The following is a 252,500-nucleotide window of genomic DNA, read 5'->3' on the forward strand; positions in this document are numbered from 1 at the left end:
GGAGAGAAAAGGGGAAGGGCGGGGACAGAGGTGTGGAAAAGGGAAAGAAAAGTTGAGTGGTGTCTTAGCGCCCTCTGCTGGTCAATATATGGAACTAGGCCGGCGGCCTCCAGGCTCTTTTGGGGCCTGCCCATCGCACAAATCCATGATGGAAGAAATTGCTCCTCCTCCTGCAGTCCCCTCAGGGGTCCTCCAAATCCTCACCACTTGCAACCTACAGTCTTTCCACAGGCCCTCTCTCAGCGCGCAGCCCACCCTCACCTCCTGAGTCATGGAAGAAACACTGAGGCCACAGACTGAACCCTCAACTTCCTGCCCTGGCCTACAGAAATCTGTCTCACCCAGCTGTGCCTCCAGCCCTCCTGAGGGCTGGGGAGCCCCTCCCCTCCCACCTCACAAAAACCCACACTCTGTCCCCCTCGCTCCTGTATTTTGTTACCTGCCTCTGATTATCAGCCTCTGCCGGGCTTCTCACCACCCCATACAGGAGGCCAGGGGGTCATTCAGGCATCACACAGCCTCCTTCTCACTCTGGACGCCCCCCATACCTGCCAGGCTCCCCACCGTCCCCACAGCCAGGCTCCCGGACCCCAGCCACCCCTCATGCTGGCGGAGTGAGACTCGGAGACCCGGGAGCCGAGACCACAGCACCTGCGTAGACGCCGGCCACCCTGCTGGCTGGCCGGGCCCAGTGGCGGGGCCGCTACACGGATCCCAGGGCCCAGGAGTCTGTGGAGAAGCTGGAGCAGGTGCTGAAGCTCGTGGTGTTCGGGGAGGAAGTGAGAAGTCGAGACGCAGGTTCAGACAGTAGCCACCCTTTTCTTCCCTCTCAGAGGCAGCCTGCTGCCTGGGGTCAGATTAGAACCTGGTTAGGAAAACAGGCCAGCCCGGCTGGTGTGGCTCAGTGGTTGAACTTCAACCTATGAACCAGGAGGTCACGTTTCAATTCCCTGTCAGGGCACATGCCCGGGTTGCAGGCTCAATCTCCACTGGGGGCCTTGCAGGAGGCAGCCAATCAATGATTCTCCCTCATCATTGATGTTTCTATCTCTCTCTCCCCTTGTCTCTTCCTCTCTGAAATCAAATATATATATATATATATATATATATATATATATATATATATGTTTTATTTATTTATTTATTTTTTAAGAAAGCCCTAGCTGGTTTGGCTCAGTGTATTGAGCATTGGCCTGGGGACTGAAGGGTCCCGGGTTCAATTCCAGTCAAGGGTACATGCCTTTATCATTGATGTTACTATGTTGGTTTTGTTAACAGGGCTTATAATAATCTGGCCACTCCCTCTCCCTTCTTCTCTCCCTCTCCCTTCTTCTCTGGAATCAATAAAAAATATATTTAAAAAAAAAAAAGAAAGAAAATAGGCCAAACCTAGGGAGGTGCCTTGTGTTAGTCAGGATCCTCCAGAGAAATAACCAATAAGAGACTGCGGCGCTGTGGTTTATAATGAGAAATATATAGTGGGTCCGTTTCTGGCACAGACCGCCTGAAACCCTTGGAGTTTCCCCAGAGATGAGAGTGATAAAGGTGTCATTCTGCTGATGAGGCGACTTTTGGAAGCACCTAAGGATGAGCGCTGGTTGCTAGGAGAGCCAACCATATGATTAGCATATGGGTTTCGTGTTTTTCAGCTGGAGCCAGGCTGTGTGCCTCCCAAAATAAGGGCCTGGTGAGCAGAATATCTGTTTGAATTCGGACTTGTATCCCTGGTCCTGGGGTGTGTAGGGAAGTCATTCATTGTGCATTTCATTTCTTTGGTAATAGTGAGCTATTCTTATTTTCTGTCTTCTTGTATCAGTTTTAGTAAGTTACATTTGTTTCTAGGCATATACCCATTTCATTAAAATTTTAAATTTTATTGGCATAAAACATCCCATCTTTTTAACCACTGAGCCACACCAGCAGGCATCTCTTATTATTTCTAATGAGTTCTGTTTTAGTTTCTAGTCATAGACATTCTGTTTTTGTTTTTTTACTTTTTTTACTTTTTTTTTTTTTTTTTTTTTACTTTAAATTTTTTTTTCCCTTTTACTATTGGATGGAAAGGTTACTTTTTTCTCTTTGTAGTTTTTTTTTTTTTTTTTTTTTTTTTTTTTTTAAATCAATCTTTATTGTTCATATTATTACAAAGGTTCCTCATTTCTTCCCCCCTCCACCAGGTTCCCACCCCACCCTCTGCCCCCTCCCCATCCCCCATTGTCCTCATCCATAGGTGCACAGTTTATGTTCAGTCTCTTCCTCCCTCCCTTTCCCCGATAGTAAATCCCTTTTCAGATAGTAAATCTGTTACTTAGCATTTTCTCATATCAATAATACCTCCACATGCCCAATGATACACTTCACACAAAAGACATTTTCAAATAGGTCAACCAGCCTCATCCAGGCCCCACCCAAGGCACTCACAGATCAACACCCCACGCTATACTAACTCAACACATCCAGATCTAAGCCTTCATTACTTGATTCAGCAGACCCTCAAGTTCCCGCAAAAGTTTCCAGCCATGTCTGAGAGGCAGCCGTGGGCAGGTACAGGCGAGGAGCGAGCTGTTTCGGGCCTGGCTGCTCCGGGCCTGGCCTCTGTTGCTCTGGTTCGTTCCAAAACCAGCTGCTCCGGGTCTGGTCACTGCCGCTCCCGACCTAGTTGCTCTGGACTTGGCTGTTGCTGCTACAGGCCTGGCCGCACCCGACCCGGCTGCTCTGGGACCGGTTGCTCCGGTCCCGACCGCTCCGGGCCTGGCCGCTCCCAGCCTGTCAGCCGCTGCTCCGGGCCTGGCTGCTCCCAGCCTGGCAGCCGCTGCTCCGGGCCTGGCCGCACCAGACCCGGCTGCTCCGGGCCTGGCCGCTCCCAGCCTGGCAGCCGCTGCTCCGGGCCTGGCCGCACCAGACCCGGCTGCTCCGGGCCTGGCCGCTCCCAGCCTGGCAGCCGCTGCTCTGGGCCTGGCCGCTCCCAGCCTGGCAGCCGCTGCTCCGGGCCTGGCCGCACCCGACCCGGCTGCTCCGAGCCTGGCCGCTCCCAGCCTGGATGCTCCGTGCTTGGCTACTGCTGTTCTGGGCCTGGCTGCTCCCAACCCGGCTGCTCTGGGCCGGGCTTCTCCGGGCCCAGCCACTCCGTGTCTGGGTGTTCCTGGACTGGCCACCCTGGGCTTGGCCGCCTCTGCCTCAGGCCTGGCTGCCACTGCCCCAGGTCTGGCTGCTCCAGTGCTGGCCGTTGATGCTCTTGTTCTGGCTGCTGCTGCTCTGGGGCCTGGCCACTGCTGCTCCGGGCCCAGTTGCCACTGCCTTGTGCCTGGCCACTCAAGGCCTGGTCGCCGCTGTTCCAACATTCTGTCCCTTTTTTCTCTTTTTTTTTTTTCTTTTTTTAAAAAAAAAAAACAAAACGCATTTATGTTGCAATGTTGGCTGGTGCGTTGAGTTCTGACTTAGTCTTTGATTTTTCAAGATCTTCTTTGTATTCTTTCTTAAGTAATTTTACTATCATTTGCTCTCACTTGATTTCTTCACAATGAGCACTTCTTTGGTTTCTTCCTCCTTGTCCTGGGAGCTCAGCAGGTTGGCCTGTGGCACCCCTTTGTTCTCCGCGGGCTCCCGTGCTGCTCCAGCCTGTTGCCGGGGTCGGCGCCGCCCAGGAAGCAGCCCCCGTCCTTGGCTCCATTGCCAGCGCTCAGCAGTCGAAGGCTCAGGGGCACCCCCCCCACTGGGGGCCCCATCGCCCGGCTCCTTGCTGGCGCCCGGCTGGCCGGTGTCCGGCAGGGGCTCCTGCTCCTCGTGGCGTTCCTCCAGTCTGGAGCTTTCTTTCTCCCTCCCACTAGGGGAGTCCAGGATCAGAGTCAACAGACTGTCCTCTGCGCACAGTGTGCGCGACTCCGGGGGCTCAGCCTTTCGCCCTGCTCCCAGGACTCCACCTCACAGCTCCGTCTCCCCCTGCCCGAGCCTGGGTCCCCAGGGACTGGCCCAGACCTGGAGTTCGGGGCGGTCTAGACTGAGGCTCAGAGCTGCCGCCGGAGGCTTTGTTTCTTCCGGCTAGGGTAATCCAGCATCAGAGTCAACATTCAGTCCTCTGCGCGCCATGTGCGCGCGACTCCGGGGGCCCCGCATTTCGCCGTCCCCCGGTATTGTCTCCCCCTGCCGGAGCCTGGGTCCCCAGGGTCTGGCACATAACTTGGGGCTCAGCGCTGCCGGTTCGGGGGTTCAGCCCAGGCTGGGGGTTCTATTTCCTTCCTGCTAGGGAACGCCAGGCAGCACCCAGCCCTCTCCTCCTCTCCGGCTGCGACGTCTCCGCGCGCGCGTGCGTGCGAGCGCGCAGCATGTCTCCGTACCTTAGGCTTTTTTTCAGCTCCTCTGATTTTCCTTCTGGTTTTCTCCCTCCTTCCTATTGTAGAGTTTTCAGTCAGTCGACTACCTGTAGCTCTGGGCAATGTCCACTCTACATTTTAGTTGTATTCCCTTGAAATTGTTGTGAGCTGCTGCGGCTAGGTGTATACCCGAGCAGCCATCTTGGATCCTCCTCTTTGTAGTTTTTTTGCTTAGAATTTTTTAGGGTTTTTTTTAGGCTTTGGTGTTTATATTTAGAAGTTGAAGGTTGAGGTCTATATATAGTTTTGATTTGAGGGATACCTACAAAAATTTTCTTGTTTTCATTCATTTACACTATCTGTCATGCCCAATGAAAACTGTATTGTATTATAAATGCCAACAGTAATTATGTACCAGACACTAGGAGAGGCACAGGGGACACAAAGGCCAGAAAAACAAATCGGATCTCTCACCTTATAGTTTAGTGGAAAAGATAGACACTGGCCAAAACCGGTTTGGCTCAGTGGATAGAGCATCAGCCTGTGGACTGAAAGGTCCCAGGTTCAATTCCGGTCAAGGGCATGTACCTTGGTTGCAGGCACATCCCCGGTAGCAGGTGTGCGGGAGGCAGCTGATTGATGTTTCTCTCTCATCGATGTTTCTAACTCTCTAACCCTCTCTCTTCCTCTCTGTAAAAAATCAATAAAAATATATTTTAAAAAGAAAAAGAAAAGAAAAGATACACACTGAGCGGCCAGATTATTATGAGCTCTGAATGCATCATAATCGGGCCACTCAGTGTATTTGTGTCTCAAACGGGTACCAAAAGTATTCTAGACTTTTGCTGAAGATCAACCACCTATTTGCCCTGAGCTTTCTATCAGCCGGTGCAAAGGGGAAAACTGATCAGGCGCATGATTTATAGCATCTTTGATATCAAATAAATGAGGTACTCGAGAGAAGTACACTGAGTGGCCAGATTATTATGCGTTCAGAGATCACAATGTGGTCACACAGATAAATGTGGTCACACAGATAAATGTATAATTGTAACTCCTTCAGGGTCGGCAAAGGCAAGTTACATCATGCTGAGTGCACATAACATCAGAGAAAGAGGGCTGTTCGGGGGAGACGGGGATTGGAAAGGCGAGTGGCTGCGTTAGGAGAAGCAGCAGGCATCCCCAGCTGGGAAAATCGCATGTGCAAAGGCCCTGGGGTGAGAGGGGCACAGCCTACCCCAGGTTCTGAAGAGAAACAATAGAGTTGGAGTCAGAGAACGAGGAACAGCTGATGAGAGATGCGTCAGGGGAAGAGTGCTAGGGCTCAGATTTTGCAAATCCCTCGTGGTAGGGTAGCCAGATTTAGCAAATAAAAATATACACCATCCATCCCCTTTTCAGAATGGTCCTTCTAGAAACGTTCTTTCGGAAAAACACTAATTATATCCCACTCATGCACACCACCAACTGCCCCCCTTCCATGAAATGTCCATCATGCGTAACATTCTCCCTTTGGCACGTAATGGGCATCCTTTCTACCCGTTACATCAGCGATTTCCCACCGGTGTGCACAATAATTTCTAAAATGTGCAATACCTGACTCTTTAGTCCAGGGTACTGACTTCTTTTCCCTTAGATTATCAAATTTAAAGAGTGACAACAGTCAACACAAGGGCCATCGGGTGTGAATAAATAAAAACGATTCCTTTCTGTGTATGTGTCAGGTCACGCGCCACAGAATTTTAGTAATTCATTTAGGTATGCCTTGAGATGAAAAAGGTTGAACATCGCTGCATGCGATAATTCGATTTGTTGCGGTCTATTTACCACCTGGTTCTATTCTAGGGGTTGAGTGTGAGAGGGGATATCTCCCTCTTGTCTCCACAGCTCGGCAGCCAGGCAGCGTAAATATGACAACAACCCAGGCCGCACGTCCACAGCTCCCAGGGAAATGCTTGGGGCCGCAGGGGCCTCTGCAGCCCAGCCCTTCGCTGCTCTAAGCGCTGACGGGGAGCCGGCCCGTAGAACTCTCGGATCCTCTCCGACCTTGGGCCGTCGCTGAAAACTCCCAGTTCCCACTTGACAGCCAGCGTCCCTCCAAAAAGCGTTGTCATCTCCGTAACAGTTCACCAAACTGAGGCGCACACTCACAGAGGAGCCTGCAGTGCGGCTCCAGCTCCCCCAGCCGCTAGGTCTTCCTTTGTCCTCAAGGATCGAGTCCACATCCCATTCACGGCACAGGCTGGCCGTGCAAATGTGCTTCATTCAACAAACACGCGTTAACCTCTTTGCAAGATACACAAATACAGAGATGTAAAGTGATTCATTCTGTCAAGCAGCACGCTTTACCGAGTGCCTCCTCGCTGCTAGGAAATGGGAAGCAGAGGTGACTGTGTCAGACAGGGACCCCTGCCCTCAAGAACTTGGGGGACACTGCGGGAGCCTAGGCCGGTGCAAAACAGCACCGTCATTCAGCCCCCGGAACTCTCTGATGCAGCTTCTCCTGAATGCATGAGCTTTCTTACAGGTGAATGCGTGCACGTCAAACTTTACATGCCAAACTTTTTTTTTTAAATATATATTTTATTGATTTTTTACAGAGAGGAAGAGAGAGGGATAGAGAATTAGAAGCATCGATGAGAGAGAATCATGGATCAGCTGCCTCTTGCACCACCCCTACTGGGGATGTGCCCGCAACCCAGGTACATGCCCTTGCCCGGGATCAAACCCGGGACCTTTCAGTCCGCAAGCCGACGCTCTATCCACTGAGCCAAACCGGTCTCGGCATGCCAAACCTTTTAAAAAATATATATGTTATTATTGATTTCAGAGAGGAAGGGAGAGAGAGAAACGTCAATGATGAGAGGGAATCATTGATCGGCTGCTTTCTGCACGGCCCCTACTGGGGATCAAGCCCTGACCGGGAATTGAACTGTGACCTCCGGGTTCATAGGTCACTGCTCAGCCAGGGAGCCACACCGGCCGGGCTGCACACAAAACTTTTTTGACCTTGTGACGTACATAATGATAGTCATACTGTGAAAAAGCTTATAAATGATTTGCATTGAGGTTTTTCTTAACATATAAAGAAATGATACATGTTTTCTCTTCTCAGCGTGTGCCCAGCTCCATGAAGGCTGCCTCAGAGAGGATATGTGTGCAGGGGTCACAGCTCCGTCCACAGCAGTGCCTGGCGCTCACAAGCCGACCCCGGTGCCTGCTGACACATGTGCTTGAGGTAAGTTAGACGCCGATGGTCCCCTTCCCCCACTGCATTTCCCATCTCTGATAGTATCTGGTTTCTGACACGGTGAATGCTTTGAAAATGAAAACATGGCAGGAAGTTCAAATAGTGCTAAGAACGTCTTGCTTTCGACGAACACGATCGCGTTGGGCTAAGGTGTAATTGGATAATTCTAAACGTTGCAAGTATTTTTTCCAATCTCTGCTTGAAAATGGATTACATTCATTGCCACACCAGAAGAACTTCAACCTGTTTTCTTATATAAGAAGACATAATGAGGCCCTGGCCAGATAGCTCTGTTGGTTAGAGCATTGTTCTGATGTGCCAAGGTTGGAGGTTTGATCCCCGGTCATACCGGATCATAAGGAATCAACCAATGAATGCATAAAGAAGTGGAACAACAAAAATTAGTGATATTTTCCCCCCTCTTTCTCAAGTCAATAAATAAAGAAAAAGTTTTTAAAGAACCTGTATTGCACCTGGCCAGTGTGGCTCAGTGGATGAGCATCAACCCATATAGCAAGAGGTCACTAGTTCGATTCCCGGTCAGGGCACATGCCCGGGTTGGGGGCTCAATTCCCAGTGGGGGTTGTGCAGGAGGCAGTCGATCGATCAATGATTCTCATCACTGATGTTTCTATCTCCCTCTCCCTCTCCCTTCCTCTCTCTCTAAAAATCAATAAGAACATATACTGAGATAGAAGCTATACCAGTTCTATAGTTAATATTCTGAATAAACATCAATTATTTATAACAGTGAGGTATTCAGAATGCTCTCTAGGGATTAGGAGAATGTTCAGAGAGAAGACTTTTCTAGAGTCCCAGCCCCTGGCACGCACACAGGCAACTAGCTGGTGAGAGCTTGGGCTGCCTGGAGGTTCCAGAACATGTGGCTGTTTTGAGCCTGGCACCAATCACCGATACCCAATTCTCGGCTTGTGAGGGGGCGTGGCAGGTGGGAAGGAATCTTGCTCTCATCGTTTATTATTATTATTTTTAAATATATTTTATTGATTTTTTACAGAGAGGAGAGGAGAGAGATAGAGAGTTAGAAACATCGATGAGAGGGAAACATTGACCAGCTGCCTCCTGCACACCGCCTACTGGGGATGTGCCCGCAACCAAAGCTACATGCCCCTGACCGGAATTGAACCCGGGACCTTTCAGTCCGCAGGCCGACGCTCTATCCACTGAGCCAAACCGGTTTGGGCTCACAGTTCATTATTTTATTAAGGCCTGAGGATTCCATACGCCGTGAGCATCACCTGGCTCCATGGCCGGATTTCCTCCTCAGATTCCTCCCTGCTCATTGCTTTAGAAACAAACATGCTTCCCCAGGGGTGAGGCGGAAAATGAAATTGACCAAGTGACGATGAACGCGGGCGCCGGGAGGATAAATACCCATCCCGCTCCATCAGCAGCGGGCCCGGGTCCAAAAAAACACTCAGCCCCACAAATGGCTCACTTATCCTCCCCGTAGCGCGTTTGCTCCAAAGGGCTCGGAAAACCATTGCTGCTAATCAAGACTGCAGGCCTGCCGCTGGCTGGGGGCCAGCCCCGGCCCGGCAGGAGTCTGAATTCATTATCTTCCTCCGAGTCCGACATTTCCGCGGTGGGTTTTTTGTTTGATTTCAAAGTGAGATGGTTAAGTCATTATTTGTTAAATTACAGCTTTTAATTAGCAGATCTATCGAAATGAAAAGGCTGGAAGAGGCTCACGTGCCTCTACGTTTTTTTGTTTGGGATTTATAATCATCGCCATTTGGGAAAGATTAGCTGTAGGCGTTAACGTCTTTCTTTTAAGAAAATCCCCAAATTGCCGAAACCGGTTTGGCTCAGTGGATAGAGTGTCGGCCTGCGGACTGAAGGGTCCCGGGTTCGACTCCGGTCAAGGGCATGTACCTTGGTTGTGGGCACATCCCCAGTAGGGGGTGTGCAGGAGGCAGCTGATTGATGTTTCTCTCTCATCGATGTTTCTAACTATCTATTCCTCTCCCTTCCTCTCTGTAAAAAAATCAATAAAATATATTTTTTTAAAAATCCTCAAATTATACACTACTGGGGCAGGGAGATGCCAGTCAGCTAGACATAGGCCTTACAAGTGAGGCTAGCTGAATTACTGACCCACGCCCAGGGCCCTTGGATTTGCAGAAAAAAGAGGGTTACCCATGGAGTTGTGTTTACCACTCCCCCGTTCCTGATCGCCCCGGAAGGTAGGGAAGATGGGGGCCCCGGGTCAGCCTTGGTAGATTTTCTCTCCCTGAGAATTAGCTTTCTGCCTCTGGGAGGGACATTGTTCATTCAGACTTGGGGCCTGAGCTGCCGCTTCCCACCTGACTTCTCCGATGTTTGCTCGGTTCGTGGCGGGACGGCCTTGTGTCCAGCAGGGGGCGCGCCGCCGCCGGGCGAGGACCTCTCGCCTGCATCCCTCCGGGAAACCACATCCCCACCCTCTGCGCCATCCGCATGCTTTTCTTCCCTCTCCTGTGGCTGCTTTTCCTTCTCCGGGGACATCAAGGATGCAGATGACCATCCCTGCGCCTTGGGCCTCGGACTGTGAGCAGCTGTCAAGGCGGCCGCCCCGGTTCTCTCCATCGTTTCACACCCGAGGAGAGCGTCGCTGCTCCCTGCACAGGGTGGGGGCAGCGAGACCCGCCCCCACATCTAGGCCGTTTCCCCCAAGACTCCGTGGTTCGGCCTCTGCCGGTCCCACCCACAGAGGGTGGGAGCTTGTCCAGAGCGCAGGTGAACAGGGGCTGCCCTCTGATCCGTCACCCGCACCCCGCACAGGCCTGATCTGCTATTGGAGTTTTGTTCGTTTTGATTTTGCTTTACAGTGTATATATATAATATGTTTATTTTTATTGTCTAAAGCCGTGGTGGGCAAACTGCGGCTCCCGAGCCACATGCGGCTCTTTGGCCCCTTCAGGGTGGCTCTTCCACAAAATACCACGGCCTGGGTGAGTCTGTTTTGAAGAAGTGGCGTTGGAAGAAGTTTAAGTTTAAAAAATGTGGCTCTCAAAAGAAAGTTCAATCGCTGTACTGTTGATATTTGGCTCTGTGGACGAATGAGTTTGCCCACCACTGTTTTTAAAAAATATATATATTTTATTGATTTTTTACAGAGAGGAAGGGAGAGGAATAGAAAGTCAGAAACATAGATGAGAGAGAAACATCCATCCGCCGCCTCTTGCACACCCCCTACTGGCGATGTGCCCACAACCAAGCCACATACCCTTGACAGGAATCAAGCCCGGGACCCTTGAGTCCACAGGCCGACGCTCTATCCACTGAGCCAAATCGGTATCGGCTGCCGACCACTGGTTTTTACGTATGTCTTCTTTTTCCCCAATTGACCCCTCCCCTCCCAGCCATTCCACCACCCCAGTGTCTGTGTCTATTGCTTATAATAATATGCATGCATACCAGTCCTTTGATTGCTCTCTAACCACTCCCCCACCTCCACATTGTCTCTGGATCTATTCTTGTTCATAAAGTTATGTTGATCATTATATTCCACATGATTGAGATCATGTGATATTTATCTTTCTCCGACTGAAGTTCCTTCTTTTTTGTAGCGGCATAGTATTCCATTGTGTAGATGTACCATGGTTTTTTTTAATCCGCTCATCTGTTGATGGGCACTTAGGCTGTTTCTAAATCTTAGCTATGGTAAATTGTGCTGCTATGAACATAGGAGTCCATATTTCCTTTCTAGTTGGTGTTTCTAGTTTCTTGGGATATATTCCTAGCAGTGGGATCACTGGGTCAAATGGGAGTTTCATTTTTAACTTCTTGAGGAAACTCCATACTGTTCTCCACAGTGGCTGCACCAGTCTGCATTCCCACCAGCAGTGCACAAGGGTTCCTTTTTCTCCGCATCCTCGCCAGGACTTGTCATTTGTTGATTTGTTGATGATAGCCATTCTGGCAGGTGTGAGGTGGTACCTCATTGTTGTTTGATTTGCATCTCTCCGATAATTAGTGACTTTGAGCATGTTTTCATATGTCTCTTGGCCTTCTGTATATCCTCTTTCGAAAAGTGTCTATTTAGATCCTTTGCCCATTTTTTGATTGGATCATTTATCTTCCTTTTATTAAGTTGTATGAGCTACAGTGTATATATTTTTAAAAAGATGTTCTTGTTGATATTTAGAGAGAGAGGAAAGGAGAGGAATAAAGAGATAGAAACATCATGCCGAAGCCGGTTTGGCTCAGTGGTAGAGCATCAGTCTGCGGACTGAAGGGTCCCAGGTTCGATTCCGGTCAAGGGCATGCACATTGGTTTCGGGCACATCCTCGGTAGGGGGTGTGCAAGAGGCAGCTGGTCGATGTTTCTCTCTCATCGACGTTTCTAGCTCTCTATCTCTCTCCCTTCCTCTCTGTGAAAAATCAATAAAATATATTTTTTTAAAAAAAGAGATAGAAACATCAGTGATGATAGAGAATCATCGACCAACTGCCTCCTGCACACCCCCTTCTGGGATTGAGGCCACAACCCCAGGCATGTGCCCTGATCTGGAATCAAACCAGTGACCTCTTGATACATGGGTTGACGCTCAACCCCTGAATGTAGATTTGATGTTCTGCCTCCCCGTCTTTTTTTATTTTATTTTATTTATTATTTATTTATTTTTATGTAATTGATTATGGTATTCCCACCTTGCTTTCATCTTTATTCTTAATGATCACGTTCACTCCAATTATAGGAGCCACGAAAGAGATGAAACCCTCCCTCGTTGGCGGAGCACCGCACACAGAAGCCCAGATATAGGAACTGTTTTCTGAGGAGCAAAATGTCACATTTCATAGGAGATTAGCTTTGGGGGTGGCAGGGAGGGCTATCGCTGTGCCTGAAGCTACTAGGCACATTTCGAGAGCTCCGATAGCCGAGGAAGGCAGAATGAATGTGTGGGAAGGGGTTCGGTGGACGTATTTTGGTCTCTGAAGAAGGCTAGAGTATGACATGAGTAAAAGAAAAGAGATTTTTAAAGCTCTTGGACTCTTGCAACAACAAAATACAAAAATTTAACCTTTATAATTTCGGGGTATTAAAAATTTATTAGAATTAATTTTTTTTTAAATCACACACTTACTCCAGCCCCAGCTGTGTGCACTGGAGTGAATCACATACTATTTGTCATTTCACTCGCAATGCTTCCCTCAGCAGCCCCCCAGCCAGCCAGCCAGCCAGAGTCCTGATGGCTTCAATTAAAACCATTGCGTTACATGGTTTCACAGGGGAATGCTACCAAACCCTCAACAGAAGATAACCCCAGGGCTGTTTAAACCGTTACATGATGCAGAAAAGGAAGGAAAATTTCCCAAATCTTTTAACAATAGGAGCTCAAGACTGATACCAAATCAGTAAAGACTTCAAATAAATATAAAAATATAGAGGGTTGCATTAATTCAGGGGTCTTCAAACTACGGCCCGCGGGCCACATGCAGCCCCCAGGGGAGTCTGATCCTGCCCGCCAGGTTTTTTGGGCAGTGAGCGCAGCCAAGGTGTTACAGTAGGAATTAGTAGTTCATATAGTCCGGCCCTCCAGCTCTCTGAGGGACCGTGATCTGGCCCCCACTTTAAAAAGTTTGAGGACCCCTGCATTAATTCATATTAATGCAAAAAAATCCAAATACAATATTAGTAAATAGAATATAGCATGACCACAGGGGGTTTATTCCAGGAATTCAAGGATTGTTCAACATATAGAACTCTACCACCCAAATCCATAACTTCCTCTTCTGGTAGTAGTAGACTAGGTCATTTAGAACAATCTTCTCCATAAAGAATAATCAAAAAGCTGGACAAAACATAACAAAAATATTTTTTAAGCCATTCCAGTGTAGCTCAGTGCCTGAGCATCAACCTATGAACCAGGAGGTCATGGATGGGTTCCAGGTCAGGTCCCTTGCCCGGGTTGTAGGCTCGATCCCCCATTTGGGGCATGCAGGAGGCAGCCAATCAATGACTCTCTCTGATCACTGATGTTTCTCTCTCTCTCTTCTTCTCCCTTTTTCTCTGAAATCAATAAAAATATTTTTAAATAGTTTTTAGAGCATTGAAGAGTTAACAAAATAGGGATCAATTGCTGGGTGAGACCTGGGAGAGGTTGGGGGTGAGCAGAGCTCTGGTTGTCACTGTTCCCAGAAACCTTTGCTGAGAGCCTGCGATGTGCTTTGTGCAGTCCCACAGAGACTGGGGACTAAAGATGTCACACACTAAGGCAGGGACTTTGACAAACCACTCCCTCCCATAGTCTTCAAATAAAACCTAAAACCAGTGGGGGAATAGATTGATTTCTCAATATATAGTATTGGAACAGCTGAGTACCCACTGGCAAACAGAGTTGAATCCATAGGTCACACTGCATAGGAGGAGAAATTCCAATGGGATCGAAGCTCAAAAAGAAACAAAACAATGGAAGTAATAGAAGAAAATGAGAAGATTCTCATATAACTCCGAAGGGAATAAGACCTTCCCCACTCTGTAACAAAATCCAAAAACCACTAAAAAGAAATTGATAAAGTTGGCTACATAAAAAAATTTTTGCAAGGCAAGTAACATAAAGTCAAAAGACAAATGACAAACGTGGAAAAATATTTTCAACTCCTATCACAGGCAAAGGGTTAATTTCCTTTATGTTTTTAAAGAGCTCCTATAAATAGATGAGAAAGAGATTAATAGCCCAAGAGAAAAATGGGCAGAAGATACAGCAGATGGTCCACAGGAAAGAAAAATGGTTCTTATTATGACAAGTTACTCCAACACACTCATATGATAAATGCAAATTAAAGCCACACTGCGATGCCATTTTTTACCCGTTATCCTAGTAAAACTCCAAAAAATTTGATAGCACGCTCTGTGGTCTAGAAAGTAGACATTCTCATACATTGCTGATAGGAAGGTAAATTAACACCCTGTATGAAGGACAATCTGTCAGTTTTTTCAAAATTACACATGTAGCTGAAACCGGTTTGGCTCAGTGGTAGAGCGTCGGTCTGCGGACTGAAAGGTCCCAGGTTTGATTCCGGTCAAGGGCATGTACCTTGGTTGCGGGCACATCCCCGATAGGGGGTGTGCAGGAGGCAGCTGGTTGATGTTTCTCTCTCATCGATGTTTCTAACTCTCTATTCTTCTCCCTTCCTCTCTGTAAAAAAAACAATAAAATATATTTTTAAAAATTACACATGTATCTACCCTCTAATCCAGTAATCCTATTTCCAGGGTTCTTTTCCTACAGATATCCTTACACGTGTGCAAAATGACATTCATACAAGGTTATCCACTGGGATTATGTAATGGCCTATGATTGGAAACAGCTAAATGTTCAACAGCAAAGGATTGGCCAGACAAATTATGGCCCCTCCCTATGTTGGAATACAAGGCAGCCGTAAAAGGAGAGTAAGAAGATTCCGTATGCCTTTTATGGAAAGTTCAGCGAGATACAATCTAACGAAAAAAGGCAAGGTGCAGAACAGTGTGGTGCCATTTGGGTAAACCGAAGGAGAGGGGAAATTACATAGATCCATAGTCGCTTGTATATACTTGAAACTTTTCTAGAAGGATAAATCATATACTGAAAATGAGTCACCAGTTGGGGGCCCTGGGGACTGAGTGAGTGGGGAAAAGGGTGAGAGGGAGACTTCTACCACCTGCTCTTTGTGTGTGTGTATGTGTGTGTGTGTGTGTGTGTGTGTGTGTGTGTGTGAACAATGTGGATATCTTTTTTTTTTTATTTTTAAATTTCTTTATTGGTTATGGTATCACATAATTGTCCCCATCCCGAATAAAATATATTTTTAAAAATTAAACAGCTGAAACCGGTTTGGCTCAGTGGATAGAGCGTCGGTCTGCGGACTGAGGGGGGTCCCAGGTTCGATTCCGGCCAGGGTCTTGTGCCCTGATTGGGGGCACGTCCCCAGTAGGAGGTGTGCAGGAGGCGGCTGATCCATGTTTCTCTCTCATCGATGTTTCTGGCTCTCTATCCCTCTCTCAGCCGGGCGCCTCGTCGCGGCCTCCGCCATCGGGCTCTGCGGGCGGAGCGGGACGGGGGAGGGGGGGGGGGCGGCGGGTACACTCCCGCCCTGAAGCGGGTCCCTCGCGGGGTCGCGGAGCCTCAGGCCTCCGTCTGTGCGGCGGGGTCCGCGCCTTCTCGGTGCAATGTGGATATCTTATTTACACCCTTCAGTGCATAGCCACTATTGAAGCAGCAGATACATTCTATTTCCCAGCAACTGGAGATTTCCCTGAACCAGACTCCCTCTGGCCCAAGGGGCTGGAGCTCCCAGGCCCCTACTTAGATTTTACCCCTAACTTTGACTTAGTGTTGTTTTTTTTGTGGGAAAATAGAAATAATATAAAACCTTTTAATCATCTTTTTTTTTTTAATCCTCACTCGAGGATATTTTTCCATTGGTTTTTAGAGAGAGGGGAAGAGAGCAGGGAAGACTGAGAGAAATAACGATTTGAGAGCAATACATTGATTGGTTGCCTCCTGCACGGGCCCCCACTGGGGCTGGGAAATCTGCAACCCAGGTACCTACACCCTTCCCCTTTGGTCCTCGGGCTGACCACTGAGCAAACCACTTTGCTCTAACCACTGAGCAAACAGGCCAGGGCAAGAATTTCTTCCTTCTGGCCGAATAACATTCCATGGTGCGGCCATCCCCGTGTTATTTCTGTGTTTATCTGCGTGGGGACAGTTGGCCGTGGTGAGTCACGCTGCTGTGAACATCTGTGTCCAGGGATCTCGTTGAGCTCCTGCCTTGGAGTGGCCTTGCCCTAACTTGGGCTTTTAGCCAACGGAGCTGACCAGAGCAGCACTCCTCAGAGAGGAAGGACTGGATGCTAAGAACCTTGGCTGAGAGGAAAATCGGGAAGAAAGTAAAAACACAAGCCACTCAAGTGGAAACATTAAACAGCATAAGACAGCTAACCACCTTCTACACATAAACGTAATCACAAGCAAAACGGTGAAATAGAAACACGGGACCACTAAACGGCCACAGTCTTTTTTAACAATATATATATTTTATTGATGTTTTACAGAGAGGAAAGGAGATGGATAGAGAGTTAGAAACATCGATGAAAGAGAATCATCGATCAGCTGCCTTTTGCACACCCCCTACTGGGGATGTGCCCGCAACCAAAGTACATGCCCTTGACCGGAATCGAACCCTGGACCTTTCAGTCCGCAGGCTGACGCTCCATCCACTGAGCCAAACCAGTTTCGGTGAGGGACTATTTTCTTTCTTTTTTTTTTTTTTTTAAAAAAAATATATTTTATTGATTTTTTTACAGAGAAGAAGGGAGAGAGATAGAGAGCTAGAAACATCGATGAGAGAGAAACATCGACCAGCTGCCTCTTGCACACCCCCTACTGGGGATGTGCCCGCAACCAAGGTACATGCACTTGACCGGAATTGAACCCGGGACCTTTCAGTCCGCAGACCGATGCTCTACCACTGAGCCAAACGGGTTTCGGCAAGGGACTATTTTCAAGGCTGCTTCCTCCAGGTAAAGCATCTCAAGCCTTTCCACGTGGGTGACCTGGACACGCCCACTTTCAGATGCACTCCTGGCCCCCAAGAAGTGCCCCTGAGGAGCACAGCTGCCCACCTGCACCCTGGGTGCCACTCACACATGACTGTGTGCCAGGCCGATGGTAGAATGAGGCTCACTCTTACCTCCGAGAAGATCAGGGAGGGCTAGTGGGCTCAGAAGCAACCTTCTCTGTCCAGAGGAGAAAAAGAATAGGATGGAACAGAAACTCTCAAGAAACCGTCTCCTGAGGACACCACCCTGACTTCTCGCGGGCGAATGAACCTTCCCTGGTTCTGAGCCCCACCCCCAGCTCCAGTGATGGATCCTGATTGGCTTAAGACAGAGTGTCCTGCACAGCCAGCGTGGCTCAGTGGTTGAGCCCTGACCTATGAACCAGAAGGTCATGGTTCAATTCCCGGTCAGGGCGCATGCCCTGGTTGTGGTTTCGATCCTCAGTGTGGGGTGTGCAGGAGGCAGCCGATCGATGATTCTCTCTCATCACTGATCTTTCCATTTCTCTCTCCCTTTCCTTTCCTCTCTGAAATCAGTAAAAATAAAAAATAAGAGTGTCCCAACTCCTGGGTGCAGTCATTGATTTAACCCAAGCCAATAAGATGCAAAAAAAACCAACTTTATTGGGGTTCTAACAAAGAAAAGCGCCCTGCTTTGGGGGAAATATGGAAGCATGTAGCCTCAGGAGTCTCTGGCAACAGTTTTGCCACCGTGAGGAAGCGCATGCCTGAGATTAGAACCGTGGCTGAGGATGGGAAGAAACAGACAGAGAGAAGCTGGGTCCTGGGCACCTGTGTGAGCCTCTAGCAAGCCCCACCTGATGTTAGCCCTATCTCTGAACTGTCCGGCTACATGAGCCAATGAATGACCTTGATCTTTCAAGCCAATTTGAATTGGAGTTTTTTTTCGTTGTTTTTTTTTGTTGTTGTTGTTAAATATATTTTATTAATTTTTTACAGAGAGGAAGGAAGAGAGAGAACTAGAAACGTCGATGAGAGAGAAACATCGACCAGCTGCCTCTTGCACACCCCCTACCGGGGATACGCCCACAACCAAAGTACATGCCCCTGACCCGAATCGAACCCGGGACCTTTCAGTCTGCAGGCCGACGCTCTACCACTGAGCCAAACCGGTCCCGGCTGAGTTGAAGTTTGTTACTTGGAATATAAAGTTGTCCAGCTAATGCAAACCTCCGTAATAGCCATCGCTGCACTAAATATAGATCTTCCAGTGATAAAAACGAGTTCACAGTTTCGGTGACGCAGTAGTAGAAGTTCAGCAGGAGATAAGGAGAAGTTCAGCAGAATGACAAGCATGCGAGGAGGAATTCAGGATCCGCCCCGAGGGAGGAAGAGGCTGTATCCCAGATTAGGGCCAATCCCTGGGTTAAAACATGAAAACATCCAAACCTGTAAGGAATTTTTGTGAGTTTATTTGAGCCAAACCATCAACAACTGCTGGGAAGCAGAACCTCAACGGATTGAGAGAATGCTCCGGCCAGAGAAAGGCGGGTTACATCTGTATTTGTACATTGCAATCAAAGGAAGGGATGGACTAGTAGGTGGGTTACATGAAATCCATTGGTGACAGACTAGAGAGGCGGGAGAAAGCAAAGCGGGGGAACCCCTGGGATTGGATAAAAAGTAAAATGATAGACACATACTTAGGTGGGTGCAGGAACAATTAACTTGATACCAGTGAAGGAATTTGTAGTATCTGTCCTGGAATCCAGGCACATTAGGTGTACCTAAAGAAGTCCAGAAAAAGGGAAGTTACAAGTTACCCAAACATTTCAAGGGTATGTTATCATCGATGCAAAAAGACTGACAGGCTCAGGTAAGGTAAAGGTTGACCTTGACAGTGAAGATACCGGCCTAGGATGTGACTGCCCACCATCACTGTGTTTAGTTAAAGTTTAATTTCAGACCATCCTTTGTGGGGACTGTAGGTCTCTGAGTTTGTCAGGCCGCCCTGCAGGCCTCCCCTGAGCCTGTCCGGTCAGCATGTGGCCCCTTTTGTCCACACCTGGATGAACTGGAGAAAGAGGACAAGTTTGTCCCGGTCTGATATCCCCCATGATTCCCATTTCCTCTCCAGAAAGTGAGGGGGATGGATTCGGTGAGGCCTAAGGCCCATCTAGCGTCAGCATTCTACACACCCTGTTTTCTGTAGAAAGAACACACGCTTTTGTGAGGGGGGAAAATAGAATATCGGGGACTAGCTACAGTCATGGGAAATATTAATCATGCTCTGTTGACCACGATCGCCTGGTGCTGGTTAAACAAAAAAAAAAAAAAAAATTCTAATCTGGCTGGGAGTTGTACACCCCCCAGACCAGGGAGTCAACCTTGGACTTGGGAGTCAACCTTGGAATGCGGTCCATTCTCATTCAAAAACTGCCTGTTATCCTGGAAAGATTAGCAACCTTGTTGCCCAAACCTTGGAGTCCCACCCCAGCCTGTATTGCTTACTTCCCCATGCCTGTAATCCCTCCTTTCCCACGCAATCTGTGTCCTACCCTGTGTAAGCAGCTGGTTTGTGGGGGCTGCAGAGCAGCTGTTTGTGGATGGCCTGCTGCTCTCCTACACTACCGGCAGTATTGGAATAAACGCTCATAGGATTCAACCCTCTCTCTGCGGAATTGGCTCAAGCAGGATCAGGCAGCCCAGACCCCTTGGTTGTGTGGTTACACTTTGAACTTCATTCACCTGAGTTCAGGTTCTGCCAGCATCAGCTGAGCAACCTCAATCAAGTTACTTAATCTCTTGACCCTCAGTTTCTTAGGCTATAAATGGGGAGATGGATCACACCTTCCATACTGTGGTTTTTCTATACAAGGACTAAATGAAACACCATGTACCAAGGTGCTAGTGCCGTGCCTGTCATGTGGAGTATACCCTCTACATGTCAGCTCTCCATACCCCATCCCACCGCCCTCCTCTGTAAATGTAGAACAAGGAGAACAAGGGATTGGCAACCGCCAGCCAGCAGGCCAAGTCTGGCTCCTGCTGTTAAAATACAGCTTTGCCGAAACCGGTTTGGCTCAGTGGATAGAATGTCAGCATGCAGACTGGAGAGTCCCGGGTTCGATTCCGGTCAAGGGTACATACTCTGGTTGCGGACACATCCCCAGTGGGGTGTGTGTGTGTGTGTGTGTGTGTGTGCAGAAGGCAGCTGATCGATGTTTCTCTCTCATCGATGTTTCTAGCTCTCTAGCTCTCTCCCTTCCTCTCTGTAAAAAATAAATAAATAAATAAATAAATCAATAAAATATATTTAAAAAAAACAAAATAAAGCCTCACTGGGACACATTTCTGTAGTATCTGTATCTGCTCTCTAGCTACCAGAGGAGGGTTGAGAGGAGGGCATTGAGACCACAGGGCCCACAAAGCCTAAAATATTGATTATCTGACCCTTATGGAATAAGTCGGTTGCCTCCTGATGTAGGACGTAGGCGTGAACTAGTTTAAGAGATGTCAGTCACTAGCCAGCAGGCAGGGGAAATGCTGGGACGGTCTAAAGCAGGGGTCTTCAAACTACGGCCCGCAGGCCACATGCAGCCCCCAGGGGAGTCTGATCCTGCCCGCCAGGTTTTTTGGGCAGTGTGCGCAGCCAAGGTGTTACAGTAGGAATTAGTAGTTCATATAGTCCGGCCCTCCAGCTCTCTGAGGGACCGTGATCTGGCCCCCACTTTAAAAAGTTTGAGGACCCCTGGTCTAAAGGACCCCCTGAGGTTTTCATGCCGACTCTGGGGTCATGTGAGTCTTCATTCTGAGCGTGGCAGCCAGTCTCTGAGAAGAAGGCCCTACAACAGGAAAAACTCCCAGAGAAGGAGCTGAAGTTTGTCCAGGACTCAAACCTTTCCCAGCCTCTCTCCTTCTCTCTCTCTCTCTCTCTCTCTCTCTCTCTCTCTCTCTCTCTGCCTCTCTGCTTCAAGGAAACTACTAGAGTTTTTTTTTTTTTTTTTAATAAATCTTTATTGTTCATATTATTACAAATGTTCCTTCCCCCCCCCCCTCCATTGCTCTCCTCCACCAGGTTCCCACCCCACCCTCTGCCCTTTTCCCACCCCCCATTGTCCTCATCCATAGGTGCACAGTTTATGTTCAGTCTCTTCCCACATTCCCCTCTCCCCTTTTCCCCAAGAAACCGTCAGTTCACTCCCCTTCCATACCTTTGATTCTATTATATTCAACAGTTAATATTGTTCATCAGTTTGTTTGTTTTTAATTTCGTTGGTTTTTAGATTCACTTGTTGTTAGTTACGTATTTGTTGTTCATAATTTTTATCTTTATTTACTTTCTCTTCCGAAAGAACCCCCTTCAGCAATTCATATAATTCTGGTTTGGTGGTGATGAACTCCTTTAGCTTTTTTTTTATTAGTGAAGCTCTTTATCTGGCCTTTGATTCTGAGTGATAGCTTTGGCTGTAGGTTCTTACTATTCATCACCTTGAATATTTCTTGCCATTCCCGTCTGGCCTGCATGGTTTCTGTTGAGAAATCAGCTGACAATCGTATAGGTGCTCCTATATAGGTAACTACCTGCTTTGCTCTTGCTGCTTTTAATATTCTCTCTTTGTCTTTTGCTCTTGGAATTTTAATTATGATTTGTCTTGGTGTGGTCCTCTTTGGATTCCTTTTGTTTGGAGTTCTGTGCGCTTCCTGGACTTGTAAGTCTAATTCTTTCACCAGGTGGGGGAAGTTTTCTGTCACTATTTCTTTCAGTATTTTTTCGATATCTTGCTCTCTCTCATCTTCTGGGATCCCCATAATTCTGATGTTGGTTCGCTTGAAGTTGTCCCAGAGGTTTCTTACATCATCTTCAATTTTCTGGATTCTCTTGCCTTCTTGCTTCTGCGGAGGAGTGTTTTCTGGCTCTTTATGTTCCAAATCTTTGACTTGATTCTTGCGATCTTCCATTCTGTTTTTAGGACTCTTAGGCTTTTACAGCTCCTCTGCTCTTCCTTCTGGTTTTCTCCTTGCTTCTCGTTGTAGAATTTCCAGTCAGTTGACTTTCCTGTAGTTCTGGGTAATGTCCATTTTATATTTTAGTTGTATTTTATTGAAATTGTTGTGTGCGGCTAGGTGTTTACCTGTGCAGCCATATTTGATTCTCCACCTAGAGTTTTTTTGTTTTGTTTTTTATGTACAAAAATAAAGTACTTAATATTACAATGTTTTGTTCTGGTTCAAAGAAGAAACCACTTTCCTTTGGGGGAACATTTTCATTGGGCTTGGTGTTACCAGAACCCCCATGGTAACCTACGTTTCTTTCTTTTTTTTTTTTTTTAATATATTTTATTGATTTTTTATAGAGAGGAAGGGAGAGAGATAGAGAGCTAGAAACGTCGATGAGAGAGAAACATCGACCAGCTGCCTCTTGCACACCCCCTACTGGGGATGTGCCCGCAACCAACATACATGCCCCTGACCGGAATCGAACCTGGGACCCTTCAGTCCGCAGACCGACGCTCTACCACTGAGCCAAACCGGCTTCGGCGTAACCTACGTTTCTATGAGAATTGAAGCTTTTGGGGTTTTTTTGTGTGGCCCACATACACTTAAACCTTGTTCCTTTGGCCCATGTTTGCCTTTGAGTTTGACATGCTTTGTCTGAATTCATGGGACAGCAGTCAGGGGTCAACCTACCTCACCTTTGGTCGACCTGTTCCACCTAGGGCTCAGGACCTGAAACTTCACTTAGGTCAAGATGCTATCTATAGTGTGCCAGAGGTCCTGATCACCTGACCGTTAGTTAGGGCTAGGCTGTTATCTCCTGCTGCCTCCGGGGTTGCTAATTATCTGGAGGAAAAGCTAGGTCTCTGAGGGAGATGTATGAGAGAGTGGGAGGAGGTGGTGTCTAGAGCGAGGAGTTAACACTAAATTGAGTCAAAGCCATAAGGACCCTCAGTTCCCATTGCTCCCTTCCTCTTGATCAATTTCCTTCTTGAGGGAGAAAGGGCGACCACCTCTCTAGCTGCTTCCTGCTGAGAAGGGGTGCAGTTTTGGGGTCCGAGGAATAAAACTGCTTTAAAAAAAAAAAAAAATATATATATATATATATATATATATATATATATATATATATATATATATAAAATTGATTTTACACAGAGAGGAATTGAGAGAGATAGAGAGTTAGAAACGTCGATGAGAGAGAAACATTGACCAGCTGCCTCTTGCACCTCCCCCACTGGGGATGTGCCTGCAACCAAGGTACATGCCCTTGACCGGAATCGAACTCGGGACCTTTCAGTCTGCAGGCCGACGTTCTATCCACTGAGCCAAACCGGTTTCGGCAAAACTGCCTTACATGTAATTGGAAACATTCTTGGGTTCCAGTCTGAGGGTCTGAGGTTTGAATGATCATCAGGTTGCTGGTTTTAAAGGCAGCAACACCCATTAGTATTCCAATCCCAACCCCAAAGAAGCAAAAGCATTATGGGCATTCCCCAGCGGCTGGGCAGAGGAGTGAGCCCGTGGGTGAAGGCATCCCCACAGGAAACTTGTCAGCCTGCCCACGGCTGTAGTCCTGTGGGTTAGCAGATTAGAAATATCGCCTTGTAAGCCAGAGTAAATGTACAACTTTCTTGTTGGGCCCCACCATTCAGGTTCAAGTTGGTCATCAGGGTGTTGTTTTTCTAGGATTTTAAAAGTAGCCAAAATCTGGGGTTGAGATGGCATAGCAAGGCCTTTCCATATGTCTCTTGGCCATCTATCTGTATGTCCTCTTCAGAGAAGTGTCCCTTCAGGTCCTCTGCACATTTTCAAATTGGATTGTTTGTTTTCCTGGTGCTGAAAAACCCCCTTCCTTATCAGATGTACCACTGGTGACGAAGTTCTCCCATTCAGTGAGTTGTCTTTTTTGTGCAAACACTTTGTTGTGCAAATGATGATTTTCTTTGTTGTGCAAACACTTTTTAGTTTGATGTAGTCTCATTTGTTTATTTTTTCTTTTGTTTCCCTTGCTCAAGGAGACATATGAGGAAAAAAAAAATACTGCTATGAGAAGTAGAAATACCTGAGATTTTACAGTTTATGTTTTCCTCTAGGATTTTTAAGATTTCAAGTCTAACATTTGTCTTTTACCTATTTTGAGTTTATTTTTGTATATGGCATAAGAAGGTGGTCTATGAGTAGCTTCATAGACCAATTTTTTGCATATAGCTCTCCAATTTTCCCAACACAATTTATGAATAGATTATCTTTACCCCATGGTATGTTTTAGCCTTCATTGTCAAATATTCATTGACCATAAAAACGTGGGTTTATTTCTGGGCTCTCTATTCTGTTCCATTGATCTATGTATCTGTTTTTATGCCAGTACCATGCTATTTTGATTACTATGGCCTCATAGTATAGTTTGCTATCAGGGAATGTGATTCCTTCAACTTTGTTCTTCTTTCTCAAGATAGTTGGGCCATTCAGGGTCTTTTGTGGTTTCATATGAATTTTTGAAGTATTTGCTCTAGTTCTGTGAAATATGCCTTTGGTATCTTGATAGAAATTGCGTTGAATCTTTAGATTGCTTTATATATAACACACATTTTAATAATGTTATTTCTTCCTATCCATGAACACGGTACATGCTTCCACTTATTTGTATCTTCTTCGGTTTCTTTTTTAGTGTCTGATAATTTTTGAGTACAGGTCTCTTACATCCTGGGTGAAATCTAATCCTAGGTATTTTATTTTTGATGCAGTTGTAAATGGGATTGCTTTCTTGGTTTTCCTTTCTGATAGTTCATTATTGGTATATAAAAATGCAACTGATTTCTGGATATTTATTTTGTATCTTTCAATTTCACTGAATTTCTTTATCAGTTGTATCCTTGTCTTTAGTGTACAAATGACTTTTAATATATATATATATATATGTATTTTTTTAATTGATTTTAGAGAGGAAAAGAGAGGGAGAGAGATAGAAACATCAGTGATGAGAGAGAATCATCGATCGGCTGCCTCCCGCATGCCCCCCACTGAGGACCAAGAACGCAATCCAGGCATGTGCCCCTGACCAGAAATCGAACCCGGAACCCTTCAGTCCACAGGCCAATGCTCTATCCACTGAGTCAAACCAGCCAGGGCCAAATGACTTTCTTAAGTCCGGGAGGCCTAGGGCTGGGCCCTCAATAACTTTTTCTTTAGAGTCTGGAAGGCCTTTTGTCCTTCCCAGTCCATATCAAAGGCTCTTGACCTGTTTTTTTCAGTGTTTCATGCAATGTCTTTCTGAAACCACCCCCACCAGTCCTGAGCTGGGAACTCAGACGGGAGAACGGGAATGGCTGTAAACGGGGAACTCTGCATGAAGATGGAAGGGCTACAAACTTTGTCTTTAAACTGGGACGGGACGTCAAGTCATTCACGCCAACTTCCCCTTTTTTAAAAAAAAATATATATTTTATTGATTTTTTTACAGAGAGGAAAGAAGAGGGACAGAGAGTCAGAAACATCCATGAGAGAGAAACATCAATCAGCTGCCTCTTGCACACCCCCCACTGGGGATGTGCCCGAAACCAAGGCACATGCCCTTGACCGGAATCGAACCCAGGACCCTCCAGTCCGAAGGCCGACGCTCTCTCCACTGAGCCAAATCAGTTTTGGCCGACTTCCCCATTTTATGGATGAGGAAACCTAGGGCTAGAGTGGCGATGTGGTTTCCCCACGATCCCCCGCTGGCTCACAGCAGCTTTGCAAATCAAGGCCCAGGTCCTGCTCTCCACACGAAGTGGTGCAAGCACATGTGGTGGCTGTGCAGCTGCTCTAGCACCATGTGAGGGCAGGCATTGGCCTGGTTTCCTCAGAGCAGGGTCTTTCTTATCAAAGATATGTTGACGTGGGGCAATGACTGGCATCTCTCATTCCCTTGGTGACAGTGCCAAAGCCCACAGGGCATCTATTCCCAGAGTGTGGTGCTCTGTCCACTGACGTGATTTCAGATGATACCCATGCTTTGATTTTAAGAGTAATATATGTATGCTAATGTGTACTAGGGAAGTTGTGAAAAGCCATGGCCAGCGTGGCTTTCAGGTTCAAAGGCTTGGATAGAGCGCTGGCCTGTGGACTGAAAGTCCCAGGTTCGATTCCAGTCAAGGGCATGTACATTGGTTGCAGGTGGGGGTGTGCAAGAGGCAGCTGATCGATGATTCTCTCTCATCGATGTTTCTAACTCTCTCTCTCTCTCTCTCTCTTCCTCTCTGTAAAAAAATAAATAATATATATATATATATATATATATATATATATATATATGGCTTGGAAAAAGAGCTGACGGGAAAATTGACACACAAGACACAAAATATTAATTTGGAATTATGGGGGAAGCCAGGGAAAACTGAACTGTAGTAGTTAAGTTCCCCTGAGTCTCTGTTCTCAGCTGCTTTTATTTACTAGAATACACAATTGACTTTTAGGAATGCAAACAAACATATCAATGGTAATGTTTAGTAAACAATAAGATTATCAGGTTAGCCCTGACTGGTTTGGTTCAGTGGATAGAGTGTAGGCCTGTGGACTGAAGGGTCCCAGGTTCAGTTCCCATCAAGGGCATGTACCTTGGTTGCAGGCACATCCACGGTGGGAGATGTGCAGGAGGCAGCTGATGGATGTTTCTAACTCTATCCCTCTTCCTTCCTCTCTGTAAAAAAATCAATAATATATATATATTTTTTAAAAAGATTATCAGGTTAGGGGGGAGTTTGCTTTAGGCCATTGAGTCAGCAGTAGGTAATAAAATGCAAACATTCACCTGTGAATATCGAAAGATATTCTGCCCCTGCCCAGGCCAGCCTTCTGGGGAGGGAGGGGCCTTTTTCCATACCCACACCTTCAGGTCGGCCTTCTCATGGACTTCTCCCATGGATGTTAACTACTGTTGATCTTGGTTCCAGCAGAATGTATATAACTAAACATCAAATCTATTAATATTTTAATTAATTTTTTATCCTTACTGGAGGATATTGATTTTATTGATTTTAGAGAGACAGAATCATAGATGTGAGAAAGAAACATCAATCAGTTGCCTCCTGTATGCGTCCTGACTGGGGATTGAACTTGAAATCTAGGTACGTGCCCTAATCCGGAATCAAACCCACCACCTTTTAGCGTATGGGACAATGCTCCAACCAACTGAGCCACCGGCCAGGGCTCTATTAATGTTTATTAGGCTCGTATATGACTGCTTAAGAGGGCTCAGTAACTAAAAATACATTCAGTAAAAAATAGCATTGGTGATTTGTTAATTAGGAAAAAACATACTATGAGAAGGGAGGAAATCTTGCCATTTGCCATAGACCTTGGGGTATTGTGCTAAGTGAAATAAGTTAGACAAGTAAAGTAAATACTGTATGATTTCATTTATATGTGAAATCTAAAAAAGCTAAACATAGAGAAACAGAGCAGAATGGTGGATAGTTGCCATAACTGGGGAAATAGAGAAATCACGGTCAAAAGGTACAAATTTCTAGTTAATTCTGGGGATTGAATGACAGCAAGTGACTATAGCTAGCAATACTGTCTTATAAACTTGGAAGTTGCTAAGAGAGTAGATCTTAAATGTTCTCATTATAAAAAATGTTATTATGCAAAGTGATAGCTGTGTTAACAAACCCCATTGTGGTAATCATTGCACAAATATATACATGTATTAAATCATCCTGTTGTATGATTTAAACTTATACAACGTTATATGTCAATTATACCTCGATAAATCTTAAGGGATAAAAAGAATGAAGTTGGACCCCTCTCTCACACCATGTACAAAAATTAACTCAAAATGGATCGAATACCTAAATACAAGATCAATTACCAAATTTATCAAATTTCATATTTAAAACAGATGAATTTATTGTATTATACCTCAAGAAAGCCAAAATGTTAACAAAATACTGACGTTAGCCCCATTCCTGAGGGGCTGAATAAATTGGTATTGGAGGAAGTTCTACTGAATAATTTTAATAACTCCCAGGTATTCTCATTTCTAGTGGGGAGAACTTGCGTTCAAGGAAGTAAGCCTGGTGGAAAAGGTACCGCGAGGGAGGGGCCTTTTTCCGTGTCCACGCCTTCAGCATTCAAAATCGCCGGTCCCACCCAGGCCCAGGCCTTTCCCAGTACCCTCCCCCTGCTGCCCGCACTGTTTCCCTTCTCCTCCCTGGTCCAGACTCCCAGCCCTTCCACACTGACCTCAGATAACCCCGAGGAAAGCCAGGGGGAAGGCAGCTCACACTGACGTGTGCATGGCTGATAGTCAAATTTTATATTTTCATAGAGGCCGCTTGTGTGCCCAAAGGAATTTTTTTAAAAAGTAGGCCCTGGCCGGGTGGCTCATTTGGTTAGAGTGTTATAGGCCAAGGTGGCGGGCTCGATCCCCGATCAGGACACCTACAAGCATCAACCAAAGAACGCATAAATAAATGGAACAACAAAACAATGTCTCTCTCTCTCCCTCTTTCCCTCTCTCTAAAATCAATTTAAAAAAGAAAAAGCAGCCGAAACCGGTTTGGCTCAGTGGATAGAGCGTCGGCCTGTGGATTGAAAGGTCCCAGGTTCAATTCTGGTCAAGGGCATGTACCTTGGTTGCAAGCACATTCCCAGTAGGGGGTGTGCAGGAGGCACTGATCGATGTTTCTATTTCATTGATGTTTCTAACTCCCTATCCCTCTCCCTTCCTCTCTGTAAAAAAAAGAATAAAATATATGAAAACAAAACAAAAAGAAAAAGCAGAGGTCCTGGCAGCATGACCTCAGAGGCGTCTTTCCACTCTTCCTTTGGCTAAAGTGAGTCCTGCTTTAAGATGATATGAAGTTAAGGACTAATCATTCACTCATTCATCAGTCATTCATTCATTCACTCAACAGACACATACGAGACACTGGTTATTTGGCACTGTGCTAGGGGCTGTGGCAATGGAGGAATAAGACATGCCAGCTGGCTAGGAGCAGATTGCCTCAAAAGCCTTGGGACTGCTTACCGTGTGGTATGGCCAGTGCTGGAGCCACGGCCAATACATCCCTCTGGAGAGAAGCATGCCCAGCTGGAGCTGGGGAAGAGAAGGCGTCAGAGAGACAGCCACAGGCAAGCTGGGCTTCCGCAGGCAACGAAGGACCTCACCGGGTAAAGCAGGAAGCAGCGTGCAAAGGAAGGAGAGAGACCGAGGAGGAAGGGGGGAATGGTGAAGCAGCCTGTGAGTCTGTCTCACAGAGGGCGTGGAGGGCTGGAGGTGTCTTGGTGAGGGAGCCCAAGGGGGAAAGCAAGAACTGACACGAAGACCGGGTGTGTGTATTTTATTTTATTTTTTAAATTTTTTTATTGATTATGGTATCACATAATTGTCCTCATCCCCCGTCCCCATCCCAAACCCCTCCCCAAGTATTCCCCCACCCGCCCCATAACCACTGGTCAGGCTTATATGCATGCATACAAGTCCTTTGGTTGATCTCTCCCTCTTTCCCCCACCCTCCCCTACCTTCCCTCTTGAGGTTTGACAGTCCGATCCATTCTTCTTTAGTTGGGAGGTTATCCCAGGACCCAGGAGTGAGGGAGACAGAGAAGAAGGGAAGCCAATGGAGAGCTCATTCTGGATCGGTTACCACTATGAACACTGGGGCTCCTTCCCGGTGGAGCCCACGGAGCAAACAGGCAGAGTGCGTCTCAGAAATGCACCCAGCCCGGCTGGTGTGGCTCGTTGGTTGAGCGTCAAATTGTGAACCAAGAGGTCACAGTCGATTTTCTCTCACCGTGGATGTTTCTCTCTCTCTCTCCCTCTCCCTTGCTCTCTGAAATCAATGTAAAAAGAAATGCACCAGAGGCACCTGAGGCACTCATTACCCAGTTCCTGGCTCCGCTGGCCGTGAAATGCCCCTGGGAGTGACTTCCCCTGAGAGGCTTCCATCCGGGACACCATGCAGAGCTTTGTGATTTTGAGAAAAAGCCCATGGCGATGAAGCTGAGAGCCGTGGGTGGGTGCTTGCAGTGGGACCCTCACAGCCTGTGGGAACTGTCCACTGTGACTGCAGGAGAAATCCGAGATGGGCCACAGGGAAGTGGCCTGGGACACAAAAGGCACCTGCTCAGAGGGTGGCTCAGCTTCGGGGGCTGGCTGGGTTCAGCAAGCAGAAGAAATTCAGGAAATGGGCTTGGAAAAGTGAGCTGGGGTCAGAGCATTCATTGTGAAAAGTCTCTTATGCCGGGTGGCAATGTTTACACGTTCACTGCCAGGTCCTGGCACCTCGTAGGCGCTCCACATGTAGTTATTGGGGGGGAAATGGGTGCTAATGACAGACGCTCCTGGGCCAAGTCCTTGCAAAGCTACTGGACTTTAGAATCCAGCAGATTGGCTGTGACCTTTAACCTCCTCCATCTTCCATTTCTCGCTCTCTCTCTCTCCCTGAAGTGGCAACAATGATACGTCCCTGACAGGGTTGTTGTGAGGAATTAGAGGAGATCAAAGATATACGGCAACCAGAAGCGTGGATTCAATAAACGTCAGCCACTCTACCCCTGCCCCCACGATGACCCAACGCCAAGTCATAAAGCTGAACCGTCCACCAGCTCGAGACAATGAAGCTGGCTCCTGGGATCTGTTACGGAAGATGGATGCTGCATGCCAGCTGTATTGGTCCTCCTGGAAAAAATTAGTGGTATCGGTAACAACTTCCTGGTACCAAAAGGGAATCAGGCTGCCGCTTTAATTAAAGGACAGAGTTGAAACTACCCTCCCAGAGAACCCACAAATTCAGAAATGGATGCTTATAGTAACACAGCTTCCCGCCCGCCCCCTGCCCCCTTGTGCATTTAAGTATACGTACTGAAACAGCTTCCGATCAATGTGCTGTGACAGGCCATCCATCCCCGCGGTGCTACCTTCCTCGTTCTGAAATCTTAACAGAGGCCAAGATGCTGTGGACTCCACTTGATAAAATACTCTGGGCTGGCTGCTGTAGGCCCTGGGAGCTCCTCAGTCCTTCCCAGCGGTCAGAGGAGATGTGTGGTGGCCTCTAGGGAGGTAGGGACAGCCCGGCTAGTGTTGCTCAGTGGTCGAGCGTTGACCCAATGAACCAGGAGATCACAGTTTGATTCTTTTTTTTTTTTTTTTTTAATATATTTTATTGATTTTTTTACAGAGAGGAAGAGAGAGGGATAGAGAGTTAGAAACGTCGATGAGAGAGAGAGACATAGATCAACTGCCTCCTGCATGCCTTCCACTGGGGATGTGCCAGCAACCAAGGTGGATGACCTAAACCAGAATCGAACCCAGGACCTTTCAGTCCGCAGGCCAACACTCTATCCACTGAGCCAAACTGGTTTCGGCCACAGTTCGATTCTTGACCAGGGCACAAGCCCAAGTTTCAGGCTCAATCCCCAGTTGGGGGAGGGGTATGTGTGGGAGTCAGCCGATAAATGATTCTCTCATCAATGATGTTTATCTCTCACTCTCCCTTCCTCTCTCTGAAATCAATAATATAAAATAAAATAAAAAATCCTTTAAGAAATGAATCTCATGGGAGAGAACACTTGAGGGATTAGATAAAGAATTGAGAAATCACACAAACTGGGGAATTCTCGGTTAACATAATTTAAAACATGTCCATTTCCCCATAGCAGTCAGGTAGAAAGATAAACACTGTGATGAGTCATGCCAGTGGCACACCATTTTTTTTAAGGAAGAAGGGATGTTGGGAAAATGAGTAAACACATGCTTTGTTAAGGAAGGAAATTCCAGAGTTGAGAAGTGACTGTGGGAGGTACATCTGCTCACAGTCTGGAGTGATTCACACCTGGAGAAGCCAAGAAGGAAACCAAAGATGGCTATTCCTTCATCTGTTCATTTGCTCATTGCTTCATTCATCTCCATTCAACAACGATCAGCTACCTCTATCACACTCTGCAATAAACAACAGGAATACAAAAGTGGGAAAGACACAATCCCTTCCTTTGAAGGGTTCTGAAAGAAGGGGAAACAAAAGATCCTCTATAATAAAAGGCTAATATGCAAATTGACTGAACGGCAGAATGACCAGTTGCTATGACACACATTGACCATTGGGGGCAGACACTCAATGCAGGAGCTGCCCCTGGTGGTCAGTGAGCTCTCACAGGGGGAGCACAGCTCAGCCAGAAGCTGGGCTCACGACTGGCGAGCACAGCTCCTACCTCCGAAGCAGCACTAAGTATGTCTAACTGATGGCTTAGGCCTGCTCCTTGTGGGTCCCCCTGAGGGCTCCCAGACTGCGAGAGGGTGCAAATCGGGCTGAGGGACCACCCCCCACCCAGTGCACGAATTTCGTGCACTGGGCCTCTAGTGTCACTAATCCTATGTAATAAAGCTACAATATGCAAATTGATTGTAACTCTGCAACAAAGATGGCAGCGCCCACAGCCAATAAGAAGGAAATATGCAAATCGACGTGACAAGGAGAGAGGCAGAAGGTGGCTCTGGCCTGAGAGAAGGCAGTGCGGCAGCCAGGGGAAGGAAGGCCTATTCTTGCACGAATCTTTGTGCGCCGGGCCTCTAGTAATGATAATAAAGTGGAACATGTCCAAGATGGGGTGGTGACACAAAGAAGAGGGGAGAGGCCAGAAATGGCTTCCTTTCGCTGGGGATCCTTTGGAGGTGGGGATCAGAGGAGGGTGGGCGTCCTCGGGCAGCAGGAGCTGTGCCCATGTGCAGGGACAGAAGTTCCAAGGAAGAGGAAAAGGCACCCACAAAGAGGGAGACTCCTTTGGGCACAGCCAGGAGTTGGTCCGGCTATAGCACAGGAGGGAGGCAGAGAAGTGGGTAGAGGCCATGCATGGGAGGAGGCCCTCCTGGGTCAAGAGGAGGAGTCTGGGCTCCGTCCTGGAGCTGATGAGGGGCAGTGCACTGGAGGGCTCTGAGCAGGAGCATGGCGCTACCTCATTTGTGGGTATCATCCCAGGGCCAAGCCTCAGGGGCGGGTTGAAAGGGATTGGGAAGCAAGCAGGAGGAGGGCGGGCTGCTCAGATGGTTCAGGTGAGAGGCCATGGCAGGGGGCTGGGAGTTTAGCTGGTCCCTAGGACTTTGAGGACAGGAAAAATTCCCAGCTGCCGAGTTACTGAGTCTCTTAGACTATCAGTTTACTCATCCTTAAAGCACAAGACCATTTATCGGGCCTCTCTCTGCAGACAGGGGGAGAGACCCTGGAAAGGGTGGTGCAGCCAGGTGTGGAGGGGAGGGTGAAGCCGGGGTCCCTAGCCACCCCGCGCTGAGTGCCAGTCCAGGTGCATGTCCCAGCTTCCCCTTTTCCTCCCCCCCCCCCCCAAGGGGAATTGTTGAGGCCACAGAGAGAAGAGGAGGGTCCTCTTAGACACCCAGGGGTCTAAGGCCCGTGCGGTCAGGGTTTGGTGCAGTCACAGGGGCCACTGAGCCTGTCACCCTGGCCTATCTCTTCCCCAAAAGCTCTGGAGGAAACGCTTTCAGTGACTTTAAACACACACACAACAACAACAAAATCAACAACAAAAACAACAAAATCAACAACAAAGCAGAGTTTTATCCTCTATTTGGATTAGATAGCGCTGTGATTTTAACCAAGTCAAAGGCGCTCAGTAAATCCAGGCCTAGGACAACTCCGAGGCCAGGAGACCCCTCCCTTGGACACCTGCCGCGCCACATCGCCTCCCCCTTCCCCTTCCCCTTCCTTCCGGGGTCTGGGCAGCCAGGACCCTAGGCCGACTAGGCGGCGGACAGCCAGGGGGGAGGGGGGGGAGGCGAAGGGCAGGCTGGCGGCCCAGGCGCCCCCACTCGCTCCCTCCGGGGGTCTCCCGCCTCCCCGCGCCGCGCGGCCCCGCTCGGGTGCAGGGAGCCCGCGCGCCGGCAGCGGCACCGCGCAGCCCGCCGGGCCGGAGAGGCGCAGAGCGGAGGCGGGGGGCGCGGGCGCCTCGGGGTGTCGGGCGCCGGAGGCACACCCACCGCGGCCCGCCCCCCGCCTCCGGGCGCCTGCAGGCCGGGCCCCCGCCCCGCGGCCCCGCCCCGCCCCGCCCGGCTCCCCCGGCGCCGAGCCCGCAGGGCGCCCGCCCCGGGCCGGGGCTGCAGACCGCGGCTCCGCGCGCAGGTCCCGCCGGGCGGGCCCAGGGCCCCCGGACGCCCGCCTCCGCCGCGGGTGGCTGCTTACGTCAGGCGGCGAAAACCAGAAGAAGGGGGAAAAAAAAGCAGCCGGCCCAGGGCGGAAGGGGAAAAACTTTATTTTTTCTCTGATTCTCGCCGGGGCTGAAGCGCAGGGGAGGCGGCGGCGCCAGCGCGGGCTTCGGGAGAGCCGGGCGCGACCCCGCCGCGCGGAGGAGGAGCGGGCGCGGAGCCGCGGGGGCGCCGGCATGTGGGACCCCCGGGACTTCGAGCGCCGCTGGCGGGCCGAGTTCCCCGGGCAGGCGGCGCCCGCCCTGCGGCTGGACTCGGTGCGGGACGTGGAGCGGGAGCTGGAGCAGTGCCAGCTCCGCCTGAAGCGGCTGCAACAGGTGTCGGCGGAGGAGAAGTTCAAGGTGTCCTTCCTGCAGTCCGTGCTGGCCGGGGAGGCGCGGGGCCCGGAGGGCGCGGACGGCGGCGGGGCAGCTCCGGCCGAGGAGCCGGCGGTGGCCGGGCCGGAGCGCGCGCCTCCTGGGTGGGAGGAGGAGGAGGAGAAGGAGAAGGAGAAGGAAGGCGCCGCGGGCGGCGGCGGTGGCGGCGAACCCCCGGGCCCCGCGCGCCCCGCTCCGGAGGCGGCTGCCCAGGCCGAGCCTCCGTGCGTGTGCCTGGACCTCCCCGCATGGCCCGTGGCGGGGCCCGGGGCCACCGTGTGCAGCCTGACCGCAGCCATCCACCAGCAGCTGCTGCAGCCTCGCCTCCTCTTCACGCCGCGGGAGGACCGCGCGCCCCCGGGCCCCGATGGCGATGGCACAGCTCCCAGGTCCCCCAGCGAGGAGCCGGCCTCGGGGGCCCGGGAGGCGGGGCGGGGCTTCGAGGAGGGCGAGCCGGACGCCTCGGGCGCCGAGGATGGGGGCGACGGCAGTGACCACGACTTCGAGATGGTGGATCTGAACGAGAAATTCGTCCTGGGCCACTTGCTGATGGCCCCCTGTCGGTTCGGCACCCGCGGCGAGGCCGAGAAGGCGGCGCGGGCCAGCAGCCCCCACCGCTGGATGCACCTGATCCCCGGCGGCCGGCGGCTGCAGCACCGCAGCCGCGACCTGGAGCAGCTGGAGGCGGAGGCCAAGGACGGGCGGGGCTCGCCGGTGCCCGCGGAGGAGGCCCCCCGGCGCGGGGCCCGCGACCACCACCACTCCCGGTGGCGGCGCAAGGGCTTGCTGTGGGTGCCCGAGCGCGACTCGCCTGGCCACAGCTCGCCGGAGAGGGGCAGTGACTGTAGCCACAACAGCTCGGACCACGAAGACGGCTCCTCTGCAGGTAGGCGCACCCCTCTCTGGATCCCCGACTTCACGCACCCCCTGGGGGCTGCTGGTCACCCCATCCCAGGCACACCTGGTGGGTCCTGTTGAACCTCAGGTTAAGCCTGGGAAGAAGGGAGATAAGATTGACCTGTTTACCTTGAAGCCACTTGTGGAACTTAAAGAAAAAAAAAGCAGACACCTAGGACAGAGTGGTTTGGGCTTTGGGCGAGTTCGTAAAAATAAACATTATGACAGGGGTGGTGGAATGCGTGCCTGGCCAGACCATGGAGGAATCTCTCACTTAGGCCTCGGCCTTTCCGCTCTGTCTGTCCCAACATCATCCCCTCTCACCCGCCACAGGCCACAGGCCGGCCGGGCCTCTTTGAGCCGCACTGATGGCACCCTCCCTCAGATTCCTGGAAGTGGAGGTCTAAACCTCCCACTCAGTTTTCTGAACGGATCTCTCTCTCATCTCCTCCAGCCTGTATCTGAGTTCCCGTCAGATTGAGACAGGGTATCGCTTGGTGGAAGGTACACAGTCCTCACTGCCCCCTGCCTTTACCGCCTGGCCCGCTTCCTAGAAGGCTGCATGCACTTGGTCTGTCAGCTTCTTCCTAGGAGCTCGGAGTCTGAGGGAGAAGGGAAGGGCTTAGAATTACAGAGGCTTCAAGCTGGCCCAGTGCCCAGAGATCATGTCTAGGGCAGCGTCTTCACATGATGCAGGAGGAAACTGGAGCTCAGAGAGATGAAGAGCCTGGTTGGAGTCAGCTGATGCCTCCACTCGGGCCTCCTATCATTTGTGTCTGTGTAGCTCAAGCTGAGACCAAGAACTTCAGATGCCTTCCTGCTAAGTGAACGGAGAGAGAGAGGGGAAAAAAAATCACTGATGCTGGGATTGTTCCAAAATTTCCATTATTAGATTTTATCTGGGTAAGCTTGCATTTGAATGAAAAACTGTCTACTTTGCTAAAAGCACATTTGGAAGGTCCATCAAGTCATCCGTTGTGATCAATTATACTTATTCATTAGCAGAGATTGGCTGCTCTTCCCATAGATCATGCTTTTGCCGCCATGCTAGTACCTTTTTCCCCCTATATGCCTCTTTAACTTAAAGGAAGAATCTGCAGATTGCACTCCGGTGCCAAGTTTCAAATGCCCTCAGTGGAGGCTGCCCACACGGCCCAGCGCTGATTCGGAGCTGGCTCCCATCCCATCTCCCCTCAGACCCGCGTCCATCATGCTGCCGGGTGTGCCCCGTGCACTGGGTTTTCTCCAGGGAGTGATTTATTTCTTCCAGCTGTCTCCTCTCTTCTTAAGGGCACTCTGGCCCAGAGAGCACCTTGATGCAGGTTAGAAATGCGTGGTCCCCTGGCCTGCCGCTGCAAAAGGTGCTCCCTTTGGGTGGATCAATGATTTAAAAAAAAAAAATCCTCCTTCCTGTGGACTGAAGACTGCAGCCAGGACACGTGTCTGGCCGGCCAGGCTTTGGCCAGCGGTGCCTGGGCTGTGTTTCGGACATCTCTGCGTGTGAGGGCGCTGCTCTTGTCTACAAAGCCTCCCCCGTGAGGAAGTGAATGGGGGTGGGCATGCTCATGCATACATGTATGCACACACATCCCACACTTCTCTACATGAGTGCACACGTGTGCACACAGTCACGTAAATGTTGCATATTGGCATGCCATCTAGGAGGAAGAGACCTCAGGCGTACAGAGAGGCACTAGCGCGGAGGGGTGAATGGCAGGGGTTTTCACACTGCGGGTGACAGCCTCTGAAACCCTGTGGTTTGGAGTGAAAGCATTGCCAGGCTGCCCTGGCCTCCCGTCGCCGTCCCTGCTTCGTTTTTTTCCTCCGTTGGGCTCGCCCCGTTACCACCACCTGGGATGCAGCGATTTTGTATGTGGATCTTATTCGTCTTTCTCTCCAGTAAAATGCAAGCTCTAAGATAAGGTGACCAGACGTCCCGCTTTTGGTGGGACAGTCCGATTGTTAACAATTTGTCCCGCGTCTCGCGGCGTTTTTAAAAAAAATAGTCCCGATTTTCCCGCGGCGTTTAAAAAAAAAAGTCCCGATTTAAAAAAAAAAAAAAAAAAAAAAAAAAAATCGGGACATTTTTAAAGCGCCGCGGGACAAATTGTTGAAAATCGGGACTGTCCCGCCAAAAGCGGGACGCCTGGTCACCTTACTCTAAGAGGGCAAGGATGCTTGTCTCTTTCTCTCACTGGCATTGCCCCAAAGCCTAAACCAGTATCTAACAGATGTTAGATGTTCCGTACCTATTTGTTGAATATACCCCCCCCAAAATGCATACACCCTTTAAGAGCTAGTAGCTCCGTTTTGAAAATGAAATGTATTTTAGTAAGCACTGCCTTCATAGTTATTCACAGTGTGTGTATACATTTTTCCGGGACCCCCTCTATATTTTAAATGAGATGGAATAGAAGAGAAAGCTTCAGAGTGTATTGCACATGGTAATTTTAGTGAGTATCATTCTGTTTAAAAGCTTTGTTTCGCCCAGCTTCTGTGGCTCAGTGGTTGAGGGTTGACCTATGAGACAGGAGATCATGGTTCAATTCCCGGTTGCAGGCTCCATCCTTGGTAGGGGACATGCAGGAGACAGCCAACCAATGATTCTCTTTCATCATCGACGTTTCTGTCTGTCTGTCTCTCTCTCCCTCTCCCTTCCTCTCTGAAATTAATAAAAATATATATTTAAAACAAAACAAATATTTTTTAAAAATTTTCAATTATGTATAAATATGTGCATAGATACTGGTTCCTGATGTAGAATTATTTCTTGGTGTGGGTTGGACAGAAAGCTTTGAAAATGCTAATAAAGGCTGAAACCGGTTTGGCTCAGTGGATAGAGTGTCGGCCTGTGGACTGGAGGGTCTGGGTTCGATTCCGGTCAAGCGCATGTGCCTTGGTTGCGGGGGGGGGGGGTGGGGGGGGGGCGGGGGTGTGTGTGCAGTAGGTGGCTGATCGGTGATTCTCTCTCATCGATGTTTCTAACTCTCTCTTCCTCTCTGAAAAAAAAAATCAATAAAAATATATTAAAAAATAAAAAATTATATATATATGGAAATGCTAATAAAGACCATGGGCTCTGAAGCTAAATTGCTGGTATAGCCGTGGGAGAAGTTATTTGAATTTTCTGTGTCTCAGTTTCCTCTATAAACCGGGTGAGGCCAACAAACACTGCGTAGGTCATACCGTGCTCTGAGGCACAGACGGAATATTATTTCTAAGGGCTTTGAACAGACGCTGGCACACAGCAGATTTACCTGGCGTTCACTAGCCATGACCACTGAGGTTTTCCTTGAGTCAGTGCTCCCACTTCCAGATCATCCTGAATCACAGATGGTGTGGCTTTCTGGGATGCCATGTGTTTTTCCTAGCATGGCTCTGGCTCTTTCTAGCACCTTCCAGGCTGTAGGGCAGGGCCCAGGGCAGAGTGGTCATCTTAGCTCTGGATTGGCCCTCAGGTTGTTTCTCCCTCTCCACCAGCCATCACACCCATTTTCTGTGCTCAGAGATCCTTAACTGAAGGTCAGGTTCACTGGCAATTCAGACTCCGCCTTCCTCTCAGCCTCTTAAGGAGAGAGATTACTTGAGACATCTTAAAGACCCAGCGGCAACAAAAGAAAGAAAGATGTCCTAGTGACAGAGGAGCTCCCCACCCTGGAAAAGGGCTGCTTTTTAGATTAGTTAGAATTTTTTTTCTTCTTCTTTTCAATGTATAGAGAGATAGAAACATCAGTGAGAAGAGAGAATCATTGATAGGCTGCCTCCTACACACCCCACACTGGGGAATGAGCTGGAAACCTGGGCCTGTGCCCTGACCGGGAATAGAATCATGACCTCCTGGTTCATAGGTCAACACTCAACCATTGAGCCGCACGGATCCAGCAGAATGCCCTTTTATTTTAGTACTCGAGGCCTGGTGCATGAAATTCGTGCATGGGGGTGGGGTGGGGGGTGTCCCTCAGCCCAGCCTACACCCTCTCCAATCTGGGACCCCTGGAGGGATGTCTAACTGCCCTGTGGGATCAGACCAAAACGGGCAGTTGGACATCCCTCTCACAATCCAGGACTGTTGGCTGCCAACTGCTCGCCTGCCTGCCTTCCTGATTGCCCCTAACTGCTTCTGCCTGCCAGCCTGATCACCCCCTAACCACTCCTATGCCAGCCTGATTAATGTCTAACTGCTCCCCTGCCAGCCTGTTTGCCCCCAACTTCCCTCCTCTGCTGGCTTGGTCACCCCTAACTGCCCTCCCCTACTGGCCATCTTGTGGTGGCCATCTTGTGTCCATATGGGGGCAGCCATCTTTGACCACATGGGGGCAGCTATTGTGTGTTGGAGCGATGGTCAATCTGCACATTATTCTTTTATTAGATAGGATAGAGGCCTGGTGCATGGGTTGGTTTGCCCTGAAGGGTGCCCTGGATCAGGGTGGGGGTTCCCTTGGGACGCAGGGCAGCCTGAGCGAGGGGCCTGTGGTGGTTTGCAGGCTGGCTACACCCCCTCTTGGCCCAAGCGGAGGCCCTGGTATCTGGAATTTATTTATCTTCTACAATTGAAACTTTGTAGCCTGGAGTGGAGCCAAGCCTCCTGCTCCCTCTGTGGCCAGCAGCCATTTCTGTTTGGATTTGTTTACCTTCTATAATTGAAACTTTGTAGCCTTGAGTGGAGGCTTAGGCCAGACAGAAAGCTTGGCTTTCTCTGTTGCCTAGGAAACCCAAGTCTCCCTCTTGCTATCTGTGGCTGTAGCCATCTTGGTTGGGTTTATTTGCATACTCACTCTGATCTGCTGGTGGGCGTGGCTAATGGGCAGTGGCTGGTGGGTGCAGTGGAGTGATGGTTACTTTGTATATTACTCTTTTATTAGGTAGGATCTTTCTTTTAGCACCTTGCAGCCTTGCTTGGTATCAAGGAAGACGAGGCCATGTTGCCTTGAATGAGGGTGGTGGTGGGAGTGGGGTGGGGCACGGGGGCTGCACAGCTAGAATCAGCTGTGTTGGGTCAGGTGTGCGGTGAAGTCATACCTGTGTCTGTGTCCTGGTTCTGCCCCTCACCCAGTGTGAGACCGTGGGCAAGCCACTGATCTTTTCAACCCCAAACTTAGTAAGGGCTGCCGAAGCCAGTTTGGCTCAGTGGTAGAGCGTCGGCCTGCGGACTGAAAGGTCCCGGGTTCGATTCCGGTCAAGGGCATGTACCTTGGTTGCGGGCACATCCCCGGTGGGGGGTGTGCAAGAGGCAGCTGGTCAATGTTTCTCTCTCATCGACGTTTCTAGCTCTCTATCCCTCTCCCTTCATCTCTGTAAAAAATCAATAAAATATATATAAAAAAAACAAAAAACCCAAAACTTAGTAAGGGCTTACTTGGTGCCAGCTCCAGCGCTGAGTATTTTATCTGTATTAACCCACTGCTGCCACTCGGCAGCTTTATGAGAGGGCACTATGATTATTCTCTTTTTACGAATGGGAATCTTGAGGCCCAGAGAGCCTCAGTCACCCTGCCCGAGGTCACCCAGCTTAGAGGTGGCACTTTGGGTTTGAACCAGGCAGTCTGACTCCTGAGCCTGTGCGTTCAAATAATAGCACCTCTCTCCCAGGAGAGTTAAGATTAAGGACAATAAAATAATTAAAGAGTTTAAGCAAAGCATCTGGCACACAGTGCCCATTAAGTGCATGCGTGTGTGGTGTACCCATGTGCGCGCATTATTATTATTTTCTTTAACACTAAAGTCCCCAGAAGACTAGTCCACCTGCTGCTGAGGTCAACCATTAGGGCCGCTGCCCATCCGGGGGCTCCCGGGTGGATTTGGCCTGGCAGGTGAGCAGACCACCTGCTGGACTTTAGACCGCCCCTCCTCAGCTGGGCGCTCTGGGCAGCCACACTGATGCCCACATGAGGAGGCCCTGGTGTGTTGTTTTTGTTTGTTTGTTTGTTTGTTTGTTTTAAAATATATATTTTTATTGATTTTAAAGATGAAGGGAGAGGGATAGAGAGATAGAAACATCAGTGATGAGAGAGAATCATTGATTGGCTGCCTCCGGCACACCCCCTACTGAGGATCGAGCCCACAACCCAGGCATGTGCCTTGGCCGGAATTGAACCCGGGACCCTTCAATCCCCAGGCTGTCGCTCTTTCCACTGAGCCAAACTGGCGAGGGTAGGTCCTGGTGTTTTACCTTTCGTGCTAACATGCTTCTGGGCCACCTCGGCCATAGAGACATGTCCCTCTTGGGGTTGATGCATTCCTTCTGCGGCCTGTGGCCTCCCCTGTGCCACGTGCACTCTTTGGGGACCAAGCCCAAAGGTGCTTTCAGAGCCAGGCATCCTTTTGACTAGTAGTAACTACTCATCTGATATTCTGGTTTTAGTTCAGATGGCAAAGTAAATACCATTAATATTTCAAAGTGGTGGCACTTTTTCCTTGCATCAAACTTCACTCAGTAGAGGAGGGGCAGTCTCTATTTTCGCTGACCCTTGATATTCACTCATTCATTCATTCATTCATTCATCCATCCATCCACCCACCCAACGAGGATTTATTGAGGTTTTTACTTCATGCCTCTGTGTTAAGTGCTGAGACTACAAACAATTGCTGACCTGCCGTTAATGTCCTCCCTGGCTCTTTGGCTTCCTGAGGTATAAATCATAGGTTTTTAAAATAAAGAAATAACTCCCCAGCAGGTAATTTGTCAAATCCTGAAAACACCACTGTTATTTAGAAGTTCAGCAACATTCAAAAACCCAGAACAGGAAGAGATCTTAGACTTGGTCTAATCCTGCCTCTTTCTGGACAGATGAGGACCTTAGAGCACTGAAAATAACCCCGAAGTCACATACTCATGGTCCTTAAGGTTAGGTCAACACTAACCACGGAACCACGCCAGCCAGGCACATTGGCACTGTTAGCCCTCAGCTAGTAATGCTGTCCTGGCCAGCTGTAGAATCCTAGATTTCTCAACGTGGGAAGCCCTGCTATCAGATTCTGCCAGTCTGCCAATGAAGACTTTTTATTTTTGATCTTCATGGGAAATGCATTTCCTGCTAGGTACTCATGCTTCCTAGTTCATTTGTAACCTGGTGGGTTTTTTTTCCCCCCTTCCTGTTAGTGACTAATGAGATTTTCGCCCCAGAAAACAAAAATTCCCTTTGTGTTCAGTGGATGTGTTTGAATAACTTAACAATATTGAATTTTCCGCCTTAGCTGTGATAGAGTAATTTCCCCCCCATTCCCTGTTGTGGAGAAGACATTAAAGAACTCTTTGAGGCGTATGCTGGTGGCGGGCTGTGATTCACTTATAACCGGAGTTGACATTGCGTCACTGTTTGCTTAATTCCTCAGTGTGGGCCTCTCTCCTCCCCTCGCCCCCACCTCCTTACCGATCTGCATCTCGTGAACGCTGTAGCCGGTCAGAGGATGTGGGTGGGCTTAGCAAGTCCTTCCTCCTCCACAACCAAGCCTGAGAATGTCTCTTCTTATCAAGAGACTGTTCATAAAGCAATGGACTCTGTCTCCGACGCTGGATCTTTATGTGTTAACGTCAGTATCTTCATGCAATTTCCTGGCTTTGGAATAATGGCACAGACACTCTCTGCATCTGAAAACTGGGCTTGCTGTTCTGCAGGCTGATGCTCCAACCACTGAGTCAAACTGGCCAGGGCAAGGCCCGGCTTTTTTAATGGAACCTTGTATTGGTTAAGATAAGGGTTTGCTGTATAATACAACACACACAAAAAAGTGGCTTAAGCTGAAACCAGTTTACCTCAGTGGATAGAGCTTTGGCCTGCGGACTGAAAGGTCCCGCCTTCGATTCCTGTCAAGGGCATGTACCTTGGTTGTAGGCACATCCCCAGTAGGGTGTGTGCAAGAGGCAGCTGATCAGTGTTTCTCTCTCATCGATGTTTCTAACTCTCTATCCCTCTCTCTTCCTCTCTGTAAAAAATCAATAAAATATGTATATATTTTTAAAAGTGGCTTAGCAGGACAGAGTTCATTTATCCCTCATCTAAAGCATCCCAGAAGTGAGCAGTGCAGGAGGGGTATGGTGACCACACCGCCATCAGGAATTCAGGCTTCTTTGGCCTTTTGCTTTCTGTCTCAAGTTTTCCTCGCTGCCCAGAATAGCTGCTGGGAATCCAGTCCTCGCATTCCTGTGTCAGATAAGAACTAGAAGAAAGAGAGAGAGTGGCGGCTATCGGTCTGTCTTTCAGGCAGTTTCCTGGAAGTCTCTCTTAACAATTTCTGTTTAGATTTCAATAGCCACCTCTAGCTACAAGGGAGCCTGGGAAATGTAGTGTTTTATCTGGGCACATGGCCACCTCATAGAAAATAGGGACTCTGTTACAAGGGAAAATGGAAGAATTGATATGGAGTAGGCAACTAGCCTCTGGCACTAGCCTTTTCCAGCTACTCCAGCCCATCGTGTGGTTCTTGGAGTGAGCCTCACGCTTGCACAGTTGTTTCATTATTGTGCCATCTATCAGTTCATTGACCCAGTGAACAAATAGCGACTGAACCGCTGCTCTGTGCAAGGCACGGCGCCCACTCTCTATGCTCGGGGAAGAGCTGCTCTCCGACGGAGAGGGTCGCTGGCCTCCTCGAGGGCGAGGGGCATGGCTTGTGCTTCTTTTTAAAAAATATATATTTTATTAATTTCAGAGAGGAAGGGAGAGGGAAAGAGAGAAACATCAATTATGGGAGAGGATCATTGATTGGCTGCCTCCCGTATGTCCTACTGGGGGGCGGGGATTGAGCCCGCAACCAGGGCATGTGCCCTTGGCCAGAATCGAACCCGGACCCTTTAGACCTCAAGCTGACGCCCTATCCACTGACCCAAACCATCTAGGGCATCTCTTTCTCCCTCACAACAATATCTTTTCCCAGAGCTGGGCACAGGGTAGGCGCTTCGTAAGTCCTGGTTGATTCTGGAGTGGTCACTGTGAGAAGCTCATTGAAAACAGGAATTCCCTGACTTGGTACTGTGCTAGACGGTTCCGGTTGTGTGAGGTTTGTTCTGGTTGATTCTGCTTTTGAGGAAGCACAGCAGGGAGACTGGGGCAGGGGACGTCTCTCAGCATTGGGGCTGTCCTGTAGCCACATAGACTTGTCCAGGGGTTGCGGGGGAAGAAGGGGCTGTTTTGGAAACTGGACGCTGTTTATATACCAAGCTGGGATTGTACGCAGAGGTCCCTGAGCCCACCTGCCTTTCTTTCCCCCGCCGCCCCCGTAGCTGTGTCCACACCACGTGACTCCCTCTTGTTATTGCTGCCCGCAGGGCCGCAGCGAGGTCTGCAGTCCTGGTGCAGCCAGCGTCCCCGGGGTCCGCTCTCTGTTGGCCTGTCCGATCCTGGCTTTAGTGCGCCGAACACAGGGCTGTCCGATGGGAGGGAGGCCGCCCAGACCTTGTGCCACATCGGGAAGCTGCTAAGCAAGTGATTGTTTTAAAGTTCTTACTGGCACTTAGGAGGACAGGAACTCGGATATATTTAGCTCCTACTACCTGCAAGGTGCTCTGTTCAGTGTGTCACCCACACGATCACGTTTACTATTCAGAACGGCCTCCTGTTCTAACTGTAAGGCACTAACTACCATTCTTACTCTGCAAAAGGAGGAAGCTAAGGCTCTGACTAGCTAACGAACAAGCCCAAGTTTGCTTAGAGCTAAGTAGCTGGGTTATCCCCCCCCCCCCCCCTTCTGTTGAAACAATTAATGAGTTAATTTTCTTGAGGGATAATTGACATTTCATGAAGTTCACCCTTTCTAAGGGTGTGGCCATGGTTTTTAGTATATTCACAAGGTTGTAGGACCATCACCCCTTTCTATATTTTATTGATTTTTTTACAGAGGGAAAGGGAGAGGGATAGAGAGCTAGAAACGTCGATGAGAGAGAAACATCGACCAGTTGCCTCTTGCACATCCCCTACCGGGGATGTGCCCGCAACCAAGGTACATGCCCCTGACTGGAATCGAACCTGGGACCTTTCAGTCCGCAGACCGACGCTCTATTCCAAAGCATTTTCATCGGGACAGTGGCAGGGGGGGAGGTGGAGGGCGGGAAAGGGGGCGCGTCGGCAGGCGGGGAGGGGGTGCTGTTCTTGAATCTAGGCTTTTCCCTCTGTGCCATTTCCTTTTCTCATTTGCCACCTGCAGTGATTTAAAAGAAGGAGACCGGATCTGGGAAGCATCAGGCTTGTTTGGGTGAGCTTTGTACGTAAAAGGACCACCCAGTTGGTCGGCAGTGTCGGATGCCCACTGGAAGGGCTGCCCCCGTTTTACCCTGTTTGTGTTTTCTGGACTCGGGGCCTGGGGCAGAACATCCCAAACCTGAGGTCCCAGGAGCACCCCTCATCCCTGCCGGGGGTGATGGTTGGCGTGGTGAGAGGGGCCCTTGTACGGACCTGGGTCTTTTTGTCCTTGTAGCCCCAGAAGGTCATGGTGCCTGGGATATAGAGAGTGCTCAATGCATGCTCACCAACACTCAGACATTCATTTCATCGCCTCAGATCTAAGCCACTGCAAAAACCCCTTGTTCTGCCTCTCACTTTCTCCTCTAGCCCCCAGTTATCTTCCTGATCAAAGACTACGTGATTGCTCTAACCCCTAAGTCTCCATAGCTTACGCTGCAGTAATCATACTGGCTGTCTGTCTCTTTAAAAAGCCTTCCTCCTAAAACCCAGCTAGCAACTGCTATTTCCATGCTATTGGCCTGCACCGGATCACATGGCCACTAGCTGGCCTGAGGGCTGGGGAATCAGAAACTGTGGCTCTCCAGCCTCTGGTGTCTAGGTTGGTAAGGGCGAAGGGCATTATAAGCGGCTTGGCTTTCGGAAAACCAGTCCCACAATCCTTCTCTGAACTTTGAACATTCATTCATGTCAGCAATTAGGAAACGGTGTGACATGGTTTGCTTCTTTGTGACCCATACTGGATTCTAAGCCCTTACCGTGTGTGTGTGTGTGTGTGTGTGTGTGTGTGTGTGTGTACCACTTCTTTCAACTCAAGCATCCCTGCCCCCAGCACAGGGCTGGCATATTGTATTTACCGAACAAATAAAAGAATTATTGTACGTTTTCAAGTAAGAATTTTATGGGATTAGAATACCTGACCCGACTGTTGGGGTTTCTGAGCATTTAAAGCCTCCCCCTCCCCTTCTCTTTCTCTTTGCCTTTCTCTTCATCTCTTCCTCCCCTTTCTCCTCTGTTTTTGGGTCAGCAGGGCCCATTGGTAAGACACATTCTAGAGCTGGGGTGGGTCTTTCTTCCCACGCCTCAAGCACATGTTGATGTGTGCCCTGGCAGTTTGCTACCACGTCTGCCAGCCAACCAGCTGAGAATTTGTCCCTCTTCCTGGTGGGCGTGTGTTGCTTCCTGAGGTGGGCAATGTGGAAAAAGGCTGACACGTCTCTCCTGACCAATGAGGACCTCCCTGGCGCATGGAGACCTGTGCTAGTTATTAGGACGATGAACTAAATATTTTGGTCCCCCCATTGCCTTCTGGGAGCATGGTGGGTGTAGGGTGACATTACTGGTTCCCTTGAAACCGGGTAGGACTGTCTGCCTAGTTCTAGTCAATGAGTTTGAATGGAAGTGATGCGTGCCCCTTCTGGACCAGAGCATTTAATGCCAATCTGAGACCCTCCAGAGCTCTCTTTCCCCTTTGCTATTGCAATGCACAGTGTTCCCGGTGGTGACTGCTCTACCGGTCTGGGTCCCAGGGAGAGGGAAGAACAGAGCAGAGCAGGCTCCTAGTCAGCCCGCAATGGACATGTACTGCTAGAGTGAGAAATAAACCACTGTTCCGTTAGGCCACTGCAGTGTTCAGTGCTGTTTGTTACTGCAGCATTACCTAGTTTATCCTGACTGACACGAAAGCCTGATTTATATTCCTACAGAAGAATGGCTCTTCTCAGCCTAAGAAATCAATGTGTTTTCCTCAAAACTTCTAAGTACCCTTCTCACTCAGGCCAAGTGGTAACCATAGCTGTTTGTATGTGTCTACGAAAGGGTGGATCTCAAAAATGTAAAAAGCAATGTTAGGAATGGCTAAATTGTTTCACCAGTGCTTCATTTTGCGATTTGCTGGAAGGATTTATGACTCAATAACAGATCATACTCATGGCCAAGATTTTTTTTTTTTTTTTTTTTTTTAACAGAGGCTACAGAGAAAAAGTAGTGAGAAATAAACATGTCAACAGACTCTGGAGAGGTCCAGCATAACTTCTGGTGACCTTTCTTAACTGAGGCCATGTCGGAGTTTGCTATTTTAGAGAGGCCATTTTAGGCCTCTCTAAAATAGCAAACTACCAAGACATATGTGGCGTATCTTCCCTCAAAGAAGTATGCTTGAGTCTCAAAGTTTGAGACTCTTAAGAGGACTGGTGCCAAAACCGGTTTGGCTCAGTGGATAGAGCGTTGGTCTGCGGACTGAAAGGTCCCAGGTTCAATTCCAGTCAAGGGCACGAACATTGGTTGTGGGCATATCCCTGGTAGGGGGTGTGCAGGAGGCAGCTGGTCGATGTTTCTCTCTCATCGATGTTTCTAGCTTTCTATCCCTTTCCCTTCCTCTCTGTAAAAAATCAATAAAATATATTAAAATTTAAAAAAAAAGAGGGCTGGTGACATAGGCATAGCCTGCTAAATAACCAGCCATGGCAACCAGAAATAAGACACCGCCCGCTGCCCCCAATGAAACCAGATGTACATTACCCATCCGGATGTTTGGGCAAAGGAACTTGATGAGCCATTACAGCATGGTCCATAGTTCCTGGTGCCACATTATGAAATCACTAACATGGGGAAAGGATCCCAGAATTGAAAACCATGGAGGCCACCCTGGCTGGTGTGGTCTCGTTGGTTGAAGAGTCATCCCATACATCAAAGGGTCTCGGGTTCAATCCCCCGCGGAGGCATGTACGGAAGACAGTTGATCAATGTTTCTCTCTCACATCGATGCCGCTTTCTCTCTCTCCCTTCCTGTCTCTCTCAAATCAATTTTATTTATTTATTTTAAATATATTTTATTGATTTTTTACAGAGAGGAAGGGAGAGAGATAGAGCTAGAAACGTCGATGAGAGAGAAACATTGACCAGCTGCCTCTTGCACACCCCCTAACGGAGATGTGCCTGCAACCAAGGTACATGCCCTTGACCGGAATCGAACCCGGGACCTTTCAGTCCGCAGACCGACGCTCTAACACTGAGCCAAACCGGCTTCGGCTCAAATCAATTTTAAAAGGATAACCATGGAAACTTATTTTGCCCATGATGTAGTACCCTGTTTCCCCGAAAATAAGACAGTGTCTTATATTAATTTTTTCTCCCAAAGTTGCGCTAGGTCTTATTTTCAGGGGATGTCTTACCTTTCCATGTGCTAGGTCTTATTTTTGGAGGATGTCTTATTTTCAGGGAAACACTTTATTTGTGAAGGGCTAAGTGTCTGATTGCCTGGATCTCTGAGAAATGTGATTCCTGTGGGGGATTTTGCACATTTGAAACGAATGTGACTCTCATAAAAGTTCCAGGAATGGCCCTAACCAGTTTGGTTCAGTGGATAGGGTGGTGGTCTGCAGACTCAAGGGTCCCAGGTTTGGTTCCTGTCAAGGGCATGTACCTTGATTTCAGGCACATCCCCAGTAGGAGGTGTGCAGGAGGCAGCTGATCGATGTTTCTCTCTCATCGATGTTCCTGAGTTTCTATCCCTCTCCCTTCCTCTCTGTAAAAACCAATAATATATATATTTTTAAAAGAGTTCCAGAAATGCAATATTATTTTCCAAATTCTTTATTAATTAGATGTTGGGTCCTATCCTCTAACCTACTTACACCATTATTTATTTGAAATCAATAAAAAACACACAACAACAACCAGACTTAAAACAAAAGTTTGAAACTATCCATTTGCCAGACTAAAATGAGATGGTTTTGTAATGCTGAGTGTTTAGTAGAAGTATAGATTTTAGTCAGTACAGCCCCATGAGATTAAGTAGTATTATTCCCATTCTATAGTAATAAGTCTGGAAACACTGAGTCACTTGCCCAAGTCACACAGCTAATAAAGGACAGAACTAAAATGGAACCCAGTTATTTTTGGGGCCAAAGTTACTCCATTCCATCTTATCACTAACTCTTACACTCTCCAGACTGCAACTCCTCCTCTCTAAGAGAAGCTACATGGGCTGGATGGGTTTCCAGGCCTAATTTTATGAACACCAGTTAAGTTAGATGACTTGGGACCCTGTACCAAGTAATGGTTAAGAGCTTGGCTTTTCATCAGAGGAACCTGGGTTTGGATCCAGGTTCCCTTGTTACTCTGTGCCCTTAACCTTTCTACTAACTCAGTGGTCGGCAAACTCATTCGTCAACAGAGCCAAATATCAACAGTACAACGGCTGGCATTTCTTTTGAGAGTCGAAAACCGACTTCTGCGCATGGGCCACGAAGTTTCCATCGCACCGTACGTGTGCGCCCGCACGTGGTATTTTGTGGAAGAGCCGCACCCAAGGGGCCAAAGAGCTGCATGTGGCTCTCGAGCCGCAGTTTGCCAACCGCTGTACTAACCCATTGTCTTTTCTGAACAATGGAGATGGTGTTTAAGGATTACATGGATCCTGACCCATGTGGCTCCGTTGGTTGGGTGTCATCAGGTGTACCAGGAGGTTGCAGGTTCAATTTGGGGGGCCTGTGGGGGACAGCTGATAGATATTACCCTCTGCATTGAAGTTTCTCCCTCTCCCTCCCCCTTCCCCTTCCCCTCCTTTTTTCCTTCTCCCTCTTCCTCTCCCTCTCCCTTCCTGTTTCTCTCTCTCTCTAAAGTCAAGGAAAATATATATATTTTTTAAATTAAATGAGCCTGCCTGTGTTGCTCAGTGGTTGAGCGTCAACCTATGAGCCAGGAGGTTGTGGTTCCATTCGGGTCAGGGCTCATGCCCTGGTTGAGGTCTCAGTCCCCAGTAGGGGTTGCGCAGAAGGCAGCCAATCCATGATTCTCTCTCATCATTGATGCTTCTGTCTCTCCCTCTTCCTTCCTCTCTGAAGCCAATAAAAACATACATTTTTAAAGATTAAATGGAATAACCTTTTGGAACATGTGTAGCACAGGGCCTGGCATACAGTACGCTCTGTGTGGATGCAGTCACTGGTACAATGGCCAAGCGCATGCTGCCCAGGACCGCGTTGCCTGGGTTTGAATCCCGCCTCTGCCACTTAACTGCTACGTGGCCCTGAGCTAACTTACACTTTTTTGCGCCTCCGTTTCCATGTCTGCAGACGGAGGGTGATAATGTGATAACAATACCTCATTAAGTTGATATGAAGATACAATTACCCCGTGTCCAAAGCACTTAGCAGCTAACACACAGTGCACAGTGTGTGCATCGGTTAACTTTATTATCATCACAGTCATTAACGGGCTTGGCCACGTCTGTCGCCGAGAAGGACTGTAACGGAGAAAAACGGTATCTTACACATCTTGTTGCCTGGCCATATATCCTGAATTGAAATCTGAGGCTCCAGGAAATCCCGCAGTTTGAATAATCCAAGAGCCGGAGCGATGGAGCATCCAATTACGAACACCTCACAGCTGCAGCTGGGAGGAAGGTGAGGCCCCAGCACTGCCTCACTGAGGTTGGGGTCCTTTGTGGAGAAAGCCTTGCTTTGTATGCAGCTGCCTCCCCTGGTGCTGCGGCATAATTATGCCTTTTTGTTTTATTTTAAAGCATCTGGAGGAATTCAGAGCCCTCTCCCGCTGAGAGCTGCAAAGCCAGAGCGTGTCGTATCTCTCTAATGAGCCTGGCGGACTCTCCGATGGCCCCGCCGAGGCGCCCTTTGAGCTCAGGACACCGTGCTGGACCTCACTGTGGGCTCCCTGAGCACCCCCAAAACCCCCACGCCCATCTTCTTTGTCTCAGAAGGGCACGGAGCTGCTTCCTGAATACCAGGCTTGTTGGTAACCTTTGTGGGCTGGCAGCGCGGAGACAGAAATTAATTATTCATATCAGCGGGCCTGAAGGAGCTGTTGTTTGCAGAGCTGACTGTCCTTCTGGCATCCAGACCCAGAATCCCCCAGGGCCCTTGGACAAGCAGGAGACGGTGTGGTTCTTAGAGACAGCTGCTCTGAGAGCGAGGGGAGCAAGCAGCCGCCCCCGGGCTGCAGGCAGTCTGCTGATGTGCTCAGTGGAGGGTTAAAACAAAATGAAAACGATTTACAATGGGGGAGATTTTGCATAAAATCTGATGTCTGGCTTTTCTTGAAAGATGGGAAAATATGCAATACTCGTCCAAATCACCAGGCTGGATAGCTGACCCCTTCCGACCGGACATGATTCCCTAATTGCTTCAGCCTTCCCTCTGGCCCAGTGGTCGGCAAACTCATTAGTCAACAGAGCCAAATATCAACAGTACAATGATTGAAATTTCTTCTGAGAGCCAAATTTTTAAAATTTCTTCTAACGCCACTTTTTCAAAATAGACTCGCCTAGGCCGTGGTATTTTGTGGAAGAGCCACGCTCAAGGGGCCAAAGAGCCCCATGTGGCTCGCGAGCCGCAGTTTGCCGACCATGCCTCTGGCCCCTTTATCTGCTCACATTGTGAGAGGGGTGTGTAGTGAACCGAGCAAGACTCTGGAGCTGAGCTGCTGGCCTTGCAGCTGCCTCTGCCACTTACTAGCAGTGTGCCCTTAGGCAAATGACTTAACCCCCGTGGGCCCCAGTTTCTTCATGTGTAAAATGGGGGTGATACATGGTTTACAGCACAGGTTGGTGAGAACTGTTGAGTTAGTTAAGTGCTTAGGATCGTGCCTGTCACTCACTAAGTGCTGCTTCATTGTTAATAGCTACCTGTCTAGTGTTTTAGGCATTTGGGATCACGATCCCTGCGTTAGAGTTTTGCCTCAAAGAAAAAAAAAATTACTTCCTAGTGTGCCTCTTATTAAGGTGACCAGACATCCCGCTTTTGGCGAGACAGTCCAGATTTTTAACTATTTGTCCCGAGTCCCAAGGCGTTTTAAAAAAAAAAGTCCAAAAGATTTAAAAGAATCTTTCCAAAAATCGGGACACGGGACAAATTGTTAAAAATCGGGACTGTCCCGCCAAAAGCGGGACATCTGGTCACCTTACTCTTTTTTTTTTTTAAATTTTTTAATTTTTTAATTGATTTTTCACAGAGAGGAAGAGAGAGGGATAGAGAGTTAGAAACATCGATGAGAGAGAATCACGGATCAGCTGCCTCTTGCACAGCCCCTACTGGGGATGTGCCCGCAACCCAGGTACATGCCCTTGCCTGGAATCAAATCCGGGACCTTTCAGTCCGCAGGCCAATGCTCTATCCACTGAGCCAAACCGGTTTCGGCTGGTCACCTTACTCTTAACTCACTAATAAATGTTTCCTCCCTCCTCCAATATCAGCCCCTTGGAATGTAAGTTAGAATAGCCCTACCTGCTGTAACTAACCAGCTGCAGTGCACCCGTGCTTAAAAGGCTAACTTTCTTTGGGTTCACAGAGCGATGAAGCCAGCGTTCCTGACGGGCAGGTTAGCTTCCCTGGGTCACTCAGACCCTGGGCTCCTGCCCTCTGTGGACCTGCCCTCCTCTAGGCAGTTCTCAGCTTCCAGAGAGCGCTAGGGGAGCCAGGGGCTGAGACTCACCTGCTTCTTAACTCTCAGCTCAGGTGATTCCCATGTCTTCCTTTCACATTCCATCGGCAAAGGCAAGGCACGTGCCCCCTCTAAGATGCAGGGGTCCTGGCAAATGGAGCCCCCGACTCTGCGTCTGCTCCCCAGCAAGAGTCCTCCTCGGGGGAGGGGGGCTCGGGCAGGGTCCTTGGAGGAACCCCAGCCTGGTTTGCCATCACAGTCATCGAATGAACCCCAAATCCCCCTCCTCCTGGACCCATTTTCTTGCTGCCTCTTCTCGTCTCTGAACTGTTTCCAAGGGTGACTGCCTTGGTTTTGTTTCTTGTTTGGTTTATTGGAGAGGTCAGGAGAGAAACGGCAATCTCATTTTCAATTTTATGCTTCAAATTTGTATATACCCTAAAAGCACTGATTTAGGGGCATCAACATTAGATTTGGTCAATATATTTCATCTGAATTACCTATGCGGATAGAAATACAACATAACACTCGTGTTATATATACATTGAAATAGCTGTGAAATTTGAGGTAACAGGACCATTTACAATCAGAATTCTTAGATTTAGATCTCAAACCCCTGTTCTTGTTTTTTCTCCTTTAAATTGGGTTAGCTGTAGACATCTAGCGTTTAGCCTTGTTAAGGTAGATAATTTAAACTTATAAGACAGTTATTCCGGGGATATATGAGTGTGTGTGTGTGTGTGTGTGTGTGTGTGTGTGTGTGTGTAATATACTGGTACCACAAATTCTAAAAAGCAATTAAAGCAAAAATAATGTTTTAGGTCGGAGGGAACCTCCAACAGCTAATCTTCCCGAGTGGGAGGGTGGCAGCATCTCCCATCTCTTCAAAACAGAGTGTGCCCTACCCTGCCCGCCCTGCTAAACAGTTTGCTTCTTTGGAACCACAGAGCCCGCCATCTTTGGAGAAGTGTGCTCCCTGGGGTTATGACAGTGTGTGTTGGCTGAGGTTTGCACTCAATCTCTGAAAAGCTAGCACACGGACTTGTTGTGAGTTAGGAAAATGACCTTCAACCTCTGGGCCTTCGTTCAGGCTAAAGAATAGCTGCTTTCCCTGGCCGGGGCGCTCGGCCTGTTAGAGCGTCGTCCCCGTGGCCACGGCTGTGCGTTTGCTCTCCTGCCGGGGCACACACAGGAAGCATAAATAAGTGAAACAACAAATCGATGTTCCTCTCTCTCTCCCCTTCCTCTCTCCTCTTCCTCTCTCTCTCTCCCTCCCCTTTCACTTCCTCTCTTTCACTTTAAAAATCAATAAATAAAAAAATTAAAAATGCATTTGCTTCGTCACCTAACGTAGGGTTACCTTCCTGCTCTGGATGCCTCTTAGTTTGCCATTCCGGTCCCACACTGACAGCTTTCTCTGTCCCCCAAATCACAGCCTTTAGGCAGCTCGCTGCAGGCCCAGGGTGGAAGGAAAACCCACACTCCTCAGCGTCCTGTCTGACCGCTTCCCAGCTTGACCCAACTCCCGCCCCAAACACATTACGACATCAGGAGGCTCCAGGAACGGAGAAGTGGAACCAGTCTCCTTTGGTTTGGGGGTTCAGCTTGTGTAGCGCCAGGTCTCAAAGACAGGCCTGTTTTAGAGCAAACTCGGTGGACCCTGTCCCGGCAGGTGGTTTGACGCCTGCTGATTCTTTGTGGCTCCATTCAGGGATTTGCTGGGGAATTTCACACGCCCTTAGCTGTTTAGCAAGAAGGTGAAAAATCTCTTGAGTCCAGACCATCATCCCAGATATGGCTCTTCCCCCAGCACTTGTCTTTGTATCTCAGTGGGGCACCTGCTTCATTCTGCCTCTTAGGATGCTCATCTCAATGCACCCCCACCCCACGAGGCTCCTTGAGGGCAGGAAATGGGTTTGGTGGTTAACGGGTGCAGGCTCTGGAGCCCAGGCTCTGGAGCCCGTTTCCAAGCTGTAAGGGTTTTAAAAAGTTACCGCATTCCTCTTCTTGGTTTTCTCGCCTGTAAAATGGGTGCGTGAATAGCACCCACCCCCTGGGGTGCTGTGAAGGTTAGACAAGGGCACCCATGGCAGCAGGCAGCACAGTGCTTGACAGAGACCGAGGACTCAGTCAATAGGACCATCCCCCCTCTGCTTTCCTAGCATCCGCCACAGGGTGTGTCCCACCTGCTGGACAAGCATGTGCCCATGAACCTGAAAGGACAACCGAGGAAATGGCTCAGCGATTATCCTTCTACTTTTGGAATAACCAAGATGAAGGATTGACAGTGACAGGCAGAATTCTCTGCGGGCACACTGTAAAAAGACAGATTCCCGGTACCTAGCCCCACTCAAGTGGCATCCCAGCGCATCTGGGCAACACCTGGAATCTCTCTCTATATATATATATTTTAAAGATGTATACATTTATTAAAACTATACTTTTAACCAGTCAAGGGGATTCTTAGCACCTCAGAGTTAGAATTGATGTGAGGTGGTGGTGGTGGTGGTGGTGTGTGTGTGTGTGTGTGTTTAATGTGCGCTTTTAAAGTTTGTTTTATTGAAAAGACATTTTATTACAGTTTCCACCAAATATGGAAAATGGGGTGAGGTTATATGTATTATACCCCTCACCCCCCCCCCCAAAAAAAAAAATGCTGTTGTGGTAAAACACACAAAACGTACAATGTATATGAACTGTTTTGAGTATGCAGTCCAGTGGTTGGTGTTTGGTATAGTTACATGGTTGTGCAACCTTCACCACAATCCATCTCCAGAACCCTGCTCGTCTTGCGAAACTGAACTGATACCCATAAAGCCACTCCCCACCCCCCTCCCCACTGCCTCACACAACTGCCACTCTGCTGTCTGTCTCTGAGTCTGAGTGCTCTGAATATGCCATCCACATGGAACCCTGCAGTGTCTGTCTTTCTGTGACTGGCTCGTTTCGCTTAGCATCATCTCCTCGAGGCTCCTCCATGCTGTAGCATATATCAGCATTTCCTTCCTTTGGAAGGCTAGATGACAGGCCATTTTGTTTTTGCATTTATCTGTCCGTGGACACATGTGGCTTCCACGGGTTAGTTGTGAATAAAGCTGTGCACAGTATCTTTTTGAGACCCTGGTTTCAGTTCTCTTGTGTATATGTCCAGAAGTAGAATTGCTGCGTCATGTCTGGCAAGACCCTTTCTTTGTTTTGTTAATCCTCACCTGAGGATATTTTTTCCCATTGCTCTTCAGAGTGGAATGGAGGGAGGGAGTGGGGAGAGAGAGAGAGAGAAAACATCAATCAACTGGTTGCCTCCCACACTTGAGGGCAGAGATCAAACCTGAAATCCAGTTTGGTGCATGGGGGCGATGCTCTAACCACTGAACACACTGGTGAGGGCGAGGCGGGGCCTTTTCTGCACATACAGCCCCTAAGGTTGACATTAAAAGGAAGCCAGAAAAAGAAAAAAACACACCAAACAGACAAATAAGCAAAAAAACCCCCCACAGTTTAGGTATTTCTAAGGGAAATGTGGAGGGAAGGCCTTTTGGGTTTGTGTGTGAGTAGATAAGGAGGCGCCGGGCGGTCGATAAAGTAACCCATCTGTGATGGGAGCCAGGAAGCAGTCAGAGGGAGGAAGCAGCCCAGGAGGACCTTTGGCCTGAGAGCACACCCAGCACAGAAGGCTGAGCGGATGCGGGGCCCGTGGCACAGAGCAGTCCCGAGACCTGCTGTTCTGAAACGCTCGGCCAGTTGTGGCTTCAGGCATGTGGGTGGCCCCCTGCGGATCGTGGTGTTTGCAGGTGTCAGGTTCCGGGTTTGAGTGCTCACCGCCCTCATGCATGCTCCCCGCTGAGCTCCGGGGCAGGAGGGCGCTGGGGTGGGATCACAGCTCTCCACCCAGCTGGCCCGTGACAGCCGCCAGGTCCCAGCCCAGGCAGGCGGAGCCTCCTCTCCTCACGCCTGCCTCTGCTTCCCGTCTCTCCGCGCTGCCTCCCCTGGCTGAGAGGTCGGTGCCGTGAAGTACGTGCCTGTTCCCTTTGGAAGCGGAGGTCCGTGGGTTGGAGTTAAGATGACAGCTTCGCTGCGATTTGTAAATCCGCTGAGTTTGTAAACAGGCAGACTCGCTGGGCGGTGATAAACGGGACCTTTTTCCGGCGTTTTAAAAAGTCACCGTGGAGAGCATGAAGCACTTGCAACCTCCGGTCCAATCGATGAGAAGGTCAGCAGAGCACCGCGGCAGTAATGCTCCGTGTGGAGGGGCGTGTCCGAAGCATCCAGCGTTACAGGGCTGAAAGAGAAGGGCTGGGACAATAAAACAGCGCCCACTTCGAGACAGGCTCAGGAGAGGAAAACATGGTATGTCTGATTTTATGGCCGTGAGACATCAATTCTGGGGCGACCATAAACTTCTATCGAGGAGGAGGAGAAGGGGATGCTGGCAACATTAAAGCTACCTTTATTGGCACCTGAATTGTGCCAAGCAGTGCACCTGTGTGTGGAGGGGGGAAGTGACCTCAATGTACGTATGACCCCGATCCCTGGCAAGGGAAAGTATCTTTTTACATATTCGTTGTCTATTCCTGTTTCCTCTTCTTTGTCATAGTTCCTACCCACATTTTAAATTTAACGTGAATACATTTAACACTTCACCATTGAATACTATGTTAATTTACTTAAGCTAAGAAAATTTGTTGCTCTTTTTATTTCCAGTTCCCAGGAACGTTTTTTTAATTTTCTTTAAGCAGAAATAGTGTTAAGTTTTAACAAATGCTTCTCTCAAATATGGTAAGATGGTTATGTTTTTTCCTTCCGTAGTCTGTTAATGTAGTAAATTACACAACCAGATTTTCTCAGATTGAACTAGAGGATTCTATTGCTGGAATAAACCCTCTTTGGTCTGACATATAAGGTTGCAGGTTGCTCACTTCACTAAACAACCCATCCACCTGGCAGCAGATTGGGCAGTGCACATTGACAACCAGGCCTACAGCTTTTTAAAGAAAGACTGCTAGATCCATATGCCAAACAATGAAGGGCATTTGCATTTATGGCATAGACAATATGGGCCTATAGTTTTCTTATCCAGTTTCAGTGTCAGCATTGTGGTAGTGTCATGAAATTGGGTAGTTTCCCATCTGCTTCTGTGCCCTGAAACATAGGCATGTTAGGTACCACGGGCATTTTCTGTTGGTAAAGGTCTGGATGCTCGTCTTTATAGCCAGCTGGGTCTTGTGTCTCGCCTCGCTCTTTGTCTGTTTGCCCATTTAGTTAAAGGTTAATGATTTGCTCCGGTTTTATGTTAATACTATAGGCCCAGTGCATGAAAATTCATGCATTGGGGGGGGGGGGTCATCAGGGGTGGGAGGCGATCTGGCAATCATGGGAAGGCGATGCCCCATCACACCTCTGCTGCTGCCACTGCTGGCAGCGCAAGCCTCGGCCGGCCCTGCTTACCTGAGCCCGGGTGGCCCTGGGTGGCTGGGGGCCTGAGAGGACTGGGAGCTGCCATCTTGTGGCTGTGGATTCCGCCATCTTTGAGGGTGGGGTGGTCAATTAACATATTCCCTCCTTATTGGCTGTGGGTGCCACCATCTTTGTGATGGTGTGAGGGTCAATTAGCATATTTCCTATTTATTAGATAGGCTATGATTTGTATCATGTCTAGAGATTTGGGTGAAGAAGGAGTGGCCATGTGAAAAGTTTATCATAATAGTGTGAAACCAAACAAACACCCTGCGTGCATACACTCAGTCTTCCACCTTGAACCAGAAGCCCCAAAGGAAAATTAAGTTAGAATTAAGATCTCAGTTAAAAATTAACATCCTAGTATATACCATGAAGAAGCCCTTGTGTTATGTATAAGTGTGTGTTCAATATAAAAGACATAAAAACAGTACTAAAGTGTTTGGAATAAAGCATCCCAGTCCTTGTCGTCTCTCGCTGCCGCTTTCAATCCTCTCTCCAGAAGGGACCTGCCAGCAGCAGTGTGTTGTAGATTTTACATCCTTCCAGTCCTTTTGTGGCATACGTACAAGCATTTGTATGTAATTTGTTTATTGTTCCATTTATTCTCACAACCACCCTAAGAGGTCAGTATTATTAACCCCATTTTACAGATGAGAAAACTGAGACCTCAGAAGGCTGGGCCAAGGGGCCTGCAGCTAACTGGCTTGAACCCCCGTTTCCCATTTTGAAAAGAGTCGGTGCTGCTTCTTCAGACTGAGACCCTCCTCTTGGAAAAAATAGTGAATGAGTCTTGCTCAGTGGTGTATTTCTCACAAACCCCAAGTGGTCTGTGGGCGGGGATGGGTTGTCCCAAGGGACACTGAGGTCTCTCAGCTCAGCGACACTCTCCTCTAGCAGCTGTGCTCTGGGTGGGAGACCTCAGTGGCCACGCCCTTGGCCTGATCATTTGAATTCCAAGCGACCTTCCTCTGGATTTCAGAGCGTCCCTCTTGTTAGGGCGTTTTGAATGGGTGAAAAGGCATCCTTGAAGTGTGCCTCCAGGAGAGGTTTTCCGGTGCTAGGGACCCCAGCACTTCCCCGACGTGCCCCTGGGGAAATCAACCAGGGAGACCCGGACCGTGGCTCCAGCCAGGCTGAGTCTGGGGAGAAGCCAAGCCAAAGTGGGCGGGCCACAGGTCTCGGCAAGTGGACCTGTTTCCCTGTCCGTTCCCCCTCGGCTCTAGGGAACCAGACTCTTTGATCTATTGATCTATTGATCCAGAAGCAGGAGTTGGAGCTGGTTTCACCTTCCCCGTGGGCCAGCGCCTCCCAGCACATCCACCGCTTCCTAAGGGCGTGCCAGGACACACACACACACACACACACACACACACACACACGCCACACTCCCTGGCTGGTCCCTTTCCATCGCCTCAGAGAGCCTGAGCTTCCCTGCACCCCCAGCCCCTGCACCGCCAGCCCCTGCACCCCCAGCCCCTGCACCCCTAGCCCCTGCACCCCCACCCTCCCACGGTGCGAGGGTGTGGACCAGCCCCCAGAGGGCTGCGGCCTCTGCCTTCCCACACGCACGAGTCCGGGGAAACCGTCCCAGCACTGAATGCATTTGCATCTCAGTATCGGCTGAGCCTCCGAAACCAAGCCCCGGGCTGCGGGTTTGAGGTCGGATTAAGGAAGCCTGCAGGCTGCAGGCGAGGCTGCCCTGGCTGCCCAGGAGGTTCGTATTTGGAGCCAAGGCCCCGCCCCCCGGGACCCGCTGGGCCCCAAAGCAGTGTCTTGGGGGGGGGGGGCGCTCCCCAGGAACCGCTGCTGGTGCGGATGACGGGAACAGCAGCCTGGCTGCCGGGAAGGAAGGCAGAACCCACCCTCTGCACAGGTAGCTGTCCCTTCCTTGTTGCAATGAAGGGTTGTTTGTCTTCAACCCAACGGTGTCAGCGCCGCATGGCCGAACCCCAAACCCAGGCAGCTTTCACCAAAGGCCTGCGGGTTAGGGAGACGTGATTGTGAATCATCTTTCCTTCCCCAACAGGATTGTCACATTTCATGCAACATTTACCAAGCGCTACTATGTCAACACGTGGAAAGGGCGGCATACATTTGGGTGGACACGCCATTGGGGGAGGGGCCTTCAGATAGGGGTGGGCATTTGGGCCTCCCTTTCGGCAGGGAAAATGCCCTTCAGTGCGACCACATCGTGTGTGTGTGTGTGTGTGTGTGTGTGTGTGTGAGAGTGTGTGTGAATGTGTGAATGTGTGAGGGTGTGTGTGAATGTGTGAGGGTGTGTGTGAGTGAGTGTGTGTGAGTGTGAGAGTGTGTGTGTGTGAGAGCGTGAGAATGTGAGAGTGTGTGTGTGAATGTGTGAATGTGTGAGGGTGTGTGTGAATGTGTGAGTGTATGTGTGAGTGAGTGTGTGTGAGTGTGAGAGTGTGTGTGTGTGAGAGTGTGAGAATGTGAGAGTGTGTGTGTGAATGTGTGAATGTGTGAGGGTGTGTGTGAATGTGTGAATGTGTGAGGGTGTGTGTGAATGTGTGAGTGTATGTGTGAGTGAGTGTGTGAGTGTGAGTGTGTGTGTGCATGTGTGTGTATGAGTGTAAGTGTGAGAGTGAGTGAGTATATGTGTGTGAGTGTGAGAGTGTGTGAGTATGTGTGTGTGTGTGTTTCCTGGCATATTTGTGCTTCGGGACTGTTTTCAGAAGAGTCTATGAAAAGGCAGCCGGGGTACAGTTAACTTTGCAATCTAGAATGAGCGATCCCACTGGAGTCCAAGGTGAGTGATAGAAATAAACGGCAGATTTCTTCTTCACGGGAACTGTGGGGCTGTGGCTGAATCTGTTGTTATAAAAAGCCCTTCTGGGTTGAAACATGTCTACATTATAACACTCAGACATGCTCTGAATTTAGTGCGTGTGTGTGTGTGTGTGTGTGTGCACTAATTTCTGGTTTTAAGAACATTTTTCTTGGTCCAGCATTTTGATCTCATGTTTACTGTGGATAAGCCGAGGTTTCCAGTTTTTCCATAACAGCCCCCAGGACCTTCTTTCCTTTGGACACAGCCAGACCCTTCGGTTTCCCTTTTGCTCCGGGCACGTGCTCCACGTGGTGCCCTGAGACAGTTCTGTTGGTTAAGACAGTTTATCCTGACTCAAGCTTTTCAGCTTCCCTTGTCCTCAAAGTGATGGTGGCCCTGCTTTTAAGGCGGGGCGGTTGCTTTTCCAGGCAGGCCTTCTTTTTCATGTCATGGCTGCTATTGGATGGCCACGCATGGAGTGGACACACTTCTAAGGAATAGGGTCCTTTTGACTTAAAACAAACAAAAAAAAACCCACGCTAATAAGTTGATAACTGCAGTGACAATGAGACGCCTACAGAACAGAGTGTGGTTAGCCTTTGTCAACCTCCGCTCAGCTCAGCCTCTCCTCACAGGTGTGCAGCAATATTTTGGGGGTAGGGTGGCTGTTTCACTTTTTGCCTTGCTTTTGGCCCTCAGCAGAGAGAGTTTGGTGTGTGTGTGTGTGTGTGTGTGTGTGTGTAGCTCAGCCAACACAATGATAATTGCTAATGTTTCTTTTAAAAAATATATATATATTATTGATTTTTCACAGAGAGGAAGGGAGAGGGATAGAGAGCTAGAAACATCGATGAGAGAGAAACATCGACCAGCAGCTTCCTGCACACCCCCCACCGGGGATGTGCCTGCAACCAATGTACATGCCCTTGACCGGAATCGAACCTGGGACCCTTCAGTCCGCAGACTGACACTCTATCCACTGAGCCAAACCGGTTTCAACTGCTAATGTTTCTTAAGTGCACATGATGAAGGCACCGAGCTAGGTATCTTGTTACCTCGCTTGATCCTCTCAGTCACCTCCAGGCAGTCACCGTCAGGACCCCCATTGTACAGAGAAGGAAACCGAGGCTCCGAGAGGTTAAATGACTTAAGGACGCCAGGCCTTGCACCCAGGTCTGTTGTGTCTCCAGCACCTACACCCTCACCCACACCAGTCTGGAGCAGCAGCAGCTTAGAAACTGACCCGGTGAAGCTACCACTGACGTGAGCAGCGCTGGGTAATGCTGCTGCCTGCAGGGGACCTGAGCTCCTGCCGCTGTGCCCAGGGCGGTTAGCAGGGAGTCCTGTTCCCCTCCCAGCTCTGGGCGCCTCGGAGGGGAGGGTGGGCAAACCCAAGCCGGAAGCATCAGAAGAACTGCCGCTGTGTTGGCAGTTCTGCCTTTGGTAAAAGCAAATATCAGCCTCGGCGTCGTCGGCCAGGAAACAGGAACCCTTGACAAGATTGGCGTAGCTGATACCTGGCCCGAGTGAGCGGTGGCCCTCTCCTCAGGCTATCGATTCTGCTCTGTCTGCAGCCATTGCCAGCAGAGAGGCTGTCTGCCTGGGAGTGTGCCTTCAGCCCCGTGGACTGAGCGTGCAGGTGCATTCACCTGGACATCGCCGAATGCCATCTCTATGGGGCCAGGGTGCTTGCTGCCTTAGATAAGGTGACCAGACGTCCCACTTTTGGCGGGACAGTCCTGATTTTTAACAATTTGTCCCGCATCCTGCGGCGTTGTTAAAAATTGGGACGTCTGGTCACCTTAGCCTTAGAGGGAGTGCCATTGATTTTATCTTCGCCATGTGTGGGCTTCTAAAATCAGAAATGTGCCGTAGCCGGTTTGGCTCAGTGGATAGAGTGTTGGCCCTGAGGACTGAAGGATCTCGGGTTCGATTCCCACCAAGGGCACGTTCCTCGGTTGCAGGCTTGATCCCCAGCCCCAGGTTGGGGGGGAGAGGGAGGAGGGCATGTGGGAGGCAACCAATCGATGTGTCTCTCCTGCATGGATGACATTCTCCCCCTCCCTCCCTTCCACTCTCTCTAACCCTCAATGGGGACATGCCCTCGGGTGTGGATTCACAAGAAAAATTACAAAATTTAAATTAGAACATTAGCCGAAACCAGTTTGGCTCAATGGATAGAGCATCGGCTTGGGGACTGAAAGGTTCCGGGTTGGATTCCGGTCAAGGACATGTACCTTGGTTGCGGGCATATCCCCAGTAGGGGGTGTGCAAGAGGCAGCTGACCGATGACTCTTTCTCATTGATGTTTCTAACTCTCTCTCTCTCTCCCTTCCTCTCTGTACAAAATCAATAAAATATATTTTAAAAAATTTAAAAATAAATTAGAACATTAAATCAGAAATGCTTGCGAAGCCAGTGGCCACGCGGGAGGGTTTGTCAGGAGTAGAAGGCCGTTTGCCCCCACCCCCTCCCCCAGAGCGTCCCAGTCGGGGTGCCTAGAGCGGACGGAAGCGGTGAGGGAATGAATACTGGGGCGGTGGGCTACCCCTGACCTCTGACCTCTGACCTCTGACAGCTCTGTCCCCTGACCCCAGGGCACTGGGCCAACAGTGGCATTCCCTGCCTGTGACGGCAGGGACGTCTGGAAAGGACGTCCCCCTCCTGCCTCCCTGAGCCGGGAATGGTCCGCCCGGCCTTCCCCTCGCCTCGGCCCTGTCAGGGCTTGGTTGGTGCAGCGCACTCAGACCTAACTCTCTCGTTACAGTTCTCCCTGGACCAGCTCCCCTCCTCCCCGTTGCCATGGCAAAAGGGCTGATGTCACGGACACAGCCCACCCGCCGCAAGGTGGGTAGCCCTGACCGAGACTTCCTTCTCACCTCGGAGCTGCCGCCCGCCCGACAGAGGAAGGAAGAGGCTGAGGCCCTGTCGGGGGCGTTCGGCTTCCTTCTGAGGACAGTGCCGGTGGGACTCACTCCGGTGTGTGCAGTGCCGGTGGGACCGCCTCCGGTGTGAGAGGACCGCTCTGCTGTCCTGCTCCTCCCTCCCCCAGGAGCCCCTCACATCTCACCTGCATTGTGAGGGGCTAGCATTCCCCTCCGGGGACTTGTCTTTGTGACCCTGAGTGGGGAAAGGTCATAGCTCATGTCGTCAGCATTTGCCTTGCTGGAGGCACAGGATGGGGGGGAGAGGGAAGCTGGAGGCACAGGATGGGGGGGAGAGGGAAGCTGGAGGCACAGGATGGGGGGGAGAGGGGAGCTGGAGGCACAGGATGGGGGGGAGAGGGGAGCTGGAGGCACAGGATGGGGGGGAGAGGGAAGCTGGAGGCACAGGATGGGGGGGAGAGGGAAGCTGGAGGCACAGGATGGGGGGGAGAGGGAAGCTGGAGGTCACGGGAGTGGGGGTGTGTGTGAAGCTGGCCAGGCCAAGAACCCGGAGCTGAGAAACTCCCACACCATGGAGAGCGCTTTGAGGATTGCTATGTAAAGACCCCTGTTGTTTGCATGCCAGAAAGGGCTGGGAAGTGCTCATCACGGGGGCCTCATTTTACTGTTTTACGGTCTGGGATTTGTTTTTATTGTGGCGTTATTGCTTTCACAACAGAGAAAAAAAACCCACCCTGAATCAAGGTATAGTTTTCAAAAAACACCTCCACAGCCGATACACTTCACCTTCTATGCCGCCTTCTTCTTCTTCTTCTTCTTCTTCTTCTTCTTCTTCTTCTTCTTCAAATATATTTTATTGATTTTTTACAGAGAGGAAGGGAGAGGGATAGAGAGCTAGAAACATCGATGATGAGAGAAACATCGACCAGCTGCCTCCTGCACAGGGTGTGCCCGCAACCAATTGCACATGCCCCCGACCGGAATCGAACCTGGGACCCTTGAGCCCGCAGACCGACGCTCTATCCACTGAGCCAAACCGGTTTCGGCTATGCTGCCTTCTGATGACAGTAGAAATGCAGACACATGAGCAAATGGCAGGGTGCCCACTGCAGGGTGGCTTCTAGCCAGCAGCTTGGGTGTGCTCAGCAGGTACGGTTCATCCGTTTCCCCGTCCTTCCCTGCACACAGAGCTGGAGAGGACGTTTGCTTCTCAGAATAAGGTCCTGCGGTCATGGCCACACCTGACCGAAGCTTCCACACCTTCACCGGCTCCCTCCGAAGGACCAGGGCCTGAGAGGGGAGAGAGCCTGTCTGGGGACCCGGCACCGGCCTGTGCCGGCAGGAGCAGGCAGGGGCTGGCAGGGCCCGGCAGGGGCCGGCAGGGGCCGGCAGGCCAGGTGGGAGCCAGCTACGGTGGGTGGGTGTCTTGGACCATGTTCCCCTCGGCAAGACAGAACCTCTTCCTTTCGGTCCTGGAAACCACGGCAGCAATCAGCACAAGCGCTGCCTGGTAGATGTGCCCACAAGCACGAACGGTGGGGTTAGTGGTCTTTGTAGGAAGTGCGGGCTCCTGGAGGTCTGCAAGCAGGAGGCGGGCTGCTTGCGTGTGCAGCTCCTAGTGTGGCCTCCAGGAGAGCAGCGGGGAGGGGCGGAGGGCAGGAGCTCCAGGGCCAGGCGCCTGTGTGGCTGCTTCCTCCTCTGTGGCTAGTTGTGCTGGTGGCAGCTAGGGTCCCTTTTACCAAAGCCACACAAGAAATACCGGCTCAGCTTCCCCAAGGCCCCCAAAGAGCTAACCCCCAGGGCGCAGGTTTGGTGGGGCAGCGGCTAAGGCTCCTGTCTCTGTGGCTGCTAGCATGGCTCTCCAGCAGCCGGCGGGCGCATCTGCCCCAGGAGCCCGAGATCTGAGCGGCGGGTGGAGTGGGCTGCAGCCAGGCCTGGCTGGTCCTACCGGGAGGAGGAGGCACTGTGTCCTTCCTGGCCTGTGTGGCCTGGTCGCTACTGCCTTCTGCTTCGGGCTGCCTGGCATAGAGCCCACGTGCCAGGGCCCCCTGCACAAGGGACTGTCCTCTGGGGAGACTGACAACCAAGTCCTGATCTCATTTGTGCCCGCGCTGGTCTCCCTGGGGCAGTGGTCGGCAAACTCATTCGTCCACAGAGCCAACTGTCAACAGGACAACGATTGGAATTTCTTTGGAGAGCCAGATTTTTTTTTTTAAACGGAAACTTCTTCTAACGCCACTTCTTCAAAATAGACTCGCCCAGGCCGGGGTATTTTGTGGAAGAGCCACACTCAAGGGGCCAAAGAGCCGCATGTGGCTCTTGAGCCGCAGTTTGCCGACCACGGCCCTGGGTGGTCCCAGGATCCGTGTGTTGGCTGCAGGGAGGGGAGAGACACCTCCCAAGGCTCTGGGGTCCAGGCAAGGGGACTCTTTCTGCGCGCACACACACACACACACACACACACACCCCGTGCTGCTGACCTGTCGCTGTTCTCATGTGACCAGTGTGTGGCTTCCTGGAGGAGAGACATTGCATCATCGGACAGAAGCAGGAACCTGGGAAAACAACCCCGTGCAGCCTGTGGGGGCTGGGCTGTGCGCTGTCTAGAAGGTTCGGGCCCTGAGGGGAGGGCTGGGGTGAGGAACCAGGTTTCCTGTGAGGCATGGCTAAGACCTCAGGGGGCCCCTAGGGCTGGAGACTTGGGAGGGACCAGGGGGCAAAGGGACCATATCTTCCTGTCTGCGACTTGTGGGACTGGAAACCGGGCGTGGGGGTCCCCCTGGGGCGGGGGGGCGGGTAGCAGGGCAGGGGGAGAAGTTTGAAATCCCTCAGCACGAAGCTGAGGCTGCTGCCGCTCCAAGCCCCAGCCATTCCTGTTCCCCCAGAGCCGTGGTCAACAAACCGCGGCTCGAGAGCCACCTGCGGCTCTTTGGCCCCTGGAGTGTGGCTCTTCCACAAAATACCACGGCCTGGGCGAGCCTATGTTGAAGAAGTGGCGTAAGAAGAAGTTTAAGTTTAAAAACAGATTTGGCGCTCAGAAGAAATGTCAATCGTTGTCCTGTTGACGTTTGGCTCTGTGGACGGATGAGTCTGCCGACCACTGGCCCCAGAGCATGCGATCGGGCCCCGCGTTCTGGTGGCTCCAGAACATGAATGATTCCCTTTAAAGAGGCTCCTTACAGTCCAGCTGGGTATACAGCTCAGCGGTTGAGTGTCCACCCAGGAACCAAGAGGTCACTGGTTCGATTCCGGGCCAGGGCATATGCCCAGGTTGCGGGCTCCATCCCCAGTGGGGGGTGTTCAGCAGGCAGCCAATCAGTGATTCGCTATCATCCTTGATGTTTCTATCTCTCCCTCTCCCTTCCTTTCTGAAATCAATTAAAAATATATTTAACTAAATTTTTAAATTTTTTAAAAATAAATTTAATAAATTTAAAAAGCTACAGAACTCACCGGAGCCTGCGCCAGGCAGGGCGGAGTGCCTCTGTGGGAGGGCTGCTGAGACCAGATGGCCCCTGAGCCCTGGCCCGGGTGGCCCTGCAGGGGAACTGGGACGCCTCAGACACGGCGCCCTTCCTTAGGAAAGCGAATCCCCGGCCTCACCAGGTGGTGTTATCTTCTTCCAATGGCCTCTAGCTCTGTTCAGAGCACAGAGAAATTTCTAGAACGTTCTGAGTGTGCTGGTCCTCTTCTTCTTCTTAAAAAAAAGAAAAAATTATATATATATATATATATATATATATATATATATATATATATGTATGTATTTTTTAAAAATATCTTTTTATTGATTTTTTTACAGAGAGGTAGAGAGAGGGGTAGAGAGTTAGAAACATCGATGAGAGAGAATCATGGATCAGCTGCCTCTTGCACACCCCCCACTGGGGATGTGCCCGCAACCAAGGTACATGCCCTTGACCAGAATCGAACCCGGGACCTTTCAGTCCGCAGGCCAACGCTCTATCCACTGAGCCAAACCGGTTTCAGCTGGTCCTCTTCTTTAGGGCCAGAGCAGTGGAGACGTGAACATTTGGATGAAGCCAAGGTAGAGCTGATACCCCAACTGTTTTCTTCCTGCATCCCCCCGAGAGGTCAGCTAAGGAATAATTTTCCTTAACGACTTGGCTGCGCCTGGGCCGGGCAGGGCGGCTTTTGTGAGAGACACGCCCAGGGGCTGGGTGGCTCTGGCAGCATTGGCAGCCGCCAGGGACCTTCCAGGGACGGGCCCTGGGCCTACAGAGGCCTGGAAAGACTCCAGGGCTTGTCGGACTCCAGTTGAGGAGGAGGGTCGAGACGCATCCTGTGCCCCCTTTGCCCGACTCGTGCCCTGGAGGTGGCGTTGAGAGCTCTGCCGATAAACGCCAGTGCTACCCGGTGTGCTCGGGGACTCGGCCCCCTCGCCAGCCAAGAACCTGGTGATGCCAAAGGCCAGGCTGCTCTCTGCAGTGTCAGGAGCGGTGCGTGGGTAGGTGTCTGAGCTCAGGCTGCTGCAGCAAAATACCTCAGACAGGGTGGCTTCGGCAACAGACGTCTGTTTCTCAGGGTTCTGCAGGCTGAGAGGCCCCGGGCCGAGGTGCCGCACGGTCGGGAGCTTGATGGGGTGCCCTTCCTGGCTGGCCGTGGCCCCCTTCTTGCTGTGTCCTCCCACGGCAGAGGGAGAGCTCCGGTCCCTCCCTCTTCCTACAAGGGCACCAATCCCATCCTGGGTCCCCACCCTCCTGACCTCGTCCAAGCTTAATCGCCTCCCGAAGCCCTTACTCCACCCGCCATCACGTCGAAGGTTAGGGCTCCCCCTGCGCGTTTTGGGGAGACATAAACATTCGGTTCGTAACGGTGGTTGGGGAACTTGGTCGTCTCTGGGACCCAGGCAGATCTGAGTGTGAACGTGGACTCTGTCGCTCACTAGAGATGTGACCTGGAGCCTCTTCTGTAAAGTGGGAATGGGGGACGTGTCTTCCACACAGAGCGGCCCTGTGTTAAAGATCAGAGTGACGTCAAAGCGGAGAGGAGGTTGCTGGTTCTGGGGTGAGGGCCGGGGGGGGGGGGGGGGGGGAGGGGGGCGCGAGGGGCGGGGACATGTTGGTCAAAGGCCACAAACTTCCAGGTGTAAGGTGATTGAGTTCTGGGAATCTGATGTGCAGCGCGGTGAGTCTAGGTAACAGTATTCTATCATGGTGCTTTTTTCGATCTTTTTCACCTCACAGCTCACATAAGCTAATTACTGAAATTCTGTGGTACACCAAAAAATATATTTTTTGCAGATCTGACACAAAAAATAGAAAGGTATAATTTTGATTCATTCACACCAGATGTTGTTGTGTTGGCTGTTGTCATTAAAAAAAAAAAATTTATTATTATTATTTAACAATCTCAGGGAAAAGAGGTCAGTGCCCCTGACTAAATAGTTAGGTATTACAGGCTGTAAAAATTCTTGCAGCACACCCGTTGAAATTGTGTACTTGAAATTTTATACTGTGTACTTGAAATTTCCTCAGTTCGTAGCTCTCCCATGTTCTCATCACACTCACAAAAAAGTAACTCTGTGAGTCATGGACGCATTGGCTGTGTTAACTAATCTTACCACAGTCATTTCACAAAACCTACTTGTGTCAGATCCTCCTGTCGGATACCCTAGGGCAGCGGTCGGCAAACTCACCGGTCCACAAAGCCAAATATCAACAGGACAACGACTGAAATTTCTTCGGAGAGCCACATTTTTTTCAACTTAAACCTCTTCTAACGCCACTTCTTCAAAATAGACTCGCCCAGGCCATGACGTTTTGTGGAAGAGCCACACTCAAGGGGCCAAAGAGCCGCAGGTGGCTCTCGGGCCGCAGTTTGCCGACCACGGCCCTGAGCTTACACAATGCCATTGGTCAGTTGTATCTCGGTAAAGCTGGAAAGACAAGGCTGAGCCGAAGCCGGTTTGGCTCAGTGGTAGAGTGTCAGTCTGCGGACTGAAAGGTCCCGGGTTCGATTCCGGTCAAGGGCATGTATCCATACATTGGTTTCGGGCACATCCCCGGTAGGGGGTGTGCAAGAGGCAACTGGTCGATGTTTCTCTCTCATCGATGTTTCTAGCTCTCTCTCTCCCTTCCTCCCTGAAAAAAAATCAATAAAATATATTTTAAAAAAGAAAGAAAGACAAGGCTGAGAGGAAAGGGAAGGCGTGAACACGGTGCCGGGAACAGAAGGCTGGGAGCCGGAGGGAGGGCTGTCAGCACTGGCTGCCTTGGCCCTGCAAGCTGCCAGGAGGGGAAGTGGGTCCTCGCCTTTGTGGGTGTTGCACGGGGTTCGGGTTGCGGGGGAGGCAGGTGTCCCTGCCTTATAAGACTTCTTTATAAGGACAGGCCTAAGAAAAGATGCAGAATCTGCTGAGCCCCTGCCTTCGTGCTGAGGCCGCGAGTTCTGTTAGCCACAGTCTGCTGTCTCCCCCAGGCCCCCAAGGACCTCTCCTCCAGCCATTCAGTCTGGTTCCCCTCTTCACCCCCATTTTGCCTCTGCGTACTTGCTTATGCTTCTGCCCTACACCCCAGTGCCCTGCCTCCCCACCCTACCGTTTTTTTTGCAAATTAAATGTTAGGTGTCCTTCCAGGTCACAGTTCAAAGGGCACTTCCTCCAAGAAGCATCTGGCTACCTATCCAGTTTGGAAGTGATGAGCAGCCCCTTCCTCCGTAGCTCATGCTGTGGGCCAGGCCACTTTCTGGACCCACACCGGGCACTGCTTTGCTTCTTTCTTTCTTTCTTTTTCTTTCTTTCTTTTTCTTTTTTTATATTTTATTGATTTTTTACAGAGAGGAAGGGAGAGGGATAGAGAGCTAGAAACATCGACCAGCTGCCTCCTGTACACCCCCTACTGGGGATGTGCCTGCAACCAAGGTAAATGCTCTTGACCGGAATCGAACCTGGGACCTTTCAGTCCACAGACCGATGCTCTATCCACTGAACCAAACCGGTTTCGGCTTGCTTCAGTCTTGATGACTTCTGGGCATGTCTGGTTTTGTTTTTGTATTGTTGCTGACAGAAAAACCAACACTTTCCAGAAACACCACCCCCCCCCCCCCCCCCCCGCATAACTGCTCAGCTTCTGAATCCTGTTTTTTGCAGACATATCAACCTATTCCTCTTCAGTTCGCACCATCGTTCCACCCGTGATTAGTAGATCGATCTTAACTTCCAGTTTCAATATTAGGCTTTTACTTAGGATGCTGTTCAAGATGGTTTTTAAAATATGTATGTTTTTATTGATTTCAGAAAGAAAGGGAGAGGGAGAGAGGTAGAAACATCCACGATGAGAGAGAATCACTGATTGGCTGCCTCCTGCACGCCCCTATTCTGCGCCCCCCTCTCCCGTTCCCCCCCCCCCCTTGCTGGGGATCAAGCCCTCCTGGCGTGTGTCCCAGACAATGGGAATCGAAACCATGACTTCCTGGTTTATAGGTTGAGACTCAACCAGTAAGCCCTGCCCACTGGGCTCAAGATGGCTTTTAATTCAGAGAGAGTGGCTTCGTCTAAAAGAGATGGGTCCCAGGTTCGATTCCGGTCAAGGGCATGTATCTTGGTTGCGGGCACATCCCCAGTAGGGGGTGTGCAGGAGGCAGCTGATCAATGTTTCTCTCTCATCGATATTTCTAGCTCTCTATCCCTCTCTCTTCCTCTCTGTAAAAAATCTATAAAATATATTTTAATTAAAAAAAGTTGAGGGAATGACCGATGAGTGAAGGAGTGACTTTGCTAGCCTGGAAGCCCAGTGCCCTTCCTGAATACTGGGCACCTGGCGTGTGGGAAAGAGGAACGCGTCTTCCCTCCCTTGTCAGCCATTTCCTGGTTATCGGTCTTCCTCTCGGGAATCGCAGACGGGATGACCTGCGTGCCTCCGTCTCAGAGTGAGCCAGCCAAGGCCCAGAGAGGGAAAGGAGGCGCCGCCAGGTCACACAGCAAGTTGGAGGCAGAGCTAGACCCTGGATGGAGGGTGTGCTCCGCTGAGTTCTCTTCCTTCTGTAGAGCTAACCCTCTGGGTTACTGGCCCCGGTGGCCTAGGGTGGTTTTCTGTGCCATCACGGGCCCAAGGCCCAACAAATCCAGTCTTACTTGTCTCCTGTCTCAGGGATGGGGAAATGGAAGGAGCTTTCTCCCTTGTGGCAGGCGCCCGACAGACCGGCTGAGTCTGGTGCGGTGCCTGCCCAGTCGTCACCGAGGCTCAGTGCAAGCAGCGACCACAGAGGTCTGCCCACGCCCTGTCCGTCTCTGTCTGTCTGTCTGGCAGGCAGGCAGTCTGCAGACCCTCTCACGCTAGGTCCTTGGGGTGACGGAGCCCCCAGAAGTAGTGTTCATCGTATTTCTCGTATTCATCATACTTCTCCCATCAGTACGCTGAAAGCACGATTTCCCATCGCTGGTGGGAGGGGCATCAGAGTATCCCTGGGTGTCCATGAGTGACAGCGTCAGCCTGCAGCCCGCTGAGATGGGGAGGTCAGCGTGGCTGCGCCTATGACAGCCTCCTTCTCGGCGTCTCAGCATCTGCTCCCCCCAGGCAACAGGAGGCACGGGGCAGGCACCCACCCAGAAACTGCTTTTTTCTTTTTTTTTTTTCTAGGGGAGAGCCACAGTGTGCCCCCCTCCTCCAAACACAGGCGTAATTGGGACAGGCCTCGGAGAGAAGGGCTCTGAGAGTTGAGACCAGAGTTCCCTCCGCGGGCTGAGCCGTTTCTGGGTTTCTGTTCCGCTTCCAGGGCGGCTCTGATTGGGCGAGAAGGAGTGCAGCCTCGGGCGCTGGCGCTGGGCGCGGGAGCCCTGTGCATTAGGGAAGCTTTTAGCGGGGATTCTGTGCGGGCAGAGCGAGGATTAATTGGAGCGGCAGTTCTCCTGCCCCAGATCTGGTTCTGTGAGCCTGTGGCTGTTTTCTGAGCCCTTCCAGAGGGTGGTCATTCTGGACGCGGTACCCTAACCAGCCCAGGCCGTTCTCTCCCGGTCGGCAGCTGGGCAGGCTAAAGCATCTGTCCTCCCTCCTTCCAGGCTCTTTGTAACCATAACTATGTTTGGTGATCGAGTCGTTCATTTTCTCATTTGGTGTTTGAATCACTGGTTCAAGGTTCCGGGGTCACCGCGGGGAACGAGAGACGTGGTTCCTGACCCCGTGGAGCTCTCCGTCTAGCGGGAGAGGAGGCGTGGAGTGGCTGACAAGAGACCTGGGTCATCTGAGTGCAGGCCTCCCCGTCGGGCGGTTTGGGAAAGCCTCCACGCAGAAGTGACATTCAAGTTAAGATCAGAAGGAAGAGCAGGAGATATCCAGGCAGAGTGTGTGTGGGGTGGAGCATTTTAGCCAGAGATATCAACCTGTGCAAAAGTTCTGGAAAAAGCAAGACGGCAAGGAGCAGGCCGGGCCGGCCTGGCTCAGTGGTTGAATGTCGATCCGTGAACCAGGAGGTCACAGCTCGGTTCCCAGTCGGGGCACACGTCTGGGCTGGGCTCCATCCCTAGTGTGAGGCGCGCAGGAGGCAGCCAGTCGATGAGGCAGCCAGTCGATGATTCTCTCTCATCACTGATGCTTCTCTCTCTCTCTCCCTCTCTCTTCCTCTCTGAAATCAGTAACAATGTACAATATTTTTACAATTAATTTTTACAAGAAGAGAGCGAGGAGGGGATGTGCCGAAGGAAGCTGGGAGGAGGTGCGGGGGCCAGGCCCCGGGGCCCAGTGTGCCACCCAGAGGCTGCGGGTGCTTGTTCCAACAGCAGCGGGAAGCCACCGACGGATCTTTGGAGGGAGCGACCGGCCAGATGTGTTTTGGAAAGTGCTGTCTGGTTCCTGGATCCTTCTGGCCGTGCTGTCTGGATCCTTCTGGCTGGGGAGCCGGGGCTGCTCCAGGCCACAGACCCGGCTCCTACGCGGCCACCGTGCAGCCAGAGCATCATTCTCCCCCACGCTCCCTGCATGAGGACACACGTCACGTGTGCTGGTTTCTCACGTCAGCCCCGGCACCAGACATGACAGGGCGCCATGGCCTTGCGGAAGGGGAAATGAGGCGTCGCCGCCCAGTTTCAGAAAGCGCCGTATGTAAAAGATGCTCGCGGTGGGCCGGCCGGGGACAGGGCGCCGGCGAAGTGAGGTCACTCACTAGGAAGGACCCGTGGGGAACGGGGTGGCTGGTCTTCTGTGATTGCTTCTCAGAGACGGCCCTCCGCTCCCACGCCATCCGAGTCTGCCTGCCTTTCCCTTCCCCGTGTCCTGATGACCCAGCGCAGGCCGGGTGCAGGTATGTGCTGCCGAGCTGCTGGGGCGGGGCTGCCCGGGCCGCTGGCATCCTATCTGAAGGCGGCCTGGCCAGACCACTCCCTTTAGGACCCTAAAGGTAAAGCCTAGGGAGGACACAAAAGGCAGATGGGCGAGGAAAAGAAGGACAGGGGAGCCGAAACTGGTTTGGCTCAGTGGATAGAGCGTCGGCCTGCGGACTGAAGGGTCCCGGGTTTGATTCCGGTCAAGGGCATGGACCTTGGTTGCGGGCACGTCCCCAGTGGGGGGTGTGCAGGAGGCAGCTGATTGGTGTTTCTCTCTCATCGATGTTTCTAACTCTCTATCCCTCTCCCTTCTTCTCTGTAAAAGAAAAATCAATAAAAAAATATATTTAAAAAGAAGAACAGGGGTTATGAATGTGCCATATCACCATCCTCCGTCCCCCATAACCTGTGTTGTTAACACTGCTGCCACCTGGGGACAGGCGTTCTTTGGGACAGTTCTGCATATTGCAGGATGGTTTAACAACTCTGGCTTCAAAACGCTCCTACCCATTTTTCTAATTCTTCCCAGTGGGGCAATCCCCACTACCCTTCCCCTAATTGAGAAGCGCTGTTCCAGTGTTTACGGGGACAGGGTACGTACGGTTAGCGGTGCTTCAGATCCTGCAGCTGGCAAGCAGGGAGACTGGGGGAAATCCCCCCATTTGAGAATATCTTAGGGAAGGTTTTGTCCGGTGGGGTGGTTTTTTCTTTTCTGGGCCCTCCTGGAGGCTCCTGCTGTCTCCTCACCCCACATGGAGTCCCTCCTGACTTCCGGAGCCTTGTTGCCCACAAGGAAGCCCACAGCCCTGTGTAGAACCGGTGGGCGAAGCACTAAAAGATTTTAGTGCAGACTTTTTCCAGGCCTCTTAGCTGGGCTGCTCCTGGGGGCCGAGGTGCTGCCCTTCTGGGCCACCAGGTGGCGCGCGGGAGCCCCCCTCCGTCTGCCGCAGGAGCGCCGGTGGCGGGAGGGACTGCAGAGGGAACTTGCCTTAAAGAGGCCTGGTCCTTAAAGAGACAGGGCCGCACACCCAGGAACTTGGACACGGCGATCCCAAAGCAAGGCTGTATTAACAGCGAGCACCGCTGGCTGGCGAGGCTGCGATGCTCCTTTCTCCTAGCCTGCGTGAATGCTGAGCTGCCACCTTCGGAGCCAGTCTCCTTGACAAGCCCGCCCTCAGCCCGGTGGCCACTCCTGGCCTTGATGGGGACCGGGCCAGCCCGGTGAGTGGCGTCAGAGCTCCTGGCAGCGCAGCGCAGAGCAGGGGTGGGACGCGTCTGCAGAACTCTGGCCGAAAGAGCGAGGAACACGCCAGCTTCGAGGGAATGCTGGCCCCCGGAGGGCAGAGGGCCAGTCCGTGAGCCCTGACCCCTGCTCTGGATAGGCCCCTGCTCTGCTCGGAGCTGACCAGCCAGAGCCATTGAACTTTGTCTCTGGGCTTTTGGGACGTAAGAGAATCCTCCCGCCTCTTCTACTGGCCTCTTTCCAGAAGCGGACGGGGATGCTGTGGTGAGTAACGGAGGAAGGGGCTGCAGACCCTGTGGTTTGAGCCCTCTGATCTCTACTCTCTAGGAAACCGCCCCTGCTGACCCCTGGGGTGGTGGTGCCACCCAAGCCGGGTTGGGTCAGGGCCACGCTAGCCGGGGCTTGGCACCAGGCCCTCCTGGAACTGCAGCGTGCTCCGGTCACCTGAGGCAGCCACTCTGTCCGGAGTGCTGGCCTCAGCGTGGGCCCGGGTCCTGGGAGCTGGGCGTCCACACACACACACACCCGCCATGGGTGCTGGCCTCAGCGTGGGCCCGGGTTCCCGGTGCCTCCTCCGGGCCAAGGAGGGCAGCCAGGGGGTGACTGCAGCTCTCAGGTTTGCCTCTGGCCAGAGCAGCCGAGCTTCCCCATGACTCCAGCTGGCGGACACACGACTCGGATAGAGACATGAGTCAGTGGGGAGGGCTGTGCGTTCGTTGGTGCTGCCTGCAGACCTCACTGCTAGTGAGGAGGCTGGGAGGAGGCAGGCGGGCAGAGGGCCAAGGACAGAACCCTTAGACCAAGCTTCTCCCTCCGAGGTGGCTCCGTGGGAGCCTGGGGAATCCTCTTCTCGCGAAGCCCCACGGGGGAGAGTGGGTTCTAGAACAGTCCATCTTGGCAGGCTGAGGTAAAGGAAATGAAGCCAGGAGCAGGAACAGGCCACCCCAGGGGCTGCTGGGAAGCAAAGTGGATGGTCCTGTGGGGCTGGTGGGAAGCCTGGAAGTCGTCGATCCCAGCCTCCTGGCTGCCCACCCACAGATGTGAAAACGGGCGCTGGCCCAGGGCATGGAAGCCCAGGGTGTGGATGGACTGCAGGTAGCTCGTGCCCAGGGTCCCCTGCCCTGTGCAGTGGATGTGGCTTCTTTTTCCTTTTTTAAAATATATCTTATTGATTTTTTACAGAGAGGAAGAGACAGGGATAGAGAGTCAGAAACATCGATGAGCTGCCTCCTGCACACCCCCTACTGGGGATGTGCCCGCAACCAAGGTACATGCCCTTGGCCGGAATAGAACCCGGGACCCTTCAGTCCGCAGGCGGACGCTCTAGCCTCGGAGCCAAACCGGTTCCGGCTGGATGTGGTTTCTTTGGGAGCCAGCTCTCTTTTTGCTTCGTCATTGGTGGCCCCGGGGGGTTCTGCCTGGCACTTCTCCCGTGGCCCCGATTTCTTTCTCCCCGAGTCCGACTCCATTCTCTTTGTTCATGGTTCACTCCCCGCAGCCCAGCACAGTGTCCACGTGGGGACTCTGGACTCAGAATCCGGGTTCACTCCCAAGGTCACCCACCGCCGGCTGGCCCGTGGCTCGTCTCTCCGCTCCTGTGGAACCCAGAGGCTAGTGGTGCAGGTCTCGTGGGCTTATTATGAGGATTAAGTGAGCTAATTTATGGGAAGCGCGCAGAGCAGTATGGCACTTAAAAAGCACTCAATAAATAAACGGTAGCCGTTGTTCATTTTACTTATTCAACATTTATAATTGAATGCCGATCGGTTGTGCTCCTGACAGAAGGCTGACCGGGGGGCCCCGTGTGGTTACGGCGGCTTCGGAGGGCTATCTGAGCCTCCTTTGCCCTCGGGGCCGAGTGTGGTGTAGACACACACACACACACACACACACACACCGTGCAAAGGGGTGTAGTGCCAGCCTTTAAAGAGCCGATATCTGCCAGGGAGGGGGAAACACTCGGTTCTTGGGCTGTCACGCCTGTTCTTTGTTTCTTAATTTGAATGCAAAGGGCTCCACCCGCCCGGGCCACCAGGAACACCCAGCCCCTGCCCGCGGGTGCTCCCTGCTGGCCCCAGAGCAGAGAGAAGCGAACGGGTCGGCTTTTCACCCAGCAGTGACCTCCGGGGATCCAGGGAGCAGGGACCCCAGGCCTTCCTGTTTGCTCAGTGCGCTGGGTTGCTAACGGTGAGGAGGGAGGAAACGCGGAAGTGCCCGGTTTGGATGCTGCGCACAGCCACCCGTCTCCATCCCGGGCAAGGGGCCGTGGAAGCAGGAGCGGGCTGCTGGAGAGGCAGCGAGTGGCCCGGCCCGGACATCCTGCGCGAGGCCTTCTTCCCACGCAGGCCCTCCGCAGCCGCACGCCTGGCCAGACCACCTGCCCTTCCTCCCATCTTCCTTAGAGCGGGGGGGCAGGCCGGAGCAGGGCGGTCACCCCGGGAGGGGGGGAGTTCAGGATGCCCCCCCCCCCAGTGCATGACGAGAGGGGGCGCTGGGGAAGGTGGGGAGAGCTCACTCAGAGGACCGGACGGCGGGTGGCAGGTGCGGGCGTGGAGGACACCTGTGCTGGGTGCTGATTCAGGGCCCCGGGGTGCAGGGACAGGTCTGCGCTTCGCTGAATCAGGGCCTCCCATCCACGGGAACACACGCCCCAGCTGCTCTGACAGATCGGGGCTGCTGGCCCTGCACTTCCCGTGGGCAACACGCCAGCGAAAAGGACTCTGAACTCCTCCTGCCCGGAGATGTGGATTATTGGGCCTCCCCCCGTCTCCTCCTTACCCTCAGGGCCCGGTTTCCGGAAGCTTCCGCTCCAGCCTGAGGTCACCCTGGTGCCCAGAGGCCCCCACGCGTGTCTCCATAGCCACGGTTAGAGCCAAGCCGTGTCGTGTGAACATCTGTGGAAAGCCGTCGGCACCGGCGTCCAGGCATGACGAATGCCCTTTCCGGGACACGCTGTGTCACACGTGTGCAGGGGATGGAAGGGGGCTGGATGGGCTTCCCAAGGTGGTCTCTAACCCGGGGGCCAGCAGAGATGTCCAGGGGCCTTTGCCACTCAGCTTTCGCCGTCCGCTGACAGGGGAGGCAGCATGGACGGCACGTAAGAGCATGAGCAGCCAGCGCCGGGGTCTGAGGCCCAGCCCTCCGCTTCCTGCCTGGGTGGGGTACTTAGCTGCTCAGTGCCTCAGTTTTCTCATCTTGGAAACTGGAGGGAGCTGAGATACTGGGGTTCACTGTGATATGATCCTGTCAACAAAACACTAAGAGCCAAGCGAAGTGCACGGGAGGCCCCTATGTTAATTATTAGAGGTATTCCTCCTCCTTGCCTCTACGATTCCACTCTCTCTCTCTCTGTCTCTCTCTCTCTCCCCCCTGACTTGTGTTCTGGAGTGGGAGGTCCAAGACAGAGTTGGGCAGAGTGAGGGAAAAAGCAAACTATGGTATCGTTAAGGAGAGCAAACTAACATTCTGGCTTCAGAAATGCTGAAAATAGCTCGTTCAAGCCTTTTGTAGATAAAAATGTAAAATGTATGCAAATGTATGTGACTCACGCAGAAACATACATCCATGGCCTGCGCACAGGCAGTGCCCGGATGTGGCCATAGGAAAATCCTTGCAGCATGTGGAGAGTGCAGAGGGCAGGCTGCCCTGGGGGTGGGGGTGGGGATGGAGGTGGATAGGGTGGAGGTGGAGAAGGGGGTAGTGCGGCTGCTTCCATCTTTCTTCTGGGTTCTGTGCCTTCAGAGTTCCATGTGAGAAGAAGAGAGGTCCTGGGCCCCTCCCTGCTTCTCCCCGATCACCCTCCTCCCTCTGGTTCCTCTTAGGGCCTGTTCGCTCCCTCTCCCACCCTGGCTCTATTTCTGGAGCATCTCATTGGCGATGTATGTATGTCTTCTCTCCCCCCACTTCCCCCCCACACACACTTTCTTCCACGCTCCAGGTGCCTGCTCGGTCCATCCAGTCTTGTGTGCAACGCAGGAATGGTGGAGGGTGTCAGCTGAGCAGGGAGGGGCCGAGAGAGCCAGAGCCACGGCCTGAGCCGGGAGGGGGGAGGAGGGGGAGAGCCACGTGGGTGCAGGGAGGGGCCAGTGCCACCTGTGGAGGCTTTCCCCAGCCCAGAGCATCCCCCACTGCGTCTCCCAGGGCCTGCAGGTCTGCTGTGAGCCTGCAGCCACCGTCTTCCCTGGGGCAGCTCTGGAGGGCGCTACCCAAGCAGGGGCTGGTGCAGGCTTCCTTTCAGCATCCTGGCGAGGGTCTGCTTCACCCCTTAAGGAGAAGTAGGGCCCTGGCCGGTGTGGCTCAGTGGATAGAGAGCCAGCCCTCGGACTGACAAGGGCACGTACTTTGGTTGCAGGCTTGATCCCTGGCCATGGTCGGGGCCACATGCAGGAGGCAACCAATCCCTGTGTCTCTCTCACGTAGATGTTTCTCTCTGCTTCTCCCCCTCCCTTCCACTCTCTCTAAAAATCAACGGGAAAATGTCCTCTGGCAAGACGTAACAGCCGAAACCGGTTTGGCTCAGTAGATAGAGCGGCGGCCTGCGGACTGAAAGGTCCCGGGGTTCGATTCCGGTCAAGGGCATGTACCTTGGTTGCGGGCACATCCCCATTGGGGGGTGTGCAGGAGGCAGCTGATCGATGTTTCTCTCTCATCGATGTTTCTAACTCTCTATCCCTCTCTCTTCCTCTCTGTAAAAAATCAATAAAATATATTAAAAATAAATAAATAAAATCAATAATAATAATAATAATAATAATAAAAAGCAGCAGTAACAGTTGTTTGGAACAGTGAGGACCCCCAGGCGGGTGGATGCTGACAACACTGCCCCCCACTGAGGCCAGGGAGCCTCATGGTGTCGGCCTGTCTGTAGAGCTGGGTCCCAGCTTTGCTTGGGGCTGGGGGTGGGGGTGCAGAAGGCCGCCTCCATCATCAGAACCCTCACCATCTGAGGTGAAAACAGCATAACCCGCCCGGCGCAGGGTGCCCCTGCCTCCCTCCCGAGGGTCCAGGAGCTTCGGCCGGCCGCTCTGGACCACCGAGGCTGCCCCTGCCCCTCCAGCCCCTCCTCCTGAGTCCTTTGGCCCAAGGAGGCCTGCAGAACACAAGTTGCCTTGACTTGGGTCGCACAGAACCAGCACACAGGGGACAGGCACAAAGCCCCCAACTCCCCCCACCCCCACTTCTTACTGGTCATTGCTTTCCTGGGGTTTTAGGAGGGATGTCGTTTCTGAAGGTTCTGTTGTCAGAGGCACCTTGATCCCAGACTCCCCTAGATGTGCATGTACCAGAAATCCCCAGAGGGGGGTCCTGCAGGGGACCCAGCGGAGACCCCGGCCTCTCCTGTACCCGGGTGCGTCCTCCACAGCCGCTCACTTCCTCCGGCGGCGCCCCCTGGCGGGCAGGGCCGGAACCGTTTGGGTCCAGGATGCTCCATGGACGAGGCGCCGGGAAGGTTTGGGAGCCCGGAGTCCCAGGGCGGCCAGAGCGGCCCGCAGGCCGGCCGGACCGGAACCGGGTCGGCGCCGCCGCCCAGGCCTGGCTCCGGGAGGGGCCTGGCCGCCGCCCCGGCCCCGGACTCGGCGCTTAGAGATCCGGGCGGCAGGTGATGTCACCCCCGCGGGCGCGCAGGTCTCCCCGCGACATCGCGCCTGCGGGCGGCTCCATCGGCTGCGCCCGGGCCTGCGCCGCCGCCCGGAGACCCCGCGGGGCCGCTCCTTCCCGCCGGGCGTCGGTGCGGAGGGGGGGCCGCTCCCCGCACCCCGCGGCCCGGAGGCGGGGGCGCCGCGGCGGGGGCGGGGCGGGGGCGCGGGAGCCGCGCGCCGATTGGCCGGCCGCGGCCTCGGCCCCCGCCCCGGGCGCCGCGCAAGTTGCCAGTTGGCGCGCGGGCTGCGGGGCCGCGGCTCCGGGATCCGCAGCGGCCGCCGCGGCCGGAGGGCTCCGGGGGGCGCTCTCCGCCTCGCCCGCCGCCCCCGCCTCCCGGAGGCAGCGCCGCCCGCTCCTCCTGCTCCTCCCGGCTCCGGCTACCTGTTTCCCCGCGCCCCTGCGGCCCGCGCCCCCCTGCGCCCCGCGCCCCGCAACTTCGGCCTCCGGGGCGCCCGCCGCCCGCCTTTGTGTGCGATGCGGGTCGGGTTTCCGATCTGAGCCAGCCGCCGCCGCCGCCGCCGCCGCCGCCTCGGGCATGGAGCCGCTGAGCCACCCGGGCCCGCCGCGCCTCTCCTGGATCGACACCCTCTACGGCAGTACGTGCGGGCGGGGGCGGGGGGTGGCCCCGGCGGCCCCGGGTCCGAGGTGCGGGCTTGCGTGGGGAGCCGGGCGGGGGTGAGGGGGTGGGGGCGGCGGGCACGGCCGGCCAGTGCCCGTGGGGCCGGGAGGCGGGGAGCGGCGTGGGACCCCGCAATCGGCCGCAGAGGGGGTCCCCGGAGCGGACTGGGGGCGGGTGGGAGGCGGGCGGCGGGCGGGAGGCGGCGCGGCCCGGAGCGCTGTGTCCCCCGCTCCCACCTGTTGTGTAACCGACCACTCCCCAGCCCTCGGGAAGCCGGGAGCGCTTTGTGGGGGGCTGCCTCCGCTCCCCGACTTCCGTGCCGCAGCAGAAAGGCCATTTTGGCCAAGTCCTTGGGGCCAGAGCTGGCCCCCCCGGGGACATCCTGAGCCGGGGTATGTGTCGGGGTGGGGGTGAGGTGGGGTGGGCGGGAAGGGAGAATGTGTGTGCAGATATGTGTGTGTGTGGGGGGGGTATGCGGAGAAGGAGCTGTGAACCCCGGCTCCGCAGTCTTCCCTGCCAGCCTCATCACCCCCCACCTCTACCCCGCACCCTCCCCCAAAAGAAAAAGCAAACCTCCATTTCCGCCCCCACCCCCTTACTCCCAAATCCGCCGCGATCTTGTGACTGCTCCCTCCCGCGCCGCCGCCGGGAACGTGCACCTGATCGCGGGCACCTCTGGGGGCCGAGCGCCGCCCCGCCGCCCCTCCGCCTGGCTGAGGGGCTGCAGCCCCGCACACCGTCCTCCCCTGCTGGGGACCCTCCCCAGCGCCCAGGGTGTGGGGAGGGCCCTGCCGCCCCCTGGGAGGTGGGCTGCGCTCCCCCCACCACGTCAGGGGGACCCCCTCCCTCTCTCTTCCACTCTCCTAGCCCAGAGGCCTGAGGCAGGAGGCGGGAGGCAGGGGCTGGGGGACGAGGGGGCAGGTTCCGGCTCTGGACACTGGATGCCATGGTCATGGACATCTTTAAGAGGCAGCTTGGCTCGAATTCCGGGTATCAGTCATATGGGGGGTGGGGGTGGGGGGAGCAGACAAGGATAATGCCTTGAGCCCCAAGGTCTTGCCCTGGAGGCTTCCAGCCTCTGACCTCTCCTCAGCCTCCTCCTCCCCACCCCCTCCATCCTTCCCCTTCCCCAGCCCCCCACTCCCCACCCCCCCCACCCCCCACCCAGGAGCTCTCCTGGTGAGGGTTCATTCTGCTTTGGTTTTTTCAACATCAAAGGGGCCAAGGCCCCCCCCCTCCACCCCCCCCCCCCAGTCCTGCCAAGCCCAGCCGCTCCATCTGCGCCTTCCCCTGCGCGGCCAGCACCTTTGGGTGAAGGTCAGGCCCGTGGCTGTGTGGCATGCGTGCGCACGTGTGCCGCGTGAATGGGGCGCACATCTGCTCGGAGCTCTGCTGCAGATCAGCTCCTGACCCGCAGAGGATTAGTGACCTCCTCCCGCTGCGCTCCGCCAATGACAGTCACAACAATGCCCCGCATTCACAGGCCGCTTACATTTCTGTCCAGCCCTCGGGCTTCCCAGTTCCCCAAAGCAGAGAATCCATGGAAGCCTGGCTGGGGCTTTCTCTCCAGGGCCCATCCTTTCCAAGCTTCCCTATCGCCCCCTCCCCGCCCCACCCCCACCCCAGCGGAGAAGCAAAATGGCCTGCGGCTGCCTTGAAAATTTCTGACCTGAGGAAGGCGGGCCCAGGAAAGGGAATTGGAGGGAGGGCCTCTTTGGGGGGATGAGGGGGTGGGGCGTGTGCAGCATGCCTGTGCACCAGCTCTGACTCTGGCAGGCTGGCATCGGAGCCGGCTGTTTTGCTGCTGCTCCTGCCCTGGCCCCTGGGCTCCCGGAGCCGCCAGCTGGAGGGCAGGGAGGGGGCACTGCCTTGGCAGAGTGTGAGGAGTTCCTCCTCAGAGCCGCGTATTTGAGCGCTGTAGAACCAGGCTTCCTGGGGAGGTGCTGAGCATGTTTGGGCTGTTAGCCACGAAGTTTCCTCCTGACAAGAGCCTTCGTTAAAACAGATGCCCGGGCTGGCCTTCGCCTGGCAGAGGGGCCTGTGGCTCCCGGAGGAAGTTCCTCAGCCTCTCGGCGAGCTGTTTGCTTACCAGGCTCCCAGACCTGGCGTGGCAGGTCTCCACAAGAGCCGAGTTCACCAGGAATGGTGAAGGGGCTGTGCCGAGGGCACAGGGTGGCCAGTGCCCCTTCTTAGAGATGTGAGTTGCCGGTGAGAAATCTTTCTCCTGAGCACATACATGATAATATCAGCCAACACTGACAACAGCATCTCCTGAGGACCTTCGATATGCCAGCCTCTCTGCTAGGCACTTTCCATCCCTTCTCTGCAAACCTCACAACTCGGGCAAGATGGGTAGGTAGTCCATCTGCTATTTAAAAAAAAATAAATAAAATAAATAATAATAAGAAAATATAAAGGTGAAGGAGAAAGGGATAGAAGCATCAATGATGAGAGACTCATTGATCAGCTGCCGCCTGCGCGCCCCACACAGGCATCTCACCCCCATTTTACAGAGAGAGAAGCTCAGCAAGCTCAAATCATTACCTACGGTCACATAACTGATAAATGACAAAGCTGGAATTCAGATCATACGCTAGGAAGACTGGAATTTCACCTGATATGTCTGAGCTTATTCAAGGCCGTGAAATGTCCTGGGATGGGGGACATCTGTCTCTTGGGTCCTCTGTCACAGAGTTCTTCCTGAAATGGCCCAGCAGGGCCCGTGGCCTCGATAACTCTGGCCCCAGCCTGTCCCTGTGTCTCCTGCAGGAACTGGGCTGGTGGAGGCTCTGAGCCCACGGAGGCCAGGGATTCTGCATTCTAAGGTGCCCGACGGCCAACCAGCCCCTTCCCTTCACAGACGTCTTGCCTTTGGAGTTGTCAGCTCATTTTGGCCTCAGCTTCTGTGCCAGGGGGCAGGTGCCCCCTCCCATTGCAGGTGGACAGTCAGTGGATAAGGGGTGGGCGGCAGACCCCTCTCCCCTGAGGGAAGTCTTGAAGGGCTGCGGTGAGGGCGGTTTGTCTGACTCGGGGAGCTGGTTGGCGCTCAGCTGCCAGAGCGATCCAGGACTGATTGCAGCAGGGTCTGTGCCCCTGATAAGACGGAGTGGCGGACGAGGGCTCCAGTCATCCCACTTCCCGTCTCTCTGCCACTCTTTTTCCTACGTTAATGTAATAATGTCAGCTGAATGCCTTGCCTAGATTCTTTGCCTGAATCTGGTGTGATTCTCTCTGTAGGGCTGTGATCTTCATTTTATCTTATTTCTTTTTCTCATCGCTTTAAAAAAGTATTTATTTATTTATTTCAGCGAAGAAGAGGGAGATAGAAACATCAATGATGAGAGAGAATCATTCATCAGCTGCCTCCTGGATGCCCCCTACTGGGGATCGAGCCTGCAACCTGGGCGTGTGCCCTTGACTGGAATTGAACCTGGGACCCTTCAGTCCACTGGCTGATGCTCTATCCACCGAGCCAAGCCAGTTAGGGCATCACCTTTTCTTTAAAAAAAAAAAATAAATAAATGTTTTTATTGATTCCAGAGAGGAAGGGGGGTGGGAGAGATAGAAACATCAATGATGAGAGAGAATCATTGGTCTGGCCCCCTCTTGCACACCCTCCCCCTATCACCCCTGCACCCCCCTCTCCCTCTTAACCCAGAATGGAGTCTGCAACCTGGGCGTGTGCCCAGACCCAGGATCGAACTGGGACCTCCTGGTTCCTAGGTTTGACTCTCAACCACTGAGCTAGACAGATCAGGCTCTCATCACCTTTTCCACTAAACGCAACACTTCCTCTTGGCTTTCTTCTGTGTCATGGGATTAGGTTGGATTCCATTAAATTCTGTGGAGTTACCTCAACATGAGGGGTGGGGGGGCTGGACCTCTGAAACTTCCTCAGTCCCCCGAGTGGAGACCACCCTCCGTAAGGACCTGGATTGAGATGTATGTGCCCCAGTGGGCCAATCCTTTGGCGCCTCTTCCAACGGAAAGCCGTTAGCCATATGCTCAGGGTTTATTTAAAGAGCCGAGGGCCCCTTTCGTCTTTTCCTCTGCCATTTCAGCCTCTTTTTTTGTCCCGAGCCTTTCAGCTCTGGCCTTAAACATTCCCACTCTGTTGAGCCAAACAAAGCCTGCAGCTCCTTGGACCTCACAGAAGGCAGAGCACGGCCATCTGTTGTTGTGGGAGCCCACCTTTTGGAGCCCACTTCTCCCATCCCAAGCAGCATTCCCCAGGGGCGGTCCAGTCTGCCGCGATATTTGCACACACCTTGTAGACCCCGCGCCCTGTCCCTGGGCCAGGAATGCACTTGGGGACCACAACTCGTCTCCAGATGATCGTGAGCCTGCCTCGGTTTCCCATCTTATTCCTGTGTCAGCGCCGGCCTGGCAGACGGTGTGGGTTTGATTAGACACCCCCCCTGCGGTGCGAGTAAACACCTGCAGGTGGATGGACGTCTTTATCCTCGGAGCCGCGCCAGTCGGAACAGCCGGCCGGCCCTGTCAGGGCTGCGGGAGTCTGGGAGGTCGGGCTGGGGCAGAGGAATGAGGTCATCTGCTCAGAGACACGCCATGTGCTATCGTGGTGGTTGCTGATGTTGTTCTTTGGAAAGAGGCCGAGATGACAGAAACATTCTTGGTGGAAGCAGCTGGGAGATGCTGGTAGGTGAGTAGGAGGTGGGGGGACCGTGAGAAAAACCCATTCTGCTCACTCCGGTGGGTTAGGGTGGACGGCGTGGGCTGCTCCCTGAGGTCTGGCCTGCTTGCTGGACGGCTCTGGTGCCCACTCCTTGTGCCTACTTCTGCACAGGGAGCTGTGATAGCTCTCAGGGGATTTTGGGGGGCGAGGGAGTGGGGGAAGGGGACTGGTAGCTACAGAGAGATGGATCAGGTTCTCAGATGGTGCCTACCCCAGTGCCTCCTACACAATGTGCCCCCAGTCATAGTATGGGGGAAGGAGACTTCTTTAACTTCTCACTCCCCTAGAAATCCCGTTAGCTGGCCCATTCACAGGTTTCCAGCCGCGTGGATGCGGTAATTGTAGTAGCTCAGAGTAGAGTCGGAGACCCCCAGGGAGTCGCACGCGTTGCTATGCCTGTGACTGTGTGGTCGGAAGGCGGCACTGCCAGTGTTGGAGCTGTAGCCGTTTGGCTCTCTTTCTTTGGGGCAAACCAGGAACTAGGCGGCTTTAGAGCAACTCGATGTCACCTCCACACCATTTGCCTCTGGCCCCTGGTGTGGTAGGTAAACTGAGGCAATCCACGGGGCTTGGAGTACCCACCCCATACTCCCTGTAGCATCTCGGCACTTCCCTGTCCGCAGTGCGGGGTGGGAGAGACTGACGTGGACCTGTGGCTTTGGTCTCCCCCAGCTGGCGTTTCAGCGGGCCAGATCGTTGGAGCCACGGGTGCCCCGTGTTCTGTGTGTCCCTGACGCTTGGAGAGCGCCATCCGGACCCTGTGAATGGGACAGAAAGAAAGAAATCAGGGCAATAGGCAGACTGCGGGGTGCATCCCTGTATGGGGGCTGGGGATGGATGCCCATTCCTGCCCCTACCCCTTGGCAAAGAGCCCTGTGAATGGGGCCACGTGATGCCATGGCCAACGGCAGCTGGGACAGCCAGCGTCTCCGACCCCAGATTCTGACCCTCGTTAGGCCTCCCTCAGGTTGCTGCCCCCGTGCTTTACTCCTGGTTTCTCTCCCTGCCCTTTCTTTCCCTTCACACACCAGAATGGAAATGAACATGGGCTGATTGGCCATATAAGAACTGACAGGGTGCCGAAACCGGCTTGGCTCAGTGAATAGAGCATTGGCCTGTGGACTGAAAGTTCCCAAGTTCAATTCCAGGCAAGGGCATGTACCTTGGTTGCGGGCACATCCCCAGTAAGGGCTGTGCAGGAGACAGCTGATCGATGTTTCTCTCTCATCGATGTTTCTGACTCTCTGTCCCTCTCTCTTCCCCTCTATAAAAAAAAAATCAATAAAATATTTTTAAAAATTAAAAGAAAAGAACTGACAGGGTCAGTGTGGTCTTCAGGGGATAGGGCCCTTCAGATGACATGGGCCCTGTGGTGACGTAATTGGTCAGGTGCCATTCCCCTCTCTCTGCCCTCGTCTCTGACGCATTCATGCCCCTTAGACCACACGTAGACGTAGCAGATGCTGTCCGGCCTCTGGCCTAAGGTGAGCAAGGTCTGCCGAAGGGGGTGAAAGGCTGGGGGGCCTGTGCCGATGGAGCTCAGAGGCTTTGTCCCTCTGGGAGGCATAGCCGTTGGCTTCCCGGGGTGTCTGTGGAGCCGGTGCTGCCTCGGAAAGCCCCAGGTGACTGGGGATCTGTGGGTTTCCTCAGGGCAGGTGGGAAAGGATGTGGCCATAATTACCTTCCTGGGATTGAAGGGCTGATCCTATTAGCGCGTTGGGCTAACCCCTTCCTCCTGGGCATTGCCTCCTGGCCAGCAACAAGGGTTTAATGGATCAAGATTACCGAGAGCCCAAAGCTGTTGTGTAATTAAGCCCAGTTATTTCCCCCGCTGGGGCACGCTACTCCCTGGCTACTCCCCTCGGCAGCAATAGATCTCCCCACTTGTGGTCGCCCTGTGCAGCAGCATGCTACCCTTGGCCTCAGCAGCCTGCGGGCCATCTTTAGGAATGCGTTTCTTCCTTGAAGGTGCGGTTTTAGAGCAAAACAAACAAACAAATCACCCACATTCTTTCTGACCGTGTCCTATGGGATGGTGCCCCCTGGAGTTGTACAATGGGGGTGTCTTTGGGGAATGTGTCTTTGGGTTCTGCAAAAGGACATAAAGACCTCATTCTTGGGTCTTACAACTCTGGGCCACTGAGAAGAAAGCTTATTAGCCCTGGCCTCATGGCTCGGTTGGAGCATCGTCCTGTACCCCAAAACATTGTGGCTCAATCCCTGGTCAGGGCACATACCTAGGGTGTGGGTTCAATCCGCCCCCCACCCCCACCCCCCGTCAATGATTCTCTCTCCTGTTGATGTTCTCTTTCTCTTTCTTTAAATTAATCAATGGAAACCTATCCTCAGGTGAGGATTTAAAAAAAAGAAATTAGTCCTGCTCGGTCCATAGAAATTAGATCTTTCCCTTTGATCTAGGAAGGATGGAAGGAAACATAACGTCTGGTTAGCCCTACTGGGTACCTGATCCTGTGCGAGGTACTCTTCTCACATTGTCTGAGCCCAACAAGGTGCCTGTGATTGTCCCCCCAGTGTTACAGATGAGGAAACTGAGGCTCTGAGAGGTTCCGTTGTCGTGGAAGGTCTCCCAGTTTGAGCTGGATAAGATCTCAGGTATACAGCCGAAACCGGTTTGGCTCAGTGGGTAGAGCGTCGGTCTGCGGACTGAAAGGTCCCGGGTTCGATTCCTGTCAAGGGCATGTACCTTGGTTGCGGGCACATCCCCAGTAGGGGGTGTGCAAGAGGCAGCTAATCGATGATTCTCTCTCATCGATGTTTCTAACTCTATCTCTCTCCTCTCTGTAAAAAATCGATAAAATATATTAAAAAAAAAAAAAAGATCTCAGGTATACTATATATGCAGGGTGGGGCAGAAGTAGGTTTACAGTTGTTTGTATGGAAAATAATACAATAATTAATGAATCATAGTACAAGAATAAACCGTGTCTTGTGTACTCTCAGCTATAAACCTACTTTAGCCCCGCCGTGTGTGTGTGTGTGTGTGTGTGTGTGTGTGTGTGATTCATTTTCCGACAGTGTCCTAGGCCCTCCCCGTGTGTTATCACCGGTCTGTAACAGCACACATTTCCTGAGGCAGGAAAGATTACCTCTATTTTACAGGGAGGACCCGGGGGCTCAGGGGAGTTGGTAAGGAACCCAGGGCCCTAGGGCTAGAGGACAAGGCAGGAATTGAACCCAGTTTGGCCCGACTCTATGCTGCTCTGTCTCCCACAGAGGTGCCAGCGAAGGCCCCTGGCAGCTGGTGTTGCTCAGGGGGTGGTGGGTCTGCTTGTGTCTCGGGCTGGAATGACAGCTGTGGAGACTGTTTTGGCTTTCCCCGCATGGCCTTTGAGTGGCTCTCACCAGCCGGGCTGCCCCTTCCTAAGGGATGACCCCAAGGAGATCTCCCATGGACACTTGGGGTCCATATCCCAGTGTTACCTCATCCCTGGGATTACTCTCGAGAGGCACCAAATGTTTAAAAAAAAAAAAAAGAGAAAACAGACTTAGGGACGGGGTAGAGCTTGTGCCCAGCTTCCAGAACAGAGCAGGGCCAGGAGCGAGGTGGTGGGCACTGGAGGAAGAGAGGGCTTGCCAGGGCCCCTGTGTGCTGGCCCGGCTCTCGGGCCTTTTCAGATTCACCTCCACAGTTTCCAGAGGAAAATAAAAGGAGCCCTGGGCCTTAAATCAGGCCACTGCACACCAAGGGCCTCTGCTGAGGCCGGGCCAGCTGGACTGCAGACCAGCTTCTGCATCTGAACTCACCCTTGGGCAGCATGCTAATGATGGGGTGGCTCGGAGCAGACCCTCAGCCCCACTCCCCACACCTGCCAACTCCTCCTTTTCCAAGCCCAGGGAGTGCCCCCTGCTGAGCTCAGTCCTCTGGGGGCAGCCAGGGGGGATGGGGCGATGGGGGCTGCGGGCACCTCGGCGGACCCCTGTTTGGCTGGAGCCAGAAAGGCCGGAACAAGACTGGAAGGCCTGTTTCACAAAGCGCCTGTGTGTGGGGAGGGTTTTGGATATGATAGGAGGAAAGCCTGCCCTGAGCTGACACCGAGCAGGAAGGTAAAAGTGGGGTAGAGGGAGGGGGTACCGCACAACCCCATTCTCTTCCTCTCCCTTTGCTGCTCACAATGTCACCGGCAGCTTGCTTTCTTCTCTGGGCCTGTGGGCACTGTTAGGAGCCCCTGCCTGGTGGTTATAGAGACCCACACTCACTCATCTGTTAGTAGGGGGGCAAATGTGGTGTTTTAGCTGCCCCCAGTGTCTTAGCTTCTCCCAACCCCTTCCTCCTGCCGCTCCGCCTTGCTCCTGCCCTCCCTGTGCTTCCAGGGTGCAGCTCAGCCGGGACAAGGTTCATCCTCCAGGTGCCGCCTTGGGGTGCCCTCTGTCCCCTCCCCCACCCAGAGCTTTCTGCCACTCTTCCTGCCTCCCCCCAGCCTCCTTCCCTCTCCCCACCACTGCTTTTCCGTGGCCCAGGGAAGCTGATGAACTAGGCTCCCCAAACCTACGACAGCGGAGAGGCCCAGGACAGCGGGCCCTGGCGACGGGCCTCCAGTCCCTCCAGAAAGGACACGTCACGCTGGTGCCTCGCGGTTCTCTCGGTGCAGCCGCCCAGGCCCTCCCTCACCTGAGCCGAGCTGGGAGGTGCGGGTTAAGCACGTGTGGCAGTAGCTCCTGTCGTCAGTTCTGTGTCCGGAGAGAAGAGCCGGAGAGCCGTGGGGGACCTCAGGCACGTAGCATTAAGGAACATTTGCTCATGGCGGCCTGGCAGAAGGAGTCAGCTCCTCACCATTGGGATTAAGTTAGCAGAGGTGGAGGCACCTGCCAATGGAGAGGGACCGGATGAGTGAATTGCTTGCTTTTTAGACTGCAATCCTATCTAATAAGGAGGGAATATGCTAATTGACCCTCACACCATCACGAAGCTGGCAGTGCCTGCAGCCAATAAGGAGGGAATATGCTCATTGACTGCCACACTCAAATATGGTGGCGCCGACAGCACCCAGTCTCCTCAGCCCCGTCGGGGTGGCAGGTGCACAACAAGGCCAGACCAGGCCCAGAGTCCCCTAGTTTCCTCAGCCCCCCAGCCACCCAGGGTCGGCCCAAGGTGCAGGGAAGCCTCAGATATTGGCTGCCCAGCTGCCCAGGGGCACCCGAGGCTCAGGTAATCAGGGCCGGCCAAGGCTTGCGCTGCCAGCAGTGGCAGCAGCAGAGGTGTGATGGGGTGTCACCTCCTGCCCCTGAAGGCTCCTGGACTGTGAGAGGGGGCAGGCCGGGCTGAGGGACCCCCCCTCTAGTGCATGAATTTTATCCCTCAGTATCCACTCGGCATAGGTTACAGGACCTCCTGGGATGCCAAAATCTGAGGATGCTCAAGTGTACACGATATATATACACAATAGTGTCATATTTGCACATAACCTAGGCATATCCCCCTGTATGCTTTAAATCCTGTCTATATTACTTATAATACCTAATACAATGTAAATGCTATGTAAATAGTTCAGGAAATAACAAAAAGAACAAAATATCTGTACGTGTTGAGTATAGATGCACTTGTGGAAGGCCTAACTACATAGTATATGTCAGCAACAACGTAACGTGTTTTTGTTGTTAATCCTCACCCAAGGATATTTTTCCATTGATTTTTTTAGAGGGAATGGAAGGGAGGGGGAGAGAAATAAAGAGAGAGAAAAAGATTTGAGAGTGACACATCAATCGGTTGCCTCCCTCTTGCACCTTGACCAGGACTGGGGATTGAGCCTGCAACTGAGTTACGTGCCCTTGATCAGAATCGAACCTGGGATGCTTCAGTCGGCCGGCTGACAGTGCTCTATCCACTGAGCCACACTGGCTTAGGGCAACACCGTAACATTTAAAAAAAAATATTTTTGATCCATGGTTGGTTGAGTCTGTGGATGTGGAACCCAGGGACAGAGAGGGTGGACTGTACGCACATTTTACATTGGAAGCCAGCTCACGGGCAAACTGAAACAAAAGTTTCATTGGACGGTATTTACCCCTCTCCATCCCATTTGCAAAGCACTTACATTTTCATGCCGTTCTGTTCTATTCTACTCCATTAAAAACAAACCCAAAAAGCGCTGGTTGTGGCTGCTGCAGCTGCAGCGGTTCCATGACTTGCAATATGGAAATCAGTAGACGAGATGGTCTCAGAGGGCCCTGAGGAACTGTAAGGAATGATAATTCCCCAAGCTGCACTTCTTTATATCCCACTGTTGTGATTTTCCCACACACTTCTGTTGTTATGGACTTAATGGCCTTTTTTTTTTTTTTTCCTTCAGTGCGATTCATTATTTAAAATATAGCTTAGTTAGAAAGGAAACTAATGGAAATCTATCCCACTTGCAGGAAATCAAAAGTTACCTTACAAATAACTGCGCTGAAAATGAGAAGATGTTATTAATTCTGGTTCTGCACTGCTGTTTGGAAGGACCTGGGTCTGAGCCTCGGGTGTCTTTGTTTAAAGAAAGTGAACAGGGTAGAGGGCTGTTAAGGACAGTGCTCTTTCTTCTTCAGTGACAGAAAAATAATGGAAAGGAATCAAGAAGGGAATAATTTCCTCAGCATGTGATTGAATGTGCTTCCATGTAGCTTGGCAAGCCAGCGGGTGCTGATCACCGGGCTCTTCTGCTTCGGGGTCCCTGTCTACCCAGAGTCACGGCCCCACGTTCCCCGCGGTGGGAGAGGGAGAGGAGAGGGTGGTTATCTCTGGGACCAAATACACTGAGCGGCCAGATTATTAGGATCTTTGAACCTATAATAATTTGGCCACTCAGTATATATCCTATATAATAAAAGGCTAATATGCAAATTATCCCCTCGACCAGGAGTTCGACCAACAGGCAGGCCGGCCAACTGCCCATGTCCCCTCCCCCTGGCCAGGCTAACTCGACCCCACCCATGCACAAATTCATGCACTGGGCCTCTAAAATTATATATATATATATATATATATATATATATATATATATATATATATATATACTGAGTGGCCAGATTATTATGCATTCAGAGATCATCATAATCTGGCCGCTCAGTGTATATGAGAGCAGCATCTCAAACGCCACTGTGCGTCTGAATCGCCTGCAGATCTTGTTAAGATGCAGACTCTCATTCAGCAGGCCTGGGATGAGGCCCGAGGTCCTGCATTCTAACAAGCTCCCGGCGGACGGCAGTGCTGCTGGCGGCGGTCTGGGGACCCCGGGGTCCTTTATCCCCACGCCTAGGGGACTCTCTGCAGGTCCCAAACCAAGCCAGTCCCTTCTGGAACACTGGGTTCGGACCAGATAAAGGCAACCCGCGGCACATCTCCCTTCTGAGCCCACCTCCCCATAAAAAAGAACAAATAACGAAGCGAAATTGATTGGACACCTGATGGGTACAGACTGGTGTTCTCACATTCATGATCTCATTTAGTCCCCGCGGTAAACCCGTGAAAGGATGCTGCCCTCATTTTAAGGATGAGAGAAAAGGGAGCAGCTGTTGTGATCATCCTCTGCGGGGGGGGGAGACCTGCCGTGCAGGGGACGCACCACATCTCAGCCCACCCCCTTCCTGAGTGCAGAAGCTCAGGATCTGGCCTTGACGAGTATCTCTGTCTAGACAGAACCCATGGCCTCCCCACCCCCCGCAGGGCCAGCCTCCGTGGTGATGGGGCAGAAAGCCCGGGCTGCGTGTTTCCTAGGGCATCACTGAGAGGGTTACTGAGAGACCAGCTGGTGCGCCCCCCGGCCGGGTGGAAACACCATGTTCCCGTCACTCGGGTCGGCCCATGTTTTGGCAGCTCCTGACCAAACGGTCCCCCCTTGGACCTGGATGGGGCCCACCTATAGATGGGTCAGCGGGGACTGCGTGCCCCTCTTGGAGTGTAAAAACCCTTAGAGACAAAAAGCAGGAGCTGGTGCTGTCTCCAGCTTCCTGGAAAGGAAGGAGGGGACACGAATTTAGTGTCAAAAGAGCTGTTTCTGGACGGAGAGACCCTGTGGTGGCTGGTCAGCGGCTGCCACAGCCACGCCCTCGCAGTGACCCCTGAGCATCCTCCAGCCCCTCCCTGACCCGAGGCCTGGTCTCCCGTCCAGCTGGCTACACTATACCCACTTCCGTTCACCTCTCCTTTGTCCAGAAACCTCCAGTGGGGCATTTTCTTTCCCATCACATTCTCTCAAAACCAACCCCCACCCCCATGTGCATGCGGACACACACACGCACACGCACGCACACACACGCACAAACAGGTCAGCGAGGCCCCTCACCATCCTACCACTAAGCTCTGTGCTCTGGTGAGCCCACCCCCAGCTTCAAGCCTTGGCTCAGCTACCGCCACCTCCAGGAAGCCCCCCATGCCTGGTTCTAGATAGCACCACGTTAGTGAGCTCCCCACTCAGAACCCTGAACCCTGCTGACCCCGAGCAGGTCATTAAGCCCTTTCCTCCCAGTTGTTGGCTAATGTTTACCTACACAGTGTCTTGTGCCAGTTGTTCTAACCTGCCAAACGCTAACCTCCTTGGAGGCCTGAGGAGGAAGAACAAAGCTGCCTTCATAGGGTGCCAGCCCCTGTCCTCAGCGCTTCACAAAGAATGTCCCACTTAGTCTTCAGCCTCCCAGGGAGGTCCCAGCTCTTTCTGTCCAGCGTGAGGGATTAGGGGACTCAAACACAGAGCGCTGAGACGGCCTTCCGGAGGGCACAGCCTGCGGAGGGCTCCACACCCAGCTCGGTGTGGACGCCGGCCTGAGCCCCCAGCAGAGGAGCCCAAGCTCCAGGTCCTTCCGATGGGAACCCGGGGTGAGGCCTGGGCATCTGTGTTTGTGAACGGCTCCTCTGGGTGCCCGGTCCCTTTCGGGGACTGACTCTGCCACATGTGCCTCTCCCTTTCCTGCAACACTCAGCCGGGCCCGAGCGTGTGGCCACTTGGAGACGCGTTGTGATTGGCTGAGGGGTGTGAACAAAGGCCATGTTCAGGGAGTCTGAGGTCCGGTGTTCTAGCACAAGGGCCACCTGAGAGGAGAGGGGACGGTGTGAGGAGGAGGCAGAGCTGGGCATGAATAAGGTGGGAGGGCAATTAGAAAGGACATTGGCAAGGGCAAAACAGGAACCCTCTCTCTGCCCCAGACGTAACCCAGGGCCTCGCCTAGACCAGGGCATCTTGTAAAAATGCAGATTCTGGCCCAGCAGGTTGGGGCGGGGCCTCCAACTTGCCATCTGACGAGTCCCCAGGTAAAGCCCGGGCTGGGCTGGAAGGACCCAGACCCCTGCCAGCCCCCCCGGAGGACCTGAGGCAGCCCGGGGTGGGAACCTCTGGCCCTGCCAAGGCCTGAGGGGCGAGTTAATTAAATGTTTGGCCAAAGATAGCAGGCTGGTTTTCAAGGCGATCATTTTGGATGGCCCTCGGATGATGTCATACATATCCAACTGGTCCTCGGCCAAAAAGAGGTTCCCCGGCCCTGCTCTAGGACCAAGTCTAACGCTCTGACAGAGCAGGGCAGCCGATTCAGACACCAGCCCCTGCCCGCCTCCAGCCTCAGCTCCGGTCCTCCCGACCTGCAGCCACCCCGTGTTCCTCACAGCTCGCGGGCACAGCGGGCACAGCGTGCGGCCAGAGCCGTGCCCTCTGAGCTCCCGGCCGGTCCAGAGGGCACCCCTCGGCCTTCCTTGGCCGGGGGAAGGTGAGCCTGGGTGTCACCTCCTTGAGGAGTCCAGGCTGGGGAGTGGGCTCTGGGCCTGGGCGCCTGGTCCCGTCGGGGGACCCTCGGGAGGTTTCTGGGATCAGGTGACTCGCTTGTCCTGCTTTGAACATCCTGGTTGCCTGCCACCTCGGAGTAAAAATAGAGCTGAGAATGACTGAAGTGAAACTTGCCCTCGGCATGCCAGGGAGCAGAGGTGAGGGCCTGTGGAGGGAAGGTGTGGGGGCGCTCTGGGGAGCCAGGGGCCCGAGGCCATCTGCTTGGGCTCCTGAGAGGTGGCCTTGTGACCCGGGCTGGGCTGCCCGGGCCCTGTGGTCATGCCCTGGCCTCTGAGGCCAGCCTGGCCCCTGGTCAGCACCGTTCGAGCTGCTTTCTCTTTAGAGTGTTCTCCCCCGGCTGTGCACTTCCGGAGGTGTTTCCTTTGGCGCTTCCTGAGTTTTCTCCTGGGCTTTCCGCCTCCAGGTCCCGCCCCGGCTCCCGGAAGGGCGGTGGGTGCCACCCTGGCTGACCACAGCCCTGGGGCGGTCCTGGTCCCTGGCCGCCTGCCCGCCCTCTCCTGCTGCAGCCGCCCTGGTGCCTGGTTTGGAGGAGCCATAGCTCCCCTCCCGGGGCCGAGGGGCGTGCTCCCACCTCAGGTAACTGAGGGCTCAGTTTGTCTCTCTAGGGAGCTTAGCCTTCCGGTAATTACTTGCTGGGACAGTTACCGGGGGGGGGGGGGGGGGGGGGGGGGGGGCAGTACAGGGTGTGGCAAACGGGGGTTTACCGTTCGTTGTTCACATGCAAAAATAATGAAATAAGAAACAATAGCATAAGAATAAATCCTGTTTCCCATAAGCCTACTTTTGTCATGCCCTGTATACTTCCCTACCCATACAATAGAGTCAACCTTTTCAACCCCACCGGTAGGGTTGCCAAACTTTTTAGCCAATGAAAATATAGGATGCCCAGTTAAATTTGATTTTTAGATAACCAACACTTTCTTTTTCTGTCTTTTTTCTTTTGGTGTGTGTGTGTGTGTGTGTGTGTGTGTACATCCCATGCAGATTTTGGGACATACTTGTATCATACACTTGTTACCCACCCGAAGTTCCAATTTTACTGGGTCTCTTGCACATTCTCTGTCCCTATCACCAGATTAAATGGTATGTAGCCCTTAGCAAGGGGCCTACCTACGAGATTGTTTTTAGAGGATTGACACCCTTGAAAATGATGACATGATTAATAGAATGAAAAGCCAGTACTAGTAGCTGTCACCTACCCAGCACTTGCCATGTGCCCTACATCGTGCTAAGCACTTGCTGTGCATTCATTCTCTGATTCTTGACAACAGTGCTATGAAGAAGACACTGACCTCACACTTACCGGTGGGAACAGAGACGAATTAGGTAGTAACTTGCTCAAGTACACAGTCAGTGGGTGAGGCTGTGGTATATCAACCAGTGGTATATCAACACAGCCAGTGGGCGAGGGTGGTATATCAACCCACGCCCTCCGGCCCCTGTGTTCTTGCTCTTAAATAGGACACCATGCTGCATCTTGCCTACCAACAGCCACAGTTAAAGACGGAAAGTTTTTTTTTTAAGATCAAGGACATGGAAACCAGCAGGGATGGTTTCACAAAGTAGGTGATAACACACAGCATCCAGCTCAGAGGGAGGTGTGACCTCCTGGGCTCCCCCATCCCCAATTTCCTTGAATTGAATGGGTTCAGCCAGGCATGAGGAGCTCAAACCAGGGGTTTTATCTTCCTGCCTACCACCCCCCCCCCCCCCAATGTGTGGAGACCCTGGTCGTGTGCCAGCCTGTCACCAGGTGCAGGAAACCCAGTGCATCCCCCAGTCTTCGTTCAGAGATTATACAGTGGGTATCCCTCACAGACCGGGGTCCAGGCTGTGTGAGGTTCAAGCCTGCAAATCCCAATGCTAGGCCCCCTGCAGGTGTATTAATTCACACCCAATTGTGCCACCACGAGACGTCTTCCTTCTCCTTAGGAATCTTCATGATCCTCCAGGATAGAATTTCCTTTCCCTTTATAAAATGGACGCATGTAGTTATTAAAGACTGGACACATGCCTAAAAGTGGGTGAGAGAAAATCCGTGTGCCATTGCCCACCCTCTGAGCAGAGCCTTCCTTCGTCTCTGCTCTTCTCTGTTGCCCAGGGTCTGGCCCCGTGGCCCAGAGGTGCAGCTGGAGGCCAGGGCATGGCCTTGAACAGCCCCAAGGCCCAGCACCCACTCCACATGCTTGTCCCAAGGGGGATGAGTGGGGAAGAGGGTCTAGCAACCAACAGGTGGCATCTTCCCTTCTCTAGCGGGCTCTTTCAGACAGGGCCAGAGTAGGGCATCTATAGTTCCCCGCCTTCAAGGCCAGCACATGGCCCCCAACCGTATCCTCTCCATCCCGTCCCAGGAGCTCAGCCTGGAAGTTCCCGTTGTTTCAAGGGCCGCCCCGGCCCTGTCCCACCTTGTGACCAGAGATCAGTTCCCAGAATGCTCATATGGGCAGCACTAGTGACTCCGCCTGGCCTGGAGCCCGGATGGAGTCCTCCCCACCACTTGTCTCTCCCCCAGGCCCACTTGTCAGTGGTGTGGTCTTTCCCCATTTTCCAAAGGTCAATTCTAGTTCATTCAAAGAGAAAGCTGAGCCCTCAGTGTTTGAGCATCAACCTATGAACCAGGAGGTCACAGTTCCATTCCCATTCAGGGCACATGCCCAGAAGGGGGCGTGCAGGAGGCAGATGATCAATGATTCTCATCATTGATGTTTCTACCTCTCTTCCTTCCTCTCTCTGAAATCAATAAAGACATATTTTTTAAAAATATATTTTATTGATTTTTTTACAGAGAGGAAGGGAGAGAGATAGAGAGCTAGAAATGTCGATGAGAGAGAAACATTGACCAGCTGCCTCTTGCACACCCCTCACCGGGGATGTGCCCGCAACCAAGGTACATGCCCTTGACTGGAATCGAACCTGGGATCTTTCAGTGCGCAGACCGATGCTCTACCACTGAGCCAAACCGGTCTCGGCAATAAAGACATATTTAAAACAAACAACAAAAAACAGCAACAAAGAGAAACCTCTCTGCCTGATGTTTCTACTGCCAGCTTTTCCCAGTTTTCTGCCATTTCCCTTTTCTCCTCGTCCCCTCCCCACAAACCCCCACCGGGCTCCTCAGCCAGTACTTGTTGGCAGGTTCACAGAGGCCCTGGCTCATCCATCGGGGACCAGAGTCCCACCCTGGTTACTTTCTACAGAATCCTTAGGAAACAGGTGGCACACTCCGGCGGGGAGTTTGGGGAGAACTTACAAGGGGACTAGGACCAAAATGTGGGCAGGTGAGGGGCGGGTCTGGTTCCCTCAAGGAGACACAGAGGCGGTGTGAGAAGCTTCCTGGCAGGAGCTGCGGCCTTCTGGAAGCACACAGCCTGGGTGGCTCATAGGGAGGAGTCAGGGGTGAGGGGGATATCCCAGTCTCACACCCCTCCCTCCCTCTAAGCTCCGCTGGGGCAAAAAGCAAGGTGGAGAAGCAGGGAGAAGAAGGGACTGGAGGGGCACATTCCCAGGAACCAGCCCTTGTCCAGGTAAAATCATTCTCACTGACTGTCCCGTCGGCAAAGTGAGGGTTAGGAATGCTGTAGGTCCTGGGGTTGTTGTAAAAACTTGCTAATAGAATGACTGGCGACAGTGTGTGTTCAGCATACGGCTGGTTTCTCGTTAATCCCCACCTGAGGATATTTTTGCATTGATTTTTAGAGAGTGGAAGGGGGAGAGAGAAACATTGATGTGAGTGAGAGAGACACATCGATTGGTTGCCTCCCGCACGCATCCCAACCAGGGCCCTTGTCTGGAATAGAACTTGGGATCCTTCAGACCTCAGGCCGACGCTCTATCCAGGGAGCCAAACCGCTTAGGGCCATTATACCGTTTTATACCATCGTAAGGGGTCATTGTGACAGGGAAGCACGCACTGGGTGCCCTTCACAGAGTGAGTCGTACACATTCTTACCTCTGCTGGGAGTCTCTGATCTCCAAAGGATGTGTGGGGAAGAGGGGAAGAAATTGCAAAAGCCGGGCTTTGATTCCCAGAGCCCTGGCTTAGTAGCTGAGTGGCACCGGGGCAGTCACGTAATGAGCCTCTCGGCAGCAGAGACGCCCTCCCTGGGCTGGCCTGGGGCTCTGAGGAGAATGGGTGCTCTTACGACTATCCGCCAGCCCCGGGGTGGGAGGGCTGTGAGAGGCCCAGCAGGCGTCCTTGGCTCAGTGATGGAGGCTTCACTCTGGGTGAGTGTGGCTTTCTGAGAGGCCCGGGATGGGTGCTGAAGAGGAGGCAGGGTATGTACCTAAGAAGGGGCGGTGCACAATTGCACATGGAAGGCAGTGAGGCCTGGCTGCAAGCTGCCCCCTTCTCTTGCCCAAGGCACTTGCGAGAAGCGCCCCCTTGAGGCCAAAAGGGTAAAGAACAGCAGCTCGATCAAGTGACAGTCTCCACGGGATGGGTCTCACCTCGGGAGACTTCCATATCACTGGAGATTGCTGAGTGAATGAATGAACTGGTGAATGAATGAGTGAATGAGTGAGTGAGTGTTAGTCTGCATTAAAGGTTTTCCTTAGGGAGACCTGGATGTGGATATTAATTCTTATGAGGTTGTGACATCGTGGAGCCTCGGTCTCCTCATCCGTAAATTCGGGACACAACTTACATGGACCCAGCAGTTGCAGGGCTGGCATTTGAATGAACCCCGTTATATGATGCGTGGAGGGTGCTGGGTCCACAGAGGTGCCCACGAAGTGCCACTTTCTGCCCTTCAGCAATACACGTGACCCGAGGCGCTGCGGACACAGGCCCCCGGGGCTCCGTTCCTGACCTGTGTGTGTTCCCGCTGGGGCCTCCCTCCCTGTCTCCAGGCCAGGCCTGCTGTGGGCCCCTCTCCTCTCAGCCCCGAGGGACTTCTTCTCTCGGGAGAGCACCCCTCCCGCAGGGCAGCATCCCTCATCCCTCCACTGAGCCCAGCCTCACGGACACAGGCCCAGGGGAAAGGAGATGTCTCCTGGTAACAGTAACAGCCATGGCTGACTCTCACTGAGTGCTTGCTGTGTACAGGCCCTCGTCCATTCCTTCTCCTGGGCTCACCGGAGGCACAGGAAGTGGAGGTTCCCTCCTGGTCCCCAGGACCGCGAGCTCCAGGTTCCCAGTACTGAATCCACCCTTTTCTGGGCTACAGCTAGGACGGTGGCCTTCACTGAGCGGGGACTGGGAGACCTGGCTCTTGTTCTAGCTCAGCTGCTCCCTGGTGTGTGACCTTGGCCAGTCTTGGGTGCCCTCAACTACAAAATGTAATGGTTGGACAACACCCTCCATGGTTTTTATTTCTTCTTCTTTTTAAAAATATATTTTATTGACCCTTTACAGAGAGGAAGAGAGAGGGATAGAGAGTCAGAAACATCGATGAGAGAGAGCAAATCATCGACCAGCTGCCTCTTGCACACCCCCTACTGGGGATGTGCCCACAACCAAGGTACATGCCCTTGACCAGAATTGAACCTGGGACCTCTCGGTCCTCAGGCCGACGCTCTATCCACCGAGCCAAACCAGCCCCGGCGACATGGTTTTTATTTCTATTTTGCATGTGACTACATGATACATGCGAAAGAGTGCATACAACGTCTGGGTTTTGTTTAATCAAGTCTTACAAAACAGACATCCATTTGCCCTCCAGTAAGCTTAAGGAGCCCACCGCCAGGCCCGAGACGCTGCCTCGCTGTATTAGTTTGCTAATGCAGAGCCGCCATGCACCGGGGGCTTACACCGCGAGGATGTGTGTCTCGCAGTTTCTGCGGACCAGAGTCAGGTCCAGGTGTCGGCTGGCTCGGTCCCTTCTGCAGCCCTGCGGGAGGATCTGTGCCGGGCCCCGTCCCCAGCTTCTGGCAGTCGGCTGGCCATCCTTGGCGTGGCTCGGGTTATGGGTACATCGCCTCGATCTCTGCCTTCGTCCTCACATGGGATCTCCCCCACCCTGTGTCTCTGTGTCCAAAGCCCCCCTTTGTATAAATAAGTCAGTCCTTGGGGTTAGGCCAATGGTCGGCAAACTGCGGCTCGAGAGCCACATGCGGCTCTTTGGACCCTTGAGTTTTTAGCAAAGGCCAGCTTAGAAGTACCTTAATGAAGTTAATAACAATGTACCTACCTATATAGTCTAAGTTTAAATAATCTGGCTCTCAAAAGAAATTTCAATCGTTGTACTGTTGATACTTAGCTCTGTTGACGAATGAGGTTGCCAACTATTGGGTTAGGGCTCACCCTCACGACCTCATTTTAACGTGATTATCTCTGTGAAGACCATATAACCCACATCAGTCACATTCTGAGATGCTGGGAGATGAGTCTTCTAACATATACTTTGGCGGGGGGTGGGGGAGGAGAGAGGGGGGAGACACACAAGTCAACCCATCATCCTCATCCTCACGGCCCCACCCTCTTGCAGACAGATGTAACCCACGTCCAGAATTTTGTATTATCTCCTCATTTTCTTTAGAGCCTTCCTACCGAGGTATGTATTCCTAACCAATAAAACTGTGTGGTTTTGCCCGTGATCTATGTGAATAGAATCATAAGTCTCTTTCTGTGACTTGTCTTTTTCTGCTTAAAATTATGTCTTTGAGATTCGCCGTTGTTTTTGCCTCTAGCTCTAGATTATTCATTGTCAGCGCTGCACGGGCTTTCATCATAGGGCTGAGCTACAGCTTCTTTAGCAGGAATAATGGTACTCCTACATAGTCGGACAAAACCCGCGGTAGGAAAAGAAATTTATTCATGCAACACAGGATACATACACACCATAAAGCTCCGGAACAAGCTTCGTCAAACAGCCCCCACCAGTTCATACATGAGGTGCGCCTTCTCACTTCATTCCAAAAGGCGGCCAGCCAACCTGACCGCGTGAGCACCGGCCGCTCGACCTGCAGTGGCCGAGGGCACGCGCCCTGGCTTGGCGGCCCCATGGACCTGCGCCCGGCAGGCAGGCCCAGGGCACGGCCCCGCTGCTCTCACCAGGGCTGTCTGCCCGCACGCTCTTTGGCACCAGCCCACTGTGCCGTCTGGTTCTCATCCTCCCATCTGCTGTGCCTGTTGGCGTCTCCCCGCGCCTGCTGGCCATGTTGTAGCCGTGGCCTTGCCCTTGAGGTTGTTGAGTCTCTCGGGCTGTGGCCTGAGAGGCCAGGCCCCTGGGGACATGAAGGGCACGGTAGCATTATGGATCCGTTATTGATCTGTCAGGTACCAGGAGCGAGGGGAGTGTCTGGAACCAGACGACTCGGGCACCAAGCTTGGCCACTCAGCAACTGCGTGACCACGAGGAAGACAGAGGGCTTCTCTGTGCCTCACTTTCCTCATCTATACAACGGGGCTCTCAGAGTACCTGCCTTATGGGGAGGATTAAGTGAGTCATTTACATGGACTGTCTGTCTACTGGGTGCAGGCCTCATGAGGGCACAGGCTGAGTCTGCTCTGCCTCCAGGTGTGTCCCTGTTGCCTGGCACATAGTGGGTGCACGTTGGTTACCTGTCCATTAAATGAAGGGAAGCCACCCTTACCTTCCTTGAAGAAATGTCGGTTCAGATCCTCTGCTGGTTTTGAGTTGGGTTACGTGTCTTTTTATTGTTGAGTTGTAAGTTTTCTTTATGTAGTCTGGCTACCAGTCCCTGTTTAGGTATGTGATTTGCAAATATTTTTTCCTATTCTGTGGCTGTCTTCAGTTTGAAGCACAAAAGTTTCTAATTTCCATGATGACCAATTTAATCGATGTTTTCTTTTGTTCTTCGTGCTTTTGGTGTCACCTCTAAGAATCCTTAGCCCAAATCCAGTATCAGGAGCTTTACTGCCGAGAACCAATTTCAGCATGTAATAATTACAAGAGTTCCATCAGAAGGTTGATGGGACTTGGGGGGCTCAACAAGGGTGAGCCACATGAGCAGTTTACCTGTTGGAAATGCTAAACGGCACTTCCCCCAAACCTGAATAGGATTGTTTGCTGCCAGACAGCTCAGGGCATTTTATGGCCTCCTGTTGGCCAAACACCTGAACAGCTGTAGGCTATTCCCCAAACTGATAATGCTTCTGTAGTCTACCCTTTGATGCCTTACCCTTTGAAGTGTATATTTCCACCTTGCCTTGGGACAAATTGTGTTGAATTAAAGCACAGAATTAAAGGTAAGAGTCTTTTTTTAATTAATTAATTTTTTTATTTTATTGATTTTGTACAGAAAGGAAGGGAGAGAGATAGAGAGTTAGAAACATCAATGAGAGAGAGTCGTTGATCAGCTGCCTCCTGCACACCCCCCATCGGGGATATGCCCGCAACCAAGGTACATGCCCTTGACCGGAATCGAACCTGGGACCTTTCAGTCCCCAAGCCGACGCTCTGTCCATTGAGCCAAACCGGTTTCGGCAGAGGTAAGAGTCTTTATCTCCCTTTAGCTGAAGCTCCTCTGACCCCCAATGCCTTTCAAAATTATCCCTCATCTCCGGACTCTAATCATCTAGCTCAGCCCCTTTCTCCAGAATGCCGAGCACTTTGTAAGGCTGGGAAAAGAACCCCGGCACTTTTCCTCGATGCTTCCTTCAAAAGTTTTGTATTTAGCTCTTATGTTTAAGTTTTTGATCCATTTGAGTTAATTTTTGTATATCGTGTGAAGTAAGGGTCCAACTTCATTCTTTTGTAGGTGGCTGTCCAGTTGTCCTGGCACCACTTGTTGAAAAAAACTATTGGATGGTCTTGCCACTCTGGCCAAAAACCAGTTGACCCTACAGAGACGTGCTTATTTCTGGGCTCTCAGATCGACTCCATTGACCGGTCCATCTGGAAAGCCACCTGCAGCTCTCACAGCTTACCCTCTCCGCCCAGGCGCTCTCTGCAGCCCCAGGGGCTCCCGCAGGATGCGTGGCCAGGACATCCCACACCTGCATGCCTTCTCCCAGCAGCCCCTGGAGAGAGAGAGAGTCATTTCCCGCATCTGTCGGGGTGACCACTGGGAGGGCCCAGTGTGACGGGTCCCAGGGGGCACACGGGGGAGGGTGCCCCAGAGGCATACCTTCCCTCCCTCCACCCGCAAGCCTGCACATCTCCCAGGGCAGGGTGCAAGGTCCCAGAGCAGTGCCTGTTTGTGCTGATGCCCAGCTCCTGATTGGGTGGATGCCCTTGGTGTGGGCCAGGTAGGAGGGAGCATAGGCAGGAAGTGGCTGTTGGGATGGAGAAGGACAGGGGCCTGCAGGAGGGAAGCACTGGAGGCATCTTCAGCAGGACAGCGGCCTCGGGAGGGAGAGCTCTGCACCCATGGGTAGGCGCAGGGGGCCAGCGAGGCTAGTGTTGCCAAGCTCTCTCCCTGGCATAGCTTCCTTTCCTGATTCCTGTGTGTGTGTGTATGGGGGGGGGGGCGGGGGGGGGGACGCACGCGACTCGGGGAGGGCTGGGTGTCTTGAACTCCCTCCCTTCTGAGTGCTTGTTCTATGAGTTTGCGAGACTTAGATGCATGAAGCGGTCGGGCGGGTCTTGGTCAGTATGTCCTCCGTGTAGAACTGTCCTCTCACATTGACTCCAGCCGGTGGCTAAGACTCCCCAGGGCAGCCGGAGACCCCGTGGGGTGGGACAGAGAGCTGGGGAGAGGGGCATGGCAGGAGCCTGGGGACGTTTTTGCTTTAGCTTGCAGGGGGAGTTCCCGATGGATGGGCGCTTTCCTGCAGCTACTGCAGAGACACAGGTGCACAGAGAACAGCAAAGCTGCACCTGTGGAATGCTAACGAGCTGGGCTGCCTGTGGGATGAGGGAATGGGGGCGCTCCGCTGGTGGGGTGCTGGCTCAGAAGGTGGGGAAGAGGCTCCATGATAGGGAGGTGCATGGTGCCGTCTCCGGCTTCTCCAGACCTAAGGCCTTGAAGATGAGTCTTTCAGAAGTGGCAGCCACATGATTGTTAGGGACCTGGGAGGGGAATCCACGGCCCACATCCCTGGATCCAGCCCTCAAAGCAGAACTGGGGGGAGAGCAGAGATTTCTGCAGGGTGGGGCCATCTCCTCCCTCTTCATCTGTCCTCCCCACGGTCTGCCCCTGAGCGGGGACAGAGCTGTTTGCGCTGAGTTGGAGTTGCTTGGGGCCTGAGAATTGCCTCAGCCCCTCCTGGCAGGCAGGAGCTGGAGCCTGTTGCTATGGTGACCACGAGGCCTCAACAGGGAGAAGGATGAGTTTAGTCACAGGGTGTGGTTTTCCTGCCCAGTGATGCTGTCATGTGATAGGCACATGATCTGTGTTCCCAGCGCTCCCCCGGGAGATGTGTCATCGGCTTAGATGGGCATGATGGGCAGCTGCTCCAAAAGCCACGTGGGCATCGGCCAGCATGGGTGGGTGTGACAAAGAGCACACGTGGCACCCTGGTCCTTCTGCCTAGCTCAGGGGGCGGAGGGCGATTTGACCAGGCAAACCAGGCTCTGGGAAAGGGAGGGGTCCAGGACAACCGATAACCCGGAACAGAGGGCTGCTCTGAATCCCAAGCCCGCCCAGGCGGCCCCAGGACATTTTTTCTCAACCACTTGGCAGAGCTCATCATCTTGCTAAAGATAACAGACTGCGTGGCCAAGCGAGCACAGTACCTCGCAATTCACATCTCTCCTCTCACGTTTTGCCTGTAATGGAAGGAAGGAAAATAGTTCGTGTTCCAGCCGCATCGCGCACCTGCTGTGTGCCAGGCACGGCACTAGACCCTGTCTCACCATCTCACCATCCCCTTAACCCACACCGGAGCAGGTGATGCTGTCGCATTCTGCAGCGGGCAAAGCCAGGGACCCAGAGAGTTACAGTCATTTGCCCAAAGAGTTAAACCTAAATCTTTGGGCTTCAAGTCCAGCGTACTCTAACTCCAGATGCCCCTGTACCCGGCAATCCTTAGGATGTCCAGTGAAGAAACACACCGTAATCTTCCGGTGGGAAAAAAACAACAACCATAGCAACCTCTCCCCAGAGGAAAACACAGGTCCTGGGTGGGGATTGGTTGACTGGAGCTATTTCTGATTTGTGAACAGGAAGCAGTTGGTGAGGTCACCTCGGGGCATTGACAAAGCCCAACTTGGTACCCTGGTGAGTTTGGGATTCTGTCTGAAGCCCTCCAGGGGTGAGGCCTACTTGTCTGCTGAGTTCTCTGCAGGGAAGGGTTCGGTGAGCTGGTCCGGGGTCAGATGTAGAACCCGAGAGCCCCTGGAAGAGCTTGGCAGTCATGAGATCTAACTGGCTGAGCTTACGAGGCATGGTCATGGTAGTTAGCACTCAGTGCTGCTAGCACTCTGCATGGTCATGGTAGTTAGCACCCAGGTGCTGCTAGCACTCTGTATGGTCATGGTAGTTAGCACTTAGCTGCTAGCACTCTGCATGGTCATGGTAATTACCACTCAGTGCTGCTAGCACTCTGCATGGTCAAGGTAGTTAGCACTCAGTGCTGCTAGCACTCTGCATGGTCATGGTAGTTAGCACTCAGTGCTGCTAGCACTCTGCATGGTCATGGTAGTTAGCACTCAGTGCTGCTAGCACTCTGCATGGTCATGGTAGTTAGCACCCAGGTGCTGCTAGCACTCTGCTAAGCTCACTTAGATGAAATCACTCATGTCATCCTCACAGAAACCCTGGGAGTTTGAATGCTGTTATTTCATTTTGAAAATGAAACAGCGAGGTTAAGTGATGTGGCCAGGGTCACACAGTGGGTGAGAGGTAGCGCTGGGATTCAAGCCCAGGCAGTCTGGCTCCGGAGCATGGGCTCTGGACCAAACGTTCTACTATCTCTGCTCTTCCCTTCTGGAAAGATGTTAACCGGTTAGTTTGCATGGCCCCCACAGGAGTGTGTGTGTGTACACACGTGTGAACACACATGCACACACGCGCAGACACACACACACATCTGTATACCGGCGATGGGAGGGGAGGCTCAGGGCTGCGCTTGGGAGCTTCTGTTGTTGATGGCTGCCCCGGTGCACTGCGGGAGCCCAGGGGGACCTTGCTGTGCTCTTCCCTCCCTGCCTGTGGGTCCCCGGAGACCGGTGCCCGCCTCTCTGGGGTAGAACTGCTAACTGGATTGCTTCCTAACCCCCTTGAAAGGCTCCGGGTTCCCAGGAAGGAGCTCGGGTCTGAAACTAATCATGGACAGTGGCCCAGGAGGGGCAGGCAGTGCAGTGGCAGCACGGTTGCCGTGTGTGGGCTGCTCTCTCGTGCGTCTCCCGGTGCGTGGGAACCTGCGCGCTGCCCACAGATGTGCAGGTGCTTCCTGCCCGAGACGACGTCAGCCAGCAGGGCCTCCTCGCGGTGTCTCCCAGGCCGGGACTGTGGGGACAGATAACGGGAATGACATGAACAGCACCGCCATTAACATTACCCACTGCGTTCCTTACTGAGAACAGTGCCTTTCCTTCGGCTAACGCATTGAACTGTCACAAAAAGCGCTATGAGCCAGTGGTGTTCCTACCCTCTTCCCTTTAGAAAGGAGGAAACTAAGGCCCAGAGAAGTTAAGCAAGTTGCCCAAGATCACACAGCTAAAGCTGGGGTTTGAATTCGGGTAGCCTGGCTCCAGAGCTACCGCCCCCTGACTCCAGAGCCAGTGCTGTGTCCTTGCTTGGCTCCCCGAGGACACCTCCAGACCCTGTGGCTCTTCTCCTGTCTTCACTTCAGCACCTTGACTCCATTTTCCTGGGAGACTGGGATGTGCCCAGTTGCCTGCCCACAGGTCCTGTGCATGAGCCGTGGCCTCTGGCATCAGCCAAGCCCTGGTCCTCACGGGCACTGAGCCCCTTCTCTTCCACACACACGTCCGGGCACAAGAAGGCCGTTTCCAGGAGCTCTTCCTGGGTAAAGAGGTAGTGGACCTTGACCCCTGCTGCTCTAGCCTCACCCCGCGTCTGTCTGCTCACAGGTGGTCCCAATGTGAATGCCTGGGGAGGGCAGGCCCACCAGCCCCGTGGGCCCTGGTGTGAGTCTCTCAGCCTGTCCTTCCTGGCCTGCAGCCTGTAGCTGCTCTTGTTTTGAGGGCCAAGTTGAAACGTCTCTTTTCTTTTCCACCCGCCGTTCCTCAGCCCTTGGGCCGTGTCTGGTCCTCAGCTCGGTTCTTGGGGGAGGCTGCCCTCCTGCGGGAGGTGAGGCTGGCATCGCTTGCCGCCAGGAGGGAGGGGAGAGCTGTGTGGATCTGAGTGGAGGACTTAGGGGTCCCGGGGGTGAGGGGAAGATTAATGTTCAGCCGTGATCCCTGGGGGAAGAAGCGGGGGGGGGGGGGGGTCCTACATGCTCCGGACACCTTGCCGTGGCCTCCGGTTGGGTGTGGGGCAGGTGGGACTCTGCAGTGAGTGCCCAGGTGCTGCCGGCTGGGAAAGGAGCATTGGACTCCATTGGGAAAGGAGCTGACACATGTCTGGCAGCCCCTGCGTCGGGCAGAGCCAGGCCTGTCTTGTGCCAGGAAGCTGGCAGCAAAGCAGAAAGGAGCGGTGGAGGTGGGACCGGCCTTTGTAACCGGGAAGGTTGGCTCCAAAGCCGGTTTTGGAAGCGGAGAGGGCTCCAGGCCTGGTTAGTCCCCTTGCTCCCTGTAATGCCCATGGAAGAGTTTCTGTCTCTGTATTCCTCCTTCCCTGTCTGCCTGCCTTTTCTTTCTTTCTTTTTTTTTTTTTTTAAACACGTTATATTTTATTCTATTTTTTAAATTGTGGTAAAGAACACATAATTTAAAATAGTAATCATTTTTAAGTATGCAGGCCACTGGCATTAAGTATATTCACATTGTGCAACCATCGCCACGATCCGTCTCCAGGACTCTCTCTTCGAGACTCTCTCTTCGTCTTGCAGAACTGAAACTCTGAACCCATTCAACTCCCCCTTCGCGCCTCCACCCCCAGCCCCTGGCAACTGTCATTCTACTTCCTGTCTCTGTGAATTTGACTGAGTATCTGATCTAAGAGGAATCATCACTTGGTTTTGTGACCGCTTATTTCACTTGGCGCAATGCCTTCAAGGTTCACCGGCAGTGTGGCTCCTGTAGAATCTCCTTCCTATTTGAAGCTGAATGCGTTCCCTTGTGTGCACAGATCACATGTTCATCAGTGGACAGTTGGGGTGCTTCCACCCCTGGCTCTAGTGAATAATGCTGCAACGAACATGGGTGTTTCCCAGTCTCCTTTTGGTCTTAGATCATGCATCAGCCACAGGCCGTCCTTGGAGCTTGGGCAGGGACGGGCCCACTGACTCAGCCGCAGGAGAACGGGTAGGTCACCAGGGGAAGGCTTGGCCCTCAGGTGCCAGCTTCTACCAAACCCCAGCCAAGGACGCTCCAGATCTCCTTCCCCGTCAGCCCTCAGAAGAAGTCGCCGGGTTTCAGGTTCTCTCCTGAACAGGAGGAGGATGGCGGAGGTTCGCCGTGAGCCCGGCATGAGTGGCGGTAAGGGAAAGGGGCTGTCTGTCACGGATTGGGATGTGCCCGGGGAGCTTCTCTGAGACCGGCTGGCCGGCTGACCTTACGTGGAGGAGTTGGGGGCGGGTTAGGGAAGGCTGGTTATGCTGCAAAGCCAACTTGGTCTTGAAATCCCCACGCCTTAACATCAGCAGGGGTCAGTCACGGCTTGTTCGCACCTGTCCATCCCCGGTAAGCAGGAGCCTCTGCCCCAGGTGTTCACGCGGGGACCAGCCCTTGGAGGCTGCACCGTCGGGAGCCCGCAGCCTCCGAGGTCATGCAGCAGGGGGAGGAGAATGGGGAGCGGTGCATGAGGGCTGACCAGAGGAGGGGGAGTCAGAAGGTGCCAGGGCCTAAACGAGGGTGTGTGTGTGTGTGTGTGTACACCTGTGTGCTTGTGTGTGCCTGTGTGCGTGCACATATGCATGTGCACGGGCTCAGAGAGCAGAAGTGAGCTGGCCTGGCGAACATTGCCTTCCCCTAGCTCAGCCCTCAGCCGGCGCTGCACCACCTCAGAGGAGAGGTGATATGTTTTAGGAAGAGGCCATGGATGTGCGGAGGCCCTCTCCTTTTCCTCTGGGTGACAGAAGGAAGCTGGGCCGGCCAAACCACGGAACCTCTGGAGCTGGGGGCAGGGGAGAAGGACGTGAATGCCGAGGCGCCCTCTAATGGCCCTGTTCCGTAGTGGGATTGTTTTTAAGGTCCCGGCAGCTTGAGCTGAATGTCAGCGAGTCCCTCCTGATAGCAGTGGCAGAGGCACAGGGTGTTTCTGTGGGTGTACGTGTGAAGGGGTGCGAGTTGGGAATGTCTCGGCCCTTCTGCAGAGAAGGGAATGTCTTAGCTGACTCCTGCAGAGAGCCTGGAGCTGCGTGGCTCTGGGGTCGGAGGGAGCCCCTGGGGTGGAGGGCAGGGGTCACAGATTCTGATCCTGGAGGCCACCAATGTGCAGGGCAGCGTGGAGCATCTGACTGACCTCTCTGGACCTCCTATTACTTATCTGTTCTCCGAACTGTCCCTTCCTACTCCTCAGCAGCAGATTGAGAGTCATTTAATTTTTCATAAATACCCCAGGGACTCATGAAGCCATATATGGGAGAGGGGCTCGGAGGAGGCCACGCGTCCCAGGCGAGTGATAAGTGGGATTGGATTCGAAGGTCATTGTCATAATGGCCCTTTGATTCTCCCTCCTCTTTGCCTCCCTGCCCTCTTTCCCTCCCCCGAGCATTTTTTGCCAGCAGGTGGGGCAGGGAAGGCTGGACCTACATCACATCAGTCCCGGGTCATTGTTATCAGTTCATGGTGGGTCAGAGGGGAAGGAGAAGGCAGGTTAGAGCTGTTCGCTCTAAGAGGGGTTAGAATTCCTGGAGGGTTTGTCAGAGGAACCTCCCAGCCCCAGGCCTTAAATAATTGAGTTCTCAGGCCCAGGCGGACAGCTGTGGAGCGTCCGCTCCATGTGAATCCTGCCCCGAGTGCCCTGAATAACAGGCCGTAAATAGAAAAGGGCTGCCCCTGCCGGCCAGACTCCTGCCATCTAGTGGGGAAGCCATCCCATGCCAAGGGCCAGGGGAATGTGAACTTGACTTTGAAGAGGGATTCTCTTTTCTGTCTGCTCGAAGGAACGCTGTAGTGTTGGTGGAACACTCTTGTCCGGCGTCTCTCCCCTTGCTCTGCGGAGCAGCCCTGTGGGAGGGGCGGGCAGCGGGGTCAGCCCGTTTACAACGAGAAAAGTGGAGGCGCCCAGAGAATGAGCACCTTGCCGGAAGGAGGTCGGCAGAGCTGCTGGTCGTAGCGCTGGGGTGCCGGGTCTTGCTTGGGGTCTGTTCCTATCACTGTGTCTGGCATATACTGTGATGAGGAGACGTTTACTGGGTGACTGGCTATGGCTCATTTACTCGTGAAATAAACTCTCATCCATTCTGGCAAGGTCATCTCTCCGTTTGCGCCGATATTCCTATCCATCCGGTGGGCATGCAGCTCCCTTTCCTGCAGAGTGATTCGGAATGTTAGGCCCCTCTTGCTGGGGTAGGAGATTCTGTCCAAGTACAAAAAGCCATGAACTTGACCCAGAGAGCGGGCTTTAAGCTGTGGCTCTGTATATGAGCCAGGGGGCCGTGGACAAGACCCAGCACATGTCTGAGCTTCCGTTTCTCCAGTGCAAAGTGGGAGCGTACTCTCCGCTCTGCCATCCTCCCTGGACTGTGAGGGTGAAATGAGATCCCCGCTGTGGGCTTTGAGACACTGTTAGGAAGACACGGTGCGGATAACAGCGTTTCTGATGCATCTCTGAGGCCGGAGGCTGACACAGCCACCTTACCCTTCTCCCAGGGCCCACGGGGCAGGCCCCAGCCTCTCGCCCACCACCTCTGCCCCTGAGGCAGATATCCAAGCCCTAGGATTCCTTTGTTTCAGACTTTGAAGCCCCAGCTTCTCCTGATGGCCACGGTCTCTGCCTCCCTCCCCCCCAGGGAGCCTGGAGGTGGAGAGCGATCGCATCTCCATAGCAACCGGAGAGGCTGAGCCCAGCATCGGGGGCGGAGCCAGAACCCAGCGCCCCAGCTACTACATGTCCGCAGCTCCAGGAATGCGCAGCGGCCGGGGGCATCGCTGCCCTGTCTTCAGTGGTCCCTTTGCTGAGCTCATTTCCTCGTTCCCAGCCTCCCTGAGGCCTCACGGTGAGGGAGGCCATCCTTGGCCCAGGTGAGGCCGAGGGCCCTCGGGGATGGGATAGGGGCTGCTCCCTGCCTCCCACGCTGGCCATCAGAGGAGAGCCCTTTCTGTCGGCCTCCTGGCCTCTTCCCAGGCGAGCCTCCAAGTCCTTCAAGACTTAATTCAAACCCTGCCTCTTACAAGACACTCGCTGGTGTCTCTCCTGTGCCCTGCTGATGGCTTCCCGAGCTGTCTCAGGGTTTAGTTTCACTCGACCTCAGGATCCTGTCTTAAACTGGTGGTTCTCGGCTTTACAATCCGACATGAGAGCCGCCTGCTGCCTCAGGCACCCCACACCAATTCAGTATGGTTTCTGAATACCAACAGCTTCCAAACTCCTCAGGGGATTCCAGTACACAGCAAAGGTTGGAGCGGGTGTCTTCAAGTTAAAGATTTAAGCTATTCCCTGAGTCTGGCCAGTGTTTCTCAGTGGTTGATCATCAACCCATGCACCAAGCGGTTGCCAGTTCAATTCCTGGTCAGGGCACATGCCCAGGTGGCAGGCTCAGTCCCCGGTGGGAGCTGTGCAGGAGGCAATCAATTGATGTTTCTCATCGATGCTTCTTTCTCCTTTCTCCCCCTCTCTAAAACTCAATTTAAAAAGCACACATATTGTCTTAACCGGTTTGGCTCAGTGGCTAGAGGATTAGCTTGCGGACTGAAGGGTCCCAGGTTCAATTCCTGTCAAGGGCATGTACCTTGGTTGCAGGCACATCCCCAGTAGGGAGTATGCAGGAGAAAGCTGATTGATGTTTCTCTCTCATCGATGTTTCCAACTCTATATCCCTCTCCCTTCCTCTCTGTAAAAAATAATAATAAAATAAAATAAAATAAAATAAAATAAAATAAAATATATTTTTTTAAAAAGCACACGTATTGAAACCATTCCCTGATGCCTGCTGAATGGAGGCTGACCAGTGAACCTCTGAGTCTGCTGATGGAGGAAGGCCTTCCAGCCCTGGTTTTGTTTTCTGTTTTTCCAGGACGAGGAGACCCCAAGAGCGCTTACGGCTCACGGCTCCCGAAGGGGACCAGGGCGGGAGTGGGAATAGCTGCTGATTTCTCAGTGTGGGTCCTGAGCCAGGCGCCTTACATTGCATGTATTTTCTCATTGCAACCCCACAAAACACTCACCAGGTGTAGTCATTATGCGTTAGCCCCTGGGCTGTTCTCCCGGGTCTCCCTCCCCCACTGCCATCATCCGTTCTAGGGCAGAAAATACGTTATCACCTGACATCATCATTTGTACCACTCCTGTGGGGAGAGCCCGGCCATTCTGTACCTAGAACTTTATCTTGCTCTCACAGGCTCTTAGTGTCCAAGAAGAGGTTGGAAAGATCCCCCCAAACTCCCCCCCCCAAAACTTCCTCAGTATCTGTTTTGGGGTTGGGGGTACCAGGGTGTAATCTGGCTGTGTCCATTGGTCTTTGGTGACAGACAGTCTTAGGAGAAGGTTGTAAACAGCTCAACACTTGTGTGCCTCCAGCTGTTCGGGCACCCTTTTCTCTCCCTTGGGCTTGTCAAAGTTTAGATGGTAGAAATGAGGGTGAGTCATCTGGGTTTGAATCTCACTTCCCGCCCCATCCCCCAAGGCCAACTCTTCACATTCCCACAAGAGCATGTCTCCATGGTCTGTCATTGTTTGGCTCCGATCTTGTCATCTGGCATGGGCTGCATCCCTTACGGGCTTGGAATAGATAGCCCTGTGTCCACATGTGGCTCCCATCTGCGTGACTCCTAGGACAGCGGTCGGCAAACTCATTCGTCCACAGAGCCAAATGTCAACAGGACGACGATTGAAATTTCTTTGGAGAGCCAAATTTTTTTCAACTTAAACTTCTTCTAACCCCACTTCTTCCAAATAGACTCGCTCAGGCCATGGTATTTTGTGGAAGAGCCACACTCAAGGGGCCAAAGAGCCGCATGTGGCTCGCGAGCCGCGGTTTGCGGACCACGGTCCTAGGAGATCCGGAGGCCATGGGGTTCCACCTGCATTGTAACTCGACAGAGGAACGTATGCATCAGGAGGAGTTACCTAAAAGTTACAGATATCCGGCGATGATGTAGCTGGCAAGACCCGATCCGTGGTCCCCACTGGGTCCTGCCTAACTCTTCACCCGGCTCGGGAGGCCCTCGTGTGCCGGCCTGTGCCCACTTCTCCAGCGCCGCCTGCCCCCTCACGCTCCCGCTCACTCCGTGTTCTAGCCGCGGGGCTATTTATAGGCCCTTCAGGGGCCCTGCTGTTTCACACTCTGTGCCTTTGCCAAGCCGCTTCCCTGTTGCCTAGAACTCTGCTCATGTCCCCCATCTGCCTGGCACGCACCCACACATCTTTCAAGATGCAATTAATTATATTAATAATAGCCGCCGAGATGCACCGGGCACCCGCTGCGTTCTGAGTCTCTGTGTGCGTGCGTGCGTGCGTGCGTTATCCGGTCCGATCCCCGAAGCATCCCTGTGTGCTCAGCGCCTTCGTCACCCGCTTCCACGCTCGCCGGTTTAACTGTTCGCTCTCCATCGTGGGAGGCTGCCTGCTGCCAGGCGTCCCCCTGAGCGTGAAGCGGTCAGACAGGGAGGCAGCCCGGCCAGGAACCTGAGCCCGGGGACCTCGCACCAGCATCCTTGCTCTTGGCCACAGCGGCACAGCTCCTCCCTCCGAGAACCACCCAAGCCCTCCACCACCCCTCCCCACACCGCTGCCTGCTCCCCCCTCTCTGCCTCGCCTCTGAGGTGCTTCTGTCACAGCCTCTAGGGCGTTTTGTTGCTTATTGGGCCGCCTTTCTCCGCTGGGCCGTAAGGACGTCACGTGGGGATGTGTTCGTGTTCAGAGGCAGGAAAGCCAGCGTACGCACAGCGGGTTTGTGTCTCCCCCTCAGCGAGGAATGAGGTGGGCTGTTCGCATCATCAGGGAGACGGCTCTGTTCCTTCTCGGTCCTCTCCTCGTGGCTCCTCCCATCACAGCCGAGTTCAAGGTGGGAAGTCCCGTTTTCACTAGCAAAGCAGAGGCCTCGCCAGAGGTTCTGTTCTCCGTGGGCCTCAGGATCAGAACGACTCTGAATATCTGTTCTAATCCTTACGGATTGGATAGAAAAAACGCAAAGGAATTTATTTTCTCACAATCTGGAGGCCAGGCGTCCAAAATGGCAGTGTTGGCAGGGCCAGCACTTCCAGCCAAGGCTCTCGGGGGGAAGAATCTTGCTTCTTCCAACATCTGGTGACTCCATGCGTTCCTTGGCTTTGGCAGCATCACTCCAGTCTCTGCCTCCATGGTCACATGGCTTCCTTCTGTGTGTGTTTCCCCCCCGCTCCTGTTGCCTATACGAACACATCATCAGATTTAGGACCCACTGAGTTCATCTAGGACAGTGGTCGGCAAACTGTGGCTCGCCAGCCACATGTGGCTCTTCGGCCCCTCGAGTGTGGCTTTTCCACAAAATACCGCACGTACAGTGCGATGGAAACTTCTCGGCCCATGCGCAGAAGTCGGTTTTCGGCTCTCAAAAGAAATTTCAATCGTTGTACTCTTGATATTTGGCTCTGTTGGCTAATGAATTTACCCACCACTGATCTAGGATATCATCATTTCAAGATCCTTAACTTAATTACACCTACAGAGACCCCTTTTTCCCCAAATAAAGTCACATTCACAGGTACCGAGGTTACCCGTATGCATATGGGGGCTACTATTCAACCCACTGCAGGGACCTAGAAGATGCCTGATATGACAGCGCAGCAGAATATGACCTTGTAAGGGTAGAGGCAGTGACCATGAAGGGCTTTGAACTGAGGAGTCGGTGCTGTACGTTGAAGTGAATGGGGAAACTGTTAAATGTTGAACAGGGGAGAGAGGGTTGGAACTGTCCTCGTAAGCGCTGGTGAGGATAGAGAGGAGGATGAGGAGTGGGGACCGTTGGGGGTGTGGGAGATGAGGAGCAGGAAGAGGGAAGAATCTGAAATGTCGCCCGGTTTCCCACACGAGTGACATGGCATCGAAGGCGGAGATGTTCAGGAACCAATCAGAGAGACGGGTCTGCCACCAGACCCCGCCCGGGAATGTAAGTTGGATTTGGGAGAGGGAGCGAAGTAGGGGTGACAGGAGCCCAGGCATCACCAGTTTTCCCCACTGCCTTTTCTGAATGATTCCAGACATACTTAAACGCTTGAAGAATTGTATAGCGAACACCCACATGCCCTCATCCGGAGTCTGTAATTACCGTTTTTCTATACTTGCTTTATCACACACCCATTTCTTCCTCTGAACATCACCAACCCATCTTCCTTTCCTTTGCATGTGCTTCAGAATAACTTGCTGACATCCGTGCATTTTACTTCAACACATAAGCCTGCATATCATCAGCTGGAGTTCAGTATTTAGTGAAATGCACAACTCTTAAGGGTACTGGTTGATGGATGAATCCACCTGTGTACCCCAAGTCTCTGTCAAGGTACAGAACATTGCCCTAGCTGGTTTGGCTCAGTAGATAGAACACTGGTCTGCTGACTGGAAGGTCCCGAGTTCGATTCCATGCTCGGGTTTCGGGCTTGACCCCCAGTAGAATGCGTGCAGAGGCAGCTGATCAATGATTCTCTCTCATCATTGATATTTCTTTCTTTTTTAAAAAAATATATTTTATTGATTTTTTACAGAGAGGACGAGAGGGGGATAGAGAGCTAGAAACGTCGATAAGAGAGAAACATCGACCAGCTGCCTCTTGCACACCCCCTACCGGGGACCTTTCAGTCCGCAGACCGACATTCTACCACTGAGCGAAACCAGTTTCGGCTCATCATTGATATTTCTCTCTCTCTCTCTCCCTCTCCCTTCCTCTCTGAAATCAATAAAAATATATTTTTAAAGATACAGAACATGTCCATCACCCCAGAAAGTTCCCTGTGCCCCCACTCCCAGAGGCAACCAGTATTTTTACTCTTTTTCAACCATAGATTAGTTTTGCCTGTTCTGGAACTTCATGTAAGTGGAACTGTACAGGATATGCTCTTTTGTGTCTGACTTTTTTCACTTAGTGTGAGAGTCTGGAAGAGTCATTTCTGTTGTTGCATGTATCAGCAGCCTGTCTCATTGCTGAGCACTATTCTATTGTAAGGATATATAAGGAATACCAATTTTTAAAATATATTTTTATTGATTTTATATAGAGAGAAGAAGGGTGAGGGAAAGAGAAACATTGATGAGAGAGAACCATTGATTGGCTGCCTCTTACATGCCCCCTACTGGGGATTGAGCCCAAAACCCTGGCATGTGCCCTGACCAGGAATTCAGCTGGAGACCTTTCAGTGTATGGGATAACGCTCAACCAACTGAGCCACCGCGGCCAGGGCAGGAGTACCAATTTCTAAAGAGTGGGCAAAGGGTCTTCGAAGGAAAAGTGAAGGCAGTAGGAAAACCATCTGGATCAGTTACAATTAGGTTTGCCTGCAGAGAACATAAAAACTAAGTGGCAGTGGCTTAGATAACGGGCTCTTTTTCCCTGTCATGTAAAATAGGCCCTGACGCCGAAGCAGGTTTGGCTCAGTGGTAGAGCGTCGGTCTGCGGACTGAAAGGTCCCGGGTTCGATTCCGGTCAAGGGCATGTACCTTGGTTGCGGGCACATCCCCGGTAGGGGGTGTGCAAGAGGCAGTTGGTCGATGTTACTCTCTCATCAACGTTTCTAGCTCTCTATCTCTCTCCCTTCCTCTCTGTAAAAAATCAATAAAATATATTTAAAAAATAATAATAATAAAATAGGCCCTGAGGTGGACAGTCCTGGTGGGAAACGGTGGTTCGTTGTGCCTTCGTGGGCCCAGGCTCCCAGCTTTCCGTTCAGCTGTGCTCAGTGCTGGCTTCTATCACCTCATGGTCTAACACGCTTTCCAAACTAACAACCGAAGGAGGAAGTGTGAAGAGGACCACAAACAAGCAAACAAACAAAACATAGCTTTCAGCCAAAACAACCTCTCTTAGCAGCCTTTCTCAACGCTCTCCCCATCTCCTTAGCCAGAACTCGGTCACGTGGCCCGTCCCAGTAGGAAAAGCTCACGGCCACCCTAAAGACCACGGCACTGACGTTCCTGGGAGGGGGTGGGTGCTGGTTGTCATCGGCCGCCTGTGCCTTCTTTCTTTTGAGACCTGGTGGCCACGCCGTGGTCCACTCAGCGTTCCCATTAGGGGTGTTCAGAGGAAGAGTTGGCATCTGGAGGTAAACCGATAGACCTGGGATCAGATCCTCTCTGGGCCGGTCCCTCTGTGATCTTGTCTGTGAGGTGGGGATGGAAGAGCAGGAGGTGCAGGCGCGTGGATGCCTCTCTGATGAGGCTGGATTGTGCACATGGCGGGGCGGGGGGAGAATGGCAGAGAGGAGGGCCACGCCACCTTCTCTATTGCCCTCTCTACCTCTGCCCGGGGGAAGGTCCTGAGTGTCAGGGAGCTGGTCCTGTGACCCCTGGGCATTGGTCAGCGGATAGGAGGGTCGGTGTGGCCCGCTGGAGTCTGAGCTGCTGGCCAGGCCAGGGTTCACCATCCCTAACCCTCCTGGCCTCGACTGCAGGAGTAACAGGGCAGCCCGGAGAGGTGACCGGTGAGCGTGATGTTTCATTCCCTCCCTTTGCTTTTCCAGCTTGAGTGGGTCTCCGCAGCCAGCCAGCCCCCCCCACCCCCATGGCACCAGACTCGGGCAGGCCGGCTGCTGTGGCGGCTCTGTGTCCCTCCTCACCCCCGGCACTAGCGAGTTGGCTCGCTGCCTCAGCCACAGGCCCCGTGTCCTCCGGGCGGTGGAGCTGTCTCCCGGTACGTGGCCCTCACACAGCGCAGCGGCCGGGTCACCAGGTCCTGTGCTCCGCACACGCGTGCCTGTGCTGGGAGAAAAGGGACAGCCATGTCCCTTGACAGCTTAATAGGCTGTCAGCGCTCGGCCGGAGAGGAAGTCGGCAGGGACAGGTGCAGCCAGGCTGGAAAGCTCTCGGCTGCCAAAGGGCCAGATTGCACGGAGGGCGGCTGTGGCCGGGCGCCTGGTGACCTGTTGACACCATTCTCAGGCTGCCGGCCAGCCCGGGGCTGGTGTCAGGACCCAGGAAGAGGAGCGGGACCCCGGGGAGAACTTGGCTCGGGCCTCACACCCGAGACGGGGCAGTGCGTGCCTCTGCTCACTCGTTCTCTTCGCACACGTTTCCCGAGGTCCTGCTGGTGCCGGCCCGTGGGCGCTGGGCACACAGCGGCGATGAGCCACCCAGTCCTGCCCCAGGGGGTTAGGACACATGGGCAGGACTCCCGGGCCCTGAGCTGTGGGAGCTCTGAGCTGGGGCGCCAGGGAGCACGTCCCGGCAGAAGTAATATCCGAGCAGATGGTGGGACAGGCCGAGCCAGGAGCTGGGAAGCAGGGGCTGTGGGAGGGCCCCTCACTCTGCTGCAGGAGAGACCCCCACCGGCCTGCCTTTCTGAGGTGCAGGAGAGACCCCCACCGGCCTGCCTTTCTGAGCTGCAGGAGAGACCCCCACTGGTGGGGTTTGACCAGGGCGGGGGTGTCTGTGCGTGGGCCCTGGAGCCTAAGTGGTGCTGGCAGCCAGGGGGGGTTCCAGCTCGACTGCCCTCGTCTTTTCTTCCCTCCTTCTCCCGAGGAAGCCTGCATTGAAATTACAGAAAAGCTGGCTTTTAGGAGCCTGCGCCCCATCGGGTCCCTGCCAGGCCCGGGCGCCGCCTTCTCGCCCACGCTCTGCCAGCCTCGGGCCGGGCCCTGCACGGAGGCCTTGTTCAGAGGGGTGAGGGCTCCCCGGGGTGCCATTCCTCACCGCCCCACCCCGAAGCCTGCCCGGAGCCCCCTCTCCCTGGGATCTGGCTCAGCACACAAATGGCACCTCAGGAGGAGGGGCCCAGGAAGTGACATCGCCCGGCCCGCCCCCACCTCCTTATTCCCTATAAAGAGCAGAACGGTGACTCAGAGGGGAGAGTTGGAAGCGTCCAGCCTCCCGCTCCCACCGTCAGTTCTGAAGACTCGGAATCAGGCAGGAGGCGAAGGAAACAGCGGCTTGAAAATACGCAAACGCGCAGCTGACGTGCTATTAAGCAGGTGGCCCCGGCGGCGGCACCGCTCCTCCCTGGCTCCCAGCAGCCGCCCCTGAGCGGCGGGCGCTGCCCAGCCCCGGCGAGGGTCCGGCCGGGCCGTGGATGCGGCGGCCGGGAGCATGGCCGCCGGGGGCCGCCGCCGGCGCCCACTGCGCTACCAGTCGCTGGCAGCCCTGGTGGAGGACTCTCAGTGGCCTTTCTTGTTCCTTGTCTCAGACTTCAGCTACGGGGCGGACGACTACGACGCGGAGGGGAATGAGGAGCAGAAGGGGCCCCCCGAGGGCTCGGAGACCATGCCGTACATCGACGAGTCGCCCACCATGTCGCCCCAGCTCAGCGCCCGCAGCCAGGGCGGCGGGGACAGCGCCTCGCCCACCCCCCCGGAGGGGCTGGCACCCGGGGTAGGTACACCTGCTCTCCTTCTGGGTTTGGGGAGAGAGGGCTGTGGGGGGCGGGGGGAGGCAGGCCTGGCGTCCCAGGCCGGCCAGGCTCTGCTCGGAATGCCCCCGGGGACCCTGGCGCTGGCCGTTTTCGGAGGCCTCGTCAGCTCCTTCCAGCCCTGGGTGCCGTGTAGTCCGGGCTCCCTCCCTCCCCCAGCACCTGCCGCTCCCTCTGCCGCCTCTCCCCGCCATCTGCTCCCGCCTGCTGGACAGCCTCCCCCCCAGCTCCCCCCTCGGCACCTCCAGCCGGACAGGACGGGGCCTGGGGAGGGCAGGGGCCGCTGTGCCCTGGGGCTGTCAGGGTGCAGGTGCCCGCTCAGCAGACCGCGGCTGGCTCGGTGCTCGCTGCGGCGGAGTGAGCGGGTTCGGGGGCATTCCTCTGGGAGGAAAGGGGCTCTCACGTGTCCACCTCAACCCTCGCCGGCTGGCGGCTGGCGGGAGCTCTGCTCCAGGGAGAGGCGGGCACAGGGGATGTTAAGTCTGTGCTCTGAGACAAACCCGGGGTAGAGGTGTGTGGAGGTGTGCAGTCCTGGTCGTTAGTGCTGTTCCTGGCCACAGGCTCCGGCTCTCCCCGGGCCCAGCTGGTGCGCCTGCGTCTGAGACGAACAGGCAGAGCAAAGGAGACAGGAACTCCTGGGGGCTGGTGGGATTCTGAAGTTGGGGAGCAGCAGAGCCGCTCCTCCATGCGGGGGGCTCTTGGAGTGTCTGGTCCTGCTGAGGAGAGGAGAGGGCTTGCTCAGCTGTGTTAGGCGGGGGTCCCCTTCCTTCTCTCCAGTGCCCCCAAGGAACAGTCGCTGAGATGCTGTGAGATACTTGTTCCCCTCCTGCAGAGCCCAGCACCCCTCACCCACCCTGCAGCCGGCCAGGGGGGGCTACCTGGACTCTGCCATTTCTTGAGACCCCCTCCCCCCTCCCCCCGCTTCCTTTCCTCCCAGCCTCCCTTGGCCACCCTGCACCCCTTTGCCAGCTCACCCCCCTCTTCACACACCGGGGTGGCTGTTACAGCCTTTGGCAACAAGGGCCTTGGCAACGGACTTCCCACTTGGGGGAAGCCACGTCGTTGCCATGGCAACGGAGGCCTAGCTCCGTGGCTGCCAGGCAGTGCAAGTTTGGGAAGGGAAGGGTGGGGGCAGGTGGGAGGTGGAGGGGACGGGGAGGGCGGTGGTCAGTCCAGGCCCCCCATGGCCAGCATTCTGGTGTGTCGCCATGTGGTCCTAGGAAGGGTGTAGGTGAGAGACAACCATGGTGGCCACAGAGGGCAGGATTTTTGCCGCTGGTGGGAGAGAGAGGATATTCTGGGACCTGAATGGAGGACAACCGGGAAAGCCAGAGGGAGACTGGCTTTCCTTCGCTGCCGTTAGGTCTCATCACAACAGGGCTCAGAGACACTCCCCCTCCACCCGGGGACTCGGCTGTTACCCCCGTGAGCAGGTGCAGGGAGGGTTGCTGTGGGCCACAGCACAGGGCCAGGAACGCCGGCAGAGTGGAGAACGTGCGGCCAAACAGAGCCACTTGCTGAAGAGGAAACGTGTCTTTGCCACTTCCTCCTCCCCTCCATGCTCCTTCCTTCCCGTCCTGGTTCCCTCCCTCATCACGTGACCGCCTTGTAGGCGTGCGTGTCCATCACGTTTTAGATTTCCCGGTGAAAGGTGCAGTCAGGTACCTTTCACTCTCCCGTGAGACAGGTCACAGGCATCGTGGGAGGGGCCCCTGCCTGGAGCTCCGAGGCCTCCGCGGTGACTTCCTTGTGGCTGCCCGTTTTGCTCGGTGGCTCTCGAGGGAATAACTCGGTTTGAGGACTTTGACATCCAGAGATGTTACGGTGACAGCTGACTGCAGTGCTTGGGAACCAGAGGGCGGAGGTGAACTCCATTGGCTGGAAGTCATGCAGGACAGGGGCGGGAGCATCTGTCTAGCTTGGGGAGCTAATCGGAGATTCCAACGCCTCCCACCTTCCCTCCCGGAGTTGCGTTTGTTGTCCTTTCTACTGTGTCACTGGCCCCACCTAGTGGACTCGGCAAGTATTGCTGTTTACATTGCGGTGCTGGAGCGGGTTGACAACCTCTTCCTGTGCACTTTGGGGAGCAGTTCAAGTTCTTTTAAAAAGGGAAGAAGACAAGGAGGAAGCGGAAGAGGGAAGAGAGAAGAAGAAAGCAAGCCAAGGTTCCTGCTGCTTGGCTCAGCTCCTCCGGCCAGGCAGGCCCCCTCCCGGCCAGGCTTCCGGTGGGGCCTTGGGAACCCAGGGGACTTTTATAGACCAAATCAGATGATCGTCCCAGCCTCTGGCAGGGGGGCATTCCACACCTAAATATGCCATCACCTTGTGCCTGGAAACCCAAAGTGTGGTCTTTGTGATCATCAGGATTCTCCAGAGAAACAGAGCCAATAGAATGCAAGAAAGAGGGAGAGAGATTTTTATTATAAGGAACTAGAGGCCCAGTGCGTGACACTTGTGCACTGGAGTGGGGGGTCCCTCAGCCTGGCCTGCGCCCTCTTGCAGTCTGGGACCCCTCGGGGGATACCTGCCTAAGCCTGCTCCCCAGTCAGACATTCCTCTCAAAGTCTGGGGCTCTCACAGCCTGGGACCCCTTGCTCCTTGCCTCCTGCCACCATGGCTATGCTTGCCAGCCCTGAGCCCCGCTTCTGGCTGAGCAGCGCTCCCCCTGTGGGAGCACACTGACCACCAGGGGGCAGCTCCTGTGTTGAGAGTCTTCCCCCTGGTGGTTAATGCGCATCATAGCAACCAGTAGTTCTTACTTTCCGTTGATTTGCATATTAGGGTTTTATTATATAGGATTGGCTCACTCAGTTATGGAGGCTGAGAAGTCATAAGATCTGCAGCCAGGAAAGCTGATATATAGTTCAAGTCTGAGTCTGGAACCTGCAGAGCCAATGGTCTTTGACTAGAAAGCCAGCAGGCTTGAGACTCAAGAGCAGCCGATGTTTCAGTCTGAGTCGGAAGGCTGAAAGAGACCCAGGTCCCAGCTCAACAGTCGGGCAAGATGAGTCCCTGTGTACCCAGCAGCCTTTTAGTTCTATCAGGTCTTCACCTGATCGGACGAGGCCCACCCGCATGAGGAAGGGCAGTTCGCTGTACTAGCCAACGAGTCAAATGCTAATCCCGTCCAGAAACACCTCACGGATACACGCTAATAATCTTGTTCACATGTCTGGGTACCGTGGCTCGGTCAGGCTGACACGTCAAATTAAACCTCACGGTCTGGCTCTTCCAACAGCCCCGAGAACGGAAGGAACACGGGCTCTGATGGGGCACCTCTGCTCTCTAGCGGGGAGACGCTGGAGGAGTGTCATAACCCCTCTGAGCCCCACTTTTCTCTTCTCTGAGTGGGACTAACTGCCCGGCCGCTGTGGCTCAGAGATTGAGCATCTACCTGTGAACCAGGAGGTCATGGTTCAATTCTGGGTCGGGGCGCATGCCTGGGTTGGGGACTCGATCCCCAGTGTGGGGCATGTAAGAGGCAGCTGATTAATGATTCTCTCTCATCATTGCTATCTCTCTCTCTCTCTCTCTCTCTCTCTCTCTCTCTCTCTCTCTTTCTCTCACCCTTCCTCTCTGAAATCAATTAAAAAAATTTTTTTGCTAGACTACCTGAGAGGATAGACTAGGATAGCTCAGGTGAGGCCTGCATCGTTGGGGTGCTCAGTGCTCAGTCCTTGGTGACTGGGGCCCACACACCTTTCTCGCCGGCTTTTAGAGGAGTGGGAAGCCGGGAACAAAGCAAGGGCCCGGTCTGATGAATGCTTGCTGGACAGACTGAACCTGCTTTAGCAGCCTCCCTCCTGGGGTTGGATCGGTCCTGCTGGGTGGCCAGCTGAAGCTAGGTCTCCGTGGTGGGGGCTGGACACACACTCTTTGCTCCCAACACCCCCCTGCACCTGGCTCATCTGCGCAGCTCCCCGCTCCCAGTGTGCGCCTGACGCCCTGCCTTGCAGATGCCTCACTCCCCCCAGCCCAGGCCGAGCAGAGCTTCCTGCAGGGCCAGACCGCTGACGCCTGGTGGTTCAGTTCAACCGAGAGTGAGCCCTGGGGGCTGGGCAGACTCTCCAGCTCAGCTGACAACGGGGGCGGAGGGGGGGGGCACACATCCCTCTGCCAGGACCATGGTCTTACAGAGAAGCTTGCTCCCCGCGCACAAGCTGTGGAGTCCTTAGTCTACCCTCCTGGGAGGGGCGGTAAAAAGGGGCCACGGGGGAGAGAGAAGAGCTGGTGTTGTCTCAGCGCTGCCCCTTTCGGCTGTGTGACCTGGGGGAGGGCGGTCACCCTCTCTGAAGTGAGGAAACCGAGCATTTCCTCCCTCCTGACCTCACACCGCTGTTGCGAGGCTTCCCCGAGACAGGGCGCTTTGTGAATTGTCACGTTTCGCATATAACTTAACTAGGGATTGCTCAGTGTCACACGCATTCTGTAGCTCCTGTGATACCCACAGCAGGTCCAACAGGGTCAAATAAAAGGCTGCACTGAGCGGTTCCGACTCCAAGTGCAGGAAAATCCAAAGATAAGGATGGGGAGAGTCCAAAGGATCACCATCATCATCCTCATCTCCCTCTCCTCCTCCTCCTCCTCCTCCTCCTCCTCCTCCTCCTCCTCCTCCTCTTCCTCTTCTCCTTCCTCCCCCTCCTCCTCCTCATCATCACAAATACTTAGATTTTCGCTGAGCCTTTTACATGGGTGGCCTCATTTGAGGCCAGCCACAGCCCTAAACGGTAGGTACAGTGATCATCGTACAGTTGAGGAAACTGAGGCTCAGAGAACTGACTTAATTTGCCCAGGACAAGCCAGTGGCCAGACGCTTACACTGGGTCTTTCTGATGCTGGAGTCCGTGTGGTGCTGCCAGTCCGTTCAGACACCATCTCCCTTGTGAGCTTCTCAGCCCCTCCCGGATCTTCCCTGTCCGGGAGACACACAGGGTCCCTGCCCCTCACCTCCATGGCCCTCCGCGGCGGCTCCCAGGAGCACTCCCAGGGGTGCTCCCTCATGTGTGTGGACGGGAACTGGGAAGCCCTGGGGTGGCCGGGGAGGAGGGCGGGAGGGCAGGTGCAGGCTTAGGGGACGAAGCCGGGGCAGATCTCTGCCTCGGCTCCTTCTGAAGACGTGGGGTTTGATATTGGAGGTGACCGAACGAGGAGTTTGCTACTAGGGAGTGGGGAAGCCACGTGGAGAGCGGGAGCACTGAGCTCGGGCCTGGGTTGGGGAGGTTAGCGGCTCCTGTGCTTGATGCCCCCCGGCATTTTGCTGCCGGAGTCAGACACGCTGGCTGTCCTCGGGTCGCCAGCCTCCTGTCGGAGCAGCCCCGCTCCGGCCTCTCCCTCTGGATCTCTGATCCTCGCTGCCGAGGGGAGAGTAACCAGCTCCTCTGTGTGCCAGGTGCTGAGTGAGGGCCCATGGGCGCATTGCCACCTGACGCCTCCCACCACGTGGGGAGCCGACCACGTGGTTTGTAGATGAAGAGACTAAGGCTCGGGGCGGGGGTTCCTTAGCTTGTCTGGGTTGAGAAGCAGGGAGCCATAGTGCCCTGGTGGTGACCCTCAGCTCCATCGAACACAGGCCCTCCCTATCCTATTCATGTTAATATTGCCCTATTGGAACGCTCGCACACCTGGCTCGGAGCTGGTCCTCCCTGTGTGGGTTCTGCTCCCGCCCGTGTGCTGGGACCATCGTTCAGGAGTGTGTTTCACCTCTGCCGGCCAGGCCACCTCCAAAGTCACACGCATTCAGGGAAGGCCTGCTGGTCTCTGACAGGCCCCAGGCCCTGTGGGTATGAAGGGGCACCCAACCAGACCCGTCTCTGCCCATGAGCCCCGGAGTCTGCGGGGCGGGGCAGGGAGGCTGGCTGACCCACCAGCAGGTCTGCAGTGCCCCTGGAGCTAGTGCTGCGGAAGCCCTCCGAGGTGTTGGCCGCACACAGGGAGCCGCCGGTTGGCAGGGCTGCCCGGCCTGGGTCGTGCCCGGGGCAGGAGGGCAGAGGACGGCCCCTCCCAGGGACTCGCTGTTTCCCATCATCGTCCCCTGGCTTCTCCCCCCGTGGGTGCGGAGCTTTCTCTCACGTGGAGGATGCCCTTGTCGGCTTTCTCTGTGTGCCCTAAGCAGGAATCTTCCTGCCTGTGTGTAGAAACTTCCAGAGCCCTGGCTGATTGCCGGGCACCATTGGAGCGCTTTATAGATAGCGACTCGCGGAGTCCTCACCACAACCTTGGGAGGTAGGCGCCAGCAGGGCCCCGTTTTACACGTTCTGTGGAGCAGAGATGTCACAGAGCCCTGCTGAGGCCCCACAGCTGGTGAGTAGGTGGGGTGCTCGAGCAGTCAGGGCACCCCTCGGAATCGCTCCCTGGATGGGAGCCTAGCTCTTCAGGAGCCCTGGCCCTGGCTGCTCTTGGACCGTCCCCATCCCTGCTCTAGTCCCTGAGGCTCTGCTCGCAGTGCCATTCCTGCCAGGCACAGTCCCCCCTCTAGAGGGCGCCACCCTGGGGATTCAGGGGAAGGAGAGAGGCACGGAGACCTCGTTGCTCGGAAAGAGGTTCGAGTTGCCTTGAGCCAGTATCCACTTGGCCATACTCTGCCCTCCCTTCTCCCTGGCCCCCCGGTGAGGGTGTTCCCTGTAAGCCCACCTTGCTGACACCGACTTACCACCAGGAGGTGTGTGAGCTGAGGGAGGAGGAAGGTGCTGGCCTGTTCTATTTGGCGCTGACGTAAATGTCCCTGCCCCCCTCCAACATACACACACACACACACACACACACACTCCTTAGAGTAGGGGTGTCAAACTCAATCAGAGAAGGGGCCAAAATCTAAAATCCAGCCTAAATCGCGGGCCGAATGGTTTACTGAACAGTCATAAACTGACAATGTCATAAACTGACAGCGGAGTGCAGTGATGACAGCGCGGTGCGGGCCACATTGCAAGGCCTGGCGGGCTGGATTTGGCCCTCGGGCCTTGTGTTTGACACATGTGCCTTGGAGAGAGAGTGGTTTTGCTTCCGGAGTGTGTCTAGAGCAGCCTGTGCTCTGGAAATGGCCAGGTAATTCTGTGCCGTGGGAGCTTGTCCTGTGCATTGCAGGGCGACCAGCAGCTGCTCTGTCCTCAGCCAGTAGCAAGCCCCAGTTGTGACGACCGAGGTCTCCAGCTGTTGCTAAACGTCTCCTCAGGAGCCCGTCGCCCTGGTTGAGAACCCCTGTGGCCCAGAAGGAGGTTGGAAACGCGGGGGTCTGGGGCAGTAGTCCTGGGCGGAGGGGTCCTGCAGGGGACATTTGGCATTTACCAGTGGGGAAAGGTGGGTGGGCAGGAAAGACGTATCCAGTGGCAGTGACCCCGGAGGCTTACGGGCAGGGTGGAGGTAAGTCAGGGCATTCAGGTTGCCCAGGTGGTTTCTGTGAAAGTGGTTTCTATTGATGTCGGATCCTAGGGCTGAGGGAGGGCCAGCTCACAGCGTCCTATGGGGCTGCATGGGAGGGAGGGTGCCTGGGCAGGAACAGGAGAGGCCCATTGCTTACTCTTCGCCCGTTTACACTCATTGCATTCAAAGTGTTGACCTATTAACCTGTTAACCAGGGAGTTCCCTTTTTAATTACGCAACGTATAATGGGCGCATAGTCTTTCGCTAGGACGAGTAAGTACGTCACGCCCAGTGCATGTAATTTTATATTATTAATTTTTTATTTATACTTAATTAAAATAAATGAAATATATATTTTTTCGTTTATTTATATATAAAGCACAAAGGAAAATACAAAATTACAAACAAATAGAAAAGAATACCAACAAAAAAATGGAAACATCGAATTAAAAAATTATAAATTTTACAAACAATTATAAAGATTACAAAAAATATATACCGTCCCTCTCAGGGCGCAACATATATTTCAAGGACGTATTCATACGTCCTACCCGTTCCCAATATTGTTTACGTTTGACGTATTTATAGGTCCTGCTCGGTTAACAGGTTAAAACGAAAGAAGATGATCCCACATTGCCTTGGAGAAAAGGATAAGAATAGAGTTAGCATGGGGTAAGATCTGAGTAACTATTGAGGATAGCTCAAGCGTTAGACTTGTCTACCAGAAGGACTCCAGCAGAGGCTGCTGACCAGGTAGAGAGATTCTCTCTTTGGAAGGACGGTGTGACTTTGGGTTCCCTTTAGCCCTAGGGGCCCACGTCATATGTTTTTATAAGAATCACCCACCTAACCTGGACCCTTGAATTATCTCCTTGGGAGACCCTTTGCCTCGCCCTGTAAGCTTCCTGGGGTCATATACACTTGGCAATATCTGCCCTCCCTTCTCCCTGGTCATTTCCCACTTGGCCATAATCTGCCCTGTATTTTCTGAGCACCTACTTAAAAAAAAATGTTTGTATTGATTTTAAAGAGAGAGGAAGGGAGAGGGAGAGAAACATCAATGAAAAAGATTGGCTGCTCTTGCATGCCTCCTACCAGGGACCGAGCCCACAACCCGGGCATGTGCCCTGAGCAGGAATCGAACCAATGGCGCCATACCAGCCAGCGCTAAGCATCTACTTTTTATGGTTCTGGACTCTGGACTTTTTACGAACAGGGCTTGCCCCTTCCCCCTTTGTAAACACACACACACACACACACACACACACACACACACACACACACTCAGCGAGAGAGACACACAGTTCCTCTGTTTCAAGGCCATCTGTGCAACAACCTTGAGAGAGGTACAAGTCTGAGGGGGCAGTCTTGTGACTTTAGGTGGGGCCAATGGAGGAGGAGAGCACGGAGGAGGCAGCCTCAGAGGAGGCAGTGTTCTGCCCGGGCACTGGTCAGGAAGGGCATTCTAGATGAAGGTGTAAGTTCTGGGGAAACCTCTGGAGGCTTAAGGAAAGGAGGAGGGCCCCGTATGGCTTGGGGACTGGGCTCACTGGAAGAGGTGTGGGTGTAGCTGGGAGTGGGCTAGGGCTCCCCCTCTTCTGAACTCCCCCTCCGCTGCCCAAGAAGAGAATAGCTGGTGCCTACTGAGGGCTTGACGCACGTGTACTGCCCTGTGTGTACTGGTCCTCACGGCCACCCTGGAGGTGGTGCTGTGATGACCCTCACTGACAGGCCAGGGAACTCAGGCCCACGGAGGTTGAAGGACTTGCCTCGGGTCACACAGCTGGCCAGAGGCAGAGAGAGGATTCACATCCAGCATCCAGAGGAGTATTTTTTTGGTTTCATTTTTGCTTATTTGTTTTACTCTGCAAACAGTGTCATGTCCTGGCTTGTACTCAGCATTCGCTTCACGTAGTTGAACTCGACTGGACGATTTTTGGAATGACTCCCACCACCACAGAGGAGGAGAAGGCAGGGGGAGGGGCCCCCTCTGTCAGGAAGTGGGTGAATCTGATTCCATCCTCGGCTGCAGCCAACTCCGCCTGCCCCCGGCCCTGGCCCTGGCTCAGGGAGGTCCGTTCTCGTGGGCCCAGGGCACACGGAGCTCCAGAAGCTCTGGAAGTGGGGCTTGAGCTGCCGCCAAGAAAGTCGAGAGGCGAAGAGGAGGGAGGGAGGAGGGGCTTCAGGCCCAGGACAAGGCCCAAAGGCGGGACTGTACCTGGATGATGGCAGCCGCAGAGGTTGTTGTCAACAACGGGATCAGCTGAGCCACAGGCCAGAGCCCCACTGCCCTTGTTTGGGCCGGCGTGGCTTCTGCTGGGCCCCGGGTGAGCAATGCGTTAGAAAGCGTAATCTGATGTCAGCGGCAGAAACGCCTTGAAGAATGGCCCTGCCACTTCCTGCTCAAACCCTTCCATGCCTTCCCTTTGTCATGTTGTCGTACTGTCTGGGCCCCACCTGACGTGACCACTTGACCCCTGCCTACCCCTGTGGCCCCATCACCCATCCCCCCAAGGAGAATGTGCCTCGGACTGTGCCTGGCACACAGCGGATGCTCAGTGGATACTGGTTGAATGAATGAATGCTCGCCACCCACACCGGACTCACTTCACTTTGCCTCACACCGTCCTGGCTGCCCCCCAGCCCCCACGGGGTTGGCTTGCCCCCGATCGTTTTGAGGGGTGTCTTCATGTCACCTCCTTCCGTGACTCCCCCTTGGCTCCATCATCTGCCTGTCTTGTGTTCCCAGAGCTCACGCTGCTTTCCCAATCATAGCACTTAGCCCACTTCTTTTTTTCAACTTCTTCATTCTCCCTGATTACATCACTGGCAACTCTAACTTTACAGAGCTGCCTAATACAGAAAGTGAAAGTCTGAAGTTCCATCCTGCAAAGAAAACTTCCGCTAAGAATTGGTTCTGTGTTATGTGTCTCCTTTTTTTTTTTTTCTCTCTCCACGTGAGGTATTTATATATAGATAAATATACATAGATAGACGTACAGGCATCTATGTGTGTGTATGTAAAGTGAGATTGCATTTCATGCTATTGGTGCTGTTGTGCAATTTGTTTTTATTTTAGTTAACAAGTGGACATCTTTGCATGTCAGTAAAGATACACCTCCTTTTTCTTTATGATGATATGCAGCATTTTATGAATGTAGTTCACCTAGCCAAGCCCCTTCCGATAGACATTTGGGCTGTTTCCAGTCCTTTTACACGTATAAGCACCAGGGCAGTGAACATCTTTGTACATAATCTTTGCGACTTTGTAGAAATGTTTTTGTAGAAAATCCCTTGAAGTGGAGTTGCTGAGTCAGAGGGTGTGAACGTTTACTATCACAGTAGGTCTTTCCATATATTCTTTCTGGAAGAGTTGTGCCTCAGTGCTATCGTTGTGAGGTTGTACGCCTCCTGGCACTGCCTTGGGCTCACAAGGTCAGTCTGTCCCTGAGACGGACAGCTCCATGGAGGTGGACGGAGTGTGCTGTGTGTGGCTGTGCTCTGAACGCTGGCACCGTGCCTGGGGCACAGGAGGCAGTCAATAAATACTTGTTGACGGAGTGGGTAAGGGAATGAAGGGTAGAGAGAAGGCCATGGGTTGAGGTAGCTTTAAGAGTGTAGGCTTGCCCAGTGGTTGAGCATCGATCTATGGACCAGGTGGTCACAGTTCAATTCCCGGTCAGGACACATACCCGGGTTTCGGGCTCAATCCCCATTGTGGGGCATCAGGAGGCAGCCAATCAAAGATTCTCTCTCATCATTGATGTTTCTCTCTCTCTCCCTCTCCCTTCCTCTCTGAAATCAATAAAAATCTATTTTTAAAAAAGAGAAGAGAGCCGAAACTGGTTTGGCTCAGTGGATAGAGCGTCGGTCGGCCAGGGGACTGAAAGGTCCCGGGTTAGATTCTGGTCAAGGGCATGTACATTGGTTGCGGGCATATCCCCAGTAGGGGGTGTGCAAGAGTCAGCTAATCGATGATTCTCTTTCATTGACGTTTCTAACTCTCTCTCTTTCTCTCTTCCTCTCTGTAAAAAAATCAATAAATTAAAAAAAAAGATTCAATTACTTTAAAATAAATAAATAAACAAATAAATAAATAAAAAAGAGAAGAGAGTGTGGGCTTGGTGAGTGCCCATGAGGGAGTCCACACCCCTCACTCCCCAAGGTGTAGTTCTAGCCACTTCTCCAAGCCCATCACCTGCCCCTTTTCTCTCCCGTCAGCTGAGCCTCCTGGTGTTCCTTACAAAACCTTTTCCTTTCTCGTCTCCCTCCCTTTGCCTGGAAACCCACCCCCTTTTCTAGATGCCGCTCAGAAGCCGCCCTCCTGGGAAGCTCTTCCTCTCAGCTAGGGTTAGCCCCTCTGACCTGTGGCCACGTGTTGATTAGTGAGGACCCTGCCTTGTTTGTCCGTGTCCCCTTCGCCCCCTAAGGCTGAGAGCACTCCATGGTGAGGGCTGTGTCTCCCAGGTTTGAGTGTTTGCAGTGCCAGGCCTTCTCTCTGGGCATGAACGAATGAACAGCTAGGACAGGCAGGAGCAGGAGTCAGCATGGAATATCACTGTGGTTGTACAGGTGTGAGATGCTGCAGACCTTGGTTTGGGTGGTGGCTTTGGAAAAGGGGAAGAAGGAAGGTCCTGGCCAGTGTGGCTCAGTTGGTTGTGCATCGTTCCCGTGCACTGAAAGGTTGCCAGTTCCATTCCAGTCAGGGCACATGTCTGGGTTTTTGGCCTGATCCCTGGTAGGGGGCATGCTGGAGGCAGCTGATCGATGTTTCGCTCTCACATTGATGTTTCTCTCTCCCTATCGCTCTAAAAATCAATAAAATATCTTTTAAAAATGAGCAGAAAAGAAGGAAGGACCAAAGGGACTGGACAAAAGGGATGTGGGGCCTGAGGGAAGGAAGGTGGCGGCTCTGCGAACAGAAGTGGAGAAGCCAGAAGGGGAAGCTGGTGTAGGGAGGGGGAGGGGCCGACTGGCCTGGCTCTGGAGCTGAGGGGTCCAGAATGAGGAGATGCCACACGCAGAGCTGAGCAAGCTGCAGGAGGCGCCCATGGCGAAGGACTAGCAATGGCCCAGAAATGAAAAGGGCTGAGTCCCCGAGGGCAGAGCAGAGGCCAAGGCCTGGGTCCTGGTGGGTGACACACGTACAGGAGGCAGGAAGAAGAAGGATTTGCCTGCCCGGGTGGTCAGATTTGCCAGCCCCAGCGCCGTCCTGCCAGCGAAGGGATTGGAGAATGTCCTGACTACAGCGGGAGGCCTCTGGTTTTGGGAAAAGGCCAGTTAGGGGCCTCTGGAGCGGGCTGCTTCCCTGGAGCGGAGCATCAGGAGCCGGGCTGAAGCAGGTGGAGCGGGGTGGACCCAGGGAGGAAGCTCAGGTCCAGGGCTGGCTCTGGGCATTTGCAGGGGAGCGGGAGGGAGCACCACTGGGACATGTGAGTCACCCTCCTCCATAGGGTGGATGGCATCTGAGCGGAGGCTGTGTGCCCGGTGGAGCTGGAATGGCATCCTAGTTACTCACCGGAATTTCCCGCCGGCGGGGATGGGGTGACGTAGAAATGCCATGGGTATTGGGGAGCGGCTTCGGGGAGGTCTCAGGGTTAGGGGAAGAAGTGGACATCAGTCTCACCATGCTGAAGAGGGACATGGGAATGGAGACGAGGATACTCTAGGACAGCGGTCACCCACCGGGGGTCCGTGGACCACGGGTGGCCCGTGAGGTCCGGAAGGTTGGCGACTGCTGCTCTCAGAGACTTTTCAGGGCACGGCCTGCTCCCTTGGGTGAGGGGAGGGACCAGGAGGGCCCCTGGGCTTTTAGGCCCTTCTCCCAGGCCACCTGCCTGGCTGGCCATAGGCGCAGCCCCTGCCCTGCACGTGGAGCCTGGAGGATGGAGTCAGACACTGTGGCCCAGAGCCCTGGTCTGGCACACGCGTGTCCTGGGGAGTGCCAGGCCTGGCTGTTCCCAGGCTCTGGGAATAGCCTCATCCATCCACCCAAACCAAATGAGGAATTGTGGCTGAAAGGGCCCTTCAGACGTGCCCTGGCTATTTATAACCGGCTCCGGCAGGGCCTGGGGAAAACCAGTGAGTGAGAGAGAGAGAGAGGGTGGGGCGTGGGGCGGGCGTGGCTCTGGAGCCCTGTCAGCCCTGAGGGCCCAGAGACCTGCCTCCAGGCCCTTGCATTTCAGCTTTGGAGACAGGGAGGAGCCTGTTACTGCTGAGGACAGGCTCTCGACTCTAATAGAATGGCAGGAACCCCCTTTTCCCCCTTACCCTCCCCCCCCACCCACCACCCACCCCCGAGCTGAGAGCATCCACAGACCTTGGGGGAGAAGGTGGGATAAGAAATCATGCCCATTCTTTCCTTTTTCCCTCCTCTCTCCTCCCCAACCCTCCACCCAGCTTGGAGGCTCAGCCAAGGGCCCTGTGTTGAGCCGAGGTGCCCGCTGGAGAGGAGAGGTGAGGGTACCAGGTGGGCCAAGGATGCGTTTTGGGATGCGTTTCCATGTGAGGTCCAGAGAGTTTGCCTCTTCCCCCTGTGGCCACACAGTAGCTGCCCCCTGAGGGGGATGTGACACGTGCATAAGGAGGCGGGTGGAGAAACAAACGTGAAATTGATGGATAGCCCAGACACTGTATCCTTCAGAGCCACAGTGGCAGGTCCTGGCAACAGTGTACGGGGAGAGAGAATTGTGAGCTGGAAGCATCAGGAAGATTACAGGGGAACCCCTGGCTGGAGATATGCTTGAGGGGCTGGAGGGAGATGTGGGCGGGCGGGGGGTAGGGTGCTTGAATGGGGCTGGAGCTTCGGAGCTCAGCACCCAGAATCTTGAGTTTTCGGTTGACCTACCTAGTTGGTGGCCCCCGTTATACAGGCTTATAAATTATAAAGATAAGGGGTGGGCTGGTAGGGTGTGAAGCTGAATTCGTTTCCAGTGAGGAAAGGGGGACAGAAGGAATATTCAGGAAACCCCCGTCCCCTTCCCCCGTCCCCTCCCAACCTTCTCTCAAAGAAACAACCAGATGCAAGAAGGCAGCGGCCTTGCCTGTGGGCCTACTTCAGGGCACAGATACGCATTTCATTTAGCCCACACCATGGTTTGTTTTTTAAAATTAGTTTACTTTTTAAAAGAAATTTTTTTTTTTTTATTGATTTCAGAGAGGAAGGGAGAGGGAGAGAGAGGTAGAAACACCAATGATGAGAATCATTGATCGGCTGCCTCCCGCACACCCCCTACTGGGGATGGAGCTGCAACCAGGCATATGTCCTTGACTGGAATCCAACCAGGGACTCTTCAGTCTCCAGGCCAAAGCTCTATCCACTGAGCCAAACAGGCTAGGGCTTAAATTAGTTTACTTTCAATATTATTTTGTCTTGGTTTCAGGTGTGCAGCCTAGTGGTTAGACGATCATATACTTTACAAAGTATTTCCCCCATATTTCCAGCATCCACCTGGCACCATGCATAGTTACCATAATATTATCGACTGCTCTGTGGTTTTTATAAATGCAATTTACCTGTCATCATTTTTAAAATCGAAAGGTATCACGTGAGAATCCAGATTTCCAGCTTTTTTCTCTTTAACAATCCAGGACAGGGCAGCCACCAGCTGGCCCGGAGCCGAGTGGCGGTTCCTGCAGCTCACCTGGCCCGCACCCCACTCATTTTGCTGACTGATCTTATCTGCACCATCATGGGTGCTGGAGTGTGCAACCTTTGGCCTAGGTGTTGGGTTGTGAAAGAGTTTTTTCGGGTCCTGCCCAAACTCCTCCCCGATGAGAGTGGGTGAGTGTGCCACCTCTGAATCCAGGCTAGGGAACCAGACTGTGCCCTTTACCCTCCGGATGGATTCAGCTTTTGTAACTGTTGAAGCAGCCAAGGGAAGCGGGGGTGAGGGCGGAAGTGAGGGGGGGGGGGGACAGACTTGGCCATAGTCCCTGTCCTGGATCACCCTCTCCTGTGGTGTGGGCTCTATTGGGCCCAGGCCCCTCCTTTTTTTTTTTTTTTTTTTTTTTTTTTTTTTTAATTTCAGAGAGGGAGAGGGAGAGAGAGAAACATCAATGATGAGAATCATTGATCGGCTGCCTCCTGCACACCCCCTACTGGAGATCCAGCCCGCGATCCTGGGCATGTGCCCTTGAACGGAGTCGAACCTGGGACCCTTGAGTCCGCAGGTCGATGCTCTATCCACTGAGCCAAAACGGCTAGGGCCCAAGGCCCCTCTTGAGGGAAAAGATCCCTAAGAGGTGGAATGCCAATCTCAGCTGCATCTGTGAGCAGGAGATGGGGCCCCTCCCGCCACCCAGGTGGCCCGCCCCCCTGCAGACCCCTGCTGGCACCGATGCCTCCATTGGCTGCAGCGAGGCAGGCCAGGCCTTCTTTGCACCGAGCCTTGCTCCCCCAGCCCGAGGCGGGCTGGAAACCGGTTTCTCACCCGGCCTCCGCCTCACCCCCGCCAAGGTGTCAGAGCCCGAGGCAGGGGTGAGAATGGGGATCCAAGGTGACACCCAAGCGGGCCGGCCGGGGTGGCCCGCGAGGCGGTGCGGGCAGCTGCGCCCGCGCTCCTCCCCCTGCGGCCCCCGCCCGCCCGCCCGCCCGGCCCGGAGGGGGAGAGAGGGGCTGTAAATAAAGCCTGTCTCTGCGAAGCCGGCCTCCCCTTGCGCCCGGCCCGGCTGCGGCCTCCTCGCCCCTCCTCCGCGCTCCACAAGCCTCCGCCAGCCGGCTGGCCCGGCGACCGCAGAGGGAACGGCTCCACCTCGCCAGCCCAGGCGTGCATTTCCTGTGCACTCGCAGCAAACGCGGACCTCGGCGCCCAGCGAGGGCGGGATCATCGCCGGGGCCGGCGGCGGCGGGGCGCCGGGACCGACCTCCGAGCGGCGGCCGAGGAGCGGGCCCCCTGCGCCCGGCCCGCGCGCAGCAGGAAGGCCCGGCGGCCGCGCAGGGGCGCCTCCCGCGCCGCCCGCTCCGCGCGCCTCCCCGCGCGGACAGCCCGGCCCGCGGCGGCGGGAGCGCGGCCCGGAGCAGCGGCGGCCAGGCCCGCGGGGCTGCCCCGGCGGCCCCGCTTCCCCTTTCTCGGGCCGGGAAGCGGCTGCAGGAAAAGGCTCATCATGGAGCCTCTCCTCGGGAGCCGGTGGCCGGGTGCCAGGGCCGCGGCGGCCAGCATGCTGGTGTAGGCCTGCCCCGCGCGCCCGTCCCCTCCCTCCGGGGCGGCGGCGGCCACGGCTGCTGCTGCCACCGCTGCCGCTGCCGCTGCTGCTGCTGCCGCCGCCGCCGCTGCGTGGACCCTGCCGCTTCCTGTTTGCCCTCCGCGGCTCCGGCTGCCATGGAGGAGGAAGAGGAGGCGATAGGCCTCTTGGACAAGGTGCTGGAGGATGAAGACGTGTTTCTCCTGGAGGAATGCGAGCTGGGAACCCCGACCAGCCCTGGCTCAGGGTCCCCCTTCCTGGTGGCCGTGAAGGTGGGAACGTGACACGCCCTGGATTGCTGGCGGAGGGAGGGGGCAGGGCGAGCGGCTCCCGGAGCTGTGCGCGGGCAGGCATGGCTGCTGGGGGCACCGGCCTCGCTCTGCGGCGAGGGGCGGGCACGTGCCCGCGAGGAGGGGGCGCGCGGGGCTGCGCGCTCCGGGGCTGCGCGCCCGGCAGCTGCTCCTCCGGGAGAGGCGCTGGGCCTGCCGCCGCCCGGGGACCAGTTGTCCTCGGGGGGGAGTGGCCGCCGGCTCTGCCCGGCCGGGCCAGCTGTGCTCGGGGCTTTCGCTGGCGGTGACATGAGTCACCTGGCGGGCCTGGCCCTGGTGTGAGCCTGCTGCCCCAGAGGAGCTGGCTGACTTGAAACCAGGAGGCCTCCATTCATTGTTTCCATGGCAACCGTGGGATAAGTGCACTTAGGAAGTTCAGGCCAAGGGGGCCACTCTTTCTTTCTAGCGAGGAGACTTGGTGAGTCTGGGCTCCGCAGGAGAGCGTTTGGAGAGAAGGAGGGAGGGCGGGAGGGAGAGCACCAAAGGTCACTGAGCTTCCTTGGAGGAAGAGGATGGGAGTTGCTGAAGAGGGGGAAGGTGACAGCTGGCTCTGAAGCAGAGGCCAGGTGGGCAGGCACTGTTCCTAAGGCGGGCATATACGCGGGAAGCATCTGCTGGGCCCCAGCCCGCCCACTGGGGCTGTGCGCACTCTGGGCCACAATGCCCTTATCCTGTCAGGGAAGTTGCCCTAAAGCTAGAGCAGGAGGGGCGTGGCTGCATCAGTCCTCTCTCTGCACCTCCTCCCCAGGGCAGGGCTCCCTCTAAAAGCCACACCTGTGTTGCCTGAGGCATGGCACCAACCCTCAGTCTTCCTTTCCCCTGAGCCCACTCCTAAGAGCTCTAACCTCAGCCTTCTGCTTACCTCCTCGCTGTTCTGTGGCCAGAAAGGAGGCCAGTTAGAAAGCATGGCAGCGAGTCCTTAGGCTGCAAGCCAGGCTTCCTGAAAAGAGGTCACCCATCTGCGGGGCACCCCCGAGGGCACAGGGCACTGCTGTGGGCAGGAGGCTGTCTCCAGCCTCTCTGGGCCTCTCGTCCCTCCTGTTGGATAGGATCCCGGCCCTGCCCCACCCACACTGCAGACTGCTTCCCGGAGGAGCTAATGGAGGTAAAAATAGACGCAGCCCCAGGTGGATGGTGAAGTGTGGAGCCTGGGCGCCGGGGCGGAGCTGTAGGCCTGGGCGCTGCTCCGTGAGGAGCTGTAATGGGTGGTGGCTGGTGCCCCACCCCGGCTCTCCCCTCTGGAGCTGCCTCCGAGCCCCGGGGGCAAGGCCTGTTCCTCGGTGGGCCCACGACAGCCCCTGTGCTTAGGGCCTGACCAGCCTCCCCGCCAGAAGCTGGACGGGAAAAGTGTGATTATGCACCAAGAACATAGCGTGTGGGGTTCCTCATGGACCCGCTCCGAGAAGCCCTTCCCAGCACAGATGGGGTCTGCTGATACACTGCCGCAGGGGTCCACCCTCACCCCGGGCTCTGGCTTCGGCCGGAGTCTCAGCCATCCTTCATCCCGCTTGGGGCTGGAGGCATCTGCCTGCTCTCCCTGCTCGCGAGGGCAGGCCCACCTGTGCTCACTGAGGAATGCCGTGCAGGCTGGTGCTTGGCCGGCGCCCAGTGAATGTGTGGAATGAGCGGGGCTCGACGGGGCTTGCAAAGGGTGTACCGTGTGCCTGGCCCGGCTCCATCGCAGAGGCATTCTAAGGAGACGGCACATGGATGCCGAGAGGTCCCGGCACCCCTCACACGCACAGCGCCACGCCTCCCCGGCCCTGTGTGTCCTCCCCTCCGCCCGGCTGCCTCTGTGTTCCGGACTTGTCCCCGGCACCGGGGAGGGGGCCTTCCAGAGTCCTGGGGGTTTCCAGGCCTCTGGTCTCATCCTGAACCCCTGCCCAGGCCAGGCTGTCACGAGAGGGAGCAGACAAGCAGGGTGGCCGGAGATAGAGGGTGAGGAAGCTCATCGATTCATTCAACAAACACTGCCAGGTTGTGTTCTCTTCCAAGCGCTTTCTTGGCCCCGGGAGGAGATGAGATGAACTCAGAGAATTCACAGTTCAGGGCCAGGGGGCAGGTGTACAGATGACAGCAATATCACCAGGGCCAATGAGGAGGGTTCTGAGAAAAGGGGACTAACTCCAGAGGAGGAGAGATCGCCTGGTTGAGTCGGGGTTGGACGGGGTGCACGTGTGCGGTTCCGGGGGCATTTCTGGCGCACGTGCTCCTCCCCGGGGCCGCGGACCGGCTTGGCACGCTCCTGTAAGACCGTCTCTTTTCCAGCCGCTGGTAGGAATCCAAGACGGTTCTCTCTTTTCTATTACTTTGCTTCAGGAGTGCTTACCTTAAATAGTCGTCATGTTCCTCGAGCAGATGTCCAGATGCCAGACCTATACATCAATCCTGTTTCAATGTAATTTCCAAGACACTTCATCTTCTCAGGGGACAGGTGTGAAGATGGCAGTGGTTTTCAGCAGAAATGGGGGGACGGGGGGGGGGGGGGGGGCTCCTGTGTCTCTCAGCCCATCCTCCCCTTTGAGGAGTTAATGATCTATAAACAAACAATAATGTGGATACTGATGGCAGCATCAGCTCCCAGCAGTAAAGTGGGGCACACGTTCCAAAAGTCTGTGATACCATTCTGTTTAAAGGTGCGGAGGGCGATACAAATGCTGCCATTGAAAGGGAACTCATTTGTCAGGAATAAGAATCCTTTTATAATGCAGATTAACCCCTCAGGTGTTATTTGGTGCCAATTTTTTTTAAAAAAAAATATATATATTTTATTGATTTTTTTTTTACAGAGAGGAAGGGAGAGGGACAGAGAGCTAGAAACATCAATGAGAGAGAATCATCGATCAGCTGCCTCCTGCACACTCCCTTCTGGGGATGTGCCCACAACCAAGGTACATGCCCTTGGCCGGAATCCAACCTGGGACCCTTGAGTCTGCAGGCCGATGCTCTATCCACAGAGCCAAACCGGTTTGGGCTCGGTGCCAATTTTTAATGGATGGTCTGACATGCATGCCTAGATCTCTGTGCCGTCTGCCCAGCTCACTTCCCTGTCACGGGCAGTGAGGGCCGCACCTGTGGCTCCCACGTGGATGTTTCCCGAAGCGGGGGCCGCATAGATGATTTCAGGTGGCGCCTGGATATGTATTTTGAACTTGGAATAGGTAGGTAGCTGTTTTCACGTATGTTAGGGAGACTATAAGTTGTGCATCTTTCCTGTGATTTCAGACGTCATGCCTGGGATAAGGCCGTGCCTTTAAGAAGTCAGTTGTAAAGAACACGGTTAGGTAAATGGTAGTGCAGGGGGATGTGAGTAGGACTCAGCTGCAAAGGTGGGATTCGAACAGCTGAAGCTTGGAAACATTGCTGGATCTCGGGGGGCCTGTCCAAAGCGTCAGGCACCCGGGAGCCCAGAGTCCGGGGATCCTTCCTTAGGAGAGTGGGCTTGGGGTTTCGTCTGTCCCCCAGCAGCTGCCCCTGTCCTCTCTGCTCGTTATTCTGCTGAGGAATTCGCCGCCGGCAGACACCTCCCCGGTATCTAGCTCTGAGGAGAGGCGGGGGGGGGGGGGGGGGGGGTCCCTGCCTTGTCTCAACACAGAGAAGGGCCGGACACAGCTCCCAAGCGCAGCGGCACCTGCTCTGAGCAGACCCCCCGGGCGCTCGTGGCAAACTGGCGTGGTCCCTGAACGGGATTCTGTGCGTGTGCAGCCGCTTGGCCCGAGGTTCTGGCTCACAGGCGGCTCTGCCTCTTCAGTCCTCCTGGTTGTCTTGGAGGAGATCACAGCTCTGGGACAATGGGCTTGGCCTGGCCTAGAGCTCAGGGGCTTTTTTTAGTCCCTGCTGCAGGAGACCGGCCAGAGCTGGCCCCGGCCAGAGGGACCTGACCTCTTGGATTTGGGGCCCTCGGGCCGAAGACTGTGGGACTGCAGGTTGTGTAAAACGCTGGGGGTGAAGGAGCCCACCGTGGCCGCGTTTCATAAGCTCCCGCGGGGAGGAAGTGGGGTGGTGTCACGGAGAGGGCAGCCTTCCTGTGCTGGGGGAACCTGACCTCTGTGGAGAGCTCTCCCTGGAGGTGCTGGCACGTGGCGGGCTTTGTGGGACAGATACTGGCTCCCTCGTAGCTGGCACCTGGCGAGGTGTGAATGAGATAATGGTGAGCCCTGACATTTTATGAGATAAGAACAGCCCCAAAAGGGCCCTGGCTGGGTAGCTTAGTTGGTTAGAGTGTCATCCTTATCAACCAAGGTTGCCGGTTCGATTCCAGGTCAGGACACATACAGAAATCAAGCAGTGAGTCCTGGCTGGGTGGCTCAGCTGATGGAAGCATCGTCCCACGCACCAAAGAAAAGATGCACTTGGGTTTCCAGTTGGGGCTCGTGCCTGGGTTGGGGGTTCAACTCCTGCTTGAGGAGCCTGCAAAAGGTGTGTGTGTGGGGGGGTGGGGGGGGTAGAAACAGCGATCAATGTTTCTCAAAACCATTAAAAACATCCGTGAATCACCAGGTCTTCACTCTGGTCCTGTCCCAGCCAGCTCTGCTGTGCAGCTCAGTGTTCCCGAGTGCCTCTCAGGCCCCCAGACAAGCCCTCAGTTGGCAGAAGTTAGGAGGGGAATGGGGTGCAGCCGGCGAGGGCGGGCCCCCTACACGGAGGGAGAGCTCCCACGTGTCAGGCTGGGAGGCAGCAGGCCTGGCCTGGCTCCGAGCACTGGTCTTGCTCCTTGGAGGGAGGGTGTGCTGCCCTCTGCCAGGTGGGCGGCTCCGGGCCGCTGGCCGTTTCCAGTCTGTGGCTCGGGAGAGTAACGGTAGCACCTTCCGGTTGTGGGACTTCAATGCGTTATCCACGGAAGCACTTAGAACAGTGCCTGGCACTCGGGAAGCCATCGATACGTAACCACTGTCCTTCCCTACAGCGTGGCCGTGGCGTCCACACTCATTTCCTAATGTCACTGCAGCAAATGGCCACACAGTCAGTGGCTTAAAACAACACATTGATTCACTCACGCACGCCGACGAGGGCCAGCTGGCCTGCACGCCTTCAGGAGGCGCTGGGGAGGGAATCGGTGTCCGCCTGAGTCTTCTCCAGCGCCTAGGGGCCTCCTGCATTCCCTGGGCCATGGGATGTCTTCCGCCAGCCTGTCCCTCCCTCCCTGCCCTCTCCTTCTGTGCTCATTGTCTCTCTGACCCTCTTGCCCACCTCTCACCGGACTCTAAGGGCCCACCGATAGGTAGTCCAGGACAACTCATCTAAAAATCCTTAACGTCGTCATGTCTGCCAAGTCCCTTTTGCCACATGAGATCGCGTAGCCACAGGTTTGGGGGTTGGGGAGTGGACCTCTTTGGCGCGACGTTGTTCTTCTACCACTGGGTCAGAGACCACTCCAGAGACGGGGTGGGGATGGGGGCGCGGCCTCCAGCGCAGACCTGCTCGCGGGCCAAGGACCCAGGCTCACCTGGGAACGGCTGGCAGCATGTGAGCTCACCAGGGCCGGAGGCAGCCGGGTTCCGGGAAGCCCTGCCTCTGGGGACTCGGGAGATTTCCGACAGCTTCGCCCAGCTCTCCCAGGCTGTGCTCAGGGCGAGCTGTTGAGAGGGATCTGCTAGAGATTCCAGGTGAGCATCCGATGCTTGAGAACGCGTGAGGACATTATCCGAGCAGTGGGATAGCACGGGATTCATTGCCCCAGGCCTGGGGTCAGATTCCAGGCTCTGTGACCCTGGATGAGCCCCTTCCCTCTTTTAAGTCCTGTTTATCTCTGTGTGTGATGAGAAAATACAGAAAACACAGTACCCACCCCACGGAGGCCTTTGGAGGCCAGATGAGAGAGGGGAAAGAACTCACAAGCCTTCCTCCCTGTTAGGTGCCCACACGGGAGGGGTGTCACGTGGATGTCATGGAATGTCCCTGGGCTCCAGGGCGCGCACAGGAGGGAGGCAGGTGCTCAGAGCCACGGGCAGGTCACGGACCAGGGCACCCATCAGGTTCGGGGGTTGATGCCACGGACTCCATACAACAAGAGGCGCTGCAGGCCAGAGAGACCGCAGCTGTGCCCCGAGGGGAGGTGGGGCTCAGACAAGAGAAGAGCCGGGTCGGGTCAGAGAAGGCACTGAGGCAGCAGGTGCCCAGATGCTGGAACAGCTCTGGCCTGTGGGGAAGACAGAGCGATGGCTGCGGGGGATGGAAGGGTAGGGAGAGGCTCTAGAAGCCGCTGACGGTGTTTAAATACGCTGGGGCCCGTGTTACACTTTACATGGACTGGTTTTGTTTTCTTGATAACGTCTTTTTCTCCCACTAGATGATAAGCTGCACGAGAGTAGGGACTACTGTGTTTGCTTCCTGTTCTATCTATGGGGCCTGGGGAGCATTCGGTAGATATTTGTTGAGTGAAGAAATAAGTGGATGAAGAACTTAACTCTGTGGTCGGCAAACTGCGGCTCTCGAGCCATATGGGGCTCTTTGGCCCCTTGATTGTGGCTCTTTGGCCCCTTGATTGTGGCTCTTTCACAAAACACCACGGCCAGGGCAAGTCTGTGTTGAAGAAGTGGCATTAGAAGAAGTTTAAGTTGAAAAAATGTGGCTCTCCAAAGAAATTTCAATCGTGCTGTTGATATTCGGCTCTGTTGATTAATTGGTTTACCGACCACTGGCTTAACTGGATCTCCAGATAATTACATTTTGCTGTGTTGACTTAAGTCCTTGACAAACATCAGGTGGAAGGTGGCGTCCTCAGAAGATGGATCTGGCGCCGGTGTGCGGAGTGGAGGGAGGGGCGGGGGCAGTGGGAAGAGCCGGCCACCCGGTGGGTGCTGAGGGCCTAGGCCACAGCAGAGGGGAGGAGTGGAACCGGAGGGAAGAGCCTTGGTAAGAGATGAGCAAGATGGGCATTCAGAGGCCTGACCTCCACCATGGGGGGGAGGTGGAGCGGGGAGGTCAGTGCCGCACAGAGTGAGGCAGTCAGGAAATGGTAGGAGGGGTGCAAGGTTAAGGTTGAGGGCCCCAATGGAGGGATGAGGACAATTATGTGATACCATAATCAATAAAATTTAAAAAATTAATTAAAAAAAGAAATATTAACAGGAGGGGAAAAAAAAGATTGAGGGCTCCGTAGCTAGTTACCGCCTTTCTTTTCTTTATTGTTATTATAAATTTTTTAATCCTCACCCAGTGATTTGCTCTCTTTGATGGAGGGAGGGAGGGAGGAAGGGAGAGAAATAGACAACAATGATCGTTTGCCCTCATACCCAACCTGCCAAGGGGGTCCAGGGGGGTGAGGGGGAATGGTGCTCCAACAGCCGAGCCTCCTGCGGGGCCACAGCGGGCACCTCTTGCTGGGAATTTGAACCCGGGGACGGGAGGATAAAGTCAGGTGCAGCTGAAAGGCCACACGGCTGGGGTTCCCATGGCCGCTTTCATCCCATCCTTTCTCCCCCTCCTCTGCTTACAGATCACTTCCTCTGGGAGCGCCCACGCCCTCTCTGTGCCCTTCCACGTGGCATGCCCTGCCTCGGCCACGATTCCGATTTCCCTTCTTAACTACGTCCCCACACACACGAGGCCAGGGCCTTTGTTATCTTGCTCACTATTATGAGGTGGAATAGGTGGATGGGTATCAAATAAGGAAATGTGGGAAACGGATGAGAGAGAAACAAAGCAAGAAGCTCACGTAGGAGCCCTAGCCGGTTTGCCTCAGTGGGAAGAGCATCGGCCTGCGGACCAAAGGGTCCCGGGTTCAGTTCCAGTCAAGGGCAAGTACCTTGGTTGCAGGCTCCTCCCCGGTCTGCGCAGGAGGCAACCAAACGTGTTTCTCTCGCATTGATATTTCTGTTTTTCCCTCTCTCTTCTCCTCTCCCTCCCCCCCCCCCCAAAAAAAAAAGAAAGAAAAGAAAAGAAAAGAAAATCAATGGAAAAATATCCTCAGGTGTGGATTAACAAAACAAAACAAAAAAAAAGCTAGTGGAATATGGTGATTGTTTTTCCCTTTATATTTTTCTACTTGTCAGATTTTCTAACAGGTAGATGTGGCATTTACCCCATACAACAGTGTCAGTGAGAGAGAGAGAGAAAAGGAAGAAAACTGACCACTCAGCATTCTGGTTTTCTCTCACAGGTGGAGGCAGGGAAAGGCCTGGAGATGAGGAAGCTGGTCCTCTCGGGGTTCCTGGCCAGCGAGGAGATCTACATCAATCAGCTGGAGGCCCTGCTGCTGGTGAGTACACGCTCCGACGGACACGGTCACGCTCCTAACTGCTTTCGGAGTCAGAAGGAACGAGGACCTGAACCAGCAGCTGGGGTCATTGCCAGCAAGGGGCCGCGTCCCTCAGCCCCCGCCCTCCATCACCCGCCCAGAGGGAGGCGGGAGCAGAGGCCCCACGAGGTTGGGGGCGGCCAACGCTCCATCACCCATGACCATGGCACGGGCCTTACTAGTCGATCTGTCCGGGTGGGGTCTGCCCACCACTTCCACCCTGGACCCTGGGAGGGGAGTGCTCCACCTGCCAGTCACACTGAGACCTTCCTCAGTGCTGGTCCCGGTCCTCCCTCCTGCCTGCGATAGGGGAGCATTCGCGCCACCCAAAGCTCTCTGGCAGGAAATGTGAGGCGGAGGGCGCTCTGCCGTTCAGAGACACACCAGCCTGCCAGCCAGCGCCGGGGCGGAGGCCAACCCCAGCCCTTGGTGAAGGTGCCTCGGTTTGCTCTCCGAGCCGGAGGCATGGTGGTGAGAGTCCTGTGGAAAGGTTTAGCTGATTTGACATCATGGGTGACACCAGGAGACTGTTAAGGTATTTTCCGAGGGGAAGAGGACTGCTCAGGTGTAGACGTTTCTGCCTGTGGAGAAAGCGCTGTCAGTCCCACCTGAATTTGCACGGGAGGGGATTGTGGCGCCTGGAGTTCTAGGTCAGGAGAAGCGCATTCTCACAGGGATTGGTGGGTGCCGTGGTTGTGCTTTTAAGATGTTGTCACCCAGAGTCCCAGGGGGCGCGGTGTGGATTAGCCAAGGGGTAACGGCTGAAATGTGCAGGTGCTCCGTGGCACGCTGGGCTGAGTTTGTGGTCACTCTCGCCGGCGCTTATTGGAAGGCGCAGTCGTGCTTTCCAGTGAGGACAGTGTGGCAGGTCAGGGAGGGCTCTGGTCTGGGGTGGAGCTGGGGCAAGACTCTGCTCTGCCCTTAATGACAGCCTTACTGCACTGTTTTACAAACTGGGCGTCTTTTTTTAAAAATATATTTTATTGATTTTTTACAGAGAGGAAGGGAGAGGGATAGAGAGTTAGAAACATCGATCCGCTGCCTCCTGCACACCCCCCACTGGGGATGTTCCGGCAACCACAGTGTATGCCCTTGAGCAGAATCGAACCTGGGACCTTGAGTCCACAGGCTGATGCTCTGTCCACTGAGCCAAACCTGTTAGGGCACAAACTGGGCATCTTGACTATGAATGGGTTGGACCAACATTTAAATACAAATGAGAAAGAAAGTACCAGCACCTGTCTCATAATAAGCACCCTATCATGAAACTTTGGTGTGTTGTACGTATGTGTATATTATATACTGTATATATACATATGTATGTATATACTGGCCCATATTATATATATGTATACATAATATACACATATACTGGCCCATATTATTCTTTACATGTGTTTGAAAACCACTGGCTTTGGGCAAGCCATGCATAAGGTCCCGGAGCCTCAGTTTCCCCGTATAAGGATGAGAATAAATAACACCATCACCATCTCTCTTCTCCATGGGGTTGAGAAGACCAGGTGACCCTTTTGGGACCTGGTACAATGCCAGGAGCCTAGGCCCTCAAATACATGGTGTCCCCCAAAATGTACACACACGCCCAATGATTACAAAGTCCGTGTTTATTGACACAGAGCTCATTTTCAAAACTTAAAAGAACCTACAGAAATGAGTAATTTTTTGTGTGTCAGCGCCTTTTTTCGCACTGAAGGCCGTTCTGGTCCAGGCACTGCTGATGATGTGAAGCACTGAAATCCCAAACATAAGCATCATTGTGTTAGGTGTTCGCACGCCCTCAATTCGTCGGCTGTTGCCAGTTTTGTACCATAAACTTTTTCTTTTATGTATCCCCATAAATAAATAAAAAAGTCTAGTGGCATTTTAGAACACATTTTCTTTGTTTAAAACTTAGTCTGGCTTCACCCATTATTTCACATCAGTTAAACCTGGAAAGGGATGAGAGCTAAGTGATTAATTAAATTTGTTACAGTGTGTACACATTTGGTTTGGACACCCTGTGTTAACTGAAAGAGGGAGAACAGGCAGTTGACCAGCCAGATACATGTGAAATGCACCTCACAGACTATGAATAACTGCACCAAAATTCGGGGCGTGGTTGTCATTACGAAAAGGATAGGTATTTGAAAAGGGTTCAAAAAAAGGAAGAGGGCTCTCCATCCCCCCTTGACTACTTACTAGCTCTAGGCCTTCAGCAGATTAATGAACGTGTGTGCCTCGGTTTCTCCATCTGCAAACTGGGTATACTAATATTAGTACAGCAGGTGCTTGTTATAATGTTGATGAGATGCCTTAGAGCCGTGGTCCGGCAAACTGCGGCTCTCGAGTCCCATTCTGCTCTTTGGCCCCTTGAGCGTGGCTCTTCCACAAAATAACCATGGCCTGGGCGGGTCTATTTTGAAGAAGTGGCGTTAGAAGTTTACGTTTAACAAATTTGGCTCTCCAAAGAAATTTCAATCGTTGTCCTGTTGATATTTCGCTGTGTTGACTGAGTTTGCCGACCACTGGCTTAGAGACTTAACTCTTGTTTATGTCAGTTAGCCTGTGGTAAAATTAGTTCCGATGAAAGCCACGGAACCTATCAAAGGCATTGAGGACTTAACTGTTCCAGGGCTGCTGTGAGGATTCTGAGTTTGTACAGGAAGCTCTTAGGAAAGAGCCCCACGTATTAGCTGATCCTATTATTTCTCCAGAGAGACTGCATGTTAGGGCCTGTTTGTCTCTGTCAGCACAGCCTTTCCCTGCGGGAAGGGGAGGCCCAGTTCTCATTGCTTATCTGTCATTGGGCCGGGCTGGATTTAGGGGCCCAGGCGCTCCCCTCCCCGCCTCGCCTCTCCTTCAGCTCTTGTCCCAAAGGCAAGAACTGAGGCTGAGGCCCCTCCTCTCCCCCCAGTTTGCTCATCCTGGGCCCCTGATTGGTTCTTTCTTGAGTGGAGGCCAGGGAGGGCGGGATCAGCTAGGAGGCCTGCTGGGGACTGGAGAGCTCAGGAAGAGGGGGCAGGACCCTCCCCAGCCACAGCCTCAGATGCTTATGCCTCCGATATAGGGCTCAAGCCCTCTTTCCCTCCTCCTCAGCTGGGAGCCCGCCCCGCTCAGCTGCCTGGCAGCTAAGCCCTTTGCTTTTTGGGGTGAGCAAAATCTGTCCTCTCTGAGCTCTCTCTTCCCCCCACCCCCAGACCTTCTCATCACCCCGCCCCCATCCCCACATCTCTGCTCTTGGGGTGTGACTGTTCTCAGCTTTGCACTTCCTGATATGCCAGCGGGGAGGTGTGTGTGTGTGTGTGTGTGTGTGTGTGTACCTAAGTCTATGTACACACACAGGGACACCCACAGGAGCCTCTGTTCCTGCCCCCTGGGTGCTGGCTGGGCAAGGCTTGGTCCTCTGGAACCTTCCACATTCCTGGGGGCTCTGATTACCTGAGAGCCTGGGCTGGGGGGGGGGGGGGGGGGAAGACAAACCAAATTCTGTATCTCTTCTCTTTCTCCTCCTCCTTCTGCTTCCTCCACCTTCTCCCTCCTCCCTCCCTCTTCCCACCCTCCTCCTCCTTCTGCTTCCTCCTCCTTCTCCCTCCCCCCTCCCTCCCTCCTTCTTTTTCCCTCCTTGTTCCTCCCTCCTCCCTCCTCTCTCCTCCCACTCTCTCCCCTGGGTTCTGCATCTGGCTGCACCCTCACCTACAGCACCCCCCACCCCAGGCCACGCTGTCGTTCTGGCAGTTTGGCCCATGGGCTCAGGCTCCTTGTCTGTAAAAGAGGTTACTGATGCCCAGCTCCTGGGCCCTGGGAGCCAGAGGCCGAGGTGAGAGTGGGCAGCCGGCAGGCCTCTGGGACAGGAGGCAGAGGGAGCCGGCTGGCTTCTTTCCCCTGTTCCGAGAGGCAGGGCTGGAGTGATGACAGTGTGAACCCCGCGGGGAGTGTGAACCGCGGCCTTTCTTCCTGAGAAGCCCCTCGTGGGAAACGGAGAGCCAGGACCGGCTCTGAGGTCCGGGGGTCCTCCTGAGGATGCCCTTTCTGCCCGGACAGGTGGAGAGCCGCTGCCCAGGCCCTGCCGCAGAGCTGCTGGAGGGGGAACTGGCAGGCTGGCTCTGGCACAGGAGCAGTGAAACCACGGAGACCTGTATTTGGGGACGCACCATGTAGCCATAACTGCCACCCTAGCCGGTTTGGCTCAGTGGACAGAGCGTTGGCCCGAGGACTGAAGGGTCCCGGGTTTGATTCCAGCCAAGGGCATGTGCCTAGGTTGTAGTCTCCCTCTGGTCTCTCTCACATTGATGCTTCTCTCTCTCTCTCTCCCTCCCTTCCACTCTATCTAAAAAACAATGGAAACATCCCTGGAGAGGATTTAAAAATATAATAATAATAATAATAATAATAATAATAATAGCCAAAACCGGTTTGGCTCGGTGGATAGAGCATCAGCCTGCGGACTGAAAGGTCCCGGGTTCGATTCCGGTCAAGAGCATGTACCCTGGTTGCAGGCACATCCCAGTGGGGGAGTGTGCAAGAGGCAGCTGATCGATGACTCTCTCGCATCAATGTTTCTAACTATCCCTCTCTCTTCCTCTCTGTGAAAAATCAATAAAAAATATATAATATAATATAATATATTTTTTAAATAATAATAATAATAATAAAACTGTCTTCAAGGGTCTCCGGCCAGCCAGGAACACACACCCAGTGCTCCCCGCCAAGTGAAATCGGGGCTCAGACCAGGGTCCCAGCCTGCCCTGGGAGCCGTCTGCTGCCCCGAGGCCGTCCGTGTGGCCGCGCTGGAGCGCGCTCCTTCCCCTTTTGCGGCAGAGCGGGCGGGGAGGAAGCGGGGCGGTTGTGTGGTGTCCCTGCGTGGGCGGCACCGGAGCGCTTCCCCTGCAGCTTCTGAGAAGTCCCGCTCCTGTGTCTTCCCAGGACGGCTCCCCCCTGTGCCTCATCCCCTCCGCGGTGGGATGGACTTGGCGGGGACAGGGGAGAGTGGTCTGGGCTCTGTGGTGGCTGGGACCCTCCCCTGGCTCCTGGGTGGAAGGAATAAGGACAAATACCCAGTGGTCCTGAGAGCCCACTCTGCGTCCTTCACGGAGGGCTGGGAGCCCCGGAGCCGAGGGTGGCCACAGCTTCATGGCGGGGGCGGGGGAGAACAGTATTCCTCTTTCCCTGGCTCCTGGTGCCTTCTGTCTCCCTGCCCCGCATGCTTACCCAGGCCCCACCCCTCCACCCACGCACATCTTCCCACCCTTCGAGGCCTGCTCCCGTCACCTCCTCCGGGAAGCCCGCCGAGTTGCACCAGCACAACCTTGAGACCAAGTCATGGAAGGGCCTGTCTTGCTTTTGTCCACTAAGATAGTTCATTTGTGCTGGTCCAGTTTACCCAAATAGAGTATTATTCTCTAGAGCAAGGGTCGTGAGTCATAAAAATCATCTCCTGAAAAGAGAATTGGACCCCATCACTCACTCCCCTGCTTCAGCCCCTCCGGGGAAAGCCAGATCCCTGCTTGGGCTTAAAAGCCGCATTCTGTTCCCTGCACCGTCCTCCCGCAGCCCTCCCCTCCCCCTGTGCTCTGCACACAGACCCGCCGGCTGTGTCCCAGTGCCTCTCTCTAGCCAGTTCCTGCCTCGGGACTGGGCGTGAGGCTCTGCCTGGGACTCAGTCCCCTTGGCCCTTCTTCCACGTCAGCAGGGCCTCAGGGCCTCCCCTTCCCCTTCCCCCAGGGCGTGCGTGTGCATGTGCGTGTGCGTGTGCGTGTGTGTGTGTGTGTGATTATGTGCTTGGTAATTTCCTCGTGTCGGGTCTGCCCCCCCCCTCCCTACTAGACGGGAGGCTCCGTGGGGCCAGGGATTTGTGAATCCCGGGACACACGCCTTCAAACCCCCCCACCCCAGTCCAGCCTCACGTAGTCAGGCACTTGGTACGTTATTTGTGGGGTGAGTAGTAATCGTAGCAGCTATCGTTTTGGATCGCCTTCTATGAGCCAGGTACCTGCTCACTATTTTATATAAACATCAGAGTTCTTAAGAAGGTTTCACACACGAGGCTGCTGAGGTCCGGAGGTGCGCGGGGACTGCCCACAGCTGTCAGAGTTGGGGCTCAAACCCACGCTGCCAGGCCTGCACCAGCCATGCGAACCCATCGCTTCCCTGGCGAGGAGCTGGCCAGGAAGGGTTTGTCGGTTTCCGCGCCCAGAGGGTCAGGAGGAGGGCTTCTGCTTTTTCTTGCCCTTTTCATCACGTCTGGTCGTTTTTAGAGCTGAGAGGATGAGGGGCCAGGAGCTGGAGGACTGTCTGGATGCTCGAGTGGATGGAACTTCCTCTTGTGCACAAACGTGGGCTCCGCCACCACCAGATGGGAGGGCGGAGTGAGGTGCGGCCGGGAGTTCGGCTGCTGTGGCCAGCTTCGCTGGGGTCGTCTCGCAAAGACCATCTCTAAGGTCTCTCTCCAGCCCAGCACTGTGTCGCCCGTTTCCTGCAAAGCTCACGACCCAATCCTGGGACCCGGTGGGGAACAGCTCCCCTGGGTCCACACCTGCCCCCTGACTTCTTGCTGTTCCTGGGTCTCCAGAGCCACCCAGACCAAGTCAACAGCCTCCTGCCACACACCAGCCACGTCTGACTCCGGCTTCTCTCTTCCCCGGGAAACACGCCCGCCCCTCCCATGCCTTCTCTCTGTGGCAGGCTCTCGGACCCTGTCTTCTGGGGGGCCTTTGAGATGCAGTCTGGGCATCTTGCAGGGCTTTGGGCTGAAGGAAGGTCAACCAAAGAGGATCTCTTTATCCTTCAGGATCAGTTGTTTGGTTTCAGCTTGAATTTTAATAGTGCTTTTTAAGAATATATTTGGCCAAAACCGGTTTGGCTCAGTGGTAGAGCGTCGGTCTGCGGACTGAAAGGTCCCGGGTTCGATTCCGGTCAGGGGCATGTGCCTTGGTTGCGGGCACATCCCCAGTGGGGGATGTGCAAGAGGCAGCTGGTCGATGTTTCTCTCTCATTGACGTTTCTAGCTCTCTATCTCTCTCCTTTCCTCTCTGTAAAAAAATCAATAAAAATATATTAAAAAAAAAAAAAAAGAATATATTTGTACTAGAGGCCCAGTGCACAAATTTGTGCACAGGTAAGGTTCGGCTGGCCTGCCTCGATGGGGGCTGATTGGGGCCGGGCTGGTGGGGTAAGAGGGGAGAGAGAGGGGGTGTGGGAGGTTGGCTGGCCAGCCCTGCCTCTGATTGGGCCGGTTGGCCAGCAGGAGTGGGCATCATAGTGACCAGTTCTGGTCATTCTGGTGTTCTGGTCGTTGGCTTTTTATATCATATAGATTGATTTCAGAGAGGAAGGGAGAGGAAGAGAGAGAGAGAAACATCTATGATGAGAGAGAATCATTGATTAGCTGCCTCCTGCACACCCCACACCAGGGATTGAGCCCACAACCTGGGCATATGCCCTGGCCAGGAATCGAACCGTGGCCTCCTGGTTCACAGGTCAATGCTCAACCTCTGAGCCACACTGGCCGGGCTATGAATTTTACTACCTTTTTATTTTAAGTATAAAATTCCTGTTTCCTCATTGGAGGTGATTTGGGAAGTATGGAACGCCGTACTGAAGAAAGTCCACACAAGCCCCATTATCCCAGTGCTCCCGCTGGGCATGGAGATGAGGGAGGGCTTCAGCTCCCAGCCGGTGCGGGGGATGGCTCTGAGTTATTGCCTGTCACCGCGCCCTCTCCACCTGCAGGCCGGGGGGCATCTCGGTGTGGGCAACAGCGATGACAGATGGGTTCCATCCTTCACGTCAGCCTGGGCACTGAGAGCGAGGCTGAGGCTGCAGCCGGGCCGTGAGGAAGGTCACTGTGAGCACGCAGCGATGCCTGCCGCAGCAAGGAAGCAGGCGGTGGCCTGTGTGTCTCTGGACCAAGTGACGGGAGCTTGAAACGTCAGAACAGCCGAGGCTGGTCTTGGGTCTCTTCAAGACTCCACTCCCAAGTCCTAGCATCACGTTTTCCTTCTTGGTCGCTTCCCCTGGAGTGGGCCAAGAGCTCGTGACCGAGCCGCGGGCCACCGTGGGAAGAAGACGTGGAGCCTCTGAAACCGAGAAGCAAGCCTCATACAGGCCGGAGGCCGGGCTCTTCGGGGCATGAGGGGTGCAGGACATGTGTCCCGGTGTCACCCCTCGCACCAGGCAGGGCTGCTGGGCCAGGCAGGCTCTGGCTGTCAGGGTCCCTCTCCCTGCAGGTGCCCATGCTGGGGCCGGGGGCAGCACCACATCCCATGGCCCCACCTCAGGCCCACCGGTGGTCCTGAGGTCCGAAAGGTTGGCGACCCCTGGTCTAGGCCAGTGGTCAGCAAACAGCGGCTCGAGAGCCACATGCGGCTCTTTGGCCCCTTGAGTGTGGCTCTTCCACACATGCAGGTGCGCACGTACAATGCAATTGAAACTTCACGCGCAGAAGTCGGTTTTCGGCCTGGGCGCGTCTATTTTGAAGAAGTGGCTCTAACACCAAGCCACACTCAAGGAGCCAAAGAGCCCATGTGGCCCGCGAGCTGCGGTTTGCCGACCACTGGTCTAGGCTAAGGTGACCAGACGTCCCACTTTTGGCGGAACAGTTCCCCAATTTTTAACAATTTTTCCCATGGCGTTTTCAAAAAAATCGGGACTTTTTAAAAATGCTGCAGGACGGGGGACAAATTGTTAGAAATCGGGGCGCCTGGTCACCTTAGTGTAGGCAGAACTCGGACATAAGGAAGGGCTGATCCGTGCTGACTCTCTGGTTTACCGGCCGCTCTGTCCCTCCTCTCTCCCAGCCCATGAAGCCCCTGAAGGCCACCGCCACCACCTCGCAGCCCGTGCTCACCATCCAGCAGATCGAGACCATCTTCTACAAGATCCAGGACATCTACGAGATCCACAAAGAGTTCTACGACAGCCTGTGCCCCAAGGTGCAGCAGTGGGACAGCCAGGTCACCATGGGCCACCTCTTCCAGAAGCTGGTGAGTGTCCCGAGGGCAGAGGGTCCCTCCCCGGGGCCTCGGGGAGCTGCCGGTGCGAGTGAGGGCCCGTCCGCCCAGCCCTCCTGGTCTCCTGGAGGCAAGCCTGGGCCTCTGCTCTATGGGGGCCCGGTGGGCCTGGGGCCTCGGCTCCCGGCCTCAACCCCGTGAAGACTAGAGTGTTCTAGGGATGCTGGAGGCGGGCCGTGTGCCCACTGGTAGGTGCGCCTGGCAGGGCACTGGTTCTCTCCCCTGCTGAGGTTCAGGTTGGCTATCCCTCCGCTGGCCAAGGGGATGGGTAAGGACTGGTGGATGGGTGAGGACTGCTCGCCACACTTAGCGCGGTGTCTGGAGTGTCGGGAGACTATGTCCGTTACCGCCGGCTCTGAGAACCCTGGAGAGCCGGAGAGCCGGCCCTCCCGGCGTGCAGGGAGGGGGAGAGGCTGAGGGGGTAGCATTCATGTTGGGAAAGGCTGGCTGAGGTCTTCTAGTTCCCAGAGTGTCTGCAACACCTTCTGTCCCCGCTCTGTGCCTGTGTCTGGCTGTGTCCCCCGGAGGACCCTCGGGTCAGAGCCACGGGGCCCCCGCCTGGCTCTCTTCTCCTGGGTTCACCCCCCATAACTCCGGCCAGCCCTGCGGGAAGGAGGGGCGTCGGCGGCCGTGGTTCTCGGTGTGGATGGTGGGGGTGGGAAGTAGCACCCCTCCCCTCCCAGCCCCCCCCTCGGAGGTGGGACTGGTGGAGTGGACAGGCCTCCACTTTCTTACACTGGAGAAAGCTCTTAACGTGACTGCTCCCAGGGCTCCAAGCTCAGCATGTTCAAAACCGAGCTCCTCGTCTCTGACGTTCTTTGCTGTTCTTCCTGCCTCTGTCTCGGTGGGTGCTGCCACCGTCCCATCCTCCATCCATTCGTGACTCCCTCAGACTCCCCACCTGGCACTTGCCCTCCTCCCGCCCCCTCTTCCCTCACTCTTACACAGTCCACTTCTTTTTCACTTTTAAATCTATTTTGTTAGATTCCACATGTGAGTGAGATCATGTGATATTTGTCTTTCTCTGACTGAATTATTTCACTTAGCATGATGCTCTCCGGGTCCCTCCCCGCTGTCTCAGAGGGTGAGAGGTTCTTCTTATTTACTGCTGCATAGCACTCCAGGGTATACATGTACCCAGCTTTTTTATCCACCCATCTACCGATGGCACTTCTAGGTCTTGGCTATTGTGAATTGTGCTGCTATGAACATAGAGGTGCACACATTCTTTCTGCCTGGTGTTTTGGGTTTCTTACGATGTATTCCTAGAAGCGGGACCACTGGGTCCAATGGCAGTTCCATATTTAATTTTTTGAGGAAACGCCACGCTGTTTTCCATAATGGCCGCACCAGCCTGCATTCCCACCGGCAGTGCAGGAGGGTTCCCTTTTTCACACAAGCTCGCCAGCCACAGTCCCCTTCTTTCATGCCCGTGGCCACCTGCTTCCCTCCACCAGCTCGGGGGCCCTCGCCTGGACCACAGCTGTAGCCCCATGCGTGGCTCCTGCCTCCAGGCCCACCTCCACCCACCTCCCACGTCTAGCTAGCAGGAGAGTTACTGAGAGGCCTCGGAACTCCTGGCCAGGTCCGCCCTGCTTACACCCCTTCCGTGGCTGCCCCTGCCCCCGGAGGAAGACTGGGCGCTGAGATGTGGTTAGGAGGAATGCCACCCTCTGTCCGCACCGGGCTTCTGGCTGCTCCCTCCCCGCCCCCTGTGCCCCTGACACTGAACTCTCTGTTCTCAGTTCCCACGGCAGGCACTCTTGGCCTCTCTCTACCTGTGGCTCTCGCTGCCTGCAGTGTCCTTCCCTATTGGTCTGGCTTCTCCCCGTCAGTTCCCGGTTTAGAAGTGACCTCCTTCTAAAGAAGCCCTCCCACATGCAGCCCCTATGGTATCCCCTCCGTGAGCACTGTAACTGTCGTCTCCCTAAAACCAGGAGCTCATTGGGCCCCCCAGAACCAGCCCAGTGCTGGATGAGTGGGTGGGTGAGTGAGTGAGTGGGTGAGTGAGTGAGTGAGTGAGTGAGTGGGTGAGTGAGTGGGTGAGTGAGTGAGTGAGTGGGTGAGTGAGTGGGTGAGTGAGTGAGTGAGTGGGTGAGTGAGTGGGTGAGTGAGTGAGTGAGTGAGTACCCTACGATTAGGGAGAACGTGGAAGGGCATGGAGGGAGGCGTCACGGGGTGTGAGGTCTGTCCCCAGAGACCAGCAGTGTTGTAGGGACAAGCACAGCTTCTCTCTGTGACTTGGATTCCTCGTCTGTAAAAGTGAGGAGAGTAACAGTTCTTACCTCATTGGGTTCTTGTGAGGAATCCCTGGAAAGTGCCTGGAACAGGGCCTGGAACATAGTAAATTTTTTTTTTTAATCCTCACCGGAGGATATATATTTTTTTAATTAATTTTTAGAGAGGAAGAGGGAGGGGGGGGGGAGGAGAGAGAAACATTGATGTGAGAGAAACATCGATCAATTGTCTCCCATATGTGCCCTGACTGGAAATTGAACCCAAAATCCTTTGGTGTATGGGATAATGTAGCAACAACTGAGCCACCCGCCAGGGCCATGGCAGAACGTTTTAATTAAAAGAATAAAGCATTACAGACGAAGATGCAGTCAGTCTCCCTTCCCTTTCCTCTTGTCCTTCCCTTCAACCTAGAGCAGCCGCTGGCAGGCATTTGATGGGTGTCCTCCTCGGCTGCAGTCTGTGTTTTACTACATATCTGTGTCTTTATGTGGCACTGCACGTACTGTTTATTTTTTTAAAATATATTTTATTGATTTTTTACAGAGAAGAAGAGAGAGGGATAGAGGGTTAGATAAATCGATGAGAGAGAAATATCGATCAGCTGCCTCCCGCACACCCTGCACTGGGGATGTGCCTGCAACCAAGGTACATGCCCTTGACCGGAATCGAACCCGGGATCCCTCAGTCAGCAGGCCGACGCTCTATCCACTGAGCCGAATTGGTTTCAGCTACACGTACTTTTTAAATGGACATAAGTACACACACACACACACACACATTCTTATTCCTATATTTTGCAATTCAGTCAACGTTTGTTGTGAAACTTGTCAGTGTTGCTGCTCCCTGAGGCAGTGGGACGGGCGGGCTGGTTCCAGCTGGGCACCCAGCCTCTGTCCTCGCGGGAAAGGGGACGGGAGGATGCAGCAGAGCCCTTGTCCGGTACTCATTTACGCCCCCACAAGCCGTCTGTAAAAGCTCCTGTTTCCCCACATTCTTGCCAACCCTTGATCCCATGAAATGTCTAAGTCTGGGCCGGATGGGCGGGTGTGAGACGGTGTTGTATTGTCGTTTTAACCCTCACGCCCACCCTGTGCTCCCTGAAGAGGACGTGCACAGAGAGCACTTCCCGTAAACATGTGAGGAGTTGAGAGGCCGTGCCTCAGTTTCCCCTTTTCAGAAAGGGATGATGCCATCTGTTCTGCCTCCCGGAGGAGGCGAGGCTCTGTGTGGTCACGAGTCAGCTAAGCTGTGTGTTAGGTTCAGTGTGACACACGTGCACACGTGCCGGGAGGCAGGGCCCCTGGGTCCTCGGAGGCGGAGGACCGCGGGACAGGCACCTAGAGGCTGAGGGGAGTGGGGGCTGTGCCTTTAAATGCAGTCCCTGGCTGTTAGCATGGGGAGGGGAGCCCTGAGCAGGCCACCCCCACATGCGCCCACCCCACTGCTCCCCTGCCTCTCCCTGCTCCCGCTAGCTCCAGGATGTGAAAGAGGTGTTGAGGCGGTAAGGGGCTTCAAACCCTGAGAGACCTTGGTGATGCTACATAAAGCCACGTGCTGCTGATGAACTGGATTTCCAGCGTGCCAACAAAGGCCCTGTCCTGCTCCCCCTAGTCCCCAGCACCCCCTTGTTAACCTTATTGGCTGAGCTGGTTTCCATGGAAACTGTCAGGTTCAGAGGGATACTGTCGTGTATGCATCCCGCCTCCCGCCTCTGTCCCCAGCTAGCCCCTTGGAGCTGAGGTAGAAGTCTCGGCGCTGAGGGAGCTCCAGGTGCTCTGGTTAAGCTCTCATCCATCCATTCATTAATCCCCTCTCCCCATCCCACTCCTGTCCCCCGCCCCTCTCCTCTCTCCTCCCCGCAGGCCAGCCAGCTCGGCGTGTACAAAGCGTTTGTGGATAACTATAAAGTCGCTCTGGAGACAGCGGAGAAGTGCAGCCAGTCCAACAACCAGTTCCAGAAGATCTCCGAGGTGGGCAGCGCCCTGCACGCCCCCCTCTGCCTTCCCTCCCTCCCCCGACTCAGGGCCTTCCGGCCTGTGGGCCTCTCCTGCTTTCCGGTTAGGGGAACGGTTCCCCTGGTGGGTGCCACTTAGCCTGACATTTGCTTTCTTGCACTTGACATTTACCCTCTTCGTGTAAGAACACCAATTTGTTTGATTTATTTTTTATTTTTTATTTTTTTTTTGTGTGTGTGTGTGTGTGTGTGTGTGTGTCATTCTGTTGTAGGTTTTTCTGTTAGAACAGAGGAGGCAAAAAAAGAAATAAAAAAAAAAAGAAAAAAAGAAAAGGAAAAAGGCAGTATTTCCCACATGGCAGTGACCTTGACCAAGTCACTTCCCTTCCTTTGTTTCTATAGACTGAGGTGTCTGGATCCCTCCCGCTCATGCCAGACTTGCTTGATAAGAACCACAGGGGCACAGGCACCTTCCCGGGAATGTCCAGTCGGGAGGTGTGAGGTGGGGCTGAAGAGTCTACTTTTAATAAGCTTCCAGGGTGAGGTGTATGCCAGGAAGATTCGAGGACGTCCGGGCGAGATGGTCCTTTCAGATCCTTGCAATCCCTCAAACATAGAGGACAGGGCCACGTAGGTGGAGAAGTCGCAGCAGGTCCTCTAGCTCAAGCATGTCCAGCTCCCAGGCGGCGGGCCACACGTTTGACACACGCCTGGTCCAGCTGGACATACACCTGTCCTGCTGCTGCAGCTCAGCCTTCCCTCTGTGCTCCTCTGCACAGCAAAGGTGTGGCTTTGTCTGCCGTCCACATGTCTGTCCCTCCGGGAAGTGGCAGGGTGGGCGCTGAGGTCCTTCAGGAGCTTAGCTCAGCTCACCCTTTGAGCTGGAAAGAGGTCCGTGACTGCCCCAAGTCCGACCTTGCAGACCGAGCTCCGAGCTCAGGGCCGCAGGGCCTCGGTCCCGGGGCCGGGGAGCTCCGCCTGCAGGTCTGGAGGCCCCGCCTCGCCGTACCCTGGGGACCCTGTGCTTTCTCGCCTCGGCTCCCACGCTAGGAAGGCTGGTGAGCTGCAGCATAGCTTTCGTGAGACTTCTGGAGTGATGGGCCACAAGTTTGGAACTGACCTAGAGGCAGCACAGGAGTCAGACGGTGGGAGGCGCAGACGGGCAATGGGTGACCAGTAAAAGCCGATCGGAGACGCGTGCACTTGGGTTGGTGGCCGCCTTGGGCTTGTTGAACCCAGATGCCAGGGGCAGCAGGAGGGCTGAGACCCAATCCCAGGGGTCAGTGAGTCACTCTGAGCCCAGGGAAGTCCCTCTCCGCCCAGCCAGGAGGCCGGAGACACGGTGCTTCCCCGCCCGGCTCCCGGCTCTCCCCGGAACCAACCGGGTCTCCCTGCCGGGGCTGCCTGGGTACCTGGGTCCTATATGGTCCAGAGGGGGGTCTCCTCTTAGCCTGGCCTGGCTGTCCATCCTCTGTGGCCGGCAGAACCCCTGTGCTCACCCCTCAGCCCCTCTCGGAGCTGCTGGCTCCAAGGGCAGAGCCAGGCCCGTGCCTGCTGCCAGCGGCTTCTCACCCTGGCTCAGGGGCTGGCACTGGCGCTTCCTCTTAATCACTGCCATTAGGCTCTCCTCTCTCCACGCAGCAGCAAGTGACTTCATACCTCTGGGCTGCCCTGGCGGGGGTGGGGTGGGAGGGGCGCGAGGAAAATTCCTGAAGCTGGGAATCCAGACACCAGCCAGACAGGGCCTCGAGGAGCTGAGGACCCCCCTTCTCCCTCTGTCTGGGCATCTCCTCTCCCAGGCAGAGCGGGCAGGACCGCCGGGTACCTGACCTTGGCCTCACCTCACACCCGCCTTCCCACCACCCACACCCCCCCTTGCAGTCCCCATCCCCCCCAATCTGTGCACTCAGCCCTGGAAGTGGGGATTGCGTTACGGCTCCGGTTACAGCACACTGGCCCTCAGCAAGGGCTGGAGCGGGGCCTAAGGGCAGGTAGCAGAGGTCTGGCTCAGAGAGGCTGCCCTGGAGTCTGTCTCCAGCCCTCACTCCCGGTCACTTTGCGGGGGACCAGGGGGTGCTGGCTCTTCCTCCCTGCAGTTTCCTCTCTAAGGCCTGGCACAGGCTCCAGAGGGGGGCGAGTAGCAGGTGGGGCTGGGGTTGTCTCCCCATGTGGGTAAGATGGAGCTCGGACTGCCCTGGGGGACGCAGCTTCTCGGCCCCTGTGCACCACCCACGTGCTCCCCCCTGTTCTGTGCAGGTGTGTGGGACCCCTCACTCCTTACCCCAAGAGCTGCTCCTGCCCCAGGATCAGCCGGTGTACCTGCCGCTTGTCCACGCAAGCTCTGTGTGTCCTGGGCTGATGTGTGCACCCCTAAGTGTGGGCGGTGCTGGGTGGGGGTGGGGGGCACCAGCCACCACTCATCCTCTGGAAGTTGCAGGGGAGGGGCTGAGGGGACGGTCTGAGCAGCACCATTCCCGAAGTCCAGTCTGGTACCTAGAGCCCCCCCCCGCCCCCCCTCTCGCTGCTGCCCTCCACGAGGCCCGGGGACCGTGGATGTGGCTCAGGGCGTCCAGGTGACTGAGGCCGAGCGGGCTCTTGCCTGTGGGCCTTTCGTACCCCGGGGTGTGGGGTCCTTCTCTCCGCCCGCTCCCCGGCGGAGGGCGGGCTCCGGCGCCGGCCAGGCGGTGATCCTCTCCTCTCTCCGCAGGAGCTCAAAGTGAAAGGTCCCAAGGACTCCAAGGACAGCCACACGTCCGTCACCATGGAAGGTACGCGGGGGCAGGCTGCATGACAGTCGCTTCCTTTGTCTGGCTTTGTGGACGGCGGTGCCTGCTTGTGCGAGCGTGTGCACATGTGTGTGTGCACGTGTGTGTGAGCATGTGTGTGAGTGTGTGAGCGCGCACACGGAATCAGCCTCTTCCCCGGCAGCCAGCCAGCTACAAACGTGCTCCTCCTTAGGATGCCAGCGACAGCTAGCTCCCCTCCCCCCTCCCGCCTGCTCCTCTCACCCCCCTCCCCTCCTCCCTTCCCCTAGTCTCCCCTCCTCCCCTCCCCTCTCTTCCCCTCCCCTATTCTCCCCTCCTTCCCTCCCTCCCGCCCCTCCCCCTTGCGAGAGGAGCGCTGGAGCGGCTGCTGATCTGGGAGGCTGTGCGGCAGCAGCGTGCACCGTGGCTGAGTGGCGGGGCCGCTGATGGGAGCTGGGGAGCGATGGCCACAGGCTGCCGCCGCGGGGACCGGGGCTGCCATGGAGATCCTCCTCATCATCCGCTTCTGCTGTAACTGCACCTATGGTAACCCAGCCCCCTCTCGCGGAGGCGCTGTGTCTCCCCACCTCGGGGCTGGCAGGAGTGGGCTTAGATGTGGCCGTCAGGTTCGGGGAGCCGCGGGGGAGGGAGGGGCTGCGAGTGGCCGGCTGCCAGCCTGGGATGGAAGTCCGGGGGCCACGCCGGGCGGGGCTGGTTTAGACATGGAGGGGCCAGGCTGGAAGGTCCAGGTACCACCCCCTCACCCCTCACCCCCAAGATCTGCGTGGCATCGGTGGCTTAGCTCGAGAGGCTGTGCAACTTCCTGGAGAGGCTGTTCAGGGCAGAAAGTGACAAGGCTGTCCCTGCGGGCGTGGCAGTCCGGGCCGGAGGGGGTCCCGGGGGCCGGCCGGAGAACGGCAGGTGGCCTGGGCAGCGGTGCCCTGGCCGGGGAGAGGGGGAAGCTGGAGTTCCTTTGTTTCCCGGGAGAGGAGGAAGGCTGAGCGGCCAGGGTATTGTGTGCGCGGAGTGCACATGCTCCTTCCAGAGGAGCGGGCTCTCCCCTCCGAGCGGGCTCGGGCGGTGGGAGAGCAGGGAGGGGTGCTCCGAGGGGGCGTGTTTCTGGCTCCGGATGGCGGAGACCTGGGGCTGAGGTCTGGCACTCGGCGAGCAGGTGGCAGGCATGCTGGCGGCGGGGGGCGTGGCACTGCCCCGGTGAAGGTCGCTCACCCGCCTCGCAGCGGGAGGGGTCGGAGTAGCCTCTTGGCAGTCTCTCAGCCAGGGCGCCCCGGACGGGCAGGCGCTGTCCCCGGCCCTGGCCCTCAGGAGGCTGAAGGGGAGGGGGGGAGCGGGGCCCCCGCTCTCGGAGGCCAGCACGCCTTAGGTCGGACGGCGCTGCCTTTGGCAGGGGCACGGGGTCCAGTGTAACCGCTGGCGTGGCCCTCTCCTCCCTCCCACCAGGCCTTTTGTCTCTGCACCCTTCCCGGTCACTTTGCTTTCCCATCTCCGTGGTAACCAGGAGCTCCTTGTCAAAGGCTGAAGTGGGGGTACAGATTCCAGGAGGAGAGACGATGGGGCTTCCTGGGCTCTTCTTTCCCAGAGACCTGTGTGCCTGACCTCCTCCCGCGTCCTACCCTCCTCCCACCTCCTACCCTCCTCCTACGTCCTACCCTCCTCCCACCTCCTAACCTCCTCCCACCTCCTAACCTTCCAGGTCCTGACCTCCTCCCGCGCCCTAACCTCCTTCCATGGCCCGTGGCCCATGGCCGTGGCCCGTGGCCAGGACGGTCACAGTGGAGGCCAGCCGGAGGCCGCTGCTCCAGCTGCCCCGCAGGCCCGTGGTGGGGAGCTGGTCACGGGGAGAAGCTGCCCTGTGCTCCGGCCCTGAGCCCGGACCCGGACGGCCGGGTTGAGGGGGGCGTGGACTTGAACTCGCCTGGTGAGGCTCCGAGGGAAATGCGCTTTTGATCTGGCCCAGGAGTTGGTCCGATCTCAGCTCTGCCTCCCTGAAAGGAGGGGTCGGCCCTTTGCTTCCTCTTTCCTCCCCTAAGGAAGCTGCGTCTTGTGCCCCGGGCCTGGGACCTGCAGGGTCAGGTTCCTCTGTCCCCTCGGTGCGGCCTCTGCAGTCAGCATCCCCGCGGGGAGTGAGGGTGGAGGAGCGCGCGCTGAGCACCCTGTCCTCCGGATCTTCTCGGCCCCTCCCCTCCCGGGGACCCGGCTCTGGGGTCCCACGGAGACTGTGCTCCCTCCGGCGGAGTCTGCCTCCGTGGCTATTGGCTGAGCTCTCGGGGGCTCCGTGCCACATTCTGCTGGGGGTGGGAGGGTGTGAAGGGAAGTCTCGCGTGGCCCAGGCCGGAGGAGGGGGCTCACCCTGGCAGCAGGAGCGACCGGTTCGCCCGCTCCTTCCTGGTGAAGCTTGCCAAGAGCAAGTTAGCCACCTTCCCCGTGCCCGGAGGGTTTCCTCCTGTGAGACGGACGGGGCTGGTGATAACTCCTTCCCTTTCCGATCCAAGGAGACACCAGAGAAGCAGAGCCAAGCACCCAGCAGGCTAGAGGGAGCCAGCTTGCGCGTGGCAGCGGTCTGGCTTTCAGACACCGTGGGTTTTGTTTGCCGAAGGCCTGGTCAGGGAAGGCTTCCTGGAGGAGGGGGCGAGGCAGGCGTGTCTGTTCTGGGAACCGGGAGAGCGGGGGCGGGGACAGAGGGGGGAGGTGGCTCCGTGCCCTGTGTTCTCGGGGGCAGGCGCAGGGGGGCCGTGGGAGCAGGGACATCAGGCCACTCCTCCCACACGGGGCTGGGTCCCTGGCCTTCTCCCTGCGCGGCCCTCCCCCCTCCCGGCCTCCAGCCGCCCTCCCCTCCGCACCCTGTCAGGTGGGCACACGAGGTGACTACAGGCATATTAATAACCCCGGGAAACCCTACCCACCGCTCCTGCGGCCCTCCGAGCTTAGTCAGGAACCTCTGCCCGCTGGGCTTCGAAAGAGCTGACGCCAGAGGATCAGCTTTCCCTGAGTGAATGAACTCCAGGCTGAAGTTCACTCAGGCGTCCGCTGAGCGCGCACTTTCCCTGGGGTCTCAGGTGTGACCCCCCAGGATGAGCTAAGACACAGGTGGACACCCCCCCGAACAGCCTCAGGACGGGGCCCCCCCGGGCTGATAATGGGGCTCTCCCCTCACTGTCCCTCCGGCTCCCGTCGCCCACAGGGAGGGGTCTAGACCGTGCCTGATTAAGAAAGGGCTGCCAGTGAGTTTGGGAAGTATGTGTGCGTGGAGGAGTGGCTTTCAGTCATTCCTCTGTCAGGCTGCAAAGGCGCTTCGTAAAAATGCGGAGCCCTGGCTGGTGTGGCTCCGTTGGTCGGAGCATCGTCCTGTACATCGAAAGGCTGCCAGTTCGGTTCTCAGTCAGGGCACATGCCCAGGTTGTGGGTTCATTTGCTGGTCAGGACAGCAACAGATCAATGTTTCTCTCCCTCTCCCTCTCCCTCCCTCCCTCCCTCCCTCCCTCCCTCCCTCCCTCTCTCTCTCTCTCTCTCTCTCTCTCTCTCTCTCTCTCTCTCTATCTCTATCTCCTAGTCAGTACAGCAACAGATCAATGTTTCTCTCCCCCTTCCTCCCTCCCTCCCTCCCTCCCTCTCCTTTCTTCCCTCCCCCCCTTCCTCCCTTTCTCTCTTTTCCTCTCTTTCTAAAATCAGTAAACACATATCCTCCGGTGAGGATGGAAAAGGCGGGTCCCAGGTTCCGCCCAGCAGAGTGTGGGGTTCAGCTGATGCGGTGAGGCCGGGAGGCTGGCAGCTGTGTGATTCCAATGGGCAGCCAAGCAGACTGCAGAGGAGGCCGTGGTGCACCCCCGAGACCGTCCCCCCGCGGCCGGCAGACGGTCCCCACAGTGCCTGCTCGGCAGCACAGGGCATTCCATCCAGGGCTGTGGGGGCTGTGGTGGGTTGAGGGCTGAGTGTCCGCTCTGAGACCTGCCCCAGCCTGGCCCTACGGGGCGCCCAGTCCCGGGGCCTCCTCCCCAGACCGGCATGCTGCCTCGTGGCTCCCATGGCGGGGGGACAGAGGTCACGACCCCGTGACCAGAGGCCTCCAGGTGCAGGCCTGAGGCCGAGCCCCCCTGGGGGAGGGGCAGGCTCAGCTGCTGGTTGGGAAGTATCGGCCGGCCAGCTGCCCTTCCACCTGTCTCTGCTGAATCCCAGCCATCGGCACTGCGCCCTGTCCCGGAGCAGGGGGCGGGTAGCGGCCCTGCTGAGTGTGCATTTTCCTGGCTCCTGAGCTCCCAGAGGCCCCGCGGGCATTCCTGCAGGAAGCCGCTGCCCCCTCGGCTGCCGCAGACCCTCTCTGTGGGGAGCTGGCTGCCCCCCTCAGCCCGCCCTGCTGTGTCCGGGGGTCTGAGTGCGTGGAGAGGGGTCTCCCCGGGGAGAGGAGCTGACGGGGGTCAGGGGAAGCCTGCCCTTTCCAGCTGGCGGTGCCGGGCCGTGGTCCAGGTGAGCATGAGAGTGATCGGGCTGCCCTGACCGGTTTGGCTCAGTGGATAGAGCGTCGGCCTGTGGACTGAAAGGTCCCAGGTTCGATTCCGGTCAAGGGCTTGTACCTTGGTTGCGGGCACATCCCCAGTAGGGGGTGTGCAGGAGGCAGCTGATTGGTGTTTCTCATTGATGTTTCTAACTCTCTATCCCTCTCCCTTCCTCTCTGTAAAAAATCAATAAAATATATTTAATAAAGAAAGAAAGAAAGTGATCGGGCCGGGGGGAGCTGCCCTCCCTGGAGGAGCAGCGTGTCTCCTTCCCACATTCTGGGGTCCCAGGCGTGACCCCGAGTGTGCCAGAGCTCTGGAGGGCAGGGCTGGACACAGTTGTGCGGTTCAGGGAGGGGCGTACGGAGGAGCACCTGCATCCGCTCTGACCCGGCCAGGCCCGGGCAGGTGTAGGGCCGGCCCTGGAAGGAACGGCATCTGGGGGGCGGGGCCCAGACTGCGGGGCCGTGGGTCCCCCGCCGCGCGGCCCGGCCTGCCCCGGTGGCCCTGGAGCTGAGGCTGCTGCGGGGCCCGCCGGTGTGGTGTGTGTCCGTGCGGGGGAGCGAGGGCCGGGAGCGAGCTGGTTCCTGGGGCCTCCAGCAGCTCCTGATTCCATCGCCCGTCTCCTCCCTGTCTCCCCGACAGCTCTGCTCTACAAGCCCATCGACCGCGTCACCCGGAGCACCCTGGTCCTGCACGTGAGTGTCCGCCCCTGCGCGGCCGGGACCGTCAGGGTGGGCAGGCGCTGGAGTCCCTGAGAGCAGCCCATCTGGGATGCTGGGCGGAGCGTCCCTCGACCCCGACTCGCCGGCCTGGCCTGTGGAAACCATGTCAGCGGGGCCCGGGCCTAAATATAACCGGGCTTCTAAGCGTGACATTTGGCCAGAGGCACCCTAGGAGGCGGGCACTTCCTGCCACCCCCCACCCCTGCTTGAAGGTCTCCAGTGTCCTAGGAGCAGCTGTGGGTGGTTAGATGGGTGTCTCCCAGCTGCTGGTGAGATGAGGCTCCTCATGCTCCCGCACCCCTCAGGGGCGAAGTGTAATGACCTCAGCAAAATAGAGGGCCCCACTGCCTTCACCCCTGCTGCCCTTGAATTTAGTTCAGCCTTGGCAGGCCTGAGCAGACTAGAGTGTGGGTCCCTGAGGGCCCCCCCTCGGAATTCTTTTAGAGAGAATTGAGGGCTCCCCGCTGCCTTCTTCCTGAGCCCCAGAACTCCCCTCCACTCACACCCAACCCTCTCCAGGACCTGCTGAAGCACACGCCCGTGGACCACCCAGACTACCCGCTCCTTCAGGACGCCCTCCGCATCTCCCAAAACTTCCTGTCCAGCATCAACGAGGACATCGACCCCCGCCGCACTGCCGTCACCACCCCCAAAGGGGAGGTGAGCTCAGGACCCGCACAGCCTCACCCGCAGGCCAGCCACCACCCTGCTCTCCTGGTGCTCAGGCACGCCGCCCTGTGCCCCGGGCCCCTCCGGGCTGATCCCTCACTCCCAGCCCTGGGGGCCTTCGGGCCCCGGGGCAAACAGCTCCAAGGCCAGGGTCCCATTCGTCTTCATAATGAAACAGAGGCCGGGGGTCTCTCCGGGTCTGGCACCGGACCTCTTAGCCATCGTGTCAGAGCCGGGTCCTCAGCGGGGACTGTCTGTTTGCAAGCCCCAGGCTCTGTCCCCAGGCCAGGGGCGTGGTGTGTTCTGCCTATCTCATTCTTGAATGCAACCCCCTCATGGGTAGTATATCCTCAGGGTTCCCTGGAAGGCAATGGCTCGGTCTGGGGGAGCTAGGGGCGTCTGGGGGAGGGGGTGCTCTGAGCTGCCTCTGGCCACCCTGTGTGAGCAGGTGGGGGAGACGGAGGAGGGAGCCAGCCCAGAGCAGGAAGAGCTGATGGGGAGGAGGCTGAGGCAGCCGGTTCCTGGAACGTCCCAGGTGGCGCCTGGAAGTGGCACAGCAGTTCCAGCTCCCTGGGGCCCTCCTTGTGGGAAGGGGAGGGGGGAACGCGCAGGGAAGGGAAGCAGTTTGAAGAATCAGACAGTGATGGCACGGTCAGCGGCCTGGCCCACATACAGGGCTCCGGTGCAGGCGCGGTAACTGAGTGGTGTTTAGGAGCGCAGCCTGGCTGGGTTTAGGCTCCTTTGTTACATTTACGAGTCCCCAGTGTCTCCTGGGAGGGAGGTAATGAGGACGGGATCTGGAGAGTGACTAATGGGTGCGGGAGCTGTCCCGGCCCGGTTTGCAAACCCTGGAACGTCACTCGTCACTCGTTGGTGTGACTTTGGATGCGGACACACACACACACACACACACACACACACTCTCCGGAGGGCTCAGCGCTGTCAGTTCCGGATCGTCCCAATGGCGCCCTCTCCCCAGGCTCCCCTAATGTGGCAGCGCAGGTAGCTCACAGGGTCCCCAGCCCAGGAAGGCGGGGACAGGTTGTGACAGCCCCCGGGACTCTGCTGCTCCCGAGGCTGGCAGGGAGGGCCCGGGGAGTCCTGCCCCTGACCATCCAGCACCCAGGTGGGAGGTGGCTCAGGTTCCCGAGGACACAGCTGCTGCCCCAGAGGGTGGCCAGCCCTCCCCCCCCCCCCCCCCCCCCGGGGCGGGTGAGGCGTTGACTCAGAGGCAGCATCCGAGGCCCGAGGGTCTGCAGGTCGAGTTGAACTGAAGCTAGACAGCTTCTCAGGCAGCGGTGTGGGGTGGGGTGTGGGGTGGGGGCGGGGTGTTCGGGCTCCAGGGTAGAGCTAGGGCCCATCGGGCGGGCGGGAGCTGTTGGGAGCTGCGGAAACGTGTAAAGGAACCGCTGTTTTGTTTTGTTTTGTTTTTTTAATCCTCTCCCAAGGATATTTTTCCATTGATTTTTAGAAAGAATGGGAGAGAGGGAAAGACAGAGAGAAATATTGATTGGTTGCCTCCTGCACGTGCCCCCACCAGGGCCCAAGCCAGGAAGGAGCCTGCAGCCAAGGTTCATGCCCTTGACTGGAATCAAACCCGGGACCCTTCAGTCCGCCAGGCCAGTGCTCTATCCTCTGAGTCAAACCGGCCAGGGCCGAAGTTACCATGGCTGATCCACAGGGTGTGCTGGGCCCTGGGGCCGTTTTGCATTTACCAGTTCTGATGATTCCTTCCTTTCGGGCTGACATCATCATCCCCTCCGCCTAAGGGAGAGGAGAGGAGGGGTCCGGGAACTCGCCCGAGATCTCAGCTGGGAAGTGGCAGAGTCTAGATTCAAGCCCGTGCCCCTGTGACCACCAGCCCCTCCGTGCAGTCCACCCCCGCTGGCTGGTGCCCCAGCACCTGCCGGGCCCGGGCTGACCCCCTGAGCCGCGGGCCTGTGCCTCTCCCTCAGACGCGGCAGCTGGTGAAGGACGGCTTCCTGGTGGAGGTGTCGGAGGGCTCCCGGAAGCTGCGGCACGTCTTCCTCTTCACGGACGTCCTCCTGTGCGCCAAGCTGAAGAAGACGTCCGCGGGGTGAGCCTGCTGCGCGGGGCCGGGGCGTGGAGCTGGGGGGAGCCAGGCCGCCCGGCCGCCCCTCCGCAGCCTGGGCCAGTCTGCCTCACTTCTCCCCTTTAAAAACAGATTAATTAATTCCATTTTAACGGCATAGCCCCTTTCTAAAAATAAATTGTGTTTAATTATAAGGATAATGTAACGAAATTACAGGCAAGAAACCCCATCACTCATCCGGACATAAGCATCAGCCTCCTGCTGCTTTATTTCCTTTTTTTTTTTTTAATGTCCTTATGTTTTTTCATATACTTGTAATCAGAGTGAATACCCAATCTGGGGCTCTGCTTTTTCCATTTCACGTCATAAGCATTTTCCCTGCGGCTGCCCCATCTCCATAATCATCCTTTCGCTTCCCTGCGTGATGGTGCGGGCGGCTGCGCCATGATTTACTCCGGCATTCTCCTTTTATTGGGCAGCCGGCATTTTTTTTGTGTGTGTGTGTGTGTGCAAACTGCGAGTCGGTGGATATTCATTCAGTCTGCTGCTGTCATTGTTGTTGAGTGGGTCTGCCGTGCCAGGTGTCATGACAAATGCTTTGAATATATTATTGCTAACCACCCCAGCAATTCCATACGGCAGGTATTATTACCCGCGTCTCACGGAGAGAAAAGACGTAGGGTAGTTAGTTACAGAAGCTGCCCGGGGTCGTATGCCTGCTGGTGGAAGAGTGGGGATCTAAACCTGACTCCAGCCTGGAAGCGTCGGTCCACCCCCATCTCTGTGCTTAGTGAGACGGGTCCACGCTGCGCCACACACAGAAAGGGTCATTCAGTGTTCGCCCCGCCTTCTTTCCCCTACTGTGTGCTACGTGTGCGAGCTCACAGTCAGTCCGTGGGCTGGACGATGAGTAACACTACGGCAGCTCTGTTGACTGATGAGTTTGCCGACCGCTGCGTCAGGCATTACCCGACCCAGAAGTTTTGACTTCAGGTAAGAGACATTAGTACATTACTAAAAATTTTTTTTTTTTAAGTGTTTTTCCCTAAGGCTGTAGTCGGCAAACTCATCAGTCAACAGAGCAGCAAACCCCGGCTCACGAGCCACAGTTTGCCGACCGACCACGGCACTAAGAGACCAGGATGAGAGGCGCAAACCTCGGCTCTGGGGGAAGTGAGAGGAGGAGAGGTTGTTGTGAGCCTCGGTGAAGGGGATGGCTGAGACCTGAGATTGTCTCAGAGCAGAGAGGGCGGTCCGGAGCCAGCGTGCGGGTGCCTTCTGCCCGTGGCCCGCGGTGGGCGTTACTCGTGAGCCAGTGCCCTATTGCCCCCTGGGCTTGACCGTGGCTTTATCCTCCTCCACCCGGTACCCACGGGAGCTCTGTGGGCCAGCGTGGGCTCTCAGAATGACATCTGTATCCCATCTCTGGCCCAGAGGATGATGGGTTTGAGCTGAGGATGGACAGGCTGGCAGGGAGGGGGGAGTGTGGGGTGGGGAACGGGGACGTGTGAGGTTCGGGACGGTTAAATCCCTCTCACGGGACCAGCGGACGGGCAAGGCCTCCTCTGCTGCCTGACCTGGAAGCCTGGCCCTGCTCCGCCTGCGTGTGTGCTTCCTGATGGGGCTCCTCGGGGACCATGGATCGCCTTTGCCTGGACGAGGTCTCAGCAAACCCTCTTCCGTGGTCTCTGGGTCCGGGCTTAACGAGCCGAGCTCCTCCTGGCTCAGGGCTCCCTCCGGCCCGTTTGCAGGAAGCACCAGCAATATGACTGCAAGTGGTACATCCCTCTGGCCGACCTGGTGTTCCCGTCCCCCGAGGAGTCCGAGGCCAGCCCCCACGTGCACCCCTTCCCGGACCACGAGCTGGAGGACATGAAAATGAAGATCTCCGCCCTCAAGAGTGAGATCCAGAAGGAGGTGAGGGAGCCGCCTCTGGGCCGCACGGGGAAGTTGGCTGTTTTTATCGGGGCCCTTTGAACCCGGTGTACGGGAGGGGCGGGGAGGGGAAGTCGTAAGGGCTGGGCGCCCGATAAGGAGGGAAGACTACCGAGGAGGAGGCCTCAGCACAGGGCGTGGGGAGAGGCTTTGATGGTGGCTGATTAGCGCTGAGCAGAGGGAGGCCCGGCCTGGAGTCGGTGCTCAGAATTGAGTGGGGCTGATTGCCGGGGATTTCCCGTGAGTCTCAGACGCTGTAGGAAAGGGAAGCGAGAGGAGACGGCCGCCTTAAGGAAAAGCAGGGCGTCCACGAGAGAAGGTACCGGGGAAGCCTCCGAAACTGACAGATCAAGGAGGCAAAAGCGAAGGAGAGAAGGGGCTTGACTATCGCAGTTCACGCACGTGGTCTGAAAACACACAGAAGCGTATGCCCCGACAGAGGAATGGCCAGGCTCCTCCCGCCTCAGTGGAGCCTGCTTCCCCGTCTAGCACCCCCACCACCCCCCCCCAGGGGCGTCCAGCCCGCCTGTTTCCACCTGGTCCTGGGAGCCAGCAGGCTCTGCCTGTGCTCCCGCCCCACGGGTGAAGGTGTGGCCTGCTGCCCAGTCAGGGCCTCCTGAGCTCCCTGGCTGCTGGCCGCCTCCCAGGGTTCCTCTCGGTGGAGGAGGCACATGCGCCCGTTATGACTCACGTGACACGTGATAGGAGTCAGCCAGAGGCACAGCAAAGTCGTTCTCTGAGTCACAAAAGAAGCAGATTTACTTCTTTCTTTTTAATGTGTTTTTATTCATTTTTAAAAAGGGGGTGAGAGAAACATCAATCGGCTGCCTCCTGCATACCCCCTATTAGGGATTGAACCTGCACCTCGGGCATGTGCCCTGACCAGGAATCGAACCTGCAACCTCTCAGTGCATGGGACGATGGTCAAACAACTGAGCCACACCGCCCGGGGCAAAAGATTTACTTTTTTTTTTTTTTTTAATATATTTTTATTGATTTCAAAGAGGAAAGGAGGGATGGAGGTAGGAGGGAGGGAGGGAGGGAGGGAGAGAGAGAAAGAAACGTCAGTGATGAAAGAGAATCATGGATCAGCTGCCTCCTACACGCCCCACACTGGCGATCAAGCCCGCAATCTGGGCATGTGCCTTGACCGGGAATCAAACCCCTATCTCCTATTCATATAGGTCGAATCCCAACCGCTGAGCCACACCATCCAGGGCAAAAGATTTACTTTTTTAATAAACATGTTTTTGCATGTAGGCAACCCTGGCTTGTTACAAGAAAGATCACAGTACCAGAGCGTGTAGAATGCAGCTGCTCAGCACCCACCCCCGTGGTTAACAGTTTAAGATGTATTCCGCTGGTCGCCTGTGCGCCTGCTGCACGCACAGCACGCCTGTGTGCATTTTTTTAAAAATATATATTTTATTGATTTTTTACAGAGAGGAAGGGAAAGAGAGAGCTAGAAACATCGATGAGAGAGAAACATCGACCAGTAGCCTCTTGCACACCCCCTACCGGGGATGTGCCCGCAACCAAGGTACATGCCCTTGACCGGAATCGGACCTGGGACCTTTCAGTCCGAAGGCCGACGCTCTAGCCACTGAGCCACACCGGTTTCGGCCGCCTGTGTGTATTTTAATGAGACGGGGTTACAGGGGCCCTTCTGCCACGTGAGCTTGTCACTGACCAGGGCACCTTCTGGAGCCCTCGGGGCCTGGCACATCCGTTCCAGTAGCTGCATCCTACTCTGCTGCTTGCCTGCACAGCCCCGTGTTTGGGTATCCGGATTGCTCCTGGCTCTATTCTCGGCAGGCGAGTCTGCAGTCACCGCCACCGCCCTCCTGTGTCTCCTCCCTGGTAGAGTCCCTACCAGGGTGATGTCTGGGCAGGGGGCTTATGCATTCCATTGCCAGGCCTACCTCTGAAAAGCCCGCATCTGACGATGTTCCCACCAGCAGCGTGTGAGGGTCACGGTCACCACACCGGCTGGGAGCCGCTGTTACCATTTTGCTAGTCTAGCCCAGTGGTCGGCAAACTCATTCGCCAACGGAGCCAAGTATCAACAGTACAACGATTGGAATTTCTTTTGAGAGCCCAAAACCGACTTCTGCGCAGGGGCCACCAAGTTTCAATCGCACTGTACATGCGTGCCTGCACGTGGTGTTTTGTGGAAGAGCCACACTCACGGGGCCAAAGAGCCGCATGTGGCTCTCGAGCTGCAGTTTGCCGACCACTGGTCTAGTGGGTAAAAATAAAAAACGCTGCAGAAAGGAATTCCAGCGGTGGCGTTTGAGGATGGCATTGGAGCCAAGACTTGAGCGTAAGGGCGGTTAATGAAAGGGAAGAGTCGACGTGAGGGAGTGGCTTGCCAGAGAAGGGGGACTAGCACCCTGAGGCGGAGGAGCAGGGTGCAGGGTGGGGCCTGGTGGGATCTCAGGCAGGGCATGCGGGAGGCCAGGCATTGGGCTCTGTGCTGAACGGAGTCTGCGGTTTTGAGGCAGCGTGCCTTGTTGGGGCCTGCGGGTTAGGGTGAAGGCAGAGGCTAATGGGACTGACGGAGGGTTTTTATTAATTACAGTGTCTGCGGGAGGGGCGTGCACTGCACCACGCCGGGCCACTGGGAAATTCGCACCGGGGTTGGGCAGGAAGCAGGAGGAGCTTGGGAAACGGGGCCCAGAGCCTGGGTTGTGCTTCCCAGGGTAAAGGAAGGCAGGGCAGGCACCGGCCGAGGACGGGCAAGGGGGGGTCATGCTGGGGGGCACTGGGCTACAGGAGCCGCCCCCAGTTATCTGGCGCCTGGTCCCAGGCGATGAGGGCAGGGGAGTGACATGTCAGAGACAGGAGCCCGGCCGGTGTAGCTCAGTGGTTGAACATTGATCCATGAACCAGGAGGTCACGGTTCGATTCCTGGCCGGGGCACATGCCCAGATGCGGCTCGCTACCCAGTAGAGGGTGCACATGAGGCAGCCAGCCAATGATTCTCATCATTGATGCTTCTCTCCCTCCTGTTTGAAATCGTTAAAAGCATATATTTTATTTTTTAAAAAGGAGAGAGAGAGAGGAGGTGGTTGGGGATAGGCCTCAGGATTAGCTGGTTTGCATTCGAAAGACATGCCACAGAGGAGTCATTTACTGTGTTAGGAATCGGCATGGGTCTGGGAGGAACAGTTTGCTCCCTGGCTGGCAATCCTCCCACGAGGTCAAAGCACCATACAATATTGACAAAGAAAACAAATCCGATGAACACCCCGGGGAGAGGTGTGCTAGAGCTGCAGAGGGGGACGTGGCGCCTCAGTGTGCGGGGAGAAACCACCTCTGTCCCCGCAGAAAGCCAACAAGGGCCAGAGCCGGGCCATCGAGCGCCTGAAGAAGAAGATGTTTGAAAACGAGTTCCTGCTGCTGCTCAATTCCCCCACCATCCCGTTTCGGATCCACAATCGGAATGGAAAGGTCAGGAAGGGCGGGGATGGGATGAAGACAGCCCCCTTCCTAGGTACAGGGCTGCCCCTGCGGCTCCCAGCCCTGACCTGTGGGAATCAGGGTCCCAGGCCCCAATTCTCAGGGAGGCTGCCAAGGGTCCGTCCCTGGACTCCACTCCCTCTCCCCAGTGGTGTGGAGCTAGTGCCCTCTGCTGGCCATCACTGGCACTGCCACTCCTTTCCCTGGGCTCCCAGGAAGGAGGCCCTCCTCCCGCTGCCTCCTCCAAGCCCAGGGGGTGCCTGGGTGGGAGGGAGCTTTGTGGGTGCCCTGGGGTGCAGGGGTGTGCTCCATCTGACGGTGGCCGCCCCACTGAATTGTCATCTCCTCTCTTCAGAGCTACCTGTTCCTCCTGTCCTCGGACTACGAAAGGTCAGAGTGGAGAGAAGCAATCCAGAAACTGCAGAAGAAAGGTAAGGTTCCCGCTCCCCTGCCCTGAGGGGGCCCACAGCAGCTGTTTCCAAGCCCCTTCGTGCCCCAGGCCCCCTCTTCCGCCCTCACAGGCAGGTGGCGCTTCATTGCTGTTTCTGAACAATGGAGGCCCAGAGAATTGGTGATTTGCTTAAGGCATGAAGTGAATTAGCAATAGGAGTAGCCCCAGAGTCAAGGATTGCCCCCCCCCCCACTCTCCCTGTCCCCATCCCTCTCTCATGCACCCACACATGAACCCCCTCAGCTGGACTCTCCTGTTCGCACCCCTCTGACAGCACCCACAACTGTCCCATGGGAAGGTTCACACATCCTTCCCTCTGTTCCAACGACCACTCTGCCCCTAGAATTAAGGTTTTTCCCTGCAAAAGCCCCAAAGAGAGCAGCAGGTCCTAGTGGACCTGAGACGATGTTTCTCTTTCTTTCTCTCTCTCTCTCTCTCCCTCCCTCCCTCCCTCTCTCCCTCCCTCCTTCCCTCCTTCCCTCCTTCCCTCTCTCTCCCCCCCTCCCTCCTGCAGATCTCCAGGCCTTTGTCCTGAGCTCAGTGGAACTCCAGGTGCTCACAGGATCCTGTTTCAAACTTAGGACTGTACACAACATTCCTGTCACCAGCAATAAAGATGGTAAGATCTGGAACCCAACATTGCCCAATCAGCAAATCTACTCACCCCCCCACCCCCCTTACAGTGCTGGGGCTGTCCGCCAGGACCCAGCGGACACTCAGCCACAAATGGCTGGCCTCTGCTCAGGTGGGCTGGGGTGGCTCAGTGGCCAGGAGCACAGGAAGCTCAGCCGGGGGCTGTCTCTTCCCCAACCCCTCCCTGCCCCCCTCTGGCTTAAGAGAAGATGCTGGGATACAAAAGCCAAGCATGGGTGTGGAGTGAAGAAAGGAGGAAGTGGAGATGAGCTAGGATAGTGTATAACGAATGAGGCCGGAAGTTCCCAGGGTTAGCTCTTGAAAGACCTTGAATGCCAAGCAAGGGAATGAGTTGTTCCAGCCCAGGAGCCTGTGGGAGGTGTGTGAGCAGGACGGAGCTGAGACCGGGCTGGTCACTGCCCAGGCGGGTGCGGTCTGACTGCCCGTGGGTGCTGGAAAGGGGTTTTGAAGGCAGGCTCTCCTCCACCTATGGGGTGTCTGCCCCCTGTTCCAGAGAAGGAGGCAGAGGTGGGCCTTCTCTCGCATGGGCACAGAGGGACTTACGTTGGTTAATTTTTACTTTGAAAGGCTAGGCTGAGAAGGGCAGTCCCAGGGTAGAGGACTTGGAGGGAGAGGGGATGGTACAGAATCCCTGGTCCAGGAGGGAAGGTGCGGACCGGCCTCCCAGGCTGAGCTCACGGACCAGGAGGTAGTGAGGAATGGCAACTTCTCCATATGGCCACCAGGTGGCGCCCTCAGCCCTGGGCTGAGGCTGTATCTCCCACCCTTTCTGCCTGCCAGCCAGTGTGGGGCGAGGAGGGGTGAAGCAGAGGAGCCTCTCACCACCGCCCTGCCCTGGGGCTTTTCTCTCCCGCAGACGACGAGTCTCCAGGGCTCTACGGCTTCCTTCACGTCATCGTCCACTCTGCCAAGGGGTTTAAGCAGTCCGCACGTGAGTGTCCCTGACCACCGGCCCCATGAGAGAACCGCTGACCGGCTGCCTCCTGGGCACCCCCTGCTGGGGAGGGAGCCTGTGGCCCAGGCATGTGCCGATCCAACAGGGACCTCCTGGTTCACAGGCTGATGCTCAACCACTGGGCCACAGCAGCCGGTGTTTCCATCTTGAATCAGAGACTTTCTCCCCTCCACCCTGAGACCCAGCAGACCAGGCCACAGCACTGGGTGGTCTTCCAGGCCCCGGTGGTCTTCCTCTCCCTTCCTCTCTGAAATCAATGAAAGTATGTTTTCAAAGAAGATTGAAAAACTAGGAACGCTCCCCAGACGCCCACCCCCAGCCCTCCACCCCTCAGTGACCTGCAGCACCTGGGGGTGGTAAGAGCTGCATTCATTCACTCCACGTGGGGCTGGCTGAGAGGAGAGGAGCAGAGCTGAGCCCTGGGCTTTGGATCCTGCGTGACGTTACACCCTTGTCTCGCTCTCTGACTCCGTGTTCTCATCTGGCAAATGGGGAGCCGCTGGTAGCTATCTAACGGGGCTTGCCTGTTGTGTGCAGCCCTGTGCGAAAGGCACCCGGGTGGCTAAGAAAACAAGGCTGCAGCTGCATGGTGCGGCTGTAGTGAGGGGGCAGGAGATGAGAAAGGGACAGAAAAGACAGCCTCAGGTACAGCCACAGAGTGAGCGCTGGGGATGTGGGGGGCACTTTGGTTGTCTCGGCGACGGGGGCTACTCCAGCTTCCAGCCGTGGGGGCCATAGGCCCTCCTGAGACTCCCACCTCCATTGCCAGGGCCGCCCTGGTGATGGACCTGCGATCGGGGCGGGGAGGGGGGGGTGCCAGGAGGCCTCCGTGGTAAGGAGGCAATGATCAGGGGTGAAGGAACAACAGGGTCCTGAGCAGGGAGAGCTGGGCCGCTGGGGAGGAGACCAGCGTGGCCGGAGGGCGTGAATGAGGCCGGACCGGAGGGCATGGATGAGGGCAGCACACCTGGGAGCAGTGCGGAGCAGGGAAGAGGCCAGGGGCCTGAGAGAGGGACCAGCTGGTGCTGGGAGGGACACTGTTAACCCCTCTCCTCCCGGGCCTCACTCTGTGCTTCTGCCTGTGCCCCGCAGACCTGTACTGTACCCTGGAGGTGGATTCCTTCGGCTATTTTGTCAGCAAAGCCAAAACCAGGGTGTTCCGGGACACGACAGAGCCCAAGTGGGACGAGGTGAGTGGCGGGGGCCGGTGTGTTCCCCCCCCCCCCCCCCGGGGACCCCTCAGCTTGTCACCGCCAACCAGGCCCACCCCGCCCCCCGTGCTCATGTCCTGTGGGCTGGGATGGCTGGGCCTCTGCCCTTCACCCCTGCGCACTGGACTTGGGATCCCGTGGGTATGTCCGGACGTGGGGTTCCCGCTCAGGCCCCAGACCCCACTTCCTCAGGGATCTGGAGGCCCTAGAGTAGGGGTGTCGAACTCAATCAGAGAAGGGGCCAAAATCTAAAATCCAGCCTAAATCGCGGGCCGAATGGTTTACTGAACAGTCATAAACTGACAATGTCATAAACTGACAGCGGAGTGCAGTGATGACAGCGCGGTACGGGCCACATTGCAAGGCCTGGCGGGCTGGATTTGGCCCTCGGGCCTTGTGTTTGACACATGTGCCCTAGAGCCCCAGGAAGTTAGTACGCCCCTCCCTGCCTCGAGGTGTGGCCCCCGCAGGCCCTCCTCGCCCCTCCTCAGCCAGGGAAGTCGGGGCCCCACCTGCCAGGAAGCCGCGTCTCCCCCTTCGGCGGCTCGAGGCCCTTCTGAGCGGCTCCCTCTCCCCTCAGGAGTTCGAGATCGAGCTGGAGGGCTCCCAGTCCCTGCGGATCCTGTGCTACGAGAAATGCTACGACAAGACCAAGGTCAACAAGGACAACAACGAGATCGTGGACAAGATCATGGGCAAAGGGCAGATCCAGGTGAGGCCCCCGCGGCCACGGCGGGAGGAGTGCCCGCTGGGAAGGCGTCCTTCTCGCCGGCCTCCGTGGTAAAGGTGCTTGGCCTCTGTGACGCGGGCTCAGTGCTGGTCCGGGGCGTCTCCCAGCCTGCCGGCTCTCCCTGCGGAGAGGACATTGTCGCAGCCCCGGGCGCCCACACCGGGCTCGGGGGGATCCTCGCTCCTGTCGGAGAGGCTCCCTGTGTTTGCCTTCCCTTCCCTGTCTCCTGGGGGCTTCTCCCCGGAGGGTGCACTGCGATGAGGGTTCTGAGCTGTATCCGTGAGGCGGTGCTTGATTCGCAGTGTCTGTTGTCGGAGGTGTGAGGCCCAGCGCTTGGAGGGCTCAGGACCTGCTGGGCTGCAGAGGGCCGGGCACTGGCTCATCACTAGGGCTGTGGGCCTCGGCGGTGTTTCTTGGTGCCCTGCTAATGATGCAAGGAGAGGGTCCTTTGCAGCCTGTGTCTCTGGAAATTCTCCCAGTTTTGGAAATGGCTGTTCTTCACTTTGCCGGGAAGAGGATGCAGGCACAGGCGGGCGGGCAGCCATCCACACCCATCGGGCACCTTGTGTGGCCTGGAGCTCAGGACACGGGTGCCTGGTTCGGGGTCGGTTCTGTGACCATGACATCGAGGGAACCGTCACTGGCCGCGCCGGGACGGAGCCGCGGGCGGGCGGGCGGGGCGCCGGGCTTACGAGCAGTTGCTGCAGCGGGGATGGGGGTGTGGAGAGCCGAGCTATGTGTTCGCAGGAAGCGCTGGTTCTCTGATGGCGGAGGCTTCAGTGTTTGGTGACCGGCGCTTGGCGGGGTGTTCTTAGTGGCATTGCCCCTGGGGGACCTGTGTGGGCTTCCTGCTCCCCCGTCTCAGGCTCTAGGGCAGTGGCTGCCCACCTTTCGGACCTCACGGATCACCCGTGGTCCACGGCCCACCGGTCGGCGTTCGCTGCTCTAGTGTTCGAAGGGGGATTGGGGCTCCATTTGGTGGGGTCCTGGCCATCTGCCTCAAGCTGCCCCAAGCTCCTGAGCACATCCTCTCCTAACTCTGGGGGGCCTGTGCCCCTCTCCTCAGCACGTCTCCAGAGAGATGGTGTTGCCAGGCAACCGTAAGTCGGTCCTTCATTATTTTCGTCGTGATTTCAGGAAAAGGAGACCGAAGAGAGAGAGAGCTCTCCTCAATTCAGCCCTGGAAACCTCCTTCCCGCAGGGGTAAGGAGAGGGGGGCCCATGTCCACGCTCCTGAGCAGGCGGGAGGGACAGGCAGGGATGGGGCTCCGGGCTGGCCCATCAGGCCCAGGAGACACCCAGCCACGAAATAGGGCCGGCTGCCCTGAGCCAGGACCTTGGTGGCCGTGGGATAGGAGAGTTCGAAGGAGTGTCCAGCTCAGGCAACGTGCTGAGGCCCAGGGGCCCCGGCCCCTCCAGAAGCCAGGGGCCCTCCGGGGCTCGATGGCCTTGTCCCCACAGCAGCCCCATTGCTTCCTCTGCCCACTTCTGTCAGCCTCACAGGCCCCGGGGAGCACAGCATAAACATGGCGTCTCGGAGGAGATGAGCAGATGGAGGCCGTGGGGGAGGGGGAGGAAGCCAGGTTATGTTTGGCAGAGCAGAAAGCACAGCCTGTGAAGGAAAATGTTTCTGTGTTTAAGCTTCGAGGAATGTTAAATGCCTGGGAGTGATATTAAAAGAAACACAAGCCTTCCCGCTGCCAGCTGACCTGGGCCCGGGAGCCGCCCGCTCAGGACCAGCGCCCGCCCAGGGCTTTGAAGGCTCCGGCCCTCGGCTCCCGAGGTTCGGCGCTGGCCCCCGGCCACCGAGCGCCCCGCGGGCCTTCCTGTGAACGGGGAGCGGGAGGGGCCCCCGCACCAGGGGTGTGCCAGGCCCGTGGCTGCCCTCGGAGATACCAAGGATGCCCGGGCTGTGGGGAGAGCCTGCACCAAGCCATTCCCGCCCGCCAGGCCCCACAGAGCCCGGGACGGGCTGTTCCCACAGCTGCTGCCACCCCCCTGCTGCCACGTGTCCGGGGAAAGGAACGTGGCGCTCGGTCCTGCTCCCCTCAGCAGGCGGGAGCTGAAGGTGTCCTGGCAGCAGGCCGGTCCGCGGGGATGTTCGGGTGGCCTGCGGAGGCCCCCCTCCGTGACCCCCTCCCCACCTCTTTCTAAGCCCCTTCCGGCTCAGCCCCTCCAGACCGCAGCACGGGACCCCATCTCCTAGGCCGTAGGCATTTGCTCCAGTAGAGTCTCCGGCTCTGGGTTTGCTTGAGGTGGCAGTGGGGCGTGGGGCCTGGGGCTGAGGGGTGTGTGTGTGGGGGCGGGGGCATTAGCGATAGACAGATGGCGCTGCTCTTTACCAACGTGTGTGTCCGGCTTTGCGTTCTCGGAGGCCCATTCAACAGCTCTGCAAGGAAGATGACAGTCGTATGCTCCCCATTTTGCAGATGTGTCCACTGAGGCCCGGGTGCCCCTGCTGGCAGTGCACAGAGAAGGCCGTGTGCTCCTTAGTGCTGTGTCCCTGGGCCCAGGTCTCCGTCAGGGCCTCTCCCAGCCCGGGGCGGGCGCTGGCGTGGCTTGTAGCGTGGAGGAGGAGCCGGTGTGTTCCACCCAGCATCCTGCGTTAGGACAGAGGACGGGCTTCCGCCCTGTCCTCTGGGCGGGGACACACCTGTCCGGTGCGCCTGAGGCAGCGTGCGTGGGAAGGAGCCAGGGACGGGGACCTTGCGCCTCCACCGTGTGCCCCATTGCTCCGAGGGGGGCAGGGCCCGGCCTCGAGGAATCGCCTGCTGTTTGGAAGACAAGTCTGCCAGTTCATGTCTAGCCGGGAGGGAACAGGCGAGAGGCGGTAATGATGATGATCACATCTGAGCGCTGACCGGGAGCCCAGCGCGGGGCTGAGGCTCACAGCCGTGTCTCGGGGACCCTCAGAGCCCCCTGTGGGACAGGAGAGGGACCGGCTTTAAAGATGAGAAGCTGAGGCGTGAAGGTTCGGTAACGGGTCTAAGAGCAGGCAGCCAGCGGGCGGGCAGCCAGTGCTGGAAGCAGCCTGGGCCCCGACCCTTGCCTTGCCCTCCGCGTGCTCTCCTGTCTCCCACCGTCCCATGTGTGGTAAGAGGGACGTGTGTGTGTGTGTGTGTGTGTGTATGTGTGTGTGTGTGTGTCTGTGTGTGAGTCTGTGTGTGTGTGTGTGTGAGAGTCTCTGTGTGTGTGTGTGTCTGTGTGTGTGTGTGTGTGAGTCTGTGTGTGTGTGTTTGTGTGTGTGTGTGTCTGTGTGTGTGAGTCTGTGTGTGTGTGTGAGAGTCTGTGTGTGTGTGTGTGTCTGTGTGTGTGTGTGTGTCTCTGTGTGTGTCTGTGTGTGTGAGTGTGTGTGTGTGTGTGTGTGAGTCTGTGTGTGTGTGTGTCTCTGTGTGTGTGTGTGTGTGAGTCTGTGTGTCTGTGTGTGTGTGTCTGTGTGTGTGTGTGTCTGTGTGTGTGTGTGTGTGTGTGTGTGTGTGTGTGAAGAGCCTCCTGGGCTGCAGGCAGGGAGTTGCAGGGGGTGGTGGAGCAGGAGGGAGTGGAGGGCACCGGGTTTTCTAAATTCCAGAAGCACTGTTTGTATTAGAGAGAAAGTTGCAATAACAGCAGATTGACTTGAACATAATCACCGACCATCCCTCCTCCCTCGCCTCTGAAGCAGCCATTTTACTTATGCCTTTCCCTTCCTCAAACATACAGAATTCTATATCGTGGTAACCATCGTGCGTATTTTGTATTTTTTTTCTATTTTCATTTACTGTCATAGTCCCTCTTTGTCCTAGGGCCGTATGAATGACTGTTTTTGTTATGTTGTCAGAAGTACTTCATTTACTTTATAAAAATCATTTGCTATAATGACCAACTGGGTCGGGGGGGGGGGGGGCATTGCTGTGTGAGGCTCTTTGTTACTCCAGCAGGTGACAGGCTCTGGGGGCGGGGGGGGGGGGGGGGGCGCGTTCCAGGGGGGCAGGAGGAAGGGAGGGCCTCTCGGCCCCAGCAGGAGGCAGGAATGCGGAGGGAGTGTCCCAGGAAATGAAGGAGCCCCCCGCCAGGAGCTGGGCAGGGTGTGAGCCAGCCTGGAAGGGGGAGCGTGAGGAAAGAAGGAAAGAACAGGGGCAGTGGAGTTTCAGGCCAGAGGGATCCTGGAGGGCATGTAGTCCAGGCTGGGTTTTGGGGAGAAGAAACCAGACCAGAAGGGGGTGACCTGGCCGCGGGGGCAGGCAGGTCATTAGCGGTTGAGCAATGACCCCAGACCCCAGTCCTGGCTGCTCATGCTGGGTGAGCTGCCGGCACATGAGGGAGTGAAAATCCCCAGATGGGGCAGGGAGGGAGGGGGGAGGCTTGGATGTCGGTCTGTGACCCTGAGGATGTGTCCTTCCGTCAGAGGTCAGATGGAATTTAGCGTTAGATCCCACCAGCTTGGAGCATGTCTCCTCCTCCAGGCTCAGGAGCCTCCCTTCCTTCCCCAGACCTGAGGGGCTGGGCCTCGATTCTCTATCCAGGCCAACCTCCCCGCCCCCCCCTGCCTGCTGCCTCCTGCTGCCCAGCCCTGCCTGCCCGGGGGGCAGCTCAGCCAGGAGGCCTCCCTGGGGGGACGCCAGCGTGTTTATCCCATCTATTTCCAACCACTGCTGCGCCCGCCTCCAATGTGCTGTCCCCCGCTGGGACCCACCCCCCGCCCCCCGCCCCCCACCGGCACCTGCCCCCCAGCTGCCGAGCCTGTTCCCAGGGTCCACCCTTGTTGGCTGGCAGAGAGCTCTCCCCAGGACCCCACAGCTCCGTTCCTGCCACCGGCTCCTGACTAGAAAGGGGGCGAGACCTAGGAGCTGCCTCTCTGGGCCCTGCCCCCCAACCCCCAGCTCAGCCACAAGCCTGGGGGCCGCCCCGGCCTCCCACACACACACACACACACCACCACCACCACCACCACCACCACCACCCCCCCCCCCCCGCTCTGTTCCCCCACCAGGTGGGAGGCAGCTGCAGGCGCCTCCAGGGCAGCCCTCCCTCCGTGGGAGTGGGGGGGGCAGGGTTCCAGGCCAGCTAGGACGGTCCAGCTGTCCCAGTTCCGGGGTGCTAGCACCCCCACCCCCCACTGTGAGGTCAGGCCAGCGGGAGGCCTCCGGCTCTTCCGTCGGAAGCTCGGAGCCTGTGTCCGAAGAGGAAGGCGGGTGATTTCTTGGACCTTCTTGACCTGCCGCTGGGAAGCTCGCAGGGTCAGAGCTGTTAGCAGTGGAACTCAGGATGCTGGGAGCCAGACCGGCAAATCTAACATCTAGACTCTCCTACTTTTTTTTCTTTTTCTCTTTGTGGTCAAATATGCCCTCCATTAAATTTACCGTTTCAATAAATTTAAGGGGGACAAGTCAGTGGCATTAAGTGCCTTTGCAGCGGTGTCCGACCATCGCCACCATCCATCTCCAGAACTTTTCTGTCATCCCAGACTGAAAGGTCACACCCGCTAAATAACCCCACCTCCCCTCTCCCCCACCCCAGCCACCCCACTCGCTTCTCTGTGACTTGGACGCCTGGGACCTCACACCAGTGGCGTCACGCAGTGTTCGTCCGTTTGTGGCTGGCTGCTTGCTGCTTCCCTCAGCAGGATGTCTAAGGTTCACCCAGGTAGCATGTGGGAGACTTTCCTTCCTTTTTAAGGTGAAGGACATTGTACGTATAGACCACGTTGAGTTCACTTATTCATCACTAGAGGCCCGGTGCACGAAATTCGTGCCAGGGGAAGAGGGGGTGATGGTGTCCCTCAGCCCAGCCTGCACCCTCTCCAATCTGGGATCCCTCTCACAATCCAGGACTGCTGGCTCCCAACTGCTCGCCTGCCTGCCTTCCTGATTGCCCCTAATGGCTTTTGCATGCCAGCCTGATCACTCCCTAACCACTCCCATGCCAGCCTGAGTGATGTCTAACTGCCAGCCTATTTGCCCCCAACTTTCCTCCTCTGCCAGCCTGGTCACCCTAACTACCCTCCCCTGCAGACCTGGTGCCTCCCAACTGCCCTCCCTTGCTTGCCTGATCACCCACCCATAAGTGCCCTCCCTTGCAGGTCTTGTCCCTCCCAACTGCCCTCCCCTGCTGGCCATCTTGTGTCCACATGGGGGCAGGATCTTTGACCACATGGGGGCAGCTATCTTGATCTTGTATGTTGGAGTGATGGACAATATGCATATTATTCTTTTATTAGATAGGATTTGTCACAGACATTGAGGATGTTTCTGTCTTGGGCTTTCTCACTTTTCGGTGACAAAAAGAGCCTGGTCTCTGAGGATGGAGGTTTCATGACCTTCTCTCCAGACCCGGGGGTGTCCCCGCCTCCCCCAACCCGCTCCCAGTTGCTCAGCCCTCTCCAGCTGTCGCAAGAGAGCGGGGCCCCAGGGCCCCAGAGCGCCAGGGGCAGCATTCGCTTCTGGTTGTGGAAAACCGTGCGCCCCACCTTCCCCCCCCAGGCACCGAGCTCCGGGACCCACCTCTCCTCAGCCCCCTGGCCCCCCCTTCCGGCAGGGGTTTGGATGTGGTGCGTGTGGAGTCTGGAAATCCTGACGCCATTGTGGGAAGAGCACGGGGCTGAGGGTCAGAAGACTGAGTCAAGGTCCCTTGACCTCCGGGGGCCTCAGTTTCTCCATCTGTCCTATGGGCACAGTTGTTCCCGCTCTGCTTCATCGCCAGCTCGTGGTGAGGCCCAGAGGGTGGCACGTCCCTGACAGGGCCGGTCGCTCATTTATGCGGCCTTTTCTGCGCACTGGCGTGTGGCGGGAGGCGCTGGGCTGCGGTACGGAGAGCGAATGGACCTCCCCGTGGAGTAAGGGAAACAGAAGGGGATTCCGGTCACTCGGCCGGTGTTGACGCGGCTTTGAGGCCAGACGGTGGAGAGTTCAGTTTTCTCCTTCATTAGCTGGGAGAACGGGATACGTTACCCCCCTCCGAGCCTCAGTTTCCTCGGCTGCAGAATGGGCTCGGGTGAGTGCCAAACGTGAATGTCATGAGGCCCGTGGCACAGGCCCGGCACGGTTAGTACGCGTCTAATGATGACGGCCTCTGGACCAGGTGGCAGGGCCAGGTACCCCGTCTTCTACTTCCTGCAGGAAGCAGCCCCTCACCCCCAAAGGCTGTTACCTGCAGGGGACCCCTGTGTTTGGGCCTTTGGTTAAGGTCACATCTGTTTTCCTAAGAGTCACAGCTTTGATGGACTGACATCGGCGTGGGCAGGGAGGTCAAGGTCAGGGCCCCCCTTGCCTGCGGGCCCAGGGTTTCCCTGCCTCGCCGCCCGGGCTGAGCGGCTCAGGCCAGCCACGTGGAGCAGCTCAGCTCGGCGGTACAGTCAGTCCCGGAGCAGAGCGCGAGGAGCTGGGAACAAGGGGCCATTGTCGGCGGGGGCTGCTTCTGGTTTCAATTACTCTGCAGAGCGAGGAGAGCAGAGCAAGCCAGGCCAGGACAGGACTCAGTGGCTTCCCCACTCCAGGCCCCTCCTTCCGGCCCCTCAGGGGTCGGCTGCCCCCGTGGGAGGGTCAAGTGTGCCCCCTTTATCGCCCCAGGAGCCACGCTCTGGGCGTGGGCCGGCCTGACCTGGAGCCCCGGCCAGCTCTGGGCGCCACCGGTACCACCAGGGGCTGGCTCCCTTCCCTGGAGCGGGACAGGCCTTGTGGGTCCTGGGTGCCTTCTCCCATGGTCCTGCAGGCCACACCGACCACAGCTGGCCCCGGAGCGGCCTGCGTTTGCCTGGGATGCGCTGGGGGAGCAGCGGGGAGAAAGCCGTGGCCTACGGGCCTTCCCCGAGCTCCCAGCCCTGGCAGCGCACCTCCCGGCCCAGCCTGCCCCCTGCCCACACACCGGAGCGGCCATGTGGCTGGGACTCTCCAGCCTCTTCCCTGGTGGATGGACCCCTCCCCTCCCCCAGCCTGGGCCAGATGTGCACTGCCAGGGGATTCGTGCTTTATATCCTGGCTGCTCCCCGAGGGGCCCGCGTGGTTCCTGCCACCACCAGGGTGCCAGCCCAGAGGCCCTGGGGAAGGGGAAGGGGAAGGGGAAGAGGGAAGGATGTTCCCCTGCCAGCCTCAGACCCTGCCTCCCCCAGGGCCTGGTGACTGGAGCCATTGTCCTGCCGGCCCCGCCCACCCCAGCTGCTTCAGGCCATTTGTTCTCGGGCAGCCCACCTGCTGTCACTCTTCAAGGCAGGTCTGGAGGCTCGCAGCGGGCTGGGGGAGAGCCAGGCGCGGGTCCCTAGGGTGAGGGAGCCCTCCTGCTCTCCAGAGCCTTTAGCAAACCCACACCGGAGCGCCGCCCCCACTCCCCCTGCTCCGCGCCCTCCCAGGTGTTCCTGATTGGGGAGCCGGACTCTGCCCAGTGGGCTCTGCAGGCAGGAAGCATTCAATAGGAAGCAGATGGGGGCTCCGGGCTCCCTCTCCCCCTCCTGCCCCGTTTGGGAATGCCACTGGCAGGCTGGCTTTACCCTGCCCCCCACCTCCCACCTCCTACCTCTGAGGGGTAGGTGGCAGGCGGAGAGGCCCAGGAGCACCTGGGGGATGACTCATTCAGGCTGAGAGCACGCAGCCTCTCCAACCACGGGAGGGGCGCTGGCCTCTCAGCTCCTGGCTCCCCGTGCCTCCCAGCTCCACACTGACGGCAGGGCGGCCTCGGGTGACCTCTTCAAGTGCGTCCTCTCGAGCCTGCATATGACACGAGTCCCACGGGTGACTGCCCCTGGCAGACTGCTCACCCTCCTAGAAACCACACTGGTCCCCAAGGATGCCCCACCTGAGATTTTTTTAAAAAAAAACAAAACTTTGAGAAAAGGACTTAGCAGAGGAATTGCAGGGATTTTCCCAGCGGAGGGTGAGGCTGGACTGAATGCCCGAGGGCACACCTTACCTGGGCTCTGCCAGCTCCTCACTGTGGGGCCTCAGAGTCTGCCGTGGCCCCACGCTGCTGCCAGCTTTTGCTGTGGCACCGGGGGTGTGGGCAGGGGGCACAGTGGGGAAGGGCTGGCCTCCAGGCTCAGCCTTCTCCCCGAAGGCTGACCTGATGCGATAGGTGTCGTCCCATGATAAGGCCGCTGAGGGGGCTCACACCAGCCGGGCAGAGAGAGCAGTGGAGATAAGGCACGCCTTTCGTCCGGGACTCTGACCGGAAGTGTCCTCTAAAAAGCCCCTGAGCTTCCCAGCCCTCACACCCACTCCCCCCGAGGGACTTCGTGGCCAATGGCCGTGGTCAGAGAGACAACGGTTCTCGTGAGAACCGTCCGCCGGAAACGCTCAGGGCCCACCCCCTGGACGGAGGGCCCCGGTCCCAGAGTCCGCCTGCCGAGCTGGGACCACTGGGAGGCCCGGCAGCTGCCCAGGGCCGGGCGGTGGGCAGAGGAGGTGAGCAGACGGGGCTCTGTCCCCCGCCCCAGCCGGGGCCCCTGCGTTTACCTGGTTGGGAGGCTTTGGCGAGTGATTTCATTTGGAAAGAAAGGTGGGGTGTGTCTTTTGCTTTAACAAAAAGGAAGGATGACTGTTTGGTTCAAGCTCCTGTTCGGACACCAGGCGTGGAAACGGAGCCCCGAGGGAGGACGCAGCTGCCCGGCCCTCAGGGGCCGGCCGGCGGGACTGTGCCCAGGCTCCCTGGCGGCCAGGCCGCCTTCTGCTCACCTGGAGCTTACAGTCCGGTTCCTCTGGGCGCTCCTGCTCCGCCTGCCGCCCTGCTGTTGTCTCAGCGTGGACTCGGAGCTGGTCTCCGGCCAGGAGCCACCGTGGGCCCCCCTCTGCAGCCCTCGCAGCCTCTGACCCACTTTGCCCTCCGCCACCGCCTGGCCCCCCAGCCCTGCTCCCTCGGGGCCTGCTCCACGCAGGCGGACCCCGACCCCATCCCTCCCAGTGCTCATCCTCAGCGCGATCCCAGGCTGCCCGGCCCCCAGCTCCCTTCCCCCATGACCACCTTCACTGGGGTGCCTGTGGCCTTGCCCTCGCTGGTGGCTCAGAAACCCCTTTTCCCGGTCTCAGGGTCATTTGACCGGGGGCAGGGACAGAGAATCAGGGCTCTGGTCTGGGCCTGAGGGAGGATGAAGTCATTCCAGCAGGAAGGAGGAGGTTCTGAGGAAGAGCCTTCCCTCTGGGTTCGCAGGCCGGAGGATGGTCTGGAAGCCGTCCCCACCCCCAGCTGTCTCCCGGCAGCCCGGTGGCAATCCCCGCCTCTGCCACCCACACGTCTGAGGCTGCACATCTTCCCTGCTGACCTTTTTTACTCCCGTGATGCCCCTGCTGACCACGTGAGCCTGATTTTACCTGTCACAGCTGCGCTGGGTGGCTGGTCCCGGCCACCCCAGGTGTATACCCCTCCCTGGGGATAACCCGGGTCCCGCCGGCCTCTCCTGGGGCACAGCCCCTCTCGTTCCTCGGGCAGAGAGCCCGCGAAGGAGACGGGAGAGGACTGGACCGTCGGCTGGGAATGTTTTTAATTCCAAAGGCAGTGACATCTGTTCGTGTGGGCCTTCCCGCCCAGGCTCTGTTTATGCGGACGGGGGCCCTTGCATGTCCTCGGAGGCGGGGCCTGCCAGGTGTGGCCGGATGGGAGGGGTGCAGAGAGGGGAGAGGGGATGAGGTCACTTCCTGGGTGGCCAGGACAGCCCAAGCCCAGCCCGTTCAGCAGAGATGAGGAAGGGTCCCCGGTGGGCCGGAGGGACCAGAACTTGGACGGCTGCTTTTGAGGAACTTGCTGGGCACATTTGTCTTGTACAAACCCACCCTCTCCATTGCCTCTGCTCCGAGACCATCGACTCCAGGAAGGGCTGAGTCAGGCCTGGGGGAGAGCGAGCTCCCGGCCCCCCAGGGAGGAAGGGAAAGACAGGCAGCCCCAGGGAACAGCCTCCTGACAGCTACCCATCTGCCGAGGCGCTTATGTCACCATGGAGACGAGTTGGCCATCTTTCATCCAATCAGGACTGGCCTTCCCCAGACAAGTGTTGAGCCTGGGGTTCCAAAGACAGACAGGCAGAGAGCTTTGGGAACAGGATCTAGTCTGTCCCCTTCTCCCACACACCTGCAGATGGGGGGGCAGGCACACCCTGTACAGCCTCCCCCCAAACTGCATCCTGGGAAATGTGACCCAAATAGAGGGAAGAGGCCTCCGAAGGCCAGCGAGGGGCCGTTTCTGAAGTTTGCCGGCCGGAGGTGCCGCGCACTGACCGTGTGTCTGCCACAGGTGACGGTGGTCAGCAGTTACACAACCGGCAGCAGGCGTTAGCTGAGGGACGCAGAGAAAAGCTCGGGCCAGGGGGCCTTTTCCCACGACAGTTCAAGCCACTCGGCCCCTCCTCCTCCAGAGAGCCTTCCCTGATTCCTTCTGGCTAGACATTCTCTCTCCTTTCTCTAGACGTTCATGGCCCGTCACCTGTGCTGTTCTTACAGCGTAAGACTGGGTTTCTCGAGGGCAAAGATGTGCAAAGATGTAAGGAGAGATGTGCAATTAAGGTACCAAGTGCCCGGATGCCTCTCTGCCTCCTGCGGAGAGGTGGGTAAGCCCGTGTCTCCTCTCCTCTCTCGGGCTGCGAGCATTGTCACGCGCAGGTTTTTGATTTCTGTGATTCCACAGCCCCTGCCCCAGGCTCGGGCACCTAGACCTTCATTCAGGGCCTCTTGAATGAAATGAATGGGATGAAGAAGTGAGGCTGCAGAAATGGGTGAATTCTTTCTGGGGCCAGTGGGTGTTGTGGCAGAGGGGGTGAGGAAGCTGCCTGGCACCCAGGTGGCCTGGGAGAGGCAGGTGAGGGGTGGGGCAGGGAGGGGGGCTCGGGCCTCAGCCGGGCAGGGGAGACACGGGGGTGTGGCTGCCTCTGTGAGGCTCTTTCCCTCACCCTCGGGGTGCAGGAAAGGCCACGTGGCTCAGCCCGCTTAGCTGCGGTGGCTTTAGGCACCTTGAGTTCGGGTGTGAAGAGGCTCTGGGCAGCCTGGCAGCCTGGCCCGTCGGCCCTGTGCAGAAGCGGCGTGGAGCGTGGAGGGCTGGAGGAGATGGGGCTGGCCTGGGTGCCCTGGAGGTCCCTCTCCCACCTCACCCCGAGCCCAGCGGGGCCCAGGACCCTGCCTCCACCGGCCAGGCAGAAGCCAGTGCAGGACCAGGTCCTGCCATAGGGCAGTCACAGTGGTGAGGTCAGCCAGACCTCGGACCCGTGGCTCAGCTTCTCCTGGCGTGGAAAACGGGAGCGCCGGTACTGACTGAGGCTGGGGGAGCACTGAGTGAGCTGACCCAGGTGCAGGGCAGCGTGGGGACGGTGGCAGAGGCCATTCTCAGGAAAGGGCGGCTCGTCATGATCGGGTTGGCTCTCTGCCGTCTCCACAGGCACCGTGGGCTCTGGTGGTAAACCTCAGCCCGTGTGCTGGTGGACGCCCCGCAGGAGTGTCCCAGAGGCCGAGGGCTGGTTCTGTGCCCTTGACCCGCCCGCCCGCCCGCCCGCCCCGGGGTAACCACGAAATGCCCTGGCTCAGCTCTTTTTCCTAAATCCAAAAACCAGCCGCCTCTCAAAGAGACACAGTGGCTGTGAGCACTCCGTCCAAAGCCGCATGGCCTCCCAGGGGAACGTTACCTCTAACACACACACACACACACACACACACACACACACACCCGTCTCATTGATACTAAACCGGAATGAGAGCACCAACATCACAGAAGGCCTGAGACTTAATGCACTCAGATACCTGGCAGCCCCTTGCACGGGACCCAGCTCATGGTTGGAGCGAGGAAAACACGGGGTTCCTTCCGACCCTGGGCCTCGCGCTGCCCTGGCGCGGTGGCCTGGACGCCTCTGGGTTTGTGCCCCGTCATTCTGAGCTCAGGCCTCTCTCCTCCCTCTGGAAGACGTGCACGGGAAGTTTTTCCAACGATCCCCTTTGTGTGGCCACCGCGCGGAATCCCTTCTCCCTCTTCGGCTAAACACTCACCGGCCTGATGGCCAGAAGCAAGGCCGGACATCGCTAGCTCCCATGGCACCGGCACAGACAGAGCCGCGGGCGCCCCTCACAGCACACGCCTCTTTAGGGTTCTCTGGCCCCGGGCACAGGCCTGGTGGTTAAGGGCGGCCGTGGGAGGAGCACCAGGGGCCAGTGTCGCCCTGGGCTTCTGCTCGTGTCCAAGGAGAGGGCCCACAGAGTCCTCCCTCCTCACTAGGGACCCTCCTTATGCCTGCCTGGCCCTGTTTGAGGGGGCACCTGTGGCAGGAGTTGGGGGTAAGGATGCAGACCTCCAGGGCCACAGCTCCTTTTCCAGGACAAAGAGCCGCTCTTGATTGCCCACACTCGCTCACCCCTCCGGGCCCCGCCCAGGCCCCCTCACCTCCGGGCCCAGGGAGTAGCCGGGCGGGGAAGGGGTTAACGGGGACCCAGCGTGCGGGGACCGGGCTGTGTTTAGCCGCTTGTCAGACTTTGTTTGGCAGGGGCTGGGGCGGGAGCGGCGGCAGGGTGGGTGAGGAGGAGCCCGGCCTGCCGGGAGTTAAAGCCGGGAGGTTGGGTTTTCGGAGGGGGCAGCCCCCAGCGCCTGAGTCACTTCCTCGGGGGAGGCGGGGACTCCCCGGCCCTTGCTCCGGCCGGGCTGTGGCGCGCGCGCTCCCGCACTCGGTGCTGGGACCGGGGACCGGGCACCGGGAGGCGCGCAGAGGGCCCCAGCGGGGCTCCCCAGCGGCCGCTCCTCTCCCGGAGGGAGGAGGGACGGGAGGAGAAAGCCTGGCCTCGCACCATGCGCTCCCGGGCCCCGCGCCAGTGACTGCGCGGCCGCCGGGGGCTGAGCGCTCGGCACTCGGACGCGGACGCTCCCATCCATCGCGCTGCGCTCCCCGCGCTCCGGAGCCCGAGCCGCTGTCCGCGTCCGCCGTCTGCGGCCGCCGGCCGGCATGACCGACGTCCTGCCCCAGCCCGACTGCAGCCTGAAGGCGGTGTGCGAGCCGCTGCAGCGCTGCTGCCTGGAGCCGCTGGAGGAGCCGGGGAGCAAGCGGCCCCCCAACACGGGCGCCCGGCTCTGGGGCCGCGTGCGCAGCAAGCTGCTCCGCCAGAAGGTGCCGGTCAGTGGGGGACTGGGACCGGAGGGGGTGGACTGGAGGGACCCGGAGAGGGCGGGGTGCTGGGGCCCCTGGGGGTGCCGGCCGCTCTGCCCCTCCTTGTGGCGCCCCATCCCAGCTCCTGCCTGACCGAGGAGTCCTGGGGCAGAACTGGGGGTGGATGGGAGGAGGAAGGGCGTGCTGGGGCCCCTGGGGGTGCTAGGCCCTTCTGCCCCTCCTTGTGGCGCCCCACCCCAGCTCCTGCCTGACCGAGGAGTCCTGGGGCAGAGCTGGGGGCTGCTTTGGGGCTGCTCTCTGGGGCCTGAGCTGGATGATGAATGCCGGTGGCTGCCCCCGCCGCTGACCCTGGCTGCCTCCTCTGCCTTGGGGAAGGAGCGTTGGCTCCAGCAGGAGAGGATTACCGGGCGCCTTTCTGAGTCCAGGAATGTGAACAGACTGGGCAAGGGGCTCCTGGGCACCAGTGTTCCCCACGGTGTTCATCCAAGACCCTAACCCTCTGTATGCAGCGGACATTGCTGGCTGCCCCTGGGCCGCGGGGGCACTGACAGGCCCCTCAATGCCATCAGCCGTGGGAGGCCTCTCTGTATGGGACTGTGGCATCCTGGCCCATCCGGGGGGAGGGATGTGGGGGAGGCAGAGGCGCTGCTGAGTCTGGGGTCCATAGGCTGCCTGCCTCCTCGGGGACCACCCCGCTGACTGCTGGCCCAGGGCCAGCCAGGCACCAGGCAGCTCGGTCCGTGTGCCAAGGGTTCCTGACCCAACGGGCACCTCAGAGCAGGCCGTGCCAGGGAAGACTGCCCGTCCTGCTTGCAGCCCCAGACCTGGGTGGGGATTAAAGTCGAGATAGAAGCTGACTGTCTGCAGCTGGGCAGGCTGCCTCGGGGCTGGCTTCGGGCCCTGGCATCGGGCGCCCGAGGGAGAGCCAGACCCAGGCCCCAGCACACAGTAAGCGCTTGATAGCTGCAGACAGATGAACCGCCTGAGCAAGGTGTCCCGGTGGCCAGAGCCATGCCCTCAGGGCAGCCACAGGGCGGCTTCGGCTGGTCCGAGTGGCCGACTGGGGTTTGCAAGCTCTCCTGGCTCAGAAGGGGGCCCTCTGCAAAGCCCTCGCTGCCAGCCAGCCGAGGCTCCTGGCACCTGCCGAGAGGAAGTGCCCCCTGGCTCCTGGCCTGGTTTCTCCCCTGCCAGTGGGGCACACTGGCCTCCCAGAGTGACATCAGTCCTGGAAAGTGCTGGGCCGGGCAGCAACTTGAGCTGTTGTCCTGCACTGGCCGCTGGGTCACCTTCAGGCTCCCCGGGGACCAGGCTGGCAGAGCCGCGCTGGCCTCTGTGCTGAGGCAGCTGTCTGTGCCCGGCAGCCCGGAGCCACCCTCCCGGCGACCCTGCTCCCCAGGTCCTGCTGAGGCCAGCAGATAGCGGCCCAGAGCTCCCCGTCCAGTCACAAACCTCGAGGCTGGCAAGAAACTGACCCCGCGGGAGCCCTCCCGAGGTGCCTGCACCTTCAGGGAGGTGCCTGGGGGGGAGGGAGCAACTTTAAACCCTAACACCCCACACGTTCCCCAGACTTTTTATTCTCTCCCTGTGCGTGCGTGGCTGGCAAAGCCAAGAGGCCCCTTCGGGAACCCTTCGGCGGGCTCTGCCTCGGGGGTGCCTGAGGGCTCGTGGTGCTCTCGGGGTGAGAGTGGCAGGCCAGGCAGGCCTGGGCTGCTGAGCGGATTGGCATCAATGCCACTGCCGGGGGGCTCTGGCGCTGGATGCTCTGTGCGGCGGGCAGTTCAGCCTCCTAGCCCATGTTGTGTCATAGGCACAGGGTTTGCACCACGGCCACAGGAACACTCATGGGCCCTGCTGTGCCCGGGCGGAGGGCTGGGCAGGCCTTCTTGTGGACCCAGGCCCTCTGCCCACTTCCCTTCCCAGCAGCCTATTTTTTATTTATTTTTTAGGTCAGGAAGCAGCTTAGGTGGGTGGGGAAAGGGTGCCATGTGCAGCCCAGCCTGGCAGGAGGGACCGCCTCAGTGCCTCAGCACTAAGTCACCTGTGGCCTCCTGCTCCATTTAACCAGACGAAAGGCTGGAGGAGTCCGGGGGGAGGGGGAGCTGTGACTCATCTGCGGACGCCGTGCTGGGGCTGGAAAAGTCCCAGGATTCACCTTGGGGCCTCTGGCCCGGGCAGTCTGCTCAGGGCCCGCTCACAGGCTCTCCTTTGGCCCCGGGGGCCATGGCTGGGTCGTTCTTATCCCCAAAGGGAGTTCTGGGGCCGGAGCCTCCCTCCGGCCTCTGGCTTGGCAGTTGGTTTGTTGTGCAAGCGTTTCGCAGAGGAGACACGTGGCATTTGGGTTTGTGGGTTCTGCCAGTCCTCTTGGCGTTTTAACCTCGCATTTCTCCTTTTTCTTTTTTTAATTTGCTTCAAATCACACTCCAGGAGACCAGGCTCTGGGCCTGTCCCTCCTCCCACCCTGCCTGCTCCGGAGGGGGCACTCTGGAGGGAGAGGGGCAGACCCCGGCCCCTGCAGTGTCCTTGTGGGGCCACAGAGGGCTGGAGGGCCCAGGGAGGGCAGGCCCGAGCATTTGTCTGGGGGCTGCTATGGAAATCCAGGCCCCATCGCTGCCCCGAAGCCAGGCCAATACCAGCTGGAGGTGGGGCGTCGAGCGGAACAGGCAGGGGAGTGGGGAGAGTGGAGGTGGGCTCCTGGTGACCTTGTCTCTGCTTTGAGGGGTCGCCATGCGGTCTGAGAACTCCCTCCTCCACGGAGCTTCTCTGGAGCTGGAGGCCGGCGAGGTACGGAGGGTTTGCTGAGCTCGCCTGCTCTGTGATGGGGCTTGCTCCCCTCTGCTTCTAGGGAGGGTCAGAGGGGTCAGGCACTGAGGAAGGGCAGGCTGAGGAGCCATCGGGACCCTTTGGGCTCAGGGCGTCCTCTCTTTACCTTCCTGACTGCCACCCCAGGGCAGCTCACGGGCCGTGGAGGGGGCGAGGGGGCTGGATATGGCATAGCTGTGTTGTGAGCTCTCTGACTTTGTCTCATGACCCGGCTCTAAACATCAAGAAAGATCTTGAGTCCCAGCTGGTTTGGCTCAGTGGATAGAGCGTAGGCCTGCGGACTGAAGGGTCCAGGGTTCGATTCCAGTCAAGGGCATATGCCTGGTTGCGGGCTTGATTCCCAGTAGGAGGTGTTGCAGGAGCCAGCCAATCGATGATTTTCTTTCATCATTGATGTTTCTATCTCTCTCTCTTCCTTCCTCTCTCTCTCTCAAATTCAATAAAATAATAATAATTAAAAAAAACAACAACCAATCTTGGAACCTTATAGAACAGACATCTGTCTGCCCTGCTGTCCACTGCTCGGCCCTGATCCCTGACCCCGGCCCAACCTCTCCACCTTGTGGGCTAAAGGGAAGGGACGTGCACCCTAGTCTTCACCATGCACCTGCCCACCCACCCCTAGTGCTCCCTCCACTGTCAGCAGGGCACAGGGGTGCTCCCCGAGGCCTGGGGGACCTCGCAGCCGCTCACCATCTCTGGGGCCTCCCTGTGGGCCGACTGGAGGGCGGAGGGGCCGGCGTGACCCCTGCATTCCTGCGTCGCTCTGCTTCTCACAGCACTTTCTGACTCCCCAGAGAGAGGCCCTTACTCCTAGGGTCACGTGGTGGCCTCCTGACCCCAGTGCTCCCGCTGCTCCTCCAGGCCGGCTCCCGAGAGGCCCGTGTGCTTCCTTCCGCAGGGCAGGCGCCCTCGACTCCGAGAACCAGACTCGGAGCCGAGCAGACCCACACGCTGTGTGACTTTCTGAGAGGGCCCCTGCTTATTCTGAGTGAGCCGGGCGGGTGCTGCTTGTTGGCACCTGCAGGTTCGAGGAGCCGCTGGCGGCCCCGGTGCCCCCGTGACCCACCGGCCTGGCCGGGCGGCCACGCTGGGCTCGGTGCCCTGGCGTTCGGATGGCCCGGGCCAGCGGGAGCCGAGCCTGCCAGCCAAGGTGGTTCCTGGAAGGCCAAGGCTGCCGGAGCCAGTGCTGCAGGAGAGCCAGGGGCAGGGAGGCCCCGGGAGGGCAGCCATTTTGGAAAGAGCCCAGAAACGTCTGCAGGTGCTGGGTGGGGCGGTTGCCGGGCAGTGGCAAGCCCTCTGCCGAGAGGCCTTGCAGGCTGCCCAGGTGGTTGGGAGCTGGTCAGCAGGTGCCGAGTTCTGGGAGCACATGCCCATGTCCCTAGAACCTCCTGCTAGGCCTGGGAGGAAACCAGAGGCAGTCCTGGATCTGGAGCCCAGCGAGCCTTAGCCCAGTGGTCGGCAAACCCATTCGTCCACAGAGCCAAATGTCAACAGGACAACGATTGACATTTCTTTGGAGAGCCACATTTTTTCAACGTAAACTTCTTCTAACACCACTTCTTCAACCTAGACTCGCCCAGGCCATGGTATTCTGTGGAAGAGCCACACTCAAGGGGCCAAAGAGCCGCAGTTTGCCGACCACTGCCTTAGCCTAAGCCCCACTGTCTGTGGTCCCCCAGGATGGGGCCTAGGGCGGTGACAGCGGCCACAGAAGCCGCCCTTTGGGGTTCTCCAGTAGAGAGGCCGGAGGGCCCGTCACCCCACAGCGAGTCCCCTGGTCCTGCTGCGGCCGAGAGAGAAGCTGGGACGGCCACTGTCCTGGACAGTGACCACCCAGGTCGGTGCCGCCGATGCGAGGGCCCAGCAGTGACAGCCACGGCTCCCTTCCCGCCTCTTCTCACCCGGGCTCCTCCTCGGAGAGCTCCCGCCCCCGGGGCTGGTGTGGCACCGTCTTCCCCGGGCACGTGGCCTTGGGCAAATGCCCCACCTCTGCGGTTCCCTGGCATCGGTAGAAGGCGGGCTGTGCGGGGTGATCGCCTAGATCCAGTTCACATGCCGGTCTTGGCCACGGCTCAAGATTCCTCTTCCTGAGCCTTCAGTTCTCAGCACCCTGGGGAAGGCGGGCGGGAGAGGCCGCGGGCTGCTCCTGGGCCCAGGCCAGCCCTCCGCTGGCACGGAGAAGAGAGGGGAGCCGGGATGGGGGCCTTCTCAACCCCGGCCTGAAGGGTTCCTGGTGGGAAGGCATTTTCTCCATCCCCCGCCTCCCAGGGAGTGCAGTTAGTCCCTGAGTATTGATGGGGCGCCTCCAGAGTGCTGGCCCCCGCACGGCGGCCCAGGCAGAGGGGCCTTGCTCTCACGGAACGTCCTGTCTATAGGAGTCAGGTAACGAGTGAGATTTCAAGCCCTGGCTGTGCCTCTCAGTGGTCAGAGCATCAGCCTGCACACCTAAGGGTCTCGGGTTCGATTCCCAGGCGTGGGCACGCACCTGGGTGGCAGATTCACGCCCCAGTCCTAGTCAGGATAAGCGTGGAAGGCAGCCAGTCGATGTTTGTCTTTCTCTCTCTTTCTCCCCTCTTCACCTCCCTCCCTTCCACTCTCCAAGAAAGCAATGGGGAAAATATCCTTGGGTGAGGGTTAACAAAAAAAAGTAAACGGGGTGATGGGTTGGAGAGTAATGGAGAGGCCCTGCTTAGGGAGGTGATTTTGAGCTAAGATTGAAAGGACAAGAAGGACTTGATAGATCGGGGACAGTGCGTTCCTGGCAGGAGGGCCGGCGGGGCACGGACCCTGCGGCCGGGTGACGCGGTGTGGGCAGAGAGGCGGGCAGAGGCTGCGGGGAGCGTGTGGCCGGCCTCGGACGGAGCGGGCAGGGGCCAGCTTGTGCCGGGCCTCGCAGGCCATGCGAGGGGTTCGGCTTTAACCTGGGCGCGGCGGGAAGCACAGAGTGCAGCCCCGTCAGTGGCGCTGGCCATGCTGAGAGCCCGGGCCGAGGACCAGGCCTTGTTCTTGGTCTCGACGACCCACGAGGGGCTGTTGTTACTCGCCGCTCGTTTTACCCGTGGGGCAGCGGAGGCTCAGAGCTGACGCAGAGGAGGCCTGCGAGCGGCTGCGGGCAGCCGGATCCCAGCCATCATGCACCCTGCAGGGAGGGTGCCCCGCCTGCTGGGGCCTGTGCTGCTTCCGCTGTCTGGTGGGCTGGGAGCTCTGGGGCCCGAGCCGGGTGCCCTGGGTGCGGGCTCCTGCCCACGCGCCTTGTGGTGTGTGGGGCCCAGGGAAGCGGCCCCTGGAGGCCCCTCCGTGGGCACAGGCCCTGGAATCTCTGGTGTCTCCCATTCTTACCAGCAGGCTCTGTGCCCGAGGGCCTTCCTGGCCGGGAAAGGGAGGGTGAAGCCAGCCTCAGGGAAGGTCTTTCATCGTGTTTACCCACGTGCCCCGGTTCAGAGGGAGGCCACTGAGCCACGCGGTCCTGAGGGCCTCGCCTTGGCCTCGCCGCGGCAGCCAGCGTGAAGCCGCCCAGCCGGGGCCTCTCGCCTCGGGCTTTGACCTCTAAGTGGGTCCTGCCGGTTGGAGACGGGTCCGCCGGGGGCTGCTCCTGCTGCTTTGACCCCGGCCAGTTCCTTCTCCCGAGCGACCCCGTTCTTGTTACCCTGCGCCCACAGCGTGTCCCTGCGCTGGGCGGGGCGGCGTCCTGGCTGTCAGTTTGAGGCCTGGTTCTGGGGCGAAGTCTGCAGCGGGGAAGGCAGCGGTGGGGGGCCAGCTCCGAACAGACAGGGCCCGGGGCTCTGGAGAGCTGTGCCGGCCTTGGGGTCTCCCGGAGCAGCCCGGGTTCGAGCTCCGTCTGCAGCAGCGCCCGGCCCAGGGGCTCAGTGAGCGGCCGGCCAGGGGCAGGCTGGACGCGGGAGCGCAGGGCGCTGGGGAGGGCGGGTCACGGGGTGCCGTGAGGCTAACCTGCCTTCCATCAAAGCCTCATTCAGAGCGGCTAAACCGTTTCCATATGTGGGCCCCTGGGAACGTCAGAGCGCTGGGCAGGGGGTGGGGGAGGCGAGCCGAGGCGAGTGGCCCACCCCAGGGCCTTGCACAAGCCTGTCGCGCGCTGGCCTGGCCCTGCAGGGCGAGGGCTGGCGGGCACGGCCTGCGGCCGCGGGGGGAAGGCAGGCTCCGGGAAGGCGGTGAGTTTACGGAACCTGGTCTCCCGGACCCAGCTGCGGCGCTGGAGGCCGGGACCTAGGCCCTGGCACCCCCTCCGCTCCGCCCTGCCACGTCGGCGGAATCCTGCAGTGCCCTCCCCAGCTCTTGGCAGCTCCGTTCCCCCCGTTGCCAGCCCTGCCCGGCCTCACGCCTGCGGTCTGTCCCAATGACAGGCCGGCTCCGGCGTCTGCGGGGGACCCAGCCCAGGGCATGTTGACGCACTCGGAGGAGGCAGGGGAGAGCCAGCCCAGGCCCGCCACCGTGGCCCCGGCCTGGGAGCCGCAGGGAGCCGCTCAGGGCCTGGTCACGGCCGGCACCGCCTCTGGCAGGCGTCCTCAGGAGCACGGCTCTGCCTCCCCTTCGGCCCCGTCCGCCTCCGAGGGCCACAGCCTCTCGGTGCCCAGCCGACTCCTTACTGCTCAGAGCACTTGGTTTTTATCTCCCGAACACAGCGCTGGGCTTGGAGGGACGGCCTCGCCGCCACTCGGGGCAGGCCCGGCCGGAGAGCCCGGGACAGCAGGGCGGAGCGGAAGGAAGGGCGCAGAGGCCCAGGCAGGGGCTGTGCCGGGGGTGACAGTGGGGCTGGAACGGAGGGTTCGCATAGAGGGACGGGGGGCAGGAAGTGGAGTCCTGGGCCCCTGGTGGATAGGCCTGTAGGTGTGCCTGGGCCCGTCACCCAGTGAGCACCACCTCTGGGCCTGTGCCTCCCCCGCTCCCCTGGCCCCCATGGGTTGAAGGAGCCAGTGAGGGGAGGGGAGGGGAAGGATGGCGGCTGAAGGCTCTCGGGCCGGCGGGGCGGCTGAGGCGTGTGGTGCAGTGGGAAGACTTGCCCACCCTCAGAGGGACCTGGAGCATGGGCTCTGTCACCTACTCAGGAGAGCGGGATGGGGGACCCCAGACTCTGGTGCCGCTGAAATCCCAAGCATGCGATGGGGGGTAGGGGAGTCATGGACGGCCAGCACTGGGGTCACCTGCCCCAGGCTGGAGACAAACGGGCCGAGAGGAAGGGCTTAGCCCCCTCTGAGGGGACCCGTGAGGCCGTTCCCAAAGTGAAGGTGACACCCCCATCTGGAGGGTGCTGGGTGTGCACAGAGCACCCGCCCTGCCCTGAGCGTTCCCTGTCCCGAACATGAGGCCGTGAGGCCCAGCGAGGTCAGGGGCCGCCCGCTCCTGCCGCCCTCCCCGAGCCTGCGGCCTCCCGGGTGCGGGGCAGGGTTCCCACCAGGAGCCAGGGTGTCGCTGCAGGCCCTCGTGGTTCTCTGCTGGACATCAGTCCCCGAGGCCGGCCGGCTCTCCCCGGCAGAGACGCTGGGTGTGCAGACGTGAGTCCAAGTGAGAAGGCAGCTCACCAGGGTCCGGCTGCTCCCAGTGGCCGTGCACAGCCCCCTCGGTCACCCCTCTCTCCAGCATGTCCTATGGCCCGTCTCCACCGTGCCCGGGCCCCATGGGGAGCCCCACTGGGTGTGTACTTCCTGCACAGTGCAGGCGGGCCCTCTGCGGTCTCCCCAGCCTGGCCCTGTGCAGCCCCATCGGCCTGCCTCCCTCCCTCGGGTGACCTGAGGTCCCGGGTGCCTGCTCTGCGGGGCGGAGGGCGGCCCCTCTGCCGGCCCGGAGGGTGAGCAGTCAGGTGTCCCTCCCCACGCCTCCCCAGGGGCTGACCCCTGGGGAGGCGTGGGGAGGGACCCCACCCGCCCCCAGGGCTAATCTAATCAGGAAATAGCAGAGCCCACATTTCCCAGGGGTTATAAATAGCCCCGCCATGCAGGCAGCATCATTTCTCTGGAAAACGTGCCATGTCCCTCTCCTCTGCGCCCTCCCTTCTCTGCATTGAAATGACATCCTGAAATAGCCTTGGCTCCTAGAGGCTGCTGGCCTCCTGGGAGACAGCCCGCTGTCGGGGCGCCGAGGGGCTGGGCGGGCTCCCTGAGCGGGTCCGGGGTGCCTGGGTCCCGGGGTGCACCTGTGGAGGGGATCGGGAATGAATGCGGCGGAAATGGCGGTGAAACTCACCTGGCCTCGGCCAGGCCGGTGCGTGCAGAACAGCTGCCGATGGCACCGGCAGGCTGCGGGGGCCGGGCCTGGGTGCGAGGGGCAGGGGAGCGGAGGAAGCGGGGCCAGCTCTGGGCCTCAGCGGGAGCTGCTTTTCCCGTCTCCGCGGCTCCCGGGAAAACGCAGGGCTGCGACCTGGCAGCTCGGACAGAGGCCGTGGGAGAGGAGGAGCAGAGCAGTGTCCTGGGGGCGCTGCCAGCACCCGGTCTGCCCCCCGGTGCCCGACCACGCGCCAGGAGCCCGCTGTCTCCTTCCTAAACAAACAGCGGTGACATAGCCACCGTCTCCGCCGAGAGGTGCCGGCGCCAGGCCAGGGGCTTCGTCCTGCAGGGTCAGCCGAGCCGACGAGCCCGAGAGACGTGGCTACGCCCCCGGCTCTCACGTGGCAGACGTGTGGCCCTAGGCTGGCTCCGCGGCCGCTTGAAGCCTCCGTGTCCCTGTCTGTACAATGGGAGCAGCTGCCGAGGCTTAAACCTCTGGGGTCTGTTATGATGATCCCCGGAGACGCTGTACATAAAGGGTTGGGCGTGGTGCCAGACTCACAGGAGACGCTCCCCATTTGCTGTGACTGTTTTCCATGGCAACCCTCTGAGGTAGGCACGGACACCCCTGCAAGGAAACGGGTTCGGGGAGGTCACGTGACTCGCCCCAGTTCACACCGTTGAGGGAAGAGGGAACATCCGGGCTCTCCATCCCCACTCGGGCTGTGTCTCGATCCCACTGCAGGACCCACGGAGAGCCCCTGGCTCAGGGCGGCAGAGTGGCCTTAGGTGACTGTGGCCATGGGATTGGGCTGGGGTTCAGGCTGACGCTGGGAGAGACCATCGTGAATAGCATGGCCACTCCAGAACGTGTGCTCCAAGGCCAGCGTCTGCCTCTGTGGACAAAGAGCACTGGGGGCAGACGCAGGCCCCCCGTCCAAGGGGATACCCGGCCTTCTGGCCGGGATGAAGGCTGCTGAAGGGTTGGGACAAAACCAAGTGTCCCAGAGAGGGAGGCTGCAGGAAAGTGAGGCCAAACTTGGGGCTTCCTTTGGTGACACAGGAGGACACCTGGCCCCACGTCTTCCAGGACAGAGAGCGGGGCAGCAGCCCCGCTGGTGAACCCCGCACGCTTCCCTGCGTTTGGGGAGGTGTGGTGGGGAGCTCGGTTCTCGCTACACCTCTCTCCTCTCTCCTGTTCCCAGTTCTGTCCCTTCTTCGGGCAAGGAACGGACGACAGAAGGCTGGGCCCGGGCCAGAGCTGGCCCCGATGCAGGCCCCAGACCCAGCAGGTGCTTGGGTGCCTGTTTATATCTGGTGTCTGCATGATGGAAGGAAGGTTTAGGAAGGACTGTAGGAAGCCCCAGGGCCCAGGGCACCCCGTGTTGGCCGGGATGGCTTTCCTCCGTGTGAGGCCCGGTGAGCAGCGGTGTGCAAACCCTGCGTGTGTCCCTGGGTGTGCAGGGACTTCCCGGGAGCGGCATGGCAGGGGGAGTTCCAAGGGAGCCAGTTTGCAGATCCTCAACTCCCATCGGTGCTGCTGTCCAAAAGCGGTCCCTTGTGAAGGGCCTTGGACCAGCAGCTCTCTCGGCAAAGGAGCTCGAGGGTCGCTGGGGGCCGTGGCCCAGGCCTGCCGCCTCTGGGCCTGCCACCTCCGGGCCTGCCGCCTCCGGGTGCACAACCAAGGGGCCACTGGACTGCGGGGGCAGGGGGTGAAAAACGAAAGGCCAGTGGCTGGGTGATAGATCCTGTCGCCAGGCTGGTGGCTTCCCCTTTTTTGTTTTCTACGACCGATGGGAGTTGGCAGCTGAGAGGCTGTTTAAAATAAATTTTGGCTGAGGTTAAATGTGCAATTTAAAGCAGCTAACAAGGGAAGAAGTTAAATATTGCTTAACGTTGCTACAGTAAGACTACGTAGGCCTTGTCTGCTTCTTTCTGTGCACAGGATGCTTTGTTCTTTACATCTTTCAAAACAAAAAACCCTCCAAATATGAACAGAATTTATGTTATGCCCTGTCTCACCCTGCTATTCGTGTACACACATGAGCTCACCCAGGAAACATGCTCTCCCAGTCTGTGTCAGGGACGCCAGCCCACCAAAACGGCCCTCTGCTGCCGAACAGTCATTACAGTTTCCAGTGCGGTGGCTAATGGTCATTGTCTGCTGCTAATTATTATAATAACTGACCCAGAATATGCTTTGCATACTTAGAGCCTTGTGGTCTGAGGACATTTTTCATGTCCGTGTATACGGATATTTTTATTGAAGTGAAATAGAATAGGGCGGCCAACAAAAGGCTTTAACATCAAAAAAACACAAACTGGGGCAAAACCCTTTGGGAACGGAGACTTGAAACGCGCTCAGGAGGGGAAGGCGGGGGGCTTCTGCGCGGGCGGGCGGGCGGCTGCGGCGTCTCTGTGCGCGGACGGCGGCGGGGACCGGATCCCACGCTCGGGCTTCACGGCACACATTGCGGAGAGTGAGGTAACAGCTTTATTTTAAGATGTAAATATTTACATCGCTTTGGAAATTCTATCCCCAGCAAGTATTTAAACTTGCCTTGGAAATATTCAGATGTTGATTTTAAAATGTGCCAGAGAGCGCATGGTTTTCAGATTTGTGGGTGCACCAGGGGACAGAGGCTGACGGCCGCTGGGTGGGAGGGACGGAGTCCTGTCCACTCCCCCGGGAGGGGGGCCTCCGAGCCTCTCCCGCCATCCCCACCTCCTGGGGACTCCTGCCTGAGGGGGGGGCCTCCCCGGCCGAGTGTTTGCTTCCCTGTGGGACCAACCGCTCACCACAAGTCTCTCCCTGCGAGGAAGGTCCTGCCGCTGACTGCAGTGGACGGTGGGATGGACGAGGCTTGCTCGGCGAGGCTCAGACCGCCCAGGGTCGTGCAGCTGCAAGCGGCAGAGCCAGGATTCAGACCAGGCCGCCTGACCCCCGGACGGGGCTTCACCTGGGCCTGCCTCCCCTTCAGCACCTCACTACACGGGCTCCATCCCCGCCCCGTCAGGTGGCCAGGCAGATTGCTCACTGTGAGCCTCAGTTTCTGCATCTGTGAAACGGGCGATAATCCCACCTCACGGGGTGGTGGTCAGGAGTGAACGAGAGGCGATAGGCAAAGGTACCTCACAGTGTGCCCTACCTCCTGCACTGAGAGGAGGGGTAGTCCTCACCCCCCGGGCCAGCAGGGGCTGGAGGCCGAGCCACCCGGAAGGGTTGATGTCCGGATGAGCATCGGGCCCTTCACCTGCCCTCCTGACCAGTTAGCCAGCTTCTGAGCAGAGGCTGCACAGCAGAGAGCGCTGGCTGGGTCTCTAGCTGTCATCTCTCTCTCTCACTCGTTGCTCTTTCTTTCTTCACAGTTGGATCCACAGACCGTGGAAACCAAGAACTGGCACACAGATGTGATCGAGATGAACGGGGTGAGCCGGGGAGGGAGGGAGTGTCTGCTCGGTGGGTGGGCAGCCCGACCGCTGGCTGGTGTCCTCCGGTGCCGTCCTGCCCCTCGGCCCCGTCCCTCTCCCTCCCTCCTCCTGCCCCCTCCCCTCTCCCACCCTCCAGGATGTCAGGGAGCCCTGGGGGCAAGAGGGGGGCCTTGCTTACAGTCCTGGCGAGGGGTCCCTAGGTTTCGGGGCACTCATGCCTGCCTCTCCCCCCCTCCCCCCACCAGATCAAAGTGGAATTCTCCATGAAGTTCACCAGCCGAGACATGAGCCTGAAGAGGACGCCGTCCAAAAAGCAGACGGGCGTCTTCGGCGTGAAGATCAGCGTGGTGACCAAGTAGGTGCTGCCTCCTTGCGCGTGCTGCGTCCGTGCCCGGCCCCCGCCAGCCCTGCCCACCCCTCCTGGCCCCTGAGCAGTCACCCTCCGGCTCAGCAGGCCCAGGGGCAGGTTCGGAGGCCGCCAGTGGCCCGCAGAGGGGTGTTCTCTGCGCCTGGGCCGCTTTAGAAAGACACGAGCCAGCACGGAGACACCGGGGTGCGGCCTGGGGAAATGCCAGGTCGTCAGCTTCTCGTAATAAACGGGAAGATAGGAGACTGAAGGCCCACATTTCAGCGTGGCCGGGGCTGGCGGACTCCAAGGAGCAGCGGCCCCTCGGACAAGGGCCGGCATCCTGCGCTCCCCACCATCCCGCTCTCCAGGGCCCGGCCCCTCCCATATAGAGTTCCCCACTGGGGCTCCCGTAGCCTCAAAATCTGAGATCTCTGTTCCTAGGGACGTCCCCTCCTCAGTCCTAGAGCTTGTCTCCCAAGCTTCCCCTGTGCCCCTGCTTCCCCCAGCGGCAGGCCCTGGGTGGGCCGTGGGGCAGCGGGCAGGGCCTCTTCCTCAGCCCTGTCCCTGCCCCCACATCCCAGTCCCAGAGGCTAGAGCTCTCCAAGGCCACGTGTTTGGGGAGGGTCTGCGCAGCCACCGCTGGGGCCTCCCTCCACCCTCCTCCTCTCCCCTCCCCCAGGCGGGAGCGCTCCAAGGTGCCCTACATCGTGCGGCAGTGTGTGGAGGAGGTGGAGAAGAGGGGCATCGAGGAGGTCGGCATCTACCGGATATCCGGGGTGGCCACCGACATCCAGGCGCTGAAGGCCGTCTTCGATGCCAGTGAGTGCGAAGCCCGGTGCCGGGCAGTGGGCGCAGAGCGGGCAGGAGAGCCCGTGGGGGAGAGCTCAGCCTCTCCCCGCAGTCCGTGGTGTGGGCTGGAGCATTTCTGAGTCCCTGTGCCCAGGCTCCTCCTGCACTTTCTCATATGGTCCCCTCCCCCCAGCCCTTACCCATGGCCTCAGGGAAGGGGACTGAGGCTCGGAGAGGTCAAGACCCGGGTCCAGGCTCGCCCAGCTAGTAGGTTTCGAGCCTGATTTAAACATGGATCCTCCTGCCTTCAGAGTCCAGAGTCCTGGCTCTGGCCAGCTCCCAGTCCCTGGGGGTACTGGCTGGCTCCCCACCATCTCCGGGGCCCCGTGTGCCTCCGGAGGGGCATTGTCCGGCTTTGACTGCAGACTCCTCCGTGGCAGGCCTGCCCTTTCTAGGCCTTCTCCTCCCATCTTGCCAGCACACCCCGTGGCCAGCCCGGCCGTGCCGATTCCGCGGGAGCCGAGAGCGGGTGGCGTGTCCCTGTTGGGGAGGCCTGGGCTGGGGAGCTGGGGGCTGGGGGCATGCTGGCTCCTCCATGCGACCTGGGACACGGTTTTAGGGTAAGAAGTGTGTGGTGTCTTCCAGAGCAGGCTCAGCAGCGGGGAGGGACCAAGTGGAGGGAGGGTGTGTGGCACGTGGTTCGAATGCAGCTCCAGAATTCTGGATGATGAACTCGGCTCCCCCTCCTCCCTCCTTCCCCCCATGGATTTGAGTCCCAGACCACCTGTGGGCCCTGCCTGCACCGTCCCCGTCTGCGGGAGACCAGAGCTGTAGTGGGTGGGGGCACCCTGGCAGGTGAGGGATGGGTGGGGAGTGGAACAGCCGAGGGCTCGTGGGAGGGGCTCAGGCCAGTGTGGCCCTGACCTCGCACCTCCCCTGCAGATAACAAGGACATCCTCCTGATGCTGAGCGACATGGACATCAACGCCATCGCTGGCACCCTCAAGCTCTACTTCCGGGAGCTGCCCGAGCCCCTCCTCACAGACCGCCTCTACCCCGCCTTCATGGAGGGCATCGGTGAGGCTCCGGGACTGAGGGCGCTGGCCAGGCCTGCCGACCAGCAGAGTCATGCACCCGAGTAGCCGGGGGGCGGCGGGGGGCGGTCTGCTGGGGCCTGAGCCAGCACTGCACCCTCTCTTCCCTGCCTCTCCCCTCTTGTCCCGGGGGCTGCCCTCTGTCCTCCTCCTCGGACAGAGACCTCCTTCCTTGGAACCCTGGGTGTCCTAGGACACCTTCCTGCAGGGGGCGGTCAGGGGCAGCGCCCAGAGCCAAGGAGAGGCCTGGTTAGAGCTGGATGCACTCGCGGTGGCTGGGGCCGTGGGTGGGGAGGAAGCAGAAGGCCCTGCCTCCACCCACCGGGCCTGCGTGCATCCCTCCCGCCCCGCCTTCCCCTGGGGCAGGTCAGGGCTTCAGCCGCCCTGAGCAGTGAGTCCCCTGGAAGGCACTTGCGGCTCTGCTGTCTCCGAGTGGCTGGGAGAACATTCACAGTGTCATCTTGTCTTAAGCTTTGCTTACGGACCAGGGTGCAGAGGCCTGTGCAGGGAGGGAGGCAGGTGTCTGCCCCCACCCGCTGCCCCCCCCCACCCGCTGCCCCTGGCTGAATGCAGGTTGTGGGCGGGGCCTCCGATAGGAACTGGCTGTTAACAGGGCAGCCTGGCCTCTCCCTCAGGGCCTGCAGCCTCCTGACCACCCGGCGCTGGCCAGGGCCTCACCCCCCCACACACACTCCCCACCCCCCACCCCACCCCGCCTGGGAGCCAAGCCCTGTCTCTCCCCACAGCCCTGTCAGACCCTGCTGCCAAGGAAAACTGCATGATGCACCTGCTCCGCTCCCTGCCCGACCCCAACCTCATCACCTTCCTCTTCCTGCTGGAACACTTGAAAAGGTAACGCAGGGTCCACCGGGGTGGGGGCGGGAGCCCGGGCAGGCAGGCCCTGCTGGAGAGGACTCACCTGCCGGGCCGTCTGTAGCAAGGTGAGAGTTTGCCCTTCAAATTTTTACACTCAGATTCTGTTTGAAAAGTATTTGGGTTCTAATAACAGCCTGGAATACTGGCCACAGAATGCTTAGAAAGGCCAGGCTGGAGCCAAAAACCGCCGCTGAGTTTTACAGTCAGGGGGTCAGTCGGTCAGCTTGGCACATGTCGCACGGAAAGCATAGACAGCAGCCGATGCACCACGGCAGTGAGTGTGTGTGCGAGTCCTGGTGTCCGGTTATGCACAGCCACGTACTCACAGTGTAAAAGTGCTCGCTATTGCGTGTCATGGTCAAAAGCGCTGGCAGCCCTCTGGTTTTGACCACACTTGAACCGATAGGGACCTGCTCTGGTTAGCAGGCCTGTCCTCAGACTCCCGGCTCCTAAATCCTAAACAAAGGCCCTCTCCCCTCCCCCTCTATAATGCTCCCAAACCAAGAGCTGCTCACGCTGCGGCCCGCAGCGAGTTCCGACTGAAACCAGCCCCGAAGGGGTCCTCATTGCTCCCTTTGGAGCCCAGGACTGTCTGGGGATGAGTGGGGAGCGGAAGTCCCCAGGGGCCCCTTAACCTCCCCACCAGGGCCCCAGGAGCCTGGGGAGGGGGCTGTGTGTGGGCCAGGTCCTCCCCGGGCTCAGCCCCGGCCCTCAGGCCCAGCTCCCAGCAATGGCTCCGGAGACCCGGAAACGCCTGGGGCCGCGTCTTGTTTTTCCCATTATGGGACATATTCCCTCTGGTTTGGCCAGGACCAGAGCCCCAACCAGTTCCCAGATAGTTTGGCGAGCACTGTGGGGAGGACACACAGAGGAGGAGTGGAAAGGGGAAAATCCATTAGGTTTTCCAGCCTGGGAACCGGGCACAGTCTGTTCCCACATCTGGGCCCCTGGCCGGGGTGTGTGTGTGTGTGTGTGTGTGTGTAGGGGCTGGGCCAGCTGCACAGCTGCCTCCTGGCATGGCAGTGTTTGTCTGCCCGTTTCCATAGAGTCAGCGGGCATGTCCATGACTTAGATTTGCTGCTCGGGACGGCTGGGTCTCAGCCCCAGAGACATTTCCTAGGAGGGGAGGCCCAGGGCCTCTCTGGTGTGTGGGTAGAACTGGCCGCCTGGGTACGAGCCACAGAAGGCTGTCACTCAGGGGAAATATCTCCAGAGCATCTGGCCTGTTGTGCAAGAGAAGCAGAGGAAGTTCCAGAGGGAGGGCCCTCGGTAGTTTGGCTCGGTGCATAGAGCGTCTGCCTGCGCACGGACGGGTCCTGGGTTCAATTCTGGTCAAGAGCATATGCTCGGTTGCAGGCTTGATCCCCAGTGGGGGGCCTGCAGTGCAGGAGGCAGCCAATCAATGATTCTCTCTCATCATTGATGTTTCTATCTCTCTCTCCCTCTCCCTGTCTCTCTGAAATTAAAAAAAATAATAAAAATTTAAAAAAAGATCCAAAGGGAGGCTGCTCTGGGTCCCAGGAGCCAGACCCTTCTGGATAAGGATTGTTCCTGCCACAACCCGGGACAGAGCCTAGCATTTAGTTAGCAACTGCTGCTGGGCTCCAGCTCCCTGCCTGTGCTGCTGTCCCTGCTCCCCCCACCCCTCACCTCACCCCCCTTCCTGGGCCACGCAGCGCGGCCTGCCTGGTCGTGGGTAAAGCAGGGGTGAGGAGGGTGAGGAGCAGGGGCTCTGCAGGCAGGCTGCCTGGGTTCAACCCCAGCCCTCCCACTTGCTAGCTGGAGAACCTCAGACAAGCCACTTACCTCTGTACTTTCGTCTCTTCGTCTGTACAGTGGAGACGATGCTCCTTACTACCCAGAGGATGCTGAGGAGTGTGATTTATTATCTGGAAAGTTCTTGGGCTAATGGTACCATTGTCTCTAAGGCAGAGTTGTCGGTGTGGGTCCTTCTGACGTTTGCCTTCAGTTCAGGGGTGGCCCGGAGCTGGGCCTCTGTTCCAGGCATGTCCAGGGACTATAGCTGGGGATGTGGTCCTTTGACCGAGTTCCCTCCCTACCAAGAGGTCTCTGCCCTCAGGAGAGGAAGCCTGGTAACCACTTCCAGGAATCCTCCCAGGAGCTCCTACACCGAAGGCCCAGGGTCCGGAGCGCTGAGCAGCTGCTGAGAAGTGACTTTTTTCTCCCCTCCCCTCCCTTCCAGGGTTGCTGAGAAGGAGCCCATCAACAAAATGTCCCTTCACAACCTGGCCACCGTGTTTGGCCCCACGTTACTGAGACCCTCAGAAGTGGAGAGCAAAGCACACCTCACGTCGGCTGCGGACATCTGGTCCCATGATGTCATGGCACAGGTACGAGGGTGAGGCCAGCTCCCTGACGGAGGAGAGGGAACAGCTGGGCCCACACCCCTTCGCTCCTGAGCAGCTGGGCTCGTGGTTTGCAGGCTGTCCCCAGGGAGGCGGGACTTTGGACAGTCCTCCCTTCCCAGACCAAAACAAGGAGTTTATACTCAGGACCTAGACCAGGGCCTGGTGCTGGCTTCCGTCCTGGACGTGCCTGCCTCCGAAAGGAAGCCGGGGCGGGAAGGCCGGGCCTCGTCCTCCCGGGGGAAGCTCTGGGACTGCTTCTGGGCAGGCTTCCTTGGGTCCCACAACACCCAGAGCAGGGCCCCGTCTGAGGCAGGATGTCAAGCCAAAGCCACTCTCTGCAGGCAGGCAGGGAAGTGGCCCCAGGCTCCCACCCTCTGCCCTGTAGCGCCCTCTACTGCTGCAAAGGGGCAGGCACACCCGAGCTGCCAAGGAAGGGGAAGTGGCAGGAGCCAACCTGAGAGGGAAGGGGAGCAACACAGACTGGGGACCATTTCTTCTTAAAGAAAGAAAGTTGCACCGAAGCCAGTTTGGCTCAGTGGTAGAGCGTCGGTCTGCGGACTGAGAGGTCCCAGGTTCGATTCCGGTCAAGGGCATGTACATTGGTTGCGGGCACCTCCCCGGTGGGGGGTGTGCAGGAGGCAGCTGGTCGATGTTTCTCTCTCATCGACATTTCTAGCTCTCTCTCTCTCTCCCTTCCTCCTCTCTGTGAAATACCAATAAAATATATATTTTTTTAAAAAAGTTGTGAGGAGGCCCCGGGGACAAGGGCCCTGCCTCAGTCTCCCCCGTTTCCCCGCAGGTCCAGGTCCTCCTCTACTACCTGCAGCACCCCCCCATCTCCTTCGCAGAACTGAAGCGGAACACACTGTACTTCTCCACGGATGTGTAGCCCCAGGTGGGAGCTGTGGGGGGTGGCCGAGCCGGCCTCTCTAGCCGGGCGACCGGCACAGACTTGAAAGACTACGATAGGAAACTCCCAAACCCAGCACTCCAGACTCCAAGGGACGCAGGGTTCCGAGAACTGGAACGTGTGCATCTTTTGTGCCACCTTGTACAAAGCCAGCCGCCCCGGCCCCGCCTCGCCGCACGCCCCGGCTCCCGCCCTCTGGACCTCTAGTGTGTCTCCTGCTCCACGCCGTTCGGGGGTTGTCTATGTCCGTTTGTCACGCAGAGAAGGTAGGGACGGACCCCGTATGGGCACAGAGACGGCCTGCTTTGTCCTTTCATTTCCTCCAACACTTTCTCTCCTCCCGAGTCCGGTCCAAGGGCTTTCGTTGGGCGCCCCGTAACTGCTGCCAGCTTGTCCTCGCTTGGCCCCGCTCCCAGATGGCAGTCTCCTGGCAGCCTTCCTGCTGCGCGCATGTGCAGCCCTGGTTTCCGCTCCGCCGCCTGGGGGGGTCCGAGGCGGCCCCGGGGGCGGTGGCCACGGGGGCCTCAGTGCCGCCGCATGCTGCCCCCGCCCGGCCCCCTCCTTGCCCTCCACCCGTGGAAGCACCCCCGCTTTGCCTTGCTGCCCGTGCAAATGTTGGACAAGGAGACAGACTCACACTAACCCTCGGCTTAGCAGAGCTGGAGAGCGGATTTCTGGAACTTTCCACCCGAACACCATTTCTGGGGTTTATCTGTTCTGTCTCCTGTCTACCGGTGAGGCATCTTGACTGTTTCTTCTTCTGCTTTTCGGTTCCTTTCCCCCTGGTGGTCTATTTCCTTTGAGCGTAGGCTCGTCAGTGACCTGCTACGGAGACGGCCGGAGGGCCCGGGGAGAATCGGGAGGTGGGAGAGGCAGGGCCCCAGGTGGACACTCCGAGAGCGAGCGGCGCTGGTGTCCCGAGCGGGGAGGCGGCTGTCGGCAGCAGGCGTCGCCGAGGCTTTCCTGGTGAAGCCGGGCCTCGGGGAGGGCCACTGGTGTGGCTGAAGCAGGCGTCCAGACCAGCCCCGCCTGGTGCCCCGTGTACCTCGTGGTACCTTTGCCTTAGACTTTACATCCTCCACAGCCAAGCACTGCCACGGGGTAGCCCACGGCCACGGCCACAGGTGCTGCAGGGCCTGGGAAAGGCAGGCAGTCCACGCAGGCAGCCGTCACAGCGCGGCTCCCAACCCCGACTCCCGGGTGCAGCCTTCCTGTGAGTGTTGGGAAACCCCCGAGGCGGGGGAGGAGGAGGAGTTGCAGGCGCCTGTCTCTCCTGGGATTGGGTTGGGCCGGAGACCCTCACTGTTGATGCTCCATCGAGTCCGGGATCGGCAGGTTCCATTCCCAGCTCTGAGACCCACAGCGCGGTCCTGGGAAGGAGAGCGTGTACCTGTTTCTTCCCGTGGGAGCCCTGGTGGTCAGCCCGGCTGGGCAGACGCTCCCAGGCCACAGGGCTCGAGGGGCAGCACAAGCTCCTCTGGCAGTGGAGTCCGGGCCTCAGGACTGCAGAGAACAGCTCCCACAGCGTGAGCGCAGGGCTGAGGGGTAAAGAAGGGTTTGCTGGCCCGAGAGCTGTGGTGCTTGCTCCGGAAGGAGGGTCCTGTCACTCCGTCGAGGGCAGACGGGACACGTTCTGTGCACATCGGAGGAAAGAGATGCCCCAGGAGAGGGACTACCATCTAGCTAGCTACCTGTTCGCAGCTTCGTCAGGAGCCCTGCTCCCTGGGACAGGTGAGGGGGAAAGAACTTGAGTCTAAAGATCCCAGCGCCTGCCCATCTCTGCTTTTGTTTCCAAAGCCATTGATGGTAATGAGTGGAGGCCCGGCTTGAGCTAGTTACAGCCAAAAATGGGTGCCTCCCACCTCCCAAAGCAAGGGATGTTTACTTCTCAGCATCAGGTAGCTCCTTACTGCAGCCCCTACGCGTGCTTAGGCAGTGTGAGAATGGGGGGAAGGCTAGGAGGGCTGAGAAATGCAAAAGGCTCAGAATATTTATAGATTCTACCCCGAGTGGGGAAGGGCAGGTACCAGACCTGGATGACGCTGCACCAAGGAAATAGCCCACGGGTTCTGCTGAGGCAGGAACCGTGCAGCCCAGAACCCCATCCTGTGCCCAGCAGGGCAGGCTGTGCCCACAGGCTCAGGACACAGGCCACAGGAGCCCTAGAAGGCCTGTCCTTGTTGGCAGTGACTATGGGCAGCCGGTTTTTGCCAATACAGGTGGGATGGGACCCTTCATTAATATTTGACTTTAATAAGTGGGTAAGGATATATTTTTTTGTCTATGTTCTGTTTCAACTTCTGTAGATTATTATAAATTGATGTAAACCACGTGAGAGGAAAATGTTAATAAAAAAATGCAAAGCCCCAACATTTGCACACAACTCAGCCCTGTGGTGCGGACATTTGTGTTCTCAGTGGTCCAGGGAAGACCACCCATCTAAATATTTAACTCTTCAGGCTGCGTCCAGATATGAGCTGCGGGAATCTGTTTACCTAGTTACCCTCCTGAGCTTCCCTGTGGGCTCTGTGGGGACTGTGGCAGTTGGAGGGGAGCCCAAGCCTTCTCCTTCTCTCCACAAGGCCTCCAGGTCACCCCGCAGCCAGCGAGGAAGTACACGTGCTCTGCCAGGAACCTGGCCGTCGGCATCCTCAGGGAGAGATGGCAGGAACTTGTCCCTTCAAGTGGAGCCTTCCTATTTTGTGTAAACTTTCCTCTCCACTTTCCTTGGATGTGGCTCAGCTTTGGGGCAGCCTCTGGCCTAATCTGCCTGCAAAGAGGCTGGGTCCCCTAGAGAGCCTCCTCCCTTTAGGAGAGCCCGTGGGGTTAATGGAGCTCCCACCAGCCCAAGCCCTTGGACACTTGTTTATTCTGGAGATCGGGAACAGATGTCTCTGAAAATTGGTGTTTGGTTTATGAGGTCATACTGACTCCTCAGCCATCTAAAACAGGAAACTATTCATCTCCTCTCTCGATTGAATAGTCAGTGTGGACAATGCTTCGCTTAGTGAACTGATGGCTACTGGCAGCCCAGGGCTCATCTGTTCCAAGCCAGTGGTGGGGCAGCTTGTCCTTGTCCGGGTGCTCAGTGCATCTGACCCCACGCGCTAGACTGGTCGGTAGAAGATGCTGGGTCCTAACACTTCGACAGGTGCCAGGCAGGAGGAGTAGCTGCTATTACTCTGAGTGCTTTTAGGTGGACACTTAGGGACAATGTAGAAAACAATTCTAAATTAGTGCTTGGACCTCTGAGGACCCTCCAGACAGCCTAGCAGCAATGACGCCTCATGCCTGTGAGACTAGGCCAGGCATATAGAATTCACCATAGAAGGACATGAGCTCTGTGCACCAACTCACACTCATTCCAAAGGAAACAGCAGACATGGCCAGAGGAAGGTGTTACCAGCTGGGTTTGACATTATCACTCACATACAAACACACACTCGGGATGCCTGGATGTTCCAGCTGAGTCTTTGAACTCTGGTTAAGAGTGGGTGGGCTAGAAGACAGCAGGCAGGGGGAAAGAAAGCAAAAAAAAGGCAAAGGAGTTACTGTACTGCAGGAAAAAAAGACACAACCACTGGCTAAAGACAGCCAGGATATATGCCCCCAACAAGCCTGCCTGCCTGCCCCAAGAGCAAACGCCTGAACTCATCAGCTTCATCTTGCCACGGAAGCAGCAGAGTAAAGCAGAACCCAGGGCAAATCTTACCTAATAATAGACAAACATAAATAGACCGTACCTCCCTACGCCCACAGCCAATCAGAGTGAGTATGCAAATTAAGAGGCCAGAGATGGCGGCTGCCAAGCTGCTCCAGGCGTGGAGTGGCCTGCGGGGCAGGATGCCTGCTATGAGAGGGAGGGCGGGGGGCAAAGGGGTCTACAGGAGCGGAGTGCCACAGCGAAGACAAGACTGCAGACTCCGGAGTCTGCGGCAAAGACGACAAAGGCAGACTCTGGCCGGAGGAAAACTGGTGCGGGAAGCCAAGGGAAGGAAGGCCTATTGCATGAACCTCTTCGTGCCACGGGCCTCTGTCCTAATCATAAAAGGCTATTTGTTGCCTATGATACAAATTACACTGAGCTTTTGTCGTCAGAAAGGGCTACCAAGTCAAGTAAAAAACACTAACATGTTAAAAGAACACATACCAGAGAGCAAGGGTGTGGTGAACAACCCCTCAACGATGCCTGCTTTTACCCGGGACCTGCTGTGACTTCGTCATCAGAATGATGAGAGCAGGCTCCTCACGTGTCCTGGAGCCAGGCCGAGTCCAGTGCTCAGAGCACACCACCAGTGAGTGGCTCAGACCACAGGCATCCCCGTCGGCCGCCCACAGGAAGGCTCTTAGGAGAGGCCAGCAGGACTTAACCCTGGGGTTTCGGTGCATTCTAGGAAGTGGCGAGGCTGGCTTCTTGGATGGAAGGCCCTGGCTGATATAACAGTCTCAGTGAGGGTAACACAACTACAAACCCTGAAAACCTAGCAATCCCAGACTTCTCAGGAGCTTTCTCCATGTTTCTCCTTTGAATGTTCAATCTTTGGGCCACCTGGCACCATTTTGAGGAATTAAGAAATAAACCACTTAAACTGTAATATAAATACATTTTTTAAACAAGGATAGCAGAATGCTAAACCAAGGGACACAGTGGGTCAGAGGCATACATTTACTGTGCTGCCCTGAGGGGTACGTGGGAGGGATGACTGCATGGAGTTCCGAAGTCGAGCAGTGTCCTGGGTCTGTAAGGTCACCTCCATTCCCACCGCACCAACCAGCCAGGGGGCCACGTGTGGTCAGCACCGAATCTCTGCAGCTTAATCTCTACAAGTCAACACGCTGACTCCTAATCTTCCGGGAAGAGAGAGGCGGGTGTCCAGGAGCAGAGTGTGGCTGCTCAGAGGCTGGAGGCGTCCAGTGGCCAGGCGGCTCCTCACAACACGGACTGTCTGAGGGGAAACAACCGTCTTCAGGGTCTGAAGCGAGGGCCCGGGGCGGCGCGGGAATGCCCTCCGAGAGCAGCGCTGGCCTGGGCGGCGGTGTCCGTCCCCGGAGGCAGTCGCTCTCACCGTAGGTAATAATCGATGGCAGCAGAGAAAGCAGCAAAACCGCCACAACCAATGACCCCGGCATTTAAGCCAGCTGTAAAGAAAGCAGAAATGGCATTAACCGTGGTGACAATGCGGGGCCAGACTGCATTCACAAGACATGTGCACACCCACCGCATACCCACAAGCACAGAGAGCAGCTAAGTGCTGTCATTCACCCTGTCAGAGAACTGTAAGGCTTCAATGAAGCCGGGCACATGATCTAACCCAGTGCTTTAGTTACACTGTGCCTTCGTTTAACTTTTCTCATTCCAAAGAATTAATATTTCCAGTCTCATGAAAACAGCTCCTCACAGGCAGGAAACTGGTTAAGAAAACCAGCACTTGGAATCAAGTGAAAGCATATGGCCTGCCCCTGATTTGTTTATGGAGTGAATTCCTGGGAAGGTGATCAAAGCGGTCCTGGAGGGAGCCGAGCGAGGGGAAGACCAAAGGAAACGTTACCCTCTAAATCATACATGGCCGTTTGAGGAGCAAAAGCTTTTAATGACAGCAAGTCATCCTGCCTCTCGGAAAATGAGGAAAGAGGCTGTTTGCTTTGGGTAAGTCAGGGCACAAGCAGACAGAGAGTGGCCCAGCAATGGACACTGTTAGGAAAGGCAACACTCTTGATGGGAATGCCAACAGGGAGAAGTGGCAGGAAATTGGTTTCTTTCTTTGTTGTTTTCAGCTGATAATCCAGCATTTCTTAAACGCCTATATTTGGCTTCCCATGGGTAGAAATCTAAGAATCCTCAACTGCAGAAAGACATTGCTGTGATAACTTAAAAAATTAAAACTGACAACTGATAATTGTAGAGAATTATTAAGAAAAATGTCTCGATCCTGGAGATGCATGGAGCTGAAAGTTCAGCATGGTATGTGGACAAATGGTCTTCCCATGGCTGAAGGGAACCGAGCTGTGCTTCCGTCCTAGTCTGCACATTACCGTCCTCCAGGAATCACTGTGCATTCCAACACGGGGCAGGTCTTTCTGCTAAGACAGATCTAGATCTATCAGCGGTCCTCTCCTCGGAGCAGTTTGGCCCCTCAGGGGACATCTGGCCATGTCTGGAGACACTCTGAGTTCTCACAGCAAAGAAGTGCTACTGGCATCTAGTGGGAGAGGCCAGGGATGTGCTAAACATCCTTAAATACATGGACGACCCTTTCCCAGATTATCTGGTCCAAAATGTCACTAGTGCCAAGGATAAGAAATCCTGAAATTTTCAAAACTGAGTTGACACATAAGCAAACGTGACTCATTTGTCAGAGGGAAGAATACCAAGTGCCCACATAGGCCTGGGGCTGTCCCTGGAATGCTCATATGTTTAGAAATGTCAACTTCAGCACACTGTCCGAGGCCACAAAGAAAACCCTCGAGACTTGTTTACCAACCTCTGAAACCAATGGCTCCTCCAGTGATGCAGCCACTAATGACACTGTTCTTCCAATCCGATTTCCCCCGGTACTGTGGGCGGAGAAGGGCAGTTTAGAGCCAAAGAAACATGCCAGACAAGGCGATGAAGGGAAAACACAGGGTTCCTAGCTGGCTAATTTAGTCCCGCCCCAAGGGAAACCTAAAAGGTTTCCTCTTTTTCAAAAGGACAGCTCCTAAAATCTGAATGTGTTCCTAGATGCTTCCTGCAGGTGACACCAGAGCACTGAAACCAAGTACAGCATTATCCAAATCTCGTCTCAGACTCCCCAATAAATCTTGTGTTTAAGATCACCAACCAATGGTAAGCCTACTAAAAGTAGTCAAGAATCATGCAAGCCCAAATCATAAATACAAAAAGTTTACAGTAGGGGCTATTTTATGGACATTCAATCTAGCAATATCTGATCTGCCTTCTTAATAACATTAAGAGTCTTTCTCTTTAGAAGTCATAAGATGACAGGAGACAAAGCTTTCATAGAAGGCAGAGGCACTTACAGATTCAACCAAACACTCGGTGCAAGAAAACATGGCGCCCACAATGGCAAAATTTTTGGCGTAGGACATTCCTCGCTGCCCCATGTCTTTCAGAACTTCCTTTGCTGTCGGAGTCCGGTAAGGGTCCTTAGGGTCAAAGCCCACATTGGTATCGATGCCGGCGGTGAACACCCCAAATGCACCTCCCAAGACAAATCCTAAAAGCAAGCAGAGATGAGATGTCTGTGGCATGTTTTCTGAATTACTGCAGTGGGTCACATTCCAACAGCACCTTCGGTGGCCACCCATGAAGAGGATACCCGCCCCCCATGCCCCCCAAACTCGCCACTAGCCTGGCTTCCACATGACACAACCTAGGATCTGTCTTGTTGACAGCTTCCTCTGTATCTCCTCCTGGATTTCTTCATCATTTCACCTTATCTCTCTCAAGGTTCAGTCTTTACCCTCTGTTCTCTCCCTACACTCTCTCACCTATAACCAGCCACCCTGAGTGCAGCTGTCAACTTTGCAAAGCACTCCCTTAACAATGGTAACATGCCCAATAGTCATTTAATAAATACCATCTGCCAATTACTATATTTTTTAGTTAGAGCCTCACTCATTCTTCACAATAACCCTATAGATATTTTTACCCCCTCCTTTTTGTAGCTGCAGAAACCGAGGTTCAGAGAGGTTAATTAACTTCCTTAAAGTCACAAAGCTACCAAATGGCAAACTCCACTTTGTCACCCACAGCTGACCCTCCTGAGCCTGCTGGGCATTTCCATATCCACGACCCTCTCATTACCTCATGGTCAGTCCGGTTGACCCTTGAACAATGCAGGATTAAGCGTGCCAAGTCCCTCACAGTCAAAAACCCACACAAAACTTCTGACTCCCCAAAAACATTTGTCTTGAGTAAGATCCAGTGAGGAGCCCGAGACCCAATCCCAAAGAGAAAGACAGCCTGGCTGCCACGACCACCAGCTGCGCTAACCACTGACCAACCTGCACCATCAGCAGTGACCTAAAGAATTAATGGCCATTCAAAAAATAACACAAAAGGCAGACCACAACCTTACCAACACAAAGAGGCATCCAAGCAAAAAAGTGGAAGACTAATAACCAAGATGTGGACATCGATATATTTACTGTTATTCTTTACGAAAGACATACAAAAGGAGAATTATCAGCCAATGTTTCTAGCCATTTTTCTGAGAAAAACCTGCACAGAAGACAAAAGAGCGACCTCCCTAGTTTCAGCAACCATGAGATTTACATCCCCCCCCCCCCTTTTATTGTTTCGGTAATATGAATGGAAAGAAATAGTGCTCTGGCCAATTTGGCTCATTGGTTAGAGTGTCCGCACTTGGACTGCAGGATCATGGGTTCAATTCTGGTGAAGAGTGCATACCTCGGCCGGGACCGGTTTGGCTCAGTGGATAGAGCGTCGGCCTGTGGGCTGAAAGGTCCCAGGTTCGATTCTGGTCAAGGACATGTACCTTGGTTGCAGGCACATCCCCAGTGGGGGGTGTGCAAGAGGCAGCTGATCGATGATTCTCTCTCATCGATGTTTCTAACTCTCTATCCCTCTCTCTTCCTCTCTGAAAAATCAATAAAAAACATATTTTAAAAAAAAAAAGAGCCGAAACCGGTTTGGCTCAATGGATAGAGCGTCGGCTTGGGGACTGAAAGGTCCCGGGTTCGATTCCGGTCAAGGGCATGTACCTTGGTTGCGGGCATATCCCCAGTAGGGGGTGTGCAAGAGGCAGCTGATCGATGATTCTCTCTCATCGATGTTTCTAACTCTATCCCTCTCTCTTCCTCTCTGTGAAAAATCAATAAAAAACATATTTAAAAAAAAAAAAAAAAAAAAGAGTGCATACCTCCATTACAAGCCCCTCACTAGCCCCGGTCCGGGTGTGTGCAGGAGGCAACCAACTGATGTTTCTTTCTGTCTCCCTATCCCTTCCACTTTCTCTCTAAAAACAAACAAAACACAAACACACACACACACACACACACACACACACATACACACACTGGAAAAAATACCCTGGGATGAGGATTAACAAAAAACAACAAAAAAGAAATATTAATACTACATGGGAGAACTCCGACCAAAGAAATTGATGCTTTTTTTTCTGCCCAACCGGTGCGGCTCCTTTTTGCTCACTTTGGATGCTGGTGCTAAATTCCCAAGTGGTGTAATTTAAAAAGAATTTTACGGTCCTATTTATTTCTAGGATGAGGGGAGGATAACATTTTTGTTATGTTACTCTCTTTGAAAATGTGGAGCATGAAAATTTTTACCCTTGGGGGCAAAAGAATTCAGTGTCCCTGTTACCTGTGGGGACTGGTTCCAGGACCCCCCACAAATACCAAAGTCTGCAGGTAAGTTCCCTATATAAAATGGTATAAATCAGCACACACAGGAAGCTGCCCACATCTGTGGAATCCCAACAGAGGATCGAAAACAGTATAGGTCTGGCCCGTGTGGCTCAGCTGGTTGAGCACTGTCAGGGGCACTGACAGGTTGCCAGTTCCATTCCTGGTCAGGGCACATGCCCAGGTTTCAGGTTCAATTCCCAGTAGGGGGCATTCAGAAGGCAGCCAATCAATGATTCCACCGATGTTTCTATCTCTCTTTCTCTCCCTTCCTCTCTGAAATCAATACAAATATATTTTTAAAAAACAAGGGTCCATGTGTAAGTGGACTCGCACAAACCCATGCTGTTCCAGAGTCGGTTGTCTGTGTTCAATGAAATCATGGGCACCTCCCCGGCAGACGTGTTTGCTTATGGCTCCTTCTTCCCAGTCACTCCAGCTACAAACCTCAGGGGCACTTCTGACTGTTTCTGTGCTCCCCGCTACAACTCCATGTCCACAATTATCATCCTAGTCTAGGGCCTTTTAATATATATATACACACACACACACATACATACATACACACACACATATATGTAAAATTTTTTTATAGAAAGAGTAAGTATTGAGGGGAGAGAGAGAGAAACATTGATGTGAAAGCAGAACATTGATCGGCTGCCTCCAGCACAGCCCCTACCAGGAACTGAGTCCAAAACTGGGGCATGTGCCCTGACAGTGAATCCAACTGGCAACCTTTCAATGCACAGGAAGATACCGAACCAACTGAGCCACACAGGGCAGAGCTAGTCTAGGGCCTTTATCACTGCCACCCTGGAGCGCTACAAAGACTCATTTCAACAAATATCTAAATGACGTGTCAGGGTCAAGCACAATGATGGACAAGGACCCAGTCCACACCTCATGAACTTTCAGTCTAGCCGTTTTCCTCTAGGTCTCCCTCCCCACACTTTTCTCTCCTTCACCACACTGCATCCTGCATCACTCTCACTACCACTTGATACTCTCCTAAAAAAAAAAAAAAAAAAAAAAACTCAATTATTGCCCTAATGCCTATAGGCTAGTGGTTCTCAACCTTTCTAATGCCGTAATCCTTTAATACAGTTCCTCATGTTGTGGTGACCCCCAACCTTAAAATTATTTTCGTTGCTACTTCATAACTGTAATTTTGCTACTGTTATGAATCGTAATGTAAATATCTGATATGAAGGATGTCTTAGGCGACCCCTGTGAAAGGGTCATTCGATCCCCAAAGGGGTTGCGACCCACAGGTTGAGAACCGCTCCTGTAGGCGAAAAGCCCAAACCCCCTATCCGACCCCAACCTGAAATGACATTCCTTTTCCTCTTTGTTCACCCCCATTCTCTCAGTTCTTCAAGATACAGCTCCAGTCTCCCATTCTCTTGTGGTTTTCCCCAAACAAACAAAAAGCTTTCTCTTTCTTCTTTCTACTGTACTTCACATTGGCACTCTCTATATTCATCTGTCATTCTCAACGAGATTTCAGCTCATCTGCAAGTGTGGCCAATCTCTGTACCCTGCACACAGGAGGGGCACTGTCCATTCTCAAATCCTCGAAAGGCTTAAAAAAAATAAGCCAGTTCTAGACTTCTTTCCCCTTTGTCCACTGCTGTCTAGACTCACACGGGCCACAATGGCCCTTCTGTTTTCAAACCTCAAGCCAGCCCTGGCCGGTGTGGCCCAGTTGGTGGAGCGTCCTCCAGTGCACTGAGAGGTCGCCAGTTCCCTTCCCCGTCAGGGCACATGCTTGGGTTGTGGGCTGGATCCCCAGTAGGGGGCGTGCAGGAGGCAGCCGATAGATGTTTTTCTCCCTTCCTCTCTCTCAAATAAATAAAAACATCTTTAAAAAAAACACAACTCAAACCAGCTCCTGCCAGACCATTGCACTTGATGTTCTCTATTCTGCAGCATCCTTCTGCCAGATATTCTGTGACATAAATACTAGAGGCCTGATGCACACAATTTGTGCACTAAGGGAGTGTCCCTCAGCCCAATCTGCACCCTCTCCCCGTCTGGGAGCCTTTGGGGGTTGTCCAACTGACAGCTGGCAGTCAGACATCCTTAGAGCTGCCATGAAGGCAGGCCAGGAGAGGTTGTGAGCTTGGCTCAGGCCTTTTGTCTGAGAGGTGCTCCCCCTGTGGGAGTGCACTGACCATCAAGGGGCAGCTCCTGCATTCAGCGTCTGCCCCCTGGTGGTCAGTGCACATCATAGCAATCAGTTGTTCCACTGCTTAGTCAATTTGCATATTAGTCTTTTATTATCTATATATATAAAAGCCTAATGTGCAAATTGTCCCCTCAGGAGTTCAACCAGGATTGGGGCGGAACAGCTGGAAGGCGCTGATCAGCAGATCTAGGGATCCTACCCCTGCATGAATTTCGTGCACTGGGCCTCTAGTGTAGGAGAAGAATGTTACCTTCCAGAGAACAACCCTCTCTCCACCGCCTGGCACATGACAGCTGCTCAGTAACAATCTATTGAAAGGATGATTATTTTAAAGTGAACGAATGAACGATGAAAGAGGCCAACCATTTTATAACGTCCAGGCCCCGACCCACAGTACCGATTCTCTGATCCAACTTCCAGGGTCTAGGGAGCGTGGCTGGAGTTCACCGAAAGAGACGGGGTCAAGGTCAGGCCCACAGGCTCCTCTCCTCCCGGGCGCCCGGTCTCGGCAGAGGACCCCCTGCCACCCAAACCCTCCGCCGCCCAAGGGCGCCCTCGCTTGGCCTCACCTCCCACGCAGGCCAGCGCCGCCTTGAAGGCGCAGCTTTCCATCGCCTTCTCTATCATCTTCTGCTCCTCACTCTTGGCCGGACTCGGGATCCCGCCCAGCATGCCGGGCTCCAGAAGCCGGGGCTGCCGCTTGTCACCCACCAGGTGCTGCAGGAGAAGGCTGTACTGCAGCGGGGCTTCGGCCGAGCCCGCCGCCTGCGGCGCCGAGCCGCCGGCACCGGGGGCCGCCGCCGCCGCCATGGCTGCAGTCGCCCAAGAGACGCTGGCGTCGTTCTCCCCGCAGCAGATTCCACAAACTTCACGTCCGGGCCTGACGCGCCTACGCACTGTGCCACGACGGCAGATTCGCCACCCGAGCAAGTCCGCGGAAGCTGCGGAACTCAGGTCCGTTCGTGCGCGCCTGGCAGGAGCACTATTATGTCCCCCCAGAGCCTCTGGTGAATACTGAGTCAGGTTTGTACAGCATTCCCAACGGCACTGACAAACAAGAGTCAGATTCACCACAGCGCCCTCATCACCGCGGTGCCTCCCGGGATTTGTAGTTTTCACACGTACACTTAAGACATTTCCCAGGAAGCCTTGCGCTGGCACGCGTCTCCCCAGGTCCTGGGAAGCTCTTGACCCGCGGGGACACAGGGGTAGCGAGCAGGCAAAGCGGCAGTGCGCCGGGACGCCGGCAGGAGGCGCCTCGCCACTGACCTTGCAGTCTATTCCTTGCAGGTGTGAGATGGGATGGAAAGTGCTGAGAATGGTATGAATGTATGGAGTAACTGTTTTGTTCAATAATTAAACCTTCGATGAGAGATGGGGGTATAACAAATCATTGAACAAGGGAATGAAGCTAACCAAGCGTAGGAAAAATCAGGGACTGTGATAGGAAGTGGAGGGACTGTGTCTGGATGGAGAGCTGGTTGTCGTCAGTGAAATTAGTGATGTGGGACTAAAATTGCCATGAAAAGCCAAATTTACCTTACGTTGAACCAGTTAAAGTGTTTACCAGCTTGCACACTTAGGACCTGAGGTAAACTGAGAGATTCATATTATATATGAACTCAGAAAAAAAAAAAACTTGTAGTTTTTATGGTACTAAAATAGATCACAAATTATTGTGTTGATCCAGACTAGCATGCATTTGGACGAATCCACTAAGATAGTGGTTGGCAAACTCATTAGTCAACAGAGCCAAATATCAACAGGACAACGATTGAAATTTCTTTTGAGAGCCGAAAACCGACTTCTGCACATGGGCCACGAAGTTTCCATCGCACTGTACCAGCGCGCCCGCACGTGGTATTTTGTGGAAAAGCCACACTCATGGGGCCAAAGAGCCACATGTGGCTCACGAGCCGCAGTTTTCCAACCACTGCACTAAGAGAAACACATAAATGGAAACAGAAGGCAGTGAAGATAGCCAGTCAACATAGACAGCATTCTATGTGCTTTGGAGCATAGCATACGATTCACCTTGCTTTGGTTCCAACCAGGCCACTGAAAGAGCTAGTCCTAAGGTCCCCAGCAAGAGGACATTTATTGGCATGAAGCGACAGATGGGATAGAGCGTGGCATTTCTAACTGCAGAAGACTGAAGCAAAACAGAAGGTGTGGAGCCTCGAGCCGTAGGGTCTTGGGGTTTAATGGCCAGCAGTTGCCTAAGAGCAACCACCAGACTTTGGACTGGCTCCCCACATGCAGCTCTGAGGAACTGCAGCTTGCGCCCCTCTGCCTCCAGGACAGGTCATTTACCAGAAAAACCTATCCATATTCATGGAGGAGGAGGGCCTGGGCTAGGTAGGGGGCTGGGCTTGCTGGACCAAGAAAGGCTTAGTCCATGCAGATGCTCAATGCCAGCCGTTTACATGGGTGGTTCTCAATCTCCAGCGGGCGCCAGAAGCACCTGAACAGATTGTTCAGCTCTTGATTGCTGGGTTCAGGGTTTCTGATTCTGGAAGGTGGGGGATGAATGTGTATCCCAGGGGATGCGGATGCTGATGGCTGGGGACCACATTTCGGGAACTGCTAGTCTACATCATTGTCTGCAATGACCTCTCACTGAAAGTAGATTCACACTACTCGGAGCCCCACTGAGATGGGGCACCACTGTTTGGCTCACTGATGCCTGGAATACATCGTGGGGCTAAGGACCCACCGAGGAGTAACAGTGGCCAGGGAAAAAGGGAAAGGTGGCACATTGCCAATTTCATCTCTAATCCCAAAGTAAGTTTCACTTGCTCAAAAGGCTGGTGTTCAAGAGTTTGGGCCAATTTTTTTTTTTTAAAATATGTTTTCATTGATTTCAGGGAGAGGAAGGGCAGAGGGGGAGAGGGATAGAAACATTAATGATGAGAAAGAATCATAGATCCTGCATGCTCCCCGCTGGGGATCGAGCCCACAATCTGGGCTTGAGCCCTGACTGGGAGTTGAACCGTGACGTCCTGGTTCATAGATTGATTGCCACTCAACCACTTAGTCACACCAGCCAGGCAGTTTGGGCCAATTTTGGGGGGGGGGGGGGGAGTGTGAAGCCATTGATTACTACTGGTCTTTTTTTAAAAAAATATATTTTATTGATTTTTTTTACAGAGTGAAAGGGAGAGGGATAGAGAGCTAGAAACATCGACCAGCTGCCTCCTGCACAACCCCCACTGAGGATGTGCCCACAACCAATGTACATGCCCTTGACCGGAATCAAACCCAGGACCTTCCAGTCCGCAGACCAACACTCTATCCACTGAGCCAAACAGGTTTCAGCTTTTTTTTTTTTTTTTTTTTTTTAATATATATCTTATTGATTTTTTACAGGGAGGAAGAGAGAGAGAGATAGAGAGATAGAAACATTGATGAGAGAGAAACATCTACCAGCTGCTTCCTGCACCACCTCCACTGGGGATATGCCTGCAACCAAGGTACATGCCCTTGACCAGAATCGAACCCACGACCCTTCAGCCCACAGGCTGACGCTCTATCCACGGAGCGAAACAGGTTTCGGCCCTACCGGTCTTTTGTTTACCTCTGAAGAAAGGAGCTCAGCTGCACAGATCCGGCAGCAGCACATGGCCATGTCCTGCCAGGTGAGGCCAAAATTGGAATTTGATTGGTGAGGAGGCCTCGGGGAGTGTCTGCCCAGGGGAAGACCTGGACAGAGCCCAAAACCAGTAATGATCTCTTTCCCAAACACCACCTGCCGGGACATAGAGCTTTCTGAGTCTGCTAGCACGTTCACAGCTGAAGGAGAGCAGTGCTCTGGATTGACAATGAACTTTTCTAGGAGTGGAGCAGCCGGAGTGCAGCTTTGCTGGCACATGGAACAGGCGGGGTGAGTGGAGGTCTGTATTTTTTAACTTCTTTTTTTTTTCCACATGAAAGCATTCATGATTGAAGTTTTTTTATTTTATTTTATTTTATGTTTTTTTTTTTTTTAATTTCATGTACAAAGAGCTAGCATTGTCTCTGCAGTAAGGTAGATATGTCTTGAATGACCCATGCAAGGAAGTTCACTTGCTCCAACTTAGGAAGCCTGTATCCTTCCTATCCTGACACAAACACTGGCACCCCATATCGAGGCTATATATTTCTGGCTCAGACCTGCCCGTGTGAGCCGACACAGCAAGAGCAAGAGCCCTGGCCAGATTCTCTCCGACGGCTCCAGCAGAGCTGCTGGGCAGCCATCTTGCTCTCTCAGGTGCCACGAGGCAAAAGCTTGTTAGAACCTGTTCAGCTAGCCACACTGAGCCGCCTGCCCCTCGAGAGGGAGCCGTTCACCTGCCGGGAGCACTGGCAGGCAGGCCTCTGGCCAGACAGCAGAATGAGAACCTGCCTGGGCGTTGCTGCCTCATGTGGACAAGAAGCGTTTGTAGGACTGAGAGTAGGACCGGACTCAGCATGCTGAAGCCAACCTGGGCTTTAGGGGGAGCCCCCATCCCCCCAGGAGAAGGCACTGTGGTACACGGCGGGCTCTCTGAGGTCTCAGGGGCAGCACCAGCATGAGGGGCAGCAGGGAACCCTCTGGGCCAGGGATCTGCTACCTTTAAGACATAAAGAGCCATTTGGACCCGTTTCCGAAGGAAAAAAAAACCTGGGAGCCGCAAAACCATTGCAACATTTAAAACAAATATAACACTGCATATATTGTTTCTTACCTTAATGCTATATACTGGATCGTGCAGTTAGCTGTCAATCTGAAGAAAAAAAGGACTTTTTCACTTAACAATGTAAAATATATTTTTGCAAATTAATAGCTAATTAAAATATTTAATTTACCTGGTTAATGGGATTTTTGCTCCTGAACCTCAGTGCACAGTGTCAGCACATCAGGGCTGTAAGACGTTACCTTCATTTTCACACAGGCTTGCAAGTTGTCGGAGCCGCAGTAAAGCTTCAAAAGAGCCTGCTCTGGGCTGTGAATTGGGAGAAAAAGAACTGAGGGTCATGCCCCAGTAGAAGGCCTCAGAAAGCAAGGAACAGCCTGAACACATCAGGGGAGCAGATAGGAAAAAAGGCAGATCTCCAGGTCAGTCCGCACACTGAGGTCAGGGGAGCAGATCTGAGGGGCAGACTAGAGGGCTCCCTAAGGGGGTGTGGCTCTTACTGCACTCCCACAGGCAGAAGCTGATCTGGGATTCCCGAGTTTGGGTGGACCGAAATTAGACTTTATTTTCCTCCTCAAACCGGCTTTTCCTGAGTTTCCCATCTGGGTGAATGGTGCATCCATGCTCTGTTAGACTTAGATGCCCTGCTCCTGCATCCCTCCCATGCCTTCTAAAGAGCTTTCAAATCCTCCCCCCTTCCTTTGTATACTCATTGCCACTGCCGTATCTGGGCTCTAATCACTTTTCATTTAATAGAATCAGTTGATCTTCATGCCTCCTACCTTGCTCTTCTCCAAACCATCCACAGAATGATCTCACAGCACAGAAACGTGATTATGTCCCTGCTCAGAATTCTCCTCTGTGCCAGGACAGAATCTAAACTCAGTGTGTTGCTTTTATAATATGTGCCCAGAGTTTCAGTCCAAGTTTAGTTCCATTCCCAGTTATCTCTTTTGGATCTAGAAGTGATGGCTCAGAATCATTCCTTTAAAAAAAAAATATATATATATATATATATATATATATATATATATATATATATATATTACTGATTTCAGAGAGTAAGAGAGAGAGAGAGAGAGAGAGAGAGAGAAACATCAATGATGAGAGAGAGTCATCGACTGGCTGCCTCCTGCATGCCCCCTACTGGGGATCGAGCCTACAACCTGAGCATGTGACCTCAACCGGAATCAAACTCAGGACCTTTCAGTCCTCAGGCTGGCACTCTATCCAATGAGCCAAGCCCGCTAAGATGCTCAGAATCATGCTTAATAACCTGTGCTCTTTCGTGTTTGGGAGATGAGTTTGGACTTTCTGACTTCATGTCATTTCTTTGACTTGTGTCCTGTCCTCAAGCGAGGGTAAAATCTTAGAAAATATTTATTATGATGACTATTTCTTCATTCTTTTTGCCTCTGACCGGTGATAGCCATGGTGAGAGCAAAAGTGTCCTGTGCTGTTTCCAGTGACAGAGCCTGAGACTCCAGCCTGATTCCGGTGGGCGGTCTTCGTGTTCTGGAGATTCTCCCTCAGCATCGATGTTTGGGAGTTTTGTTTACTCGCCCCTACCCCACAATCCAGATCTGCTTGCTATCCCTTGTGCTGTCGCGTTGGCTTTGCTTACAAACGTTGTTGGAGGTTTGGCAAACAGTCTGGCAGGCTGGTGGGTGGCTAGGACCGACTTCAGACTTGGTTGATGAATCAGACGCTTCGGTTCTATCTTCAATAGGAGCGTGTGGATGGCAAGCTGCGAACCTGAGATTTGATCTGAAAAGTATTGGAGGCAAATGGAAATATGCATCCTGATTTCCTAGCTCCTTGCACGTCTGGCTCAGAAAAGAGTTAGGAGGCTCCCAGAACTAGACTCCTTCTGCTTTTCTGGGAGACAAAATGAACAGGAGTGGTTACTTCCCAAAATTACATATCAAGTTGGTGTCAGTACAGGCACCATACTTCTGCTATCACCCTTCTTTCCCCTCCTTCCTCTCATCCTTCTCAAGTCTCACATTTCTATTGTGCTTCGTTCAGCTCTCTATCAAGCAATTTCCCTTACCAGTGGATCTGCTGCAAAAGACCAGCCTTTTCAAGAGGAGAAGATAAAACAGATGTAAAAACTGTAAAATTGCACTCATCCACAGGTAAAATCTTTGTTTGAATCAATTTTGATTCCAATGTTGTCAGTTCGTTTCTGAGCAATGGGATTTGGGTAGCTTGTGTATTATAAAAATGTTCATTTTGTGCTAGCAGTTTTGTTGTAACAGAATTTGAATTTTTGTGTGTGAGACATTTTTTTCGCTTTCATTTTGAGATGTCCTGCTGGCCTTTAAACCTTTTTTCTTCCACTTGTAGTGTGTGATCTTTTGAATAAGTCCTATTTGAAATTTCAAGAAGTACTTTTTTTTTCTTGGATTGGAATTAGAACTTCCATGTTTTTCTCACATGTATTTCCTTCAGCTCCCTTCCCCAAGCAATCTGTTGCTATTTCCTACATGTCTTTCCAGATAAGTGTCATGCATATGTAAACATTATGTTTGCATATGTATTTTTCTCCAGTTAAAAATTTACAAGCGGTAGCCTAGGATGTTCTGTACAATGCCAGGCATTTTGTAGCTCCTTAATAATTATTTTAAAACAATAATAATTTTCAGAATAGCCAGTCAATTTATATAACCTTACTAACTAAATACCGGTAAGGATATTTATATATTTCTTTTTATTTATTTCAGAGAGGAAGAGAGAAATAGAAATATCAATGATCAGAGAGAATCATTGATCGTATGACCCCTGCACTCCCCCCCCAACTCCACCCCCACCCCCGCCACACACACACACACACACACACACACACACACACACACTGGGGATCAAGTCCACAGCCCCGGCCCCCGACTGGGAATCAAATCATGACCTCCTGGTTTGTAGATCGATGCTCAACTACTGAGCCACACCAGCTGGGCAGGACATTCTTTTTAAGTGTGTCTCTTGATGTACATAAGCAGAGAGAGTGCTTTCAGTACACCAAAGGATGTTGGCTATTCTTTACAGGAAGCCCAATGAGTCTCCTTGGGCCTATTGTAACAAACACCCACTAGAATTATGAATTTGGAGTCATTTCCATTGCAAATCCCCTCTTTCCACGCCCCTTTAAAAGGCAGCTGTGATATTTGGCTTCTAACCAAGGCCTGCTGCACCAACAATTCTCTAAATTTTATTTATATTTCATGTGCAGCTTGCTCAGACTCTCACTCTCCCAGGTGCCAGATGCTGGTTTGGACACACTCCAGTGGAAAGTGCTTTCCTGTAAAATAATAAAAGTGAAATGCCGAACAAACCGCCTCTTTATATCAGGCTTGCTCCTGGTTTACCAAAGTTAAGTACTTTAATAATGACTTCACTATTTTCCCAAATTTGCAATTCCCCAAATTCCCTCTTCACCTACCTCCACACCAAATTGTCCTTTGGCTTCTGTAGGATATAAAAGCTTATCGTCATTTCATATTTCTTCAGTGTTCACTTGAAAAATGTTAGAGTAGAGGAATCTATCTGTCTCACATGCTTTCAAGGGTGCCTGATATAACTCACCCACAAGCATATTTGGGTGAGAAGCTAGAGCATGAATCTACTTATAGAATATTGGAAGATATCAAATAATTTAATGTCTGCTTTAATTGCTTTAACATGTTTTCTTATAAATACACTAGAGGCCCTGTGCACGAAATTCATGCATGGGTGCAGTCCCTAGGTCTGATCTGTGATTGAAGGGTGAGCATCTGGCGTGAAAGAGCAGGTCCCAGCTGACTTCTGGGCCTTGGGCAGCACCTGGGCCCCGGGGCCACCCTGTACACCCCCCTCTCCCTGAGCGGAGATGTGGTGAGTGTGGCCGGATGCTGTGGGCCAGGGTGCAGCGTGGGCCTCTGGGCCGCCCAGTGGCACAGCATGGAAGCCGGGTGGACAGCATGCTCTTCCCATCAACCTCGCAGACTGTTCCTACGGGAGCCCATGGGGAACCCGCCCGGCTCTTGTGGTCATGGTGGCTGTGGCCCTGCCATGTTCTGCACTGCCCCCTGATGGTCAATGCTCATCATAGCAAGCTGTGGAACTGCTGGTCGAACAATTTGCATATTAGGCTTTTATTATATAGGATATTTTTATTGATTTCAGAGAGGAAGGGAGAGGGATAGATATATAGAAATGTCAGTGTTGATAGAGATTCACTGATTGGCTGTATGTCCCACACTGGGGACCCAGCCTGCAACCTAGGCATGTGCCCTGTCTGGGAATCGAACCATGACCTCTGGTTCATAGGTCGAAGCTCAACCACTGAGCCATGCTGGCCGGGTGCTTTAACACGTTTTCACCAAAAAGTGATGCTTCCTGTGTTTTATAATACAGTAGGTCCTCGGGTTTCATTGGAGATCTGTTCCTACAGCGCAACATAACTCGATTTTCATCGTAAGTTGGAACCCACTTACATAAGCACCTATTCTATGTCACTCACATGGAGCACATACACAGCAGTAATGAAGTGAAACAGTAAAAAAAAAAAAAAAATTAAAAGAAAGATAACAATTCCTGACCTTTACTTGTGGTAAATAAATAATAAAAAACATAAAGCACATATGTACATACGTCGAAATGACTGGACTTCTTTTTTTATATTTTATTGATTTTTTACAGAGAGGAAGGGAGAGGGATAGAAAGAAACATCGATGAGAGGGAAACATCCATCAGCTGCCTCCTGCACAGCCCCTACTGGGGATGTGCCTGCAACCAAGGTACGTGCCCCTGACCAGAATCAAACCTGGGACCCTTCAGTCCGCAAGCTGATGCTCCGTCCCCTGAGCCAAACCCGTTTCGGCACTTTTTTTTTCTTTCTTTCTTTCTTTTTTTTTTTTTTTTTAATAAATAAATGGGAGATGGCGATGTAACCACAAGAACTACTCTGAGTCCGACGTAACCAGAGGACTGTCGGTAATACTGCCCCTGAATGGCACAGAATTTTGGCGTGACACTTTGAAAATTAACTCAGAATTTGCCTTTGTGACACGGTTCTTCCTTGCTTAAAGGCGGTCCTCAACTCAGAGATCCAATTTGTGAAAGGAGCAGCAATGTTAAGTAGACACTAAGAAAATGAACATAATTTTTTAGAGATTGCCAGTTTTCTCTTGGTTTTCACCTCCACTTCCCACACGGGTTTATGTGGTAACATTTCACTGAGCTGAAAACCAGCAAAATTCCTGGTTCTATCCTAGAAAAATTGAGAACCTTAGGCATGAAAATTTGTGCCAAAAGCTTATGGTTATAATCTGGGGTTTACGTGGACTCTGTAAAGCGCGCTATGATTTGCGTGTGTGTTTGTGTGTGTGTGTGAAGCTGCTATGAATAAAATTTTGGTTTGGCGGCCAAGGATCTCTTTTCAAATAGTATTGGGCTCTGAAGATCTCATTTAAAAAAAAAATAAATCTTTATTTTTCAGATTATTACAGGTGTTCCTCTTTCCCCTCCACCCATAGCTCCCCTCCACCTGATTCCCCACCCCACCCCATCCCTTACCCCCCACCTCCCGCCTCTGTCTTCATCCATAGGTGTAAGACTTTTGTTCAATCTCTTCCCACACCCCTCAAACCCCCTTCCCCCTGAGAATTATCATTCTACTCTCTTTCTATGTCCCTCCCTGATTCCATTATATTCATCAGTCCATTCTGTTCATCAGTTTTTTTTTATTCACTTGATTTTTAGATTCACTTGTTTGTAGGTATGTATTTGTTGTCATTTTGTTGTTCGTAATTTTCACCTTTACCTTTTTCTTCTTTTTCCTCTTCTTAAAGAATACCCTTCAGCATTTCATGTAATCCTGGTTTGGTGGTGATGAACTCATTTAGCTTTTTCTCGTCATTTTCTTTTTTCACTCTTTCCATTAGATGGCGGTAAATATCCAATAAATAACTTCAGAAAGACCGGTGGAAGCCTTTGAGAAGAGCGGTTTTTTGTTTGTTTTTTTTCTTTTTACCGCGTTGTTGGTTTCTGAGCTGACACACATTGAAGGTCCTAAGTGTGGATGGTCGTGGTACACATTACATTTTTCGTGTGTGTGGCTGGAAGACTTGCCACAGACCACCTGTTTAATCCATGTTCTCTCTAAGCATAGGGGAGCATCTTGCCAACTGGAAACAAAAAAATTCCCTAGAATTTTTCTCATTGACCAACATACCTGGTATAGGGATGGAAGCATTCTGAAGAGCAGCCAGCATTGACCTAAATGCATGCGGCATCTGTAGCATACCTCAGTGGAGATGGAAGACAGCCACTCGCTGGTGGCCAACGGCCAGCCACTGCAGGCTGTGGACTGAAATCCCACAGGGTGACCTGCGATCCACCCACAGGTGCCTAGCACCAGATCAGAAATGACACAAGAGCCGAAACCGGTTTGGCTCAGTGGATAGAGTATTGGCCTGAGGACTGACAGGTCCCAGGTTTGATTCTGGTCAAGGGCATGTGCCTTAGTTGTGGGCACATCCCCAGTGGGGGGTGTGCAGGAGGCAGCTGATCGATTTTTCTAACTCTCTCCCATCCTCTCTGTAAAAAATAAATAAAATATATTTAAAAAAGAAATGACACAAGAAATACAGTAATCCTAAAACACACCCACAGAAAAATAAGTGTCGTTCAAGACCTGGCCAGAGAAAATACTTGCCATGAAGGTGGTAAGTCCTATAAGCCTTCCCAGGGGGAGGCCAGTGGGGGACGAGACGGCGAAGGGCTATGCGTGGTGCACGGAGAGAGAGGGAGAGGGAGGAATAAGAAAGGGTAACAGAACTCGGGTGGGGGGCCGTGGGGAATCTTTGGAGAAGTCGGGAGAGAACTGAGAATTTGGGAGGGAAGGGTAAGGCTAAGTCCAGCGGCCCTAGAAGGGCGGGCTCAGCGGACCCTTCCCTCTTCATTAGGCGCCAGGCATTCCTGTCGGAGCGGAGCGTGCTGGTCAGCGTCCAGGCCGGGGCTGCAAGCCGGCGCCCAGTGCCCAGCGGCCGCGGACAGCGCTGGGGCGGACCGCGGGCAGCGCTGACCACGGAGGGGGCGTGGCCTGAGCGGCCAGAGCGGGCGGGGCTCCCCTCTTGTGGGCGGGTCAGAGGGGCGTGGCGTGGGCGGCAGGCGTGGGCGGGGCTCCCCGTATGGGCGGGGCTTCCCTCGTGTGGGCGGGGCTCTCCTCTGGCCGCCGTTGCTGCCGCCGCCTCCGCCCGCCGCGCGGACCGAGGGGAGCGGGTGGCCGCCGCCTGCGCGCCCGGGGCCGGTGCCGGGGCTGGCTGCGGAGGGCCAGGATGTCGGGCTTCCTGGAGGAGCTGCTCGGCGACAAGCTGGTGACGGGCGGCGGCGAGGAGGTGGACGTCCACTCGCTGGGCGCCCGCGGCATCTCGCTGCTCGGGCTCTACTTCGGCTGCAGCCTGAGCGCCCCCTGCGCGCAGCTCAGCGCCAGCCTGGCCGCCTTCTACGGCCGCCTGCGGGGGGACGCGGCGGCCGCGCCGGGGGCCGGGGCCGGGGCCGGGGCCGGGGCCGGAGCAGCGGGGCCGGGGGCCGGGGCGGCCGCGGAGCCGGACTCGCGGCGCCGCCTGGAGATCGTCTTCGTGTCCTCGGACCAGGACCAGCGGCAGTGGCAGGACTTCGTGCGGGACATGCCGTGGCTGGCGCTGCCCTACAAGGAGAAGCACCGGAAGGTGAGCGGCGCGGGCCTCGGCGGCGGCGCCCCCGGCCTGGGCGCACGCCCCGCGCGTCCCCCTCACCCGCTGTCCGGCCCCTCTGTCCCTTCCTCCATCTTTGCACGCAGCCCCCTCCCGCTCCTCCGTCTCACCTTCCTCTGGCCGTGTCTCTCCCCCCCAACCCCCCGCCCAATCCTCGGACCCCGCCGGGTTGGGTCTCCCAAGGCAACAACTCCTCGGTGCCTATGCCAGGCCGCGCCTGAGGGGAAAGTTGGACACCCTTCGGGCCCCCAAACCCGGCTTGCGTCCTGAGGAGTGGAGAGTCCTGTCTGCACAAGTTGGGACACCCCCCTCCCCCACAGTAAGGGGTGGCTGCGCCGGGGGGTCCTGACCCCGTGACCCCTACCGGGCAGAGATGCAGGGAGAGGCCTCTTGGTCCCTCGGCCACTGGCCCCCTCTCGGATAGCTGTAGCGGGTGGAGGAGGGCGCCGGCCCCCTACCCATAATGCCCAAACCGGGGAGTTTGTTGTCTTTCCCAGAGAAATCTGCTTTTCTGGGACCTCTCCCCCTGGGACCCTGCACCCGGAGGCCCAGGTCAGGCTGCCCCGCGCGCCCCGGGGAGGCGGGCCGCTCGCTGACCATGGCTTTGGGCAAGAAGGGAGCTCAGCTCGCTCCTCTCTCCCTTTCTCGCTGGCTCTGCACCCCGGCCTGACCTGGTGGCCACCCGGGAACTTTTCCCCGGCTGGCTGTCCAGCCATCCTCTGCAGCCGCCGCCCAGGCACAGGAGCAGACCCGTCCTCGCAGGTCTTAGTTGCTCGGTCGGTGGGCCGAGCACTGTCGTCTTGGCATGAAATGCTGAACTGATCCCGTAGGTGCGGGTTGACTGGCCGGACGAGGATGGGAGTATACTTCGCTGTCAACTTCTCCTTCCCCCCAGCTTGCTGCTGAAGTGCGGTTGGGTTTTTGAGTGGATCTGAAGATGTCTGTTTTAATCCAGTGAATTCAGGAACTTTAGTCAGGAGTCCAAACAGAAAGTTCTGGGGCGCTCTTGCCGAATTCGTATGCAGCGTGTGAGTTCAGCCCCGCCCCTGTCTGAGAAGCCCCGTGCGTGGACAGGGGGAGGGCGGCTCTGGGGGCCGGTGGGTTCTCTGGGGAGGATGGGAACGGCATGCCGTGTGTTCCTCCCGCGTGTGTAGATTCTTGTGGGGAGGCATGATTTAGATTTAGTGAGAGCAAGCGGCTTAGACTGTGACCCCAAATGTCTCCAGTAAATCATCCGTCCCGAGGCAGGGTAAGGTACAGACGTGGGATTTAAAGGATGAAATACAGTTTAACAAATGCAGCTTGTACGTGTAACGCTGGAAAGACACGGGCTCACGACCCACACAGAGGCAAACCCTGGCATGTTAGCCTTTTTTTTTTTTTTTAGGTGATTCTGCCCATCTGTGATTTATGTGTTTGGTAGTGCATTCGTATGAATGGCGAGCCCACTTTTGCTTTACAGCGTGGAACCCTTTGTTTCCTTAGGGGTTGTTTTTATAGGCCTTTTGGGGAGGAATCATCTTCAGAAAGTGATTTACCAAGTAATATTTCCATCCTCATGACAAGTGTCTGTTACAGACCGGAGTCTGTGTAAATCATGTCCTTTTTGGGCAACCCCGGCGACTTCCAGCTTTTGCAAGGATATAGTGATGATAAAATGTGACAGACCTAGCGCCTACTGTGATTTTCACAGTGGGGAAAATAAATTCGTTGGAGAGTAAAACTGTGGAGCAAATTGAGATGTTTCCACCATGCTTGAAGCTTTTTATAAAAAAAAAAGAATATTTGATATGACATAGGCCATGCCTGCTTTGCATGGAGAGAGAAAAAAAAAAGTGGTCTAAGGCCCCAGCCTAAACCTGCTGATTCCACCCGGATGAGTCTGGATGACAGAAGGCAGACCCTCAGTTGACAATATAGCTCAGAATGCTACACATGCCCAAACCATGGTGCGTTCGTCTTTAAACATCTTATTTTTTGCTCAGAGTTTTTCTGTGTACTTAGTTCTCTAAAACAAGTCCAGTTTTGAGGCTGTGGTTTCTGTTCTTGGATGTTCATGAATAGGTAACTCAAGATCCCATGCCAGAAACATTCTTATTTGAGGTGACACGACCAGGTAACAGGACTCCGGCTGTGTTTCTCACGGAAAACATACTCTTGAAAATTACAAAAGCTGTGCACTCACTTTCCCTCTTGACACCAGAGATGTACGAATTCCTTTTCAGTAATTTTGAGCTTTTGTCTTTCTTGTTGGAGACAGGGGTGCTTGTGATGCCAATTCCATGATAAGAATAGTGAAAAGTGCCGGGCACCTCTAGTTCAGGGTGCTGGGTGGATGAACAACTTATTTTTTATTTTTTATTTTTTTATTTTATTTTTTATTTTTTTAAATATATTTTATTGATTTTTTACAGAGAGGAAGGGAGAGAGATAGAGAACTAGAAACGTCGATGAGAGAGAAACATCGACCAGCTGCCTCTTGCACACCCCCCACCGGGGATGCGCCCGCAACCAACGTACATCCCCCCGACCGGAATCGAACCCGGGACCCTTCAGTCGGCAGACCGGCGCTCTACCACTGAGCCAAACCAGTTTCGGCAACTTATTTTTTAAAAATTTTTTATTAAATTATATTTTCATTGATTTCAGAGAGGAAGGGAGAGGGAGAGAGAGATAGAAACACCAACGATGAGAGATAATCATTGATCGGCTGCCTCCTGCATGCTTCCTACTGGGGACGGAGCCCGAAACCTGGGCATGTGCCCTTGACTGGAATGGAACCCGGGACCTGTCAGTCCACAGGCCCATGCTCTTATCCACTGAGCCAAACTGGCCAGGGCAACAGTAACCTTTTTGTTGATGGACCATGTTTGTGTTTCACCAACTACAAAAATAGCTTTTAAAGAACAGAATTTTGTTTTACACTGAAGATAAACCAAAAGTTCCAGATTACTAATTTTTTAAAAGCCCTCATTAACATTTTTTCTTTAAGACCATTCGTATACTTCCCATTGGGATAACAAAGGATATGGTTCTAATTAGTTATTGGCTGGCATTTCTCTAAAGAAAATTGAAAAATTATGGTGGGGAAAGAAAATGCTGTGTGGTATTTCTTCTTTTCTTATTTTATTAATTTCCCCTTTTGTGTAGTAAGCAAGTCTGGGGATGACCATATATGTTAAGCCTGCATTTTGCCTAGCTTCTCGCATCTTGACTGGAGCTGTGCGAAAACAGCAGATAAAAGAATTTCAGCATCTTTTAAAATAATTCTTGATGGAATTATTGATCCTCTTGTTCCCACTTGCTTTAGTGGTAGGTGCAAAAGCAATGGAAGCCTCATTTTTTTGGCTTCCAAGTACACGCATATAAAAAGCTGTACAGGAATTGTGATTAGATGATACCAGAACTTTGAATTTACAAGAGCAGTTTTGTGAGGAAACATAATCCTGAAGTGAAGGCAGTTAGACTTGTTTGAAGTAGGTTTGCTTTTTGTTTTGTTGGCGGACATTTTTCCGATTTCTGGAGAGAGAGATTGTGAGAAGTAGTTGGAAAGGGGTGAAGATTTGGACTTCGGGGATTTCTGATCCATCCCATTAGAAGTTACTGAGTTGTCAGAACTGGAGAGAGCTGATCTCCAGGATCTACTTCCGCATCACAGAGGAGAGCCCTGGTTTGGGTTTTAAAGCCACAGGACTCCGCTCTGCCTGGGCTGGATGCCTGATGGGAAACATTTGGTCCGGTCCGTGTGGGTGTGCTGACATCAAAGGGCGCAGGTTTGTGGGGTCTGGCGTGGCCCTGGGGCGTCCTGCCTGACAAAGGGGAAGGAAGAGCGTGCTGGGGCAGGAGAGCGGCCGCGTGGGGGGACTCTGGCCCAGCATCCCCGGTCTACCTGCCGTAGCGAGGTTAGGTGGCACCTTCTTGCTGCCCATGTAGGTTGCTTGCCCTGCGTGGCTCTGTTGGTTCAGACAGAATCAGAGGGCGGCCTAGAGCTCACCTGAATCTCTCTGGATGGGGCAAGATTTGGTACCAACCCAAACAGTCTTACCGCTCCATCTCTCCCACCTCTCTCTCCCTCAAATCCAAATAGCCTGGCCACAAAGGGGACCGTTTCTACAACACTCACAGGCCAGCTTCGATCAAGGTGGTCAGAGATGGCAGAAAGGCACAACTTTGAAAATCGGGGTTTCCTGCCTTCTGCGTAAGGAGCCTGCACCGGCCAGGAGCGGTTCCCTCCCTGGACTGTGTTCCCACCACTTGGATCCGTCTGATAAAAGACAACAGTCCAGTTAAAGTAATAAGAGCAATTTTCCTTAAGAGGCCTTTTCCGTGCTCCATTACGTGTAATGCGTTTTTTAATCTCATGTTTCTCCTCTGCATAAGGAAGCTATCTTCGGCCGGGCTCTTGTCCATCGGCCGCGGTTCAGATCCTGGCTCTGCCGTCGGTGAGCTCTGCTCCTTCCGCAGGTCACCCTGCGTGTCTGTGGAGATGACGATGGCACCTGCCTTACGGGATTGGTGTAAAGGCTACATGAGATAGTGTACACGTGCATGGCATACAGTGTGTGCTGGCTGTTCTTGGTTAACACATTGTCATGGGATTTAGTAATTCGTGTCACAGCTTGAGCCTTGGGGATCTAGCACACCATAGAATGGCAAAGCTGTGATGAGGTGTATTTCTTTTTTAACTTTCCAAATAAATAACTTTTTAAAAATATGTATTATTATTTTTTTACAGAGAGAAAGGAAGAGGGATAGAGAGTCAGAAACATCGATGAGAGAGAGACATCGATCAGCTGCCTCCTGCACGCCCCCCGCACTGGGGATGTGCTCACAACCAAGGCACGTACCCTTGACGGGAATCGAACCCGGGACCCTTCAGTCCGCAGGCTGACGCTCTATCCACTGAGCCAAACTGGTCAGGGCCAACCAAACAAATGCCTTTTATAAACATACAAGGGCATACAGTTCAGCAGTTGAAAGATTTGCCCTCGAAAAGGTTATACTTGAGTAGAAAGACCTGGACGAATGAAACAAAAGCAAATGAATTTTAAAAAAAGTACCGTTCCTTAAAATGCTGACAGTGCTGATAATGACGGAGCCCCACACTTGTATTTGCCTGTGACACACAGAGGCGGCAGGTCCGTGAGGCCTCGGCATGCTAAAGGGCAGCGACTTTAAGGCGAGGAGGCACTCTTCCTGAGAGAGATTAATTATGCACTTGGTGATGCTTCCGTGGTGTGCAAAGCTGGTAAGCGTGTCTTCTGCCGACGGCTGCTTCCCTCTGGGCCGCAGGGAAGTCGCGGATTGCTGCCCTTGCACGTGGGAGGAAACGGACCGTGCTGGGTCCTGGAGCAGTACACACCTCACCCCCTCCAGGAACCGCCGCCCCTCCCAGCTCCGGAATGCTGTCGGGTGGCTTTGCTCAGACTTGCAGCCTCTGCAGGTTTAATCCGTGTCTTGCAGTTGGCCGCAGAGGCCCGCCGAAGAGCTGTCCACAGCTCCTGCTAATTAATTTGTCTTTGATAAGGGTTGAAATGCGAACCAGAGCACAGAGAAAAGCAGGGGGGTTGAGGTTAAGGTCATGGATTTTAGTCTACTCGAGTCTTTCTTTCTTACCTTCTTTTTATCACTCTTCCTTTGGATGGGGGTTCTTGGTTTCATATCAGCACACATTGGAGAAAGAAGGCTTTTTATTGTTTACAGCAGGGGTGAGGGGTGAGAGTCCCTGGGTGGGAGGGATCTGCTTTGTGTCCGATAGGGCTGGGCCCCGCTCCTACTGCATGGTATCGCTTCAGGGGGCAGCACGGGCCTGGCATAGGATGTGTTGGTTTCTTCACGTCCTGAATTCCCAGCGAGCAGTTAACCACCAGGGTGCTTCGTTTTCTGTAGTTTATTAATCCGCCATTATGCTTATTCAAAGGCACTGAAGGAAAATGGCAATGAGTTTATTATTATTTAAAATTTATCTTTATTATTGAAAGTGTTACAAATGACCCCTTTTTCCACCCATTGACCCTCTCCTCCCTACTCCTACCACCTCCCCAGGCCTTTGCCACACTATTGGCTGTGTCCATGGGCTACGCATATGTGTATAGAAGTTCTTTGGTTAATCTCTTCCCAACACCCCTCTCCCCTGCCCTTGCCTCTGAGAATCCTCAGTCCTTTCCATGTCTCTGGATCTATTTTGCCTTTCAGTTGCTTCTGTTCATTAGATTCCACATATAAGTGAGATCATGTGATAGTTGTCTTTCTCTGACTGGCTAATTTCACTTGGCATAATAACCTCCAGGCTTCTCCATGCTGTCTCAGAGGGCTGCATAGCGTTCCATTGTGTAAATGTTCCTCAGCTTTTGTATCCACTCATCTGCTGATGGGCACTGGGGCTGCTTCCAGATCTTAGCTATTGTAAATAATGCTGCCATGAATCTAGGGGGTGCATATTTTCTTTCTTATTGGTGTTTCAGGCTTCTTAGGATATATTCCTAGAAGTGTCTTACTGGGTCAAATAGCAGTTGCATTTTTAATTTTTTGAGGAGACGCCACACTATTTTCCGTAGTGGTTGTACCAGTATGCATTCCCACCAGTAGTGTACTAGGGTTTCCTTTTTCTTCACATCCTCGCCAGCACTTGTTGTTAGATGTGCAACCAAGGTACATTGTCGTTTTAATTTGCATTTCTCTGATGATTAGTGACTTGAGCATTTTTTTCATATATCTTGGCCATTTGTATGCCCTCTTTGGAGAAGTGTCTATTTAGGTCCTCTGCCCATTTTTTAAAAATTGAATTGCTTGTCTTCCTTTTGTTGAGTTGTAGGAGTATTTTACAGATTTAGAAATTAACCCCTTATCAGATGTATCATTGGCAGATATGTTCTCCCATTCGTTGGGTTCCCTTTTCATTTTGATCCTGGTTTCTTTTGCTGTGCAGAAGCTTTTTGTTTTGATGTCATCCCATTCGTTTATTTTTTTTCCTTTGTTCCTCTTGCCCTAGGTGTTGTATCAATGAAAATTTGCTACATGAGATGTCTGATATTTTTTTGCCTATGTTTTCTTCTAGGATTTTTATGGTTTCACAACTTACATTTAAGTCTTTTATCCCTTTTGAGTTTATTCTTGTGTATGGTGTAAGTTGGTGGTCTAGTTTCTTTTTTCTTTTTTTTTCTTTTCTTTTTTTTTTTGCATTTCTGTTCTTCATCCCTATCATCACTGCTGGAGTTCAGGTTTCATTCAGACCACTGTGTACCAGCAGCCTTCTCCTGGAGCTCCTTGCTTCCTTCCCGTGCTGACTTCTGAAGTGATTCTCTAGACCGGTGTTTCCCAAAGTGTGGTCTGCGTCCCCCCAGGGGTACGGGAAGAGTTTGGTGGGGGTACGCGTTGCACCGGAGTTTGGTGGGGATATGCACTGCACTGTGCTTAGCTGCGCCTAATACATCCATTTTTTTTTTTTTTGACGAGGGGTACTCAGTGTTACGAAAATTATAGAAAGGGGTACACATATGTCAAAAGTTTGGGAAACACTGCTCTAGACTAGCTTCTCACACTGTCTGTAGACAATTACCAGTTTTATTTCGTGTTGTTAATTTCCAGTCAGTCACACACCAATACACCTGGCCTTCCCACACATGCTTCCTGTACAGCTTGAATCACCTGCAACTGCCCACTGAGTTGACAACCCAAAGGCTGGCCTCTGTCCTGTTCAATAAGACGAGCTCATTGATCACAAGCTGGGAGGTTGCGGTAATGTCAAGCTGCTGTAGACATCTTTAAGTGCTCATTCTTTTTTTTTTTCTTTTTCTTTTTTAATATATTTTATTGATTTTTTTACAGAGAGGAAGATAGAGGGATAGAGAGTTAGAAACATCGATGAGAGACAATCATCGATCAGCTGCCTCCTGCACACCCTCCACTGGGGATGTGCCCGCAACCAAGGTACATGCCCTTGACCGGAATTGAACCCGGGACCTCTCAGTCCGCAGGCCAATGCTCTATCCACTGAGGCAAACCGGTTTTGGCTAAGTGCTCATTCTCAATTCCTGTACTTGCCTGTTGCCTCGGGCCAGTAACAAACAACTCCTGGACAGGCACTGGACTGCACACCCAGCTTGATCGGCACTGCTCTAGACTGTTGCCAGCGCAAATGGTAAGCCCTCAGAGACTGCTTTGATCCATGTTGTCCTCCTGCTTAAGAATTCTTCAGTAGTCCATAGTCTCTGGGGTCAGGTCCAGACTCTAGAGCAGCCGTCACCAACCTCTCGGACCTTGTGGACCACCGGTTGGTGACCGCTGCTCTAGACCCGTGGTCGGCAAACCGCGGCTCGAGAGACACATGCGGCTCGTGAGACATGATTTGCCGCTCTGTTGACTAATGAGTTTGCCGACCACGGCTCTAACCTAGACTCTTGATTCCAGTAATTACAGGCTGTTGTTGTTCCTTGTGATTAAGCCCCTATTGCAGTGGTCGGTAAACTCATTAATCAACAGAGCGACAAACCGTGTCTCGCGAGCTGCGTGTGGCTCTCGAGGCGCAGTTTGCCGACCGCTGCTCTAGAGCATGCTCAGTCTGTTCTTCTCCCTCATCTCCCACCTGTGCTATCTTCTCTCTCTTCTCCCACCTGGCTGAGTTGGGAGCTTCCAAACTCAGTCCCAGTTTCCCTGCTCTAAGAAGCTTTCCTGCCTCTGTGCCCTCTGGGCAGGATGTTTTGGGAGCACCCAGGGATCATGTGCATACGTGTGCTAGCCTTTAGCCTCTGGTGTTTTAGGTTTTTGTTGTTGTTTTTTTCATTAGACAGTAAGCTCCTTGAGGACAGAAGCCAGCCCACGGGAGGGGAAGACGGTCAGTGGGTAGGTGCTGAGAACTGGGTCACAGGAAGCAGCGAGTGTGTGACTTCGGGCTCGGTAACTGGAAAGCACAGTGGTGTCCACGTCCTGTGCGTCGGAATGTGCACTTTCCCGAGTACTTAGCTTTGACTTAAAAAGTTACTATTGGAGTCGGGCCTTAATTGAACGGTCTAATTGTATATATCTACAGTATGTGGGCGTTTTTGTTTTTGTTTCCTAATGAGTGCTTTAAAGAGCACTTAAACGAGCAAATGGATGGGAAACTCCACTGCCCTGTAATTTTGTGCTTAAAAATAGGAAAAGACTCCACTCTATTTTTTGAAACATCAAAAATCTCAGACCATTAAAATAGCCTCCTGTCTGCAGACCTATCATTCTACACTTTTTTAGTTCATGCATGATTGGTGTTTCTGAACCCTTTTCTCCCAGGGAACTCCACACGCATGCACATTACGCCTTCCAGCACCTAGTGATCCGTAGACATTAAGCGTTTTAATTTTTCAAAGTGCGTCTGAGTTGGAGGATGGAGGCACAGAGAACCGATGATTAGGTGTCAGGGTCACCGCGTTGGATGAGAGGTCTCAGCGGAACTCCCTTACATTCAGCTCAGTCCTTTCTGTTCACGAAATCCTGTCTGAAAACCTGTTCACATCAAACACTCTCCGTGGAAGAGGAGGGAGCCGGACGCTCTCTTTTTAGCAAATGGCTCTGGGTGTGGATTCTCTCTAGATATGCATAGACTCTGAAATGAGCTAGAGGTAGTTGAACTGCTTAAAGCATTTGCTGTTTCTTGGGAGACAGGGGAGCCTGAGCTTTTCTGCTGCAGCCTTTGGTGGCGGTGGCGGTGGTTTTTAAGGGCCTTTTAATGATTTGGCTTCTTTTTTTAGATCAGTCTGCGGAGCAGCCCCCAAGTCCCCTTCATCCTATGCAAAGCCCGGGGGCTGCTTCGGCGCTTTTGTTCAGAGACAACATTGAACTTCAGGTATCCTGCCGAGAGCCTCGGACGAAATCCGTCCTCCCTTTTATGAGGTTTTCAGAAACTGCTGTTCTGACTTCCAGTGAAATTTCAAACATGTGCTTTCTGCTTTATGACAAGTCAGAAGTGGAGTAATTGAAAGTTGCTTGAGTGCTGTTATTCCGGAGCGAAGCCCTGTAATGGAAACTTTTGTTCTGTGGCATACGTGATTAAACACAAACATAAATTTTCTGCCGCTTGCTGGACATAACGCTTGGAGCAGATACACAATGTATTTTTGTATGACCTACTCTTCATAAAATCCTTTGTAAAAAAAAACAACGTAAGCCTCCGGTTAGGCCTTCCTTTCTGTCACACAACACTCATTACAGGTAAATTCAAGTATGAATTTAATAATGCTTTATCTTGGATCACCACTGAATAGTCCTAAAACAGGGCGTGGTGAGTCTTGCTCTCCAAGGGGTAGGGTTTCCCTCTTTGTTTTTCTAGGAGAATTTTATCCAGATGAGTCGGGTTTGCAGTTTTTTATTTGTCTTTTTTGGTCAATATCCCTGGGATAAAAATCCGAATGGATTTAGTCTGTTTAAAATCAGAAGACGTTGCCTTCTTTCCCCCTTTAAATGAGATCAGGTCAAGACAGTTTGCTTTTGATCGTGGTCGCTCACAGCGCAGCTGCCTCATCTGTTACTCATTTTTCGGGGTTTGATGTGAAATACAAAGATTGGGCAGAACAACGTGCAGTAAGGGAAAATCGCAGTGTTACCCTCTGAGCTCTGAATGGCAGTGATTGCGGGTGTGAGGGCAGTGTTTTCCAGCTTTGGGCACGTGCTTGACTGCAACTGATAGCATTTATATCCACAGGCCTTCAAAATTATTCCAGTATTATAAGTGAATGCCGAAAGTCTGTTGCGTAGCGGATGAGTATGGATGCTGGGTCTGGATTTCCTGGGTTTGAATCACTTTCTTTCTTTTTGTTAATCTTTACCCGAGGATATTTTTTCCCTTGATTTTTAGAGAGAGTGGGAAGGGATGGGACAGAGAGAGAGAGAGAGAGAGAGAGAGAGAGAGAGAGAGAGAGAGAGAGGGAGAGGGAGAGAGACATCGATGTGAGAGAGACACATCGATTGGTTGCCTCCCACACAAGCTCTAGAGATCTAGCCTGCAACCGAGGTACGTGCCCTTGACTGTGCCCTTGATTGGGATGCACCCCGGTACCCTTCAGTCTGCGGCCCACGCCGACACTATGCACTGAGCCAAACGGCCTAGGGCTTGAGTCACTTTCCAGCAATGTGTCTTTGGTGCAGGTTACCTAACAGGTGTGTCACTAGTCCCTGGTCAATAAGATGGAGACTGCTACACAGGAATGTTAAGAGTTAAATGAGTTAACATTTGAAAAGTGTTTAGAACAGTGCCTGGAGCATTGTAAGTGCCATTTAAATGTTTACTCCAGGCTCTTGGGTTTCATTCCATATTTTATGGTTATTCATATTACAGGAGGAGGAAAGAATTTCAGCTTTTTTCTTCCCCCCCCCCCCCCCCCCACACACACACACACCTGGTTCTTTGCATCTAGCGGCCTATCGCAGAATCCAGTTGCCCTTCAGCGTCTTACTAGGACGGCAGTAACTACTTGTCAGGTGTTGCTTTGAGGACATACCTATGTCTTTGAATGTGAATAGAACTGCAGGCCAGCTCTTTGTTTAATTGGTGTTCAGGGTTACTGAATGGATTCTAGTTTTACTTTTGAGCTGGGAGAGAGTAGTAAGAGATATTGGTTTGTGCATATTTCTCCTGCCATTTGTTTTTAACTTTAAAAAATATATATATATTTTATTGAGTTTTTACAGAGAGGAAGAGAGAGGGATAGAAAACTAGAAACATCGATGAGAGAGAAACATCGATCCGCTGCCTCCTGCACACCCCCTACTGGGGATGTGCCCGCAACCAAGGTACATGTCCTTGACCGGAATTGAACCTGGGACCTTTCAGTCTTCAGGCCGACGCTCCATCCACTGAGCCAAATCGGTTTTGGCTGTTTTAACTTTTTATTATGGAACACTTCAAATATCACACAGGTAGGGGGCATAGTGCAGTGAGCCCATAAACCCAGCACCCTGGTGGGGTGACCACGGGCTCATGGACACCCACAGTCTATCCCTGCCTGAACCACAGTGTAGCCACTTCCAGATGGCGTATCTGTTTCCTTAATAAACATCTCACTGAGTAACTCTTAAGAAACACACAATATCCTGTCACACCCAAACAATTCAGTAATTCCTTCGTATCAGCAAATATCCAGTCAGCATTCAGATGCCCCAGTTCTCTCCTGATTTTTTTTTTTTTAAGTTGGTTTGTTTGAATAAGGTCTACACATTACATTTGGTAGCTATGTCTCTATAGTTTTAACTGATAGTTTAGGTTCAAAAAGACTTTATTATTTATTGTTCCCATCCACTGAAGCTTTCTCTGTCCCTGGTCCACCTCCTTGCCACATTCCCAACCTTTTCTTACCCATATCTCTCCCTTTATCGCGGTCTGGAGTTTGAAAGTGTCCTAGCCGCCTAGAGCTGAGAAGCCCAGGTGTGGGTCACCTTTAGGACCGGGGAGCTCCGCAGGACAGCTTGCCCCTCTCCGTCTCTGCGCTGTGCTCGTCTCTGTGTGGCCCCACCCTCTGGCAGGCTGGTCCTCTTAGTGATGACGGCAGGACCCAGGGAATCTCACTTGGCAGAGAGAGTTGTCTCAGGACCCCCACAGGGGGAGGCCAGCGTGGTCCCCGTTCCATCCCAGAACCTGCCCGTACGGCCAGAGTGTGTAATACTCTGCTTGGCAGCCACCCTGACTCCCATGCACTCCTGCGTAGCCAGGCGGGACCAGGATCCAGGCGGACCGAGCATCAGGTGTGCTAGCAGAGGGAGGGGACAAGAACGCCGGCCAGCAGGACCGCAGGTGTCCGCGAGGGTCATCCGCTCGAACCCGGTGACAGCGTGGCCCACCGAGGTCCCCCGGCCGCTGCTGAGGCATTTCTAGCGACTACACCCTAACCCCCTCCCCGCAGGCCCTGCGGACACCAGCCTTTCCCTCCCCGGGGACGGGCGGCCTTCACGGAACGGAGACGGCTCTCTCTGCCAGATGCGCTTCCCGGGGCGCTCTGACCGTTTCTCTCAGGCGTGGGTTCAGGTTTCCTCGCCATCCTGGCCATCTGTGTCCGGGCCCTGTCCAGGTTCGTCTGGGAAGAGTAGTTCCTGCACCTGGGCACGGAGGGTCAGCTTATCGCCTCCTTTGTTCTAGAGGTTGTCTCCTTTGGTCTAGATGTTGTCTCCTTTGTTCTAGATGTTGTCTCCTTTGTTCTAGATGTTGTCTCGAGTTAGCCTGAGGTTGTGTTCGATCCTCTGAGGAATGAATCTCACTGCATTGACGGACTTCTTTGTCAACCAAAACTCCAGAGTCTTTCCCCGCTGAAGGAAGGGGAACGGTGTGGATTTTGTGCCTGCCCTCTTTAAGGTCCCCAGGGCAGTCGGTGGAAGGCTTTTTGTATGCCAGTGTGGCCCCTCACGGATCTCAGCCCCTTCTGAGCTTCCACTTCTGTCGTCCCTTCCACACCTTGCCTCCGCCTGGGCATGGAGTCCCCCGGACACGCCGCTAGAGGTGTCCTCCGGGCTAATGGTGGCCTGTTAGTTAGTTTCCAACCACCTTCAAGCCCAGCCCCTATCTCTCCATCTAGTTAATGTGTTTATGGTAGGAGACCTTGACAGATAGCAACTCAGACATCCGCTTTTTCCCTTTCAAGGAGCGATGGTTTGAAACGACCCATGTCTGGTGAGCCCGTGCTTGCCTCCAAACGGACCTTCTCTTCCTGAGTGTGTGTTGGATAACTGCAGAGAGCTGTGGGGTCTTATTCAGGGGTTGGTATTCACTTCACCAGCCTGGAGTTCGCAGAAGCTCCCCCCCTTTCGCCCTCTTGAAAATCGATCCTCCTCCCATGTGTTGGTCGCGGGTGATGAAATCACTGACAACAGTTAGGTGATATTGTGGGCATATTTTCTCCCCGTGGATGTCATTCAGACCTCAGAGGAAGAGCCGGAGCTCAGCTGTGCGTGTGTGGATTGCTGCTACATTGGTTTCCTGCCGAGTACCCAGGAGGAATAGCTGTGGCCAGACACCCCCGACAGTTAGTGTGCAGCTGAGATCACCCCATCCGTCCAGGCGGCCCCCAGGTCCTGGACTTGCCGTGTGGCGATGGTGGCTGCCTGCCCTCCCTCCCAGCACCGCCCCTCCCCCACCGTCTCATTAGGGCACTAATAGAGCCCGAGGGACCTTTTCCTTAATGCCACTTCCCCCGGGCTAATTAAGTGTGACATTTTGTTTCAAAATTAGCAAGAGACAGCAGCTAGCTACAAAGCAACCTGGCGTCCTTGTGCAGATAGGTTTGTTTTCCTTAATATTTGGCTTTTTAGGACAAATCAGCCCATTTATTATGAACAGTTTATCCTATTTAAAAATGGATTTGTTTTCTTACCCAAGGGTACTTGCCCATCATTTAAGATTACACATGCCCGAGTTCTGTGCCTCGGGATCCTGACATTTCCCGTGTCAGGCATAGAGATAAATGGGAATTAAATGCCTCCAAACGCGTTCCTGGGGGGAGTCACTTTCCTAAATTTGCAGAAGGTCTCGCCGGCCTCAGCTCTCGGGAGCATTGTTTTAAGCTTTTACAAATGTGCTTACGAGTAAAAGACCACTTAATACCACTTGAGCGTATTGTCTTTCCTCTGGGTCTGTGGGAAGTATTCCTTTGCAGCGACTGTGGTGGGAGCACTGCCTTCCTGTGAAGTCTCGTCCAGGCCATTTTTTTCCGGAATCGTCTGCGCCTGCTCTTCAGTTGCTGCGGCCGCAGAGGTGGCAGGTACCAGGCGGACCCAGATCCTGGGACAAAACGCCCGTGCCTTCCCGGGGCGCGCGGGATTGGCTTGTGTGCGCAGACAGCACGAATTATGGCTCTACTGCTGTTTATATTAAAAAGCCCATTTATATTCCTTTGCGCAGCATATCCTTAAACACTATTTTTCCACTTAGTAACTTTTTTCCATTTGCGAGAGGAAGCCAGCATTTCATTTTTCTTTGTAAAAATAATCCTCTTTCCAAAGATAACCACTGTTAATGGTGTCTTGTATAGTCTTCCTGAAAAAAAAAAAAAAAGAAAGAAAGAAAAAGAATAGGCATATACTAGGTATGTAATTGTCTATGCTTAAATATTTTTTACTTAGATAAATCTAGCATTAGAAATTAATTTTTTAAGATTTTTATTTCCTGAAAGGATGGTGCCTTCATATGTTTTAAAAAATTCAATTAAAATGAAAGGCATGCAG

General features: G+C 54.9%; 3 protein-coding genes across 7 annotated transcripts in view; 2 read left to right on the forward strand and 1 right to left on the reverse strand.

Moving 5' to 3' along the window:
- Positions 1-34,138: 34,138 nt before the first annotated feature.
- Positions 34,139-215,744, forward strand: ABR (ABR activator of RhoGEF and GTPase). Of its 5 annotated transcripts, none has more exons than XM_084862843.1 (23): positions 34,139-35,509; positions 121,846-122,030; positions 147,037-147,135; positions 155,967-156,152; positions 160,280-160,387; positions 163,079-163,139; positions 168,269-168,321; positions 168,868-169,008; positions 170,973-171,094; positions 172,822-172,987; positions 176,336-176,458; positions 176,823-176,898; positions 177,433-177,537; positions 178,429-178,503; positions 179,620-179,717; positions 180,319-180,450; positions 206,908-206,967; positions 207,216-207,325; positions 207,999-208,138; positions 209,051-209,185; positions 209,949-210,054; positions 212,282-212,429; positions 213,247-215,744. In XM_084862843.1, the coding sequence occupies exons 1-23, from the start codon at positions 34,444-34,446 to the stop codon at positions 213,334-213,336; spliced, it is 3,585 nt and encodes a 1,194-aa protein (XP_084718969.1). In that variant the 5' UTR covers positions 34,139-34,443; the 3' UTR covers positions 213,337-215,744. The 5 variants fall into 5 exon arrangements, with proteins under 5 accessions (XP_084718969.1, XP_084718972.1, XP_084718970.1 ...); XM_084862846.1 differs by lacking the exon at positions 34,139-35,509 and adding an exon at positions 75,513-76,006; XM_084862844.1 differs by lacking the exon at positions 34,139-35,509 and adding an exon at positions 81,637-81,978.
- Positions 215,745-217,947: 2,203 nt separating this feature from the next.
- TIMM22 (translocase of inner mitochondrial membrane 22) lies at positions 217,948-225,990 on the reverse strand. The gene is made up of 4 exons (XM_084863071.1): positions 225,502-225,990; positions 220,378-220,574; positions 219,840-219,912; positions 217,948-218,496 (listed from the first exon to the last, which is right to left on the reverse strand). Exons 1-4 carry the CDS (start codon positions 225,740-225,742, stop codon positions 218,420-218,422), a joined length of 588 nt encoding a protein of 195 aa, XP_084719197.1. The 5' UTR covers positions 225,743-225,990; the 3' UTR covers positions 217,948-218,419.
- Positions 225,991-236,775: 10,785 nt separating this feature from the next.
- NXN (nucleoredoxin) overlaps positions 236,776-252,500 on the forward strand; it is a 150,380-nt gene continuing 134,655 nt past the window's right edge. Inside the window, exon 1 of the mRNA XM_084862980.1 lies at positions 236,776-237,296. Coding sequence (XP_084719106.1) covers positions 236,904-237,296 — 393 coding nt within the window. The 5' untranslated portion in view covers positions 236,776-236,903. The remainder of the gene's footprint in view (positions 237,297-252,500) is intronic.

Source organism: Pipistrellus hanaki (genome assembly GCF_964339955.1).
Source record: "Pipistrellus hanaki genome assembly, chromosome: 16".
NCBI lineage: Eukaryota > Metazoa > Chordata > Mammalia > Chiroptera > Vespertilionidae > Pipistrellus > Pipistrellus hanaki.

What these genes read in the sequence shown, in the direction of transcription:
- ABR (XM_084862843.1), top strand. Translation starts at nt 34,444, where the DNA reads ATGTGGGACCCCCGGGACTTCGAGCGCCGCTGGCGGGCCGAGTTCCCC. An exon ending in TCACCACCCCCAAAGGGGAG is followed by an intron (nt 169,009 to 170,972) that starts GTGAGCTCAGGA and finishes CCTCTCCCTCAG; the next exon opens with ACGCGGCAGCTGGTGAAGGA. An exon ending in TCCACAATCGGAATGGAAAG is followed by an intron (nt 176,459 to 176,822) that starts GTCAGGAAGGGC and finishes TCCTCTCTTCAG; the next exon opens with AGCTACCTGTTCCTCCTGTC.
- TIMM22 (XM_084863071.1), bottom strand. Translation starts at nt 225,742, where the DNA reads ATGGCGGCGGCGGCGGCCCCCGGTGCCGGCGGCTCGGCGCCGCAGGCG. An exon ending in GGCGCTGGCCTGCGTGGGAG is followed by an intron (nt 220,575 to 225,501) that starts GTGAGGCCAAGC and finishes GCTTGCTTTTAG; the next exon opens with GATTTGTCTTGGGAGGTGCA. An exon ending in AGGAGCCATTGGTTTCAGAG is followed by an intron (nt 218,497 to 219,839) that starts GTTGGTAAACAA and finishes CTTTCTTTACAG; the next exon opens with CTGGCTTAAATGCCGGGGTC.